We start from the raw sequence: 288,358 nt of genomic DNA, 5'->3' as shown, positions 1-288,358 counted from the left end.
TCAGGAGCCTGGCCAAGGGGGGCTGGGGCATGGACTGCTGAGTGAGTGGGATCCACTCTCAGGTGCCCACACTGGGTACAGGGGGGCTAATCTACCAGGGGAGGACGCTGGAGAGGGGTCAGGAGGGAAAGGTCCACAAAGGAGTTGGGACAAGGCCCAGAGGGGGTTCCATGGGGGGGGCGAGTACAGCCTGTGCAAAGGCCCTGGGGTATGAAAGAGCTGTGATGTCAGCCGACCCATATGGTTTGAAGCCACTCCGAGTGTTGTTGCTTTACAGATGGGGTGAGCTCGAGGTCAAGTGAGAGATGGGTGAGCCATCCTTCTGGGGTGCCGGGCCCACGCACCTCCCTGATCCCAGCGCAAGTCATTAACAAAATCTCTGGCGGCAGCAGAAGGCGCCTCCGTGCTTCTCTGAGTCTGAAGAACATTGTTGTCCGAGGTCTAAAGAAGCACCGGCTGAACCTCTTAGTCCTGCCTGAGTTTGGAGCTCAGCCAGAAGGGCAGCTCCTCCCCGGGGCCGGGGGCAAAGGTTTCATCCCCTGGAGGCCGGGCCTGCGAGCAGAACTGTCCGTGCGCCAGGCCTGCTGATTCACTGCCTGCGCATGTGGATGAACGCGCCCCAGGAGGTCCTCCTCTGGGGGCACCCGCCAGGGCCCCTGGAAGTGCTCCCTGGCTGCGGTGCGGCCCCAAGCTGACGTTTCTTGGCTTCCGGCTGATTCCTCCCGGCCCCACTTCTTCCCCATGACAGCCCAGGGGACCGACAGCTGGCCTTGAGCCTTTTCTCATACGTGACTTTGGTGTGAGCCCCTTTGGCCTCACTGAGCCTCAGTTTCCTCATCCATAAGGGGAGGTCGCCTGGATGGCTCGGTGGTTGAGCATCTGCCTTCGGCTCAGGGCGTGATCCTGGGGTCCCAGGATCGAGTCCCACATCAGTCTCCTTGCGAGGAGCCTGCTTCTCCCTCTGCCTATGTCTCTGCCTCTCTCTCTCTCTCTGTGTGTGATGAATAAATAAATAAAATCTTAAAAAAAAAAAACCAAAGAAACCAAAGCTAAGGCAGATGCCACGCATCGCCTGAGCCTGTTGCCAGTGGCAGGGGTTCGCCTGGAGCCCGCACAGCCGGACTTGGGGCCCAGGCCGCTGGCTGCGGGGTTCATGCTTCAAGCTCTGCATTCAGCCTCCGCCGGGGGAACGGCCTGGAAAGTGGGGTCACCACCCAGGGGCAGGCCTGGCGCCGGGCACGGGGTACCCAGAAGAGGACAGCCCAGGCAGGTCCTCATGGGGTGCCGGGGGCGCCGAGGAGGCACCTACTTCGACGTGCTGCTCTTGCCTCTGAGATGCATCTTTTCCCCGGTCAGATGTGGATAATTTCCCGACTCTGGCCGTCCTCCAGGTAGCATGCCTGTTGAGAGCCACTGACAGAGCGTGTTTATTGGCGCCCGCTGACGGCCGGGGGCTCGTGGGGCCCTGGGGAGGCAGCAGGAAGGAGCCTCATCCAGGAAGCCCCCCCGGCTTGGCGGAGCGAACGTCCACTGTCCACCCAGGGGAGAGCAGAGAAAGAAACACATTAACAAGATAATGTCAGGGAGCCGTGAGTTCCAGAAGGAAAAAAAGTAATGCAAAGGGACGGAGAGTCCCCCAGGAAGGGGTCTGGGGGAGACCTGCCCTGGAGCGCTTGGGAGGGAAGGTGCCTCTGGAGCTGAGGCCCCGGGGGCGGGGGTGGGGGGGAGAGGAGAGAATGGGGGCAGCAGGGGAGGTGGGGAGCAGAGGGAGGAGATGTCTGAGGAGGAGCTGGCCTTGGGACAACGTGGAAACCGGCCTCCTTGGCTGAGGGGAACTGCCTCGGCCGAGACCCTGAGATGTGAAATAGCCTGTGGTACTGTCCTGATTGTGCGTCACTTCACAAGGGAGTATGGTGGAGGGCTGCCGGGAGATGTGTGTCCCCCACCCACGTACACCCCCAGCTCAAGCCAGGGCATGACCTGCTAGGAAAGCCTTCCAGGCAGCGGGAATGGCATGTGCAAAGGTCCTGAGGCAGGAGGGAGTTGGGCGCATTCGGGAGCCGAAAGGTTAGTGAAATGAGGAATTGTTGTGGAGTGAAATGAGGGAGGGGGTGAAATTCTGAGGAGTTGCTGGGGGCCACATGATGGTCGACCTGTATGCCTCAGGGATGAGTTGGGACCCATACTGAACCCATACTGGTTCAAATATATATATACATACACACAATGTATATATACAATATATAAATAAATATATAAAAAATATATATATATTTTAAAGATTTTATTTATTTATTCATAAGAGACACAGAGAGAGGCAGAGGCACAGGCAGAGGGAGAAGCAGGCTCCATGCAGGGAGCCCGATGTGGGACTCGATCCCGGGACCCCAGGATCACGCCCCGAGCCACAGGCAGACGCCCAACCGCTGAGCCACCCTGGCATCGCAGTATGGATATATTTTTCGTCTCCCTGCATGCTTTGATCTGGTTGGCAGTGGCTTACAATGGGGGAAAGCAGTTAATCGAGCGCTGTGTGCGGCATGACTTGAAAAGCGGCTCTCTGGAGCCCCCCAGGGACCTGGGGCCCCTCCACCTGGGGAGATCAGGGATCTTTCCTGGGAGCTGAGGCTCCAAGGCTGAGCGGCGGCGGTGGAGGCAGCTGGGAAGCCCTGGCTGTGTCCGGGAGCTGCTGCTACTCTAGGGTGCCCTGAGGGCAGGAGGAGGAGGGGAGGCGGCCAGAGGCTGGTCCACCAGGGTTCCACCTCCTCTGAGGCCAGGGGCAGAGCGGGGTCACAGACAAGCTGTGCGTGGCTCGGACAGCACCCAGGTTTCTCTCTCTGTCTTGGGAATTGCAGTGTTTAGAAATCAGGATTAAAAAAAAAAATCATCAAAAAAAAAATCATCGAGGTTTTCTAACTTGCTGGAACAAGAGGAAACCCTGGCAGCCCTGGACCCACGTTCCCGCATGACAAGCATCAGTTGCAGCTGAGGGACGGCTGCCCAGGCTGGGGGGCCCCTGAGCCCCCTCGTTCTTGGCTCCCCGCCACCCTCAGTCTCCCACCTGCCTCCCGCACTCCTTGGTTCCGGGCCTGGGTGGGGGGGGCAGTGACAGGCCACACTGGGGGGCATGTGACGCTATGGTTCCAGCCTTGGTGGGGGGGGGGCAGTGACAGGCCACACTGGGGGAGCGGGGTGGGCACTGAGGCTGGGCTAGGGCTTGGAGGGGACGGGATGTGCCAGGAGCCCAGGGTGTCACAGTCACCCCACCCGCAGGTGCTGGCAAGCCCCGACTGCAGGCGGTGGGTGTGGGATGGAAGGATGGCGCATGCCAGCCTCGGGCCCAGACTGGTCTTTCTGGATTTCTTACGACGGCTGTCCGTGGGTTTGGTCTCCTCCTCCGGGTCGTCTCCATCCCTGGCCCATCACGCCCTCCCCTGACCTTCCAGCCCGCAAGCAACCTCTTGGGCCCCGACCAGACTCTCCATAAATGGCCCCATGAAGCAGGCCAGGGGGTTGTCATCAGCCCGGGACTCCCCTGGCGCGGGGGCCTTCGAGGGGGATGCATTGGTGGCACCAAGTTCCCCCCACAGTCCCCAGAGCCAGTCCTTCTGTTTGCCCCGCGCCCGTGTGCACCCTGAGCCGCTGCCCGAGCTTCGCGGAGGTGACTCAGCACCCCGGGGCCGACAGGCCAGTGAAACCAGAGTTCTCAGGCCTTTCCAGAAGGAGACTGGAATTTCTAGGCCGGCCTCTGCCCCTGCACCTGGGCACAGGGGGGCACAGCGGGGAGTGGGGCGGTGGGGCTTCCCCCATATATGTGGGTCTCGCTCTGGGCACCAACACGCTTGTCCCCATGGGCCTCAGGCCAGAGACGTCCCTTCTAGTTGCTTCCAGCTGTTCGTCTCTTCCTTGCACACTGCCCTCTCATTCTTGGGCGCTGTGGCCTTCTTTTCTCCTGTCTCAGGAAGAAATGCTCCAGGAGGGAAGGAAAGCCACGGAGGGCTGGGGAGCATTGTGGCCACTGCCCAATCTCAAAGTAGCTGGGTGACACCAGCTGGCCCCCTTGTACAGATGGGGAAGTAGAGGCTTGAGAGCTCAGTGATGTGTGACGGGCTCTGTTTCGGAGCTTGGCAGCCAGGAGGCCCACCCTTCCCTTTGAAGTACTCACTGCCACCCTCTGGCTCCTCTGGGACGATATGTGATGCTCAGAAGGCCAGTCACGGTGTTGGGGTGGGCTGGGGACATCCCCCCCCCACTGCTCCCCCCACCCCAGCTTGCCAAATCTGACCCTTTCTGGTAGGAGCTGTAGTCTTTGGCCTGGTCTGGGAACTGGGGGTGTTGGGGCCTGGCCTCACCTTTCCAGCTACGGCTAAGTGTGGACACGTCTTCCAATGGGAACAGAGAGATGTTATCTCTTTTCTTCCCAACACATGCTTCAGTGATGAACATGCTTTGAAACTTAAAATCATTGAGTGTCTGCCTTTGGCTCAGGTCATCATCCAGGGGTCCTGGGATCGAGACCCGCTTCGGGCTCCCCGCAGGGAGCCTGCCTCTCCCACTGCCTGTGTCTCCGCCTCTCTCTCTGTGTCTCTCATGAATAAATAAATTAAATCTTTAAAAAAAATTAAAATCATCATCATCCTAATGGACTATGGGCCTTCAACGTGGTGCTTCATCTGCACATTGGCGTCGCAGCTCTTCAGCCTAATGCCTGTGTGACCTTGGGCAGGTTTCTCACGTTCTCTGTGCCTTGGTTTCTCACTGGGCCGATGGGGGTGGTAACGGTGGCCCGTGCTGAAGGACGTGGTGTGCACAGCGTCCTTGATGTGGGGCCTGGCTCTGACTGCGCTCAGACCATGGCTGGGCCACCTCCCTCGACCTTTACCATAACATTACGACATTCATGCCATCATTGGACCCAAGAAGTTCAGAGCAAGAAGTGACTTTTCCCAAGGTCAAGGCATCATTTTACAAACTCTTGGTGTAATAACGCCATCGAGGAGGTGGGGTGGGACGGGTGGTCATGGCTGTCCCCATGCCCTAGGCACGCTGAGGGACCCCATCCATCCCCCTTCCCTGCAGTGACTTGCATCTCCCCACCCCTCCCTAAGCCTCCCCAAGCCTCCCCTTGCCTAGAAGCCAGCTCCTCCCCTGTCCCCAGACTCTAGGGCCACCTGGGGAAACTGCTGCAGACCAACCTCTTCTTGGGAGGCTACCCTCCCCCATCTCTACCCCCCATCCCGGTTTCCAGAAAGTTCTCTCTCTCCAGGAGTTCCAAACAGCCCTGGACCCTTCTCAGCCCTGCCCTGCAGATGGCCCGACAAACGTGTGACCTGGCGTGGCCGGATTCCACAACGGTGGTTAAGCGTTATTTATTTCCTCTGATGCGCGTGTGTACACACACAGCCTTCTGGAAGGATTCCCGGGCTGCGGCCGGCCAGTGAGTCAGTGCCCCTGGCCTGCGCCTGCGCGCGGCTGTCCAGGCGGACATGGACCCACCCATGCCCATCAGCGCTTGTAATCGAACATCCCCACCATGGAAAATTCCAAAAATGCACCAAAGAGTCGAGAAGACCAGACAGAAAGGCCGGCGTCTCCTGTCCATCCGGCAGCATCCTCACCGGCCAGAGTTTAGCCCTTTTTGTCACCTCCTCGCAGGCTCCCCCTCCTGCTTCTTCCCACCTGGCTAGAGGATCTGAAAGCAAATTGCAGACATCGTACCCTGCCTGTCGTTTTCTTAAAAAAAAAAAAAAATTAACTTTGAAAAAATTATAGAGCTGCAGGGACTTGCAAAGATAATACAGCATGGTCCTGGGTGCGGCCCTTCACCCGGTTTCCCGGGGAGGCGACAGACACCCCACGTCATTACACCACCACATCAGCACCCCGGATGGACACTGGCGAGGTGTGTATGTGTGAGTCTTGGATGGCGTTTTGTCGCATGTGTAGATTCCCTTTGCCACCAGCGCGGGGAAGACCGGCCCTGAGCGTAGAGATCCCATAGGGTCACCCCCGCCGCCCTGTCCCCCGCAGCCACCAGTCTGGACTCCTTTCTGGAATTTTGTCATCTGAGAGTGTTACGTAAACAGAGTCGTACAGCATGCTCCCCTGGAGACTGGCTTTGTTTCACGCAGCGTAATGCTCCCCGGGAGCCAACTGAGTCGTTTTGGGGTGTCGGCAGTGCCTCGCTTTTCGTGGCTGGGGAGCAGTCCGCTTACCCAGTCACCTGCTGAGGCGCGTCCGGCCTGCTCCCCGTGCTGGGCTCTCACGAATAAAGCTGCTACCGACTTTGGTGTGGATCTAAGTTTGCACTGCTCTGGGGTCAGCACCCACTCGGGAGTGGGATTGCGTAAATCTGTCCATCCAGGTTCAGGGTTTAAGGAGCGGACAAGCTCCTTCCCAGAGTGGCCATACAGGCTTCTCCTTTGAAAGAGAAGCATCTCTCAGCAGGAGCTCAGTGGGGCTGGCCCGGGGATTCTGAGCAGCCTGCCTTCGCCTCCCTCTCTGAACACCCACCCACTGTCTCTGAACACCCACCCACCGTGGCCCAGGCTCTGCGAGGTGCCTTTCCCGCAGGGGATGTTGGGCTCCTGCTTTCCAAGAAGACAAATCGAAAGCTCAGAGACCATTTGCCCGAGGCCACAGCTAGCAAGGGGGAGCATCAGGATTCAAATCCAGCCCCAAAGCCTGTGGGGTTCACACCTTCCCTTGGCGGATGGCAGGAATTGGTGCTGGATGTTTGGGGGAGCAGTGAGCAGACCAGAGGAGTCGGGGAGCGCAGACCCTGGAGAGAGGAGACAGGGGAGGCCCAAGGCCTGGTTCCCTCTCCACGCCAGGGGGATTTTTTGCATCACCCCCTTCCTCTCCCCATCACAGATGGATGGAGCTGGTGATGTGTTGTTAGCTGGGTCTCCCTGGCCCCAGTGGGTGACCTTACTTTCCTTGCCACCTCAGTGCCTGCATGGGGGGCACTCCCCACCCAGCCCCATCTGCACCCTTGGAACTGCCAGTCCTCCCCCTAGCAGCTTGAGAAGCTGGGGGTCATGCACAGAAATCCTGCTCTTTGTTCTTCATCCTTCATGCGACCAGCTCTGAGCATCTATACCCTCTGCTGTGCTTTGGTGTCCGGAAGATGCCACAGTGGTGAGAAGGGCAATATGGGCTCTCTTTCAGGCTGGTGCTTGAATGTATGATTTCTTTTTCTTTTCTTTTCTTTTCTTTTCTTTTCTTTTCTTTTCTTTTCTTTTCTTTTCTTTTCTTTTCTTTCTTCTCTTTTCTTCTCTTCTCTTTTCTTTTCTTTTCTTTTCTTTTCTTTTCTTTTCTTTCTTCTCTTCTCTTTTCTTTTAAGATTTTATTTATTTATTCCTGAGAGACAGAGAGGAAGGCTTCCTGCGAGGAGCCTGGTGCAGGACTCGATCGCAGGACCCCGGGATCACAACCCGAGCCAAAGGCAGATGCTCAACCGCTGAGCCACCCAGGCGCCCCTGAATGTATGATTTCATGTGATCGGCGTGGCCGTCCTGCACGCAGGCGTTCCCACCACCCCTTGGCAGAGATGCGTTCAGAGGCTCAGCCAGTTCAGAAGTGGTTCAGGGGCGACTGGAGGGACCCTGGAGATGAAGTCTCCAGCCGGAGGTGTTCCAGGCTTGCTCTGCTCTCCAGCCAGCCCCTTCTTACCTCACTTCCCACCTGTGTGAGCCCAGGTAGGTGACCTGGGTTCCCTGAGTCTTCTTGTCTCCTCTATGCAGGGACATGAGTCTTCCCCCACCCGGGCAGGCCTGGCCCTCAACAGCTTCCCAATCTGAGAAACACCCAGTGGTCAGAAGGCAGACAAGCAGATGGACTGGCAGGTGAGGACCCCGCCCGGGGATCCCGGCCCTGGCCCCAGTATTCGGTGTGACCCTGGCCAAGTCCCTTCAGCTCAGGGCCCCTGTTTCATGGAGCCAAGATGGTTCTTAGGCCAGGATTCGCTGAGTTAACTCCTAGGACAGCTCTTTGTGGACCATGAGCCACCACGTAAACCTGAAGCTTTTCTGTTCAATCAAGCCGCAAGTTTGGAGCTCAACATTTTTCTTCTGAGCCTGTGTCTCTTTTGAGGCTCTGATTTTTTAAAAGATTTTATTGTATTTATTCATGAGAGACACAGAGAGAGGGGCAGAGACACAGGCAGAGGGAGAAGCAGGCTCCATGCACGGAGCCCAATGCAGGCCTCGATCCCAGGACCCCAGGATCATGACCTGAGCCACTGAGCCACCCAGGTGCCCCCTCTGATTTTTTTTTTTTAACACTGAGTCAGATGAGTATGTATCTGATCAATTTCCAGATGGCTGAGGGAGGGGGGACCAGGAACCCCTCCTCTATGTGCTTGGTTTGGTTTGGTGGCATTTTCTGAGCACTGCTGTGTGCTCTGGGAACAGGAAGGGGGGCCTGCCCTCGAGGGCTCTACAGCCCACTGGGGAGTCAGGAATGAATAATAATCACAGTACAGGGTGGTCTCTGTGGCACTGGAGGGGTGCCAGGGGGCCGGGGGGAGAGCTGGTCCTAGCCTGGGTAGAGGGAGGATGGCCCTTCACAGCACTTCTGTGAGACACAGGAGCCCAAGACAAGTCCTAAAAGATTGAGTGGGAGCTGGGCAGGCCAAGAAGCGGAGAAAGGTGGTCCAGGCAGAAGCAGCAGCACACACCGAGGCCTGAAGGGCACTGGCACAGTCGCACGCCCCTCCTCCATGTCCGTGTGTCCCAGGGGTGGGAGTTGCCCCAAACCACTCTCCGCAGTGGGCTGCCTGCCGGGGGCTGAGGTTTACCTTAAGGCTGGGTTGTTGCTGTCATGCCTGGTTTGTACTTGGGGCCTGCAAAGTCTCCTTCTCTGTCCTTAAAGATTTCCAGTATCATCAATGGGTCTGTTTGTCCATCTTCCATCATACGTCAACCAACCAGCCATTCATCCATCTATTCATCCACCCACCCATCCATTCATCTGTTCATCCATCCTTAATCCATCTATCCATTCATCCATCTGTCCATCATCCAACCATTCATCTTCATGCATGTATCTACTCATCTGTTCATTTATCCATTATCCATCCATTCATCTATCCACGGATCCTTCTGTCTATCCATCATCCATCCATTCATCTCTTCATCCATGTATCTCCTTGTCCATCTGTCCATCCGTCCATCCATCCATCCATCCATCCATCCATCCATCCATCCATCCATCATTTATCTGTTACCCACCAATTCATCCATCCACGCGTCTATCCTAGTGTTCCTCTACTCGTCCAGCCAGCCATACGTCAGCCCAGCCAGGCAGTCAGCCTCCAAAAGGTATTTACTGAGTGATGAGGATGTGCCAGGCCCTGCTGGGCACAGCCTTCCCTGGAGAGGCACAGGCAGGTGATGAGCAGACGTGGGCTGAGGTTTGCTTTACTCCCCTGGGAACCTGCCCAAGATAGGCACAGACCTGCCCCTGAAGTCCCTCCCTAGCCCCGGCTGCCGGATCTTGTTAGGAGGGAGGTGGCCTTGCCTCTCGGCTTAGGAAACTGTCCCTGACAATCTGCTCTTGGGAATGTCGCCTCCACAGACAGAGGGTGAGGAAATCAACCCAGGCCACCAGTGGCTGTGTGTCCCCAGGACAGGGGTTTCCCCTTCGCCTCTGCCAAGAACACCACCCTTCACTGCCTTTCTAGGGATGTGAACCCTGGGCACACTTGAACCCTGAATACACTGCCGATGATGTGTTCAGCTTTGTCTCCCCGTCCCAGGCCTTTGGGTTTCCAGACAAAACTCCAAATGTTCATGCTGCCCCCTGAGCATTTTTATAGCCCATCTCACCTGGTCCCAGAGCCTGACAGCGACCTTTTTAGTTACGTAACTTAAAGCAAGTCCCCACTGGTGGTGCGTGGGAAGACCGAAGCCCTCCCCTCACCGTGGCCCTGTAGTAAGGCAGTGGGGTGTGTTACACAGAGCTCTCAGCACAGTGTGGGGAAGAGAGGGCCGGAGGGCGCTACCACAATGCCAAGAGGTGGCCTTGGGTGGTGAGGAGGGGTGAGATGTGGGAGATGTTTAGAGGGGGTGCTGGGGACCCACAGCCAGGGTGGATGAGGGAGGGAGTGTCCTCTCTGGGAGGTAGGGAAGCCGAGGGCCCTGGAAGCCCCGCCCCCAAACACCATAAGGAGAGGTCACAAAATTAGTAGAGTTACAAGGGTACAAGATGAAAAAAAAAAAAAAAAACACAAGGGTACAGGATGTAGGGGGCAGGAAAGAGTGTAGATGTGAAGAATGAAGAGGAGCTGGGTGCACGTCAAGAGAGAGTGGGGGCATCTGTGACAGATGGCACAGCATGTGCTAAGGCCCTGTGGCAGCAGGAGCAGAAAGAAGAAGGGGCCAACGACGGCCCGTGTGGCTGGACAGGGAGCAAGGTGTAAGATGACGTTGGAGGGTCCAGGAGCCAGACCACAGAGGCACTGGGGAGCCACCAAAGTGCTTTTGGTGGCGACATCATCCAATATGTCTGCAGGGGGGTCACCCAGCTGCAGGTGACATTCTATCCATCCAGGAGCTGCGGCATGTACATGCCCAGGTGAGAGGTGGCAAACTCCTATGACTTTCATAACCAGAAACGATATTGAACTGCACACACGTCACTTATTAGTTTCCTCAGGCTGCCACGACAAATTGCCAGAAACAGTGTGGCTGAAAACAGTGGAAATTGATTCTTGCAGGGCTCTGCGGGCCGTGAGTCTGAAATCAGGGTGTCGGCAAGGCCGTGCTCCCTCTGAAGACTCTAGGAAGACTCCCTCCTGGCCTCTTGGCTGCTGGGGGTTGCAACCACCCCTGGCATTCCTAGGTTTGCAGCTACATCCCTCCACGCTCTGCCTCCGTTACCAGGTGGCTCCTTCCCGCTGTGCCTCTTCTTATAGGGACCCCAGTTATTGGATCTCGGCCCACCCTAATCCAGGGCGACCTCACCTTGACTCGATTATGTCCTTAAAGACTCTATTTCCAAATGAGACTCCTGGAGTCAGGACTTCAGTGTATCTTTCTGGGGGACACAAGTCAAGGCCCAACCCCACAGGATCCTGATTTTGTTTAGAAAAGACACGCGTGGTCATGCCTTGTTTTTTCATCTGGATGCTCATTGCCTGGGAGACTTTGCCCTGGAAATTCAGAAAGCTACACATTTCTGACCCGAGTCCTTTTCTGCACATGTGTGACATTCCCACTGACGTATTATCACACACGTACGTGCTGAAAACAGACAGGCAGCTGCTGGACCATGACGTTAACAGACCCGGGTGGTGGGTTTATGGATCAACTTCATTCTCTCCCCATATGGTCCAACTTTTCTGCCATGGGCACGCACTACTTTTTATCAAGCAATAAACCCACGCACGTCATAAAAGAGGAGCTAGGATGTTATGTCCCCTCACTCACCAAGCCTTCGCCGTCCCCAAAGCTGTGGTAACAGGAGGCTGGATGTCTGGATGGGAATTTGACCTGCCCTGAGACTCTGCTCCAAATAAATATTTTTAGCCCCATTACCCACCCCCTTCAAATGTCCCGCTAATGATCTGTGGCCCTGATGATCCCAACAGACTTTCCGTGGAGTGCGGGGCTTGGCGATTACCTCACCTGTGTCCTCTTTCGGAGGACGGAGACCGAGGGTAATAATAGAACTGACCTCATGGGTGGCTGGAGGCTTAACTGGAACAATGCACGTGAAGCCCTCTGCATGGGGCCCTGGCACACAAACGCCCTCTTGATTAGAAAGAGCCCAGGGTAGGTGGCAGGCGGCTCGGTGTCCCTGTTTAACGGTTTGGCTTGTCGGGGATAGTCCAGTAAATGACACCTCGCCCCACTGCACAGCCTCCCGGGGTGGGGTGGGGGGGCACAGGGGGGCGGAGGCATGTTTTGCCATTTGGCTGTCTTGCTCACCTGTCGCGGCTGTGTGCTAAGTCCATCGTGTGCGTGCAAGGCCACGTGCTGCCACGACAGTTAAGCCACCACAGGAAAATTTAGAGGAAGCAAGTGGGGTGAGCTGCGGAGCTGCTGAGCTGCTGCAGGGAGCAGGGGGGCCAGTCAGCGCCGGGAGGCCGGCTTTCGCCCCGGAGGCCCCGCCCCCTGCCGGCCCCGCCCCCGGCCTGGCCCCTCCCCTCCCGATCCCGGCCACGCCCACGCCCAGGCCACGCCCCAGTGGGCGGTGCTTCCCGCCCCAGCTCTCCGCTCCCACCCAGGGCTTGGCTCCCCGGGGTTTCGGGGCTGGGACCGCGCTGTGCGCTGGGAGCTCGGGCTCCTTTGGCCGTATCTGTCCAAATTACAAATGCAGAAACCCTCTGTCCCAGCTGGGCTGCAGCCCAGCAGCGGTCCCACAGATAAACCGAGGCTTGTGGGACGTGATTTATGTACAAGGTTATCCTTTGCAACATCGTTTCTAAAAGCCAAGGAGTGAAACAGCCTAAAGCCCCACCAGTAGGGAGCTGATTAAAGACATTGGCACAATCCATATAATGGATATACTGTACTGTGCGGCTGTAGAGAACAGTGAGGAGCCATCTCTAAGCTTTATTAGGTGAGTAAAGCAAGTTTCAAAAGTATATAGTATATACCTCTTTGCATAAAAAGTAAAAGGTCTACATTTGGATTAGCTTCTGGCTACATAAACTGCAGGCACGCCTGGGGGGCTCAGTGGTTGAGCGTCTGCCTTCGGCTCAGGGCGTGATCCTGGGGTCCTGGGATCCAGTCCCACATGGGGCACCCTGCATGGGGCCTGCTTCTCCCTCTGCCTGTGTCTCTGCCTCTCATGGATAAATAAATAAAAAGAAAGAAAAGAAAAGAGAAAGAAAAAGAAGAAAGAAAAGAAAGAAAGAGAAAAGAGAGAAAAGAAAGAAGAAACTGCCCCTAGCCACTGAATAGCTGTTACCTATGGAGATGAGGGTGAAACAGGAGATGGGGGACTTGGGGACAAGAAGGGATGCAGATTTGGTTGTTGCCTTTTTCCCTTGGGACCCAGGGGAACTGACTACTTTTCAGAATTTCAAATGAAATAAAAAGGTAGCATCTTTAAAACAAAGCATGTTTTTAAAGCCGCAGCTTTGGCTTGAGTGTCACATTGAATCTCACTTCAGCCTCGCAGAGCGGTGGGGCCTTGGGCACGTTACTCAACCTCTCTGTTTCAGTTCCTCCATCGATGAAACAGGGGTAATGATAGCTCCCACTTTGGGCTGTTGGGAGGATGACCCGGGATCAACTGTGCCCAGTGCCTGGCGTAAGGAAGGCAAGCCATAAGAGTGAGTTGTTGGTGGTAGTGGGCTTCCTGCAAGTTCAGTAGTCTGGACTAGGACCCAGGTGACAGCATGTGCACCCCAGAGTCGCTGTGAACCCTCTTCCATCAGTCTGGCATCTGTTGCAGGGGCTCCGGCCTGATGGAAGCTGCTCACTAAACACAGTGGAGTCTCTCCCCATGCCCCCCACCCCGCCCCATGCCGGGGCTTGGGGCAGGCAGCAAGGGGAGCCCTGGGAGGCTCGAGGCCTGAGGGCGCATCAGCTGGGAGCTGGGGGGAAGAAGGATGACTTCTAATGCAGGAGCATCAGCCAGATCGCTGGCCCCGTGCACGAGGACACCAATGCCGAGTCCCCCTTGGAGCCAGCTCAAACCTCCTGCACTGCTTGAACCTTTGACTCCACTTCCTGGAAACCCTAAGAGTGAGGAGCCCAGGGTGTAGTCCGCGGCATCGCATCCCACAACTGCCCCCAGCCCTCGCGCTGCACCGGTGACACCAGCAGAGAGGGACACCACCTCCCCAGAACAAACAGCATGCCAGACTCTAGCACTCAGTTCAGAGGCTGTCTCACTTCCGGCCCGGGGAGAGCTTTTTCTAGACGGATCTACTCCCTGTGGCTTTAGGGGCTGGTCTTACTGAGTAAACAACCCCGGTGCCCTGCTTTGTTGAGCCGTGAATGATAACCTTCCTGCTGCCTCCTGGGGAGGACAAGGTGAGGCTGGCGGGTGCTTTGGAGGGAACAGGGACCATTGGTGTGTCTCCCTTTACTCAGTAGAGGCGTTCCTGAAATACGAGTCATCAGGACTTCTGTCAAACTATTGCTCTTTCAATAAGGTGGACAGGGGTGGGTGTGTAAGACACAGCTCCAGACTCAGGTGTGTGGGAATTCAGATTTCCTATAGATGCATTTAATTTCTGTCTAAGCCTAAACCGTGTCAGGCTGACGGAGAAGCTTCAGCTTTGCTTTCTCAGGGCTATCCTGCCTTGCAGAGTCGACGCTGTGGCCTGCTGGCCCTGACCGAAGCAGGTGATGTGTGTGGGTGTCAGGAGCCCCTTGAGTTCTGGAGGTGGGGGCTGCCTGGGACACGACCCTGCGTTCTGGGTTCCCTTTTCCCTCTTGAAGTCTCTCCGATACTCAAGAATCAAACTGGTGTTCCCTTCCTCCATTCTTCCCCTACTCGGTGTAATCTTCACCCTGTTGGCTTCCAGCATGTTCTTGGCACATATCTGGTGCCCTGGCCTCAATTCCCTGAATCCCCTGAGGGCTAGGACAGGGGTTGGCAAATCTGCTGTAAAGTGCCAGATAGTAAATATTTCAAGCTTTGCAGGCTGTATGGTCTCTGCAGGGATGACTCCGCTCTGCCACTGTAGGACAAAAGCGGCCGCCGAGAGGATGTGTACACAGATGGGCATGACTGGCTTTCAATAAAGCTTTATTTACATCAGTACAATAAAGAAATGAGAAATACATGACATGATAAAGGGGATAGCTAGTGCTACTGTAGTCATCATGTTGCAATATATAAACGCGTTAAACCAGCACTTGTGCACCTTCCACCTTTCCGTAATTTAAATTCGATTACTCGGGGGCGCCTGAGTGGCTCAGTGGTTGAGCATCTGCCTTTGGCTCAGATCGTGATCCTGGGGTCCCGGGATCGAGTCCCACATTCGGTTCCCTGCAGGGAGCCTGCTTCTCCCTCTGCCTCTCTCTGTGTGTCTCTCACCAATAAATAAATCTTAAATAAAAATAAATTCAATTAGCGAACACAAAGTACGTCATTAATTTCAGATGTAGAGTTCAATAATTCACCAGTTGCCTATGACACCCAGCCACGTACCTTAAATTTACACAATATTATATGTCACTTCTATCCCCCCAAATGTTTTAAATCTAAAAAAAAATCGTAAAACTTTGTTTTCAAAATGAGCCCAGCCAAAGAAACAATCAACAGACTGGAAGGGCAACCTACAGAGCAGGAGCGATGTCTCCAAACCACATATCTGATAAGGGCTGATATCCAAAATATATAACAAGGGCTCTCTGTAGCTCAATAGCACAACAACAACCTGATGAAAACATGGGCAGAGGACTTGAATAGACATTTCTCCGAAGAAGACGCAACTGGCCCACCGATACATGAAAAAAATGCTCAACATCACCCATCAGCAGGGAAATGCAAATCACTGTGGCTATCACCTCACGCCTCATGAGGATGGTGACTCCAGAAAACCAAAAAACAAGTGCTGGAGAGGATGTGGAGAAATTATAACCTTGTGTGCCGCGGTTGGGGAGGTACAATGGGGCAGCTGCTGTAAAAATGGTAAGGAGTCTCCTCAAAAAATTTGAACTACCAGGGATGGCTGGGTGGCTCATTGGTTGTAAGGATCTGCCTTTGGCTTAGGTCATGATCCCGGGGTCCTGGGATTGAGTCCCGCATCGGGCTCCCCACAGGGAGCCTGCTTCTCCCTCTGCCTATATCTCTGCCTCTCTGTGTGTCTCTCATGAATAAATAACAAAATCTTTAAAAAATTGGAACTACCAGCTGATCCAGCAATGCCACTTCTGCATATACATCCAAAGGGATTGAAACCAGGATGTCAAAGAGATGCCTGCACCCCCGTGTTCATGGCAGTGCTATATTCACAATAGCCAGGATGTGGAAACTCCCTTAGTGACCCATGGACAGATGACAATATGGTGTGGACACACAATGGAGAGCTATTCAGCCTCACAAGAAGAGGGAAATCCTGCCACACACGACGATGTGAACGTACCTGCAGGTCAGCCTGCTACGTAAAATACAGCCAATCACAGAAAGACAAATACTGCATGATTCTACTTCTGGGAGGCATCAACAATAGTCAAACTCAGAAGCAGGGTGGTGGTGGCCAGGGCCACGGGGGGTGGGGAGCTGGCTGTTCAATGGGTGTACAAAGTTTCGGTCACGCTAGATGAGTAGATTCTAGAGATCCTCACAATATCGTGCCTAGAGTTAACAGTAGTGTCTTGTGCACCAAAAAATGTGTTGAGCAGGTAGGTTTCATGGTATATTAAATGTTACCCTATTTTTAAAAATGGGCTGAGGGGAATCCCTGGGTGGCCCAGCGGTTTAGTGCCTGCTTTTGGCCCAGGGTGTGATCCTGGAGTCCCAGGATCGAGTCCCACATCGGGCTCCCTGCAGGGAGCCTCCTTCTCCCTCTGCCTGTGTCTCTGCCCCTCTCTCTCTCATGAATAAATAAATAAATAAAATCTTTAAAAAAAAATGGGCTGAGTTGCGCCCTCCCCCCCCTCCCACAGCTGTAACTGGCCAACCCCTGGCCTAAGCCTTTGGAAGCCAAAGCCTCAGAGGCCCAGAAAGTGTTCCTGTTTTGAAAAGTGGATCAGATACTCATCCTCAAACATCAGCTCGTTCTTGGAGACTTCAGTTGAACATCACCCCCCTAATTTACCTCTGGCGAGGAAGACACATTTTCCTACCCTGATTGGCCCAAAGCTACCTGTGCTTGATGCTGCCATGGTCAGCAGGCTCTTGGCATCTCTTTCTTGAACATCCTGAGATTCTCGTTATGTCCCAAGAACACCAGATGTGTGTGGCAAAGGCCTCTGGCTTGCGGTCCAGTTGGGGTAGAGTCCCAGTCACACCACTTTCTTGCCTTGGGCAAGATCCATCCTCTCTGATCCTTGGTTGCCTCATCTGCAGACTGGGAAAACTCACTGCACCCATGCTCAGGCCGTCCCAAGGCTCACATGACACAGTGTCAGATGCCCGGAGGTGGGTGTTTATTGAGTGGGAACTGACCACCCAGCAGCTCCCTCCAGTGATGCCAGGAAGAGACTTGGACATCTGCTTAGAGAGATAGCTTGAAGGGACAAAGGGCAGGACATGGCAAGGAGAATCACTCAAATCTCCTTACTGCTGTGTTCCCATGAGCTTGCTACGTAACCTCTCGGAGCCTCCGTTTTCTCATCTGGGCAACAGGGATAACAAGCACGACCAGCTTTGTGAGACAGTGGCCCAATGGCTGGTGTACAGTAGGTGCTTAAGAAATGGGGAGCCAGGGGCACCTGTAGCTCATGTCTGCCTTTAGCTCAGGTCATGATCTCAGGGTCCTGGACTGAGCCCCGTGTTGGGCTCCCAGCTCAGTGGGGGAGTCTGCTTCTCCTTCTCTCTCTGCTCCTCCCCCCTGCTCATGTTCTCTCTCTCTCTCTCTCTCAAATAAAAAAAAAATCTAAAAAAAAATGGGTAGCAAAAAAAAAAAAATGGGTAGCTATTTGGTGTTTACTTCTGCTGGATCCCTTCCTCGTTGCCATGTGCTATGTTGACTCACCCAGCTACGCCTGCCAGGTTTTCCTGTAATCACAGTGTCTGGTCGTGGTGGGAACAGGGAGGGTGCTCCATCCCTGGGTCGCTCAACAGCAAAGCCCCTTATTGGGGTTTCAGTCGCCCCGAGCCTGGACACCAGCATCTGCTGGAATGCCTGACATTGCTTGCTCTTCATTGTCTCTGCTTGCATGGTTAACTTCTTATGGCCGATAGTTGAGGCTTTCCACTGTGATAGACACGTGGTCAGCCCTTTAAGAATGTTGTTTGGTTTTTTTAAAAAATGGGTTGGTTTAAAGAAAAATAGAAGCAAAAAAAAAAAAAAAAAAAGAGTATACAGGACTCAAGTTTGGGAAGCCCTGGGATAGGCTAGGAGCCCACCTAGGGAACAGGCAGGGGCAGATTTGGGATGGTGAGCTAGGAACCAGATTCGATGGGGATCCCTGAAGGCCCTCTGGTTACTTAAGATCGGCCTCATTTTTTTATCTGCAAAACGAGGGTTGTGATGATTCTGAAAATTCCTGGAGGCCAAGCATTTGAGGTCCTAGGCATGGGGCCCGGCACGTCATAACACTCAGGTACTAATTTTTAGGATGGAAGGGGCAGCTAAGTGCAGCGTGGCCCCAGGATTGGGTCCTGGAAGAGAAAAAGGACATTAGTGGGAAAATGAGAAATCTGAATACAGTCTGGAGTATAGTTAATGTACTAACATTAGTGTTTTACATTAATGTCTTAGTTTTGACAAAAGTCCCGCAGTTCTGCAAGGCGTTAGGTTTAGGCGAAGTTGGGTGAAGGATGCGCGCGTCGCTGTACTCTCGGCGACGCTTCTGTAAATCCATAATCTTTCCAAAATAGTTTGTTTACAAACATTAACAATGGATGGGGGCAAAATGCTACGCACAGGGAAGGGAGTTGCTGAGTCCAGGGAGTCATGCAAGGTGTCCTGGGGGCGACAGGTAGAGGGGGAATGTTGGCTCTTAGAGAAGTTGGTCCTCATGGAGGGAGGAACTGTTTCTGGGTGAGGAAGCATGGACCCAAACCCTTCCCTACCTCCTGCCCTTTGTACCTGCTGTCCGCCCCACCCCCCTTGCTGGAACATTCTTAACCACCACCCTTTAATTTGGGCCAAAGCAGATATCGCCTCTCAAAGAGCTCTCTCGGGCACTTCCACTGTCACACACTCTCAGGGGCCCCTGTCGTTCCACTTCTTGGCCTGAGCTCACCCTGTAATGCACTAGTTCTTTGTGGGATTCGGGGTGGGCTCAATGAGCACCCAGTCTCCGCAGAGCACCGGCCCCACGCTCGGAGAGCCCCCCCGACCTTGGTTGAATGCCCTGTTGGTGCCAACTTGACATGCTTCATAAGTCTCGAACCCGAGGCCCTGCATTTTCACGAATTATGCAGCCAGCCCTGGAGGGACCCGAGAGCGGAGCACCGCCCCCTGCTAGACGCGGGCACCCACTCCCTGTGGCGGTTGTCACGGAGTGCCACTAGGGAAGGAGTTAAAATAATGTGCATTTTTGTATCTTTTTTTTTTAATGTTTTATTTATCTTTAAAGATGTTATTTATTTATTCATTAGAGACACAGAGAGAGAGAGAGAGAGAGAGAGGCAGAGACACAGGCAGAGGGAGAAGCAGGCTCCATGCAGGGAGCCCGTCGTGGGACTCGATCCCAGGACTCCAGGATCACGCCCTGGGCTGAAGGCAGGCGCCAAACTGCTGAGCCACCCAGGGATCCCACATTTTAGTACCTTGCAGTTCTGGAGGTCTGAAGCCTAACCTGGGGTTAGGGACCCGTTCCTTCCATCGAGGCTCTCAGGGAGAGTCTGTTTGCTGGCCTCTCCCAGGCCCGAAGGCACCTGCACCCCTTGGCTCGTGGCCCCTTCCTCCACGTTTGGGGCCAGCGCTGCAGCATCTTCTCTCCACTCTGCCCTCGGCCTCCGTCCTCACATCTCAGGGCCTCTGGCCCTCCTGCCTCCCACCTGCGAGGACGAGGGGCCAGGTGGGGCCCACCCGGATAATCCACTTGAATCACCCCATCTCCAGATCTCTGACTCAGCCACACCTGCAAAGTCCCCACTAGCATGTGAGGGGACCGCCACCCGGGTGCTGGAGATGAGATGGGGAGGCCGTTATTTGGGCGTCGGCAGCCGTGGTGGCTGGGAGGCCAGGGCCCCCTCGGCAAATCACATGTCCCACCCGAGCTCAGGCAGGGCTGACAGTAGGTGCTCACGACACAACTGAGGGTGGCATGGGCGGGTGGCCGAGGCATTGCGTGTGCCCGGAGCCACCCAGCCGTGGGTTGGGCAGCAGCAGCTGGGAAGCTGGTCCGAGGTGACAGGAGCCCACGGCAGGTGCCCGCTGCCCATCGCCGGCCACCGCGGTGGTCTTGGCCGTTCCACGCTGGCCCGGTGTTCCTAGAGGCCTTGCATGTCCTTGGCTGCCCGCTAAAAGGACATGTGTGGTTCTTTCTTTTCTTCTCCCCGATGCCCTCCCCTCGTCTTCCCAGGGTCACTTCTCTGCTTTCTGGAAGGCAGGTGGTGGTGGCAGGAGCCGCGAGGCCCCCGGGATAGCCAAGCTCCCTGCTCTGAGATGTACTTTGAAGGTATTGTGTCACTGTGGCGGGGACACTGCGACCTGGTGACCCGGAGGTCATGCCCGAAGCCCCAGGCCCTCTCATCAAATGGGCCGTGGGATGGCTTTGGTTTGGGTGACAGTAACTGCCAGCACCGGCCACATGCCAGGCACTGTGCCAAGTCCAGGGACAGTGCAGTGAAAAGGCCGGTGAGTCCCTGCACTCCTGGGGGACACCCGGCAAGGACCACGTCGTGGATTAGAGGGAGAGGCGGAGGACACACGTCCAGTGATTTCGGGGAGAGCAAGATGCCGTGCAAATGCTACAGTGAGGTGATGCAGGAGGGAGCAGCCTGAGGCAGGCTCCCCAGGCCTCTCCGAGCAGGTGCCATTGGGGCCCGGCCCTGGGGGACAGAAGCACCAGCCATGCAGAGCGTCTGGGACCCAGCCGCAAGGCCATGGCAGGGGCCAGGGGTCAAGGTGGGAGCTGAGGCCGCGGCCTGCAGACCCGGGTGGAGCCGGGCTCTGAGAGGCGGGGGCGCGCAGGGGTCTGGGCCAGGAGTGTGGGTGTCCGCGGCCTGGCCAGTGGAGGTGGCCATAGGGACATCTGCTGCGAGGAGCGCCGGTGAGGGCTGTGGGTAATGACTTGGCGAGGTGGGCTTACTCGGGACACGTTCTGGAAGTTGGTCTGCTAGGATTATCACACTGGAGCCCAGTACCCCCCAAACACCACCCTCGGCTCCTCCAGCCAGGCCCCAGTCCCACCTCCAGGCCCGAGGGGTGCCACCCATGAGCCTCCCTCTGTCTGCGTGCTCTGGGAAGCCCTGGCACTGGGGATGTCCGTCATTCATTCCGAAGTAGGGGTGCTGCACAAACCAGGGTGGAGGACTGGGCCCCCCTCCTCCCCCTCTCCACCCACCCCAAATCACATGTCCCTTAAATGGGCACCTAGGGAGACACCGGTAGCCTTGGAGTCCAGTCAAGGCCCTTCCCCCTCACCCTGGGTAGGCCGAGAGCACCAGGGGCATCCTTGCAGCACGGGCCTCCCTCCCTCCAGGGGACACCCCCCAAGCCCTCCCAGCCCCTGGGAAATACCTGGAAACTTCCAGAGCAGTCTCCACTCTATTGGATCTCAGCAGCCCTCAGACTCAGCTGCTCGTGCCCATCACCCCCAAAACAAGCCTCCCAGGGAGGGCGCGGCTCACCCTAGCAGGGTGCTACCAAGCTCTGACCAGGACCTTTGACCTCGCCTCACCCCGGGGAGGCCGTAGATCCGGGGCCTGGATCCATCAGCAGGGGTGAGGCCAAGACCGTGAAATACACTGAGATTCCTCACCAGTGGGAAATAACAGAAACCTGCTTTAAAAAAAAATGAGGTTGATTTCCGTGGTGGCGGCCTGGGAAAATCTGGGTAGAATGAGCTCATTTCCGTAAAAATGAAACAAATAAACCACATATATACAAATGGAGGACTGTAAGGAGAAAGGTTGGGAAGGGCAAAAAAAAAAAAAAATGCCCAAACTAGAGGGTGACAACCCCCTCCAGGACACAGGAGGGTGGCAGGTGGGGGCGGGGGGTGGGATGTGGGGGTTGTGAGGTTCAGTAAAGGGCAGGAAGGATATTGGGCTTTTCGTTTGTTCACCTCCGCTATTTGGCTTGTTTTAAGGAGCACACATCCCTCCTGTAGCTCGGAAGGAAAATCCAATAAAACGTATTTTTAGAAATGTCCTGAGCTAGGCTCTGTGCTGACAGCAGAGGTGATGGCGTTTGCCCTGTGTCCTCGGTGCTTGATGTCCTACCCAGAATTGTAGGATCACTGCGGGGGCGGTGCTTTCATCACCCTGAGTTCTGGGATGAGGGAGAGGAGGGTCAGTGAGGTTGAGTGAGTGACTCGCCCAGGAGACATAGGTGGCAAGAGCTGGTACCTGGGGACAGAGGGGACTTAGGTCACCTTATCCAGTTGTCATGGTGGGGAGAGGGGGAGGGAGCAAAAGTCTGGGATGGAGGACCAGCCCGGGCTGTACAGGGGCGGGCAGGAGCACCTGTGTCTGCACTCCCTGCTAAGTAGCCAGGCTGCCCCACACGCAGGGGAGAGAAGGATGGGGAGCTGAGGCCTCCCCAGCTCGAACTCCGCAGCAGGCGCATTCATGAGGCCAGGGGGAGAGAAGCCACGATGCACAACACCCTCCTATGCTCCCTCTTGCTCCAAGGAGGAGCCTTCAGAAGCCAGTGTGGGCCTGGGGGGCAGGGCGTCCCTCCCACCATGCCCCCGCCCAGCCACAGGGTCCCCAGTCCACCTGCCAACAGGTGGGCGGCCCCAGGCAGGGCAACGAGGTGAGCTCGGCACTGGTGACAGTGGGCTGCTTCAGCTTCTCTCCAGAGCCTCAGCAAATGGTTCTGGACATTCATGGCTCTTAGGGCCACATGTCAGAACGGGGCCACCAGGCTCCCCTCCGCGTGCGGCACATTAGAACTTGGCTAATGTCGAGAACGGTTGGAGGGGCACCGGGGTGGCAACGTTGGCTGAGTGTCCAACTCTTGATTCTGGCTCAGGTCTTGATCTTGGGGTCATGAGATTGAGCCCGCAATGGGCTCCATGCTCAGTGTGGAGTCTGCATGGACTTCTCCCTCTCCCTCTCCACCTGCTCCCCGCCCTTGTATGCACGCGCTCTCTCTGTCACTGAGATAAAATAAACAAATCTTTAAAACATAGTAATGAAGCGGCACCTGGGTGGCTCAGTGGTTGAGCATCTGCCTTCAGCTCAGGGCATGACTCCAGGGTCCTGGGATCGAGTCCCGCATCAGGCTCCCCACATGGAGCCTGCCTCTCCCGCTGCCTGTGTCTCTGCCTCTCTGTGTGTGTCTCATGAATAAATAAATAAAATCTTTTAAAAAAAATAGTAATGGGGATCCCTGGGTGGCGCAGTGGTTTGGTGCCTGCCTTTGGCCCAGGGCGCAATCCTGGAGACCCAGGATCGAATCCCAGGTCGGGCTCCTGGTGCATGGAGCCTGCTTCTCCCTCTGCCTGTGTCTCTGCCTCTCTCTCTCTCTCTGTGTGTGACTATCATAAATAAATAAAAATTAAAAAAATAGTAATGAAAAGGAATGATTGGAAATATCTAGCTGTGGCTAGAAATCATGTAGGGAAATGAGGTGACAACCAGCCCTCAGCCAGTGATTGGAGAGGTCTGGTGTATAAATACCCCAGCTCCCTCACCTCTCGGTGGATCTGTTCTGAGGTGTATGTGCAACACCGTCTCTCCAGATTCATCAGTGGGATTGAGCTCTGGTTGCTCACAGAGGTAATTCGCTTTGGGACATGTCCCTACTGGCTCCCTTTCTTGTCTCACCTTACCTCCTCCCACGGCTTCTCTTTAACCTACTGTCCACACAGCAGAGGTATTTATTAAACTCTAAATACAATCGTGTTCTTCTGCTCAAAACTTCATACTGCTTTCCCAGCACACCTGGAGAAGATTTCGTTTGTTTCCTCTAACCTCTTGCTCTAGACTGAACATGTTCCCTGAAAGTTCCTATGCGGAGTCCTAAGCCCCAGGGTGATAGTGTTGGGAGGTGTGGGGTCTTTGGGCAGTACTGGGCACAAGGGTGGAGCTCTCAGGAATGGGGTTAGTGCCCCGATAAAAGAGGCCCCAGAGACTTCCCTCACTCCTTTACCATGTGAGGACGCAGTGGGAAGCCAGCTGTCTCTGAACCAGGAAGCTGGCCCTCACCAGTGCCTTGATGTTGGACTTCCCAGCCTCCAGAATTGTGAGGAATAGATAAAGTTGCTTATAAGCCTCCCAGTCTGTGATATCTGGGTGATAGCAGCCCAAGAGCACCAAGCCAGTGTCCAGGGCTGCGTGATCCAGTCTGGCCTGTCCTCTGTCTATGTCTCCATCAATCCTCCTCACCCTGCTCTGTCCATACTCAAAGTCTCAGGCTCTGCTCTACCGCAGGCCCTTTGCTCATACACTTCCTTTGAGCTGGACTCTTTTTCTTTTCACTCAGCTTAAGCATGCCTTCTTGGAGGAATCTTTCCTGATCACTCATCTAAAGTTGGCCCACCCCAAGGTCTTCTGTCCTCAGCGCGTCGGGGTCCCTTACACCACATTCTTCACAATTCATAATTGCTTTTGCTTGTCTTCTTCCCTAAATCTTAAGCTTCCCGAGATCAGAGTCCTGTGTATTGCTGGCCACCACATACCCAACACCTAGAATAGTGACAGTCACGTGGTAGGTGTGCAGCACTTGGTTGCTGTGTGAGTGAAGCACACAGTTGGTGTCCCAGGGACCCATGTGAGACACATGTCCCTTTGCGTGGATGACCCAGAAGGGTCTTTATTAGAGTGCCCATTCCCCAGAGCTCCCCATATTCCCTGTTCTGAAAAGCCCAGATTCTAGAATTGGGGTGAATCCTATCTTGGCTTCTTATATAACATGTCTCAGTGAGCCTTACTGAGTGATGACCCCCAAACATAGCCGCTTAAAGCAGCAATTGATTATTTTTATGATGCTGTGGGTTAGTGGGGGTAGGCCCGTGCTGGTTATGCTTAGGTTCACTCAGCTAGAGCGTCAGCTGGGCTGGAAGTCCAGTGGCCTCCATTACATGTGTGGCAGCTGGTGTTGGCTGTCGGCCTTGGTGGCCTCCAGTCTTCCTTTCATATTCCTGGAGGTTGGACCAGCTTCCCTGTGTGGGGGCTTCAGGTCAGCATCCTAGTCAGCAAAGATGGAAGCTGCCAAGTGTCTTGAGGTTTGGGCTTGGGCCTCATATAGTGCTACTGCTGGCACATCCTATTAGTCAGAGTAAGTCACGAGGCCAGCCTAGACTTAGGGGGATAGAGAAATAGACTCCACCTCTTGGCAGAGGAACAACAGGGAATTTCTGACCATTTTTAATCTTATGTGGTAGGCCTATGTGAAGCCTTGGGCCAGAAACCAAACCTCTCTCGCTTTTCCACCCACTGTGAAATGGGTCTATTGGCATCTATTGTATAGAATTGTTTGTGGGGATTAAACAGATGGTACATGCAAAGTGCTTAGCACAGGGCATATCTTTTAAAAGGAACTGTTATTATTATTGCTATTAGTAACATCATTTCAGTAAATAGAGTGGGAGCCTAGCAAATGATGGGTGGATGGACAGCTAGATGGATGGATAGGTAGGTGGATGGATGGGCAAGTGGAAGGTAAGTGGGTGGATGGGTAAGTAGGTGGGTGGGTGGTTAGGTGGGTGGATGGATGGATAGTTGGGTGGATGGGTATATAGGTGGGTGGATGGATGGGTAGGTGGGTGGTTAGATGGGTGGATGAGTGTATAGGTGGGTAGATGGATGGTTAGGTGAGTGGGTGGATAAGTGGGTGGATAGATGGTTAGATGGGTAGGTGGATGGTTAGGTGGGTCAGTGGATGGATGAACAGACAAATGGCTTTTGGCATTCAAACGGCATCTAGTCCCAATGACCCATCTGGGGATACGTCATTTCATTTCATAGAGTTTAGAATGGACAGCAGCTCTTTGCTGGGGAGTTCAAACAGTGCGATTTCTAAGGAGACCCGACCTCTTGCTCAGTTTATTTTTTCGTCATCTGTATTTGGGAAAGGGGGAGGTCAGGCAGTTCTGCCGCAGGCTTTGTGCGCAGATTATACACAGCTCGCTTTCTCTCTCTCTCACTTGCGATCTCTCTCCTGCCTGTGCACACACACACACCCCACCTCCACAGCCTCAGCCTCGGTTAAATGTAACCAAACACTAGCAATTGTGACAAACACAGCCAAGCTTCCCCCTGGAAAGCTAGGCAGCAAACCACATGTGGCTGGAGCCCAAGGGAGTTTGTTGACACACATTTCTCTGGGTGCCGGCTGGGGTGCAGCCCAGGTGGGCCGCTGTGAGGGACTCCCCAGAGCAGAGTGCACCTTCTAGGTCCTGTGTCAGGGACTCAGCATACCTCCCCTGCACCCCCCCCAACCCCCAGAGTGGGAGATTGGCCCCCAGGGCTGCATGACAGGATCTTCTCGGAAGGGATGGCCCTCCAGGAGCGTTTTGGCTCTGAGGCTGCCCAGGTGAATTGTGAGGGGGTGGGGAATGTCTCCACCTGCTAGTGACATTTTTCCTGCACCAGCCTGACACTGGATATGGGAGAGAGGCCGGGAGGGAGGGAGCGGGAAGGGGCGTTAGGTTCCTAGGGCTGCCACAACCAAGTACCACAAGCGAGGTGGTAGGAAACAACAGAGGTTCACCCTCTCACGGTTCCAGAAGTCCTAAATCAAGGTGTCAGCAGGGCCATGTTCCCTCCAAGGCCCCAGGGAAGAATCCTTCCTGGCCTCTTCCCAGCTTCTGGTGGCTTCCCATAATCCTTGGTGCTCCTTGGCTTATAGCTGAGCCCCTTCACTTTTTGCCTGTGTCATCATGTGGCCCTCTCCCCGTGTGTGTCTCTGTGTCCTCTCCTCTTACAGGGACACCGGTCATTGGACTTAGGGCCCATCCCAACCTCATATGACCTCATCTTATCTTGATTACATCTTCAAAGACCCTATTTTCAAATAAGGTCACATTCTGAGGTTCTGGGTGGATGTGAATTTTGTGTGTGTGGGTGGCACCATTCAACTCTGTATGGGAAGTAAGGGAGGCAGACAGGTAGAGATGGGGTAGTCAAGGTGGCAGGTATCAAAGATCCTGTATATAAACCAGAAGACCATGAGCAGACTGCCTCAGGCAAGGCCGGCCCCAGTTTCTGGAGGGGGCTCCCACTGGTCCTTCTCTCCAGCCAGGCCCATCTCCATGGGGCAAGGAGCTATGGAGCCAGGGGGTTGTGCCCACCTGGTGTCCACACAGTCCCCACATCTGCATCATGTTCTGAGGACCCAGGACTCCAGAATTCCTGCCCCAGCAGCACTGAGCCATTTCCAAAGCCTGCCCAGGTGTCTTCCCTTGGTGCGCCCTGCTGAGGCTTCCTAGTGTGTGCCCCTAACCTACAGGGAGCTCAGGGGCAGCCATTTGTGGGTGTACTTGGTTGGGGTGTCTATTCAGGTACAGGCTCTTAGGGTGCAGAATGCAGAAGGGTGGAGAGAGCAATGGGAGGGTCTGCAGAACTCCAAGGAATCCAGGAGAGTTCTGAATTCAGTCCTCACCTTCTGGGTCCTAGTGAGGGTGTGTCTGTCAAAGAGGGAGGATAACACATATTTTGTTTATATGATTTCTTAGCTTGACTTTCAACTTTTTAAAAATGTATTTATTTTTAAATATTTTATTTATTTATTCATGAGACACACACAGAGAGAGGCAGAGAACAGACAGCGGGAGAAGCAGGCTCCCTGTGGGGAGCATGATGTGGACTTGACCCCCGGACCCTGGGATCACGCCCTGAGCTGAAGGCAGGTGCTCAATCACTTAGCCACCCAGGTGTCACTGACTTATAACTTTTAAATCTGTTCATATATAGTACCTGAGCCTTCACTTTTATTCTTGCCCTGGGCCCTGCACATGTTATACAGGCTACAAGTTGAGATGAGGAGTCTGGAAGGCACAGAGTCCAAGTAACATCCTTGTTCCCATCATTCTCTAAATCATGCCGTGTGTGTGTGTGTGTGTGTGTGTGTGTGTGTGTGTGTATAACTCGATTTTGTCGGTCTCTCTCACTAGCATATATGCTTCATGAGGATAGGGACCTCTTTCTTCCCATCTGTAAAATGGAATTAAGAGTAGCTACTGCTTTCCAAGGCTGCTGGAGGGGTGAGCATGTTGGGCATGAAGCAGAGTGAAGGCCCGGCCTGTGGCAAGTGCTCTGTGAGGCTCATTCAGGTGGCCGATGGGTCATCTCTGGAGCCCCAGAACAGTGAACAGTGTCTGGGAAATGCTAGCAACTAGTGGTGGGATGAAGGACAGAATGGCCAAGATGCAAGGAGCTGTGTCCTGCCCACCTCTTGGGCTTGAAGACTTTGTGCCCGAAGCTCAGGTGGGACCAAGGGGTTGCATGATTTTCAAAGCATCCCCAGAGGCAAATGCATGCCATCAGCTCATCAGACCTGGTGTCCCCCAGCAAGGCAATATGACCAGATGGTCATTTTGAGACAATTCCTCTCGATGCAAAGGGGAGCCATATTGTGGAGGAGAGAGGCAAGGGTGGGCACAGGAGAACCAGGTGGGAGGCAATTCTTGCAGCAAAGGTTTCCAGAAATGAGTGCTTGGACAAGGCGGAGAGGTGGACAGGGAAAGAAGTCAATGCTTCCAGGCCTGTGGGGGAGGTGGACGGGCAGGACTTAGTGAGGATCGGGTGTGGCAGGGAGGGGTCAGGGATGACACTCAGTTTCCATTTAGCACCACCATTCTGAAGGGGGTGCTATTCCGGAGATGGGGACCTCATATGCAAATCAGATTTGCCAGAGGTCCTCGAATTCAGTTTGGACAAAAGGAGCCATCAAGACATCCAGGAATCAGCCCAGGTTTGAATCCTGGAATACACAACCGGCAATATCATCTGTGCAAGACTCGCTCACCACTCCGGGCCTTAATTTTCTCATCTGCAAAATAGGATACATCACCAGATGATCGTGAGGACCCTAGGTGGTGGGAATACATGCGTATTGCCCATTGTAGACCTGGGAACCATGAGGAGAAAGTGTGTGTCTGTATTAACTCTGTCAGAAGCAACAGATACGGAAGGCAAATTGGCTTCGACAGGGAGAGAAGGGGTTTCATAACAGCTTCAGGCACCTTCTCCATGCGTTCACATTGGTCCCCAGCCCAGCAAATCCAGGGACAGGCCTGGGTCACATGGCTTCCTTTCTAGTATGCCCCCCCCCCACCGCTTTAGTAAAAGGTGGAAGCAGTCTAAGCAAACCCAGAGAAGTCCATAATATTTTCTGGGTGTCTATTGGGAGTTTGGGGATGGGGAGGGGATGTGTACGTGAAGTTTCTGGCACAACCGTCCAGACCTAGAGCCAACCAAAATGTCCCTCAATGGTCGAATGGATAAAGAAGACATGGGATATACATACAATGGAGTATCATCCAGCCTTAGAGAAATTAAGGAAACAGGTGAACGCAGGGATGACCTCGGAGGACATTACGCTGTATGAAATAAGCCATTTGCAGAAGCACAAGTACTAGACGATTCCACTTAGATGAGGACTCTAAAATAGTCGTGCTTATAGAGCCAGAGAGCAGAATGAGGATTTCCAGGGATCCAGAGAGGATGTGAATGGGGAGATACTGGTCAAGGGACCCAAAGCTTCCGTTATGCAAGGTGAATGCGTCCTGGAGATCTGTGTACAGAGCAGTGTGTTTAGTGCCCAGTACTGTGTACCTACAAATGCAGCAAGAGAATGGATCTTCTGGTAAAGGTCCTTATGCCCAGAAAAACTAAATAAAGAAGGAAGGAGAATATTTTTGGAGGTGATGGATATGTTTAAGGTACCCCCCTCCAAACCCTATATTTAGGGTAAAGACATACAGCTTTGTGGATGTCAGTCTGTGCCTCCATAAAGTGGGCTTAAAAAGAACATTCCTGGCACACAGACGGGACCCCATTCCGGGGGGCGGCTTGCATCAGGGTTCCCACGAGAGGGCCCTTCACCACGTGTGTGTTCCCAGGTCCTTCACAGGTGCGGGCTCCCCACTGGACCACGTGCGCTTGTCCCCATCCTGGGGTCAGTCCCCGGGGACGGGGGGGCTTGGGGCATCCCCCAGCCTGTGGCAGGGCATCACGCAGTCATCTGTGGTCCCCCACGGATGAGCCCCAGGCCTCTTTGTCGCTGACCTTGACCTGGCAACCCCCGGGGACACCCCCCTGCTCCCCCACCCCACCCCGGGGTGTGTGTGTGTAGGGGGGGAACTCCGGGGCCTCCGGCATCCCCCACCCTCACCCCCACCCCTGGAAAGCCTGAGCTCCGGAGAGAGACAGACGCAGACAGGCAGACAGGATGGAGAGAACAGGTTTTGCAGAGCTCGACAGAAACCTTTGCGGTTCCTAGCGTCAGCGAGCAGATTCCAAAACCCCGGGGCGAGCTGCGCTCTGGAGGCCGCGGCCCGGGGCAGGCCTGTGATTGGCTCGGCCGCGGGGCCTCCCCGCCAATCAGCGCGCGCGCTGCGGGGCCTGGCACCTCGGAGCTTAGCAACGGGGAAATCTGGAGGAACTCTGGAACTGATTTAGGGGAAGGGGAAGGGGAAGGGAGAGGACGGGAAGGGCTGCAGGCAAATCACCAGGCGGTGGGCTTCCTCGTTACCTTGGGACCAAGGCCTGAACGTTTGCAGCATGAACCACCGGCCAGCTGTCTGGTCTCAAACGCTGGGGCTGATGTTTCCTTTACACACACACACACACACACACACACACACACACACACACACATTCCCCCCCCCCCCCCCTGAGCTAGTGCTGAGGTCAGGATGGGTACAGAGCCAAGAAAGGATGAGCAGAACAGGTACCATAATTGGCTCCCCCCACCCGATCCTGGCTGCCCTAGGTCCTTGCAGTGGCCTCTAGGCCAATCTAGAGCAACATCTGTCATGTGACATCACGGATGCCAGCCTGCCTGGAATGGGAACTGGAGGTCAGAGTGGCTGGCAGTGGTTTCTGTGATCTCAGATGGAGGCCCCGGTCCCAAGTCCCAGGTGATGGTGGCGTGGGCTGGGCCACTCGATGAGAGTTTATTCAATGCCGGTCGTGTGTCACCCCCATGACAGGGGCCGTAAGACAGAAGTGAACAGTCACTTAACAGTCCCTGCTCCTGTGGGCAGACAGCCTAGCCAGGGGTGCGGGGGACCAAACGGTACTTATCGGTTAACTGTACAAATAGCCACCCGGATTATGATGGGGCCGATTCTGTGCAAGAAAGGGTGGGTGCTAGGAAAAGGGTGTGTGGGTCGGGGAGGGTCCACTTAGTAGGGCCCTGGCTATCCTGGTCCCGCTTGGAATATTGTAGTGGTCGGGGGGGGTCCAGAGGGAGGTGGCTCAGCCAGGGAAACCGAGCAAGGGGGCCTCTGGGCCTGCAAACTTTAGAGTCTGTCCTAAAGCAATTGGGAAAATGAGATCCCATTTAGGTTTATAAACTGGGACCTGGGATAATTAGATTTATGGCTCAGAAAGGAGGCTCCAGCTGTTGGGGGAGAACAGGTCTGAGCAGGCAAGGAAGGATGGGGGCTGATGGAGCACTGGGGAGGCTGCTGAGATGGCACAGGGGTGGTACCTCCAGGGGATCATGAGCATGAAGCCCCAGTGCTTCCCTGGGGCCTCGTTGATGGTTGTCCTCAGCCAGCTCCAACCCAGGGTCTCGTGTCCTGGGAAAGATCCACGTAGACGCCTTGTTGTGCCCTAGCGTGACCGACTCATTCTGGTTGGCCCAGGACCTGCCTGATTTCAGCCTCTAAAGTCCACAGTACCAGGAAATCCCGGGACGGTTGGTCACCTGGCTCTGGGACAGGACTAAGTGGAGGCAAAAGAGTCAGCTTCCCTCACCATGTGACACTTCTCTGCATCTTCTCCCCAAGCAGCTTGGACAGAGGCTTAGCAGCTAATTTGCTGTGTGGCCTGGAACAAGTCTCTTGGTCTCTCTGGGCCGCTCTTTTCTCATTTGCAAAAATGGAATTTGACCTGAAGAGCCTGCTGGTCCCCTGGCAGCCCTGATTTCTGGGCTCCGCGGCTGCATTTCCAAGCTTAATCAATGCAGAGGACTGAGCGGACAGGCCAGGGCCATATCCCCACGGGGCAGCCTCAGACAAGGCATCTGGCCTCTCTGTGCCTCGCTTCTTCTTCCATAAAATGAGAATAATAGTACTTACCTCATGGAAGTGTCAGCACCAAGTTAAGTGAAACTATTCTGTGTTTGGCACAGCTGGATGCTCTGGTTAACAAAAAGCAAGCCTGGGAGTTAAGATTTTCCTAAGGAGTGACCACCAGTTTTCAAAACAATGAGGCTGGGATTAAGCACGCTTAAATTTCAAGTTTCACAACGCGTACTTTATATTCACAGCACTTACACTGTTAAGGCTGCTTTGTACCTCTGAGTGTCTCGTTCTGTGAGGGGGAGATGAGGCCCTTTGTGCCACTGTCCCCCCATAATAGAAATCGATTGAGTTAGTCGAGGTCACATTGTGCCCATTGTACAGGTAAGAAGATTGAGGCTCGGGGAGGTCAAAGATCCTGCCATTAAGCGGTAAAGTCAGAATTTACAGCTGGATCTGATTCAGGGTCCTGTTCTGTCTGCGAATTGACCTCTACTTCCTCAGGGGGTGTGTGGGTGGGGGCAGGAGGGACAGGAAGGGGTGCAAGCAGGCAGGTGTGGGGAGGGGGCTCCCTGTGAAGATCTGAGTAGGGATTCTCTGAGTGGAGCAGTTACAGTGCCCTGGCCTGACACCGACAGCCTGGCCTGATCCTTCTGGGGACAGGAGCCTGGTGGAGGCTGTTTCTTTGCATCGCTGGTTGCCATGGAGATGGATGTGTGTGTGTTTGTGTGTGTGTGTGTATATGTGTGTGCACGCATTGAGATGCACCTCAAGTTGGTGCCCCAGGCTTGCCCCAGAGGTGCCAGCAGTGGGTGGGCAGACCAAGCCCATACGCTTGAGAGAAGGGGAGGAAAAGGCTGGCGTTCTTATTTTTATTATGAAAAACTTGGAGCAGGTACAAGAGTAGAGGATACGGTACAATGAACCTCAGCTCCCCGTCACCCACCTTCAAACAGTCCCCAACTCTTGGCTAATCCTGTTCTGCCTCTACCCCCTCATCCCACATACTTGGAAGCACATTCCAGACATCAACCATTTCTTCTGCAAATATTTTAGAATATGACTCAAAAAAAAAAAAAGGATTTTTTTTAAACCACCATCACCCCTCCTAGAGCTAACAGTAGTGCTTTAATATCAGCAAACATCCAGTGTTCCAATTCCTCTGGTTTTCTCAAAAATGTTTTCTTTACAGCTGGTCGAAATCAGGACCCATATAAGGTTCAACACATCGCGATTGGTCGATATGTCTCTCATGTCTCTCTTAATCTGTATGGACTGTCTTCCTCCTTTTTTCTTCGCCTGCCATTTATTGGTCGGAAAAACTGGGTCGGTTGTTCTGTGGCACGTCCTACAGACTTGAGTTTTGCTTACTGCGTCCCCATATTGCTGTTATATGTGATCCTCCCCCAGCTATACTTCTTAGAAGTCAGTAGTTAGATCCAGAAGCTCACTTAGATTCCTGTTTGGGTTTTTCTGTGTGTGTGGTGTATGACTTTATAGTGGCTGTTTAGTATTTCCGTTTAAAGGCACATAATGTCTGGCTGTCCCTCTTTGTGACATTAGCAGCCACTGATGATGACTGTTCAGATCATCCGCTGGAGGTTGCAAAACGGTGGCATACTAATCTGTCCTCTGGCTTTGTTTGCGAGCTGGACTACTTCCATAAAGGGAGACCTGCCCTTACCAACTCTTTGGTTACTGCAAGGAATAGTTCATATCAGAAAGAATAAAGGCTTGGTTCTGTCCCTTTACTTGACAGTTGTCAAAATAATGAGTCGGTTCCTCAGCATCCTCCAAAGATGACAAATGAGTTTATGTTTTTCAATTTTTCTTTCCTTTTTAAAAAATTGATTCATTTGAGAGAGAGAGAGAGCATGAGCAGGGGGGTAGGGGCAGAGGGAGAGAGAGAAGCATGCTCCCTGCCAAGCAGGGCGCCTGACGTGGGGCTCGATCGCAGGACCCCGGGATCATGACCTGAGCTGAAGGCGGATGCTTAACCAACTGAACCACCCAGGCATCCGTTTTTGTATTTTTTTTTTTAAGTTTCTTGGTAACCTCTCAAATCTGGATGTATGTGACACCTTTTAATCCTTTGCAGTTATTGTTCTTATTGATACTCAAATTGTCTCATCTTTGGCCTTTCACACTGTCCCTTGCATCCTTTCTGGCATGACCCTAGAAGTCTTGGCAGCTCCACGTGACCTGGGTGACCAGGAGTTCCATGCTCACCTTGCACATTTCCCCCCTCACACCTGGAATCAGCCGTATCTCCACAGAGCCCTGGTTTCTGGTTAAAAGTGGTGCTTAGGGACCATAATGTGGGGGCCGGCAGTGCTTACCTAGCTACAGAACTGGTCGTTATTTCTCACCTTTTCAGGGGATGTGGCCGGAAACACAGTTTTATTTCATCGGACAAAATATAGCATGAGTTCACCCTGATACTTTCCAATCCTGCCTGCACACTTGAGTCACATGGGGACTTATAAAGGACACCTGGGTGGCTCAGTGGTTGAGCGCGTGCTGTTGGCTCAGGGTGTGATCTCAGGGTCCTGGGATCGAGTCCCACACCAGGCTCCCCACAGGAGGGACATTTATTCATGTCTCTCATGGATGAATAAATTTTAAAAACCTTTAAAAAAACAAAAACACCTCCAAATCACAATTAAATCAGAATCCCTGCAGCCAGGACCTTGACATCAGTATTGGTTTTGTTTTGTTTTGTTTTTTAAGCAGTTGGGGTTATTTTGATGTGCAGCCCAGGGTTTGGAATCACTGCTCTAGTCCCTGCTTCTGAGCCAAACGAAGAGAAGAAAGAAGCCAGGGGTGATAATAGAATGGTGCTGTCTTCGAAGAAGCTTGGGTTTGAATTTGGGCACTCCCAGTTTCTGCCTCTGAAATCACTGGAAGAGCACCAATCTCTCGGCCTTTCTGCACTAATCGAAATGGTCTACGTCAATGGTGTCCAATAGGTAGCCACAGCCCCACTGAACTAGTTGCTGGTGCAACCCAGGCAGTGAATTTTCAGATTTCTTTTTTTTTTTTTTAATTTTCAGATTTCTTAACTCTTAACTAATTTACACAAAAGTAGCCACACATGACTAGCAGCTACGGTCTTGGACAGCGCCACTCTGGAAAATGGCTTCACATCTATGAGCTTCACATCCGTAAAACAGGTACTAATAAGACTCTCTTCATTGGGTTATTGTCAGGATTAGAGATAATGTATATCAAGCGCATGGCACACACAAGACAGTCAATAAAATGCTCCTTCCTTTTCCTATTAACATCAGCCTGTCACTCTTGGGGGAAAAAAAAAAAAAAGAAGAAGAAGAAAGAAAAGAAACCCAAAAACTTGCCCAGAAATTGAGTGCTCAGAAGCACCCCACCACAGAGATTAAAAATGTGAAGCCGTTCCAGAGAAACTCTTGGAAAATATTCCTTAATTGTAAGAAGTTCAAATGCAGCAGGAGGTTATCAGTTGCAAGGGCTGTATTTTGTTACAGATCTAGCCGCAGCTCAATAAATTAAGCAATCACTCAAAATAACATGTTGCTTTAATCCCCTCTTGGAACAAGTTCAAGTCGTTTGGTTTTATATTAGCACAGCCCTTGAAAGGAGACTCACGTTGGTCTCATTTCGTTTTCCTCAATCCATCAGGCCCTCTCCGGATGGATCTCGGCGGGGCTAGCAGGAGGGAGGATTCCGAGCCAAGAACTCCTTTTATCAAACCCGGAGCGTTTTCCATCCTCTGGCCTTTATGTGTTCCACGGCTCATTCGCGAAAATTACTGGCAGGTTTATCTGCAACTAGCACAGAAAGAGACACCTCTCAGCAGCCGGTTCTGGACGTGAAAAGCAAACTTGCAGCGGCTTTTCCATTCTCCTCTTCTCCCTAGTGGTTTATAATCTCACAGTAGAATTTCATTTCCCCCAGAAACTTGGCACCGGAGGTGTCAGCCGGGGAACATATTTGTTTGTGTAAATTAAAAGAAGAATATGTTTTGACCATATTTAAGTTCTAACCGCACCAAAGAAATAAATACTGACTTGCACAACGCTTCTCGCTGCATGGTTCTGGCTCACCTCCCCAGACTCTGCCTTTGTTTATAAAACCCAAAGCCGATGAGAACTCTGAATGGCTTATCGCCTCAGGAAGGTACAGGGACAATCTCAGGGGCCGTGTCCACCCCCACCCGGGGCCCATCTGGCAGGTCTGCTTACCTCGTCTGGGACTTGCTTCCCCTGACACATTGTGTCCTTGCTGGGGCGGGCGAGGGCATGGAAACAGGCTCCCCCACCCAGGCCCTCTGGACGGGCACTGGGCAGTCGCTGCAGAAATTTAAAAATGCACATATCGGGATCCCTGGGTGGCTCAGCGGTTTAGCACCTGCCTTTGGCCCAGGGCGCGATCCTGGAGTCCCAGGATCAAGTCCCACGTCGGGCTCCCGGCATGGAGCCTGCTTGCTTCTCCCTCTGCCTCTGTCTCTGCCTCTCTCTCTCTCTCTCTCTCTCTCTCATGAATAAATAAAATCTAAAAAAAAAAAAATCTCATTTAAAAAAATAAAAATAAAAATAATAAAATAAAAAATAAATAAATAAAAAAAATAAAAATGCACATATCGGGATCCCTGGGTGGCGCAGCGGTTTGGTGCCTGCCTTTGGCCCAGGGCGCGATCCTGGAGACCCGGAATCGAATCCCACATCGGGCTCCCAGTGCATGGAGCCTGCTTCTCCCTCTGCCTGTGTCTCTGCCTCTCTCTCTCTCTCTGTGACTATCATAAATAAATAAAAATAAAAAAATGCACATATCGTCTAGACTGAGACGGTCCACTTCTAGGAACCGTCTATGAGTGTACGTACTTGGACACCTGCCAGAGCGAGTATATGTTGTAATGGCAAAACGCTGGCATTCACCAAAATGCTGGCCGGGAGGGGACAGGTTAAGTATGGTGCAATGCTAGAAGTCCTTAGAAAGAATGAGGTGGGTCCGAAGACTGTCACATCTTCAGGATATACTGGAACGCCCCCGGCTTTCTTAACTATCATGAGCAAAAAAGGTGAATGCCCTTGAACACGCTTCCAAAATATATGCAGATTATGCACCCTGCCTACAGCGGGTACTGTTTAGAAAGTGAATTTTTTTTTAAGTGAAAATAAAGAAAAATCGCAAACGGGTGCTCCTTTATTTCCCGCGTTATTCTCTTCTGTGCTATTTTTCTTACTATGAGCATGGTATGATTGGGGGGGGTAATTAAACAACATAAAATCGGGGTTTTAAAATGATTTCCAGGGGATCCCTGGGTGGCTCAGCGGTTTGGCGCCTGCCTTTGGCCCAGGGCACGATCCTGGAGTCCCGGGATCGGGCTCCCTGCATGGAGCCTGCTTCTCCCTCTGCCTGTGTCTCTGCCTCTCTCTCTCTCTCTGTGTCTCAATAAATAAATAAAATCTTAAAAAAATAAAAAATAATGATTTCCGTACTCAGGAGCCATATAAAACAGTCATACTCTTTTCCTTACTTATCTGTCAGGCCAATGGAGTGATGGTGGGGATCTTTGCTTTTCTGGTTCCTTTTTCTCTTTCTTTCTGTTTTCCCCATTTAGGGAATGGGGGGATGGGTAGAGGGAAAGGGAGAAGCTCAAATAGACTCCATGCTCAGTGTGGAGCCCAACACAGGGCTTGACCCCATGACCTGAGCTGAAATCTAGAGTCGTTTGCTTAACCGACCGAGCCACCCACACGCCCCAGCTTTTCTGGTTTCTTTAGGCAAATAACCTGGAGTGGTCGCAGAGAAACACCAGAGATGCCCACTTCCCGGTCCCCGGAACCTGTGAATATGACCTTATATGGCAAAAGACTTCAAGCATCTTGAGATGAGTTTGTCCTGGATTATCCAGATGAGCATTGCGTGCATCCTCGTAGGAGAGAAGCAGAGCCAGACCTAGAGTAAGATGCACGGAGAGACTGGAGCGCATTGGGCACAAGTCAGGGACACGGGAGCCACCAGAAGCTGGGAGAGGCAAGGTACAGATCTTCCCCTGAAGCACCTTGGGGAGTGTGGCTTCACCAGGTTATGGACTTCTAGCCTCTAGGACTATGAAATTTCTGTTGTTTCTGTAATTTTAAGGCCTCTTGGTTTGTGTCAATTTGTTATGGGAGCCCTAAGGAGCTAACACATCACCTGACCTTTGCAACGATCATAAAATGCATGAAGCACACAGGTACTGTAAGAGACCCGTTCGGGTGTCCTGTGTGCTTTGGACGTGTGTGCTCAGGTATTTCTTGAGCATCTAGCTGGTGTCAGGCGGCGGTCCAGGGCCTGAGGAGCTAGCAGAGGACCAAAGAGAAATGCCTGACCACCTGTGGGAGAGGAGAGAATAAGTAAGATCACAGGAACGGAGGGGAGGACCCATGGGGGTGGGAGGGGCCAAAGAGAACTGAAGACATGGAAGGGAGACACGGGAGTCAATGAGGGGCTGGGAGAACCGGGAAGGGACACCCGGGTAGAGCCCCGAAGGAGATGGGGGCAGGGGCTGAGTGTCCACCTGCAGGGACAGCACGGGGCAGAGGAAACCAGGGACCCCTTGGTGAGACCAGAATAAGGAGGAATGAGCTACCCTTTTCCTCCTATTTCCTTCCCCACTTCCTTTCCTCTCACGCTTGTTGCCTGCCTACTGCACGCCCCAGCTGGGGGTGCAAAGATGTCCAGGGTCCCCATGCTCAAGATCCTCCTCATGTGGGCGGGGACAGTCATACAGAGGCCGCCACAAATACAGCGTGGTCGGCATCCGAGCTTTGCCAGGATAAGTTGGGTGCGGGGTCCATGGTGGAGAGCAGGGTGGGGAGGAGAGGGGGGGTATCTGCTAGGGGCGAGGTTGGGGAGACTGAGGCAAGCAGGGAAAGGGCATGACTTCCAAGTTCAACAGCAAGTGTGTGGCTGTGATTCAGCGGGAAATGAATGGGGGCTGGGGTGGGTGGCACACAGAGACATGTGTCTGGGGATTCTCTTATTCTGTCTTTTTAAAGATTTTATTGATTTATTCATGAGAGACACGGAGAGAGGAGAGAGAGGCAGAGACACAGGCAGAGGGAGGAGCAGGCTCCCTGAGGTCCCTCCCAGAATCCTGGGGTCATGACCTGAGCGACAGGCAGACGCTCAACCACTGAGCCACCCAGGCGTCCCATCTTCTGTCCTCAGGTGCAGGAGGCACACCTGGGGGACAATGGGTTCTGAGGATGACCTGCCCCTTTTAGATTCACCCAGTCCCTGAAGAGGACATGGTCCCCATGCTTGGGCCGCACAGACACCAGAGCTGATGTGACAGGTAGTATGGGGACTCATCCCTCTGGTAGCTGCGATAAGGACGGGAAAGGCTGAGCTGCTCCTGGATCCAGCACCTGTAGGGCTATGGGGTCGGGCCTTGGCGCCAGCCCCATCCTTCCTCTCTACCCCCATCCCATCTCTCATCTCTCATCTCTCTCTCTCTCTGCCTGTTGGCCTAGACAGGGTGGACAAAGCTAACTTCTCACCTGCTGCAGGTGGGACGAGCCTCCATCGGTCCTGCTTGGGTCACCTGACCATACCCAGAACCGTGACGTCAGCCCGGCCCAGAAGGGGTCCACCATTGTGATTGGCCAGGCCCGGTCACTGCAGCCGAGGGGTGGGTGTCACGAGCGGCCACCTGGCCAAATTCCCACTGCCGGCAGGTGTGTTAGCAGATGCAGGGAGCAGGTGCTTGCAGGAAAAACACACACGCACACACAAACCCAAAACAAAACAAAAAACCCAGAACCATCTAACGCCTCCAGAGACATCTGCTGGCTGTGCTTCCACGTTTCCTTGGCTGAGAATTGCCTCAGTCTTGAGTCCGACGCTTTAAGATCCACTCTGCTGGCTCCCAACGCCAAAGCTGCCTGCAGGACTTACTCAGACCTGTTGTAGATTCTTTCTTTTTTCTTTTCTTTTTTTTCTTTCTTTTTTTTTTTGTTTGCTACAGTCATTATGTTATTTTAATCAAATTAAAAAAAATTTTTTTTTCTTCTTTGGTTTTTGATTACCCCTCCTAAGGGTAGGAAGGCACCTGTGTTGAGCGCCGTGCGGTTTGTGCCCCATGCACAGACCCCTTCCTGGGGGTGCAGGACCCAGCAGTGAATGGGCATGTGCTTCAGCAGAGAGCAGGAGGCGGTGCAAGGCTCTTACCTGTTCTCTCCTCAAGGAGGCCCACCCCCCGTGTTGTATACCCCTGCAGGACAAGGGGCTGTTAGTGGAAGTGCATCATCCACATGCTAGAGGCTTGGAATCTCTCAGTGTCTTGAGTGAGGAGTCTGAGCTCTTGAGATGAGATTCGATGCGCACAGGAAATAGGGTTCGTCTGGTTGGTGGAGGCTGTCCTTGAGAAGGATAGTGGAGTCCTGTCATTGCTGAGAGGGACCGGGTGCCCGGAGGGGTTGCCAGCATCTACCACGGCCGCCTGGCTTCAGAGGGCATCCCTGGGTGCTGCTGCACCCCTGGACTGTTTGCTGACCAGTGGGCTCTGCTCTGAAGACGGCAGCCCTGTCATCTGCTGTGACATCAGAGGGCACTCAGAGTCCAGTACGAAATGGTGTGGCTGAATAAAACAACCGCAGGTTCTTAGGGAGGAAGGCTTAAGGCAAATGGCTAATTTTTTTTTTTAAGTACTCATAACCCACATGTCAGCTGGGGTCATCTTATTTTTGGAGATTCAGATGGAATGGGCTTGAACTCTATCCCAACATGCCACTGTCTCCCACATGGGAGACCCAACTTTTCTTGGAAACTTTCCAGGGATTGGGGGTGAGGGGTGCTTATGTCTCTCCTGGACACCAGAGCTCTAAATTCCTGTGTCTAATGAATTAGTTCTGCTTGGGCACCCTTTTGCTGGCCTCATGGGCATGTGACACGTACAGTTGCACAGGGCCTATGTCTGGTTTAGTGCTCTGTTGCCATCTTGAACTTCTTAATAATTTTTGAACAAAAGTCTCCACATTTTCATTGTGCAAGTGATGTAGCCAGTCCTGTTCTGTTCAGGAGCTGTTCCCTTTCCACCCCACACTGGTCCACTGGGACCCTGCCCCAGTTCCTCCATGCACCCCAAATTCTGCAACACAAGGCTATGGGTGGAGGAGACTCTGAAAGTTTAGGGGCAAAAGAAAAGTGGTGGCCTCTTGGGCAAGTTAACATAAAGTCAGTGTTCAAATTGGCCTCGCACTATCCAAAGAGTGAAGAGGAAGTGTTGGGGGGGAGGCAGATGAATCAGGAGGGGCAAACGCTGATAATTGTTGAACCTGGATGATGGGTCCAAGTGCTCATTATGGTATTTTCCCTATGTTCAGTATGGCGGGAAAGTCCATAATACAAAGCTGAAAAGGCAATCCAAGACCTGCTTCTGGGAGCTCCTTGAAATGTTAAACATGGAGCTTCCGTATGACCCAGAAATCCCACTTCTAGGGTGTACGCCAAAGAGAAATGAAAAAGTATGCCCACACAGATGTTGACAGCTGCATTTTTCCTAATAGCTAGAAAGTATAAGTAATGCAGATGCCCATCACCTCACAAATGGATAAATAAAATGTGGATATTCTCTGGCCACAAAAGGGAATCCAGTCCCGCAGTGCGCTACGGCATGGACAGACCTTGAGAACATAATGCTCAGTGAAAGAAGCCAGTCACAAAGGATCTCCCACTGTATGATTTATATGAAATATCTAGAACAGCAAATCTAGAGAGAAGGAAGTAGATTAGTGACTGCTTAGGAGGAAGGGGGAGTGGAGGGAGGAGGATTGGGACAGTGTGGTTTCTTTTTGAGGTGATAAAAACGTTCTACAATTGACTATGATGTTGGATGCCCAACTCTATGAATATATTCAAAGCCATTGAACTGTCCACTTTAAGTGGGTGAATTGTAGGGTAAGTGAATCATATCTCAACAAAGCCATTAAAAAAAAAAAATCACATCAGGACACCTGGGTGGCTCAGTGGTTGAGTGTCTGCCTTGGGCCCAGGGCGTGATCCCGAGGTCCTGGAATCGAGTCCCACGTCGGGCTCCCTGCAGGGAGCCTGCTTCTCCCTCTGCCTGTGTCTCTGCCTCTCTGTGTGTCTCACCATGAATAAATAAAATCTTAAAAAAAAAAAAAAAAAAGCCATGTCCTCCACTTCTCCCACCAGGAATCCTTAGTCTTCAGCTTCTTGCCCTTTGGGAAATCCCTTGTCTCTCCCGCATCCTCTCCCTGCGCATGCACACACACACACACACACACACACACACTTGTCACACACCCCCCCCTTTCAGTTGCCTTCTTGTGCCTTAAGATGTTTTTCATTCTATTTCCATTCTCACAGACTCCAGAGAACTGTCTTCTCTGAGAAGTACCCTCCACAGCCAAGGTGCCCCACTGAGGTATCTTTCCAAACTATAACCATTTCCTCTTTAAAAGTTACTCCATCACAGCTATTAAAATTACACTTTTCAAATTCCCATGGTGCCCTATGAGGGCGGTCACTACTAGTTCCTACTAGTTGTAAATTCCAAGAGCTTCATAATTCCCTCAAGAAAAGAGAGGCCCAACTCGATCCCTCCAGAGCCAAGGGTCTCTCTGACCTAAAGCTTAACTCTTAGTTACTTCACAGGCGGGGAGAGAGGACGGGAAAGAATGTTGGTAGGGCCAAACCAGAGGGCAGGTTTTGGGGTCTGGAACAGGGGTGGGCTAATTATAGCCTGTGGACCAAATTCAGTCCATATCTTGTTTTTATAAATCAAGTATTATTGGAACACACGGCCACATCCACTCGTTTCTGCGTTGTCTGTGTTTTTTTGTTACGATGGCCGAGTGGAGTAGCTGCCACACAGACCATACAGCCTGCAAAGCCGAGAATATTTAGTATTTGACCCTTTTGGGGTAAAGTCTGCTGGTCCTTGAGATGGAAGGTCCAGGCTTGAACCCCAGCTCTTTACATTCTGGGTGTGTGATCTTGGACAGGTCTCTAAGTGTTTCCTCATCGGCAAGCTGTAGACCATAACAGTGCCTCCCTCGTATTCTGCTCGGGCAACTAAAATGCCATCATACGTGTTAAGTGCCTAGTACATATAAAGCACTCAGTATATGCTGATGGTTGTGTTATTTAGAGACGGAACCCGACAACTCCTCCTCTACCGGGTCATCTGAAGCAGTGGAGACAGTGCCTGTGAAAACAGTTGGTGACAACATACAAATGTTTATTATTGCTCCAAATATCTTCAAGGCTTTTGAGATGATTCTCTGCTTCTTGGTAATATTTATAATGTGGAGCGTTGAGAGTATAAAAGACCTCTAATTTCAGAGGAAAAGGGGCCTCTGATCCACAAATCCAAGCCCTCTCATTCAACAGCCCAGGAAACTGTGCCCCCTGACCCCCAGCTGGGACTTGAACCCGCCCAGAACTAAGACCTGAATATTTTTTTTAACTGAACTCTGCATCTTCCCCAATAACAGGTGCTTGGGAATCCGGGCCCACGTGTCTCTAAATATCTGTGTTTTCTCCGAGCTCCCCACCAGAGCCTGTTACACAGTATTCTGCTACAGAGCATTGGCAGCTGCGGTTGGATCTGGGGGAGGTATGAGATGCACATCTCCACACGTTTCAGGGGCCCCCCAGAAGCCTGTTGGGGTGGCCAGGGCTGACACTGCATCCCTGACAACCTGCTTTCCTGTCATTTAAATCTATTTCGATCAGGATACCCAGCAGCCTCCCACTCACTGGCTTCGCTTCACAGATGTTAACTGAGCAGCTAATACCCGCTAGGCCCTGGGGATACAGCGGTGAACGAATGACAGCATCTGCCCTTGGCTCTTGCCTCCTTGGCTTCTAAAGGGGCAACACACAAACCAACAAGCATCTGGGCAATTCAGCCCCATAATCAACCTTCCCTTTGTCCCCAGGATTTCCCTTCCACCCCCAACCTCCGAATACTGCACCGATGAATTGGAAAATTATTCTGGACCTGGCTGTAGGATCTGTGTGGATGGTGGGAGTTCAGAGTGACTGCTTTGGAGTCCATCAGATCCGGGCAGGGCGGGCTCCCTAGTTTGCAAAGTGAAAACCCGGGGCCCCTCATGCCAAAATTATTAAACATATCAGGGTGATGACAGCAGCGCGTTAGGGCGAGAGCAGGGCCCTGCACCTGGGGTCAGAGCTCCTTTCCAGCTGGGCCACCTCCCTGCGCCTTAATTTTCTCATCCGAACAAGGACCTGTTAAGGCCCACCTCACAGTTGGCTGCGGCTGTAGAGTGAGATGAGGCACCTCAAGTGCCTGTGGTAGCATCTGTCACTCTTAGGTAATGGTGATGACGTAGGCAGCTCATGGTCAGCGCAGTGTACACCTTCCCCTGTAACACGGGGATTCTTTGCTTGCTCTTTTGTCTGTCTCCCAACTCAAGTGGGAGCCCCGTGAGGACAGGGGCCGTCTTGGTCCCGGCTGTGTCCCTGGCACCGGGCATGGTGCTTAGCGCACAGTAGGCCCTCAGCGCTCAGCGAAGGCAGGCGGGGAGCAGGTGTCCAGCCAGAGCACTCGGATCCAGGAGCAACAGCTGCAGTTCTCAGAACCTCAAGACCGTGTGGCTTAAGCACTTGTTTGGGGGAGATCTCGTAGCTCCAGCAGTCATCTCACTCCTGGCTTTTCTCACCTGGGGCTCTCCCCACCGTGTGGGAGAGAGGCAGGGAAGGGGTGCCTGAAGGCCCAGCCCCCATCCTGGCAGCCCGCGGGGCAAGGGCGTGGGTTGTGCTCTGGCAGCTGGGCCGGCAGCTGTCCGCCAGGCTCTCGATGCCTGCCCCAGCTGGCCAGCTGGGTCCTGATGCCACCCCCCACCCCATGACACAGCAGAAAGTGAAACCAGAGTCCGCCCCTGCTGGCCGGACCCGGCGCTCGCTGTTTCCCTGTAAAGCCACGGTCCCAGGGGGCAGGCGGGGAGCTGGTGCCCGGGGCCTGGCACGGGGTGGCCTGTCGAAGGAGCGTCCCTCCAGGCCGAGGGCACTGCTGTGGCCCCTGCCTGTCCCTGGTGCTGTGTCTGAACCGTGGTAGCTGCCCGATGGAGCTCTGGCAATCCCTTGATCTGGGACAGAGGGTTTATTATTTTCCCCATCTCACTGAGCAACTGAGGCCCAGAGAGGTGCCCTGGCGAGGAAGAAGAGCGCTGGGTCGTCACCACCCTCAGACGGGGACAAATGAAAACTATGGGTGGGCATCAGGGCGGAGATCTCATCGGTGTGGGTGAGCAGGGAAGGGGTGGGGGCATCCCTGAAAAGGGAAGACATGTGACACCCTGGCTGTCATGGGTGGGGCCCACCACACATTCGAACTGGCCACCCAACTATGTGGGTGCCAAAAATCACTGAGACGTACAGGAGTTCTTAATTAAGTGGGCTTCGCCGTCTCTATTTCTGCCCCATCCTCAGGCCACCTCTGCTATTCTTTGCTTCATGTTTTTCTTCCAAGTGACTCGCCCTTTTTCACTTCTATAAATCGGTACAAAAAAGGGGTCTTTCTATACCTGCTGTCAATCGAAAATCCCATTGCTGGCTGCAAACAGAAATGAACCCTACAAAGAAATACCCATGAGAATAATGTACACCTGTAGCCAGGTACCACTTAAAATCGCCGAGTAGATCTGCGCATCAGGCCAGGGCGGTGGCTATTCTGAGCTGTGGGTTTCGCACGAGAGGAACCAGCGGCCCAGAGAGGTTGAGCCACTTGCCTGGGGTGACACAGCAGCAGTCCCAGAGCGCAAGCGGGCTGATCCCAGAAACCCGTGCTCGCTGCGGTCTCCCCTGCTTGTCTGAGTGGCCTCAGCCTATAAGGCGTGTTAGGAACTCACGCCTTCCGCGGCGAATGCTTGAACCTCCCCATTCTCAAAGCACCTTCGGCGCTCCTATAGTCCTTGAGCTCATCACAGCCGTGGGTGGCAACCATGAACCCTCGAGGCCAGAGCCTGGGGTGTGGCCCTCCCCTTGGCAGATAGGTAAACCGAGGCAGGGAGTGGGAAAGTGCCCTGGCTCAGGGAGCAGAGGGAGAAAGCCAGGACCGGCCAGGGCCGCCTGCCAAGGTGAAGATCCCGGGGCCCCGCTGGAGGGACCAGGCTGAAGGTGAGAGTCGCCTCACTAGCCTGGTGCAATGAGTAACACCTGCTCCTTTCCCACCCCCCGCCCCCGACTCCCTTCGCTCCCCCCAGAGCAAAAGGGGGACAGAAAGCACGATTAGCGATTAGCGACCAGTGTGTCTGCGGAGGGCGCCTTTCTCTTTTTCGTGGCCCTAACCAGTTCTGAGCACTGAGTGCAGGAGGGAGTGTGTGTTGGGAGGATCTGGGGAAACTCTTTCTCTTCTTTGAGTTGCTGGAGGAACTCAGAGCTGCCATCGTCCCAGCTGGCCCAGGGACCCCGAGGAATACTGCAAGAGCAATAAGGATTTTTAGGGGCATTATGATAGTGGAATGGAAACACATCTGCCCCCAAAAGTCCCTCATTTTCCCTGCGGTAACGAACCAGCTGGGCAGGAAGTGGTGGCTCTCGGAGTACCAAGAGCCAAAACTAAAAAGGAAAAAATGTACAAAGTTAGAGCGTACTTTAAACAAGCCAGAGCTTTCATGGTATGCGGCGGCTCCGCCCAGGCTCCCCAAAAAGCTGCTGATGACTGGCTGATAATTGGCTAAATGTGTCGCTGTGCAGTGGCTTCAAGACCGACGTGCCTCCTCTGCGCCCAGAAAACCGAGATCGGGAATCCCGGGGCAGGTTATAAGGGTCATTCTCAGACACCAGGCCACTTCCAGGACTCGCCTGTGACGTTTCTCCAAGACCCCAACCAACTATTCCCGAACCCTCCTTTTCCATTGAAGGGAATCACAAATCCCTCAATACCTCCTCATGTGGAATGGGGGAGAAAGGTGGTCAACGTGGAAACCCAGATGAAAATATCTGGAAAGAGAGCAGTTTCCGCGGCCGAACAACCAACCAGAGGGCGAAGGCTGGGGCAGGGGAGCCTAGTGGTGTCGCTGGTGGAGCAGAAGGCACGAGAATCCCTGCTAAGGTCCAGGATGCTGTCTCTCAGGTCTGGCCACTAGTGATCGAGGACTAAGAAGTCCAGGGCAGTGGGTCCCCTTGGGGCCAGTGGCCCGCAAGGTCTCTGCACGTGCAGGCCCCCGCGCCAGCCAGCACCCCTGGGTCCCGAAGGGGTTAACCTCTCCACGGTTGCTGACACCCGAGGAGGAGGCTGCTCACTCAGCAAGCTGGCATATCACACTGGGCCATCGAGAGAAGAGAGGGGCTGAAAACAGCCTCTGTGAGCTGTGAATGGAGGCCGCCTGCCTTATCGCCATCAGAACGAAAAACGGGACGCAAAGCCTTCTTGACACGGAACCGGCTACCTGGGCGCTCGCTGGCTCCTTGGCACCTGTCGCGTGGCCCCGGAGCTCTGGCAAGGGGCTCGGGGCATCTGTGCCGGTGAGCACCCGGCCGTCTGGGCCAGGCCTGCAGGGGAACGAGCGATCCTACACTCGCCATGTGACAGCTGGCAACCCGGCCCAGATCTCTTCTTTCAAGCAGCACCTAAAATATTCTCTGGGTGAAGCTGAGGCTAAATATGGCAAGGCCTACGAATGCCTGGTCTGGACCTTTTAATGCCATTCTAAGATACAATCAGGAACCCAGGAGGCCTTTAGGTGGCCTGGAGTCCAGCGGCTGGGGCCAAATGGGAGTCCCATGGGACTGCTGACTCAGGGCTGGGTGCAGCTTGCCTGAGCAGCCGCCTTCCTCCACGCCCAGGGATGCCCCCCAGTTCCCTCTTGGCCGTCCCGCCCAGCCCGGCTCCGTGTCCCCCCATCTGCCCAGCAGGCCCTGTGACGGTCCTGCAGCGCCTTCTCCCCACTTCAGGGCTGCAGCCTGCCCCGCTGGCCTGGAGAGGGCCGGCAAGGGCAGCTTGCACGGTAGCTGAGATGCGTGCAGCCCCGCCGCTGGCCCCGCGCCACGCCCCCTGGGCCCACCCCGAACGTGAGGAGGACCGCGGGGAGGACTTCCAGCTGGCCTGCAGAAGCATGGCTCTGCCCCTGAACCTTCTGGACTCAACGTCTGCTCTGCTCCCGCACAGGCGGATTTGCCCCCAGCCCCTAGGATGGCCTCCACTGGTTGCCCTCTGAGCATCGGGGAGGCTGTGCTTAGCAAAGTGGGGTTCTCCCCACCACCAGAGACCACGTGGTAGGTGGGGCAGTAGGCCCTGCAGAGTCTCTGGGGAGGCTGCCCTCAGGAGCCAAACACCCCACTTCTAGTCAATAGACGCTGCCAGCGGGGTCCCAGGAGCAGAGATCGTACCCCCCCCCCCCCGTCCCCAGCCCTGCACACACGCCCCCGCTGCCACAGCCCCGTGTGCACCTGTCCAGGGCTCCTTTGGGCCGCGGTGATGACTCTAAGGCCACATTCAGGCCTGGGCTGGCAGTGGTCCAGGCAGAGATGCCAACAGGCCCGGGCACGGATCTCACGCACGATTCCAACAAGAGAGCCTGGTTTTCTGCACGCCTCCGAGCAAACTCTCACACCGCGCTGCACGGCTAACTCAAGGCTCAAGGCGGCCACTGCCTGCCTTCCCTGCGGAGGCCAAACAAGTCCTGGACAAAAGGCTCCATTTGCCGGTGCATTTTTAACGTGGCTTTCTGGTGACACCGACCTCAGTTTTCACTTCCCACGTGTGTCTCCCTTTCACAGAGCACCGTGGCCATTCGGGGACACGGAGAAATGAGTTTGCCTTGCGGCTCCTTAAACGCAGATGCTCCCCATAAGGAAGATGCTGTGCAATCGGAAACTCGACGGCTCTGCACATACCCACGCGCCCCCTACAACCCCGGACGCCGAGCGGGCATCGGGTCATCAGCTGCCCTGAGGGAGACCAGAGGAGGGCCGGGCGCTCAGGGTGGCAGGCGGACCCCAAAGCTCACTCCTTCCAAACTCCCTACCACATCCACCCTTTTGCTTTGAAAAGCCTGCGTGGCTCCCAGGCCCAAAAAATCTATGGTGCTTTTACCTCCTGCCCGTGTGGTGCTCTGGTTTCACTTGTTCTATGCACACGCGGCACAAAGCACTGCACGTTTTTCCGAGTTTGGGATGCTGGGCAAGAGAGAAGATTCCAGAACAGTGTTTTATTTTGTTGGCGTGTGCACGTATTTTCTGGCAAGTGACTCTAAGAACCGAGTTTCCCTTACCCGTAATCGGGCTAATTTTTCTCTTCCCCGCCCCAAATAGCCGTATATACTCCACGATCCTGATTAAAAGAGAGTGAGCTGATCTGCTACTAGAAAGCCCTAGCTTTACCTGGCAAGAACCATCTTTCTGTTCTTAATAGAAGGTGGTGTGTGTGTGTGTGTGTGTGTGTGTGTGTGTGAGGGCGGTGCTAGGGAGCAAGAAATTGGAGTATTCCCTTGTAGGGACTCTCCCACCTTTCCATTGCTTTGAGTCATAAACATAAATGTTTTATCATTAAGGAAGAATTCCTCTCATTGCACTACCCCCTCTAAATATCTCACCCCCGGGGCTAGATCATATTCCCCCACCTCCACCCCATCAAAACATTTGTGTCCTAGTGAGATTCGCCATGGCTTGTATATTGTTAAGAACTCGATTCAAAGTTTCTTTCTTTCTTTTTTTTCATCAAAATCCACACTTCTTGGGGGTGGGGGGATAGGAACCGCTTAATGAAATTTCACACAGACAGGCCCAAGGAGAAAAGCCAAAATGCATTCAGCATATTCAGCAGTTCTTGCTTAATTTGTGTGTGTGTGTGTGTGTGTGTGTGTGTGTGTGTCTTATTGCTGCGGGGAGGGCAGGGAGAGGGTGGTGGTAGGAATATGCAAAGGCGCTGGGATTCTCTGCCGAATTCCTGCCGACTTCTCGCTGCAAAGTCCTGATTTATAAGCTCTTCCCCAAACTACACCGCCTGGTGCCAGACCCCGAGGGGGGGGCAAAGTTCGCTAAATGTATTCAGAGTTTCAGGCGCCGTTTCAGGGGGCCCGCGTATAAGCAAGGGCTGTGCGATTGCAAATGCTCGCTGGAAAGCAGACTTGCTTCACACTCGGCAACGAAACACGCTCTGATTTTCCCCACTTCACGATCCAGTCGTGTTAACATACGGCTACACCGCCTGGCTGGCAGCTCGGTGTCTCGGCGCCACATTCCGCGCTCCGGCCTCGTTAATTCACCTAAAACATCCTATTTGGAGAAGTATCATTAAAGGCTAATTTGGCGAGATATCCTTATTTAGCAAAGCAAATAGGACCTGACAGCTCTCTGGTGTTGCCAAGGGCGGGGGTGGGGGGTGGGGGGGTGGGGGGGGTGACGATTCAGCAGAGCACAAACACAATTTGTGTCACAACGTGACAATTTCCCATCGATGAGCCACGCTGGGATGGTGGACTCTTGAAAATTGTGCTGTTTCATCGTGTCCCGTAACAAAGGGAACTGGGGAAGTGAAGAACTGTTTTTGCCAAGGCCCCCGAGTGCAAATGTCATCTGTGTGTACGTGTGTCATGTCTGCCTTACACAGAATCGTCCATCAAGCACCCTGTGTTCCAAAGTTCTTCGGGTCCAGCTCACTTTTCTATTCTGTGCTGTGGACACCTGATTGAAATCCAGGTTTGCAAATAAATTCAAGGTATGTGGGTGTCTGCATAGGGCACAACTGGAGGGCAGGTGTGTGTGTGGGGGTGTGTGTGGGAGGGTGTAAATTAATACAACCTACGTAATAAGGTTAATGTTCTGGGAAGGGCATTTGTGCCCCTGCCACCCTTGTCTTGAGAGAGCTCCTGTGAACACAATATCCTGAATTTCTGATAAAATGGCTCAGACCGAGGTACCAAAGTAATACTGTGGCTCCCAGCGGAAGCAGGCGGACGGGGGAGGGGGGGGGTGCCCCTTTGACAAATGTGAGGACAAATCTAACATAATTACCATTCACAGCTTCAATGGTGTTGCATTTGGAGGGTGTCAAACGGGTATGCCACTCATTGCCTTCAAATCCTGTCCCCTACAACATCTCATTAAACCACTGGGGGAAAAAACCGTACAATTCCCTCATCTCTTTGTGGTCTCCCAAGCCAAGAGGCCCTTAAAAATTTAGCAGGTTCAACAAAAGGAGCGCACACCCTCGGGGGCACACACGAGAATATCCACGCCCCCCCCAACAGCCTTTCACTTTTACCAAAAGTAGCAAACCTCCCCCCCCCCTTTCTCCAATCAGCTTTTAGATGTGCAACTTGGAGGTGTTAGCTCTTGGCTCTCTCTCCACGGGCTGCTGGGCCTGAATCCCTCGATGTTTAGAATGACCCCAAAAGCGGGACTTTGTGGGCCAGTTGGATCAAACATAAACTCATCTCGCCCTCAAAACCCCGATTCTGGGACCACAGCCTCCAAAACCTTTTCGAAAGAAGTGTGCTCCCCTGCACAGCTCACAGCACTGGGGCAGTCTGCCTCAGAGGCAGGATTTTGGAGAATCTTGGATAATTAAAGGAATCCTGGGTTTTCCTGCAGGGATGACAGTTGATCTCACCCAAAAGCCAGGACGGTGGTGGGAGGGACGGGGGTGGGTATCTGTCCACCCCGGAGAGGGTATCTTTTCCCTCTCCTGCCTCCAGCCCCACAGTTGGGCCTGAAAGCTTCCCAGGAAGACGCTGGGCCCCCAAAATGTCCCTTAGCAAAGCGCAAAAGGAGTGCCTTTGGTGCCGCATTAAGTCCCCACCCCACCCCCCACATCCAGCTAAAGTTTCGTTATTTATGCCTTTAATTGTCCCTCATTAAAGTCAAATTTGCTGCTCGCCCCGGATTGGGGGAAATCATCTCCACTTTAATAGCTCAATTAGTGTCTGGGTTCCGAAAAGGCCACCACCACCGCCCCCACCACCACCACCTTCCTCCCCATCTTAAACCCCCCTTCTCTTTTTCACAACTTCTCCTAAAAATAAATTATAAATATGGATGTGTCCTCAGAGGATCTGAGCGGCACATTCCAACGCTCCCCACGGTGGGGATTGGAAGCCGGAGAAAGCAGAAAGGCCACTCCCCCCCCCCCCATCCCCAAATCAAAATGTCCTTTTTTTGTTTGTTTGTTTTTCCCTCCCCCTTCCCCCCCCCCAACTTTTGCCAGAGCCACACGGTGTGGCGTCCGGGCCCGGGCCCCCGGCTCTGCGCCCCGGGACCTGGTTTCGGTCTCCCACGCGCCCCCCCCCACCCCCCCACCCCACCCCGCTGCTGCCCGTCGGGAGCTGAGCCAACGTGCCGCGGCCGCGCGTCCTCCGAGGGGGGCGGGGGGGCCGCCAACTTTACTTCGGGGAGGTGGCAACTCTCCGGGGAGTGTCCTCCGGGCTCGGCCCGCGGGGCGCACGTGGAGCGGCGGGTGGCGCGCGGCCTGGGGTCACGCCGAGCCAGGGCCCCGCACGCGCTCCCCGGGGCGGGGTGGGGGCGGGGCGGGGCGGGGGGGTGGGGTGGGGTGGGGGTGGGGCGGGTGGCGGCCTCCCCGCGCGCGTGCATGCCCAGCCCCGGGCCCCGGCGGGAGGGGGGGCCGTGCGCCCGGATCCCACCTCCTCGCCTCACACGCCCCTCTCGGGAGCCGGGGAGGGGGCCGGGGAGGTAGCCCAGCCCCGCCGCCTCGGGGGAGCGCAGCCCAGACAGGCGTCTAGCGCGGGGTCCCCGGAGGGCCCGGCGCTGCCCCCGCCGCCGCCTCCCCGCTCGGGTCCCCGCCGCCCCCCATCCCCACCCCACCCCACCCCACCCCACCCCCACCCCAGGGCGGCCGCCCGCACCCGCTGGGCCCGGGGGCCTGGGCACCCACCTGCCGCGGCCCCGTGCCCCGGCGCCGGAGGCTGCCATGCAGGCAAGAGGGGGAGACTCACCGCCGCTGCTCCTCCGGGGGCGCAGGGGGCCCCCCGGGGCTGCGCCTTCCTGGGCTCCCGGGAGGCGTGCGCGGGGCGGGGGGCGCCCGCGGGCCCTGCAGCCTCCGCCTCGATTGGAGCCCAGCCTCAAATCCTTCTCCGCGGGGGGGCGGGGGGACTTGCAGGCAAAAAGATCCCAAGATCCCACCCCTCCCCAGACGAGCGCCAAGTGATGGGCGGGGGGGCGCGCGTAGGAAATCCTTTTCTGCCGAGAGCACGGAGCCGACGGGGCTGCACCCGGCCTCCACGGTCCGCTGCCGCCACAAAGCCGCGCCCCCGCCCCCCCGGCCCCCCTCCCCCGCTCCCCCCCCCGCCCTATGGCCGGCCCGGGGCGGGGGCTGGGCCGGCCCGGGGTTGGCGGCGCTGGGGAGGCGGCGGCGGCCCAGGCGGGGCGGCTCCTCCCCGGCCCGGAGAGAGGGCGCGCGCCCGCCTGCCCGGGTGGGGGCGCTGGGGGGGCTGGGGCGGGGGCCGGGGCGGGGGCCGGGGCGGGGGGGCCTTCCTAGAAACCCTCGCCAAATATAGTCAGCGGATAGGGGCATTCCTAGAAATGCGGCGGCGACGTCAGCCTCGACCTGTGGGGGCAGAGCCTGGGGTTCTCCAAACTGGGGGGGGGGGGCGGGGGCGGGAGAGATTCCCCGGCTCCACCACCCGGTGGGCCGGAGGAGGGAGCCTGGGCCGGGCCTCCCTCCCGGGGGCGGGCAGGAGCGCTCCACATGCGCTCCAGGGATCCCTCGGCTGGGGCGCAGGGTGCCTCAATGGGGACACAGCTACTTAAGATTCAGACTCGCCCCCAGATCCGCTAGCCTCTTTTGGGAACACTCAGTGGCGGTGCCAGCAGGCGCTTTTAGCCGGTCCTCCCATTGCATCGGGCCTCCCCACCCCCCCACCCCCCACCCCGCAGGAACAAACCCTGCAAGCGGGAGCAGCAGCATCCAAACTGCCCCCCCCAGCCTGGTCACCACCCCCTGGTGGCCCCTAAACATCTCTGGGATGACGGGAGTCCCTTGGAAGCCCCAGGTTTGGAAACTGGACAGCGGTGCTCTGTTCCCGAGAACTCCCCAGATACCAACCCACTTTCAGGCCAAAACATCAAGTTGTGCTCCCCTCACCCCCACCTGTTCCAATGTCACTTTGACGCCACTTTCACAGCAGCGGGGGACGAGATATGCTGGAAATTGGGGGTTGGGCATTGAGGGTGCCACTTCCACCTGGCAAAGATCTGGCCCCTCAGGTGACACCCCTCCCTCCATAAGCTACACGAAGCTCCAGCAGTGAGGGGGCCCTGCAGCCCTACAGCTCAGCCCCTGGTGAAATCTGCCCCGCCTGCGCCCTTTCCCTGGGAACCCCCAGATCATAGTACAAGTATCCCCTCTTGCCCAAAGAAGATCCAAACAACTGAGACCTGATTTGTCCCCCTCCATTGCCCAGCCTCTTTTCAAGTAAATGTGACAGGACTGAGCCTCCCAGGATCATAAAAAATGTATTTGCTGTCCTCTGTTGGCCGACGTGTGTCACACTCAGAAAACACATCACCCAACCTGTTTGGCCCTCCTGCTGCTATCAACAGGGGTCCCAGGGACCCCAGCCAGAGGGAATGAGCCAGGCAGGCCCCTCTTCTCCTTCTGCCCCACGTGCACCCCTAGTTCCTCACCCCCCAAAGATGGGGGGCCCTGGTTTGCAGTCATTGCACTGGTCTTGGACCAACTGCTTTGCGTCTCCTGTCCCTTGTCCCTGGCTGGGCTCCAATTCCAGAAGCTAGAGGGCAGTGCTCAAGGAAGGTTTGGGGGGGGGTGCTCTCTGGGTTCACCCCCAGGGCAGAGAGACCCCTAGGGGGTAGTTTCCCCCATAGCAACTTGGAGGGCAAAGTGGCAAAAGGGGGACTGGGGAGACGCCTCTTAAAGCAAAGGATTGATAGCTGATAATCATCAGTCCCCATTTGCCCCTGAGGACCTACTATGCGCCCAGCACGGGAAGTAGACGAGCTTACTGAGCTCTGCCCATTTTCCAGAGGAAAAGACTGAGGCTCCAAGGTCAGTTGTTCATGGCTCCGACACTTGCTTGCCCTCTAGGTGCCAGGCCCAGAGTTGACACTGAGGCCACGGTGGCAAACAGGACAGGTCCCTGACCTCAAGGAATGCATTGTGTCAGGGAGAGACCTAAGTCAGCAGGAGGTTAGCATGCTGGTCTCCAGGTCCAGGGCGCAAGCTGTGGAGCCCAGCTGCCTGGGTCAGGGCACCAGGAGACACCCCAGCTGGGTGGCGGTGTCCACCTGCGCCCTCCCTGCTGATCCCACTGGTGTGTGGTCTCCATTAAGACTGCGGCATCCTTGCAGCCCCTCTTGTGGGCGCGCGAGCGGCTGGGCTCCTCCTGCTGCTTCTCCCCAACTGGGAGACCCCGGTCACTGCTTAGCCAGCCTGGGCCTCAGCTTCCTCATCTGTAAAGTGGGATTTATAATACCTGCCTTCTAGGACTTTCATGAGGCTTCAAAGAGACAAATACTCTGGTAGGAAAGGGTATTTGGCATTTTTTTTTTCTCATTGCTTCCTATAAAGATAACCTTTTTTTAAAAAATAAATTTGTATTGTTTTAATTTTTAAATTTTTATTTATTTATTCATCACACACACACACACACACACACACACAGAGGCAAGAGACACAGGTAGAGGGAGAAGCAGGCTCCATGCAGGGAGCCCGACATGGGACTCAATCCTGGGTCTCCAAGATCAGGCCCTGGGCTCAAGGCAGCGCTAAACCGCTGAGCCACCTGGGCTGCCCTAAAGATATCCTTTTTATTTGCTTTGTGTCGAAAAGTTGCAGTTTTAAGTATTGTTAGCAGAAAATACATAACAAAAACGTCTTAAGTGAAAAAAAATTCAGAAACACTGCACAAAATTAGGCTCATTGACATATTTTCAGAATTTTACTGAATATGGCCTCTGCTGAAAATGAATTACATGACATTTGTACAGGCGTTTCCAGGTCACGGTGCGAGCACTTGAGCGCCTTATCCTCTACACCCAAAGGTGAGAGTCACTCAGTTTCTGAAGGCCATGCTGGCAAGCACCAGAAAATGGTCAACTCCGGATGCTGTTGACACACTATTCTGTTCTTTCGCCTGAAGGTGTTTCTGTTGAGTAGGTGTCTCTGTGCTTCCTTAACCTCTTTGCTCTCATCTTCCCACAGCTTCAGAATTAGGCTTTGGATTTCTTCTGCTTTGTTCTGTTTTGTTTTGTTTTGTTTTTGTATGTGTGTGCTCATCCCTGGGGGTAGGGACCTGGTTTGCCAAACTCGTAGGTAGCTCCAAATTGAGAATTGGACTTCATGACTTTCAGCACCATTTGACCAAGAGGGGCCTCTGCGTGAGTTCACGAGATGGTTGGTTGGACCTGCTATTATTTACCTGGAGGAGGGGATGTCAGAGGGAAAGAGGAAAAAACTGGGGCCAGTGGCAGGGCTGGAGTCCAGGCAGCAGGTGCGACACATGCAAAGGCCGGGCCCCTCTGGGGAGTTCAAGAAGCTTCTTGTGCCACAGCAGCAGGGCCTCAGGGGCCCCAGAAGAGTTGACCACCACCCACATCTATGCACAGAGCCAGAAGACTCATCCCCCCTTTCCCCCCAGTTCAGGCCCTCACAGTTGGGTGCAGAAGGAAAAGGCAAGCTTTGCTGAGACCAGCAGAGCCCGTAAGCAAGAGCCACTTCTCCCTAAGGCAACCAGGGCACTGCCTAACTTTACCTTGGACCTTAAAAGCCCCGAAAAGATGTCCCCTGATCCCCTTGAGGCCTGCTCTTGCCCATTCTGGCCCAGTCTCCTGTGACTCAAGCTTGTGGCCGGCCTGAAATCCAGTGAGGTATGGAAGTGCTGCCAGACTCCAGAAAACACCCTGCTCCTTGGCCAGAAGTCCCAGGAGCCCACTCTGGCCTTCTCCCGGGAAGGGGGTCACACCTGCACCCAGGCTTCTGGCCGGAAGAAGATGCCAAGGCCCAGGCCAACGGTGTGGAATGGCCACCCTCGGCAGAAGGAGCCTCCGGGAAAGGCCTGGACTCCTGGTACCCTGCCCTGCCTGGCACACGGCAGGGCAAAAGCAAGTTTTGTTAGGAAACAAATACAAGAAAGAAAGGAAAGTACTGGAAGAGAAGCCAGGGTGGGGGTGGTGGCTGGGACTATAGCGATGATGTCCCATGTGTGAAGACCTCAAGACTCCCAAGAGGCGGAGAACCCCAGGCCCAAACTCCAGGTGGACAGAAAGATCAGCTGCTATTGGGTGAGACCAAGGAGTCTGTGCTTTCTGATCTATTGGGGACCAGACCTTCGCCCGCCAAGAGCATCATGACACAGGCATGTGACGGAAGTTGGTTAAGAAAGGTGTTGTGTTTTTTTTTAATTTTTTTTAAGATTTTACTTTTTTATTCATGAAAGACAGAGAGAGAGGCAGAGACATAGGCAGAGGGAGAAGCAGGCTCCCTGCGGGGATCCCCATGCGGGACTGGATCCCAGGACCCTGGGATTACCCCCAAAGGCAGACACTCAACCATGGAGCCACCCAGGGGTCCCAAGAAAGGCTTTGCAGTGGCAAGAGAAGCCAGAGCTCAATCAGGCTGTGACCTTGGACAAGCTCTTGGCCCTCCCGAGTTGCAGTGTGTCCCCACTGGCAAAGTGGGGATGTTAAGAGGATGAAACCGTATGATCCTCACAGGGCGCCTGGCCGGGTCTGGCACAGACCAAGCACTTGCTAAATTGTCACAATGATCAATCCCTGTTCAATGGGAGCGGGGAACCGGCCACGCCTCTGGATGCCAGGAATGGATTCGAGGTAGTGGGGCTCCCTGGCATTAGCGTCATCCTTGCCCCTCAGCCCAGCGACACCGGCGTGGAAGCAGCACCAGGAAGCAGCACCAGGCGCTGGATGGATGAGTCAGCCTGGCCCAGCGGGACCTGGTGGCCTAGAGATGCAAAGTCAACCCCTTGGATTTCGGGGAGGGCGGGGAGGCCAAGCTGGGTTGAGAAATTGAAGAACATTCCCCGTGCAGCCCAGGTGGGCATGAAGGCGTCGAACGACATCTCCATCTGCCCGGACTACTCTGGAACCCACGTGGCCGCGGGCCCAGCGCCGCCGCTCACACCAAAGCCAGCTCCAACGCCGATACTGCTGGCTTTGAAGTATTTTGACCAGAGGTTGCAACCGGCAGCCCACGGGCCAAGTGGAGCCCACAGATATGTTTCATTTGGCCCACGGGCCATTTAAAATAATAATACTAAGTTTGATTCAGTGGCCAATGTTTTTAAATCAGGAAATTTCATATTTAAAAAAAATCCAGATTTCTGGCTTCTCTTAAAAAAAGAAGAAAAAAATCAGATAATCAAAAGATTTGGCAACGGTGGGTTGGAGCCTTCCCACAGGGCAAGAGTGGGTTGGAGCAGAACAGCATATAATAGAATAGCAGTCAGGGCAGGCGAGCTGCTGTAACAAACAACCCCCTGCTTTCAACGGCTCACGACGATACAGTTTTGTTTCCTGTTCGTATCTCAGCCCAAGCAGGGGGATCCTCAAATTATTTAGAAACCCAGGTGCCTTTTATGTCATGGCCCTGACATCTTTTTAAAAAATGTTTTATTTTTTATTTTATTTTATTTTAGAAGTCAAAGATTTTTACCGACTTAAAAAATGTTTTAAAAAACATATTTTTATTATTCATTTTAGAGAGAGAGAGAGAGTGCGGGGTCAGAGCGAGAGGGAGACAGAGTCCCCGGCAGACTCTGGACAGGGGGCCCGATCCCATGACCCCGAGATCACACCCGGTGCTCTGACATCTAGGGCTTCATTCTTTCTCCACGAGCTGGGGGATGGTGACGGAGGTTCTAGGGATAGCAAACCAGCTTTTCATGCATCAGCTAGGAAGCATCCCACGTGGGCGAGCACCAGTCCTGAGGCCCGACAAGTACCCAAGGGGGATGTGAAATGCGGTGCCTGCCTCAGACACCAGGAGGAGGAAGAGGTGTCTCTGTCTCAAGTGGCTGTCCCAGATGCTTCCTCATCTCAGTCATGGAAATGTCTTCTCATTGTCCTTTCTCGCCCCTTTCCAGGGCAGCTCTTTGGCTCAGAGGAAGCCACTAGTCGTTGGTTAGAGGATAATCAGGTGATACAATCCCAATGAGAGAAGATGAATTTGGATGTGATGCCTGGAACTGCAGCAGCCACTTTGGGCCAGACTTGGGGGTGAAGCCAACAGGCTAAAGGCAGAGAGGAGAGGTGGAAGGAACCTGTGTCTCTAGTGGCCTGACAGAGGTATTTCTCAAACCATCAATTGAGAAGCCCACCGTACCTCTAAGGCTTCCTGGCAAATGCCTAATAAATGTCCTTATTGCTAAAGGCAGTTTGAGGCAGGGCACCCCCTGTTCCTTATAGAAAAATGTACCCAAAGCACTAAGGGCATAGTTCCTGCCTGGCTGGGTTCACTTGGGTCATCTGCCCGGCCACGTAGGTATTTGGGTTTTGACTCCTTGACTTAAAAGCCTTTTTTCTTGCAATGCAGAGCTGAGGTCAGTTTGGCCAGCCCCAACCTTCATGGCCTGGAATAGAAATTTCCCAATGTCTATCCCTGGAGAAGGCAATGTGCGACATTCAGTGCTGCCTGGGACGACGTGGTGCCATCCAGGACCTGGCTCTCTTCCTCCACCAATCCCTGTGTGACGCTGATTGCACGATGTCCATGGGTTTGGGGCCTCATGGAGGTCAGAGGCTGGCAGTAGTTCCTAACAGGAGTGATGAGCTGTGGTGGCCTGTCCCCAAGTCTCTTAAGAGAGTCCCTGAGGGATGCCTGGGTGGCTCGGTGGCTGAGCATCTGCCTTCGGCCCAGGGTGTGATCCTAGAGACCTGGGATCGAGTCCCACACCGGGTCCCCGCATGGAGGCTGCTTCTCCCTCTGCCTGTGTCTCTGCCTCTCTCTGTGTGTCTCTCATGAATAAATAAATAAAACTTTAAAAAAAGAGAGAGAGAAAGAGAGTCCCTGAGATGTCCGGCTTGTTTTGGAAGGAGAGATAGGTAGAATGACCCACCATCCTGGTTTGCCCAGGACTAAGGGGTTTTTTGGGTCACTGGACTTTCAGTGATAAAACTGGGACAGTCCCAGGCCAACCAGATGGTGGGTCACCCTACCTGTCCTGAACAGGGGATGTGGGAAGAGTGGACACTTGCCAGTTCAGGTCTGTGGGAGTGGCTGTCACCGGGGAAGGAAAGCAAGTAGATTCTTCTGAATACCCTCAGGCGGTCCCCAAGGACTCTGTGTCAGCCTTGGGGGCCAGGTCTTGATATGCCCATCAGGGTAATGGGTGAGGGGACCAGACAGAAGGAAACAGTCATCCCGGCTGGGTGGGTGCAGCGTCTAGGGGGAGGCCAAAGGCAGCTTCCTACCAGATGGGCTGGCCATGGAGACAGTAGGAGAAATCTTAGAGCCGTTGAGTTGGATTATTGGAGCCTGTCCCAGCTAATGTCCAGGCTGGTAGCTTCTAGAAGGCCACAGGGCATTGTTAAAGGGATGTTCAGTTCCCTTCTGATACTGGACCGCTGTCGCCTTGGAATGGCACATTTTGCAAATGTCTGCATAAATCGGAGCCGAGGAGGGCTGGTTCTGGGAAAGGCCTGGGGATGGGCCGTTTCTCCCTCGGTCCACACGTCTCCAATCCCGAACCCCATGCCAGGGGGAACCTGGGGAACGCACAGACCTCCTCTCTCTCTCTCTCAAGCGTGACCTCTGCGACATCGACGTGGCATTGTCCCCCTCACATACATGTGGGGCTCTGTGCGAGGCGGCGTGCTGGGAGCTAGGCCGCACTGGAGCCTCGGTTTGGGTTCGTTGGTTTGTTGGTTTGTGTTTTGCTCTGTGAGGTCTTTTATTTTTTTATTTTTTATTTTTTTCTGCGAGGTCTTTTAAAAGGGCCACCTCTAGGGCAGCCCGGGTGGCCCAGGGGTTTAGCGCTGCCTTCGGCCCAGGGCCTGATCCTGGGGACCCGGGATCGAGTCCCATGTTGGGCTCCCTGCATGGAGCCTGCTTCTGTCTCTGCATCTCTCACTCTTGCTCTGTGTGTGTCTCTCATGAATAAATAAATAAAATCTTTAAAAAAATAAAAAATAATAAAGAATAAAAGGGCCAACTCCCAACAACAGAGAATAAAGTAACAAACACCCCTACGCCACCACCCAGCTTAATTAATCCATCAATCAGTCAATCAAATGCAGAGTCCGCGCATACCCTGTGCGCCCCTGCTCCCCGCTGGCCACCTCTGCTGCCCCCCGCGATGCCGCTGTCCTGAATGCAGCTGTCATCACACTCAGGCAGGTCTTCAGCTTTTACCACCTCTGTGGCCTGAAACCCACAGGGCATTATTTGCGTCGTGGGGACTCCGTGTACCTGGCATCATCTTTCTCTGCCAGCCTTTTCTTGTTTGTGTGTTTGGCTCCACGTCCTGTGAGCTTTCTCCACGTAGTTTATTTATTCGAGCGGCTCAACTTCATTGTCTTCTGTTTGAAGACACTCTACAGTTTGCCTTTCTGTTTTCTTGGACGGACATCCCCTGGTCTTCCCGGCAATGCTGCTTCGAACACCCTCCTGTCCAGAAATTTCCGCAAAGGCTTACATGCCAGAGTAGAATTCCTGGGTCTCATTTTCACAGGGTTTTCAGAAATGTGGTGGCTTTTAGCCTGGCATGGGCTCACAAGTTTCTCTGAGCCCCTTCCAGTCCTTGTTGTCTTATACCCGAAAGGCTTTCACACATTCACACAACCTGGATCCTCTGGGCATCTGAGCGTTCAGCCTCTGGTCTCTTGGGAAACGCATGGGTGTGTAAGCTAGTTCTTGTAACATCAGGTGGTAGGCGCTGGAGGGACAATAAACCCGAAGTGCCCGTGGTGCACTGAGGGAAGAGCAACTGCAACTGCTGAGCTGGAGCATGATTGAAGACAGTAGTTAAGTTAGTAATAGTTAGGCAAGGTTTTGTGGTATGAGTAGGAGTTCTCCAGGAACCGGAGATGGAGAAAGGCCAACCTAGGTAGAGGGAACCGTGTACGCGCAGCACCCAGAGGACTGAGGCACAGGCTGAACTGTAGAACACTGAGGAGCAGGAGGGAGCACAGTAGAAGGGCCACTTGGGGCCTGGAATGCCGTGCTTGGGGTCTATCCTGGTGGTGGTGGGCAGCTTGTGGAGGATGGAACGTTGAGAGTGACATGTTCACTGCTGCGTTGGAGAGAGGTCAAATGACAGTGGAAAGCAGATGGAAGAGAGGCAAGACTAAAGGCAAGGAGGCCAGGTAGGAGTCTACTGCAATAGTCCAAGCACCAATCATCAAAGAAGAATCAGAACAGTGAAGGTCTAAAGCAACACATGGGAGGTGACTAGAGAGAGGTTTAGGTGTTGACCAACTGGATGAGCAGAGGTCAGGGAGGAGGGGTGAGTCAAGTGTTGGGGTAAGCAGAATCGTGGTCTCCCAAATTTGTCCACATCTTCATCCCTAGGACCTCTGAATATGTTGTGTTTCGTGGCACCTTTTTTTTTATTCTTAAAGATTTTATTTATTTTAATGAAAGACACAGAGAGAGAGGGAGAGAGCACAGCAGAGACACAGGCAGAGGGAGGAGCAGGCTCCATGCAGGAAGCCCGACATGGGACTCGATCCCGGGTCTCCAGGATCAGGCCCTGGGCTGAAGGTGGCACTAAACGGCTGAGCCACCTGGGCTGCCCAAAAGGGACCTTTTTAAAAAGATTTTATTTATTTGTTCATGAGACACACACACAGAGGCAGAGACACAGGCAGAGGGAGAAGCCAGCCGGCTCCCTGTGGGGAGCACAGTGGAGGACTCCATCCCGGAACCCCAGGATCACACCCGGAGCCGAAGGCATGTGCTCCACCACTGAGCCACCCAGGTGTCCTGCAAAAGGGACTTTGCAGATGTGATTAAAGTCATAGACTTTTTAAGTAGGAGGATGAGTCTGGATTATCCAGGTGGGCCCAATCCAAATCCAGGAGTGCTTCCAAGCAGAGAACTTTCTTTGGCTTGCACAATGCAGAGAACTTTTTTTTTGGCTCGCAGGAGAAACATGCAGAAGGTGAAGCGAGATTTGAAATGTGCAGAGGACTTGGCACAGATGTCAGGACACCGTGTGCAAGGACTGGAGAGAGGCCTCGAGGCGCCAGGAAACAGAACCCAGTCCTACCAGTGCAGGGAACTGGATCTGGCCAGCCACCAGAGTCAGCATGGAAGCAGATTCATCCAGAGTCTCCTGACACTAGCCCGGCTGGTCGCCACCTTGACTTTAGGCTTGTGTGAGGCCCAGAACCAACCTGGGCCTGTGACCTATGGAAACGGAAAGGCAAGGCGGTGTGATTTTTAGTTTGCTCATGTTCTGGTTAACTTAGAAGGGTGGAGGGAGAAAACCAACGCGAGCACGGATGCCGGGTTTGTCGCTGGGCCGCGGGCAGATGTCACCGGGAGCTTTGGGAGGACCTGGAGGGGAATCAGATTTCCGTGTTCCTCATCAGACTCACCTGCGTTAATTGTGCACTGCTGCACAACCCCCTTACCCCAAACGTACCCCAAACTTACAGCCACACACCTTTAGCCTCTCCCAGTTTGGGAGTCAGGAGGCTGGGTGCCATGTAGCTGGGTCCTCCGGAGGCTGCAGTCTGGGGGTTGGCCAGGCTGGGCTCTTGGCTGAGTTTGGGCTGCTGTGACAGGTACCACGTGCTGGGGGGGTGGGTGAGTGGGGTGTGTGCGTAAACAACACACATTTGTTTCTCCCACTTCTGAAGGCTGGGAAGAGGTCCGAGATTAGGGTGCTGGCAGATTTGGTGTCTGGTGGGGTCTCCTTTCCTGGCCTGCAGACGGCCTCCTTGTCCTCACATGGTGGAGAGAGAGACGGCTCTCATGTCTCGTCCTCTTTTTATAAGGCATTATAAAAAAAAAAAAAAAGGGCCTCACCCTCATGACCTCATCCCCTCCCCATTATCCCCCCAAAGGCCTAACCTCCTAATACCATCACACTGGGCATTAGGGCTTCGACATAGGAATTTCGTGTGTGTGACATAAATGTTCAGCTCATAGCAACTAGAAGGACTCACTTTCTTTTCTTTTTTTAAAACTTTTTATTTATTTATTTGAGAGAAAGCAAGAGAGAGCACGAGCGAAGGTCGGGGCAGAGGGAGAAGGAGCAGCAGGCTCCCCGCTGAGCAGGGAGCCCGATGCGGGACTCGATCCCAGGACCCCGGGATCATGACCTGAGCCAAAGGCAGACGCTCAGCCACTGAGCCCCCCCGGGGCGCCCCTGGAAGGACTCATTTTCAAGTTCCCATGGCCACTGACAGAATTTGGTTCCTCGTGGCCACTGGTCTGAGGGTTTCGATGTCTTGCCAGTGGTTGGGCCGGAGGACGCCTTCCAGATCCTCGCCATGTGGGCCTCCCCGACCAGCCAGACAGAGCCTGCTATCCAGATGGGTGTTGCCATCTTATGCAACATGATCAGAGAAGTGGCATCGCGTCACCTTTGCTGGATCCTGTTGGCTGCGAGCAGGTCACAATCCTCCCACGGAAGGAGAGGGGATTACGCGGGGCGCGAAGACCAGAAGGCAAGAATAACAGGCTACCGCACAGCCTGTCGCCAACACTCCTCAAAGGAAGGGACGGGGTTTCTTAGCTGGCTGTTTCGAGAACTGTTACAGACCTACACCCAGCAAGGCGTCGGGGGCAGGGGTTCTCTTGTGCCCACACTACGTGCAAAAATGAAGCTCCGCTCACCTGAGCCAGAAGGCCAGGGCCGGGGCAGAAGGGAACACGGTCTGGGGAAGTGTTCATTGTGCGCCAGCCTGGTGATTTGCTAAAGCAAAACTCAGATAGATGTGACACAAACAACGTCTGCTGCTTCCAGGGGCCTGCCACAATATTTTCTTTTAAGTGCTACTCATGCCTGAAATACGCTTCTGGTTTTGAAATGTGGTTCTCAACTCCTGCACGACTACAAATCACTCACTCTCTTATTAAGAGGCCCCCCCTTTTTTTTTATCCTTTAATGTAGGTTTTTCAGAGCACATGATGTCATCCCAGGTGGGAGCGATGCCAGGGCGGGGGACCCGAGGCCTCTCCTTCCGGGGGGTCAGCTCGGATGACAAGAGCGAGCTTTTCCACTGCAGTCGTGGCATCTCCCTGCCGCAGCGCCGGCCTGGGGCGGCCTGTGCTCGCCCGCGCCCTGACAGCTCTGGACTCCTTACGTGCTCCCTCTCTTTTCTTTTTCTTTTCTTTTTTTAAAGATTTATTCATTTATGATAGACATAGAGAGAGAGAGAGAGAGAGAGAGAGAGGCAGAGACACAGGCAGAGGGAGAAGCAGGCTCCATGCAGGGAGCCCGACGCGGGACTCAATCCCGGGACTCCAGGATCACGCCCTGGACCAAAGGCAGACCCTAAACCGCTGAGCCACCCCAGGGATCCCCCTCCCTCTCTTTTCTTTCTTCCTTTTTTGCTGTTAAGTTTGTTGAGTTTTTGCTGCAAAAATAGTGAGCCTCAGAGTAACATGGTTTCTCTCCCTGATGCCACGGTAGTAGGAAGACAGCCAGTAACTGGTTCCGTGAGCCCCCCTCCCACCCCACCCCTAGCCCTCGCCCCACTTGGAGGTCTTCATGGTCAACAGCATGACATGGAGCCTTCTGCCCGGGGTGTGTGTGGGGGTTGTTCTTCACATTCTGAGAAACCAACATAAGAATCCATACAGGTGTGGATAAATATGCTTATTTATATATTTATTTTTATGAAGACAGGATATCCACTAAACTTACAGTTCTACAAGGTGGAGAAATTCTAGAGGTCTGTACAACACAGTGCCTGTTGTTAATAAATTTGTTGGGGGGGTAAGATCTCATGCTGTGTTCTTATCATATATACACAAAAAAAGCAAAGGGGGGGATGCCTGGGTGGCTCAGCAGTTGAGCATCTGCTTTCAGCTCAGGGCATGATCCTGGGGTCCCAGGATGGAGCCCCGCATCGGGCTCCCTGCATGGGCCCTGCTTCTCCCTCTGTCTGTTTCTCTGCCTCTCTCTGTGTGTCTCATGAATAAATAAATAAAATCTTAAAAAAAAAAAAAAAAGGCAAAGGGACCCAGGAAAGGTGGAGGTGACGGGTTCCCAGGTGTGTCTGTACGCCCAAACTCATCTGATTGTATTCATTCAATACATGCGAGTGTTTTTATTTATCAATTATACCTCAATAAAGCTGTGAAATAAAACCCCAAAAGCAAGACACAGCTGTTTCTTAATTAGTCTCCAGATCCCTAAACCTGCCATTCCTTTTAATGGCTACTCAGGATGCCACGATGTGGAGGGACCACCCTTTACATCCTGCCTGGTGGGTGTTTGCGATGTTGTCATCAGAAGGACTCCCCTGCATGAGAAGCAAGTGAGCGTGTGTCGTTCCAGTCTTAGGATGGGAGAAACTGAGGCCCAGAGAGGTTAAGCCGAGGGTCCGAGGCTCCCACCAGTCTCTGGTAGAGGCGGGGCGGAGAGAAGCCAGGCCAACGCTGCCCTGCTCCATGGTGCCACCTGGTGTCACTGTGGAAACGTGCTCCCGAGCAGCCTCTGCTGACACTAGGATCCGGGACTCCCTCTTTGGCTTCAAAATTCTTATTTAACCTTTTTTCTTTTCTTTTTAAGATATTCTTTATTTATTTGAGAGAGAGCCAGAGCATGAGCCAGCAGAGGGAGAGGGAGAAGCAGGCCCCCGCTGAGCTGGGAGCCTGCCGCGGGGCTCCATCCCGGGACCCCAGGATCATGACCTGAGCCGCCCAGGCGTCCCTATTTCACCTCTCTAGGCCTCTATCATGACCTACGCTTACGGAGCTCCCAGTGCAAACCCGCCTTCTCCCCAGGGGTCACGTGCGCACAGCAGGGTCTCAGGGGTCCTAGGCCTCCCCTCCCAACCCCAGTGTTGGGGGGCTTATCTTCCCTTTACATATCCAGAGACCAGAGAACGCTTCTTCACCTCTTCGCCGGGCAAACACGGCGGGCTTCAGGCTGACGTGCAGAAATTCACGGAAAAGTTATAGAAACCCAAACACGGCTTTATATATTCATGAACACAAGTGGTTTAAATCAACATAAAACGGCTTGCTTATTCAGACACATAATCAGCTTTACCCATTTAAGTGTAACGAGCACCCAAATTTGGAATTTTGCTCACTAGTGTCTGATTCCGAACTGGTTTTACAGCTCCGTGGCACCCCCAGGTTTTCGACCAGAGGTGATGATTTTGAGATTCATGTGTAATCTTCCAGGCTTAACCACAAAAAACAGCAAACGCTTCTCCACCTTATAAACATGTACTCAGATATTTTGTGCAATTTTGTTTGGGGGGGGAGGAAATGGTACCCAAAGGGCCTTCTGTAAATTGCCTTTTTCTAAAGTCCATTCATCGCGTGGGGCCGAGGGGGGGGTGCTCTGTATGGGGTGAGGTGGGGACAGTGGTGGGGGCATCAGAATGGTGCTTTCCTATGATGATGTCACCTGGGCGCTGGTCCGCTCTTTGGAGGGAAAGGCAGGAAAACCTCTGTGGACAGCTAACCTCCCCCCACAGATACTGGCCAACCTGTGGGGGGCAGTGTGGCTTTCTGTTTGTTTAATGGGGAGGAACATTTTGGGATTTTTAAAAGATTTTATTTATTTATTCATGAGAGACACAGAGAGAGAGGCATAGGCACAGGCAGAGGGAGAAGCAGGCTCCATGCAGGGAGCCCGATGCGGGACTTGATGCTGGGACCCCAGGATCACGACCTGAGCCAAAGGCAAATGCTCAACCACTGAGTCCCCCAGGTGCCCCAATTTTGGGATATTTTTAACAGTGAGGAATCTTCAGTGTTCTTTTGTGACATTTCCTTCAAAAGAAATGAATGGGTGCCCCAGTGGAGAGAAGAGGACACTCGATCATCAGCTGTCTTAACTCTGGATCCTTCTATTTTGCCTGTGTTCTAATAGGTTATCTTTGGGTTTGTGGGCTCTGGAGTGATTCTGGAAAAAAAATTTTAAAAATCACACATGTAATACAATCATCTCCCAGAAAATCCAAACAGTGTGAAAATTCACAGGGTAGAAGTGAAGGAAGCTTTTCACCAGCTCCCAGATGGGACTGCCCCCCCAGAGAGGTCCCATTAATGTGCTGTGGGTCCTTCTACCCTCTGTCCACTCAGGGAGGGCGGGGACCAGCCACCCCAGCACCACCAAGATGCAAGTCAGAAATGCGGAATCTCGGACTCCCCTGAAGATCCAGAACCTGCGTTTTATTTTTTTCTAAAATTTTAAAAAAGATTTTATTTATTTATTCATGAGAGACACAGAGAGGCAGAGACACAGGCAGAGGGAGATCCGATCCCAGGGCCCCGGGATCATCACGACCGAAGCCAACGGCAGATGCTCAGCCACTGAGCGACCCCGGCGCCCCCAGGACCTGCCTTCTAACACCACCCCTGGGGTGACGTGTGAGAAGCCCTGGTGTTCACTACTTTCACGTGTGCATGAGCTTCCCCCTTTGTACCCACGCATGCCCTCGTGCTCCTGGGGTTAGAGTAGGGCTGCCTTTGGAAGACAGGTCCGGGGGGGGCGGGGGGCGGCAGCATCAGCATCACATGCCAGGTAGTTAGAGACGCAAAGGCTCAGGCCCCTCTCAGATGCCCCCCATGCAGAGGCCGGGGTGGGGGGGCAGTGAGCCCCGGGGTCTCGCAAGGACGGGGGGATGCTGCTCTGAGATGCCCCCCAAGCAGAGACCGGGGGGGGGGCAGCGAGCCCCTGGGTCTCCCAAGGGCGGGGGGATGCTGCTCTGAGATGCCCCCCACGCAGAGGCCGGGGTGGGGGCAGCGAGCCCCTGGGTCTCCCAAGGGCGGGGGGATGCTGCTCTCAGATGCACCCCACGCAGAGGCCGGGGGGGGGGGCACCCCGGGGTCTCTCAAGGGCGGGCGGATGCTGGTCCGGGGCTCTTCCTCCCGGGCCGCTCCTGCCGGGCCCCCCCCCACACCGCCAGCCGTCAGCGAGCGCGCCCCATCAGGCTGGCGCCCCGCTGCACCCCGCGGACACCCGGAGCCCCGTGCCGCTCCCTTCAACCAGGAGCGTCCGGCTGGGTTGGAGCAGGCGGGGTTTCGGGTGCTCCCTCCGCGGGCTGGGGGTCACTGCACGCGTGGCTGGGTGCACCCGAGCACCCCCCCCCCCCCCGGGGTGCATCCTTCCGTGATGCAAACACAACAGGCTCCCTGCGACCCTGCCTCCGTTCACCGAGGCCGCCGCGGAAAGGCCAACGGCGGCGCGGCCCCGCGGAGGTGTCCACGCCCGCGGGGCTCCACGAGTGGGCGGGACCTTCCCCCCCCCCAGCGCCTATTTCTTTTCTACAAAATAGCCAGGCGGCCCGCAGCTGGCTCGGGTGTGCGCCCGGCACCCGGCGCCGCAGGCCTCATTAGAGACGAGACAATTGCACTTTGTAGGGGTTTTTCTTTTTTTTTTTTTTTTTTGCCTGGGGCCACGGGCTTCCCGGGGACCCTCGACTCCCCGCGGGGGGCGGCAGGGGGCGCTGTGTGCAGGGAGCCGAGGGCGCGCCCCCCGACGCTCCGCCTCCGCGAGGCCGGGAGGGGGTGAAAACAGTTGGGCCGCTCTGCACCCACGGGCACCCACGGGCACCCAGGGGCACCCACCGGCACCCAGGGGCGCAGCTCTGGCGGGGGCCCGGCGTGCGGGCGCTGCGGAGGGCCACTCTGGAAAAGGGGTCCCGCGCCTTTTAAAAAGTCGCCCCTGTGCGAGGGAAGACCGACGCCAGGCACGGACGGGGTTCGAACCCGTGATCTTCGGTTTACGAGACCGACGCCTTACCACTTGGCCACCGCGCCTGCGTTGGAATGGCGGCTCCGCGAGCCTCTATCCTGGCGTCGCTCCCGTGCGCTCGCCCCGCGGGCACGAGCACGAGCACGAGCACGAGCACGAACACGAGCACGAGCACGAGCGCGCCCGGCCGGCGCGGCCCCGCCCCCTCCCCGCGGACTCCCGCCCGCCCGCCCGCGCGCGCGCCCTGGGGGAGTGCGGAGTTCCCCGGGCCCCCGCCTGCGCCGGGGCGGCCGTCCCCGAGTCCGGGGTTCGAATCCCGGCTCCGCCACGCTTCCTCCGAGACCTCGGGCGGCGCGCCGCCGGGGCCTCAGTTTCCCCTCCGGGGCGAAGCACCCCGGAAGCGCAGGAAGGGAGGGGCAACACATTCTTTTTTATACTTTGCAGCTCTCTGCACTTTTTTTCATGAACCAGTGTATCGCGTCTTAATACGGTGGCTCTCAGCGCGTAATGCAAAATAATCGCCCTACGTGACAGCATCTTATTTAATAAATACTAGGAATTTGCTTCATTAATATACGATGCATCATATCACCGTGTTGTGAATTGCGTATACTCGAGTATATACGGTAAAATGACCATTAGGCACGACGGGTTACCTTATTCTCCTTAATAGCTACGCGCGGTCCTAGTCAGGGGCCGTGTCGCGATTTAATCCATTTCTGGGAGGCAGGCTTTGTGCTGTGGGCAGCTCTCGTGCTGTGCAGAACATTCTGCACCTTTCCCCTCTGCTGCCAGTCATGTTTGTAGGACATGTGGAGACATAGATCAGGAACGTTCACAGCCCACCATGCAAATGTATATATAGGTGCCTAGGAAACTTAAAGTTTAAGGAAACTTAAAGTTCACCAAGTTACTTTAAATGTCGAGGTTTGGGAAGGTGAGTGGAAAAGGCACCAACATCTACCCTCAGGCGCCGCTGGGACAGGAACCCTGAGACCCTGCAATCAAGGCTTATGAGATCTTCCTGCAAACCTCACAGCAGCTCCTGAGTTAATGAAAAAGGAGAGAGAGAGAGAGGAGAGAGAGAGAGAGGAGAGAGAGAGAAAGAAAGAAAGAGAAAAGAAAAAGAAAAAAAGAGAAAAGAAAAAAGAAAAGAAACAAGAAAGAAAAAAATTGAACATTTTCAGAATTAAAACATGCATTCCCGAGCAGTGTTTCCAACTAGCTGATGATAAAGCTGGTTCCATCGCCACCCCCAACCCCCTCTTTCTGGGTGTTCCCTGAAGTGTTGGAGGGATTGTGCAGAAGTGGCTGCAGTTTTCAAGAATGCAGACAAATTAGCAAAGGAGAGAAATTCACCTTGGAGCCGAGCCCAGCACTAACCGGCAGGTGGAATGGGAGTCAGAGTCTCTCAGGTGCTTTTTGTCAGCTTTGTCTTCTGAGGGAAGGGAGGGGAGGGAGTGCACCCAGAGAGGGGCCCCTGTCCCTTGTTGGGGAGGTGCCCCGCCTAAGGGCCCAGGGTCTGAGGGGCCCTGCGAGCCCTACAGTAGAGCACCCAGGTGCTGGCTGGTTGGATCCTGCTTAGCTCGCAGGCTGAAGAAGCCCCGAGAGCCCACAGATCTTGGCCGGGTGGCAGGAGGATCCCGTGGCCTGCCCGGCGGCGTCTCAGAGGGGTGACTGCACAACGATGTAGGTCCTTAAAGAATATTGTGGAGGGAATTAACATTCGGGGTTCCTTCCAGGGCGGTCCTCCTTGCGGTTCTGGGGGGCCTCCTTGGCCAGTGTCCTCCAACCACGCTTCCAGGCCTGTCCTGGCGCTGAACTTCCCCGCGCCCCGTCTTGAGTCCAGCACAAACTTGGAGTTCCTTGGTGACGGGAGATGTCCCTTCTTCACCCTTCAGGACGAACTGAGGTCCAAGGATCGTCTGCTGCGCCCTAACCGAGGCCCGGGGGCAGGTGGCTCCTGACGGCGCACAGGTAAGTGTCCCCAGATCCCAGGCCTCCCCAGGTGCCCAGGGGAGAGACCAGGGTCTGTGGGGTGGTGGCAAGCCAGGTGAGAGGATGAGGCCCTTCTGATCTTTCTGTTCTGTCCATCTGTCTGTCCTGTATAATCAAGTCACCTTGATCTGAATGATTCCCGAGCATCTACATTTCAAGTTGAAATGCACTTTTTTTTTTTTTTTTTTTTTTTTGCATTTGAGAAAAAGTATGTAGTCTTGCATCTTTTCTGGTACTGTTTTGTTTCTCCGAGCCTGTCCCCAAGACTGAGGGTGCTTGAAGAAATGGAGTTGTCTCTGGAAACTTCTCCCCTCCCAGGCACTACCCTTGCTACAGCCGGCATCTGGGCCCCGGCTGGCTGTCCTTGCTCGTGCCCGCTGTACCCAATTTAGCGGCACCTTGGGGCCACCACCCACACGATCCCAGGGGACTCTCGGTGGGGACCCGGCAGCCCCTCTCACTGGGCACCCCCCCAGCATCCCGGAAAGACGCCGAACCCCTGGGGTGGCCTCAGGAGGGGCTGCAGCCGCCTCTCTCTGTTCCCAGCCTTGCTGCTGCTGCAGGTGGGGGCCCTCCCTTTGAGAACCCCTGCTCTCAAGTATCTTGGAGAAATTCATTTGCATGAGGAAGCTGGGGGGGGAACCCCTTATGCTTAGATATTTAGGTCACCTGAGCTAGCAACAGCAGGTTTTTCCAAATAACCTAAATCAGAGCTCCCTTAACCACCAGAGCATCGAGCATCGCATCGTAGGGACCGAGCAGGTGGGTTAGAGCCCAGGGCTAGGGTTAGCCTGCCTCCCTTACCTTCCGTGAGAAAGGCAATGTTTCAGAGTAAGCTGAGCCCCTCAAAGGCTGGAGGGGGGCCGGCCATGAACTGAGCAGGTGTAGGATCCCCTGAGCAAGGGGTCTGGGGCCACTCAGCATCCCTGCCAGAAGTATTTGCGGTCCAGCTACTTCACCTGTGGCCCATCCTGGCTTTTGGATTTCAGCTCTTCTGGTGGGTGTGTGGTTGTCTGTCCTTTTAATTTGCATTTTCTTGATGACTAACGACCACAGGAAGCACCTTTTCCTGTGCCTGTTAGCTACTTGTTATATCTTTCGTGAAGTGGCTGCTCGAAACTTCCACCCCCTTTTCTTTTTTTTAAGATTGATTGATTGATTGATTTATGATAGACATAGAGAGAAAGAGAGGCAGAGACACAGGAGGAGGGAGAAGCAGGCTCCATGCCGGGAGCCTGACGTGGGACTCGATCCCGGGACTCCAGGATCGCGCCCTGGGCCAAAGGCAGGCGCTAAACCGCTGAGCCACCCAGGGATCCCCTTCCACCCCTTTTTGTAGCTTGTCTTTCTGTTACTGAATCACCAGAGTTGGTTGCATGATCCATTCTTTGGTCAGATGCGTAGACTGTGAATATTTCCACCTGGTCCCAGGCTTGCCTTTTCATGTTCTTAAAGGCACTTTTCAAACTGCAGGAGCTTTTCATTTCGATGAAGTCCAGTTGATCGATTTTTTAAAATCATTATTCATGCTTGTTGTGTCCCGTCAAAGAAACCTTTGTCAATCTAGGTCACAAAGGTTTTTTTTCCAGAATTTTTATCATTTTACCTTTTACATTTCAGCCTGTGGTCCGTTTTGAGTGGATTTTTGTGTATGGTGTGAGGAAGGGCTTGATGTTCATGGTTTTCCCAACTGGGTGTTGACCTGTTCCGGCACCATTTGTTGAGATGAGTGTCCTCTCCCTGTGGAATTGCTGTGATAACTATGGGGAGAAAAAAATCAGTTTTCTGTGTATTTGTGGTCTGTGTCTGGAGTTTGTGTTGTTTCATTCATCTGTGTGCTTATCTTTATGCCAGTTACCGCACAGTCTTGATTATTGTGTTTTATGGTGAGTACTGAAATCAAGTATTGCAAATCCTCCGACTGTGTTCTTTTTTGACAAAATTGTTTTGCACATTCTAGCCCTTTGCGTTCCCCCCTGTAATCTTTAGAATCTGCTCATCAGTTTCTACAAATGCCTGCCAGGATTTTGATTGGGAGTGCGTTGCATCTGTAGATGAATTTGGAGGAAATAGAATATTTCATTTCCCAATTTTGCTGCTGGTGCCTATGGGTCTCGGATTCTAAGTTCATTTCTTTTGCATTTTGTTATATGAGCACCCTGTGATTTTCAGTGAAGGAGTAGCTGGGGAACTTGTGGTAATCGTGCTTGGCTCCTTTAGGCACCCCATCCATGCATAGGAATTGTGGGGGCCCCTGCAGAACACAGCTAGGTGAAGCAGGATGGGTTGCCGGGGTAATCTCCGAAACAAAATTAAGAAGGAACCGTAGTCTCTTGGCTCAGAAAAAGAGGGAAATCATTGTTTCAACACACTTCCACAAATAATGCCAACTGTACACGAAATGTTACAAAGACGTAAATTTTTCTGCAGAAAAACTCCAGCTGTACAAAATGCCCTGGTATCACCTCATCAAATCAATCTTAAAACCTCTAACCTTGGAAAAACATATTCCAGTAGATTCGTTCCAGAGCTAGAATAAGATTGAGTTGGCAGCTGTGAATAATAAAAAGTATCATTCTTTTGCTTTTCCCTTTGCTTTTTCAGATAAGCTCTAAAAAGGTCAACCAGATTATGTGCGGTACAAACATTAGCATGCAGCGTTGACAGTGGTTTTATGTATATGTAAAAAAAAGGGGGGGCAGTAGACAGTAATGGAGAATTAAATTTCTCTGATTATTTGTTCTCTAGAGAGCAAAGGACCCTACACTCTCAGCTCTTACTTCCCTTCCTCCCCCCTCTTCCTATTAGGAGTTTATTTTGGATCTCTCTGTATCATTTTTTTGCTTTTGCATTGATACGTATTTATACACAGGAAATACAGTGTTCAGGGCAGGATTTGTCTTCCCTCAAATGGTATCCTTTTGTAAGTGTGTTATGTAACGTGTCTTTTTCAGAACTCTACAAAGCACCAGATGTCCAGCTGTATCCTGCCCTGTGGGTCTAGCTCATTCCTTTTAACTGCTATGCTCTAGTCTGCTGGGTAACTATAGCAGTTTTATTAATTCCCCCAATTGCTGACCACCTAGGTTTTTTGAGTTTTTCTTCATTACAAATGGAGTGGCCCTTGTATCTTTGCTTGCACCTCCCTGTGTGTACATGTGGAGGGTTCTTTTTTTTTTAATATTTATTTATTCGAGGGGCAGGGGCAGAGACACAGGCAGGGGGAGAAGCAGGTCCCATGCAAGGAGCCCAACGTGGGACTGGATCCTGGGTCTCCCCGGGCTAAAGGTGGTACTAAACCACTGAGCCACCCGGGCTGCCCCATGTGGAGGGTTCTTTAGCAGAAACATCAGAGTCATTGCTTTCCTAAGGTAACTTTATGTTGCATTTTAGCAAGGCTTAAGCAAATATACACTTACTGGCGAGTGAGCCAGCCGTCCACGCCACTCCTGGGCTACAGGAGTGATGCTGACTGCTCAAGTCTCTCATTTTTAAAATCTGTATGGAGTTGGCTGTGAGGAAGCCTAGACAATTGGCCACACACTATGTGCCAGCATGGCTGAGGTCTTCCCAGCTGCTTGAGATATGCATTATGGGTGTGTTGGTGTCAGAATGAATAGTTATTTTTGGTTCTTTTCAGTAGTATGAGCTTGTAAGAGACCCTTTGTGAATGTCCCAAATGGGTTCCTTTTTAAATAATTGCCACTTTATATATATATAAATATATTATATGTATACATATAATATATATATAATACATATATATATGTATTTTTTAATTGCCACTTTCTATAAAGTAATACCAGGATCTCCTATGAGTGATACACGGCATGTGTTTCTCAATACAGCCAAGAATGTATTTTCCCTTTGGCTTATTCTTATGATATTTCAAAAATTAAAATCTTTACTCATATTAACCAGAGAGTCATTTTGATAGGTAAGTAGATAGAGACCTTTTTCTAGGTCTCGTATTTTAAGATCATAAATGACATAAATTGACATAATTACATATATTGTAATTTATTGACATAAATTACATAAATGATACCTGATCTTCTGGGTTGTAATTTTTTTTTAAACCAAGGCAAAATTTTGGTGAATTTGTTTGTAATTGGGCCGTCTTCCATAAACACCCCTTTTCCCTTGAATGTAGGAGCTGAAGCAGCATGCACGTGGTTAAAGATGACATATATGTTATGAAGTTGAAAGTGACTACTTAAAAATGTCCTCTCCTGTCATCAGACACCAATTATCATGTCCCCAGCTTTTGGCGTGGGAGGTGATCATTCCCAGGGCTGTTCCTGGCAACTGGAAAAGACAAACGAGTGGAAGGAAATGAGAACCAACGTGAAGATGAATTGGACTTACAGAGCAGAACACACCTTTTGTATTTTCCCCCTGGTGGCTTTACTTTAGTGCTGTAAAAACCTAACTATATATGTAAAACTCGGGTGTGAAAATGTCCAACAGGAAACACGATTTTTTTCCTTTTTCTATTATTTTATTTTATTTCCTATTTTCCCTTATTCCATTATGGACATGTGTGAATTTCTCTTTGGGAGACATGAATAGGATTTTATGGGAATATTTTGCTGTTGTTCTTTCTCAACATTCATTTTTTAAAAAGATTTTACTTATTTATGACAGCCCAAGTGAGGAAGAAGGTCAGAGAGAGGGAGAGAAATAGACTCCCCACCAAACAGAGAGCCCAACGTGGGGCTCAATCCGAGGACCCTGAGATCCACGGGAGGACGCCTAACCGACTGAGCCACCCAGGCACCCCTGTCTCACTGTTCCTAAAAAGCCGTCCCTGGGTTTCCTTGTGGTGCGTTGAGTCCGTAGCTGGTTGTTGGGCACCAGCTACCTGTGCTGGAAGTGTGCATGGTTGCTCTGGTGCTTACCTCTGTGCTTTGCTGATTGTCATGGCATAGTAGTGAGTGCTGTGCAGTCCTCTGCTCTCTCTAAAAATAGCACAAGGGCAAATATTTAGAGAAAGTACCAACATGACATTCCGACCTCAGCTTATCTCAAATAAAAGCCACACGTTCCATTCAGGTAAAAACACCTGTAGAAACCCAGCATGGCTCAGCAGTTGAGTGTCTATCTTCAGCTCAGGGCGTGATCCTGGGATCCTGGGATTGAGTCCTGCATCAGGCTCCCTGGAGGAGCCTGCTTCTCCCTCTGCCTGTGTCTCTGCCTCTCTCTGTGCGTCTCTCATGAATAAAAAAATAAATAAAATTAACAACAACAACAACAACCCATGATGGCTTCTTCCTGTTGAGTTGGGCTGTTGGGTTTTTGGTTGTTTCTTCCTGTCCCTTTAGTATCTTTCTGTCCCACCCTTTAACAACTATTATTCTGCTCTGTTAGTTTGCATAGCCTAGAATTTTATATAAATGGAATCAAGTGGAATGTGTTCTTTTTTATTCTTTGCTGGTTGCTTTCACTCAGCACACTTATTTCAAGATTCATCCGTGTGCTACATTATTTCATACCGAGAATTCACTCCTTGGGATTGCTGAGTGGTATGGATCTTTTAAGCCATTTCCAGGTTAGAGCAATTACGAATCGAGCTACGATGAACATTGGTTCGTGTGCAGACCTTTGACAGGATATTGACAGGCTTTTGTGGTCTAGACACACAGGAGTGAAATGCCTGGATCATATGTTCATCTTCTTAAGACACTGGCAAACGTTTCCCAAAGTGGTTGTGCCTTTCACATTCCCACCAATGCTTGGTACAGTCTTTTTAATTTAGCCATTGTCGCAGGTGTGCGGTGAAATCTCACTGTGGTCTTAATTAACATTTGTCTAGTGACTAATGATGTTGAGCATTTCTCCACATGTTTATTTACTAGTCACCTGTCGTCTTTGGAGAGAAGTGTCTGTTCAAATCCTCTGATGCACTTTTAAATTAGGTTGTTTGTTTTCTTATTATTGAATTTGGCAAGTTCTTGATATATTCTGGATACAAGAATTTCATCAGATATTTGATTTTCAAATATTCTCTTCCAGTCTCTAGCTCTTTTCATTCTCTTAACAGTGTCCTTTTAAGAACCGAAGTTTTAACTTTTGATAAAATCCAATTTATCTGTTCCTTCGCTCATCATGCCTATATCTTATATATATATATGTATTATATATGTATATATATGATCTTTGCCTAACTCAAGTCAGATATATTATATATATAATCATATATATAAGATCTTTCAAGAGCTGAAGTTTTAACTTTTTTTTTTTTTTTGCAAACACATGAGGGTTTATTCACAAGCTCGAGCTTGGGCCCAAGTGTACCCGACACAGTGGAGCAGGGACTTGGACCAAGTTTTAACTTTTGAATAAATCCAATTTATCTGTTCCTTTGCACATCACGCCTATATATGTGAGATCTTTGCTAACTCAAAGTCACAAAGGTTTTCCCCCTATCTCTTCCTCTCCAAAGTTTTATAATTTTGAATGATGTTTTTGCAGGTAATAGAACCATAGGTTAACAACTTTTTCTTTCAGTATTTCAAAGTTGGTGCTCCACTACCTTCCAACTTATATCATTTATAAGAAGTCTGCCATAATCTACATATTTGCTCCATTATAGTGTGTCTTTTTTCCCCCTGGCTGCTTAAAAAATGTTTAATGGTGGTAAAATACACATAGCATATATTTTACCATCCTAGGTGTATAGTTTAGTGGCACTAAATACATTCATATTGTGTAACCATCATCACTGTCTATCTCCAGAACTGTTTTCATCTTCGAAAACTATAACTTTGTACCCATTAAACAATAAGTCTCCATTGTCCCCTATGATAACCCCTGGCAACTACCATTCTTCTGCCTTTGAATTTTTAAGGCTGAATAATATTTCATTGCATGTATATACCGCATTTTGTTTATCCATTTGTTCATCAGTGGAAACTTGAGTTTCTTCCACCTTTTGGCTATCGTGAATAGTTCTCTTACGAACAAGCATGTACAAATATCTCTTCAAAACTCTGCTCTCAATTGTCCTGAGTATGTATCCAGAGTAGAATTGCTGGATCTATTAAATTTTTTGAAGTGATAGTTCTGTTGTTTTCCATAGTGGCCACACCATTTTACATTCCCACTAACAATGCACAAGGGTTCCAGTCTCTCCCAATCTGTACCAATATCTGTTATTTTCTTTTTTTTCTTTTTTTTAGTAGTTATCCTAATGAGTGTGAGATGGTATCTCATGGGATTTTGATTTGCATTTCCCTAATGACTGTTAATGTTGAACATCTTCTCATGTGCTTATTACCATTATATACTTTATTTGGAGAGATGTCCATTCATGTTGTTTGCCCATCTGAGAATTGGTGGAGTTTTTTTTTTTTTTGGTTGTTGATGAATTATAGGAATTATTGATACATTGTCTCAATGTTTGTTTTCTATATTTCAGACCTGTGATGTGTGCATATGTTTATAGTCATTATATATTTGGTGAATGAACCCTTTTATTATGTCGTGTCCTTCTTTATCACTTGTAACAGTTTTTATTTAAAGTCTATTTTGTCTAATAATAGTATAGCTATTCTTGTTGTCTTTGGGTTACTATTTGCATGGAATGACCTTTTCCATGCTTTCACTTTTTTTTTTAAAGATTTTATTTATTTATTTGACAGAGAGAGAGTGAGAGAGCACAAGCAGGGAGAGTGGCAGAGGGAGAAGGAGAAGGAGGCTCCCCATGAAACAGGGGGCCCTATGTGGGGTTTGATTTCAGGACCCTGGGATCATGACCTGAGCCAAAGGCAGATGCTTAACGGACTGAGCCACCGAGGCACCCTATGCTTTCACTTTCAATCTATGCATATTCTTAGGTCTAAAGTGAGTCTGTCATAGACAGCATATAATTGGATCGGTCCTGTTTTTTAATCTGTTATGCTAATATATATTTATTTATTTTTAAAAGAGTTTATTAATTTATTCATGAGAGACACAGAGAGGCAAAGACATAGGCAGAGTTGGAGAAGCAGGCTCCTGGGGAGCTGGATGGAGGGACTCAACCCCAGAACCCTGGGATCACGACCTTACCCAAAGGCAGATGCTCAACCACTGAGCCACTCAGGTGCCCCTATGCCAATATGTATTTAAATTTAAATTGATAACTATTTCACTTACATATAAAAATCCTACTCCTTTAAACCTCACTTCCCCCTCTTATGTTATTGATGTCACAAATTACATCATTATATGTTGTGAACCCACTAATATAGATGTAGAATCACTTTTATGTATTTGTCTTTTGTATCCTATGCAAGAGTAAAAAATGGGGTTGAGAACCAAAATGACAACATTACAGGTTTTCATTTATCCATATATATATATATGGATAAATGAAAAAAATATATATATCCATATTTTCACCAGAGAACTTTATATTTCATATGACGTTGAGTTACTATGTTTTTCCATTTCCACTTGAAGGAATTTTTATTGAGGTATTGTTGACAAATAGAAATCATATATATTTTAGGTATACATTGTGATAATTTGATATACGTATGCATCGTGATATGATTAGCACATTCCAACTAATTAACACATTCATTACCTCACAGAGTTCCCATTTTGCGTGTATGTGGTGTGAGGATGCCTAAGTTGGACTCTGTTAGCAAATTTCAGGTATATAATACTGTCATCAGGTTATACACAACATCCCCAAATTTACTCATCTTATAACTGACCAACATCTATTTCTTCCACCTCCCACCCCCCTGGCAACCATGATTTTTCTCTGCTTCTGTTAATTATGACTTTTTTTAGATTCTACATATAAATGAGATGATGCAGGATTTGTCTTTCTGTATCTGGCTTATTTCACTTAGCTTAACGTCCTCCAGTTCATCCGTGTTTCTGCAAATGGCAAGATTTCCTTCTCTTTTTAAGGTTGGGTAATATTCCATTGTGTATACACCCCACATTTTCTTTATCCATTTATCTGTCGATGGACACTTAGCGTGTTTCCTGGTCTCAGCTACTGTGAATAATAACACAGTGGACACTGTAGTGCACATATATTTCTGAGGTAGTGGTTTTATTTCCTTTGGATATATCCCAAGAGTGAGACTGCCGATCTATTAGTAGTTCTAATAGATAGTTTTATTTTTAGTTTTTTGAGAAAACTTCATGCCGTTTTCCATAGTGGCTGTACCAATTCACATTCCCAGTGCATAAAGGTTCTGATTTCTCCAAATCCTTGCCAATCATTGTTATCTTTTGACTTTCTGATAATAGTACTTCCAACAGGCAGGAGGTGATATCTCATTATGGTTTTGATTTGCATTTACCCGATCATTAGTGACGTGGAGAGCACTTTTTCACAAAAAAATTTATTCACACAAAAACTTGCTCACAGATATTTACAGCATCTTTCTTCATGGTTGCCAAAGCTTGGAAACAACCAACCAGGAGGTAAATTGATTAATAAATTGTGGTACATCCAGAAAATGGTATGTTATTCTGTGCTAAAAGGAAATGAGTCATTGAGCCATGAGAAGACATGGGGGAACCTTAAATGTGTACTACAAAGTGAAAGAAGCCAGTCTGAAAAGCCTACATATTGTGTAATCCCAACGATATGACATTTTGAAAAAGGCAAACCATGGAGATAGTAAAAAGGAAGAAAAATCAGTGGTTATCAGGGGTTGGGTCTGAGGGAGGGATGAAAAGCCAGAGCACAGGGGATATTTAGGGCAGTGAGATACTCTGTATGAAGCATGATGTTGGACACCTGTCAAAATACTTATCTTCAAACCCTTAAGATGGACAACACAGAGTGAGCCCTGATGTAGACTATAAACTGTGGGTGACGATGTGTCAGTGTAGGTTCATCAATTGTAACAAATGTACACTCCAGTGCAGATGCTGATGGGGCATTGGGTGTAGAGAACTCTCTAGACCTCCCCCTTACTTATATTGTGAGCCTAAAACTGCTCTAGAAGAATAATTTAAAAAAAAACCTATTGAAAAAAATTTAAAAACCTATTGATCATAAATATAACTGTTTATTTCTGGACTCTCCATCCTGTTCCATGGATCTCTATGTCTGTCCTTATGCCAGTACCACATTTTTGATTACTATAGCTTTGTAGTTTGTTTGTTTGCTTCTTTTTTTGTAGTAAGTTTCAAAGTCTGGAAGTGAGAGTCCTCCAACTTTGGTCTTCCTTTTCATTATTGTTTTGGCTATTCTGGATACCTCGAATTTCCATATGAATTTTAGGATTACCTTGTACATTCTAACAAGTCAACTGGGATTTTGATAGGGAGTATATTTAATCTATGGGTCAATATTTGGAATATTGCCGTTCTGATCCATGAACATGGGATGTTTTTTCATCCACTTAGGTCTTCTTTAATTATTTTCTGCACCAGTTTGTGGTTTTCAGAGTATGTCTTTTGTACTTCTGTTGTTAAATTTACTCCATAAGTATTTTATTCTTTTTGATGGTATTGTAAATGGAGTTGTTTTCTTCATTTTTGGTGTGTTATTGCTAGTGTCTAGAAATACAATTGATTTTTAGTGGATTCCTTTGGATTCTTTATATACAAGATCATGTCATCTATAAAGATAGTTTTACTTCTTCCTTTTCAATCTGGATGACTTTTCTTGTTTTTCTTGCACAATTGTCCTATTTAGTACCTCCAGTACTGCTTCAAATAGAGACGATGAAGGTCATCGTCATCCTTGGTCATCCAACCAAGTCATCCTTGGTTTTTTTTTTTTCCTGATCACTGGGGACAAGCATTCTGTCTTTCACAATTAAGTGTGCTATCAGCTGTGGGCTTCATTTATTTATTTATTTTAAGGATTTTATTTATTTATTTGAGAGACAGCATGAACATGAGCAGGGGGAGAGATAGAAGGAGAGAGAAAGAGAGAAGCAGACTTCCCACTGGGCAGGGATCCCAACACAGGGCTCAATCCCAGGCCCCTGGGATCATGATCTGGGCTGAAGGCAGACACTTAACTGACTGAATCACCCAGGTGCCTCAGCTGTGGGTTTCATTTAGATGACCTTTATTAGGAGAAAATGCACTTCTAGTTCTAGTTTGTTATGTATTTTTATCATGAGAGGATACTGAATTTTTTCAAATGCTTTTTTCAGAACCATCCCAGAACCACTGGGATGGTTCTATAGCTTTTGTACCTTATTCTGTTGATATTGTGCCTTACATTAATCGTTAACTATTTTCAGATGTTAGACCTACTTTGCATTCCCAAGATAAACCCTACTGGGTCTTGGTTATATAATAACTTTTTTTTTCTCAGTTAAAATTTGTTTTTAATTTATGCTTTTGGCTAAAGAGCAGGCCCAATTTGATAAGGCAAAACACAACTTCAAGTGGCTTATAAATGATATATTTTTTCCTGTAATGTTTTACTAGTTATAAATTTTAGAGTAGAAACTTAAGCTAGTGGTTGTTAAAAACAGAATGTGGAAATATTGTAATGTCTACTACTTTTTATATGTTGCTGTATTTGGTCTGCTGGTCTTCTGTTCAGGATGTTTGTAGGTATATTCTGAAGCAGTATCAGCCTATTTATTTTGTTTTCTTATGTCTTTATCTGGTGTTGGCGTCAGGGTCATGCCTACGAAAATGAGTTGGGAAGCATTCTCTTATTTTTTCAAAGAGTTTGTGAAAAATTGGTATTAGTTCTTCTTTGAAGTTTTGGTAGAGTTCACCAGTGAAGCCATCTTGTGGGTAGTTTTTAAAAATTAATTCATTTTCTGTACTTGTAGGTCTATTCAGATTTCGGATTTCTTCTTGAGTCAGTTTTCGGTGGTTGTGTCTTTCTAGGAATTTTAAGTTAATAGATGGGCATACAGTTGTTTATACTCTTCCCTTATAACTTTTTTAAACAAATCTTTCTTTTGAGGATTTTACTTTTTTGAGAGACAGTGAGAGTGAGAGCACATGATTGGAGCGGGGTGGGGAGGGAAGGATAAGCAGGCTCCCCTCTGAGCAAGGAGCCCAGCTCAACCCCAGATCATGACCTGAGCCCAAGGCAGACATTTAACAGACTGAGCCACCCAGGTGCCCCCAAACCAATCTTTTTTTTACATGAAATATTTCCAACTCATAGAAGATAATGGGGTGAGAATAAAGAAATCAACTGCCAGTAAACAATGTTAATATTTTCCTACATTTTTCTATATGGCTATAGAATTATTAAATAAAACATGGAAGAAGAAATTAAATGTTCAGGATTAATTGAAGCTTACCCTACACCTTCCACAATCTAATTCTTTTTCTTTCCAGAAGCATCCGGAACCTTGAAATTTGACAGGACTTTACCAGTCATGCTTCTTTCTATCTTTATAGATACAAATCCGCACAGCATCTCCTTGTCTTAAAATGTTACTTGAGTTTTGTCTGCTTCTTCCTGCACTCGGTTCCGTGAAGCCTTTGGAGATTCTTCTACGTTGACACGTTTGATTTAGTGCATTTCTGTACACGGCGCCGTTGGACAGTTCTCCGGTAGAAAGGCGTGTTGTTATATCTGCTCCGTAAAGGACGCTTCAGTGTTGATCCGGGCAGGTGGCTGTCTGGGCGCATGGCTGCTTCTCGAGGATGTGTACCAAGAAAGTTGAGGCACAGAGCTTGTATCTTGAACTTTATTAGGTGTTGTAAAACCATTCCGTAACTCTTGAGCTTCTGGACGTGCTCAAGTGGCTACACAAACCCCAGCCTTGGTGGGCCTGCATTTGATTGTGAGTCGCTCACTGTGTGTGGCCTGGCCAGTGGGGCTCACTTAGGATGTCCTAGTCTTGTAATCCAGGCTGTGGCTGGCTAACCTAGCAAGAGCCCTACGGTGCTTGAGTGCCACTTGCCATTCCTAGGAGTAGCTGCTTTGTAAAATGTGTGAGATTGAGACTGGAGAGACACTGGGGTGGGGGTGAGCCTCCTGACCGGGGTAAACTAAGTCAGCCACAATGAGCTGAATTTGTAATGTATCAGAACAGGGATGGAGCATTGTGTGCACCGGGTCTACAGAACGTGGTCAGGGTTCTGGGGTATCAGAAGCGTGGTCTCAAATCCAAAATCCACACTCTGCTTCCTTTGTAATTTCTGGCAAATCATTCCCCGCTCTGTCCTCATTGCCCCATCTATAAAATGGGGGTTATGAGTTTCCAGCGCCTCCACTTGTGGTTAAATGAGATCGGACACATAAGGTATTTGATGCAGGCTCTGGGCCCTCGCAGCACTGAATATGCTTCTGTCCCCAGCTGCCTTCCCAATGGCTCACACTGCGTCCTGGGAGGGTGGGGAGAGGGCCAAGTAGCTTTGGGTTGTAGCACGTTTCTCTGGGTCTCCCCGTGGTGGCTTCTGTATCCCTAGTGAATGTGATGTCCTGGCCAACCTTCCAAGCTGCTCAACAGACCTAATTTAAGTAGAGAATACAAAGTCACTTGCCGCAACAGCTTTGCAGACCTTTTCTAGTGCTTAAAGCATCCTAACAAAACCGCTGTAACTAACACAGCATGGGTTTCCTCTTAATAACTTGCCATAAAAATTAACGGAGAGGACGGGCCAGGGTATCAAGGCGAGGTCTCCCTTGGAAGGTGCAGATGGGTTAGGATGAGCCGCCGGGAGGCTGATGGGAAGCTGGGCTGCCTATGGAAGGGATGAGCGGGAGGGGATGGTCAGGAGGGGATGGGGAACCTTGGAGAGGGCCGCAGCCTATGCCTGTCCTGAAGCGGGTGGTGCTGCAGTGCGCTCGGCTCCCTCGGGGCTCTCTCCATGGCTGGGCGGGTGGGTAATCGCCGAGGGAGCTGGGGGGATGCTGCGCGAGGGGGTCTAGCACCTGAGGAGCTTTCGGGGGCTGTGCCACCGGGAGGCCAGCAGTCCTTCCTTGATGGAAGCCTCTGGAGCCCCAAGGCCTGGGATCCTTGAACCTGGCGGCCCCACCTGTCCAGACCCGGTCTTGGGCACGTCCTCCCGCCCTCCCGAGGCTCCGGCCCGTGGTCCCCTCCAGGGTGGGGGGGTTTCAGCCCCTGGGGAGCCTCCTGAGCACGCACCTGGAGCCCACACCTGCCGCACCTGCTGCGCGGTGTCCTGGTGCCCCGTCCCTGAGGGCCCGCTCGGCCCCTGCGGCCGATGCCATCAGACACCAACACGCGGGGCCCAGAGCCCACCAAGCGGGGAGGAGGAGCTGGTGCGGTCCTCCCCAAAACCTAGTGCTGATGTGGGTTTCTAGGTTGACCGTTAAGTGCCATTTTGCTAAGAGTATCGAATCCTTTTTTTTTTTTTTTTAGCATACCTGGTCCTAAAGGCCATTTTGCATGGTCTATAAAAACACCTCCTATACGTAGTTTTTTGGGGACTTGGCTAACCTGAAGGACCGTCTGGGGCTTTGGGGAATGTTGTGGGTGGCTTTGCCGCCCCCTAAGAGCGCACCTGCACCGGGCGTGGAATGCACCTGACGCTCCACTGTGTTCTTACGCTGTGGGGCGATGAACGTGACTCTGGTGTGGATCTGGTCACATTCAAGGCAGCCGGTCAGGGTTTCTGCTCGGGGCGGGGGTGGCTCCCTCCACGTGTGAGCTAGAGCTTGCCTCGGGGAGGCTCCTGCTTGCATCCGGCACTTTGTGGGGGGGGTCCTACAGGTGGGGGTGTCCCCCGAGCCCCCCCGCAGCTCTGTACTGGCTCTCCCCACCCCCAGTGTGCTGGCCTCCCGCCGCACAGCAAGAACCACAGTACATCAAAAGGTTTTTTTATTTGAGACACAAAAATGCAAAATTGCTGAGATATCAAACGTTTCCCGGTCGGCTACCATACTGCCACTATGTACAAAAGATCTGATGATAAATGTGCACACATATAAAAATACAGTATGCGCTACCTATGTACAGTACATGTGCAAAATGTATGGCATTCAAACATGATACGGAATTGATTTCAGGGGTGCAAACAGCAAATACAAAGGCATCATGGTTTTCATTTTAAAAAACAACATAAAGGCAATACACGAATGGACCCCCGATTGCCATAATTTTTTGTTTCTTAAGCTAGCGCTTTAGTAAGCGGGGCTCTGTAGGTTGGTATCTTTCTCCTTGTTTTCATAAAGTGAGATGCTAAGACATAATGTGACCATGAAAATAAGAAGAGAAACACCTATCACGCTGTGTTTCTACTGCAAGCAAGAGAGAAGGAAACGAATCTGCACTTAGGAAGAAACTCCGTATTACTACTAAATATGTATTATTCTTAAACCAACAAAACAAATCTATACTATTTTACATGAAAACAATAGAGAAATATCTACATCTTTGTGAAAATTATAACCTTAAGTGGATAATACCTTTTTGGGACTGATTGTTGAGATCTCGTTAGTCTCAAATTTTAAATAAAAAGTGCCTCCTTTTGGCAAATACTTGGCAATGCCTTTGGTTCCTTTAAAGCAAGTTTGCATTACTATTGGTTACTTGAGGTTAAGTACTTTTGGTAAATACTAAACCCTTCCCTAAATGCTCCCTCCTCCCACCCAATCAGCGAGTTTCCTTACAGCATAATGTAGAGAGGTAATTGTTACGAGTCTCGGTGATTCTATGAACTTGGTTAAAGCTTTGTCTTAGTAGTTGGCACAAAGCTCTGTTGAACACGACAGCTGTGTGGATTATCGCCAATGACCTATTTTGATTCCAGGCAGCACCTTTGGTCTGAGATTGCCATCCTGTTGTCACACGACTGTGACATTTCCCAGTCACGATTCACAGAGCAATGTGTTAGTGTGGAGGGTAAGCACTCTTTTGTAAACATGTGCAGCTTTTTATCAGAGCTTGCAGGCGGAAAGCCTTTGCAGTGATGCAGGGATTCCTCAGCTACCGCAAGGAAGGGTGAATGGGGAATACACATAGGCCTCTTGGTTGTCATGCAGGCAGTCACTTCACAAATAGGAAAGGTGGCCAGGACAGACCATTGAGGGAGCGAGGTTTGAGATGGGACAAAGAATGACTGCATCTTCTTATTTTTCCAGTTTTGACTGCAACCACTTAGATGAGCCTAAATGCAGTTAGGATGCTCTCCAAACACACAGACCTGCCCTTGTAAGCCGTGCTCCTTGATAAAGCTGACCTTCCAGTTAATGTGCTTGGATAACCTGGACTAATTGTGTGGCCTCCAGGGCAGCGGGCAATTTGTCTGATTTCCTGCTCTGTTACCAGGGGTCAGGATGCACGTGTGCAGACATGGGTGCCTCCCCCACCCCCGACTGCCAGCAGGAGCCTGGTAAGGCCCGCTGCCCGCCAGGCAGGCCCTCGGCAATGGTCTGAGGGCATGTGCTGCGCCTGCCAAAGGGCCTTGACCACTCACGTCTGTAAGGCCAAGCCCGCTGGCAGACAGGAGAGGGACTGTCCCATCACTTGTGAGGACAGCTGCTTTGCCAGCTGCTGTGGCTGGTTGCAGCCTGGGAATTCTGAAAGGGCGCTGAAGACAGCGAGGTGGCCTGGAATGATCTGGGGGTGAGGAGGGGAGGAAGCCTGAGTCAACTTTGGTGACAAAATGGGTAACACGCTGCTGATCCATCACTGGGGGCTGCTGAGCGCACAGTTCCATAGCGCTATCGGATTACCATGACGTCGCTTTCAACAGGCCGCAGCCCGGAGGCCGCAGCCCACGGCCCTCTGAAATCAGCTGCCTTGGGTGTAGTCACCTGGATCGCAGAACTGCGCAGCCTTTCAAAAGGAAACTTACATGAGAGCTCTCTCTAGGATCATAAAAATAGTCCTATAAAACACGAAGTATCGGAGCAAGATATCCCACGAATTGAGAAGAGATCTATGTACAAATATGTGGCAAATACTGTACAGTAGATTGCACAATTCAGGAGAAACGCTAGCACGTGAGCCGACAGGCCCTCGACACGCGCTGCTGAAATGTACGCGAGGACCCCACTGCCCTACTTGCAAGGACGTAGAAGCTCTGGTGTGACTTTCCTGCCCCCCAATGGCGTGACCTGGCACCTGCATACCCTGGAGAGGCAGGCAGGATACTACTTTGTCTCAGGAATATTCAGGAAGGTACAACAATGCGGGAGAACACGTGTCCAGGACCTGGTGGTTTCCTTGGCAATATGATCCGTGAGACGATGTACCACGCTACCACGTCTGAACGACACGCCTGCAGACTGAAAATGCAACTGGCCGTCCTGCCCTGGGCTTTACTGGCTGTGACAGCGTGAACAATACAAATAGTCCTCTGTGGTGAACGCCTCTCCATTGCTTAGCAGGACGTGCACCGAGTCAGGTCGGAGGGGCCTTGCTTACAGCGTCGCCTTTGGTCACGTCACAGGCTGCACATGGTCTGGGTGGTCATGCTAACCTAGAACATGCAGCTGGGACCATGGACGGTGGCACCCATGCCATGCGTGCCGGGCTCATTGCCCAAGCCAGGACGGGAGGGCCCGGTGGAATGGTGCGGGTAGAGTTGGTGACGGGAGATTCCTCTCCTTCCCTTCTGAGGAAGCTCTGTACATAAGGGTGTGAACACATGTGTGAAGTAGGTACTTGAGCAGGTCGTGGTCAGAAGCAGGCAGGCTAGCGGGATGGCGTTCTCTGCACTGACGTGTGTATTTCTGGAGAGCATCCTTCCTGTCGCAGTTTTCAGACCTTATCTTTAAAAAGCAGGAGGAGAGCCGAGGGCTAGGAGAGCATCTGTGTGCACGGCTCAGGATAGTAGACACAGGAATTCCATGAGAGCCAATGGCCCTAGCCGCTCACGGGCCTCCTACGGTCCCACTGATGTCTGGTGCTCACTTAAGCCATTTCAATCTGAGTCAGAAGGATGCTCAGAGTCTGAGTGTGCAGTAGGTAAGCCCCAGACAAAAATCCATGGCCCAATCCCCCCGGCCCCAACAAGTACCTGTCCAAGTCAACTGCCCTATCCAAGGAGACGGGCTCTTCTGGAAGGGACGGGCTGGGGCTGGACATCCCGCCTGGAGTGGCACAGCCTCTTGGGCTTGCTCACAGGGCAGCATTCTGTTAACAAAGTTACTAGATTCCATGCACTGGATTACCAGCTTATAAACATTTAAATGACTCACTGAGCATAACTGCTTCTGCCTTGAACCCTTCAGAAATGCTTTCAAGTTGGGAGGTGCCAGTTAAAGAGGGCTCCAGGGTTCTGGGCAGCTAAATACTGGAAAAACAAACCTTCCTTACAGGGAGTTAAAGTCTACAAACCAAAATAAAGATTTGAAAGACGATCAGCTCTTAGGCAAAGCACAAACCCTGCAGTGATGCTCAAATTCTTTCCAAATAATGGATCAGGCTGGCTCTTAGATGGTGATATTCCCACGGTGATGTCTAAGGACCCAGAGAAGCAACCTGACCCTTGGGTTTACATGAAGTGAGGTGCAGAGCATGATGATATTTAAGAAACACCTTCACACTTTTTTGGTAGATTTCAGGGTTGTTTGTTCGTTTTTGTTTTCAGTTACTTACGTTTTGTCATATCCTTAAGTAGCTTGAAAATAATTTTGGAAGTCCTGTGATAGTTGGCATTTTAGAAAATTCTTAAACTACCCAGCAAATACATGATAACTTCTTTTCTATATAAAACAATGACTAGTAAAACCTCCAGTTTTTCAATGTTCGGCTTGAGATTGGTGAGAGCTTGGGAATGACATCCAGTTACAAGCCTGTAAAATGACAGGGCAAAGCGACAGAGAAGAGGTGGCCAGACCTGGGGCTCGATGGCCAGCCTGTTGAGATTCTAACCTGGAGCCCCTGCAGGAACATCCTGGGCTGGTGGCATACTTCTCCTCTGCCCTCTCTATGCAACTCAATAGCTCAGAAAGATATTTTACACTAAAGCCTTCCTTGGTTCTTTGAGATGGGTCTGGTTACCTGAAATCAGTCAGCATTTCTTTAAATATGGAAATACACATGGCTCAAGTACTCTAGAAATAGTCGAGTTATTAAAATAAGTAGGACCACTGGATACCCAATTCCTTACCCCAACGTAGGCTGTACATATTACAATGTCAGAGTGTACATACAAATGTCTAATATACACATTAAGATCAATCTAATCAACCCCGAGGGTTGCTAATAGAATTTTCAGTGTTATCAATATATGTGTACTTTTTACAGTGGATTGTTTATGACAGTATTTTGTAGACATTGTCTAGTGATGGTGAAAGATCTTCCACTTAATTTTAAATCTGGGAAGCTAAAGTAAGAGTCCCCAAATCACAAATTACAACACAGAAAAATTAGGTTGGTTGGTTTCTGAATGGAACCAAAAGTCTTCAGCTGGAAGCTGTCATGGAACTGGCTGGCGCTCTCCACTGCCTCTGCTGCCTGGGCCGGGCTCAGGCCATTTCTAGGACATACCCACATGCAGTGACCGTTCACCTCCCTCCACTGGCATTCTCTTCTGTGTGGAGCTGTCTGCCTTCTATTCAGGGTCTTAAGGTGACCACAGAAGTGTAAATGTAGTTTCAGTTGATGACCAGAGAACCCTCGTGTTGTTATCCTCACACATTACTCTTCTGTATGTCTTTATTCATTCTTTGCTGAAGTCTGGAGAAACAGAGGAGTCTTCTTTGACCAATGATTTTTCAGAAAGCCCTGTGCTGTGTTAAATTGCAGAAAATCACTGCTGGGCGCAGTGAAATATTTTCACGCTCGGTTTCCAGGCTGTGCCGATCTATTCATTCTTTCTGTAACAACATATTTTAATTGCAACAATGCAACTATCAATCTGTCTCTAAAAACTGACCTAGAATGCTCTTCATCTTCTTAAACGTCATGAACTCGAATGAGAAATCTGTGCTGTTAGTCCCATGGCAACGGCAGGTCTTGTGGATCTAGAAAGTCAGCGGAGAACATGCTGGGAGCAGTTGTGCTGAGGGGGGTGAGCCCTGACGTGTTAGGCATGGTAATGTCCAGCCACTCCATGTTGTCCAAGTTTGAGTCAGAAAGGTCAAGTGACAGACAGGGAGTACTTGCAGCAAACTGGGCCTCGGAAGTCTCCATGGGTGAGTGTGAATGGTCCAGCACACTTGAGTGACTCAGCAGATCATTCTGGAGGTCCTCGATCAGAGAGAAGGGCTCTCTGTCTTCACTGCTGCTTTGTAGTGGAACAATTTCATTGGTTGAAGGTAAAGTTCCATCCAAGAAAGCTTCTAGCTGGTTCTCTAGGCTGGCAGATAAACTGCTCATGGGTTCTAAGGAGATGGGGGGTGCCATTTGGACTTGGGGTGGCGGGCGGGACACCACTGTGTTGACTGGCATTGTGGTGATGCTGGCAGTCACTGGTCTCATTTTGGAAATAGGCGAAGGCTCTTCTTTTATAGGGAGGGAAATCTCTGTGCAAAATAATTGAAGTGATTAGTAACAATTTACTACTCTTTAAACATTTTTATCTATTACCAGGACAGTTATTTTATTATTTCGCGAAGACTTATTCACAGTCCATCTTAGGGGTAGGAAGAGAATGCTATTGGTCAGGTATGGTCCTGGATAACCTATAGGATGATGGCTCATCTTAGTTAAGTAAATATTTAGCTTAGAACATTCTGATATGCTTTCTATCCTTTTTGGTAAGAGTGATAAGCATCACAAGCAGTTATATGCCACTAGGTAGGAGTCGATGGTTTTATTTTTTCTAAAGATTTTATCTAAAGATAAAGCAGGCTCCATGCAGGGAGCTCGACGTGGGACTCGATCCTGCGACTCCAGGATCACGCCCTGGGCTGAAGGCAGCGCTAAACCGCTGAGCCACCCGGGCTGCCCTATTTCTTTGGTTATTTAATCTTTGGGTCCTTGTTTTCAGTTACTTCAGGCTTCAGACAGGGTACATGGAACTGCCATCACTGTGGCACGCCACCCTCAAGGTCAAAATGTATGTCCTCAGTTTGTGCAGATATGGAGTACATTCTGAATATCATGAAAGATCTAAATATGTTCTTTTTCCAGTTATCATTATAGTTGAACTGTGTGCCCAGTTCAGCTATATACGTTCTGTATAAAATTCTAAAGAGATACAATGCCATCTTATTTTATGCCTGAATTAAAGGCAACACACAGCTCCTTTGACCTTCTTTATTTTTCTGACTTGTCTTGTTTTCCGAATTTACCTAAAATCTTGAAAGATCTGGCAATATCTTAAGCACTAACTAGGGCAGCCCTGGCGGCACAGCGGTTTGGCGCTGCCTGCAGCCCCAGTTGTGATCCTGGATACCCGGGATCGAGTCCCATGTCGGGCTCTCTGCATGGAGCCTGCTTCTCCCTCTGCCTGTGTCTCTTGTCTCTCTCTGTATGTCTCTATGAGTAAATAAATAAAATCTTAAAAAAAAAAATCACTAACTATGGGTTATTCCTTGCTGGATCAAGTAGAAAATTAATGTACCATCTGCTTCAGATACTAGTGTTCATTTAGATACGTTTATTTGAATAAAGTTTCTTTTTTACTTTCTTTTGGGTATCTGGTTTCATTTCTAGATGGATACAGGAGGAGAAATGGATTTGCTAGGAGCTGTGGGAACTCAATGACTGGGATGCATAAGTGAAAGACCCCTATATGTAAACTGTTGACCATGTGTACTGTACTGCTTTTCTGTGTGTGTCTTTAGCACAGTTTGTCATTTCTCATTCCCTGTAGTCATCTCTAGAATTGTTCTGAAAGTTGACAGTACTAAGTAATCAGTCTCATAATCAACTCTTTAAACCTCCTTTCTTATTATTACTGGCATTAATTAACAATAAGATAAAATAATGTCCTCATTGGATGCTTTGCCATTGAAAAAAAATAATTCCTGGTAGAAAATATCTCACTTGATGACTTTGTCACATTTTAATTTCCAAGTTTAGGCTATTAAAAATTACTCCTTTTAATCATTTAGAAAGTCTTTACTTTCGCCAGATTTGGCAAAAAACATTAAAAAAAAAAACACCTTAAAATCAGGCAATCAAACATCTATTTCTCTTATTTCCACAGCATAGATATATCATACGTTATTTTGCGAGGCCAATGCAGTTCCTAGAAAAAAAAAATCTATTTGCACATGTAGAGCTACAGTTAAACATCAAGAATTTCCCATGTCTTCAAAACCAAATAGTATCTGCTATGGATGGAGAAATTTTAAAAATTTTATCACTTTTTAAGGTGATCAAAATTTTGATTTTGAAAATCAAAATTTCAGATTTTCACTGTTTAAAAATCTGAATAAAACTCCTTTCATCAAGGTAATTTAAGAATACTTACTCTAAAACAGCGTTTGCAATTTTAAAATACTGATTTTTAACTTATTTTGAAAGGTACATTTGCTGAGGTAGAGATACCCTTGATTGTGTATGGGGTTAATATTCTTTATCACTTTTTAAGGTGATACACTATAAAGTCTAAGAGTTTCAATTATACACAGAAAGTATTTTAAAATTGCCTTTAAATTCTCACCAAGTTACTAGAGCTTGTGGGTAACGTGATTATTACAATATTAGTAGTGTGCGGCAGAGTGCTTTTATCCTACCACAATGACCTACATATGGGACAGGTTTTGAAGTTTTTCAATGTGGAATTTAAATTTGGCTCTCCTTTGCTATTTTGAGCTGGTCTGTTGTTTCAGCAGGCATAGATCTATGGATAAATCTAACATTATGTTAATGTAAGCTGAAATAGTGACTGTTTCTCCATTTATAAGTTGTTTTAATGTCCTAACTGAACAGATTTAAAACATAAACTTCATTGGAATTAGAATATGTTTCTCACTACTCAAAGATATGCCATGAGCTCTAAAGGAAAACGTTCATAAATTTGTCATAAGAGGTTACTTGGATGAGGTCTGATGTGATTTGGGACTTACCCCCACTCTTAATTAGGATATCAAAGAGGTCGTCCATCTGCTGACTGTGTGCATTTGAAATCTACAACAAAGGAGAACAGAAATTAGCCTTCTTTCATACAGATGTGGAAGCATTATACAACTGGGAGCTCTAAGCCACCTTACAGAACATCTAGTTCTAATCTATTATTCGATAATTTTGAGAATGCTGAGGTCACTGCAGACATTAAGCCATTTACCCAGTGTGTCAGAGCTGCTTAAGTGGACAGAGCAAGAATGGGGCAGATACCTAGATCAGCTGACCTATACATTTTTCTCACTTTTTACCATGCATTTTGAGAAGTCGCTAATACTTGCTTTTTTTTTTTTTTTAATACTTGCTTTTAAAAATACTTTATTCATTTGTGTCCAGGTAAAAATATAAGGTATGTATAAAGGTGATTATACTATATTTTTTTGGCTTCACTGAGTCACGTGACCTCCAATAAACTACACTTACATGTAAACTCATAATACTGTCAATAAAATCAAGATAGCAAACATATCCATTGCCCTGCAACCTTCCTCAATGGTCTTTTGTAATAGTTCCCTCATTCCCAGGCAACCTAGTGACTGCTTTCTCTGGTCACAGAAAAAGAAAAGTTTACTTTACATTTCTTGGAGCTTTGTATCAATGAACCCCTACAGTATACATATTTTTGGAAATAGAGGAAGCTTCTTTCATTTAACATAATAATTCTGAGATTTAGCCATGTTGTAGAGTACACATCAGGGAAGGTTAGTGCACTTTTTTTTTTTAAAGATTTAATTAATTAATTAATTAATTATATATAGAGAGAGAGGCAGAGACACAGGCAGAAGGATAAACAGGCTCCATGCCGGGAGCCTGATCGCCCCCTGGACCAAAGGCAGGCGCCAAACCGCTGAGCCACCCAGGGATCCCCTAGTGCACTCTTTTTTATTGCCAAGGATGTTTGTGTTGGTTATTGCCATTTTTTGGCTGTTACAAATAAAGTTGCTGTGAACATTTGTGTACAAGTCTCTATATGAGGTAAATGTCAAGGAGGGCACAGTGGAATCATAGGGTAGCAATAGGTTTAACTTTTTAAGAAATGTCTGTTTTGCAAAGCGATCGTATCATTTTACATTTCCACCAGTACCATATGATATTTCCGGTCGCTCTATATTTTCGTCAACACTTGGTATGGTCAGTCATTTTAATTTAAGACATTTAATAAGGTGTATAGTGGTTTTGCATTGTGGTTTCAATGTGCATTTTCCTAATGACTAATAATGTTGAGCATCTTTTCATGTGCTTGTTTGCCATCTGTATATTTTCTTTTTTATTTTTTTTTTTGGGGGGGGGGCTGTTCTAATCTTTTGACTGCTCCAGACTTCTTAGGCATACTGTTTGCATGGTATATCTTTTTCCAATCATTTACTTTTGACCTGTGTCTTTGTATTTTTTTGTGTGTGTGTGTCTTTGTATTTAAAATATGCCTCTTCAAACCAAGAAACAGACTCTTAGCTACAGAGACCAAATTGATGGTTACCAGAAGAGGGGCAGGTGGGGGATGGCTGAAGTAGGTGATGGGGATTAAGGAGTGCACTTGTGATGAGCACTGGGTGATGTATGGAAGTGTTGAATCACTATATTGTACACCTGGAATTTATATTACATTGCATGTTAACTGAAATTTAAATAAAAACAAAAAATAAAAGTTTATATCAAGGAAAAAAGTATGCCTCTTATAGGTGCATACATTAGTTATCTATTATTGTATTACACATTGTACTCCAACAAGTTTAGTGGCTTAAAATGATAAAGAGTTATTCTCTTACAGTTTCTGTGGGTCAGTTTAAATGGGTAGTTCTGGCTTGGGGTCTTTCATGAGGATGTGGTCAAATGTTGACCAGGCTATGGCCATTTCAGGCCTTGCTGGAGAATGTCCATTCTGACAATTTCTGCATTTTAATTGTATTGTTTACTCCACTAGCATGTCCTGCGCAGTCAGCGACAGGGTTAAGAGCTTGGGTTTACCGTGTTATTTGATTTGCCCTGTTGTGGTTTTTGTTCCTCCTACGGTTCTTGTCCTTTTAAAAAAGATATTCATTTGATTTATTTTTGGAAATCTAACTTAATTTATTTTATAAATGCTGTACTTTAGTCGTTACCATAGACATAAAACATACATCCTTAATTTTTCACAGGTTACTTCATGTTGTACTATTGTATATAAACTATAAACCCCTGTAAAGATCGACTTCCTCCATCTTTTATTAGATACTTTATCTCTTCTTTATCTCAAAATATCTTTAGCTCATTTTCATTCTTAAAGGACATTTTTACTTGATAGAGATTTCTGGTTTGACGATCTCTCACTCTCTTTACCTCTCCCTCCTCGCTAAGAATTTTAAAGACATTTCTCCACTGTTTTCTGACTTCAGTAGTTTCTGATGAAAAGTGACTCATAAAACAAACTGTTGTTACCCTGTGTGCATTGTATTGCTTTTCTCTTTATGATTGCAAGATGTGCTCTTTAACTTTGGCTTTTAATTTGACTCTGATATGACCAGGCCTTTTATTTACCCCGTTTGGTGTCACTGAGTGTCTCCAAGTTATAAATTTGTCTTTCAGCACATTTGTGAAAAATTTGACCATTATTTCCTAGAATATTTTACCTGTCTCATTCTCTTCACAGACCCCTATCATACCTATCTTAGACTGATATTAAATAACAAGTCTCTGAGGTTCTGTTCTCTTTAAAAAACAAAATCTTTTGTTATTCAGACTAGATAAATTTTATTGATCTATCTTCAAGTTCACAGACTTTTTACCTTTTTTCACTGTCCTCTCCATTCTAAGACCATCTATATATTTTTTCATTTTAGATATTTTTAATTTTTTTCCATTTCATTAAAAATATTTCTATGTTTGCTATTTTTTCACCCATTATGAATATATTTTCCTTTACATCATTGACAGTTAAAAATAGTTGCTTTAAAATCCTTATCTGCAAGTTCTGACATCTGGATTAGCTGGAGTTGGCCTTAGTTGATTGCCTTTTGCATTTTTTTCCTTATTTGTATATTGTATGTTATAAATGGCTATTATGGATATAAAATTGTGAAGACTCTGTACTGTTATTTTTCTCAGATGAGTGGTTTCTTTTGTCTTAGCAGGCAATTATCTTGGTTGGACTTGACCTTCAAAATATTTTTTGGGCAGAAGTTCCAATCGCAGCTCCCATCTTTTTAGCTCAGCTGCTATGACCACTCAGTGCGTTATGTGGCTTAGGGGTCAGTTAGAGATGTGGGCAGACAGAATTTGGGGATCTCCCCTCTAGTTTTTTCCCTTTTGGGCTGCTCTCAGCTCTCTGACTTCCCAGAGGATAAAGGCTATGGGTTTTTCTACCAATAGCCTCACCACTTAGCCTGACCCCAGAGTAAAAGCAGCAAAAAGAGGTAACTCATGCTATTATCACCCTTCCTCTGAGTGTGACTCCTCACCAGACTGTGACTGCATTTATTCGCTCTTCAATGCCTTCATGTTATTGCTTTTTGTGTTATGACCAGGCTTTACAGCTGTTATCTGTGGAAGACTTACTTCGCCAACAGTGGAACTGGAAGTCTGAGTTTATATAAAGGGATTTGAAAAACCTTAGGTTGCCTGGAGTTTGATGCTTAATGGTGTATAAAGAGTACCAGACACTGATGTAGAGTTCAGCTCCCTCAGTCTATAAACATTAACCAGAGACAGATAAACGGCAGGGATTCCGATCAGCTGTCTAGGTTAAAGTGAGGTAATCATTCTTTGTTGCTGTTACATATATCAAGTGAGTAATACATATTAATCTACACACAAGAACTAGGTTAGGAGGGATGAGTGCTACCTATTAATTTTCTTAAAAATTGCAGTTTAAGCTCTTTGCAATTCACTTCATCTCTGTTCCCCTGAGAAGAGAACAGATGTCACTTCTTAATGCACCAATGGGGAGTCTAGTCCAGCACCATTTGTTTCAAGTCTTTTTGTAAATGTTTACAACTATTTCTGAAATTTGGTTTTTCCCTCACAGATAAGGGCCCCTGCTGAGTATTTAACTGAAGAAACCTTTTACAACCACAAAAGTTATGCTCTTTTGCATGAAGCACATGGCAACTGTTTACTTCCTCAGGGAGGCAGTCCACTCTGAACAACCCTGCACACCCTTTGTGAGTATGCTGCCTGGAACTGAGCAGTTTCTGTGGCTGCTCACTGAGCCAACTGGGTAGGTCAGCGTGACCACTCACTCCCTGGTTGAGGGGACTGGCTTATTTGGTGCTTGCTGCCAAAAGCGTTGACAGCTCTTGGTCACGTACAACCTATCAAGCCACACTGAGTCACTCCAGAGAACATGGGAGTAAGGGGCACTAGCACAGTGAGGCTCCCAGTTCTGCTATTTGCTGTGAGTACTAAAGTCTTACTCGGACCTGCTCTATTTTGTCCTCTACTTGCAGTACCCACAGAGTGCTGTGAGGGTCACCTGTTGCATCCTCTGGGAGGCATGGGTTCTTTCTTGAAACTTACCTGGGTGTTAGTTTAGATGGGCAGGGAGACCAAGAGAAAGGTTTAGGGTACGGTGTGACATGGTTATTGTGGTTGGGCACTCACCATAGGCCAGATGCCTTTACAGACAGGAACTCTATTCCCATCTTTTGGAATAGGGAGCAATAGGGAAGGCTCAGAGGACAGGTAAGCACCTTGCATAGAACCACATGGTTACCGGCTATGGATCAGTACATAGTGAAGTCGGGAGGACCTTAGGTCTGTCTCCTTCAGGGTGCATTGGTGCTTGCATGAGCTGGCCTGCTGGAGCAGAGGGTGCTACGGATGACAATGAGATGAAGCAGGAGAAGGCAGGTGTAGGTGCTGGGCAGTCTTAATGGCCAGCCTGGTACAAGGTTAATTTAGTGCCACCCTGACACATGGTGGCTTTAGAAAGTAGGAGGATCCTAAGCTCACCTCGTCCCATGGACACACCTAGATAACAGCCACATCAGAACAACTAAGAAAAATCACCTGAAGCCTGGCACAAAAGATTTTCTACAGTTGACTGTAGAGAGGAGGGTACATGGAACAGAGGAGGAGGGGCAGAGATGAAGTAACGAACCAAACTCCTGGTGAGACTAACCACAAATGAGAGAGATGCCACAAGCATAAAGAAAGGAGAGTAGACCCCACATTAGGCACTCTAGCCATGGGGGAGCCAAACTAGAAAGATTTGAAAACCAATGGGGCTTAACTCTGGGTACTTTGAAAATCAGTGGGCTTAGCTCTTGGAGAACTGGATGGCAACAGGAAACTGAGTCCTCACCCTTAAAGATCCAGCATAACAAACAGCCCCATTGAGATACAGCACAGAAGTTAGTAGTTTGAAAAGTGCCTGAAGCATAAGGGAAGATTTATTTACTAATCTCAGAACATGTGCTGGAGAAGCAGGAATCTTTAAGAGATTTCTGCAAGAGCAAAAGAACTGGTGGGCACCATTCTTCCTCTGCTCAAGTCTAGACATCCAACAGTTGCAGTAAACAGCACAGCTACCATCTACCTTGCTAACACTACACCGTGCTCTGCATTTTCCTGGAGACTCACACTACCCCAAGATGCCCCACTTTAAGCAGCCCTGGCAGGAACCGGCTCCACTCCAAAGTGACTCCTGTCCTGGGCAGAGGAGAAGATAACCGCACACACCAATTCTACTGCGGTCCCAGTCTTCCCCCCTTGGGGAAGACATCTGATTTAACTGCTGGCCCTGCCCACCAATAAAAGACAAGGAAGAGAGTGCCCTGCAGGTTGGTACAGCCACAGCCCTGGCAAATGGGCTGAAGGCAGGGATCTGGTCTGATCCAACTATAAATCCAAGGCAGCCCAGACTGGCCCCTAACAGCAGACAGACCAAACCCTGCCACAATAGGCAAAGTAGGCCAGTGCAACCAACTGGACTGGGGGCAAATGTGGCTCAGCCACAACAGTAGGATGCATGCAACACATGTAACAGACACCTCCTGAAGCAACTACTTCTGGTGAGCAGGGCACAGGGCACTCACTACAGGGCACTACAGCACCTCTTTTTCCTGAGGCCACTGCTTTCAAAAGCAGGAGATGTAGCTGACTTTCCTAGTACATAGAAACAGAGATTTAGACAAAATGAGGAGACAGAGGAATGCTTCCCCAAAGAACCAGAGATGAACTCAATAACTGAAATTAAAAATATACAAGGTGAGGGGAGCACCTAAGTGGCTCAGTTGATTAAGCATCTGCCTTCAGCTCAGGTCATAATCCTGGGGTCCTGGGATTGAGCCCTGCATCAGGCTCCCTGCTCAGTGGGGAGTGTGCCTCTTCCTTTCCCCCTCTTCCTGTGCTCTCTTTGTCAAATAGAATCTTTAAAAAAATAGACAAGAGGGAATCAATTCTAGATTAGAGGAAGCAGAAGAATGGATTAGTCAGCTGGAACAGAGTAATGGAAAGCAAATAAGAACAAAATATCACAAAATGAGAGCAGGCTAAGGGAACTCAGCAACACCATTAAGCATGACAATATTCACATTATTGGGAACCCATAAGGAGAAAAGAGGGCACAAAATTTATCTGAAGAAGTAATAGCTAAAAAATTCCTTAATCTGGAGAAGGAAACAGACACACAGGTCTAGAAGGCACAGCAAGCCCCAGAGAGATGAACCCAAGAAGGTCCACACCAAGACACATAGTAATTAAAATGGCCAAAAGTAGTGATAGAGAATTTTGAAAGCACCAAAAGAAAACAGCTATATATAAAAGAAACCCCATATGACTATCAGCTCATTTTTCAGCATAAACCTTGCATGCCAGAAGGGAGTGGTGTAATATAGTCAAAGTGCTAAAAGGAGAAAACCTACAAGAATACTCTACCCAGCAAGGATATCATTCAGAATAGAAGGAGAGAAAAAGGGTTTCCCAAACAAAATGTAAAGGATTTCATCACCACTAAGCCAGCCTTACAAGAAATGTTACAGGGAATTCTTTGGAAAGAAAAGGTCATCATTAGGAGGAAGAAAATTAGAAAAGGAAAAATTTCACAGGTAAATACAAACATAATAAAAGTAGATTAATCATATAAACCCAGAATGAAGGTTAAAGCACACAAGCAGTAAAGTCAATTAAATCAGTCAAGGGAGTCACAAAATAAAAGGATGTAAAGTATGACATGATATATATAAAATGTGCCGGGGAGGAGGGGAGGAGTAAAAATGTAGTGTTTTTAGAATTAGTACAAACATGACTATCAAATTAATATATATTTGCTATACGTATAGCACGTTATCAATCTAATAGTAACCACAAATCAAAAACCAGTAATAGGCAAAAAAAAAAAAAAAAAGACAAAGGAATTCAAGTATATCACTCAAGAAAGACATTAAGCTGCAAGGGAAGAGAGCAAGACAGGAAAGGAACAGAGAAGAAATACAAAACTAATCATAAAACAAGTAACAAAATGGAAATAAGTACATACCCATCAATAATTACTTTGAATGTAAATGGACTAAATGTTCCAATCAAAAGACACAGGGTGACTGGCTGGATTAAAAAAAGCAAAATCCATCTATATGCTGCCTACAGGACACTCACTTCAGACCAAAAGACATGCAAATTGAAGGTAAAGGGACGGAAAAACATTTATTATGCAAATGAAAGTGAAAAAGGAAGCTCACATAGCAATACTTAATCTATCAGACAAAACAGACTAAAACAAAGGACACTACATAAGGATAAAGGGAACAATCCAATAAGAAGAAATAACAATTGTAAATAGTTATCCTCACAACATAGGAGCAAATACATAAAGCAACTATTAATAGACATAAAGGAAGAAACTGACAGTGGTATATAATGGTAGGGAACTTTCCACAAGAACTAGAACAAAGAATTCTAAAATTTGTATGGAACCACAAAAGACCTTGACTAGCCAAAGCATCTTGAAAAAGGAGAACAAAGTTGGAGGTATCACAATCCCAGTTTTTAAGATACAAAGCTGTACTAATCAGAACAGTATTGTACTGGCAGAAAAAGAGACACCTAGATCAATGGAACAGAATAGAGAGTCCAGAAATAAACCCATTCTTCTATGGTCAATTAATCTATGACAAAGAAAGCAAGAATATACAATGGAGAAAACACAGTCTCTTCAACAAACGGTGTTAGGAAAACTGTACAATGACATGCAAAAGAATGAAACTGGATGACTTTTTTTACACCATGCACAAAAATAAACTCAAAATGCATTAAGGACCTAAACGTGAGACCTGAAATCATGAAAGTCTTAGAAGAAAACAGGCAATAATTTCTTGAATATCAGCCATAGAAACATTTTTGTATATGTGTCTCTTCTGGCAAGGGTAACAAAAGCAAAATTAAACTCTTGGGGCTACACCAAGATAAAAAGCTTCTGCACAGCAAAGGAAACCATCAACAAAGAGGTAGCCTATGGCATGGGAGGAGATATTTGCAAATGATATATCTGATTAAGAGGCTAATATTCAAAACATATGAGGACCTTATACAATTCAATATCAAAAAACCAAGTAATCCAATTAAAAAATGGGCAGAAGACATGAACAAACATTTCTCCAAAGACATACAGATGGCCAATAGATAATAAAAAGATCCTCAAGATCACTCATGATCAGGACATGCAAATCAAAACCATAAGGAGATATCACCTCACCCCTGTCAGAATGGCTAAAATCAAAAACACAAGATAACAAGTGCTGATGTGGAAAAAAAGGAACCCTTGTGCACTGTTGGTGGGAATATAAACTGGTGATGCCACTGGGGAAAACAGTATGGGGGTTCCTCACGAAATTAAAAACAGAATTACCTTATGATCTGGTAATCACAGTATTGGGTGTTTATGCAAGGAAAACAAAAACATTAATTTGAAAAGAGATATGCACCCTTATGTTTATTGTAGATTATTTACAATAGCCAAACTATGGAAGCAGCCCAAGTGTCCATCAGTAGATGAATGGATAAAGAAGATGGGGTGTGTATACGCAGTGGAATATTACTCTGCCATAAAAAAGAAAGAGCTCTTGCCATCTGCAACAACACTGATGGACAGAGAGGCTATAATGCTCAGTGAAGTAAATCAGCCAGAGAAAGATAAATACCAAATGATTTCACTCATGTGGAATTTAAGAAACAAAACAAAGGAAAAAGACAAGCAAAAACCCAGACACGTAAATAGAGAACTAGTGGTTGCCAGAGGGGAGACAGGAGAAGATGGGTGTAATAGGTGACGGGGATGAAGAGTACACCCAATGTGATGAGCACTGAGAAATGTAAAAAATTACTGAATCACTATATTGTAACCTGAAACTAATCTCACACTGTACATTATTTATACTCGAATAAAAAAAAGAAGAGAAACTTGTATCAAATACATGCCTTGGCCATCATCACATCTATCCTTAACATGACCCATTTCCCCAAGGAGAAGTTAAAAGGAAAACCTTGAGTTTGAGTAAGCAGGAAGTGCAGGTTACATAGTAGCCAAAACTAGGAGTCTTCCCAGTATTTTGATTTAAAGTAGCATTTAAAGGAGAAGCACTGGAAATGGCAGAGTGGGAAGATCCTGAGCTCACTTCCCATGGACACATGAAGTATGTAACTAAATATAGTGAGACTCATTCTGAAAATGACCTGAAGACTAACAGAACATCTCTCTCCCACAGCTAAAGATACAGAGAAGGGAAGGAGGGGCAGGGATGAGGTCAGGAACCAAATCTCCAGCACAGTGATCCCCATCACCCATGAGCGTAGAGGTACTGCATGAGGAGCAAGGGGATCAAGCCTCACAGGGAGCACACCCCATCCTGGGGATCTGCAGTGGGTAGATGAGCTTCCATAACCTCTGGGTTTGAAAATCAGTGGGGCAAAAGACAGAAGGCTAGAGGAACTGAGATTCTGCTCTTAAAGGGCCAGAGCATTTTATCACTTGGCCTGGGACCCAGCAGAGAAGCAGCAGTTTGGAAAGTGTCTGAGTTACATGTGAAAGGGATTTACTTTTTAGGGCATGTGCTGGAAGAGAAGGATCTCTGGGAAATTTGTATATGAATATAAATACTGGTGGGAGCCAGCTCTGATACTGTCCATCTATCATATTAGCACTGCTTGCCCGGACTCACCAGGTAGACAACTTGCTCTAGAGAAAGGTGGGGCCAGCCCTGTCCACCAGCATACCCAAAGAAGTCTTGGTCTAGTCACAACAGCAGAGTACACACAGGACACCCCTGGAGTGTCTGGTTCTGGTGGGCAGCGGGGATTGCATTACTGGGCCCCCCAGGATGCCTTCTGCACAAGGCCACTACTTTTAAGACCAGGAGATATAGATGGCTGACTTAATACATGGAAACAGAGTCAGACAAAATAAGGAGACAGAAATACATTCCAAATGAAAGAACAACACAAAACCACAGAAAAAGGACTACATGAAACAGAGATAAGCAATCTTCCTGATAAAGAATTCAAAGTAATGGTCATAAAGATGCTCAGTGGATCTGAGAGAAGAGTCAGTGAACTCAGAACTGCAACAAAGAAACAAAATATAAAAAAGAACCAATCAAAGCTGAAGAATAAAATAAATGAACTGAAAAATAAACAAGAGAGAATCAACAGCAGATTAGGGGATGCAGAAGAACAGGTGAGTGATGTGGAAGACAGGGTAGTGGAAATCATCCAAGCTAAACAGCAAAAAGAAAAAAGAAAAAAAAAAAAAAGAGGATAGGTTAAGGGACCTCTGGGACAGGTGTACTGACATTCCCATTACAAGGGTCCCTGAAGGAGAAGAGAGAGAAAGGGCCAGAAAAGTTATTTGAAGAAATAATAGCTGAAAAATTCCCTAACCTGAGGAAGGAAATAGGCCTAGGAATCACAGAGAGTTCCAAATAAGAAAAACTCAAGGACATCCACATAATAACTAAGATGTCAAAAATTAAAGATAGACACTTAAAAGCAGCAAAAGAAAGGCAATGGGTTTTGTACATGGGAAGCTGAGGTTTCAGCAGAAACTTTGCCAGAAGGGAGAGGTATAATATATTCCAAGTGGTGAACGGAAAACATCGACAACCAAGACTACTCTACTCAGCAAGACTATCATTCAGAATGGAGGGAAAAAATACAGAGTTGCCCAGGCCAATAAAAGTCAAAGGAGTGCATCATCCCTAAACTGCCTTATAAGAAATGTTAAAGAAACTTCTTTAAGCAGAAAAGGCTATAACTTAGAAGAAAATTATGAAAGGAACAAGTTTCACTGGTTAAAGCAAACATATAGTTAAGGTAGTAGATCAGTCACTTATAAAACTAGTATGAAGTCTGAAAGGCAAAAGTAGTAAAATCAGTTGTATCTAAAATAAAGGATCCACAAAGTAAAAAAAGATCTAAAATATGACATCATATACCTAAAAAAGGGGAGTAAAAATATTGTTACTTTTAGAATGTGTTTGGTTTAAGCTACTATCATACTTTATACACAGGATATCATATATGAGCCTCATGGTAACCACAAACCCAAATCCTGCAATAGATACCCAAAAAGAAAGAGTAAGAGATCCAAGCATACCATTAAAGAAAGTCATCTAATCATAAAGAAAGAAAAAGAACTATGAAAAGAAATACAAGAACAACCAGAAACAATTTTAAAATGGCAATAAGTACATACCTATCACTTTAAATATAAACAGACTTAATGCTCCAATCAAAAGACATAGGGTTACTGAATACATAAAAAGATAAAAATTCACATTGCCTATAAGAGACTAATTTCAGACTCAAAGACACATAAAGAGTTAAAGTGAATGGATGGAAAAAGCTATTCCATACACATGGAAGCAAAAAAAAAAAAAAAAAAAAGACGATGTAGCAATATTTATAACAGACATGGGGTTACTGGGTGGTGCGCATTAAGGAAGGCACTTGATATAATCAGCACTAGGTGTTATATGCAACTGATGAATCAATTCTATCTCTGAAACTAGTAATACAGTATATGTAGTTAACATATAAGTATAATTTAGTTAAAATTGATTTTATTTATTTATTATTTTAAAAAATATTTTATTTATTTATTTATTCATGAGAGACACACACAGAGAGAGAGGCAGGGACACAGACAGAGGGAGAAGCAGGCTCCCTGCAGGGAACCTGATGTGGGACTCGATCCCAGGACCCTGTGATCATGATCTGAGCCGAAGGCAGACGCTCAACCACTGAGTCAACCAGGTGCCCCACTAAATTGAATTTAAATAAAAAAAACAAACAGACAAAACAGACTTTAAAGCAAAAGCTCTAACAAGGGACAAAGAAGGGCACTGCATAATGATAAAGGGATCAGTCCAAAATAAGGATACAACATCTGCAAATATCTATGTACCTAACACAGGAGCCCCTTCCTCCCCCCGCCACACACACAGATAAAGCAAATATTAACAGACTAACAGGAGAAACCAACAGTAACACAGTAATAGTAGAGGACTTTAACATCCCACTTACATCAACGAATAGATCATCCAGGCAGAAAATCAATAAGAAACAGTGGTTCTGAATGACACATCAGACCAGACAGACTTAACAGATACAGATAGAACATTCCATGCCCAAACAGCAAAATACACGTTTCCAAAGAAGACATCCAGATGGCTAACAGACATAGAAAAGATGTTTAATATCACTCATCATTAGGGAAATACAAATCAAAACCACCACAGATACCACCTTGTACCTATCAGGATTGCCTGTATGAAAAAAGCAAGAGATAACAAGTGCTGGCAAGAGTGTGGAGAAAATGGAACCCCTGGTGCACTGCTGGTGGGAATGCAACCTGGTGATGCCAGTGTGGAAAACACTATGGAGGTTCCTCAGAAAATTAAAAATAGGGCTACCCTATGATCCAGTAATCATACTACTGGGTTTTTATTCAAAGAAAGCAAAAAAATTAATTCAAAAAGATATATGCACCCTTATGTTTACTGGAGCATTACTTATGCTAGCCAAGATATGGAAGCAGCCCAAGACGAAAGGATAAAGAAGATGTGAAGATGTGATACACACAGAGGAATATTACTCAACTATAAAAAAGAATATTTTTCCCATTTGTGACCATAGGGATGGACTAAGAGATTATGCTAAGTTAAGTAAATTAGAGAAAGACAAATACCAAATGATTTCACTTATATGTGGAATCTAAAAAACAGAACAAATGAACAAAACAGACTCAAAAATACAAACACACTGGTGGTTGCCAGAGGGGAGATGGGATGCAGGGATGGGTGAAATAAGTGAAAGAGGATTAAAAGGTACAAATGTCCAGTTACAAAATAAATCACAGGGATGTAAGGGGCTAAAGTCAATGACACTGTATTAACTCTACTAACTACATCTATGTTGGTGAGCATTTCACAATGTATATAAATGTCAAATCACTGTGTTGTACACCTGAAACTAGTATAATATTGTATGTGGACCATACTTCAATGGAAAAAAACAGGATTTAAAGTGCAAACAAGGCCCCTGGCTCCGAAATTTGTGTTTCTGTCACGGCTAGTACATCTTAGACAGAGGGTTCTACATGAGGATGACACCCCAAATGTAAGCCCGTGGTGGACTGCGGCCACTGGCTTCACTTACCTCGGGAAGGGAGGACTGGGCGCTGCGCGTCTGCTTGATGGCCTCCTCATAGCGGGGAGGGTCTTTTGTCTTGGGGACTGGGCTCCCGAACAGGGAGTGCTGGACGACACACTGCTGGGGTGGCGGTGGTGAGGCGGGCTGTGGCAAACAGAGGGAGGTAGACGTCAGCTCTAGCAGCAAGCTTCCCTGAGCCCTGGCCCTGGTGACGTGGGGCTCTGCCCTCAGCACAGGGCAGCCCCATCATGGTATTCATCAGTTCATGAGCCTTAGGATCTGGGACCTGTATGGCTGGCAAGGGACCATCTTGAGTGGGAAAGGTCATCCTTACTGTGCTAACAGCTAAGCTGCCCCTTAACAACTGTCACCACAGCATTTTGGCTGTTTTGTCCCACGCATACTGATACTTAGTCCAAGGCGAAAGCGCGGGGCTTTGGAACGCTTTAGGACGGTCGTGAGCTTGCCCAGTCTCTGCAGCCCCGGGCTCGCAGCATTACCTTATTGGAAGTGGCAGGTCCGTTCTGCAGGGATGGAAGTGGTGCATTTCTGGACTGGAGAACGCTGGGGGGCGTCTTATTAACAAAGGGCTGCTGGACCCCTGGAGTGGGTGCTCTCTGATACGGGAGAACTGTATTCGATGCCGAGTTTGTGAAAACCTGTAATGAACCAATATTTTCTATTGTTTGTTTTTCTGCTCTTCCTAGCAGAGAAAACCATATTTTAGGACAGGGGTTGGCAGACTTAAGAGCAACCAAGGGTTCAGTTTAGGGCTTGCAGGCAATGGGGTCTCTGAGGTAACTGCTCACCTCTACCCCGCAGCCAAGAAGCAGCCTCAACCATACAGAAATAAATGGATGGCACTTGGTTCCAGGAAAACTTTATCTACAGAGACAGGTGTGGGCTGGACGTGGCCCTCAGGCCAGGGGTTGCAGACCCTGATTTTCCAGTGTCAACCATCCCTTTACTGAGTGGCCTGTCTTTGATGGAGGTGTAGACCGCACCTTCTGGGAAGTCAGCATTTGTTCAGTACGATATTTCTCTTAAGCGATAGCTGAATTTCTCCTGTTCCTCACAGGGTGATCTCATCTACTCTCACAGCTTTAATGTTCACCATTAAGCTAATAATTCCCAAACCCACCTCTCTTTTCCAACCTTGCTAAGTGCTGAAGCCACATTAATAACCCTTCTAAACATAAGTTTGGGACATCTCAAATTTAATATATTCCAAACTAAACTTTCCCCTTTCCTCCTACCACCTCCAGCCTCTGAGGAAAAATAATTCTTTTTATTTAAAATAATTTATTTTTAAAACTTTGGTAAATGGAGCTGTCAGTGTCTTCTGCTTTCTGCCCCCAGTGCCTGCACAGCTTCGGAATGCGTCCTGAATCAGGCCTCTGTTCTCTGCTGTCCCAATCCAGGCCCTTGCTGGTGATCACTGGAAAGCTGGCACAGCCCCCTCACTGGGCCTCCCTCCCCGTCAGCCCTGCCCCACAGACAGAGCCTTGACCCCACACCTGACAGAGCCCCAACACTCCCCGGCTCCTCTGTCCTTAGTGGTGAAAACCTCCTCTCTGGCTGTCATGCAAACCTTCTACTACCTGCCCCCTTTTCTATCCTACCAGAACAGCCACATGTACTGTGGCCACACTCAATTTTCAGGTTTCTTGAAAATGTCTCCAAGTCCTTGTAAGGCTCCATTTAGAATCTGCCCCCTTCTGAGAAGCTCACTCCTGCTCAGTCGGGGTGGTGAGGGTTCCCTCTGGTGGAACGACCAAGGGTTTGTTTAGCCCCCATTATGAGCCAAAGGTTTTTGCAGAAGGAGAAGCAGGCTCCCTGCAGGGAGCCTGATGTGGGACTCGATCCAGGGTCTCCAAGATCACGCCCTGGGCTGAAGGCGGTGCTAAAGCGCTGAGCCAACCGGACTGCCCGCCCCTAGTATTCTAAAGGAGAAAAACTCATGCCTATGTTTGTATAGTAAATATGCGCATATATTTCTTAACCGGGAAAGTTTACGCGCGCGCGTGTCTGTGTGTGTCCCTCCAAACAGTATAGCTGCTCTGGGTGAGGAGTTCTGTAAGTGTACTCCTCTTTGAAAAGGCTGAATTTCCTTGTATTTGGTACAATAATTTTTTCCTTTAAAGTGGAATTACTGATCCCCACTTCTAGTATTTTGAGACTTAGTGAACAAGTTCTTATCCTGTCTACATCCTGTTTTTCTCCCTCCTCTCTCTAAAAAAAAAAAAAAAAAAAAAAAAGGAAACTATCTTGACATTTGAACATTCACTAAGCTTATCATTACATTATGTTATTCTGAGCCTGAAGTAAATAAAATACAGCTCTAATTCCCTGCTCACTGGGTTTCCCAGAGGAGATTCCAGAAGAGAGCACGTGGTGGTGTGACTACTGATGACATAGGCCTTACTTCTGTCTGTTGCCACAGGGCCTTAGCCCTGACGGTTGACACTACTTTGGGCTGTGTCTAATTATTCAAGTTCTTTTTTTTTTTAATTTATTTTTAAATTTTTTATGCAGGACTCAATCCTATTCAAGTTCTTTTATGCTGAAGATTAAAATTCTGGGATGAATAATTCTCAAGGTTTATTTATTTATTTTTATTATTATTTTTAATTCTCAAGGTTTTAAAACAGCAAGACCTGGGGTAATGGGTGACTCAGTCAATTAAGCATCCAATTTTTGATTTCAGCTCAGGTTGTGATCTCAGGGTCGTGAGACCAAGCCCCATGTTTGGCTCCATGCTCAGCAGAGTCTGCTTAAGATTCTCTCTCTCTCTCTCTCCCCCCTTCTGCCCCTCCCCACTCTCTAAAAAAACAAATTAAAAAATAAAAAATATTAAGTCCTATTTTTGAGACCTAAAGAGTTTTCTGGCAAGAAGATGTACACATAGCTCCACCTACTGGATACGAGGGAGGGAATTTTGGTAACTTTTGGGGCTGTCACATCAGAACTTTTTGGTAGGAGCATATGAAGAGGTTCCTGAGCCCTAGACCAACACTGTCATTTTAAAGATGAGGAAAATGACACTCAGAGAATATAAGTGAATTCTGTATAAGGCCAACCACGTAGGAAGTGGGGAACCAGAATAAGCAGACCTGGGCCTTCTGGCTCTTAATCTATAAGATGACAAACTCTTATATAAAGATCTTACTGGAGGTAAACCTTTCAGAAAGTATTTTTTTCATCTTCAAGTGTCTCTTCCCAGGGAACAGCATTTTCTTCCCCCACTCCCCAAAATGATTAATTTGAAAAGAAATTTATTTTAAACCCCAGAAAATCCTACATATGAGGATTGAAAACATACTTTTGAAACTTCTACTTGGAAAAGGGGCTTAACTGTTAAGACAAGCTATCTTTCAGTAATAAAGAACTCTCTTCCCCAAATAATTGGGTAATCTGCAGCCAGATGCCATGTGACCTGAGGCCGACCTGAGAGGAGACACATCACACAGAAGAGATGCTTCCCACGAGGAGACTGCTTTTCGGACACTGAAGAGATAACAGTACAAATAAGCAAGAGCCTGTCACCCATTAGCATTCACCAACCTTTCTAACTTGCTGAGGCTGACTGAGCACATGTGGCGTGAAAGTATCTTGTTTCTGAGGTACAGTCTGGGCTAAGCCTGAGGACAGGGTGGCAGTTGCTGTCTGAGGCTGAGTCTGGATTCCTGCTTGTGCTGGAGTCTAGGAAGCAAATCAAAAAATCAATTTAATTATCAAAATCATACTCAGAATCAAGAGTCTGAATGTGGAGACACCTGGCTGGCTCAGTCGGAAGGATGTGCAACTCTTGATTTCAGGGTCGTGAGTTTGAGCCCCATATTGGGTGTAGAGATTACTAAACACACACACACACACACACACACACACACACATACACACACACATATATATAAATAAAAAAACCTTGGATATGGAATAACTGGTCATGTGGGGATTGTATCTGAAATGGAATAAAATATTTACAGATACATACTTCAATTCATCAACACATAGATTTAAGCCTTAATTCTAAACCAGAGAGTGACACACAGGACCAGTTATTTTCATGTTCTTATTTCTTCAGTGGTTATGATTTCATTTGAAAATTTTGAGAAAAGAGAAAACTGAAATAAAGGCCTGCAGTGGCTCTCCACATACTAGGTCAGGGGTTGTAATAATTGTAATAGCAGCGAAGAAATCTGTGAGGCCCAAACTCCTACTTTGAAGTTACAGGATGTGCTCCCTCTGGGGGCAGTCAGCCACGTGCTGGAGCACACACAGGCCCAGGATAAAACCCAGTTCTTGATCTGACAACATCAACTTTACTGGAACATTTGGTTGGAAAACAAAGGTCGAGAAGATCTATCTTACAGAGTAGAGTAGACTTTCGATTTCACAGACACTGTAAAGGTTCAATAGGGGAATCAGAATTTCTGCACATGCGAAGGGCCTTCGGGTCATCCTTCCTAACCCCAGGGGAATAGGATCACTCCTTTCTGCCATTAAGAGTGTCCGGGGCATCAAAGTTGAGGAACACTGCCACAAACAGTTTCTGTTTACTGGGGCCCTCACACTTTGCTGAAACCTATCAAAATGCATTCCATAAAATAACTTAAGGTCAATATACAGGTTATGGAGGCATTAAAGGAGATTTCATGCCTACCAGAGTTTCATCACCTGTCTTGGCAACATCCTCACTCCTAGGGTTGTGGACACATTTCCCTTAGCTGCCCAATGTGCCTTTGGCATCTTCACCTCACTGGTGTCTTTCAAGAATTACATTTAGGAGGCACCATACAGGAGTGGGTGTAAAAGTGAAAACTCTGCAGTCAGAATTACCCAGCTTGTGGCCCCAGTTTCCCTATCTCAGTATGGATGTTATCACTTAGATCTTCTGGGAGAAGGGACGGCTAAAGGGAGTAAGCCAGTTAAAGTACATGGATGGGATGCCTGGCTGGTTCAGTCAGGAGCATGCGACTCTTGATCTTGGGATCATGAATTCAAGCCCACACTGGGTATGGAGATTACGTAAATAAATTAAGAAATTAAAAAAAAAAACAAAATACTTGATGCTGTGACTTGCACACAAAAAGTACACGGTGACACTGACCTTTTTCATGATCCTGTAACTGGTATTTAAAAATGTTTGCATGTGTGATACTGTGTTCACTAAAGATAAAAGGTATGGAAAGTAGAAAGCACCCCTGTCTTTACCATCAAAAAATGGCCAGCTAGGAACATTTCTGAATTCTATCCTACGCCCCGCACACATCTGCCACTCTGAAGCCCAGTGTGGATGCATTCGTGAGGAAGCATTAGGCAAGTCTCAGCTCTCAGCAGGCTGTAAGGCAAAGGAGTTAGAAGACACACTTCACACCTGGAGTTTGAGGCTGCCTACGGGGAGCTGCACTGAGGTGACGCCGGAGCCCTGGATGGACAGTGGCAGCAGCAGCTGAGCAGTTTGTGTGGTCAGTAAAGCCTGAGGCGGAGTGACAACGGTAGGCGGCGGCTGTCCCTGGGAACTCACGTAAAACTGCGGGACGATGCTCTGCTGCTCCGCCTGGGCCCCAGGGACCTCCTGCTTGATCACCACAGCCTTTTTGGCAACAAGGGTCTGGCCCCCTGTTGAGATGGGCGGGCCTACAGAATGGCTGGCTCCTGGGCCAGGCTGCCTGGAGCTGGAGCAGTCGCTGAGTGAGGTCTCATCCTTGACGGAGGAACCAACGCTGCCATGTTTCTGATCTGACTTGGTGGCGGAAGAGGCTGGGGTGCCGGCCTGGGGTTCTAGGGGTGGCGGCGGTGGCGGCTGCCTCTGCCCTCGCTTTTCAACTTCAAGCTGCATTTTCAGAACTTCCACAAGCTTCTGCTCTTGTTCCAGTTTCCTCTTGAGCTCCTCGATCTGCTTCTCCTTCTCCTGGAGCTTGCGGTCCTTCTCAGCTGCGTCCAGTTCCAGACTTGACAGCGTGCTGCTGGTGGGGCTTGGGCTGTCTTCACTGCCCGTCACTCTCAGCGGGGACGAGCACAGGAACTGTGCTGGAGACATCATGGTCATAATTTCAGTGAAAGTGTCTGCCATGTTTGTGTCCTCAGTACCGAGGCTGGACTGTTCAGAGGGGGATGGTGAGATGGGCAGAGGGGAATTGACGTTCTCAATGTTGCTGGTGCCAGTGGGTGGCAATTCGGCCTTGAAAGAGGAGCCCGAGCTTGTCACAGAGTTGTGTAGTGTTGTTACCGGCAATGCCACGGTGACTTCTGGGTTACTGGTGACGATAGCAGATGCTGGCACAGCCAGGACACTGCCGGCAGCAACGCCACTACTGTTTATTTCCTGGTAGGGTTTCAGGCGTTCGATGAGGTCTGGTTTGGTGCCCGACACTGGAAGACCCCTTAACTTCAGTTCTGTCTTCAGTTCTGATACCTGGAAGTACAAACAAGTCACATCTCTTCTGGCATTGCAACTTCTGACAAATCTATGGGACACTTAGCCTACCTCCGTCAGCTCCCTATTACCACACACAGGCAAGTGGACAGTTTTTCTCCCTAACCCACGTAGACACGCACGGCTACAGACCCTGAGCACTACAAAGGCCAGTGATAAAGCAAGGGCTTTTACAGGGTAATTCCTGTTATGTCTAAGGATTTAAAACCAGCAATCATGATGATAATCGGTACATTCACTGAGTTTACCATGTGCCAGACACTGCTGGAAATGCTTTATTCTTTTAATTGACCTTCAAGGTAGGTGTGGGTATTATTATTAGTATTTTTATTCCTATTTCACAGAGGAGACGGGGGCAGAGAGGTTGACTCATTGTGGTTTGAGCCACCATGGATAACCGAAGGCTGCGCTGGTGTGGAAACCCACACACAGGCTGGCCTTGGAGATCAGATACTTGACTGTTACATTTTCCTGCTTCTCCCACACTTGGCAATGAGCAGGGAGGAAAAAAATCTGCCTCTATAGTCAGAACTGGTTTGATGCCTACACATGCTATATGTTCAAGGAATGAGAATCATTATTGGACATTTTGAAAGAAATTTAATGGACATAAACAGAAGGTACCTCCGTAGAGGTTATCTAATGTTGGTAAAGTTAAAAATCTACTGAAAGCTTACCTACTCATTACTAGACAAATGTGGCAAATCATTTACATTTCTGTGGTACCTGTGGGTGAGTAAACTCTACTTGGAATTATCACCTTTAAGTCATCCAAGCTAGAAGGCAGAGGTCCTGGTTTCCTCACAGGAGCAGATGTATTCTGTCTTGGTGTGTTCGGTGTGGTATTGTTCAGAGCTGAATTCCCAGTGTTGCTATTTTTGTCGTTGAGTGGCCTTCAAAAGAACAAGAAAGTGAGAGTTTATAATGAAATAATTTCTGAATTTGACGTTGTTTCTGCTAACAGTTTGACTGTTAACCCATGAAGAGAAGAAATGCCACCACGGTCAGGGATTGGAAGACTCAGTATTATGAAGATTGCAATCAAATAAGATCTCAGTAAAAAAAATCCCTGCGAGTTTTGTTTATCTGCCTCCTTGGTAGGAATTTTGAAGGTGATTCTCAGTTTTATATGGAAATACAAAGAACCAACAAGGGCGAGAAGCAAAGCAAAGCAAACAAGGCTGGAAGAGTCATACCACCAGATATCAAAATTCATTACAAAGTCAGTTACTAAGATTGTGTGCTAGTACAAGGGCAGAACAACAAATGGAAGAAAACAGAAAACCCAGAAACAGACCCTCACAGAGATAGCTTCTTGAGTTATCACAAGGGAAAGGAAAAAGTAGGAAAAGGGTGGTCCTTACAATAAATGGTGCTTGGCCACACTGGATATTCATACAGGAAAAAAATAGGGCCCTTGACTGACCCCTACCTCACACCATCTCAAAAGCTTAAATGTGAATTATGAAAACAATAAAGCTTAGAAAGCTTAGGATAGTATCTTCATGTCCCTTGGGTAGGCAAAGATTTCTTAAACAGTACACAAAACGCACTAAGATGGACACCTTTAAGAGTGAAGTCAAGCCACAGGAGAAGATACTTATAATACGTATTTCTGACAAGGCCTCATATCTAGAATATACAAAAAAGCCTTACAAATCAGTAAGAAGAAGACAAAACCCAATGGGACAATGGGAAAATCCTGAGCAAGCCTATCACAAGAAAGTATATCCACTTGATCAATAAACGTGTGAACAAGTACTTAGCCTCAATAGATATGAGGAAAACGAAGAAAAGCACAACAAAATAGCACTGTATACTCAGCAGAACTGCAGTATGATGAATAAGACTGTGGATATCAAGTACCCAGGCATCCAAAGCTCTCAATCACAAGGGGAAGTATGAGTTGGCATGACCACTTTGGAGAACTGTTTTAGGCTAACTACTAAAGAAAACTTTCACCTATCTTTTGATCCAGTGGCATTCCTAGAAAGACACATGACAAAGATATACATATGTGAATCAAGAGACACAGGTGAGAATGTTTATTAGGGCAGTATTCATACTAGCCCCAACTGAAAACAACCCAACTCTCCACCAAGATGATGATGGGTGGATCAATTACAGAACACCAAACAGGAGTAAAAATTCACTGCTACTATCTGTACCAGTAAAGATGCACCTCACAAACACAATGTTGAGCAAAAGAAGCCAAACATGTATGTATACTGTAAGATTGCCTTTATATACTGTTCAAAAGCAGGCAAAACTAATCTATGGGATAGAAGTCAGGTAGTCACTGAGAGGGGAAGCAAGGGGGCTTTTTGGAGGTACTGATGATGTTCTATTTCTTGATTTAGGTGGTGGTTATAGAGTTATGTTTACTTTGGCATCAATTTGTGATCATAATCAAGTTATGATTTATGGGCTTCTCCATAACCTATATGTCATTTAAAAAGGTTCTTAAGGGATCCGTGGGTGGCTCAGCGGTTTGGCGCCTGCCTTTGGCCCAGGGTGTGATCCCGGAGTCCTGGGATTGAGTCCCAGGTTGGACTCCCGGCATGGAGCCTGCTTCTCCCTCTGCCTGTGTCTCTGCCTCTCTCTTTCTCTATGTGTATCATGAATAAATAAAATCTTTAAAAATAAAATAAAATAAAAATGTTCTTTAAAAAATGTTGGTGAATTTGTTGTACTGTATTACTCATTTCCCTAAACTCCTTTCCATATCAAAACCAGATCCCTAACTTCTTGCCTCTATGATACTCTTGGCAACAATGGCATTTCCTCTTCTGGGTGGCTGATCTCTATTAGAGCAAGGTCCACCTGACGGTTGATACTGTAGAGCCAATTCCATCAGAGCACCAGGCTTTATTGTTATATAAACCTTGGTGCTGAAGCGAGGAGACTTTGAATTCCTAACGGAATTCAAACAGGAACAAATTCCTAACGGAAACAGGAACCTGAGCCGATGTTGCTTATGGGGAGAGGTCCCCAGTTAGATGAGCTTTGTCAAGTGAGTTTTCAGAAGATCATGTTTGAAGCCATTTCCGGCCCTGATAACAGCTAACTCTTGACGTCCATTTTGGGCACTTTTAAAATCTGCCTAAATTTTGTGGCAGTTAAATACTTTAAGTATTTGAGATACTTGAAGTTTGGATGGAATGACATATGTCTTATGTATCATTTTTTTCCTTTCTAAAAATTCAGTTTTAAAATCTTACATTAGAATTATGAAAACACTTAATGTAAGTCAGTATTTTTCAACCTTATTTTCATTACTTTCCCTACAAGGAGCTTTTTTAGATTTTTTTTTTTCCTCACCAACCTCCCAGGGAAATTTTAATACCACAGATGTACTGCATAATTACCTATGTACTACATGTGTGTCTGTGCTTAAATAAAAAGTGCAAGATTCCTCCCAACCAACTTTGGCTCTCTTGTGAACAATATTATCTCCCTGAGAAGGCACAATGTAAATTTATTATTCTATTCATACAGTATTTTTGGTTGAGATTCTACAATATCCTACTTGTTACTATGATTAACAGTTCAGTGTTTACTTCAGCCTTTGAAATAACAAGTTGATCTGTTTCCTCCCCAAATTGATGGAGAAAGAAAAGGTGGTGTGTGTGGGGGACCTTGATGAATGTGATGACAGAAACACAAGTTCAGAAATACAAAGGAACCTTCCAGGGCCCTCCAGCAGGGTGTGGCCACGCTGTGACCACAGCCCCGTCTCCTACGGTTGCTGCTCTTCCCAAGGTGGCAGGATTCTTATGTTATCAAGTAGAATCCCACTGCCGGGGGTGCTACGAGACTACAGGACCTCCACATTGTTTCCTCTTCTAGAATTTTCGTTAGAAGAAACGCTGTATTAGAAAATAATGTCTCCACTTTCAGGACGTGGACATTAAACACAAGTGATGCTCAGTCTTTGTGTGGTGAACTAATACACGACAATAAGCTACCTTTCCTCCTTGTTCTTTTCATGTGATGCTTTCCTTGGGTGGGTGGCATGGCTGCTGCATTATTGGGAATGTTTATGGAGGAGAGGGGGACTGTAGTCTTAGTGGAAAGAGAAGGTACTCTTAGAGACCAGCTACCCAACACCTCAGATATCCTCCTCCCATCTACAGACCTGCCCCAACAGTCCATTTCACAGATAGCACACACACAAAAATCCTTTTATGGGATTTTCAGTTTAACAGGTTTTCTTGCCTGGAGTAGGGTCAGTAATTTCAGCTCTTCCTGGAGTTACTGGAGGAGGAGGAGGACAATGTCATGTGTTGAGTGTGCTGCTCGATATATCGTAAGGAGTACACGGATGGGAGCCAGGGTTCGCGCTCGCATCCCTGCTGCCTGCGCTGCTCAGAGCATCATAAGGAGCACACAGATGGGAGCGAGGGTTCGAGCTCGCATCCCTGGTGCCTGCTGCCTGAGGGCAGAGGCAGGGGAGGATGCCTCCCTCAGGCCCAGACAAAGCTGTAAAGCGGCGGCAGTTTGCCTCTGATACTTTTCCAATTCTCTTTGGTCTTCCCTGGTTCCCTTCCAATGTCAACATCTCACTCAGGCCTGCTTGCTCTTAAAATAATAACATGCAACACAAATTCTTTCTTCATCACTGTGCCCCGATGTTTTAGATTTAAGTACTTCACAGTAAGGTCTGAATGACTAATAGGTCTAATCTTCTTCGAGATATCAGGGTCTTAAGAGAAAAAAGTGGAATTGATAATTGTTAGCATATGAGAAGAAGTTTCTTAACAGAGGGGCTTTTTAGTGGGTCTTACTCCTTTTCTATTCCTAGAAAATAGGGCTCCCTAGGGAGGAATGCTTAAGCATATGTGTAGAAAGCAGGAGTCAAGTTTACAGATTATAAATTGGGTGGCTTGGTCACCAAAAATATTTTTTATTTTAATGAAATTTTGCATCTTTTTTTAAGAGTTTGAGTTGAATGCAAATATCCCTTTCTGCTAAAAACTGAGGGAAATGAAGGACAAGTCTGCATTTTTATGTTATGCTTCCAGAAAATGCATACTAAGGATGGCTATCTCAAAATTTCCTTTAGCACATCACTAAAATTTGCTATGGATGCCTTGCTATAGATTCAGTCTTGGAAGCTGTTGGAATTCACTTCCTTCTGTCCCTCCCAACTGGACTCAGACTCAGGAAACATGTTCCCTCTCCACAGTTGTTGGTCGCCGAGACCTTAGTTGTCTTTGAAAAATCTCTCATCTGTTCCTTCCTTTCCGTTATCAACACCCTTTCATCTTCTCACATCTACTTTGTTCTGAAAATTGTCTTTCCTGTTTCCAGACTCCCCTTCATTACCAGCAGCAAACATTTCTTTCTCGTGCTTTGATTTCACCACAACAGCCTTCTGAATCACCTACCACATCAAGATTCAAGGCTGCTCATCTGCAAGCTCCTCCAGACAGTGGTTCTACTCACTTTTGTCTTCTACTTTTCTCAAAAGCTAATGACATTCTTTATTCGGGCTATTTTTCTCATCATCCAACAAATAGTCATCGCCCACTCCTTCCTCTGTCCTTGCACCAGGATCATTCTCCTATGTTTGAAAGGGCCCTTCCCTTCTTTCAGGCTCTTTCCCATATAAATATCCCACTTTTTCATAAAGCTTTCCTTGACCACTCCAGCTTCTAAACTTGTCTGCCTGTTTTTTTTTTTAATTAATTAATTTTTTTGAAGATTTATTTATTCATGAGAGACACAGAGAGAGGCAGAGACACAGGCAGAGGGAGAAGCAGGCTCCATGCAGAGAGCCCGATGTGGGACTTGATCTGGGGACTCCAGGATCACACCCTGGGCTGAAGGTGGCGCTAAACCGCTGAGCGGGTTAAACAGGGACCCAGGGATCCCTTTTTTGTTTTTTTTTTTTTAAACTGTTTATAACAGGCTGCACACTTTTTATGCTTTTCTCATAGCACCTGATGCTATCTGGGTGAATAATATGCAAATCTTCCCTGGGGAGTAATTGTGAAAAGTCACTTCTAACTTGAAAGGTCCGGAATGTATTTCTGAGGACAGAAACTGGACCAGAACGCAGGCTGTTTTCACTGGGACCCAGGTAGTCCCCTGTATGCTACACTTTGATGACACTCAACACCAATAAATCACAACATCCAACCTTTAGACACCAGTGGTCCTCATCAGAAGACCACGGTACAAGCCCCCAGCCCGTACTTAAGTGGTGCCGGCAGGATGGTCTGGTAGTTGTAATGCTGCTGCTGCTGGCTCAGGATCTGGAGCTGTAGAAACAACTGCTGCTGCTGGAGCAGGCGGGCGTAGTTGGAGTCCATCTGCGGCTCGCTCTTCTCACCTTTCTGGTCGGGAGGAATGTACTGGTGGTACTTTAGCTTCTTAACGCGGGGCTTGGGCTCTTTGCACTTTTTGCTGCGGTGTTTGTCATTAGGATTCTTGGGATGGCTTTGCTATTTTTGAGAAAGAGAAGAACATTTTAAGGGATGCCATCACAAGCGGCCTATGTCACTGGGTGCCCAAATGATCTGAAATACAGAGGTGGTGCACCCCAGAACCTGGGGCGGCTGCTTGGGAAAGTGACAGTATTAAATACATTTCCAGAGCCAGAGAAGTGTGTACGCTTCCTCTGACCAAGATGTCTGGCTCCTAAGAACTGACCTTCTCCTGCTGCTTTGTTCCCTCAGAGCCAGAGAACAATATTCAGCTCAGCATTATCTATTGGGTTTCAACAAGCAGTCACTTGAGGTGTCACATGTAGACACACTTCTAATGGAATAGAACAGACTATAAAGTTACGTATTCTTTTTTTTAAGCCTTTTTTTAGAGGGGGGTGGGGAGGGGCAGAGAGAGAGAGATGGAGAGAGAGAATCTTAAGAAGGCTCCATGCCCACTGCAGACCTTGATGCAGGGCTCGATCTCATGACCCTAAGATCATGGTCTGAGCCAAAATCAAGAGTCACTTAAGTGACAGAGCCCCCCAGGTGCCTGCCCCTCAAGTTATGTATTTCTAAGGAAAATGTATATCAAATACTGCAATCTCACATTATTAATCAATTCACTGTCATCTGCTTATTGTGCTGTTACTAACAGATTTTTATCCCTGATCTTTCAAAGCGGTTACAATGGATGGAGTCTGGGTTATGGAGGTTGTACCCTGTTATGTAATGATGAAACCATTGACTCGGCTGATCAGGAAGGCACCTATGGAAAGAGGGAGGGGGACAGACACACAGTAACCAGGATGTCTCAGGCTAAATCTGCTATTACCTATTCATTGGCATGTTCTCTCACAACGTGAGGGTGGGGAACAGCTTTCGTCACAGAAAAATCCACAGAACTGTGGGCTGTTTCCTACTGTGTATCTGACTTTTCCCCTGTAGCACAGTCCTAGGATCTCCGATCTGGCCTCTGAATCTCACATTCTCAAACAGTGCCTCCTGCCCTAGAGTCAAAGGAAGGAGACACGAGTGAGGGGAGAAATTTGGAGAGGAGAGATGGGTCACCATCCAAACTGTCTCTGTGCCATCCGTGCCACACGTCTGGGGATAGAGCAGAGGAGGAGAGCTGATGTTATTAGCTCAGCTGCCACATGCCACACTCTGGAATTTCTGGCTCCAGTACTACATGATGGAAGATGGTGAGATACACTTAATGTGCCCCAGAGCCACAGACACTGGGCCGCACAGACACAGAGAGGCTGGAGGAGAAGCAGAGCCTTGTGTGCAGGAGAGTGGAGGCCAGAACAGTGCTAGAGGGTGGATGGAAGTGAGGAACCTGCACCAGGCTAACGGAGCTGCCCTGTGTTCCTGGGGAGGCAAAAAGAAGGCTCACCTGCCCTGCAGGAAGGAGCCTGGACCCTGCCTGGCCTCGTGGCTTCTTCTGCCCTCACTTCCTCATCTGGAAGGTGCTGGGAGGGTTGGCTAGCTCTCTACAGCCCCTTTACACTTCTAAAAGTTTGAAATCAGTGTTCTTCTTTGTTTGGCAAAAGCTGTATCTGAGATGATGACATTATTCCTCTGTCTATCCATGCCCCTGCCCTTTATTTAGCAGTTCTAAATACACTTAAAAAAAAAAAAAACAACTTTACATGTATACTACATATTTGAAAGTTTGATCTTCTGTAGTGTTGATTCACTGAATTATTTGCACCAAGTAAAAAGTAGGGACCAATGCCACCAATCTGCAGCTTATCTGAAGAGCAAACCAAGCTTCAAAAGGGCAAATCTGCTAAATCAAAAACACAGCTGCTTGTCTGAAGCCTTTAACCTGTCATGTAATATATCTGGAATACCACTGAGACTGACCTTGTGTATAAAATCCAAAATTATGTTACCATTAAAGAGATCTGTTTGTGAGGCTCATGACTCCCAAATGCTGTGCTAAAGCAGCTCTATCTTACTGTCCTCCCAGTGTTCCTCTCATCTTGGCAGCCTGGATGGTAGCAGAATTGGGGATTGCTGATAAAATGTATCCTAAAGCCTTTTTGCATGGCTCCAGGAGTTGCATGGAGACCAAATTTTGCACGGTTCTTCCATGACTACAGAACAATAGGGCATTTGTTGAAGGTGGTAGTTTCCAATACTAAGGCGTGATTGAGCAAGTCTGCCTGTGGTTTTGTTTTCAAGGCTTCAGACCAAAAGCCGGGCTGGGGCAATGCAGACTTGTGCCTCTGTGTTCCACGTACAGGGCCACAGACAAACCACCAGTAGAGACCTCAAACCAGCATGTGTGCAGGGAACTCACCTTTACCAGTGCTGGCCCAGGCTTTGCTGAGGACACAGTGTTGGTGGGGAGAACAGGAGCTGTGGACCTGGTGGGGGGCTGATCCGTAGGAGGAGTTTTCAAGAATTCAGGAACTGCTGGGGATACTGGAGTAAACTGGTGGAAAAGGCAGAAAGGGAACAAGTCTGTGAACTCAACGACATAAAATTAGAAAAGCCAGAATTAGAAGGCAATGACCTCATTTTTTTTTAAGTTGACTAGAAAAGAAACAAAAGAAAGATATACTATTATGTCTGAGACCCAGATGTTGGAATAACATGTGTTACCTCGATGGAGCCAATTAGTCTTTGCCCCAACAGCAATGAAAAGCTCAAGCTAAATAAGGTTAGGTTGACTCCACCCTAGTAGTGTTTTCTTAGAAATATGGTCAGAACCACCCTGTTTTGGCAGAAGAAAAGTCCAAGACTCTTGTAAAAATGATCAAAACAATACATAATACTTGTAAGGTTCTCCTGCTGTAGGAATCACAGTAATGATCCTGCTGAATTCAAATGTGATATTTAGCCTTTGTTGCAGGGTCTGATCAGCCTCTATAGCACACCCTAGGCCTGGTAACATTTTGTAAGAAAGCTCCTATTTCCTGGAGGTGCACTCCAAGTACATGTTTTTAAATGTGCTTTCCAGCTTATGTCCCTGTGTCCAGGCCTGAATAGTGCTCTCCTTAACCACTTCCCCCATTTCTCACAGTGAGAGGGCATCTGAAGAATGTATTTTGATTATATCGACTCATTTCACTGATGGTGCACCCTCACACCTAAAGCAAGAAGCTAATTTGTTACCAAGGCCAAACAAGCAACCACCAGACCTCAATTTGGAGTTGTGTATTAACAAAGGAAGTTACCTGCAGAAGGCTCTGATAGCTTTTCTCAACAACCTAATGACCCATTTCCACTAACAGTCTACTTTAGATAGATTTTAAGGATTCATTCACCGGAAAGAGATATTACTATTCTAACAAATCTGATTATTGCTACATGGACTTAACTATTACCAGCCTTATTTTAAGGAAAAAACATCTTCCTTTATCACTTCCACTCCCCAACGCAACTCTCGAATTCATTACGAGAATTAAAGTCAGTTCTTTTGCTGATGTATTTGGGTTTAAGAATAGCACACTGTATTTTCCCTTCTTAAAATAAATGACCTGAGAACTCAGAGGCTATTTAGCAGCAAGAAATATGAAGTTTGGCACATACTAGTTACTCAATAAATATTTGTGTAATGGGTGAATGGAAATTCCTTGTGGCTTTACTCATGCGGGGTGAGACTCTCAAGGCTAGCTGAGACTGTGAATATGTGTGTGGGTGTGCAATGAACTGTGCTTGCTCATGTGGGCACTCTCTCTGAGCTCCCTTTTCCTTTTTGTCACTGATTTCAGCTTTTAAGTAATTATTACTGTCAGCATTGACAATAAAAAGACTTGACTTTTTAAAGATCGCTACATAGTAGCCCCCTTAGCCATGGTTTATTATTCTGCGTTTTCAGTGACCCGTGAGCGTCCGTGGTCCTGAAGCAGATGACCCTTCTCTGACATACGGTCAACGCTATATCACATGCCTATAACGTTCACCTCACTTCATGTCATCACGTAGGCACTGTATCCTCACTATTAACACTACAAGTCAAAGGAGGGCAAGTATAGGATGGTAAGATATTTTGAGAGTGAAAGACTACTTTCACATAACTTTTATTATACTACATTGTTTGAACTGCCCTATTTTATTACTATAGTTAATCTCTTACTGTGCTTAATTTATAAACTGAACTTTACAGTGATTGGTGTATAAAGGAAAAAACAGTATACACAGTGTTGGGTACTATTCATGGTTTCAGGCATCCCCTGGGGGTCTGGGAATGCATCCCCTATGTATAAGGGGAGACTACTGTACTCAATTTCATTCAAACAGAAGTGGAAGAAAGGGACTCTTCGGAGAGTCTTGACACCTGTGTTCCAGGCTGACTTCTGCCCCCAAAAGGCCTTGAGCCAAGCTGCCTCCTCAGTGAACCTCTGACATGAAGTGGAGGGTCATGGTCCACTAACCATTGCTTTAAACGATGTAGTTTTAAGTTATTTGTGTTCCTTTAACTTTGCACATTTTTTGGAAATGAGGATATTTATCTCTGGGTCAATTTTCACACAGGGAGAAATATTCCTTGGCTGTTAATAATTGGCATATGAAGTGGAATCACATACTTGAATATATACATTTATATATGATAAATAAATATATTTCCTCGCACATAAATTCTAACCTGGCAAGCTATTTTACCAGTCCAGCCCCCACTGACTGATATGATAGCTATGATGCATTTGAGTAGTTAGTGTTAATAATCTGAAAAACAATCCAGAAGCATGAATGTGGTATCAATTATGTTTGAAAATGTTTCTCCTATATTTCTAGACCTTGTCTAATTGACTTCAGCCTTGAATACTGATACTCTCATCTTATTAGCTCTTTTCATATTTCAGTGTGACTTTGCTACCCAGAAAACCACAGATCCCACTGTAACATAGGAATAACCCAAATGAGATACAGTGATTATTAACATTACTTAATCTGAAGATAAATTCTGGTAAAAAGGGAGAAATGGCTAAACTCTTATTTACATTTTGCCAGTGTTTTTTATGTGCCTTAGAAACAACCCCTCAAACAATCTTACATCCTATCTAGATGTTGGGATCCCAGTGGCTAGAGTAACAACAACGACAAAAGTCTAAGATCTAAATATCAGTACTTCTGAAACGACAGTATTCCAAAAGGTATAAAAAGAATATCCAGGCCATAAAGGATACTTACTATACTTATTTTGTTCCACAGTAAAGTGAGCGATATGTTAAAATCTTAAAAGAATGCTTTAAATGTTTAAATTTCCACTGAGACCTAAGTTCACCTTTTGTACTTTCAAAATTTAATCTCAAAATGATTCAGAATCTTTTCTCCAAGGAAACAAAAGAGCTGCAAACTTTGTTTTATTGGATCTGACCACTGTTCCCAAGCTACAGGTCTCATGACCTCCAATTCAACTGTCATCACGACACCATGACAAGAAAAGTCAGAAAAACATTGTTATCTAATGATGAATATTGAGGCTTTAAATAAAACTGAAAAAGCAAGCCCTCTGAACCTTAAAGATTGACTTTTCACTTCTTAGAAATTGCTAAGGGAAAGTTCTGCTACAAAAGAAAAAAATAAGTCTGAGTAAATGTTTAAGCTGATTAAAATTTTACAATGTATCAGGTGTCTGCCCTGGTTCCTTGCATACACTTGTCAAGGACCAATCACTGTTCTTTGGTAAGTTCTTTTTTTATTAGATTTCTTTATGCGATCTAGAGGGGCAGAAACTAGATATTTAAAAATAAAGCTTTTTTTTGTACTGTAGATTTTAAAACTAAAATAAATGTGTTTTTAATTTAGGATGCAGCAGCAATCTTAATTAAGATGGGACTATGCAAATAAGAAATTCAAAATGCAATTATTCTTTAAATATTGTTTCCATATTCTGATCCCCAAATAAAATGAACACTAGTCAATGAATAAGTTGAATACAGATAAAAAACACATGCTTTGTTGTGTATGTAATAGATGGATATTTTATGTTAATTCTACTTTTGTTAAAATATATCACTTAGCACTGACCGCTCTGTTTATACAATGCATAGTTAAAAGTTTAGGCATTTCATTTTTAGTACCAGGAGTTGAACATTACTCTTTTGGCAATATCTGGTGGATATTTAGCTGGCACAAGATGACTTGATTAGTAGTGAGGATTTGCATGTATCCCTTATTTAAAAAACTGATTATTTTTAAAAAGTTGTGGTAAAAAATATCTAATAAAAGTCACCATTTAAACCATACAGTGGTTTAAAGCATATAGTTCTATGGCATTAAGTGCATTCTCGCTGTTCTGTAACTCTCACCAACACCCATCCAGAACTTTTTCATCTTCCCAAACTAATATTCTCTATCCATTAAACAAGTCTCCATCCTTGTCTCCCACCAGCTCCTGGCAACCACTATGTACTCTATGTATGAGTTTGACTATTCTGGGTACCTCAAAAGAGTGGAATCATACAACATTTTTCCTTTTGTTTATTTCACTTAGTGTAATGTCCTCAAGGTTCATCCATGTTGTAGTGTGGGTCAGAATCTCCTTCCTTTTTAAGGCTGAATCATATTTTATTGTATGTATATACCATATTTTGTTTATCCATTCATTTGTCACTGGACAAAAGGGATGCTTCTACCTTTGGCTGTTGTGGCTAATGCTGTTATTGAACATGGCTGTACAAATACCTGTGCCAGTCCCTTCTTTCAATTCTTTTAGGCAAATACCCAGAAGTGGAATTTCTGGATCACAGGGTAATTCTAGTTTTAGCTTTTTGAGAGAAGTACTATACTATTCTCTATAGTGATGCCACAAGGATTCCAATTTCTTCACATCCTTACCAACATTTCTTAATTTTTGTTCTTTGGAAAATAGCCATACTAATGGTGTAAGGTGGTATCTCATTGTGGTTTTGATTTGCATTTCTCTAGTGATTAGTGCTGTTAAGCATCTTTTCATGTGGTTACTGGGTATCTGTTTATCTTCTTTTTCCTTTCTTTCTCTTTCTTTTTTCTTTTCTTTTCCCTCCCTCCCTCCCCTCTCTTTCTTTAATTTTTTAAGGGGTAAGGGACAGAAGGAGAGAGAATCTCAAGCAGGCTCCACACTCAATGTGGAGCCCTGATGTGAGACTCGATATTATGAACATGAAATCACAAACTGAGCCAAAATCAAGAGTCAGACACTTAACTGAGCCACCCAGGTGCCCCGTTTCTTTCTTTCTCTTTTTTTAAAGATTTTATTTATTTATTTATTTATTTATTTATTTATTTATTTATTCATTCATTCATTCATTCATTCATTCATTTGAGAGAGAGAGAGCACACGAGCGTGAGTGGAGGCAGGGAGGCAGAGAGAGAGAGAGAGAGAGAGGAAGAGGCAGGCTCCTCACTGACCTGGGAGCCCAACTCGGGGCTCAATCTCAGGACCCCAGGATCCTGACCTGAACCAAAGGCAGACACTTAACTGACTGAACCACCCAGGTGCCCTTATCTTCTTTAGACAAATGTCCATTCTTGTCCTTCACCCCTTTTTAAATCAGGTTACTTATTTTTCTGTTGACTTGTGGGAGTTGTGTATATATTCTAGGTATTAACCCCTTATCAGATATGTGATTTGCAGATATTTTCTCCCATTCCATGGGCTGCCTTTTACTGTTATTAATGTCCTTTGATGCAAAAAAGTTTTTCATTTTGATAAAGCCTAATTATTTTTTCTTTTATTGCCTTGGTGTCACATCCAAGAAACCATTGCCAAACCCAGCGTCTTGAAGCTTTCCTATGTCTTCTAGGAGTTTTATAGTTTTAGGTCTTAGTCAAAATGACTATTGAGGCCAGAATGTGGAAGCAAAGTAGGTATTAGAATTACTATTATTCATTTTTGGTAACTGAGTTATGGTATTTGCATAGACTGTACAGTTGAAGAAATAATGTTATGTATGTATTCCTTAAATTACATAAGTAACAGTCATCATGATGAGTCATAAAAGGATGACAGAGGATGCTGTGCTGGAAAAGGGTCTTAGGAAGAATCTCCAACTGTTGTCTTAATAAAAACAAAGTCATTGGTTCAAACCTTGTGCAGGCCAGACAGACGTTCTCTTGATGACATCTACCCCAGGTAACACATGTGAAGCAAGCAGCTCAGTGCCTGGCCCAAAGGAGTGCTCAGCATATGTTGGCCAGTACTTTTTATCCCTCATCTCAATTATATTTGATAAACTTTGACTTATTTATAAACTTGGTTTATTCTGTCCAATGTACACTTCAGACACTCCCCTACTGGTCACAGGAGAATGGAGGTCAGAACTAGGATAGAACGTGACCTCATGTTAATGCTGGAAACCAGCTCAAAATCGAAGCATGAATAGTAGCAGTGTCCTTTTGGTATGTAAGTTATAAGAAGCAAGATCAGGTTACAGTACAAACTAGAGCCAGTATCTTGGATACCCTAATTCAGGCCTTTACTGATAAGCATTTGTAATAAAAGTTAGTCTAATTTTGATCATGTTATGTATGTGTACATGGATTACCTGTTAGACCTTGCTCTTCCTCTTGGTTATCTTAAACCTAAGGTCTCTATTATTTGGAAAAGGTCATGTACCTGAAGGTTGCTTGACACAATGGGAAAAAAGTGCACCAAGTTCCCCTAACCCTGTCTTCATGAAAGTACACTGAGTACCTGAGCCACAGGGTCCCCGTCAGCACTACTTCCAATTCACCACAGGGATTGTCCCTATAGCACAGACTGAAGATGAACACAGATCCTGCCAGGTCACGCTTACAGTTAAGCATGTGGGTGCTTAAAATAAATGATGAATTAAATGGCTTAAGAAATTGCTGAGAGGACAGCCCCGGTCGTGCAGTGGTTTGGTGCTGCCTGCAGCCTGGGGTGTGATCCTGGAGACCCGGGATCGAGTCCCACATCGGGCTCCCTGCACGGAGCCTGCTTCTCCCTCTGCCTGTGTCCCTGCCCCTCTCTCTCTGTGTCTATGAATAAATAAATAAAATCTTAAAAAAAAAAAAAAAAAGAAATTGCTGAGAGAAAAAAAAGTCCTGCGATTAAAAGCACCAGTGAAGCAGCTCCTGCTGCCCACATGTGGCTAGCTGTTTTTAATTTTCTGCAGCTTTTCCATTGTTCAAGAGGTGCTTAGGCATAAAATAAGCTAAGCTCCAATATGTGATGTGTGTTCCATTAATGTTCTGGCAAATTCCTTTCCAGCTGTACTTTGATCAGAATTGAAAAGAAAAAAGTCCAGGGAAAGGCAGTGTTAGTCTCTTAACAGACCACACAGAAATACATATTTCAAGAATAATTCTGGGGGGAGGTGAAATGTACATTTTGAAGGAAGTATATGGTAGTGTATTATACTGTCCATGATGTGAAGTCATTAGAATTTTAGCACTGCGATTGGAAGAAAAGAGCCTGGAAAATCTGTTCCTTACCTAAATATTATATGTTAATTTTTTTTTGGTAGGGAATATAATTTTTATTTGAATACTTTCCTAAAGGACTCAATCCTCTCTATTTGTGAGTTCTAAAAAAGAATTCAGGAGACAGTGTGTCACAATACATTTTGGAATAAAGCAAGCCATAAAGATATCTTGAACCAAATTTTAAGTAATTATCTCAAATATAACTTCTAAAGAAATGAAAAATTCCCTGCATTGGCTCTGAACTCTGTATTAGGCCAAAAAAAAAAAAAAATGAACAGGGAAATTAGAAAATTGTGTTTAAGCCATGGAATTAAATGTGCAGCATGAAATGATGACTAATTAGCATATGAAAAACCTTGGTTCAGGCAAACAAGAAGCAAAGCAAAATCGATGACAGTTACTCCAATAGTGATCTGTGAACCCGTTAGCTGCCAGCAATGGATGTGTTGCTACCGGACTACCTTTTTTTTTTTAATTTAAGTAAGCTCTGCACCCAACACGGGGCTTAAACTCACAGGCTCTATGACTGAGCCAGCCAGGTGTCCCACTACCCCACTGTCTTGTTTTTTGCAAGAGGATTTAGTCCACAATGCACTGGAAATCAAACAAACATAAAAAATAAAACACAGGTTAGTCTTTCACTACAGGCAATTTGAGGACCACTAGTCCATGGTAACTAAATTCACCATTAAACTCTTCTATTGAATTGACAATGACCAAGTCATTGAACAAACACTAGATAGCAGTGAAAATAATTAAAGTACAAAATGTGCCAAAACAAACTCTAGTTATCATTTCTAGATGACATTAAAATTCCCAAGGCTTTACAGGCATCACAAGGTTTGCCTGTGCAGTTGATTACAGGACCAAAACCCAAAACCTACATCATACCTATAATCCTCCTCAAGGATCGTCTTCTTCAGCATCAATACAGCACAATTAATAGGAAGATGCTTCTTTAATTGCATGAATAAAAGTGTAATAATGTGAATCTTTGTCAGATTACAAATACTAACACACTTAATACAAGGGAATTTCATACAGTTTAAGAAGATCTCAAGGTAAATGGCACAGAAATTATTTAACTAATTAAATAATTTTTTAATTATTTATTGAGGCAAGCTGGCCCTAGCTAGGTTTTAGGTTCTCTTCCCTGAACATGTAAGGAGGCACTGAACCACTCTCTGAAGTGGGTCTTTTGCTGCAGGCCTGTCGACAGATAAAAAGCAGGCTGTCAGTGCACGCAGCAGGCAGAACCGGTGCTCCAGCAACATTAGTGTCATAAAAACTAGTGTTTAAGTTCTGGATGGCCCAGGGCTTTGTGTGCATTGCACTGGTAATAAACAGACCATGTTTATGCTTCAAGAAACACGGCTAGTCCTTTTTACCCCAAGGGCTTTGGAAATGTCAGCCCACTGGGAGGGACTCCCTCTGGTTAAAGTTTTTCACCTGTAAACTTAGCTGGAGACCAAGTTTCAAGAGCAAAGTGAAAAACCTAATACAAGCAATACAGGGCAACTGAAATTGCCAATATCCTACACCACAGGGAACTATCATGATACCACTACCAGGGAGATGGCTGATGTGACAAAAATCCCATTACTGAGAAAGTGAAGGCCACACTAATGGCTGTCTGGTATCCTGACCTACCCAGAGACCAACCAACCAAAATGCTAAGAAGAACTGGTTTTTGATGGTATTTACTTCATACTTGACATTCTTTTTAGCCCTATTTTTAAAGCTCAAAACCAGGGTGCAGCAAATATGTGAGAACACTGTAGGAGCTGGACTCCCTTGCTCTCGTTTTCTGCCTTCTTAGACCTCAGACCCTGGGCAGGTCGCCGACCTCACCTTCTTCCAGACCAGGTTCCAGCCTAGTCAAGAGGCCAGTCACTCTTGCCCTGAAAGTCTGACAGGAGAATATGAACTTAGCTACCCACTCAACCTCTGATGAATCTAAGCTGGAGAGGCTCTAATTGCATGTGGAAGAACACAACAGACTGCTTCTACAAGCCTGGCACTGGTCACTGCTTGTGATGCTCAACTGTGGCACATGCGTTTTATACCAGGACCTGTGCTAGATGCAGAACACAAGGTGTGTGCACGCACATATGCACACACACTAAAGTAGCTCTTCTCCTCTAAGGGTCAAAGTCCTTCTACTCACGGGCTTACATTTTATTTAGGTGGAGGCAGACACAATAAGCAAATAAATTAGTGTGTTTCAGGTCATGGTGGTCAAGGCAATAGAGAACATAGTGCTGAGAGACCTAGTCCCTAACCAACAGATATTCATGAATGAGAAGAAATGCTGAAAGAAAATATGCAAACATTTTTAATCCCCAAATTTCTGTACCTCTCTGAACCCAGGCCTCTGCTGTAAAGGCTGAGCTAGACAGTTGCTAAATTCCTTCCCAACTTAAAGATTCTATGAGCCTGGGCTTTAGCAAGAACATTTTCTTCTGAATTTAACCAACTCCATTAAGTAGTTCAACAGCTTTGACTGTAAGGTAACTAAATAGTATTAAAACTTCAGTAAGGCAAGAACACGCTAAGGAGGTAAAAAACGAACTAGCCTAAGAGTTCTTATATAACCAAAAGAAACAGGAACACCCACTGAAAAATAAGAATTGAGAATTTTTAATGCAATTATCAAAAAGTATTTGTTAGATTCCTTCACAGGCGCTGTATTTTTCACTTCCCAACACAATCTGAGATGTGATAGGTGCTCAATAAATACTTGTTGAACAAATGAATTCAATCTAACCAAAATTAAGGAGTCAATTAAAATTTTCCAATCTCCAAACAGTGTGCAAGGTTTAAAGTGATGGTATTACTTACTTGTGGGAAAGACAGTAACTTTGTTTTTTACCTAACAAAGGACCAAATCCACTTCAAAATCTGATAATTATTCAAAGAGATGATCAGACAAGCACCCAACAAAGTATGTATAAGAACAATATATGCAGCAAATATGTGAAAATATAGGAGGGGCTCTTACTGTGCTTGTAACAGTGAAAAATAGAGACAAGTCTAGATAACCCACAATACAGAATTGGTTAAAAGATAAACTTAGCTACCTATTAAAAATGATATATATATATATATATAAATATAAATATATATACAAAGACCACTACTATGATTATGATTAAGGTATGAAAGTGACTTAGACATAAGAGTTCCTGCATGACCCAGCAGTTCCACTCCTAGGTAAATACCCAAGAGAACTGAAAACACATGTTCACGTAAAAACTTGTCCAAACTCATTCAAAGCACCATTATTTGTAACAGCCACATGTCTGGAAGTACAGCTCAGGAGTAGAACATGTGACTTCATAACAGCCAAATGCCCAAACCAAGTGATGAACAGATACAGAAAATAAGGTATATCAATGGAGTATTATTCAGTCATAACAAAGAATTATGTCCTAATATAGGCTTTAACATGGATGAACCTTAAAATCATACTGTATAAGAGAAGCCAATCACTAAAAATCACATATTGTATGATTCCAATTCCATTTATATAATATGTCCAGAACAGGCAGATCCAGAGACAGAAGCAGACTGATGGTGGCCTAGGACTGGTGGAGGGGATACTGGGGAATGATTGTAATGGGTATGGGCTTCTTTTTTGGGATGATGAAAATGTTCTAGAATCAGATAGTGGTGATAGTTGCATAGTTCTGTGACTATGCTAACAACCACTGAACTAGACATTCTAAAAGGGTGATTTTCCCAGTGTCATGTTTTACAGAAATAGAAAAATCCATCCTAATATTCATATGGAATCTCAAGTAGCCAAAAGTAGTCTTAAGGGCAGCCTGGGTGGCTCAGTGGTTTAGCGCCGCCTTCAGCCCAGGGCATGATCCTGGAGACCTGGGATCCAGTCCCATTTCGGGTTCCCTGCATGGAGCCTGCTCCTCCCTCTGCGTGTCTCTGCCTCTCTCTGTGTCTCTTGTGAATAAATAAATAAAATCTTAAAAAAAAAAAAAAAAAAGAACAAAGTTGGAGGTCTCACACTTCTTGATTTCAAAATTTATTACAAAGTGATAGTAATCAAAACAGTGTGGTCCTGGCATGAAGAAAAACACATAAGCTAATTAAACAGAATACAGAGTCCTTAAATTATTATGCATATGGTCAAATGATCTTCAACAGAAGTGCCAAGACCATTTAATAGGGAAAGGACTGTCTTTTCAACAAATGATGCTGGGAAAACCGGATATCCACATGCAAAAGAATAAAGATGGATCCTTATTTATACCAAATACAAAAATTAAAATGGAATAAAGACCTAAATATAAGGCAAAAACACATAAATATAAAATAATACATAAATAAGTATTTTTTAATAAAAAATAAATATAAAAACCTAGGAGAAAACACAGAGAAAAAGCTTCATGACACTGGACTTGGCCATGATTTCTTAGTAGAATACCTAAAGCACAGGTGACAAACCCAAAAACAGACAAATGGTACTATACTGAACTTAAAAACTGTGCTTCCAAGGACACTATCAGTAGAGGGAAAATGCAACATAACAGGAGAAAATATTTGCTAATCATGTATTTCTAAAGGGGTTAATATCCAGAATATATAAAGAACTCCTACAACTCAACAGCTAAAAAACAGATAATCTGATTAAAGATGGGCAAAGGACTCAAATAGACATATCTCCATATACAAATGGCCAACAAAGATATGAAAAGATGCTTAACATCACAGTAATCACTGGAGAAAGGCTAATCGAAACCACAATGAGCTATGAACTCACACCACTAGAATGGCTACTATCAAAAGAATATAAATTAATAAGTGTTGGTGAGGATGTGCTGAAATTGAAATCCTTGCATGTTGTTGGTAGGAGTGTGAAATGTACAACCATTATGGAGAACAGTATGGAGGTTCCTTAATAATTAAAAACAGAATTACCATATGATCCATCAATCCCACTTCTGGGTATGTGCCCAAAAAAACTGAAAGCAGGGTTTTGAAGAGATATTTCCAAACCCACGTACTTAGCATATTACTCACAACAGCCAAGACACGGAAGCAACCCAATATCCACTGATGAATGGATAAACAAAACATGCTATAATGGAATATTATTCAGTCTTAAAACAGCCTTATCACATGCTACAACCTGAACAAACCTTGAAGACATTATGTTAAGTGACATAAGCCAATCACAAAAAGGCAAATATTGTATGATTCCATTTATGAGATCCCTAAAGTAGCTAAATTCATATGTATGTATTTATATATGTACTTATTTAAATTCCAGTATAGTTAACATGAAATGTTATGTTAATTTCAGGGGTACAATACAGTGATTCAATAATTCTTTACTTGACTCCGTGCTCATCATGTTAAGTGTCCTCTTTAATCCCCATCACTCAGTTCACCCATCCCCCCACCCTAAAGTAGTCAAATTCTTAGAAATGGAAGTGGAACAGTGATTGCCAAGGCCTGGAGAAAGGGGTTGGGGGATGCTGTTTAATGGGTACAGTTTCAATTTTGCAAGACAAAAAAGTTCTGGAGATCTGTTGCACAACAATGAGAATGTACTTAACACTACTGAGCTGAACATTTAAAAATGGTTAAGATGGGAAGAAAAAGAGGGGGATATATTTTATAGTATGTGAATTAAATCCCCAACAAAAGTTATGAGAAAAATTTTTAAAAAGCGAGTTACATAGCCATTTGTAAAATAAAAATACGGATATAAAATTCAAATAAAATGTAAGAATCTACTGAAACAAGTTAACGTGTTTGTATCACAGGTGAAAAAAAATCTCTATTTTCCCACAATTTTAGACTTTTCTTTTGGAAGAAGAAGAAATATAATTACCCTGATACATAAAAAACAAGTCTCAAAACTGTCTCTGTTTAGGGGTAGAAACAAGAAAGGTGATACCTGAGCTGGAGTGTTTGTGGTCACAGGAGACGGCGATTCGCTAACTTTTGGCTCACTTGGGGACGCGGCTGACCCCTGCGACTCCTGGCTGGCTGGCTGGTCTGGAGACAAAGCATCACTGCTGTCTTCATCAAATGAGAAATCGCCCTGAGTCTGAGGATAGTCCTCCTTCCCAACGCCTAAAGAAAGAAACGATTTTCAACTTATCTTGGCCTTAGAATACCAAGCTTAAAATGATAAAGGAGAAACATTGTTTATTACAAGAATGTAAGAAGCTGGTTTAAAAAAATTTTTGAACATAATGTACTTCCCAGAGGAAGAACACACCACTACCTATGATGAATACTTGGGGGAAAAAAGTCAGACCTGAATCATATCAAGCCTTTGTATCCAACTATCAGTTGCAGCAAGTACAGAAGACAAGAAAAGTTTTTAGTGACACTGGGAATGCTAATGCATTCAGTTAATCCAGTATGTGGACATGCTAGAGAACATAACAAGGCCCGTTCACCAACAGTAAGAAAACCTACCGAGGAAATGAAGACTTAAGCGATATCAGCCAAAGACCAGGTGTGGACCTTGTGTGGATCCTGATTTGGAATACAACTGTTAAAAAACTTTAAGAGATGTGGGAGAAAATGAGGCCATGCCTTGGTATCTGCTGATGAGTCCTACTTCTTGGAGTGGCCCAGTTATACTGACACCTTACCTTGTGGGGCCCGTTTCTTTGAGACTGAATGGAATCATCATTGAATGCATTACTTAGAATCACTGACCACAAATTGCCTAAGAATTAAATGCATAATAATGCAAAATCTTCTTGCATTAGTATTATTGGTTATTATATAATATTATTGGTTAATATATAATATATTATAATAAGAAGCCCCCAGAGTAATGGAAACTGTAATAGTTTTTATAGTAGGATGTTAATTTGTCAAAATTGCTTGCCAATTAAGTGGTATTATTCCCGATTTTTTTTTTTCTGCTAAAACTTATGCCAGAAAAAAAAATGTATGTGTGGGGGAAGTGGGGAATGGAAACATTTGTAACAAAGTATGATAAGACCAGGATAAAATGGAGAGATATTACCATTCTTATTAAATATATCTGTACTCATGTGCTGTTTACTTTGCTGAACTAACATTGAACAAGCTACTTATCTTTCCTTTAAGTAAACAAAATAATGAAAAGTCTCTAAAACTCTTAACACAAGAGAAATTAAACAGTATAATGTAGTCAAGTTAACTCAGAAAGCACCATAATGAAATCAGAAACTAATACATCAACCTCAGACATGACAAGAGGAAGCTCTGTGTTGAGTGGTAACAGATGCTAGTCTTAGAATATATAAAACAACAACAATAATAATGGGAACTGGTTTAAGTGTTAACCAATTGCTACTTCACTCAGAAAACAACACTCATGATTGGTGCTGGCTTTTTAAATTAAATTTGTTTTAAACTTCCAAGTTTCTCTTTCTCCCAGAAAATAGTAAATTTTTGCATCTTGCCTATAATTGCTTCCTTAACACTGGAGTCCACAGGAAGGATGTTTTTCTCTACTAGCTCCATAGGACCAGGTCTCTGAGCAATCTTCTCATTCAGATCATCAGCTAGTCGAGCTCTTTTCAATTTCATCTGAGTGGCCTGCAGGGATGGCTCTGCAAATGTCTCTAAAAGAGAAAACACATTTTTAACCATTACTTGAATTACTCTATTCCATAATGTTATGTCAGGCCGACTGAATTTAATTTAATTGAAACTGGTTTAAGCATATTTATGTGTTCTCAATGTATTTAAGGAAAGAAAAATGACCGTTTAAGAATGCTCTAGTACAACATTTATACATTTTTAGGCCTCGATATTTTGTATTGTCTATACAATGCCCTCAGAGTCAAATTAACATGAACTCAAGCCAAAAACTGGGGTACTGCTATGGTTCATTTATGGTAGGAGGTTCACACTCACATTTATTAGGTATTGGAGATACGGAGGATGAAAAAGAGAATGTGGTCCGGGGCTCAAGAAGTATACAGTTTTAGATTTGCACTGGAAAGTCAATTCCTAGAAATGGAGGTACTAGATCTTACTTAGATTATAAGCTTCTCTGAAAGAGTCAGTGGGAAGAGCTACAGATCATATTCTTAAATTGATCCCTGTGTGTCTCACAGTCAGTCTTCATTAAGACTTCTTAAACACATTAAGAATGTGTTTCTTTTTTTTTTTGAGATTTTATTTATTTATTTATGAGAGAGACAGAGAGAGGCAGAGACATAGGCAGAGGGAGAAGCAGGCTCCCTGCGGGAGCCCGATGTGGGACTTGATCCCAGGACCCTAGGATCATGCCCTGAGGGAAAGGCAGACAGATGTTCAACCACTGAGTCACCCAGGCATCCCTCTGTGTTTATTTCTGAATATATAACCTTGGAACATTCAATTACAGAGTAACCAATGGTCATAAAGAGCCTCAACTCATCTACTTACAAATGCAGTTGTACAACAAATGCGAAGCTAACATAAATATCATAATTTGTTCATTTGGGTAATTCTGTCAATGATTTGCATTTCTGGTATCTCTCCTTAACATTTTATCACAATTGTTCTCAATAATGTTTATTATTGATTAAAATAATGGTGAGGTATTAACTCAAAATTCCGAGTTGCCTCTTAAATTATATGGTAGAGAAGGTCTTTTAATGAAAGTCCCTATAAAAAATCTCAGGATCACTAATGTTCTTTTTTTTGGGAGGTAAAATGTTCTGACTGAAGCCCAAAGCTCGCTGAAAGCCCATGACCCATAAACTACTCTCCAGCACATCTGAATACTTCTCTGTCCACCAGGTGAATTATATGCTTACCAAAAGTCAACCTTGATTGTCCACACAACAGTTCATATCAATTCATATGTGATGTCAACACATAATTTAACTAAATGTTATAGGAAAATGACAACCTTCAAAAATAAAATTATTTCTTGGGAACCTAGATTAAATGCTTTGGAATGACTTGATAAAGGTGAGTCATTAAAAAATATATCACTGTCAAAATAAAAAATTAAAAAATAAATCACTGTCAAATTAGGGCTTACTAACAACTAAAATATCTGGGAAAATGATAAAATCTAAGATTTTTCAACTTAGATTGCTTTTCAAGTGTCTTTATGTTGTTTTTTCCACCCTCAATCGAAATTGTAGATGATGTAGGACAGTTGTGGTTTATGCAAGAAAGATGATGATCATGTAGATCACTCTCAGGTTGATGTTTAAATGTATTGTTAAGATCCAGGTAGGACAGGCTTCTGCCTTTCTCCTCTCTCCTATCAACACATCCAAGTGATATCAGGAATATGTCTGGAATGAAAATATCCCAAAAGTAAATAATGAGAGGCTGGCATTTTGTTATGTTTCTGTTCTTGGTCTTATCATCTCTTCATCTCCATGGCACTGAGGCTGGATTTTTAGCTGAACTTCAGAAAAATAATGTAGACTTTGCCTGCCAAACATCCAATTCAATCAAACCTGGGAAAATGTTAAAATAAGTTGGGGGGTGGTTTAAAGTTATTTGTTAAATTATAAATGATATATTCTTTCTTACTTCAAAAATCCCAACTTGAGAACAGATGTTCAAAAAACATCACTTATGGTTCATTCATATACATAGTTAGGTTTCGAAATGTTGGTCTATCTTTTTTTTTTTTTTTGGTCTATCTTTTTTTTTAAAAAAAGCAAATATGAGGGATCCCTGGGTGGCGCAGCGGTTTGGCGCCTGCCTTTGGCCCAGGGCGCGATTCTGGAGACCCGGGATCGAATCCCACATCGGGCTCCCGGTGCATGGAGCCTGCTTCTCCCTCTGCCTGTGTCTCTGCCTCTCTCTCTCTCTCTGTGACTATCATAAATACATAAAAAAAAAAAAAAAAAAATTGAAAAAAAAAAAAGCAAATATTCCTTTTGATAGCTAAATGTATTTGCATTTGGTCTTAATAATATTAATAAAGGCTGTTACAATCAGAAGGCAAGTTGAAACAGACAGTATTGTTCCTTCAAAAATGTCCTGTAAAGGTCACGATATTTTTAGGTGTACAAGGAGCCATTTGCCCAGTTACTTACCAGTACATTTGCCTCTTGAAGATTCATTTATCCCCGACAGCGGGTAGCTGTTCCTACCCTACCACTATTCTGGAAAGTTTTTTTTAGTCCAATGGGCTTCTGAGAACACAACTGAAAGTAGTGAAAGACATCTACCTCTGACCTCCCACTCAGATATGAAGATAGTCCTATAATCATAGATTCTTTGGAGCTACTATGGGCTATAGATACCAACTTGATCCTTGGAATTTCTTTACAACATCCTTACTGTGGTGTCAGCCTGTGCCTGGTCCCTAATCACAGCAGCCTCTCACTGAGTACTTTTCACGATCTGTAATCCATTTGTTTTGCCCGTTTATTATCTGTCTGCGCCACTAGAATGTAAGCTTCATGAAGGCAGGCATCCATTTGACTCATTTGTTGGGTCTCTGGTGTCTAGCTCACTGGCCAATGAATTACCACCTCAAATGAGGGCAATCATATTACTTCTGAAAGATTTTTGGACATGTCTGATACTTAGGATATTATTTATATTGAGCTACAATCTAATACTTTGTAATACCGACCTATTTCTTCTTTTTTTTTTTTTTAAAGATTTTATTTATTCATGAGAGACACAGAGACACAGAGAGAGAGAGAGAGAGAGAGAGAGAGAGGCAGAGACACAGGCACAGGGAGAAGCAGGCTCCATGCAGGGAACCCGACGTGGAACTCGATCCCGGGTCTCCAGGATCACACCCTGGACTGAAGGCAGGCGCTCAACTGCTGAGCCACCCAGGTTGCCCAATACCAACCTATTTCTAAAACAACTTTACCATTAGGCCAGAAGAATATAATATTCCTTCTACTTGAGAACAGTCTCAATCTTTGAGAAGTTTTCAGATTCTTTCTGTATCATCTCAGGGTTTAACACACTCAAGACTATCACAGGGTCAAGCTCCTAGTCTTGCTCAATAAGTCAAGTTAGAGAAGCAAAACAGTAACAAAATGTAACTTGGCAATTTAAGTTGGGGAAACCAGCTTTCAAGAATGCTCTCTTTAGAGAGAAAACCATGCTAGCCTGAGCCACATGTCTCACCAGAGATGGAATAGAACTGTCCTTACCAGGTTCACAAGTGATGAGGCTAGACCACTGAGAAAATCTGGGAGGCTATGGGTGTTTATGTTAATGGTCAGGTCACCGGGACTGTAGTGGATAGGTAACAACAAACAGAAGATGGTAAGTGTGAGCTCTGTACTAGGTTGACATAACGGGGTCCAGGTGGCTGAAAAATCTAGGGTTAGATTTATGGCCACTGTACTCTTTATGACTTAATGGGCATATGTTCCTCACTGATGAAGAAATCCTCTGGACCAAAAATGTTTCTCCAGAACATGGTAGAGACATCTATGGCACCAGCTGGTGGGGAAGAGTCAGTCCATTAATGGGTTATTTAGAGAATCAAATCTTCCCCATGTATCTAATATAACATTTTAGTTTTGGGTCTTCAAGTTGCTATCCCATTTGGAGGATGTCAGCCTGTGGGGTAAGAAGTTATTAAAATGGAAATAAACAGCAATGGTGGAATTCTCATTCTTTTCTTAAGAAAACACAGAATAAGCAGAAATCAAAATTTTACCTTCTAAAATGTGCATCCTGACAAGTTCAGAACGATCTGGTCGGCTCCGAATCTTATGCTTCAAAAAGTTTTCAGTCTTAAAAAAAAAAAAAAAAAGAGAGAGAGAGAGAGAGAGTGAAAAAGTCTTACCATAAATTGTTTATGACTTATTGTGGTTTTACATTCTTCTCTCAAGGTACTCCATTTAAATGAATTGTATGCTCTCTGGTCATGATTTTGGGAAGGAAAGAGTAGAAATTAGTACTTTGAAAAGCTATCACCCAACACATAATTTAAATTGCAGCCTTCAAAACTGCACAGGGATCTGAAGTGCATAAAGTAAGCACTTTCCAGACTTTTATTTTAAAACTTGGAAAAGGCAAAAGATAATTTGAACAGACATAGGATTCTGGTCATTTAAGTATCTAACATCTACACTTTAGGTCAGATAAAAATCCACCTAAATTACAAATTTCTTTAAAATCCTAATGTATGTTTGTTAGTGAATTCATATCCCTGATCATATTTTCTTATTCAAAACAATTCTCAACTAGAACAATAAGGCTTTCAGATGGTTTTAGATTGTATAAGATTCTAAGAGATCATTATTGCATTCTGGGAAAATCCCTATGGAATTTTTGGAACATTCTTATTTTCACATTGTATGACAGAAGTTTTCCCTAAAGCAAAAAGAATGAATGTGCATAATGGTCCTTTTAAAGAAAAAGAATAAACACAAAACCAATATGCAAATAGGAATGGAGACCTCTCAAATAAAACAGAGCTGAACCTAGCAACATTCTTGGTCAAATGTACAGCTACCACAGATTCAGTAAAGAAATGAACTAAAGATGTGGTAGTCAGGACATCACTGGGCTGTTGGTCTGGGGGAGGGGGTGGTTACAAATGGCAGACTACTCCGTTATTATTCTAAAAACTGTTGGTATGTTCCAAAAGCAACAAGGCGAAGTATGATTTGTCCTTTATGTACAAAACTAGTTACAAGTTTTAAAAGAACAAAAGTTGAACATCATGCATTTTCTAAAAACTTCAAGATAAAACTACCCTAGAATGTATTACTCTACATGTCATGTGTCATGAAAATATACTGCATTTTCTTTATTGACAATATTTAGGAGTAAGACTGCTACTTGCCCACAGGTACTTTAAAATAAAAAAGAAGCAGAGGAGTAGAACATTTGAAACTGAAATTTCTTACTCTGGCTCGTTCCAAGCTTTTTATCTGCTCATGGAATGCAGCTGGGCTCTTCAAAGCTGTGAGAAGAACAGGAATCATTTTGGGAGTACAGATAGAGGCGTTAATATTTCAGTCAAACGTTAGGGTACATTATGTTGATGTTCCTTCTTAATCTTATGAGTTTGCATCTACAGTTCCATTTATTACTAGTTCTCTTAGGAGATCTACGAAATTTGAAACCTTAAGATGTTTTAGAATTAAAATTACATATTCACAGATAAAACAATTGAACATTTAAAATAGAGTTGTATACATGACAATGCAAATGTTAGGTCAGACAGTTGCAGCCAATACTTGGGCCAAGTTATGGTCACCAGGAGAACTGTTTGATGATTTCTTAACAGGCCTTTGCTCTTAGTGGCCCTACAAGATGCAGGTGGGGGTGGGGGTGGGGAAGACCAAATGTCCTGAGGACATTTAACCTAGGCGTGATGGAACCCTGAACATGAGGGCACTCTGTACTTCATGTCTAGCAGAGCTGAGTTACTGTTTACTGAGACCCCACAATGCACGTAGCCCTACATGCTGTGGTCAATCATAATTATATCACTGTTGATCATCACAACAACCTTGCAAGGCAGGTATTAGCCCCAGGGCAGATGAAAGACTCAAAGCAGTTAAATGAATTCTTGAAGGTCTATAGTTAGATTGTGGTCAAAGTAGAATTTAAATTTTTTTTTTTTAAAGATTTTATTTATTTAGTCATGAGAAACAGAGAGGAGAGAGAGACAGAGACACAGGCAGAGGGAGAAGCAGGCTCCATGCAGGGAGCCCGACATGGGACTTGATCCCGGGTCTCCAGGATCACGCCCTGGGCTGAAGGCGGCGCTAAACCGCTGAGCCACCCGGGCTGCCCTTAAATATTTTTTTTTTAAAAGATTTTATTTATTTCAAAGTAGAATTTAAATCTAGAATTCTGAATTAGAAAGTTTAATGTTCTATTGTATCAAAATGCAACTCACTCTAAAGACAGAGTGATTCTTTAACATGTTAACTGTTACTTCTTTAAGTATTCTAGAATCTCAGAGTGAGGATAAGCAGTGTTCTGCTAAAACATCACTTACCACAGTATTTCTATCAATTATCTTTGCAAAATCTTTTGTGCATATGTGTACTATGGGCAGTCAGATAATGTGGATGGGATTTAGGTTATGCTTGCTTGGGCTGTCATCTCCAAAACTTGACCCATTGGCTCTTGGTAGAATTATTTTCAGCTCTGGTACTTGAAGCACTCCAAAGATTCCCAGAAGCCCAGCCCAAACAGGTTTGACCAGGGAACAGCTCTCAAAAGCAGAGTAGAGCTGGCTTAGCGGTGGTGTCCTTAATACCATAATTTGATACTATTTGATTGACTGGTTTCATTGTCAGTCAGGAATGTAGTGGTAGAGAAATCTGGCAGATCATCAAACCAGCTTTGAGTCTATCATAGTACTAGATTTAAAAATATCTACTGCAGAGAAAAATTGTTCTATAACCCCCCAAAAAGGTAATATCAATGATTCAGAAGACATTTTGTAATTTTCTTTAGTCTTTTAAAGCCATTTTAGGGAAATCAATGTTTAGATAAACATCTATATAAATAATCCTAACACCCAAACAACCAGTCTTTCCCTCTAAATATAAAATCACCTCCAAACTTAGTGAGTAAAAGGTAAGAAGACAATGGGCAAATATTCTAAAATTAATTAACTCTAAAAAATTAAGGAAGGAGGCCTCAAGATACTTGGAAATTATTTGTAGTTGGGCAAGAAAGAGTTTTTGATTATAAATAGAATGCTTATTAGTCCTATAACTAAAATGCACTTCATTATAGACCACACTATATTGTAACAAAGACAATTAATTTGAATTAAGTAAATTAAAGTAGAACAAGGCTTTGAATTAATTTTACTTTACTTTACATGTATTATTTACTTTACATTACATTAATTTTACTTTACATGTTACTTTTGCCAGTCTAAGGAACACTGCACATATTATGTAGAGATGATTTCAGTTATATCAAAATTAAAACCAATGCTCATGCATAAAGGAAGACCTGATCTTAAACTAGTTTCACAGTTTTTTTTTGTGTGTGTAATACAGAATTCAGGACTATCTTTTAAGCTACATCTGGTTTTCAAATTGTATTTGAGATGATTCTCTTAGGATGGCAATGCTGATGTCTGATTCTCCTTAACAAGTCATTTGGTAATGGTTTATTGACTAAATGGACACAGCTCAGAGCAGAGTGTGATCCAGATTCTTGTCGGACATGTGCATTTTGTTCTATCACACTGGAGGGGACAGTGACACTTAAATCTTACGTGGCATGATGCCCTGGTCCACCAGTTGTTCTCTTGTCCTCCTCTGCTGCAGCCTCAGCTGGAGCACTGTGAAAAGGAAAGAATCACCATTGGAATTTATATGCAACTGTAGGATCCGACTTATCAAGTCCCAGAGGAGATACAAGCTAAGCTTTATTAAACCATCTTCTATTCTTATTGAGTAAGGATACTACCTGGCACCATTTAACTTATAGAAAGAAAGAAACTTATAGATAGAAAGAAAATCAGTTTGTAGTTTCTACCTGTTTGGTAAATTCTGAAGTTCTTTTAGCATATTTGTTTGTGTAGTTAATGATCTTAATTTGATAGATAAAGCTAAATATTTATTGTGTCAATACAATCACAAAGTACTCAGCAAATAAACTAAAATAGTTGGCTTACAAGTTAAGACTTGCTAATAAAAATATCTAATTGGTAGAAATAGAAATGTGAGATTCTTTGACGTTAATTAGTTTTTTTTAAATAAAGCAAGTTAATAACAAAAATTTATTTTAAGATTGACTTATTTGGAGAGACTTGCTTCATCTGGAACAAGTTTTAAATAGCTTTAATGAAGGCCAAATTTATAATAAAAATTAGACCTGTGAGATATTACTAATGACCCAAAGGAAAATTTCTAAATTAAGAGCTTAAAGTTTAATAACCTTTGCACAAACATAACACCATGTCTCATTCTGCGAATTCTCAAAAAACCAAAATCAATTGATATCATTTTAATGAAAAAAGAATAAATCAATCATTAGAACTTGTAGAGAATGAAGAATACATCAAAAAAATGTGAAAATCCACTTTGCCACATTTATTAAGAATAAATTTCCCCCCTAGATTTCTCAAGCAGCTTCCTTTTTTATCACCTATTTTTTTTATCTGGGAAATGAGCCTATTTCACAAAAGAGGAATACATGAAGGAGCTTTGAAAAATATTTTCCTTGGTTTACCTTACATTTAAATTTCTATTTTGATTTTTATGGTTTCATCTGTAGATGAAAACCAAGGTTAGGCTCATTTAAGGGTTTGAGTAAAGGCCGCCAATATGCCTTAAAAAATTACTTTCATGTATTTCTTGAAGAAAGAGAGAATGTTCTAGCAAGGGGGTGATGGCTGGAACAAGAGGCTAGCTCAGACCGGTCTTGTTTGTTTGTTTGTTTGTTTGTTTTTTTTCAGACCAGTCTTGTACCCAGGCTCAAAGGCAATGCACATGATGGCTTCTACTTACAATAAACCCCTAAGACCTAAAGATGCAGGGCCTACGATCCTTATATCCTTGCTTTTTGCTTTTTGACCTGACTGCAGAGCACAAGCCTAGATATACTTCCAAAATAGTCTAGACTGTAGAATGGCTTTTAAACATTTTCCTATTCATTGCTAGATATAAATGTCACCCTTTATTAAATACTGAAAAAAAAGTTGTTTTGCTTCTTTTGGTGGACATAGGATCACAGAGCATCACTGATATCCCCTTTAGAACTGAAGCAACTGACCTAAGATTCTATTACACAAAGCAAAAGAAAAATTTAGTGGGTCAAAAAATATATGCACGTTTCTCACATTAAAATGGTTTGTGACGCTTTGAATCAATTATGCTCTAACAGGAAGATCTTTCCCCTGATAACTTACTTTATTGAGGATAGTATGTTCCCATCACAGTACTTTACTAGGAACAAAAATAACCAAGAGATGACCCATGAATATGATAGCAGCCAAATGCCTGCATACTCTAACATTCTTCCACAAATGCTAGAGCTAATGCTTGTCTAAATTTGAGATGGTCATATTCAAGAGGTATAATCCCAAGAAGAAGAATAGTGAGAGGAGAAAAGGGTCAGAACATTCTCCACTTCAAAGGCTGACCCTTCTGGATCACGGTGGTCCATGTCTGCTGATGCATCTCTAGCAGGAGTATCCTCAAAGAAAGGTGTCAAATAGAAAGGATAATGAAAACATCAACAGCTCCCTTCTTTGGTTTAAAACAAACAAACAAACAAAGCACCATACTTGTGAGACAAATGTATCAAACACAATACATATTTTTAGGGCGAATGGCATCTTGGAATGACGGATACATTTGCGACAACTTCATTTGCAAACTACCAGTGATGACAACAGCTTGTTAGCCTGGAAGCGTCTCCTGACTGTACCCTGGTCAGCTGCCCTCATGCACTGTGATAGTGGCTCTGTCAGCTACAAGATCTGGGACTAGAAATCACGTTCTCATGCTGACATGCAAAGGTATGTGCTCCCACAAGGGTACCACACAAAATGAACACATGTCACCAATTATTAAAATAAACGTTAAACACAAACCACTTGTGTTTTCCATCTGGTTTTCTGTGTGGAATACAACGTGACTTATGTCATACTGCTTGTAGGTAGGAGAATAATCTTCCCAATCACTCCTCTCCTCATTGCCTATAGAATTTTCTCAAGAAGCAGCATCATCACACTATGGTGTTACTCAAAGCAGGTGCAGCGGGCAGCTTGGTGCAGGCACACTGGTTGGCTAAGAGCCCACCTATGAGGGGTCTGTTAGAATTGCAAGGTGCAGGTATGGGGTGCATGGCCAAGAGCAGCAGGAGCAGCAGCTGTGAATGGAAGGTTTGTTTTGAAGCAAGGATATTAGCAAGACCATGAATGGCAGAGGAGGCAGAGGTGCAAGTAACTAGTCACGTGGTTAAGACTGATTGCCCAGCTGGATTTAGTTTTCCCCTTCTAGCTCCAAGTGGGCGGCACTAGACACATTATACTGAGTGTTGGGCACAATGCTCTATAGAGAGAGAGGCTCAGGTACACTGCCACTTTTGGTCAGCATCAAAACACAATTACTGTATTTCCCCATATTAAACATAACCAGTAACTCACAACTTGATGGAAGCTCTTCTGAGAAGAACCACCAGTTATAAAAAGTACAAATTGGTTACAGGCTCACAATTCTAGGAAATATCAAACTTCCTTTTAGTGCTTCTCACTCATCAAATCAGTGTACCAGTTAATGTACAGTAAGTGACAACCAACATCTGCACCTCGAAGGCAGCATATCCAGGCCAGGAAAGACACGGTCTGAAGGGTGCAGACGGCATAACTGTCCTGCGACACTGGCCAACTGGAGCTGGTGGAATGTGGCAGTGTGTAGCCAGGACAGTGAAGGGGGGCAGGGGACCCGATTTTGTTAATCATCAAAGAGTCGTCCGTGGTTGTGGGATCCAGAGGCTTTCTCGAGTTTCTCTGGGGCCTTTAGGAGTTGAGCATGGAGACCATCTTCCCCGCTGGCAGACTGCATGCTCCCGTCCCCATGGAGATGGGGAAGGCCCAGACCACTGACCACCACTGGGCTTGCTGTGTAGTTGTCATTCTCAAGACACCAGTTGGTCTCTGGAAAGCCTGACACATTCTGTCGGTGAGACTGCACTTCTATAGCCACCAACAGAAGACTAGACGCTGGTCCGGCAGTGCTTTCCTGTGCTGGCGGCAGGTGGTCGTACAGCAGATGCCTAAGAAGCCAGTGTCCCGGGCACTGGCCTTGTGTCTGGAAATTGAACCTGACAGCGTTCTCCCCGGTGCTGAGATGAGTTGATCAACTGAGCTATTGGGCTGACACCATGGCCTCCATCTTATTAGGGAATTGACTACAACTGAGAGTTCTCCGTGGTCATTTTGCAAATACTACATGAAAGATAAGAAAACATGTAAATCTAGAGAATTCCTAGGAGGAAGAAAATAGTTCAAATCAGCCAGTGAGTGGCTATATCCTTTAAGAAAACAAAGAATAGTAATGATAAGAGTGAAATAGAATTCATGTTACAACCACTCATATGTGAACATTTTTAAATGTCTTTGCCTTTGAAAAATGGAGAAACTAAAATAATCCAACACATGGTCATAGTAAGTCTGTAAGTCTAAAATCGTTGAGTTTAAACCCTTAATTCCCAGAAGGAAGAAGAAGGGGTACCTGTGTGGTCCATATAAGGATGACCATAAAGTAGTAGGACTAGTTGCTTTGTGTGCAAGCCAGCATCTTTTGAAATTACAGCAGATGTGTGAGGACATGGATACATACTACTTTATATCCATTTAATTTAGAGAAAAAAATTTAATTATTGAATTTCCAAGGTAGATGTGTTTTAATACTTTTTAAGGCTAACATTCATGGCTTCCTCTTACATTTCAGCAGAGAAAAAAATACATACAATTTTGAAAATCTTACTTCATGTTATTCTTTGGTACAACATATAAAAACAATATTGTGTCAACAAAAGTGTTTGCAACTTGCTCTTGATATAAGAAATGTAAAAATTGGATTTTTAACCACCATTCCAAAGAATGAAAGGTAGCTTATCTAATGTTAGGGATGAAATGTCCCTCTTATTCAGCATCACAAATCGTCTACACATTAAAGAGTATTTTTAGCTCCTTTACCCAACCTCTTAAATGGATTAAACTGCCTTTAGACAAAATTTCAGGATTAGTTTCCTATAGGAAAAAAAAAACAACAAGCCCAACCTAAAATGCAATGTCTTTCATATAATACTTAAGATACCCCACTTCAAAATTTTCATTTGCTTTTTGAACCAAGGTGATATGTGTATTTTTTCTATACGTAGAATATTTGAAGTGTTTGTATAATAATTAAAGTGCTTTTTCACTCTAAAGTGCTAATTAAAGTGCTTTTTCACTCTAAAGGAAAAAAACCCACATTATGCAACATTTTAAAGCACGGTTTTGGTGCAAAAGGTTTGTGAGGGGATATCTGAGGACTGTATACTATAAAAACAAGGCAGAAATGACCTGTTCTGGGAAGCGGTGTGGCAGTCAGCCATGGTCTTGGAAATTCTTTATAAATAGCTAGTTTCAGTTACAGGGTATGAAGGAGGGTAGGTTACAAAGGGGAGGGGAGATGAGCAGCTGCCTGCAAGTTTGAGGACTCAATGTATATTATTTAATTGCAGGACATCACGCAGAATAAACTGTAGAATCATCAGGGATGAAAAACCCAAGACCCTGAGCAGTCAAGCGAAGGCCAGGTAAACCAGAGGCAAAAGCAAAGATGGAAAACCAAAGAATACTCTGGAACTGATTCTGTATCTACTCTGAAGGCACTAGTATGCAAAAAACAGGCCCTGGTTTCTGTTTTTATTTTTTATTTTTTTTATTTTTATTTATTTATTTATTTATTTATTTATTTATTTATTTATTTATTTATTTATTTTTAAAGATTTTATTTATTTATTCATGATAGTCACAGAGAGAGAGAGAGAGGCAGAGACACAGGCAGAGGGAGAAGCAGGCTCCATGCACCGGGAGCCCGACGTGGGATTCGATCCCGGGTCTCCAGGATCACGCCCCGGGCCAAAGGCAGGCGCCAAACCGCTGCGCCACCCAGGGATCCCTGGTTTCTGTTTTTAAATTTAATTTTTTCAAATAGATGTTTGAATAAAGAGAATAAAATGAAAGGACTTGGCAAAAATTAATTAAGTATTGTTTAGACTGCATTAAATTAGGTGCCTGAGCCTATAAAAAGAGACAATGTTATCATATTATCTTTTGAACAGATAGGGGAGTACTGCCCCCTACATAAAATCTTTGGACATTGAGGTCTGAGGGCCTCACTGAAGCTGGGTTGTAGTCGTTTATTAAAGCAGCAATTTAGCGGTAAAATGTATACCTGCATTTGCTTAATCAGGTAAGGTAAAAAATTTGAAGACTTGGGCAGCCTGGGTGGCTCAGCGGTTTAGTGCCACCTTTGGCCCAGGGTGTGATCCTGAAGGCCCAGGATCAAGTCCCACGTCGGGCTCCCTGCATGGAGCCTGCTTCTCCCTCTGCCTGTGCCTCTGCCTCTCTCTCTCTGTGTCTCTCATGAATAAATAAAATCTTTAAAAAAAAATTTGAAATCTTGAAAAAATTTATATTCAAAGAGCAAAAGACAGATGAATTCTTCCTTCTCCTTAAAGACAAATGTTTGAATAGGTGGTGGTCATCAATACTGTTATTATGACCACTATTACTTCAGATGCTTGGTAAAAGTAACCACTGTTTTTTTTTTTTTTTAAATATAAAACTGCATGAATGTTTTCACTTTATTATTATTTTTTAAAGCAGTTTTAGGCTTAGAGCAAAACTAAGACAGAAGTACAGATTTCCCACATATCCTCCAGCCCCCACAAATGCAGTCCTCCCCCATTATCAGGAGGATTAAAAAAAACTTAATTCAACAAAGATTCACATGCTTATAGCTCTTTGCTTGGATGGGTATTTTGTAGTCAGAAGGTAAGCAGCCACATCCTGAGGAGTCTTCTGGGCCTGGGTCTCAGAAATACACCACTATACCACCAATACCTCTATTAAAAATTCAGGTTTTATGAGAATTTTTTCTATTTATTTGTTGAAATAAAAGAGACACGCACACATATAAAGAAGGTATTAAAAAGAAAAGTGAAAGTCCATTCCACTCCACACCTCTAGTCCTTCTCCACAAACGTAACCACTGTGAAGCTTCTATGGCCCCAAAGGGTGTTTTGTGAATATTCCAGCAATATTAAATATAAGATATGCAAAGGAGATACACGGGGTAGATCACACTATTCATGTAGTTTGCTGATTTGCTTTAAAAAAAAAAAAAAAAGAACAAACCCGTAATATCTAGCTCATTCTTATTGGTTGTATGAATGGCTGTATCCAACATATGGATATATCAATCATATACATATAAATTTCCAGATTTTTTTGCTATTATAAACAATTCTGCAATGATTACCCTCACTTTTTGGTATCCTTCCATGATGATGATGATTATATACATAAAATGTATGATAATGGAACATGCATTTAAAATTCTGATGGGGGCACTTTGCAATCCAAATGGTTTCAGCAATCTATATTCCCACTTATGAGTTAAGAGAGTACCATTCTGTTCATCCATTCCCCACAATGTACATCAACATGTTTTAAGGTAACTTTAAATTCAGAAACAAAGATCACTTGTGCTCACCCAAGACTAATGGCAAATATCATGCCAAAATAACAGTGAAATTTGTTATAAATAATAAGCAGTGAGGAACCAAAAAATATCAAAAGCATTAGTGAGGGTGATGGGGCAGGTTTTTGACTGAAACGTGGAGACATTTATAGTGGTTGTCAGAAGCCCTGCTTAAGCTTTCCCTTGCAAAGCTCCTATTTATTTATAAACTTGGTAGAATTTTTCTAATGTTCCTGGGTAGAAACTTTAAGCACAAGACATCTCATTTTTTTCCCCTTCAACACAGCTGAGAGATGTAACAGACAGATTTAAGATATATTTAGAATAAAATCAACAGTATATGGTAAGAGACTGGATGTTGTGTTTCAAGAAGAAAGAGACAAGAAAGATGATGCCTGGGTTTCTGGGCTTAAGCACCTGGTTAGACCATTTACTAAGACAAAGAGCACAATTGCCGTTCAGGAGCTTGGTCTTGGACATGTGTGAATTGGTAGCATCGATGTCAACTGGCTCTGTGTGTCCAGATTTCAGAAGGTAGGTCTTAGAAGGAGAGTGAAATTAGAAAGTTATCACTTATTGGCATTTGAAGCATGAGAGTTCAGCGAAGATAAGGCAAAAGAAGCCTGCAACTCAGCGCCTAGGAACGTTAACAATGAAAAGCCCACATATGGGTCAGCTAGGGGATGATGATCCAGCAAAGGAAGTCAGAGGAAGTGGTCTATGAAGGAAGAGGAGGCTGAAGAGTGTGTGTGAAAGTGTTTCTAGAAGGGGGTCATGACCAACTGCAGTTTTAGTGCACAAGAAGCTACTACTTGGAGTCATGGATGGAAGTCAGACTAGAGGGATGCTTGGGGGGCTCATTGGGTTAATTGTCTGCCTTCAGCTCAGGTCATGATCCCAGGGTCCTGGGATTGAGTCCTCTATTGGGCTTGCTGCTCAGCGAGGAGCCTGCTTCTCCTTCTCCCTCTGCAGCTCCCCCTGCTTGAGGTTACAGAGTAGAGAAGGGGCAAGGGTGTGAATGATGTTAACGGAAGCAATGTTTTCAAAATGTTGCCCTGAAGGGTAGGAGAGAAGGTGAGAGCTTGAGAGGTGTGGGACTTCAAGCTGGAGCATACAAAAGCAAGTTCATAACTGATGAAGAGCAAGAGACAGGAAGGAGGAGGAAGGGTAGGAGGGAGAATGATCATGAAGGACTCTGAATGAGAATGCACAGGAGAGGGACAGGCAGCAGGTCCCTGGAAGGAAAGAGGATTCAGAGCACACAAAGAGAGCTTTTGTGAAGAGATACTTCCTCTATCACAACAGGAGGGTAAAGATGAATGGGTAAAGCTAGATACCTAGATTTGGTCTGGGATGTCCAGGGATTTCCCAAAGACGGCTTTAATTTTTTCAAAGGAGGAAGAAGAAAGGCGACTTGCTGAACATGAGGGGAATGAAGGAAAAGTCAATTTGAGGCCAGCGAGGGAGGTTCGACATAATCACTGCAGACTGGGAAGAGCAATTTGGAAAGAGAAACAAAGTTATTTGTTACTGAAATGCTCCAATTAATAATGGCAACAGCTTGGGGGACAGAAGTCAGTCGGGAAACTGGCAAGTCACTCGTTGGCTCTGAACTTTATCCTTCTGATCAAAGACCACACGATACAAATTTAGAACAATTTGGCAGTTCTTCCTGAAGCTCATTATACAAAGTTTTAGTGAAGAAGAGGCATAGCCCAGCAATTCCACTTCTAGGTGAACTGAAAAGAATGGAAGACAGGGTCTCTCTCTCTTTCTCTTTCTCTTTCTCTCTCTCTCTCTCTCTCACACACACACACACACACACACACACACATGCAGAGCAGCACTAATTCACAATCACCAGGAGGTGGGAACGGTCCCAATGTCCGCAAGAAATCAATGGTAAAAACTGTGGTCTGTCCATACAATGGAACGTTATTCAGCCATAAAAAAAGGAATGCAGCATGGACACCTGCTCCAACACGGATGAACCTGGAAAACATGATGCTCAGTGGAAGATGCCAGAGACAAAAGCCACACAGTAGATGGTTCCATGTATGTGAAATATCCAGAATCAGTAAATGCAGAGACTGAGTTCAGATCAGTGGCAAGCAGAACTGGGGATGGAGGTGGGGTACATGGGGGTAACTACTTAAATGGATACAGGATTTTCTTTGGAGTGATGAAAATATTTTGGAACTCTGAATTGTTCACTTTAAAATGGCTAATTTTGGGTTATATCAACTTTACCTCAATTTTAAAAAGAAGAAGAGACTAAGAAACTAGTAACTCAATAATCAAATTTTGCATTTCTCCCCCAGCCCTGGCTAGCCCTCCACCACCATAATTCCATGAATCACTAATGGTGACTTTGTCTTTCAGGAGTATGATGACTATAGTAACAGCTACATTTTATATTCCTTGTCACACTGAATCCTAGGTTTTGTTGGGATTGTTTTGGCCTGTATTTCCCCTTCTAGATGACACCCCCATATTCTAGCATCTTCTAAATGCTCATAATCTAGAATTTTTAATAAATATGTTTTACTTAATTTTGCGTGGTATACTTAGAGTATATAAGAGAGTTATATTTTCTGAGGAAGGAGAATATCATGTCAAAGAATAAGTCAACAGAAGAATATTCTATGGGTGAGTGCTTCTCATGGGCAGAACTAGGACTATTTCACTTTGTTGTAGGAATGTGAAGCCCAGGGTATTTTCGAATTAATGTCGGTGGTAGAACAGAAGACAAAATCTAATTATGTTGCTTTAAAGGGTATAAGAAGATTAATAAGGGAAGGTGAAGGGCAAAAGAGTAAAGAAAACCATGAAAAACTGGCAGATACTAATTTGTTTTTATCTCCACTTACTATTAATGTAAAATTCATGAAGCATTAAAGAAGAGAAAAAGCATGTAAGTACTCTCACACAAGATAAAGAAGAGCAACCAAAGATCACAGACCTTGGAGTGTAATTTGACAATTATAAAATAAGGTTCTTCTTTAAATGATTCTACAAAATAGATCACAGAAAAGCCCAAAATAAAATGGTGGTCTGTCCTGTAACAGCCATGCGGTCGGCCCTGACGAAGCAAGCTTCCATTACTGGCACTTCCTTTCTGGAACAAAAGCAGAGTTAGACAGTGTGCACATAAATCTACACCTCTGACATGATGAACAGCAAACAGCATTTCTGATTGGGAATTTTTATACTATTACTTTCCACTTAATTAAGGGAGACAAAATCAAGCTAACTAAAAAAACTACATAAATTAGTGTTTGAAAAAGTTAGGCCTTAGGCTACACAGGAAATACTGCCTTTCTTTCCAGTGCCGGAGAGCCTACTGTATCCTTATGAAGTCTACTGGGTTGGGGGATGTGGGAAGAGGCAGGTGGTACAAACTTCAGAATTCTAAACTTGATGGGAAGGTCACAGTCTAAAATGTACCATTTACCCTCCATTAGGAATTAAAAGCAAAAACGAAGTAAAAATGAGAATGCTAACAGTCCAGGCTCACATACTATAGGTTTCCTGAATTAATCTGCAGTATGAGGTCAGGAAAACAATGTTTTCAATACTCAGCCTTGGAAATTTACAGGCACTTTGATAACTCCATGGTTGGCTGCTGCTTCTGTTACCATGGAAACAGACTGCTAAAAATGGGGCATGTTTCTTTAAACTGATCATACCTTCACACAAATTCCCTTCTCCTTTTTGTCAAAAGTTGGAATGAATTTAAAGTATGCTTCTCATGGTATGACAACGTGATGTCAAGCCAGGGGGCCCAGTACAAAATGGCAGGGATGACATTAGTCTGTGGCAGACGTACAGAAAGATATTTTACATATACGCATTTTAAAAATAGTGTTTGATTAAAAAGTGATGGAAATAAAGTACACAGTGAGGCATAAATGGAAGTATAACACAAACAACAGGCACTTCAAAAGCAAAATCTTCCACTTAACTGTTTTATCACCAGCAATGTAAAGAGGTTAAAACAATACTTGATTTCTTTCTTTGAGACAATTGATTTTTAATCTGTAGAACCATGCTGGCTCCATAGCCAAACTTCTCTATTTCTTAATCTGTATGATTCCAAGAAAACATAATATTATTCTTACTGTGGGGGCAATCAGAAGTTCTATATTCCACCACCACCACCACATCAGCATTTTAGTGTGCAGCTCTAGGTAGAGGTGCTGGCAGGTAGGAGTTCTCTCTTAATTCCTCTAAGATGGGAAGATGTATGTGGCATAAAAGACTGAAAAGTCTTAATGTAAAGGCCTAAGGCAGGCTCTCTGAATAAAAGGATAATTGACAATGAAACAGAAAAACTGTGGAATATTATTTATCTCCAATTTTTCTCAGAATAGAAAGCACATGCTACTCTTTTGAGGTCACTTGATCCTGGCTCAATAGCTTGTTTTTTCTGCCACTGTGCAGATTCAGGAATGGGACTCCCATGCATTCACCTACCTAGTTACCTACATACACATATGTATGCATAGCTATCTGCCCACCAAAACAAGAGAACTGAGAAGTGGGCTGCCCCAGTATCATAGCGACTGTACATGATGGTGCAAATGAAGGGATGAGTTGTGGTCCTTCAAGCCAATGGAGTAGGGTGGATTGGGGAGGGACAGGCATTCTGGGAGAGACAGTGATAGAAGGAAACAGAAGAACATCCTATTTCTGGACACAGGGGCAGGGCCTCAGTCCATGGAGGGGTCTAAGTGGGTGGGGTGAGATTAGGAGGCAGCCCTGTGTCCACTTGAGACTGCATTTGAGGAAGGGGGCCTAGGCAAGGGTGGTGGTTGTGGTGAAACAGTGCTATGGGTGAGAGAAATATATTTGAGGTAGAACTGATGTATCTGTGACAGGACCTGGTGACAGGTTATGAGGAGGAGGTCAGGGACAGTGTCACTGATCAAATTCCCAGCATGAGCCAATAGGTGGACAGAAATTCCCTTAAATGTGACAGGAAACTAGAGGAGCATGTTTCATGGGAAGAAGAGGCCCAATGGAGTCGTCAGGGATGTTGGGGGCTGCACAGGTCTGGAGAGAGGGCTGGCCCGAACAGGTGTCTTCTTCCCTCGTGTGGACGAGAGCACACACACATGGGTTTCTTCTGTTCTCTCTTTTACGTGCGTGCACATTTTCACTCTATATTATCATTTAGTTTCTCACTTTTTAGGCTGCAAGCTCCTTGTATGCTGTCACGATGCTGAGTACAAACAAATTCTGCAAAATCAAATCATTTCTAACAAAAAGTTATATAACTTTACCTCAAAAACAGCATGCACCCATTGTTTTTTAAAAACACTGTCTGGGAAGAGGGATCTTTTACCTTTTCCTTCATACCAGCATGTTAGTTTAATTTATTATAAAGAGTATATTATACTCTTCAAATTTATTTTTTAAAAATGTTATTTTAGTGATACTGTAACAACACTTGCACTTTTGTAGAACACTGACAGAAAACAAAGAATTTCTAAGAGAAATCAAAATAGATGTTACAAAATTCATGTGCTTTACTCAGAGAAGGCTTTGTAGCATTCTTTATTTCAACGCTTATTTGTCTGTTTCTCAACCATGGCTCAATAAATGTATTTTAGTTGGGTCAACAATAGAATCAAGATCTATTACATTGTGTTACTTTGTTGCTTACCTTACAAATACGAATTAGAAGCAGCAAATCAGAAAAGGGAGAGTGGCTGATTTTGGCAAAAATCAAACCATAAAGAACAATGCTAATAATCTAGTAATGATCTAAAGATCATTCTGTGCACTGATAAATGATTTCACACACCCTGACACAGTGCTTTAAGGCACTAATGCATTACATGTGGGGTTATTAGTTTATAAATGAATTACAAATTATATCTGAAGGGAAGAGTTCAAATTATATTCTGTTTAAGAAGGCCGGGGGGGGGGGGGGTGTAATACTCTTTAAATACTTGTTGCATAATAATGTGTCTCTGAGATGCAGGACACTGGGGGTGAGGTACAAAAATAATCCAAACAAGGATTCTATCCCCCCCCCCCAAATCATCAGTCTATTAGCGAAGACAATAAAGATCTATGTATCACTACAGAAAAAGGTCAAATGCCACGAAGAAATGCAGATCAAGTTATAGGGAACATACAGGAGAGGGGAAATTATTTTTAGCTAATAGGATCAAGCGACTTTCTTTAGGAAATGGCATTGGGTTTGGGTTTTTGGCGACTTTGGACCTGCAAAGCTGGGATGAAAGGAATGTGGTGGGCAGAGGCATGGAGGAAGAAAAGCAGAGCAACACTGTCGTTCACAGAACTTTCCACACTGATGGAAGCATTTTATAATCTGTACCGTTGCATACGCCAGGCACTAACCACGTGTGCCTAATGTGATGGAGGAGCTGAATTTTAAAAATTTTATTTATTTTAAATTTACATTTAAATAGCCATATGTGGCTAATGGACAGTGCAGGTTGAGTACATACGAGATAATTCTCAACATTTAATAAAGTCTGAGTGCGGGCAGCCCGGGGTGGCTCAGCGGTTTAGCGCCACCTTCAGCCCAGGGCGTGATCCTGGAGACCCAGGAGAGTCCCACGTTGGGCTCTCTGCATGGAGCCTGCTTCTCCCTCTGCCTGTGTCTCTGCCTCTCTCTCTCTCTCTCTCTCTCTCGGTCTCTCATGAATAAATAAATAAAATCTTAAAAAAAATTAAAAAGTCTGAGTGCTTTGGTAAAGATATTTATTTCATCTCTTTTCCCCAGGTTAGTTTGCTCAGAAGATTTCAGACAAATGTACACCTTTTCTTAAAAAGATCTACTACAGCCATGTCCCAGCACACCACAAACTTTCACCTACTTTTCACAAACTTTAATAATAACTGTTATTTATCCGCCAGGAACAGAAGTGGGAATGTGGCCCCCACATGTCTGTAACTCTTCCCCCGCCACCCATGGGTTGAGCAACACAATGAGAAGCCCAGACTCCCCAAGCCACTTCTTAGAGGACAGGTGACTAGGGTAGCAGTCTGGACTGTGTGTTGAGCAAGAAATGTACTTTGGTTAAAACACTGAGTTTTGGGGTTGTTAGAGAAGTTAGTTTTAATCAAAGTAAAGTAATACATACCCCAGTTTTCTTTTCATCATTAGAGCATCCATTTTCCTCTTCAATTAGAACTAGCTGGTAGCATTGGTATTATGATTCATTATCTTAATAATGACTCAGATTAAACCACTTATCTAAATTAAATCACCTCAATTTATTTGATTTTCCCTCATAATTTGTAATTGTTAATTCTTCAGTTGTCAAGTTGGTGACTGTAATATCCATCTTTAGTTCTAGAACCAGAAATTAATTTTAGATTTCATCCATGTTGCACACAATTAGAAAATGTTCAAATGCTTTCATGGACAAGTCAAAAGTTGAGATTCCCCACTGCTGCTTTGACAAAGTAAACTAGTCTAAGGAGAATTCTCTGTCTTGAATTTGATCAGGAGAATGCATGATATTTATTGCTAGCCTCACCTAAAGCAGCTAATAATTAAATTCTCCCACTACACACATGGATTGATATTTATCATAAAGTTTACATAAGCATTAACAAAACTGTGAAGTATGGAATGACAACTACTCAGAGGCCATTTCCAACATTTTTTTCTTAAATTTTTAATTGGTATTACTAAATTTTCTTGTTAAGGTGCCACAGAGACTCCTGAAGCCTATGATTATTTGGAAATAAAGTCTGCTTTTCCCCCTAATAATAATTCTGGCTGTCAACAGCAACAGGAATTCTGACATATCCTAATATAAGTAAGAAACAGAGCACCTACTTGAGAAGCAGACTGAACTTCCAACCCCTAACAGTAGACACATGTCAGAAACACCAGGGAGACCAGGCTGTGTCCATGTGGTTAGAACTAAATGGACGAAAATTTAGCCTTTCTTCACTACCTGGAAACTTAAAATCTTGATGTTTAAAAAAAATCCCAGGGGTGTTCTTTCTTTCCTTTTTTCTTTTTAAGATTTTATTTATTCATGAGAGACACAGAGAGAGAGGCGGAGACACAGGCAGAGGGAGAAGCAGGCTCCATGCAGGGAGCCCGATGTGGGACTCCATCCCAGGACTCCAGCATCATGCCCTGGGCTGAAGGCAGGCACTTAAACCGCTGAGCCACCCAGGGATCCTTGTTCTTTCAAAAACAAAAACCAAAATTGCCAAAAAGGAGTGAGTGGAGGACTGAACACTACTGATGTGAAATACAATGAATATTTTTAGCATCCTTTAACACATGAGGCATCACCCATCGGACACTAATAGTCACTTGTGTATTTGTCTCTTTTGACAAAAGAGTATAGGATCTAATTAGACTCTAGGGTGTTTTGGTGTTTCAATAACTGCTGCCATATCAATCAACTTTCATGGGTCAATATAACTAATGTATAGTCCAAGGCCTAAAAGCACATAAAGCTCAGCAGAGGACTATCCCAGCCCCAATGTTGTGCTCTATGAGTCTGCTAAGCTGACCACTGGTACACATCTTCAGGCAGTGACTGTGACACACTCAATTCCAGGGGTCCCACCTTGCACAGGAACCACACTATTTTTATGCCACTTCAAATAAAAGTGTTTTCTGTAACATTTCTCCTATTTTGTCTGTTCTAATGAAACCCAGGTCTAATTTCTCTTTCAGCGTCACTAATGTGGAGGTAACAGATCATCCTCGAGATCTATGGGGTTTTTTGTTTTTCCCTTGGCCTTATCTCTAGCAGAAAATGGGTAGAAATATAATCTGTGGAGGTATATAAAGCAAAACCCTCGTCAGTACAACTGTGGTGAGATAGATCAATTTTATACAACCATTTCTGTGGAGGGTTTTAAAACATGAATGTTCTCTCGAATTTATATGACAGTAACATATATTTCTCTATGCTATAAATATATAGGAAATTTTAAAAATGAAAAAAAATAGAAGGAAAAGGTAAGCAAAGGCTACTTTTGCTGAAAAGGGTCGAAAAAAAGGCAAAAAAGAAGAGGGATGACAAAGTGGCATCAAATCGGGCATCTCATAAGAACAGGATGAAGTACGTGTTGCCTCTCCTACTGTACAAATGAGATTAAAGGCTCAGGACAGTGAACTTGTCTAGGGTCACAGCTCCAGAATGGTGTGCCTGGGACCCGGTCCCAAGTACATCTCCCCTAAGAGCCAACCTCTTGCTCTTCTGACCATATATTATCACACAAGTATAAATGGTAGGCACGATCTCAATGGTTAGGGAAACAAGCCATATGTTATGTAATCATGTCAACTCTGCTCTGCTGTGCTTCTTGGTATTGCTTCTACCCTCCTTTTATGTTTTTAATCCTTGCTTCTGGCTCCTTATCCTACTCTGCGGTTGTGACAGCTCTATTTCTCTCCACTTTCTCAGTGTTCAAGTAGCACAGACATTGTTTCAAATGTAAGGTATGAACAGGAGCTTAACACCTGAACTAGACTTAAATGATCCATAGGTAATTTTTAACTATTTTTTTTAAGTTAATGATTTAAAAACTTTAAGTTCCCTCAGTGAATCTCCAGAATGTGTCCTAAAAACTCCACTGGTATTGATTTTATAAGAATCTACAGTGAGGCTTGCTGTGCGCAAGCAGAGGCGACCCCATTGTTTTGTTCCTGGCAACGGCTATTTATACTTCATTGTGTGTCATTTGTTTTGATCTACATGTTTTTTCTACCCATACCCCAAAGTAGTTCAACTCTAAAAAGTCCAACTATTGTTTCTTCTTCTTATCTTCCAAATCTGTAACAATCTCTATCATCACGTTCTCATATTCTAAATGTCTGAGCAAAAAAGGAGCAATATCTTTGGAAGAAACTCAACCTGCTCCTCAGGCAGGTAAGTCTACATTTACTCTCTGTGTCTATAAGATGAGCAAGGGCAAGTGGAAAGGTGAGGGGCAGCTGATGGCAGGAGCTGAAAGCAGATAAAACGAAAAGAGGTTACTGTGTTTTTTGTTTTCTTTTCCTACCAAGGAACCCTAGAAAATCAAATTTCAAAGTAAACAAGCATTGCGAGGGGTAACCTTCATTATCTCAGATTCAGGAAAAACTCTATCTCTATAGATCCTGAATTTCTTAAACCACAGCCCTTGATCTTCTCCAGCTGCCACAGTAAAGCATGACTTGCACTGGTCTGGCCACACTTCACTATATGCCAGGACAGGGGACAGCAAAGCTCATACCCTTGGCCATTTTCTCAAATCAGTCAGTGAGGTACCACGCAGTGGCCACGGACAGTAACTGACAGTACACTTAAGCTGCTTTTTTGCCTTGTTAAAAGACCACAAAACCATGCAATGTGTTTTAAAAAACAAAACAAAATGATGTGCATTACAACCAATTAAACCAACCATTTAAAGATATAATTAAGAAAGCACTAGCTACCCTCCTGGTTTTAAACAATAAAACCCCTAAACGTGTCAATTGGAAAAAATTTTCCTGGAATTAGGTGTTTGTAAACCTAAAACAGTATTCTGAATGATATTAAAAAGGAAGTAGCCTTTCCTAAAGGGGTGGGGGGTGCGAGCAAAAAAAAATTGGAAAGTATGAGAAAATATACCAAATGAACCTGGAAAGATTTCACTGAAATGAGGACTGGCCTCCTAAGTCCCCTTCCTGTATTAATTATTGCAAAATCCCTAGAGTTCCAGCAGTTAACGAACCGTGAGAAAGAGCCACCCAGAACAGCATTAAGGTTTCATTTCAGAGAACTTAGAACATGTGAAGTACAGGAGTGAACAGAGAGCAGACACACGGCACGGTAAGCAGACACACATGCTCAGCCTGGTTAACAGGAACATGAATTTGGCAGTTTTGCCCCTCCACAGACAGACTGACCTTCCTTGAGACTTTTCTGGTTGCTCCCCTCAAGGCATTCCTTTTCTTTTAATGGTTCGAAATCCCCAGCAGTTAAAATCTCTGGGAAGCCCTGTTGCTGCTTCTTGGAGCTATCGATCATGGTGAGAGCTTTCTGGAGACAAGCAGCATCAAGCAGGAGCAAAGCGCAATTTGCCGAGCAGCAGAGACCAGCGCTCCGCACACGCTGGTCCCTGGTCCCTGGGTCCTGGGTTCCTCCTCACGATACCCCAATCACTGGGCAATTATGTCTTTGAGCAGCTGAAGGCAGCCATTCCTCTTTAGTTCCCAGCCTGACCTGCAAATACACTCCTGCTGCTGGAAGCCCTAAACTCTCTCCCACATTGGGAGGCAGAGCCCCAGAGGCACGATGCTGAAATCCCACCCCTTTTCCCAGCCAGCCCCCTTCCCCTTGCCATTCCAGCTTCCCCCGCGCTGGGTACTTCCATCTGCAGTTTGATGGTCCGAATCATCTGACAAACACTGAGTCAAGCAGTTAAAAATAAATCCTGTAGTTGTTAAAAGAGAAGACTTTGCTGATACCTAAGAAGACAAATTGCTGCCTGTGGTCTCTCTCCGGCTCTCTATAAACACACCCGCAGGCTGTGGAAATACTTTCTATCAGCCAGACGAGCACATTCATTACTCATTAAGTTCTCCAGCTAAACAAACGGCAGTGTAGGGCATCAGAAGGAAGCGGGTCTTCTCGCAGCAGAGGGACCACACCGAATAAACATGCTACCAGCATAGCTGCCAACAGCAGAGGCATCCAACTACCAAAGTTCTTCCGTGGCGTGCCTTTCGCTGCGTCCGGCTCTTCCTGGCAGAGCCAGGGCTCTTTGTAATAGGGAAACGTACTGCAGTTGCAGCTTTCCGCCCTCACCAATTTGGACCTGAGCAGCAGTTTTCCTTTGTGCCGCTAGTCGGCTGACAGTTAACATCGCCATGATTGTTCTAAGGAAAAATCTCCTCCCACGTACGAAAAGCAGGCAGAGCAAGAGAGCTTCTATTTCACAGCCGATTCAACCAGCGGCCAGCCCAAGTTTAATCTCACACGAGCTATCGGCGACGGGCACCTCTCCTGCAAGTCACAGACTGCTGTCCACTGAGTGCGAGGGATGCTGCTGGAAGGACGTCTCTAGGTACGGCACCTCCAGGCAAATGTGGAGACAAGCCTGTTTTCATATGTATCAGATATATATCTACCCGCAGCTACAGCCAGAAGAAGCTGATTTTTAAAAACATGGCTCAAAGTATGCTCTATTGCAAAGGGTTCCCAGAAAACCCATTAGAGGTTGTAAGAGCAGCAGATGGAATCCTCTTCCATGAGGGATAACATTTTGTTCACTTTTTAAGAGCCCACATCCAGCAGAGTGCCTGGAATATTAGTTTTCAATAAAAACTTGTTGCATGATTGAGCGAATGAATTAAAGAAGGGAAGCCGCAATGGGAAAACTTGTTTTCATTATGCTCAAAATTCTACAGAAGTCCTCAATCAATGCCCAGTAGTCACTAATTTTAGATGAAATGTTCTCTGAAGGAAGCACATTTTCTCTTCAAAAGAAAATATACACATACATCTTGAATGTGCATCTGACATGCCTTCTAAGGGATAAAGACAGGCCACGTTTTCAAAGCCAGGAAACCAAGTATTGCCTTCACCACTGAGACACAGATGGGGGCTGGATGAAGATTCTGTCCTTTGTCCCTGGTTCCGGCGCTGGTGTGCACTAAACCCGGACTGTTCTAGAAAGATAGTTATCTACTCTTCTCCAGCGTCTCCTGAGAATGGGATTACACAACACATGACATGGCTCTTGTCAACTGAAATTCCTTCTGAAGCAATGTAAGCCCAGGGCTGGGAGTCCACACGCCCGCAGGAACAAACAATGCTGAGCTTATCACACGTCTTGAAAATGCGCTCCAATGCTCTGCTACTATTTCTGATCCTGAGGCTTCTGTTCTACACTGTTTCTGTGTCTTTAAAGGAGCAGGCAAAGTAACCATAGCTTTTTGAGAACATTCTTTAGGTCAGTGACCTCTTTAGCAGTTTGGTGAAGTTTATCTCATTTCACCCCAAGAGCCCCTTCTGACCTATGATTATTGGCACATTATAGCCATTTTACAGACCAGGACCAAAGTCACCACGCTTCTATATGGCAGGTCTGGCGCTTAACCAGTCTTAGTTCTCCGGAGCCCAAGTCGTTCTCCTACTGCACTGCAATACTTGCTGTCTTCTAGAATATGCTCCATCTCTAGGCTTTAGTTTGATCTTGGGACAGGTTTTAACAGCAGAGGTCACAAATTTTATGGCATCCTAGTAATTGTACTCCTGGGGAGGGAGAAGGAAAGCTGGCATAACCATCCTAAAATGCTTTCATGAAAGCATTTCTCCTTTTCCTGAAATGAGAGCAGCAGCAGCCAACTTTACTTAGTGCTCGCAGGGTACCCCGGTCTAAGTGCTTTTCATAGGTCACCTCATCTGTCCTGCTGTTGGGCCTGGGAGTTTAACATTATCACAATTTACAGATGAGAAAAGTGAGGCCTAGAAAAATCAACTATATTTGTCAGAGGCCAACTATCTTCTACATGGTGGCCAGGACTCCCAACAGGTGGCCTGGCTCCAAAGCCTACATTCTAATTAAGAATTAAGAATTACTTTGCAAAAAGGACAACAAAAACAGTAAACCCTCATATTCTCTTTCTCAGCATACTGCTTTTAAACCATATTCAACTGTGTTTAGGCCACAAGTTTAGAGAACTGAATAGATACAGAGCTATACCAGCCAGTTCAACTTTTTTTTTTACTGGCTGTGTGTGTGTTGTGTATGTTAAAAAACAAAACAGTTCTCTTTTAAGGATCAGAATAAGCCTTTTTTTTTTTTTTCTTTTTTGTAGAGAGACAGAGAGGGAGAAAGAGCAAGTGAGTGCACATGTACACAAGCAGAGGGAGTAGCAGGCAGAGGGAGAAGCAGGCTCCCTGTGGTGCAGGAAGCTCAATGTAGGACTCAATTCCAGGACTCTGGTATCATGATCTGAGCTGAAGGCAGATGCTTAACCAGCTGAGCCACACAAGCACTCATGATTCTCTGTAAGCTTATTATTTTTATATCTGATAAATATAAAAAAAAATCTCAATAAGGAAACACATTGTCTTGCTGTGGGTTTATAGTCTAATCTCTAGTTTTGAGAGAAAATAGTAATTTCTTTAGTGGTGAATATGCCTGAAAGAACATTTATTTTGCTATTTTTAAAAATATGAAATAACTTCAAATTCACTTTTCCTGAACCATCTGCGAGAAGGCTCTGACATGATACCTCTTTGCCTTAAGTCTCTGGTGTGTTATTCCTACAATCAAGGACATTTCCCCATAACACCCCAATATAACCATCAATATCAGGAAATTAACAGTGATTTATCACCATCTAATCCATAGATTTCACTCATGTTCCACTAATTGTCCCAACAACATACTTTATTTTTTTAATAAATTTATTTTTTATTGGTGTTCAATTTACCAACATACAGAATAACACCCAGTGCTCATCCCGTCAAGTGCCCCCCTCAGTGCCCGTCACCCATTCACCCTCACCCCCCACCCTCCTCCCCTTCCACCACCCCTAGTTCGTTTCCCAGAGTTAGGAGTCTTTATGTTCTGTCTCCCTTTCTGATATTTCCCACACATTTCTTCTCCCTTCCCTTATTTTCCCTTTCACTATTATTTATATTCCCCAAATGAATGAGAACATACAATGTTTGTCCTTCTCCGATTGACCTACTTCACTCAGCATAATACCCTCCAGTTCCATCCACGTTGAAGTAAATGGTGGGTATTTGTCGTTTCTAACGGCTGAGCAATATTCCATTGTATACATAAACCACATCTTCTTTATCCATTCATCTTTCGATGGACACCGAGGCTCCTTCCACAGTTTGGCTATTGTGGACATTGCTGCTATAAACATCGGGGTGCAGGTATCCTGGCGTTTCATTGCATCTGTATCTTTGGGGTAAATCCCCAACAGTGCAATTGCTGGGTCGTAGGGCAGGTCTATTTTTAACTCTTTGAGGAACCTCCACACAGTTTTCCAGAGTGGCTGCACCAGTTCACATTCCCACCAACAGTGTAAGAGGGTTCCCTTTTCTCCGCATCCTCTCCAACATTTGTGGTTTCCTGCCTTAATTTTCCCCATTCTCACCGGTGTAAGGTGGTATCTTATTGTGGTTGACAACATACTTTAAGGCAAAAGGATCCACACCAGGATCACATAGGACCCTGAGTTATTTCACCTCTCTTTAGTATGCATTTCTGAAAAGTTCCTCAGTCTCTAAAATTTTGAAGATGACAGACCAGTTATTTCACAGCATTGCCCTCAATTTGAGTTGTCTGGTGTGTCTGCATGATCAGACTCAGGCTATGGCACGAGCATTTTTGGCAGAAATACCACAGAAGTGGTGATGTGTTCTTTGCATCCTACTGGGTGGTGCACAGATCCAATTGATCTTATAATTGGTAATATTTATTTTGATGAACTGATTAAGATGGTATTGGCCAAGTTTCCTCACTGTAAAGTTAGTTTTTCTTTTTGTAATGAATTACTTTGTGGGGCTGAATTATTTATTACTGTGACAGTCACACAATGGTGACTTTGAAAATTCCATCATTCTTTCTTCTATGTTTATTAGTGGCACATCTGACCATAAGAATCCCCTTTATCTGGTTTATGGTACCTATTTCTATCACCATGGACTTAATGGATTCCTGTTTTATTCAGTGGGTGATAACCTGCTCTTACCATTGCTCACATTATTCCAGATTTGGCCAGAGGGAGTCCATTCAAGCTGGCTTCAGCTTTTTATGTCACGATCTACTCTCTGCATACTTTATTACTTTCTGGTACAAGGTATTCCAGGCTCATCTTTTACTTTTCCTGCTCCGCTGAGAAGCAAGGACTGAACAGCAGGTGTACTCATTGCTATTAGGGTGTTGGTGTTCCCAGGCCTCCTCTGTAAAAGTTAGGGAACATGTCTGTGAGTTTATGTGTGTGAACATACAAGTACACACATATTTATGTCTCTCTATATTAACAGATGTATATTTAAGTATGTACATCTATATTTACTTATATATATGCTGAAAACCAGAAGTTCACCCTGATGCTTCCAATTCCAATCCAATGCCAAAGGTTCTTCCTCCACTTGTCTCTTTTATATGATTGTAACCCACTTCTCCTAGAGCGAGAATCTTGTCTCCCATGGTCCGCCACCCCACCTGTTGATACCTGGTTCATCCTACTACTATCACTGCTGTAACAAACTCTATGCAGAAATCTCCTCACCCCAAATGGGCTCTAAGAGCTTCCCCTGGGTTGTTGCCCCCATTCCCATATGGCGGCTGCTTTGCCCCACATAATGTCTTTGGAATTGAATTAGGGATGAAGGGAGGAACGACACTTGCATTCTGAGTAAAAGAAGCCCAAAGTAACCACGTGAACCGCTTTCAGTAGATTCATCCTTGTTCCTTATTACATGTGCTACATCATCTTTAGTGTCATCTGGCTCTACTGCCATGAGGGACATTTAACTTCCAATGATAGGTGATTAAAGTCACTTTGGCTATGATAAAACTGCTTCCACAATGTTTGTGTGTACACAAACTCAAAAGAGTGGTTTTTGTATGAAAGAGAGTTCCATAAATCAGGTCAATTTTCCCACTACTCCAAGCATAGATATTTAATAAGCGTGAGAAAAACTGTATGGCTTGGAGACTAGGAATAATCCAGGAAGGGCTTCAGGGAATCGGAACAGAAACAAACACGGCTCAAGGGACCTACACAAAAACTTGGCAGTCTCAATATATGCTCACAAAGCTGCTGATAAAAAAGATATGGTTGAGATGACGCTGCACTGCGGTAAGCACAGACCTGAGAATATTACCAACTGTGCAATGTTTCACCAGCGTAAAAGCCTCCAAAGGGGATTGGATACAATAATTAGTAACAGCAAGGAAACAGATTGCTAAATACTGAGCTGTGGTTCTCCTGTAGCATTCTCGATACTGGACTGGGAGAAGATGCATTTTCTTTTCAACCTCCCACATCCTGGTACTTTGAAATAGGCCCTCCAGTAGCCCTTCATGGAAGGGATACAGGCCCACTGGGGTTGCCTCCACAAGGCCTGAGCCACTGTCACAGAAGCCATGCAGAAGCGGGCAACCAGACTGGATACATTTAGGGAGAAAAATGTCAGTCCAGGTCACACCTAAAGTTTCCCCAAGGGTACCATATTTTTAGTAAAATACTTATTTTTTAAAAGATTTTATTTATTCCTGAGAGACACATAGAGAGAGGCAGAGACATAGGCAGAGGCAGAAGCAGGCTCCCTATGAAAGCCTGATGAGGGACTTGATCCAGGACCCTGGGATCACGACCTGAGGCAAAGGCAGACGCTCCACCACTGAGCCACTTGCGTGCCCTCAGTAAAATATGTATGTGATCCTTAATTACCCCTTTTAAAATTCTAAAACTATAAAAAATATTGTTATCTTTACAAACACAGTGACCTGAAGGGCAGCAATGTCCACAATAATCAAACTATGGAAAGAGCCCAGATGTCCACTGACAGATGAATGGATAAATACGATATGGGGTGTGTGTGTGTGTGTGTGTATATATATATATATATATATAAAACACTACTCACCCAACAAAAAATGAAATCTTACCATTTGCAACGATGTGGATGGAGTTAGAGGGTACTACACTAAGTGAAATAAGTCAGAGAAAGACAATTATTATATGATCTCATTCATATGTAGAATTTAAGAAACAAAACAGAGGATCACAGGGGAAGAGAGGGAAAAACAAAAGAAGATGAAATCAGAGAGGGAGACAAATCATTAAGTTGTTTCTCTTAACTCTAGGAAAGTAATGCAAGTAAGGGAGGTGGGGAGATGGGGTAACTGGATGATGGGCATTAAGGAGTGCATGTGATGGAATGAACACTGGGTATTACATAAGACTGATCAGTCACTGAATTCTATCTCTGAAATTAATAATAAATACTAATAATACACTGTATGTTAATTGAATTTAAATAAAAAATATATATAGGTACTAGGGGACAAAAATTGTATCTTTAAATAATTAGCAAATGGTTACAGAAAATTTCAATAACTTAATAATTATTAAACCCAATTTAATAAATCTTGATTATTAAAATGACTTTTTTTTGTAAACAAGGACGAAGTGTGATCTCTGAAATCAGACATATCTTAAAAGTCCTCTGTTTTTATTACTTTTTAAATACTTTTAAAATGGCTATCAAATGTATAGTACTTCAGATATAAAGGATGAACAAATCAGCCCCATGGAAACCATTTCAGGAGGAAGAACACACTTTTCTGTTATTTCTAAGAGAATAAGATTCTGAAGGACTATCAGTGATTTGAACGATTACGTACTGTAGCATAACTGAGTGCTGCAACAGAGCCTGGTAACTTGGTTTGTAATGTGTGCTTATGATCATCTTTCCCCATAGAACAGACATGACGGGTGTGGCCAGCCCTGCTACGTGTGCTCTACTCTCTCTGAAGACATGAGCTGAACCTCAGTAAGGATTACGATCTGACCATTTGTGGTCTGCTGACGAAGCCCTACTTCAAGGGAACAAGGAGAACTGCCTGTGGGTTAGGGCAGGCAGCTGGCTGGGGAGGCAGAGGAGCAGGGCTGAGACTGTATGCAAGGGCCCAGTGCCACCTGTTTCCCCCCCCACAGCTGCAGGACAGATCATGAAGAGAAGACATAACATACTTTATCAGCTCTAAAGGAGCCCTTCAGGGGCACCTGGGTGGCTCAGTGGTTGAGTCTGCCTTTGTCTCAGGTCATGATCTCTGGGTCCCAGGATCGAGTCCTGCATCAGGCTCTTCGTGGGGAGCCTGCTTCTCCCTCTGCCTATGTCTCTGTCTTACTCATTTATTCTCATGAATAAATAAGTAAAATCTTAAAAAAAAAAAAAAAGAGCCCTTAAAATCCTTTCTCCATTTCTAAGCTTTATGGTTCCCCATGAACACATGAAGATTTACAACAAAGAGCCATCCTTAGATTACATATTTTCAAGGTCATCTTCCTTGAACTACAAGTTACAGAAGAGAAGGGACCAGGACAGACAGAAGGGAAGACTGAACAGAGAGAGTCATGTTCTTGCAAAGACGGGAAGACACATTGCTAAGTTATGGTCAGTGTGATGGTGGGATAAGAAAACTGTCCATGTATTATTTCTCCACCTTTTTTGCATCATTGTCCCTATTGCCCAACCCTTTCTTATAGAATTTTTTCATCACTTTCTATGAAATTTTACCACCACAGATTCACTACCTACATGTCCGTTTACACGCTGTGTGTGTGTATATATATAAATATATATATGCCTGAAACACTAAAGGAGTGATTTCTCCCAGGAACCAGTCTGTGCTCCAGTTGAGAATGCTTAATCTACAAGAGGGAAAGCCAACGTCTCCTGTTCTGCTGAGGAAGAAACAGCAAGGTAATAAGAGTGAACTGCAGGCAAGAAACCCTCAATGAGATAATAACAAATGTTCGCCATCTGGGGTAATGATTTTTAGATCACAAGTGAATTTAACATATCTTTTGTGAATCTTGAAGATCTTTTGATCCTCAGCAGCTCTGAGGTATGGGAAACATGTACTGACATTTGTTTTATTAAAAAAACAAAACAAAACAAAACACTGCAGTTGAGATATGAAATAACGTATTTTGAAGTCATTCTGGCGATGAGCATATATTCTTAATCCTGGCCTTCTGACTTCAACATTCGTTTCACCAAAAGCAAAAATCTGTATTTTTTTTTCTTTTACTAAATTTACATATGATTTTCAAAGGCATGTAATTAAGAAAAACCAGTAATTTAATTTCAGAGGGTGCTAACATCCCAGATGGATTTATGAAGTGTAGAGACAAGATGGTTTTGGGGAAAGAGCACGACTTTAGAGGTAAACATGATTCAGTTGTGAGAGCCATGAGATCCTGGAAAAGCAGCAACATCTCTGTGCCATGGCTGCCTCGTCTGTAGAAATGCAATGACAACACTGATAGGACAAATAGCTGTTTTCTATGATTATGAGAATTAGGAAAAAAAGTGCATATAAAATACCCAGCATAAGCATGATGGGTACCCCCCAAATGGTGGAGTCTGTTAGGACTCCTTTCTGGCATGATTTCCCTCATGTGCTATCCTCCACAGTGTGTTTGCTAGGTTAGGGTTTCTCTGGCAAGACACGCACACAGACATAAATGCAGAGCAGCACACAAGCCACACTTGTTCTCCATTTCCTACCACCCCCCTCAGGCCACCCTGGGGTGTGAATAAAGTTCATAGGTTTTTGGTTTGGCACTTAGTATCTTCTGGTGTCTTCCTACCACTTTAGGTTTATTTATTAGATTACATTTGAAATTTTTATATATGCAGGGAACCCTGCGGATGCTTTTCACTTCAATGTAATAACGAAATAGAAAAAGTGCCCCCAGGTGACTGACCACGGCCAGCCAAGCCATCAGCTATAGGGTCTGAGGATTGAGGGGAACAAACACTAGGACATCATCTCAGGAATCCGAGGATGTATTCTTGGATGAGTTCTTTAAGGAAATTTAAAAATTCTGTGATTTTATTTTGTTAACCTTGACAAAAAAATCCCATGTTGCCGTGTAAAAGTGAAAAGTAAAGAGAGTCAGACACGGTGGTGATGACACATTCAGACCTAGAGAGGACTGAAGAGCACCAAGCCGGCAGCAGTGGGAATAGACAGCAGGCAGTGGGGAACTGCGCTGACACGGGAGGAGGTGGCCCAGGCTCAGAGCCACACTACAAGAGTGGGCACCTCGTCAGGGGTCCAAGCAGCAGTCACACTTGAGCAAAAATGCATCACGCACAGCAAACTGACAGTGACGGGAATTTCGTGAGCACTGTAGATTTTTAAAAAAAATATGCAGAAGTGCTTCTGTTTCATAGTTGTGTTAAGTGCTCCTAAGCACAAGTTTATACTTCATTTATGGTTGTGAGCAATTCATCAAGATGAGAGTAATAAAAATTAAGTCTTCTACTAGTTGTTTTTAAAGGTACAGACCTTTCTTATGTTTGTAAAACGCTGCTTCACCATACAACTCAAACGGGGTGAGGGGACCCATTTAGCCTGCTTCTTGGCTTCTACAATGTTATCCTGAGGAACATCTGCCTTTGTCTACCTAATCTGACTGGGTATCCTATTTGGCCATCTTGGGAGTCCTGACAAAGGTGGAGATAAAAGAGGCAAGATGACTATCCAGATCCAATATAAAATCATGCCATGCCTTCATACATGCTCCAAATGTTTCCTCTGTCTCTTATTGAGCCTACTTTGAACTAACTATGCCACTGTTTCAAATCATTTCCATTTTCCTCAAGACCACACTATCACTACCCTCATACCTTTCTCAGCAAGTAGCATGGGCCCTTTGATTTGCTAATACTGAGGTCTTCAGACATACGTTCTATTTCCACCTTCCACTCCCATTCTACCTCCTGTCTTTGGTGAAGTCATCTTTCTTTTTGCCAAGTGGAATCCAGACACTTTGTTTAGGACTGTAATTCCTTCCCACCTACTTACAAAACTGTGGTCAATAAATTATATTTCCCCACTAGGATCTTTTGTACTTACCAAGATATTTGCATTTCCCTTTGTACTCCTCCTGAGATTTTGACTATTTCTAAACGTTCTCCCTTATTAATCTCATCCTTTACACTAGTACCAACCACTAACTCCAAACACCCACTGATGCACACATAAACACAAACCCTACCTCCAGATCATCATGCACTTGCTTTTTAAAATGGCACTGAGTTTTCCTTCTGCAACTAAGATATCCTTGGTTTTAAGATTATGTGCCATACTCAGGACTAAGTCATCTATAATTCTATAAGATAGTTTTTGCTTGACATTAATAGAAAAACAAAGCTTAAAAAAATAGAACAAAAACAAATGGCAAGTGATGAGCTAACCTACACGTCAGCTTGATTCAGCTCCAGACAACACACCTAAAAACCAACCCAATGCTGTCTTACTCATCTTTGCAGCCTCAATGCCCAGGACAGTATGACTGCTCAATTAATGCTGCTTGAATGAATAAATCAATGTCATTGGACCGACCAAAACTCATCCAGGCCTCTCCTCTACCTACCTATTCTTAGCTTGGCCTCAGTGTTCTGTCCCCTGATTTCCCGAGCAGCATTACTAACCCTGGTCCTTACACTTCACCTAAATCAAATTACTTAATATCCCCTAATGTGCTCTGAGTTTTCGTTGTCTTTATTAAATTTTTTTCTTCTGCCTGAAATTCTCTTTCTCTGATGGAAACTGTACTTGGGCAATCTTCAGGAACTAGTTGTAGTACCAATCACTTTCAGAAGTTTCCCAGGATGTGTCTCAACATCCCCAGTCAGGTCTTTTTCCTCTGCTCACTCTGAACACTCATGATACCCATCACTGGAGGACTTAGCTTTCTGGAATGATAATGAAATATTGCCAACTCTGGTTACTAACGGTGATAGGTCACTGCGTACTGAGCACAAGTTCATGCATGGTGTTGAGTGCTTTACAGAATTCACTCAGTTCACTCTTCTCAAGAACTCTATCCACTACTGTCTCTAGTTCACAGTGAGACACCAGGAGGCAAAGTAACCTTCCAGCTACACAGCTTTTAAGGAGCAAAAGGGAGATCTTTAATTTAGGCAGCAAGGCTCAGGCTACTAGCTTTTCTCAATGGATTCTGTGAGAGAATTAAGCCCGAAAGCCCAAAGGCATCCACTGTATCAACCTCTTTTCTATGTATTGAAAATGGCACTAGCTGGGTCATCTTCAGGATAACTGAGAAAATAGTCATTCTAGTCACACTGGTAGGAATTCATTTTCTCACAGAACCTAGTTGAGAAAGATGGGATGTTTTTCATTACTACTTTCTCTCAACATTTGTCTGAATCTTTGCACATTTCTGATATCTTCAAAATTTTACAGTCTTCAAAAGCTGGAACTTTATCTCATTCATCTTTTTATTTCCTATGAGATCTGTTCTGGGATTTTAATCATGTTCACATGGTCAAGCTTTTCCTTAATTGAGCAGTCCAGGTTGGATGATAAGCATCTTCCTTAAAATAGACTAAAACTACCTGCTTTATTTCTTTGGTTGTGTCTGACACTTAAAAACCACTATTACTAAGGTATAAGGATTCATTAAATTAAATTAAGATACTTTAAAGTGTATATTTGTGGTGAGTTGTGATGGAGTACATGGCTGTAGAGTTATGGTTACATTTGATTCAGAGCATTTTCAACATTTCTGAAAGTCTCTTCCTGCCCCTTTGCAGTACATCCTTCTGCCACACCCAGCCCCAGGTAATCACTGAGCCATTTCCAATCACTAGAGATTAGTTTGCCTGTCCTAGAATTTCTAGTAAATGGAATCTTACAACATGCAATCTTTTGTCTTTGAATTCTTTCACTAAAACTCATATTCATCCATGTTGCTGTATCAGCAGCTGGTTCTGTTCTATTACTAAGTAGTAACCAAGTGTATGAATAGATTACATTTTAACCATTCATCTCTTGATGGACTATGGATAATTTTCAGTTTTGAGCTACTATGAATAAACTTGTTATGAACATTTATATATAAATCTTTGAGTAGATATTTGTATTCCTTTTTTTTTTCTAAAGCATTTATTTGAGAGAGAAAGCGAGCATGGGAGAGCCACTTAACAAGCATGAGCAGGGGTGGGGGGAAGGCAAAAGGAGAGGGAAAGCAGGCTCCCCACTGTGCAGCCCAATCTCATGACCCAAGTCGAAGGCAGATGCTTACCCAACTGAGCGAGCCCCCAGGTGCACCTGTGTTCCCTTTTTTTTTTTTTTTCTTGTATAAAGGTCTGGTTGGATAGTAGGTGGATGCTTAGCTTTTGAAGGAACTTTACTGGCAGCTTTATTTTTATTTATTTATTTTTTTAAAGTTTCATAAATTTGAGAGAGAGAGAGAAAGAGAAGAGAGAGAGCGTGAGAGCACACAAGCAGGAGTGGCAAAGGAGAGAAAGAATTCAAAGCAGATCCCATGCTCAGTCTAGAGATCACACCCTGAGCTGAAACCAAGAGTTGGACCATTACGTGACTATGCCACCCAGGTACCCTGGCAGCTTTATTTTTAAAAGCTCAAAACTGCAAATAACTATCCATACATAGGTGATTGAGTGAATAACTTTTGGTATACAATAAAGTACTACTCAACAATAAAAAAGAATAACACACAATACTCATAAACCTCAAAATAATTATGCTGACTGAAAGAAGCCAAATGAAACCAAGCATTTGCATCTATGATTCTATTTCTAAAAAAATTCTAGAAAATGCAAACTAACCTAGAGTAACAGAAAGCAGACCAGTGGTTGCCTGGAGACTGTAGTGGCAAGAGGAATGGATTTCAAAGGGGCATGAAGAAATTCTTTTTTTTTTTTTTAATTTTTATTTATTTATGATAGTCACAGAGAGAGAGAGAGAGAGAGAGAGAGAGAGAGAGAGGCAGAGACACAGGCAGAGGGAGAAACAGGCTCCATGCGCCGGGAGCCTGATGTGGGATTCGATCCCGGGTCTCCAGGATCGCGCCCTGGGCCAAAGGCAGGAGCTAAACCGCTGTGCCACCCAGGGATCCCCGAAGAAATTCTTAAGAGTGATGAAAATGTTATCTTGATTGTGGGGAATTCAAAATCCCTTAAGTTGAATATTTAAAATATGTGCAATTTATTGTATAACAATTACATTCTGATAAAAAAAAAACCCCAATGATAGTACTTATGGGAACAGAGAAACTCCTTTATGTTAGTATGGTAATTTTGAAACAGTCTTTATTTACAAAACTTGAATGCAACAGATTATTTACGTGGTGTCTAAAAAACAACTGAGCAACAGAATTGCTCTAAAGAACCTTAACAACAACAACCCATTTACACCAACAAGCCCATTCATCCATTAAAATAAATAAAGTGAATCCCATGTGTGATAACTGAGTGATTTATCAGATGCGTGCCAGCAGCGTAACCTGGTGTGCTATAACTAATAGGCATGTGTGAGTTCGGTGAACTGGTATATGTTACAGACCTGGATGGTGGAGGAGTAGTGATCCTGAACACAGAGAACACAGAATTCAAATTAGAAACATTGCATGTGACAAAGAGGATACCTCTTCATGCAAAGCGCCATAATCAATGAGTCTGTAACAGCTACGCATATGCACAAAAACAACATAACTATTTTTACAAAATAAGAAGTACAGGAGGAGCAATGGGACGCCAACAGAAACACACAAAGAACAGGGAAACTTTAATCTGCCTTTTTCAGTGTGAGACAGATGAAGTAGACAAAACTTAGGAAAGGATATACAGTATAATCAATAAAGAGATCTTACTACTATGTAGTAAACTTTATACCTTGGTGACAGAGGAGGACTTTAGACCTTCTCAACTAGACATGGACTGTTTTTTAAAAATCACATATTAGGGGATAAAGAAAACTTTAGCAAGTTTCATAATATAAAAAAATATACAACACTCTGATCTCAATGTAATAGTACTAGAAATTATTAATAAAATAAAAAAGCTAAAAAGGCCTATTTGCCTGGAAATTAATAACATCTCTTAAGTACTGAGTAGTACTATCTATTAATGCTATTAATAGCATCTATTAACTCATAGAGAAGAGGAAAAACACAACTGCAATGAAGGAAGTTCTCACCAGAATCTATGGCTTTTGTTCAAAGCAGTGATCAGAAAAACATTTAAAAATATCAGTAAAAATAAATGAATGAAAATAAACTATGTGCCTCAGGGATAAAAATGATTTAAAAAACAAAGAACAGAGCCACCATGGCCATGGATAATTATCATAAGGTCTATCTGGTAAGTTACTGGTTCGAAGAGGCACAGAGAGAATGAGGCAGAAAATGTACTTGCAAAGATAATGCCTGAAAATCCCCCAAATTTGATGAAATACATAAATTTACAGATTCAAGAAACCTGGCAAACTGCCAGTAGAATACATGTAAACACAGAGAGCCGTCACTAGCCTTCAGATACACAAACAATAAGCAGTTAGAGATATAGAGGAAACCCCATCATTAAGAACAATGAAGACAATAAATGCTCAAGAGTAAACTAAAGATATGTATAAAACTCCTGGAAAACCCAAAAGTTGGCTTGAACAAATAGAAAAGACAGTCCTTGGGGCACCTGAATGGCTCAGTGGTTGAGCATCTGCCTTTGATCTGGAGTCCTAGGATCAAGTCCCACATCAGGCTCCCAGTGAGGAGCCTGGTTCTCCCTCTGCCTGTGTGTCTGCCTCTCTCTGTCTCCCATGAATAAATAAACAAAAATCTTTTTTTTTAAAGAAGTTTATTTTATGTTTTTTAAAGATTTTATTTATTTACTCATGAGAGACACACAGAAAGAGGTAGAGACATAAGAAGAGGGAGGAGAAGCAGGCTCCACTCAGAGAGCCTGATATGGGACTCAATCCTGGGACCCCAGGATGACGCCCTGAGCCAAAGGCAAATGTTCAACTACTGAGCCACTCGGGCGTCCCAATAAGTAAGTAAGGAAGGAAGGAAGGGAAGGAAGGAAGGAAGAAAAGAAAGAAAAGAAAAGAAAGAAAGGAAAGAAAAGAAAGAAAAGAAAAGAAAAGAAAAGAAAAAAGAAAAGAAAAGAAGAAAAGAAAAGAAAAGAAAAGAAAAGAAAAGAAAAGAAAAGAAAGAAAAGAAAAAGTCCTTGTTCCTAAATGGGATAATACCACATCATAAAAATGCCATTTTTCTGTAAATTAATTTACACATTCAATGCAGTGTCAATAAAAACACCAATGAGCTTTTTAATGGGGACTAGACAAGTTGATATGTAAAAATATGGAAAAAAATGAAAACACCCAGGGCACACCAAAAAAACTCAGAGGAAAAAAAAAGCACCATGTGGGGAAGGGAGAAAGAGCCTTATTAGATTAAAACAAACTCAGAGTAGATCAGGGATAAAAAGTTAAAAAAAAAAATCAAACCATCTGAGTACTGTAATATTGATGAGACCCTTTTATAACTGGGATATAGCAAAAAGCTTTCTAATTGTGACCCCAAATCCAAAAGCAATAAAAGGAAAGACTGGTATATCTTGGCCACATTAAAACAAAACACATTGAAGAGAAAGGGATGATCTCTCCAACATATAAATGAATTATTTAAAAATCAGACAGAATGAGCAGATAATTCACCTCCTCCTCCAAATATATTTCTGAAATTGCCCTTACACATATCAAAGGATGTTCAACCTTACTCACAGCTAGAGAAAGGCAATTAAAATTACACCAACATACTTGGTGGCAAAACATGACAATACGTTCTGCTGGTGAAGCTGGCGGAGGGAGGAATAAACATTCACATAGACTCCTAATCAGAATGCAAATGAGTACAGCCTTCTGGGAAAGGAATCTGGTGACATGTAACAAAACTACAAATGCATTCACCTTTTGACCCAGCAATCCTCTATCTAGGAATTTACCTGAAAGATAAACTTCTAACATAAAATGGTATATGCCGAAGCTATTTATTGCAGCACCATTTGTAACTGCAAGATACTGTAAACAACTTAAATGCCCACACAGAGGACTGGTTGACTCAAACATGGGGCATCCAAACCATGAAATACTACACAGCTGTGAAAAGGAATAAGGACCATCTCTTATTAACTGGGATGAAGCAGTCTTCAGAAAATATTAAGTGAAAAAAACAAACTATAAAACAGTATCAATGTCACTTCTTGTGTAAAAAAGGGAAAACAAGAAAATATATTTAGAGTTGCTTATCTGAGGGGAAAAGAATGAAAGGATGGAGAAACCAGAAACCAAGGAGACTGGTTACCTTCAGTGAGTGGGAAAGGAGGGTGGAATGGATCAAGGTTGGGGATGGGATAGGAGAGAGCAGTCAGTAGTGCCATTTAACTGAAGATATCTTTTTATTTTTATTTTATTTTTATTTTTTTAAATTTTTATTTATTTATGATAGTCACAGAGAGAGAGAGAGGCGCAGAGACACAGGCAGAGGGAGAAGCAGGCTCCATGCACCGGGAGCCCGATGTGGGATTCGATCCCAGGTCCCCAGGATCGCGCCCTGGGCCAAAGGCAGGCGCCAAACCGCTGCGCCACCCAGGGATCCCTGAAGATATCTTTTTAATATAATTTTGACTTTTAGAGCTTTGTTAACATATCACATTCTCAAAAATAAATTAATAAAATCAGTAAGATTGGAAGAACACCCAAATTTGAATACAAACACAATAAATGAACCCATTTGGATTTCAAATAAATGACATGGACACACTGAAAAGGAGGTAGAATCAACGTTAGCAACTTCTGAATACAACATTTTGACTATATACCTTTGGGCTAAAGACAAAAAAAATGTAAACAAAGATTCAACTTCCTTAGCAAATATTTTTTTTTTCTTAGCAAATATTTTTAAAATAGGTTTACTGAGATGTAATTTACAGACCATAGAGTTCGCCCATTTCAAGTATAACAGATTTACTTCTCACAGTGGCATGGGAGCATAGCAATTTTAAAACTATGTGTATTCTAGAGTTAAATACTATGTGTTATTCTGGAAAATATATTGTGGACAGGAACAGGATGGGAGCAGTCTTCTCCCTGTCAGATAAGGTAGTTACAATATGGAAAGGGGGTTGCAGTGAACCCCGTGGTGCTGGATAAAAGTAGAGGTGTCAGTAAAGATGTCTCATTTTTTTAAATTTATTTATTTATTTATTTATTTATTCATTTTTTTTTAAAAAAGATGTTATTTATTTATTCATGAGGGACACAGAGAGAGATGCAGAGACATAGGTGGAGGGAGAAGCAGGCTCCCTCTGAGGAGCCCAATGTGGAACTTGAACTCAGGACCCTGGGATCATGACCCAAGCCAAAGGCAGATGCTCAACCACTGAGCCACCCAGGCGTCCCTTCCTTTTGAAGATGCCTCATTTTTAATATATGCAGTGGTACAGGTAGACAAGAATAGATACAGATGTATGCGTCTGTGTGTGTAAACAAAAACATGCCTTTCCTGTATCTGTCAACTGAGACATCTAGAAGTAATGAACAAACAGAAACCATGAACACATCCAGCTTCCAGGTCTTGGCTTATAAATATTCCACTAAAACCAACCAGACTTTGTAAAAGAAATGACTGATTGGGGTAGCCTGGGTGGATCAGCAGTTTAGTGCCGCCTTCAGCCCAGGGCATGATCCGGGAGACCTGGGATCGAGTCCCACATCGGGCTCCCTACGTGGAGCCTGCTTCTCCCTCTGCCTGTGTCTCTGCCTCTCTGTCTCTGGGTGTCTCTCATGAATAAATAAATAAAATCTTAAAAAAAAAAAAAAAAAAAAAAGAAATGCCTGGTTGCAGAGTTAGGGCAGAAAAAGTAAAAGTTGAGCCTGGAACATACTGTGTGTCAGAAAGCAAGTAAGTACTCAAACAGTGATGAGAATCTGCTAAAAGGACACCGAACCCAGCTTGACAGAACTCCCAACTGGTTGCATCCAAGACAATTTGAGCATAAAAATAATAATAATAGTAAGAGAATTATTATTAATAAATAGTATTATTTACTAATAAATAGAAAAAGACTCTACGGTTCCATGTGGATATAAATTCATAAATACAGGAGGAGGAAAGGAAAGCTTGTCCCTTAAGTAGAATGTCCTCTAACAAATGTAAGGAATGACAGAATTAGAGATCACCAGCCTGACAGTTCTAGGCAAGAACTACCAGCAGATACTGAGACTACTTAGTACAGATGCAAGTTGGTTTGAAAGGAGCAGCATATTTATCTAATGCCAGAATATTTCCTCACAATATACTTTTTATTTACAAAATTAGAAATGGAGAAATAGTAACCGGACAGTGGCAGAAACCAGAAGATTTTTTAAAAAGATTTTTAGTTAGTATCACCAGTAAAGGGTCAAACTGACATCCTTTGCCACCGAGAAGACACAACATCTCCTCTGTGGTCTTCCTGCTGCAGGGGCATGGCCTCATCCCATCAGGAGGAACCAAGAGATGTACCCAAACTGATTGTCACTCCACGGAATAACTGACCTATACTCTTCAAAATAACCCATATAACTCTTCCAAATAACTCTTCCAAAATAACTCTTCCAAAATGTCGTATCAGACAAAAAAAGAAAAAAGAAAAGAATGAGCCCACAGAATTGTTCATTTTTAATGAAGACTGAGAGATTTGACCATTATAAATGCCTCCTGTGATCCTGGACTGGACTATGAAACACGGAGAATAAATTTTTATTTCTTTTGCTAAAAAGGATATCATTGGGACAACTGGCACAACTTGAAAATGGTCTGGGGTTAGTAAACGTATCAATGTTAATTATGGATTTAAATAATTATACCATAGTTATATAACACAGTATCTGTATTTTTAGGAAACACACCACAGTGTTTAAAGGTAAAAAGGCAATATGTTCACAACTCAGTCTCAAAAAGTTCTGGGAAAAACCATTATGTATGGATATAGAAAGAGTAGGATAATGCAAGTGTAATTAAAACATTATCATTCGGGGAATCTGGATAGAGGATATTCGGGAATTTTTTTGTACTATTTTTGCAACTTTCCTGTAAGTCAGAAATTATTTCAAAATAAAGTTTTTGAGAACGAGTCAAACTGTACATGTCAGATCTGTGCATGTCAGTGTATGTAAAATATAACTCCATCTTTAAAAATTTTAATGACAAAGATTTTCCAAGTAGGAGAATGCTGTGAATACCGAGAAACACTGCCAATAAAAGCATCAATTGGTGTATTTTAGCAAGCCACTGGAACTATGTTAAAGGAATCCAGAAAGATTGTCTCTGAATTGTTTGTCTCTGTAATTGAATATCTAGGACTTTATTCTAAAGAAATATTCTGGAATATACCTTTAAACAAAACAATTTGTGTGCAGTGCTATCGATCCTCACATTAACCACAGCAGCAAAGACACGATCTAACTGTTCATCAACAAGGGAGTAAATAAATTATGACACATATAATGCTATCTTGTACTGCCACTGAAATAATGGCTTCAAAACTGGAAAATTATTGGGTGCTTACAGTGAGCCAAAGAAGTAAAAGTGATTTTTAAAAAATATTTTATTTATATAATTCCTGAGAGACACAGAGAGAGAGGCAGAGATATAGACAGAGGGAGAAGCAGGCTCCCTGTGGGGAGCCTGATGTGGGACTCGATCCCAGGACTCCAGGATCACAACCTGAGCCAGAGGCAGATGTTCAACCACTGAGCCACCCAGGTGCCCCTAAAAGTGATTTTTTCAGAGGAATATTTAATAACAATGGAAAATATTCACTATAAGATGAAAGGAGAAAAGGAAGCCATAAAAATGCATGTTTAAGATGGTTCCCATTTTGTCTAAAAACTATATGGAGAAAAGATTGGGAAATACTGTGAATGATAGAACTTAATAGTCTACTAACATGCTGTTTTTTTTATCTTTCTGAATTTTAAAAATGTTCTAAAATGAGCATGTATTATATTTATGATGATAAAATACTAAACCCTAATAAAATATTTTCTATAGTAAAATATCTTGAATTGGCAATCTAAAGCATCTCGACATAGTAACAGCCTATATGTAATTCATTTAAACAAATTTTAAGTATTATAATTCCAGTTAAGCAAACATGTATCTCCATAAAAAGAAGACAGCCATTAAGAAAGCAATTAACAATTTTAAGGCATTTCTACGAATTTTAAATTGAGAAGAAATAGGTTATTTATTTCATCACAACTGTCAGCAAATCATCATATTCTGACATTCTGAAAAATAGATATTTTCTTATCTAATGATTCTGATATTGTTCTAGGAAATGACTTTAAAATTTTTTTAAAAATTTATTTATGATAGTCACAGAGAGAGAGAGAGAGAGAGAGAGGCAGAGACACATGCAGGCTCCATGCACCGGGAGCCCGACGTGGGATTCAATCCCGGGTCTCCAGGATCGCGCCCTGGGCCAAAGGCAAGCGCCAAACCACTGCGCCACCCAGGGATCCCCCCAGGAAATGACTTTTACGTATTACACACCATTGTCATTCTTTATGTTATTTGGCAAATAAGTTATGCCTGATATTTCTTTTAAAACATTAAGAGTGAAGCCATCTGAAAAGAATTAACAAAACTAAAAAAAAAAATCTCTACATAACAAACATTCCACCTAGTTTGAATGTATAAGGGATGGTCAGATGACATAATATACTACCAACCTCAAAGCCACATTCTGGTAAAGCAGTCTAATAATGCTAATTAGAGAAAACCATTTTAACAAAGAGTCTACAGTATATTAGTAATTCCAGAATTTCAAACTATAAAATTAATTTACAACAAGAGGACTTTTGCCATCTCACAAACTGGAATTGTCTCATTTATCATGTACACATATTTCTATGAACCACTTAAATACAGAGGACAGCATTTTAGCTATAACACATGAATGAAATTTCATTTCATTTTAACTGTTTTCTTCCCGTAAAATACAACAATTCAGTAACAATTACTATAGATACCTATTGAGCACTGTGTATAAGACATTCTGCTAAGAATGTTTCATTTCATTTGTTCAGCTACCCTAACAGGTATAGGTAGCATACTTTCATCCCACCCTACAGTTGAAGAAACTAACATAGAGGTAAGATAATTGGCTAAGATTCTTTTTTTTTTTTAAGATTTTATTTATAATTTGACAGAGAGAGCACAAGCAGGGGGAGTGCAGGCAGAGGGAGAGGGAGAAGAAGGCTCCCCGCTGAGCAGGGAACTGATGCGGGGAGCATGACTAGAGCTGAAGGTAGATGCTTAACCAACTAAGCACCCAGGTGCCCCACTGGCTCAGATTCTTAAACTCAGAACAGTCTAAAGAGCCCAAACAAAGTCCATTCTCTTAGCCAGGATAAATCTTAATACTATATGAATTAACTAAATAAGAAAATAAAATAAAACAAAGATGAAAATAAAACAAGATGAAATTAGAGAGCCAAACCATAAGAGATTCTTAATAATAGGAAAAAAACTGAAGGTCACTGGAGGGGAGGAAGTGGGGGGATGGGGTAAGTGGGTGATGGACACTAAGGAGGGCACGTAATGTAATGAGTATTATATAAGACCGATGAACCACTGAACTCTACCTTTGAAACTAACAATGCATTATATGTTAATTGAATTTAAATTAAAAAATAAAATGTTTCCTATCCCTTCCTCCATTTCTCATTTAATAAACTGGCATGAAAAAAAAAAATAAACTGGCATGCTTGTTACACACACACACACACACACACACACGTGTGCTCACACAAGAAATATTTGAACAGATGGAATTAAAATGTATTTTAACAGTTACGAAAGTGGTAGTGTATTATATACAAAGATTTTAGTTTATAGCAAAATAAGTAACCAACTAAAACCAATTTAAGTGTCCAAGAGTAAGGATGTGGTTAAACTATATCTAATCTACTCACTTGAGCCAGTATGCAATAATTAAATTGTTGCTTACAAAGCAAAACATAAAAAACTACAAAAAAGTATATCAAATTGAAAAAGTAAAACAAGGAAACAACCCAGGAAACAAGTTACATAATTGACATTTTATTTTATTTATTTATTTTTAAGATTTTATTTATTTATTCATGAGAGACAGAGAGAGAGAGAGGCAGAGACACAGGCAGAGGGAGAAGCAGGTAGGCTCCATGCAGGGAGCCCGATGTGGGACTCGATCCTGGGACTCCAGGATCAGACCTTGGACTGAAGGCAGGCACTAAACCGCTGAGCCACCCAGGGATCCCCATAATTGACATCTTAAAACCAGAAGAGACTACACAGAAAAGAGATTAAAGAGATACTACAGAATTTAACTGTTGTTATCTGAGAAGTGGGAATGTGTAATCTTTTTGTCTCTCCTTTTCTTCTCCTAAATTTGCCATAAGTATATGCTACTGCCATTTTTAGAACAAAGTATTTTTAAAAGAGTTAATAGGCTAAGTATATAAGCAGCACAGAAAGACCAAAGAAAATGCAAAACTAAGCATGAGAAGTGCAAACAATGGCTAACAATGAAAACACTTATAAAAACTGATATTAGCTATGTATGTATGGTCACAATGGTTTCTTTTCCAGACTATTGTGTTTGCTGTAGTTTCAATTTTTTCCCTAAATATTAATTTTGGAAAGGTGAAGATTTTTTTTAAGCCTTAACATTACTAACATGTTAACTTATGAGTACTTAGGAAGTTTCAAAGATGGGGGCAAGAATGTCTATCGAGGAAGAGAGAAACAGGAAAGAAACTAAGGAGTAGCAAGGTGAATGCACCTCAAGAGCTGTCCAGGAGAGACATTTTCTTAGTTATAATGTTAGAAAACATATATGAATAAGGGAAATTAAAAAAGAAAGTAAAAAATGGAATATTAGAGGTATTCGAATTGTATTAAGATTTTACGTATACACATTTTTGTAAATGATATTTAATAAGGAAGGACAGAATGCCTTGGGAAATAACAGAACAAAGTACACCTCAATTTCAAATGAACAGCAACAAAAAAAGGCTGGGAAACCAGAATATTCTAGAAATAGTCTTAAAATAACAAGGGCAAATTCTTGGACATAGAGATCTGTAAATATGCACGAAACTGCATACACCTAATTAAATGCAGCTTACAACAATATTAGCATCACCAGCAATCATCAATTCCTTTCACAGTGACATTTATTACCACTTCAGAACATTCATAATAAGATGGAACTACATGAGCATAAGTACAGCCTCAATGGATGGATGGGCCCTCTCAGGCCTAAGCAGGGTATTTTAATTTCCAGAGTCTCGTGTTAGTAGTATAAATCAGAGGGAGGGAAAAGGAGTAGACTTCCTAAGATATGTGCCAGCTCAGTGACAGTCATTTTCAATCACAAATGGCAAGGCTGCCGGGAGGAGTTGCTCACTTACAGTACATGAGGTCATACTTAGCAATGAAACAAGTTCAAGTAAAGAAAACTGTATAATGTCAGTAATAACAAGGAAGTCCTCTTTTTATCAGATAAGTAATATTTCCAAAACCATGGGTTTTTCTTGGATTTCTTTATATTTGGTTGCTCTGTTCCTATAGCAAATACACCAATAAACACTCACCAGTGACTACAGAATAAGCTAAGTTGTTAGACTGATCCTTGAGAGGAGACTGGAGTTTTCCTCTGTGCAGCCCGAGCATTTGGCAGAGAGTCCAACACTTACCAAAAATATGCTGCATCAATAAACAATGATCACAAAACCAGTGAGGTCAAAATGCATCCACCCACAATGATGGCAACATACCCGCCACCTATAGTTGCTTTCTTTAAAATACACACGAGTTACACACACGTGTACACGAGCCCATTACACAGCACACAGGCACAAATAAACTCACTCCGGGGAGTTTCTAGCAGTTCTGGCAGAAATAAATCCTTACAAGAACTGATGCAGAATGAAATGTCTTTTAAAGGGGTTTTCACCTTATGCTTCATGGACACAGAGATCAGAATGTAACTATTAAGAGAGGGCTATTAAAAGTCTACCAGATTATCAGCAAAGTGGGGCAGAAAGCTATGTGTAGGTCATGAAGCCAGAGCATATAAAATGAAAATTAAAACACAATTTCATTCATAACATTGTCAAAAATAGACTATGTACAAGATTTCTATACTAAATACTAGAAAGCACTGCTGAGAGAAATGAAGGCCTATATAAATGAAAGATATTACATTGATAGACTAGAAATAAGATGTCAGTTCACTCCAAATTAATGTAGGTTCAAACCCTTTCCCAATGATATTCCTGCTAGTCTTTAAAAAAAAAAACAAAAAAACAAAAAAAACAAGCTGACTCAAATAGAAATGGAAAAGGAAAGGACCTAGAATATCCAGAGCATTCTTACAAAAGGAAAACAATGTTGGAGGACTTACCCTACCTGATTTCAAGATTGCCTCTAAAACTATAGTAATCAAGACAGTGTAGTACCAGCATAGGAATTAAGGAACAGAAGAGAGGGCAGACAGAGATCCATACTTAAATGGCCTATGGATTTTAGACAAAGGTGCCAAAGCAATCCAACGGGGGGGAACGGAGACTTTTTAAACAAATGGTATTGAAGCAACCAGAAATCCGTATGGAAAAACATGAGCCTCAACCCCTATCTCACACCAGACATCAAAGTTAATCTGAAAGTATATCACAGACATACATGTGAAATCAGCAACCTAAAAGCCTTTAGAAGGCTTTATAAAGGAGACTACTTCCATGGCTTGGGGGTAAGGCAAAGGTTTCTTAGGCCATAATCATAAAAAATGGGTAAATTAGACTTCCATCAAAAGCAAAAACTTTTGCTCATCAAAAGACATTTTAAGAAAATCAATAAAGAAGGCATAGACTAGAACATTCACAAAACACATCTGACAGGTACCAAAGGCATATACAGAACTTCAGTAATTTCACAATAAAAAACCAGCTTAAAATTAGGCAAAGGTGTCCTGGACAACACTGTTTTAAGAAATATTCAGAATCAGACCCAAAAGAGACTGATGTCATCCCAGAGTACAACAGGGCAGAAGGGCAGGCAATGGACTGGCTGGAAGAAATGCAAGAAGGAGAAGCACAGATGACGTGCTCTCAAATAGGGTCATTTTAAGTAAATATTGAACTCTAGTGATATACATGTTGACATCTGCAGGGGAAACGTGTGCAGATGCTTACAACTTATTTTGAACCGTCAAAAACAAGCACAGTGACATATTAATGGTAGAACTGAGGTGGGAGGAGGAACAGATCAGAAGTCATTCATTTGCCTGTGGTTTCTCAGATAATCCTCCTATGACTTTGAAAAATATTATTTATTGTTTTATTTTTATATTTAACTTTTAACTTTAATATACATATGAACAAGGCACATAAGTGCACAATTCGTTGAATGTTTACAAACTGAACACGCTCACACAACTGGCATCAGGAAATCGAACATTTCCCGTATCCTGAGAGTGCTTTGTGGTTCCCTTCCAGTCATTTCTCTCTTGACAGGGTAACTGCTGTTCTGATTTCCAACACTATAGCATAGTTTTATCTGCTTTTGTCCTTCATAAGTGGAATCAAATCATACATACTCTTTTGTAACTAGCTGCTCTTACTCGGTTATTTTTTGTGAGAGTCACACATACATGCAGTGGGCTCACTGCATTGCCGTATGTCACTGGGTGATATGTCACAATTTATTGGACCATTCTTCTGTTAGCTGGGCATTTGGGCAGCCTCTGGTATTTTCTTGTAACAAATAGTGTTGCTATAAGCATTCCAGTAGACTGAACTATATGGAATTGCTCATAGAACCTACAAAAAAATGAAAAAAGAACCTACAAAAAATGGCAATTTCATATCGCTCAAATTAATACATCATCTTCTGATGAACATATACACTTCTGAATAAAATCTAGGAGTGGACTTGCTGATACTTAGAATTATGCAGAAATTTTCAAAAATGGTTACAGCAGTTTACATATCCTTTAACTGTTCCAGACACCATCTTCCTTAATATACCTGGCATTTTTTTTCATTTCTGCTGTTCTAGTAGAAGCATGGTAATACCTCACTGAAGTCTGCATTCATGCTGCTCTGATGACTAATGAACACATATCCATATCCATATATATGGATACCATTTGATTTCCTCTTTTGTGAATTTGGTGTCAAGGCTTTTGTCTTGTTTATTCTATTGGCTTCTAGGAGTCTTTTCTATGTTCTGGAGAAGAATCTTGTTAAGTATATGCTTGAGACTATCTCTTCTCATTCTAAAGGCTGCCTTTTCTCTCTCAGTGATGTCTTTTGGTGCACAAGAGTTACTCATTTAAATATAACACAATCTTTTCTTTTAAGAGTCATGCTATCTGTGTCCTGTTTAAAAAAATTTTGTTCACTCCAAGGTTGTAGAGATGTTTTCCCCTAAAAGCTGTATTGTTTTACCTTTCACAGTTGGATTTTGTGAGTGTGTGTGTGTGTGTGTGTGTGTGTGTGTGTATGAATTCCAGGTAAATTTCTTTCCAATGGATATTTAATCCAAACCATTTATTTAAAAAGACCATCCTTTGTAGTGAGTTAAGTGATAAATACTATCTCTGATTTCTCTTCTGTTTCACTGGTCAGACTGTTTATCTGTCTAGACTGCTATAGTGTTACAGCAGGTCTTGATATATGGAAATGTAAATCCTCTGATTTTGTTCATCTTCTTCAAGACTGCACAATTCTTCTAGCTGGAATTGATGATTTTTTTTTTCTTAAAAAAAATGTCCTAACTCTGTCTACTGAAAAGACATGAAAATAAAAGGAATATAAGACCATGAAAGTATAAGGTGATCCTGAAATATCCTGTGGCAGAAAGTGAATGCTCAAAAATTAAGGGGGATGGGCCAAAGGGACATAAAAGTCACCTTGAACAGGCTCTCGCTTGCCAAATTTGGGACAATCTGTGTATCAAAAATGATGACAGAAATGGATGGTACCTTTCCAATTACAAAAAACAAGCCATCTAGGAGTCCATAGGGATACTTCCCTTAGAAAAGGTTCCTTTCAGAAGAATGCCAGTTACTAGAGAAGAAAAGTCAGAATTATAAAACCATTAATTTCAAGTACCTATTTTATAATAATTTATTTAAACAAAAATTTCATTAAAATCATGGCTGAAAGATGCCTGGGAAACAGAACAGTCAGACAGTCTCAAAGGACTATCACACACACACATACCAGTTTGTAATTAATTGTATTATAATTATTATTTACAAAGAGGAAAGGGGCATTTACATAGGAGAAACAGGAGGTGAATATTACCTTACCCAAGTGATTAACCTGAATATCACCAATAATGGAATATATGCCACATACCTCCTGATGTGATTCATGTCACCTATGTAATATTCCCACCAAAATGTTTAATCTGAACACTGACAAAGAGCTAAACAGACAAATCCAAATTGAGGATCATTTTGTAAAATAGCTGGCCTGGACTTTTTTAAAATGCCAAGTCATGTAAGATGAAAAATTTTAAAAAGTGGTTGTGAGTGTAAAATGGTACAGCCACTTTGGAAAATAGTTTGGTAGTTTCTTATAAAAGTAAACATACTCTTACCATATGATCTAGCAATCGTGCTCCTTGGTATTTCCCAGAGAAACTGAAAAATTACATCCACACAAAAAACCTGCATGCAAATGTTTATAGCAGCTTTCTGCATAAATGCCCAAACTTGGAATCAACTGAGCTATCCTTTCGTAGGCTGACCACCAATAAACAAACTGTGGTACACGGAGACTATGGAATATTATTTAGCACTAAAAAGAAATGTGTTCTCAAGCCATGAAAAGATATGGAGGAACCTAAATATATATTATTAAGTAAAAGAAGTTAGTCTGAAAAGGTTACCTTTTGGATGATTCCAATTATATGGCATTTTAGAAAAGGCAAAACTACAAACGTAATAAAAAGATGAATGGTTGCTAGGCTGGGGGGTGGGGCAGGGAGCAAAGAGATGAACAGGGAGCAAAGAGATGAACAGAGAGCGTTATACTATAATGGTGAACGCATGGCATTATACATTTGTCCAAACCCACAGAACGTACACCACCAAGAATGAGCCCTAAGGTCAACTATGGATGCTGGGTGATTATAACGTGTCCTTGTGGGCTCATCCTTGGTAAAATATGTGCCATTCTTGTGAGTGATGTGGACCGTGGGGTAAGGGGGACCTCTGTGCATGGGTGGGGGCAACAGGGATATGAGAAATTCCCATGCCTTCCTCTCAATTCTACTATAAACCTAAAACTGCTCTGAAAAACATAGTCTTTAAAAAAAGTAGAGAAGCTGTTCTAGATGAGGGGAGATTAGGGGATAGGACAACTAAGTGCAGTAAATGAGACATGATGAGATCCTGGTTGAAAAAAAAACAATAAAGGACATTACTGGGAGAAGTGGGGAAATATGAATATGGGGCATGTATTAAATAAGAGCTGTATCAATGCTAAGTTTCTGAGGGTCAAAACTAGTGTGGTACACAGGAGACTATATTTATGGTTAGAAGATGCATGCTAACACATTTACTCATAAATTGCTCTTCAATAAAAAGTTAATAAATTGCTCTAAGTTCAAAGTTCAGGAGTTAAAAAGAACATGTAAAAGGATTATTACCCTACTACAGAAAATCAGAAAAACATCCCTTCATATTTTTTCCATAGAAAAGAAACAACTGGTTTATAGAATGAGTAAAAGTAGATTTTTAAAAAATATTTTATTTATTTATTTAGGATAGTCACAGAGAGAGAGAGAGAGAGAGAGAGAGAGAGAGGCAGAGACACAGGCAGAGGGAGAAGCAGGCTCGATGCACCGGGAGCCCGACGTGGGATTCGATCCCGGGTCTCCAGGATCGCGCCCTGGGCCAAAGGCAGGCGCCAAACCGCTGCGCCACCCAGGGATCCCAGTAGATTTTTATTTTAGTCTTTAAGTGCCAAATACTTTATTATGAAATAAACTGCCATTAACAGGATGATCTAATATTAGGTTCTCAATTTTACTAGAAATTTGAAAATATATTTGTTTAAAAGATTAAAAAGAACAAAAGGACTATTTGGACATCCTCCACTAGAGGAATTTTTAAAATGTCTCCACTCTTTTAGCTGAGTACCTTCGAAAGTATAAGGCTAGAATGAAGAGACACACAAAACTGCCTGAGTTCTCCGTTCCAAATGACCGCGGGGCCAGGCCATACAGTCACCCTCCCAGCACGAAGCATCTGGGTGTAAGGGAAGGCATGCCACGAGAAGACAGTGCTGACCATCCCCAGGGTCCCTCACTTGTAGGAACGTCCACAGGCACAAGCCTCATCTGCACCCATCAGGCATGCTGGGTAAACTTCCCACAGGGTGCATCCTGGCCTCCTCGACTAGGCTGATGGTGATGGCAGACTGCCGTCATCTTTGACAGGCTTTTAAAGTAAAATGATTCGGCTCAAGCAAAATCTTGACATTTTAAATTTTAGCTTTACATGCGACTTTATTTATACCTTTTGTAACTATTTTTGGTATATAAAAGTTAAAATTGTCTATCTTAAAAATACCTTGAACTCTCCTCCAAATAAAATTTCTTTCCTACTCTAAGACCTTGATACTCTTATATAACCTTAGTTAGTACCCATACAATCTCTAGTACCCTTTATAACCTTAGAGGTGGTGTTAAAACCAACTCTCTCTTTAAAACTTTACTCTGTTTCCAGGGGCACCTGGGTGGCTCAGTGGCTGAGCATCTGCCTTCAGCTCAGGTCAGGATCCTGGGGTCCTGGGATTGAGTCCCACATCGGTTCCCCGCAGGGAGTCTGCTTCTCCCTCTGCCTGTGTCTCTGCCTCTCTCATGAATAAATAAAATCTTAAAAACAAAACAAAACAAAACAATTTTACATGTTCCTTCTTAGCTGCTTTGCTTGCACTATTTGCTCTCTCTGGCCTTCAGTTTATAGTCCTATAAAATGAAAACATGTAAAACCTACCTCATAAGGTAAAATGCTTTTACCTATTCAGGGAAGAAACCTTCCCTCTACTGGGGAAGAATGTAATAATATGCAGAAACACATGGAAAAACCTAACGCAGGGCCTTGTTTGTAGGTGGATTTTAAAAAATATATATTGGTTGGTTACTTCATGGAAAGAAGTGAGCAATAAAGTGTTTTTGTTTTTGTGAGAAGACACAGAGTAACTATGAAGGTCGGCATATAAGTGTTAGGTATATAATTTACACGATTATATTCCTAAAAAAAAAAAATAGTAAAGGCAGGGAAGAGTACCTTATAAAAAGTATATGGCTTAAAAATAAAAATTCGATTGGAAAGATTCCGCATTTGAATATTTAGACCACTTCACACGTTAATGCAAACATGTTTTTCAAACACTTGGGCTAATCATATGGAATTGTATATATGAAACCTGACAAGACACCAAATATATTCTAAAGTTCACAGTTTGAGTATATATTGAGGACTCTTACTTTCAAAAACACAATTAATATTTTTTCTTTTTCATTTATTCAAGTAGTGTCTTATTAATTTGGTTCCCATCTGTTACTGTCAACATATCACCTGGATGCAACAGAACTGAGAATCAATCTGACGGCTGTTTGATGGAGCTGCACACCTGCTCCAGGCTCTGTTCTTTTGGGTCTCTGGGGCCAGTTCTGACACCTAAGCCTCATTTACCCTGCCCACTGCCAATGACTCCCATTTGTTCTTTGTCTCCTAACCCACTCCGGCTTCTCAGCAATGGAGAGACAGCCACATGAGGGCACAGATGGGCAGCCAGAGAGGCCATGTGAACCCGGGTGGGAGCCGTCAACCACTGGGCCCAGGGGTGACGCAGAAGTATAGACCATGGGACCCAGATTACAGGGATTTTGATCAAATTGTGTTTCTGTGATCCCCAGGTGACCTCAGCGATCTTCAACTTCATTTCTATTACACCATGTAAAATTTTATCAATATAAATTCTCCTTTAAGCCTCTGTCAACAAGGTATGAGAATCTGTTTCATGTTGTGAATATTCAACCTGAAATTTAGTGGCCCTTGAGCAGAATCTAAGAATTCTAAGTAGAATCTTATCTTCAGAAGAATCCTCCCAATACTATAACATAATCAGGAGCTACCAAATTACCCTAATACTTTGTTATATATGTGATGTATTTTTTAAAGAAAGTTTCTTCCTTCCTTGATATACAAGCACTATATGTGCATTATGAAAAATGCACACTATAGAAAATGCAGGTGAGAGTAGTGTGTATGTAGGTAAATTGCCAAAACTAATCTGATGGAATTCTCTGCAGGTGATTTTTCCTATGCTTTCTTTTCTGGAGGGCATGGGTGGGGCTGATGGCACAACAGAGAGAGGGTAGTGAGTGGCACTCATGGTGAATCAACAATTTAATTTTATGCTTTTTCACTTAATAGAACCGAGATATTCTTGACAAGAAAATTCCCATTAATACACATGTGAGAAGGAAAAATATCATCTTTGTATTTTCTAAATCTTCTCAAGGCTGACTCTTTTGCCAAATTGAATCAAATTCAAATACTGAGGCAAAGAGAAGTTTTCTTAATTTCAACATTTCTGTGAAGAGAAAATAATTTATAATAATTTCTTTATTAATGAAGAATGGATTCTGTCAACATGTGAATCCTTTCCTCCTTGAGGCCCTACCAATGCATGGTGACTCTTGAACTGAGTATCTAGGCCACTGGCCCTAACTTGGTTATCTTTCATGGTCCTCTTGCTCACCATCCTGTGCCAACAGCAAATGCTAGAAGGCTGGCTGCCATAAACAACCCTCATAACTCTCAGCCTCAGCCTTTAACCCATAGGCTGGGGCAGCCTGCTGTGCCCACAGGGTCTGAGTGCTGAGTAGCAGATGGTCCAGACACAAAGCGGCACTGTGGCAGTCCAGTCAGAAGGTGGAGGTACAGGCGTTCAGAAAGGAGACATGGCTTTGTGGAAAAGCACAGGCCATATGTTAAATCCCCCATTCTAGACTCTGGTTTGCAGCTATGATGGAATAACAAGAACTGTACTTAACCACTCACCATAGGAAACTAGACAAGTGGACAAAACACATGAAACCATGGCACTCCTGCCCTGGGAAGCAGGCGGTGCAGTACTGGGACTCATAGGGAAAAGGCAACAACTGAGATGAGCTCTCAGCTGCCTGAGCTCCTGCCTGGAGGAATTTCCAGACTGTGAGAGTACAACCCCTCAAACAAAGCTAGTCAGGCTTGCAGAATCGAGGAGCCAGAGATGAGGGCTCAGGGGAGGCTATGCAGTGCAGATTTCTGAACAAGAGAGCCTATGCTGAAAAAGAGCTCTGGAAAGCTGCACAGGGATGTCCTGGCATCTCTGCTGAGTCCTAAACTATATGCGCACACAGTGAAGTTTCACAAGGCTGGGCAGTAAAGGACTGGGGAACCATAAGCGAAACAACTTCCGAAGTGCACACAAGGTTGAGGGTGTTCGAGCTCTAACTAGTCAGAGCAAAAAGATCTCCCTGGGGCATTTAGTAGGGCATTCGGCAAAGATTCCAAAGGCGGTCAAGGCTTTGTAGGTAAGGCACCACTGCTGGTGTGAATGCTACCTTATGTCTTTCCTAACAAAGCGTTAAAAAGGCCTTGATCCAAACACCCAACACTCTAACCAAAGCTAAACCCCAACACTTTAAAGGAAGACAACCAAAGCAAAATCCAGCCACTCAAGCAATGTAACACTCCCAATGTTATATCTAATAAAAAAAATTACTAGACTACTTGCCAAGAGGCAGGAAAAGGTTACTTTAATAGGAGAAAAATCTGTCAATAAAAACAGACCCAAAAACGACAGAAAAAAAAAAAAAGAATTAACAACCATAACTATGTACAAGTATTTAAAGAAAAACATGAATATGGTGATGAGAGAAACGGACAATGTAAAAAAGAACAAAATGGAACTTACAGAGATAAAAATAAATTATCTAAGATAAACATTTTACTGGATAGGATTAGCAGTATATTAGATCTTCATTAGAAAAGATCAGTGAACATTTGAAAAAAGAATAGCTAAAAGGATGTTGCAAAAATAAACAAAATACTAAAAAAAGAATTAACAAAAAAAGGGGTGGCAAAAAAAAGAGGAATAAAAGAATAGTGAACAGACTGGACCAATATAACAACATTCAGCAAAATGATAAATTTAAATTCAATTGTAGTAGGTGGCCTCTAAGATCTCTGCCCTCTGGGATTTATGGTCCTGTTCAGTCCTCTCAACTCTTAGTTGCTTCTAAACAATAGAGTACGGCAATGTTGAGGAAATGTTGAAAAAAAAAAAAAAAAAAAGATCACTTTCGTCTTGCTGGCAGACCTCTCTTACCAGCTTTAACAAAGAAAGATGGCATGTTGGAGAAGCCCATGCAGCAAGGAACAGGGGTGGCCTCTAGCCAACAGCCACCAAGGAAATGAGGCTCCCTGGTCCAACAGCCCTCAAGGAACTGAATCTTGGCAACAACTTAAAAGCAGATCCTTCCTCAGGTGGACCTTCAGATGAAACCCCAGCCTTGGCTGACAACTGACTACAGGCTCATGAGAGACCATGAGGCAGAGGTACCCAGTTAAGTTGTGCCTGAATTCCTGACCCAAAGAAACAGTGAGATGATAAATGTGTCTTGTGTTAAGCTGCTAAGGTATGAAGTAGTTTGTTACACAGCTACAGACAACTGTTATGCCAGATAAATCAGTAACTACCCTAAACGTAAACTATCTAAACATTACGGTTGAACGACAGACTGTCAGACCAAACTAAAAAAAGGAAGATCATGCTTTATGCTGTCTACAAGAAAGGTACTGTCAACATAAAGGTAGAGATGGGTTAAACGTGAAAGCTAGGAAACGACCTATCAAATAATGCATAAGAAAGTTAGAGGGGCTATATTAGTACCAAACAAAGTAGACTTTGGGAAAAGGGTCATTACTAAGAATGGAGGGGTTTCATAATATAAAGGGATCAATCCATCAAGAGGGTATTAAGCTGAGTGAAATAAGTCCATCGGAGAAGGATAATCATCATATGATATCACTCATACATGGAATATAAGAAATAGTGAAAGAGATTATAAGGGCAAGGAGGGGAACTGAATGGGAAAAATTAGAGAGGGAGACAAAGTATGAGAGACTCCTAACTCTGGGAAACAAAGGGTTGTGGAAGGAAAGGTGGGTGGGGGAATGGGGTAGCTGGGTGACAGGCACTGAGGAGGCCACTTGATGGGATGAGCACTCGGTGTTATACTATATGTTGGCAAAGTGAATTTAAATAAAAAAAAAAAAATAGGGCAGCCTCGGTGGCTCAGCGGTTTAGTGCTGCCTTCAGCTTGGGGTGTGATCCTGGAGACCCGGGATTGAGTCCCACATTGGGCTCCCTGCATGGAGCCTGCTTCTCCCTCTGCCTGTGTCTCTGCCTCTCTCTCTCTCTCTATGTCATGAATAAATAAAATCTTTAAAAAAAATTTTTTAAAAATTTCAAAAAACCCCCACATAATAGACCCTCAAAATATATGAAGGAAAAAAAAATACTGAAAGTAGAAATAAATCCACAATACTAGTTAGGAGTTTTCAACATACCTCTCTGAGCAACTGAAGAACAAAAAAAAAAGGAAATTAGTAAGAATATATGACTTGAACAACTTTATAAACGGACTGGACCTAACTAACATTTATATACCATTCCACCCTCAAGGATACATGAAACATCCATGGTCATTCAAGAAATGCATACACTTTTATGATGAGAATATATATATACACATAGTTTCAGTGTAACAGAATGAAAACCAAAGTATTGTCTAAAACCATTAGGCTCTGAAATTCACAGTTTAGGACTAAGTTCTTGGATTTCTTTAAATTTCAGTTTTTTTCAGTTCTAATTTGATCTGCTTGGTTTAAGTTTAAATTCTTTGATCTGGAAAATCCTCCAAATTACACTTGGGTGTCTGAATAAAATCTTCAAATTTCTGAAGGTATAAACATTTTGTTTTTGTTGAGGGGTCTAAAAGCATTCAGCAAGCAATCAAGCAGCGACTCTAATTCTATACGCAAATAAACAAGCACACAGTTATGCAGCCAGAGATTTCACTACTTTGAGTTATTTAATCAAATTCCAGTTTTTTGGAAGATGAAGAGATTATCTCACTGATAGTGAGAGACAAACATCTATGTTAGAAAAATATATCAGAAAAGTAACACTTTCTCATATTAAGAGTATGTCTAGTTAAATATCACTTTGTTATTCTTGGCTTGAGAAAAACAGTAATATGAGCACATAAATCTTTTTCATCATATATATTTTATACATCAATCAAGAGCCACATAATTCTTTAGGACATTCAATAACTACTTGTGACCAATTACTAAGCACCTTATTATTTTACTTTTGTTTCCATTTTATTTTACCAAGAAGACCTCTAAAATATCTTGGGTTTCTGATGGGTTACTAAAATATAATAAAATGAGTTTTATCTGTATTACTAACATTAATAGGCTTCGTTGAAATCATATGCCAATTTACTTCCTGCACCCCATTTTAAAATATGTTCAAAAGATATTATATTCCTACACCAGAATCAGATATCAAATCACAGGAAAGTTTTAATTGTGTAGGATTCTTCTGCTTAGTACTTAAAACTTCAGTACTTTCACCCACAGGATTAACTTATTGAAAAGAAACATGCAAAGAAGGGAACAAACCACACAAAACCTCCCAAAAAACCTGACCCTTCAAATGCAAAATGCTGTTTACCCCTGGAAATTCATACACACCACTCATAGAGTCCATCCTGAGATAACCATGAGGCTGGTAGCATTTAAGGCCAACTGTAAACCAAATAAATCCTAATTACCCATTTCCTTAGGTTGTTCAGGCTCTAAATCTCTTGGGTTCTGCCCTTCTCATTTATTTTTTGCATGATACTATTTTTTTTAAAAGAAATGTATAAAATAATACTTTAGGAGAATTCAGATTAATTGAAAAACTTATAAATCTGCCCTCCCCTAATTAATTGAATTTAAAGCATCATCTAAACAACTGCCATCACACCAGGATTTCATAGAAGAATATCCTACAACACTAGAACTGTTTGTTTTCACGTATGCCAAAGGTCATTGGGAAACAAGTCATTGTATACATATATATTTATTTTTTAAAAGGTCATCCCCAAATTTAATCAATTTCTTTGTTAAATAATTGGGTTTGTAATGAAAAAATTTTAATTGTGGGATGTGATTATGACACAGATTTCCTGGAATCAAAATGAAAAAGAATTTAAAAAGTCAACTCAGAGCAAGAAATCTCTTTAAACATAACAAATAACGGTTTTATTACTACAAAATACCAGAAGTCTTCTGTATAAAACTTATCATATACATCAAATGCCTTAAAAGCATCTAAGCAACCGTATCTACTACCCTAATCTCTTCAGAACAAGTACATAAGAAGGAGAAAAATCTATCAATCAGTCTTTGATGACAGAGGGTTTGTTTAGGAGTTTACCAAATGGAATGGCCCTGCTGGAATTCCTTCAAGCAGCCTGTGAAAATGTCAGAACAGAGTCTGTTTTGGAGGTCATAGTCCCTAGAGAGCTCTGAGTTTTGGCCTGTTTGTCTTTTCACATGCTTTAATATTTGAAAATCGTTCCTTGTAGACACTGACTGATGCCCAGGGAATGCTAGGATTGTGGGAACTGGCAGTACCAACAAGAGAGACAGACTTCATGGGAAATCCATGCCTACACATCTGCCCTCATAGCTCTCATCAGATAAGCTGCTCTCCGAATGCTATGAAGGTACATGGAAAGACATTAAGAAACTGCATGTCATTTTGACAATAAAAAAAAAAAAAAACTCCTTGTGGAAAATGGGACAAAAATGATTGGGACTTTCGAAAAAAACACTTAAGTTATAAAATATCATGGTGGAATTCTGAAAACCTGTATTCACTTAGTATAAATTGAAATTGAACTTCATGGGGGTTGAAGTTCATGAACAACTTTTGACTTCCCCCAAACTTAAGAGCCTACTGTTGCCTGGAAACCTTACAGATGATGTCAACAGTCAGTGAACACATATTCTTTATGTTACATGTATCATATCCTGTACTCTTACAATAAAGCTACAGAAAAAAAAGTTATTAAGAAAATCATAAAGAGGAGAAAATACACTTACAGGACTGTACTATTTATCAGTAACAATCTGCATATACGTGGACCCATGCAGTTCAAACCCATGATGTTCAAGGGTCAACTGTACTGAGTGCTCAATACATACATAACCATAACAAATAAAGTGCTAATTATTTTGCCCACATTGTTCTAAATGCTTTACTTACATGAACTCATTTAATCCTCAAAGCAACTCTATGAAGCATGTACTACCATGATCCCCATTTTGCAGATGAAGAAAGTGAGGCAAGGGGAAGATAAGTAATTTGTCTCGGTTCACACAGCCAGTATGACCTAGACTCACACAGCGTGGCTCCAGAGCTGGTGCTCTTAACCACAGTGCATATTACCTCATTCATGGTATTTTTACATCAAGCGATAGTACTGGGTACCAGTAACATGTACTGAGTACTTATGATGTACTGTGCACATGCTAGTCAGTATAAGAGCTCTATTATTTTAAGCCTTTCAGTAACTTATGAGGTACATCTAATATGATTCCTACTTATGGATTAAAGACATGGGCTTTGTGTGGCCTGACACGACACATTTAGCACAAAAGAGCAGGCTCTATGCTTGACTTGACAGACCTTTTTTTTTTTTTCATAGCCCTCTTCTTTAAAATTGGGTTCTCTTCTCTCAGTTATCTGCAAGAATCATCTCTAAATTAATTTTCTGCATATAGTTGAAAGAATTACTTTCAAGGATCTATGTGTCCAACAATTTTCTGAGAATACATTTTGGACTGCAACATTTTACTAGAGGCTTAAAATCTAAGAATTATTCTAGGGTAGGAGACACAATGATCACTCAGTAAATGTTTGTAATAGTAAAATAATCCCTATTTCCACTCTTGCAATGCTGATTTTTAAAAATATCTTGGATAACTGAATATTCAGATATGACAAACTTTCCTCTTATATACAACATGCTGGCACCTTGATCAAGCAGCCCAGTCAATATGCTTCTTCGCTACTATGTCAGGATCACGACTTCTGTCACAGAGGGTCTCCTAGTTTGTAACTATGAATCTCAAATCTGCAGAATACTGACAAATTCTAGTATTTGTTAGTTCTTTAACTAGCCGACAAGAACCAAAGGCAAGTTATAAAATCAGACTTTTGCTTTTCTTGTTATATCTTCATTAAACATAGAGATCATATATCAAAAATCTAAGTTTTGTGAAACAGACACCCAGCTATAATCATTTCCTTAATGAAAACAGCAACATAAATGACCAGAAAATAACATGAATAATTTGGGTTTTAAAAAAAGTTAAAATATTATCTTTTAATTGATAGTCTAATGCTATTACAAAAATGTTAACACATACCTGCCAACCCTTAAGTACCATGAATAGAAAGATACTGCCTATCCTAAATTAGATACAAGGTTTTTTTCATTTTTTTTTTTAGGATAACACAATTGAGTCAATTTGTTTTTCTTTTTAAATATGGGGGGAAAGTCTGACTAATTGGGTGAGCTGGCATGTATGTTTAATAATACATCTGCGAGGAACGTAATAAACAGCGACATTATTAATTTGTATCTATGGAGAATTCCATCTGCTAACTGAGATGGAAGTTATCTTCCATTCTTTTTGGTTCTGCTGCCCAATGAACAGCACAAGGCAAAAGTGATAATGAGATATAAGAACACATGATGCAATGAGGAAGGGCAGCCAGAGACACATGGGCTGAAAGCTACCATACGGATATTACAATGGGCATACCGCAACACAGAGAGCTTCTGAGACTTACCCATGCTCACAGACTGAGTCAGCAGAGGAGACTGGAGTCCTGACTCCCAAAAGACTACACTTCCTGTCAATAATAGTGAGGGCAGCAGGTGAGGGTAGCCAACAGTACGGATTAGTTTAAAGGAGTTAGAAAAACATTGGGTATGATATTTGCTAATTAGGATGATTATTAACTCCAAACCAAAGAGAGAATTCCAAAACATGTTATTCCAACATATGTCTTGTTGCTTTTTGTCTCAATAGTGCCTTATTACTGATACCTTAAAATAACAAAGGATGAAAAATCATGGATTACTTTTTCCCAGTATACTCCATTTATCAGGCTCCTTTAGAGTCACAGGAGAGAGCAGATATCCACATCTATCTTTCTTCTCCCTTTTTGGCTAAAAGAGGTCCCTGTGGTTGGGTTAGATGGAGCACGCAGGCAAAAAAGAGTCCCAACTCAATTTTAACAAAGTCTCTCAACCTACCACAGGGTCAGATTATAATCCAACGATTTAATTGCAGTAACCTTAAAAGGTCTAAGTAGCTAGGGTGTTGTAGTTGATTTATTAACTAATCATTTATATATGTCATCTTTTAAAATTACTTTCTGAGGGACAGGAAAGACTGCTTCTAATAAATTAGTTTGTTTATTTGCTGGTCCAGTGCCTAATATAAGTCATATGGTAGACTCCAGTTTTACGAAAATTATCTTAAATAATCTATATAAGAAATAATGTACTTCTATGACTCTAATAACTTTGACAAATCCTTGTAAAAAATTTTAGGTAAACATTTTTATAATTTTAAGATAATGTAGACTCATGCTAAGTTAAATGGACGATTAATACTATGTTCTAAATCTTACTTTTAATAAATATGGTAACTCTTGACATTCCAAGGGCATTTCTGTAAGAGAACACTATTTAGAGACTGGATAAATAAATCAAAATGGGGCTTCAGGTGTGCTAAACTGGGCTTACAGTCTTCCTGATGCACTTCTGAAACCGTAAGCTCCATCTACCCCCTCAGCAATAATCACAGTACGCCTATGGTAGTGTTCTGACAGGACAGCTGCAAATGCGAGAGTGTAAATTAATGCCCAGCCCCCTCTCTGCCTCCACCCACACCCTACTAGGGTGTGGTTAGCAATGCATTGAAGCAGACTAAATCCTCAGTACCAGCAAAACTGTCTAAACAAGAAATCCAGAGTACAAAAAAGAAGGTGGACAGGGTTATAGATGCTTATTTACACTGTGAAACAAAACATGCTATTTAATAGGAGACTTGGTAAAGACCATTGCGAAAGAGACTACCTCACCTTTAAGCTACTTATATGACTTTGTTTTCATTTTGAAAAAGATTCAAGAGATTGTCACAAAAAGAATAGGAAAGCTGCCATAATTAATCAAGAATTTCAAAAAAAAAAAAAAAAGAATTTCGTTTGCAGTTGTCAGGAGGTTCAATTGGCTTTTTAAATTTCATAATTGTGTTTAGCATTAACACATAAAACCTAATTTTTAAAAACATATTAGAAATGAAGGAAAATTAAGGAAATTGTATATATTTCTCTTCTCAGTCTCAGTACTCTGAAGTAACTCCTGAAAGCAGAAAAAAAATTATCTAAATGTATCACACTGTTTATTAATATAATTGAGAATTTTAGGTATTCAAGATCCTAAATATTTTAACAATAAAGCCAAGGACAAGAGAATTTTACAGAAAACTACTGATTTCTATTTCTTTCAGTTATAGAAAGGGAAAGCAAGAATTCTATAGTTCCATGTCCTGGTTATTTAGCATCTATTCACCTCCTTCCCATTTATGACACTCTGAGAATTTTACATCTGGCTGTCTGCTCCAGAGAAAAACAGAAATATTCTCTCTTTTCTTCACCAGTCTCCAGTAGGCCATACCATCTTGTGTACATTCTAAGTAAGAGAGTTCTGTTCCAGACAAACACTCATCACCTTTGTGCATTTCCAAACACCTGGAGTGAGAGTAAGCCTAACAGGTTAACAAAGAGTGGGGAAATGTTTCCAAAGCAAAACAGAAGAAAAGACCAGCTGTGAACAAATACTATTGATTTTTCTATGGTATGAGGCAAGGAATCTTCTTTGGCTGGGATCCATGGCAAAGCAAAGTTCATCTGACTGTCTGCAAATGTATTGAATACCTGTATTGAATCCAATGCAAAGAACTCCCTTGTGTTCTCTTGGGTGCAACAAACTTTTGAATGATTTATTTTCTCTCCAGTAGGATCATTCTAGAACAGAACAAGAGATGGTCTACAACTGTACATTGTGATAAATGTAATGGACGGAAAGCCTTAGTAATAAAAATTCAAAATGGGACCATAAACTCGAAAACCCAACCACTGTAACTAGAAATAGTAAAGTTTAAAACAAGAATAACAAATAAGTCTCCACTTTTCTGAGGCCTAAAACACGTTATTTCAAAGTAAATACAGTTTCAAAAAGCCTGTTAACATACCAAGAGAAAAGTGGCAGATACTGTTTTTCCACATACTTGATACTATTGACAGCTGGCCTGTGGTATATCTGAGGCCTCGTTAACATCATTTGAGCCTCATATTCAGAGCTGCACCAAGAACCATTAAAATACCAAACTGTTTTTAAAAAGGGGAATCTATGTCGACTTAATCTGCATGATAATGCTGGCAATGACTTAAAAGCTTCAATTCAGCAACCAGCACACTTATCAGTCTTGCAAATGGGATTAGGACATCTATGAGCTTCCTACTTGTGGTGTCTAAGTGGGGGCACAAGGCAAAGAGCTGGAGCTCTTTCAGGCATGTTGTTTCCATCTACTGTCTTTCCTTGCCTTTACAAAGCTACAATCAACTTACAGCACCTGAGTTTTTCCCACTTCGACAATAAAAAAATAACCGTCCCTTGGACTGATTTCCCTTTTATTGTCTGTGTTTACCACCTGAAGGAATGTTAATATTGTGTAAAACATCAAAACAAAGCTCATTTTCCCTGGGTATGCATTGTTTTAGTGAAGGTCTATGATTTACATACGTCTTTCTGTACAGACACACTTCCTTTACAAAGGACTCCCTTGTTAGGAAGACTTAACGGTCTAATTGGCTGCCTTACTTTTGAGGTGCCGCTAGTTACGGAATTATTTTGGCCACGTTCAGGAGTCAAGAAAAACCCTAGCTTATCTTTAGTAAGCATCTTTCACATTTACTGCAGTAGTAAGAAGAATATTCTGCTATTCTGCTACATCGCCAACATAAATATTGTTCAAAAAAAAGGGAAGACCCTAGCGTCATTGCTTAGACGTCAACCTCTTTGTCCTCATTAGGTTTATTTATAGACTATTTGGTGACATGATCCTTCTACACACTAATCCAAACTGAAATGTCTTCATTTCCGCCTCCCCACCCCCCAAATGGAAAAGGAAAGAATTCAAACAAGTGAAATTAAAATGCCTAGGACTAACAGGGAAACAAAATCACCAGGGAAATACCTAAATTTGACTATTTCATAATAATCTAAATAGTACTTTGTATTAGTTAATTTTGAGGCTAAGATCTACATCTTATGTATGATATGATCTCAGCATGGCATTAAGAATACTTAAAAAATGAAGAATAAACGTGAAAAAGTCAGTAAGACAGCTATGGTTCTTTTACCTCCCCATTGTTTGATGTGATGCCACTCTACTCATAGAACTATCAAAAAGGTAGATTTCTGAAAGCTGAACAAGGATTCCATGTATGCCTTGGAATATATATGCAAATCAGGCCAGTATATCATAAGCCTGAAATTAGAGCATATGCCTGAATGTAAGGTAAGATTTTTAACTTCCTAAAGTCATTGATTAGAAAAGATGAGACTGTCTGCTATTTAAGCCTTTACACAGCATCTTGGGTTATAAGATGCTCTTTCATGTATTTAATAGTGAACAAAAAAGTACTTGAGGAAAACATTTGCTTAAAAGTTATTTATTCAAAGCTAGTTTTAGGATGTTTATAAAAATATCTTAGTAGAAGGGAGGGGAAGAAAAAGCCAACACATTAATTATTCCTAAGTTTTAACCTTAAAATGGAAAGTATTGAGTGTTGTTACAAACATGACTTTGAAAAACTGCTTTTAAAAAAGTAGTCAAATGCCATTCTGTCAGAAAGGATACAAGTAACAGTAGCTAATTCTGGAGAAATAACTAGGTAGCTAAGAGGAAAGACTGGGAGGTGACCAACTTTTTCACTGTGTACCCATTTGTATTTAGGCCAGTGAATGTGTTACCTACTCACACAAAACAAAACAAAACAGATAATTATAAAGTAGGAACTGCAGCCCCATAAAATGTTATAACCAGTCACAATCACACGAGTGATTACCTTATAGAGACTGTGAACATAAACTATCAGACACACACAACCCCATTGTTTTGTCGGTGGTTCTTGTGGTTTACACATAAAATCTTCAGTGTCAGATCATGCATGTACTCAAAAACCACTGTAACTCAAGACAAAAGAGACAGAAATGAAGGTACACTCTGGATTTCAGTGTTAGATGGATGATGCCAAGGGGTTCTGCTGATGATAAAAAAAAAAAAAAGCACTTCCCACAGAGATTCATGGATAGAGTCTGAGCAAGATGGTTCTATGAAATATAAATGTGAATAAAGCAATCCTTCTATATTACTGCACTACTTCACAAAATGAGATTTTAGTTATGTACATGTAACTAAATTATTCAATTAAAACTTTTACCTTTTACTCCATCTCCCTAAAAGTTTATAAGGGGAGACTACCTAATATTTAAGGCTACCTAATAATAAGGCTTACCTTATATTCAGGCATACATATTCAAGACAATATCCTTGCAAGAGAATGTGGTGTGCTTTATCAAGTAAATCACCACAAAGTATAAAATTTCCCAATGCATTTTCCTCCTCTGCTACATATGACCATTTTCCTGAGTAATTATATATTACTGAAATTTTATAACAATGCAACTTGTATTTTTTTAGGATAATAATCTGAACATTACACAGGTCCAAACGTACTGTGTGAATTTGATCACTTTTAGTCATTCCTTTGTAAATATGATTGTAGTCTCTCAGCCACTGTCTTAGAAAGGTAGGCCAGTCATTGATAAAAGGTCTAAAGCCATCGGTCAAGCACAGCCTCATGAAAGGTCTGATGGCACCTGAGCCAAATGTTGCTTTACATCACTCACACTCAACTAGGATTATGCTCAAGAACAAGTACCAGAGACCCTATTTGAAGGGAGAAAAAGTATACTCCAAACACATGTACTGAAGATCTACGAATCGCAGCATATAATTATCCTGAATAAGGCCAAAATGAGAAGGATTGGGAAACAGAACCTAGAAAAACAAGTAACAAGGTACATAAGGAAGTGTTCTATAAGGGAAGAGTTTTATTTCTTCTGGCTTTTAAAACTAAAATTTTACAAAAGTATTATTTGTAAATGTAAAACTCATCAGAACTACAGAAAACAAAAATTGAGCTGAAATTCTTAACGCGGCCCTTTTAACATATATACTTGATGTGTTTGTAAATTTTAATATTTTATCATTTGTTAGTTTTTACGTTTTAGGTATTAAGTGTATATCATCTATCCTTATTCATTTACATTAAAAACGGACAGTACTATGTTTTCTGTGGACTCTAGCAAGCCTCTGTGATCAATGAAAATTTCCTGAACAGATACCAAATGAATAGAAAATATCCATTTTGTACACAATAGATGATCAATATGATCAATATGACATCATGATCATATCTTATATCCATTAATAGAAAAACACTCAAGTAAGGAATTCTTGCTTTCTTAGTGATCATTAAAAGCTTAAATTTTGCCAATTCTGAAATTAAGGTGCAGCACACTGGAGACGGGAAATGGGAAGGGAGTCTAGTCCAAACTATAGTCTATCTTCCCTGGCATCAGTGCAGGAAGCTACCCTCCACTGCTGTTCTAGCATGAAATCTGGTGCTTAAATGGTTGCATTTAGAGCTTCTTTCCAAGAAGAATATTCCTACCAGATACTTACTGGGGAAATAATGAAAGAACTGAATGAAAGTGAAAGTCTGCCTATTACTCAAAACCAGCCAGTATCCCATGAGGTTCTCCCCCAAGTGACAGGCTGCCCACTATAATTGACCAAAAAACAAACAAACAAAAAAGATATTACTATCAAATAGGAATCAATTGACCTCATAAAGAGGGGTCTTTAAATCCAGTCCCCATTGCACATGCTGAAGAGCTTACCGTTCTTCCTCTCATTCAGAGGTGGCAGGTGCTGGCTGGGCTGCAAGGACAGCTCCTGGAATTCATGGGCAACAGCTTCACTTTGAGGACTGGGGGCAAGATGGGCTAATGGCCCCAGCTCATCCTCCGCGTCTAGCGCCCCTGAGGGATCCATTGTGCTCCAGCCACTGGTGATGGGCGTCCGAGACCTCTCTTCAATGTGGCCTGCTGAAGAGACTATCAAAGAAAAACGTGTCAGTAGATGGTATTTATTTTTCTTCAATTTGCACAAAAATATTAAAATGGAAACCCTGGGTTCTAGCCCAGCTTCTCTGCTGTATAGCAACTGACAATTCTTTTACCTTCTCTGGATTTTGGGTTCTTTGTCCAACGCACAAGAATAATAGACTTTCTATCTACAATAGCACTTACCAGGTAAATACAACTTGAATGGTATTTCATATAATTTTTTTGTACTGTGGATTAAAGAAAGTTATAGTCTCTGATGCCATTAATGCATCCTAAAATAAGATGAAAGTCAACTACTGATGATGGGGGAAAAAGGCAGTCTAGCCTGAAAACCTGTCTAAACTCCTACAAATCAGGGCCTCCTAGGTGGCTCAGTCTAGTTAAGCGTCTGTCTTTGGCTCAGGTCATGATCTCAGAATCCTGGGATCCAATCCTTTGTCAGCCTCCCTGCTCAGCAGAGTCTGATTCTCCCTCTCCTTCTGTGTTCCGCCCCCCCGCCCCCCCAGTAAATAGATAAAATACTACAAATCAAACAACTTTACATCAAGTCAACATTCATGGCACCCAGCAATATGTCAGATCAGGACTCCTTCAGCATGGGAACAGAACTCTAAGCTACAGCACAACGGACACACAATGTGTGCCAAAGAAAAAAACCTTTGCTCTAAGCTATTGAGATTTGGGCTTGTTTATTATCACTGCATAACTTGGCCCATTCTGACTACAACAGAAATCGGTAACAGAAATACCAAAGACACAATGAAACCCTCAATACGAGACACTGGTGTAGGGGCTGTGCAGCGGGCAGTGAGAAAGCTTATGGAAAATTGAAAGCTAAAAGGATGGAGGTGCACGTTATGCAGGGGGGAAACATTTCACAAAACTGCTGCCTGCTTTGTAGCATTTCCTATCACAGTTTGTTGACCCACTCACCTACTGAGGGACATTTGAGTTGTTCCAGTTTCCATTACAAATAAAAATGCTATGCAAATTCTTGTCCAAGTATATATATGGATATATGCTTTCACTTATCTTGGGTAAATGCCTAGAATAAAATGAGTGGATCACACAGCAATTGAGTATTTAAACTGTAAAGAAACTAATAAAGTATTTCCCAAACTGGTCAGGCCATTCTGCATTCTTACTAGCAGTGAATGAGAAATCCAGTTGTTCCATATCTTCTCCAACACTTATGGTCAATCTTTTTCATTTTAATTACTTTAATGGGTGTGAAATGGTAACTCAATGTGGTTTTATTTATTTATGCATTATTTATTGAATTACACTTGAGATATTATACCAGTTTCAGATGATCAAGGCAGTAATTTGATATTTTTATATATTATAAAATGATCACCTTCAAGAGCTCTAGTTACTATTTGTCACCATACAAAATTATTACAATATTATTGAATATATACCCTATGCTGCATATTAACATTTCAGATTCATTTTATAACTGAAAGTCTTTGCCTCTTAATTCCCTTCACCTATTTTGCCAGTCCCCCCTCCCCTCTTACAACCACCAGTTTGTTCTCTATATTCATGAGGTCTGTTTCTTTTGTTTTTTCATTTTGTTTTTTAGATTCCACATATAAGTGAAATCATAGTGTTTGCCTTTCTCGGTCTGACTTATTTCACTTAGCATGATATCCTCGAGGTCCAACCATGTTGTCACAAATGGCAAGGTTTCATTCCTTTTTTTGTGGCTAATATTACACACACACACACACACACACACACAATCTTCTCTATCCATTTATTATCTATTGATGGACACTTGGGTTACTTCTAAGTCTTGGCTATTGTAAATAATGCTGCGCTAAGCATAAAGATAGTACATACATCTTTTTGAATTAGTCTTTTCATTTTCTTCAGATAAATACCCAGAGGTAGAATTCCTGGGTCAGATGGTAATTCTATTTTTAATTTTCTGGGGAACCTCCACACTGTTTTCCGTAGTGGCTGCTCTAATTTACATTCCCATCAACAGTGTACAAGGGTTCTCCTTTCTCCACATCCTCACCAACACTTGTTTCTTGTCTTTTTGAAGTTAGCCATTGTGACTGGTATGAGGTGATATCTCACTGTGCTTCTAATTTGCATTTCCCTGGTGATTAGTGATGTTCAGCATCTTTTCATGTGCTTGTTCGCCATCTGTATATTGTCTCTGGAAAAATGTCTATTCAGGTCCTCTGTCCACTTTGTAATGGGGTTGTTCTGTTGTTGGCTGTTATTGAATTGTATGAATTCTACATATATTTTGGATATCAACTCCCTATCTATATCACATCACCAGCAAATAACTGACAGTTTTGCTTCTTTCTTACCAATCTAGAAGCTTTTATTTCTTTTTCTTGTCTGATGGCTGTGGCAGAGACTTTGAATACTATGTTGAATACAAGTGGCTAAGAGTTGGGGGATCCCTCGGTGGCTCAGTGGCTCAGCAGTTCAGCGCCTGCCTTTGGCCCAGGGCATGATCCTGGAGTCCCGGGATTGAGTCCTGCATTAGGCTCCCACTGTGGAGCCTGCTTCTCCCTCTGCCTATTGTGAATAAATAAAATCTTAAAAAAAAAAAAAAAAGTGGCAAGAGTGGACATCCTTATCTTGGTTCTGATCTTAGAGAAAAAAATTTTCATTTTTTCACCCACTTGAGTATGATGTTAGTTGTGTGTCTGTCATAAATGGCCTTTATTATGTTGAGGTACCATCTTTCTATATCCACTTTGTTGAGAGGTTTTATCACAAATGGATACTAGATTTTGTCAAATGCCTTTTCTGTACCTATTGAGATGATTATATAATTTTATCCCATATTTTATTAATGTGATACTGTATCATGTTGATTGATTTGCAGATGTTAAACCATCTTTTTATTCCTGGAATGAACTCTGCTTGGTCATGGTGTATGATCCCTTTTAATGTTTTGATGAATTCAGTTTGCTAATATCTTGTTGCATCTGTGTTCACTGGGGATGGTGGCCTGTGATTTTATGGGGTTTTTGTTTTGTTTGTTGATTTTGTGGTATCTTTATCTGCTTTTGGTATCAGGGTAATCCTGGCATTATACAGTTTGGAAGTACTTCTTCAATTTTTTGGAATAATTTGGAAATATTTCTTCCTCTTCAATTTTTGGCAATTTCTGGGATAATTTAAGTGTCTGGTAGACTTCACCTGTGAAGTCATACACACTTGGGCTTTTGTTTACTTGCAGTTTTTTGATTACTGATTTAAATTTCATTGTTAGTAACTGGTCAATTCGGATTTTCTTTCTATTATCTTTATGAATCAATTTTGGAAGACGCATGTTTCCAGGAATTTATTCATTTCTTCTAAGTATTTGTTGGAGTATAATTGTTCATAGTATTTGCTTATGATCCCTTGTATTTTTGTGGTATCAGTTGTAATTTCTTTCTTCATTTCTGATTTTATTTATTTAGGCCATCTTCTTTTTTTCCTGATAAGTTTGGCTACAGTTTGTTAATTTTGTTTATCTTTTCAAAGAACCAGCTCTTAGTTTCATTAATGTTTTTTACTTTGTGGGTGTGTGTGGGCGTGCATGCACATGTGTATTTTCCCCCCCACTTGATCTGCATTATTTCCTTCCTTCTACTAACTTTGGGCTTTGTTCTTCTTTTTCTAGTTCCTTTAATGTAAAGTAAGATTGTTTATTTGATATTTTTCTTGTTTCTTGAGGTAGGCCTGTATCACTATAAAATTCCCTCTTAGAACTGGTTTTGCTGCATCCTAAAGATTTTGGAACGCTGTTTCCATTTTCATTTGTCTCAGTATTTTTTTATTACTTCTCTGATTTAAGATTCTATTTATTTGAGAAAGAGAGACAGAGACAGAGATAGAGACAGAGAGTATGAGTGGGGAGAAGAGGGAGAAGCAGGGTCCCTCCTGAGCAGGGAGCCCAATGTAGGACTCAATCCCTGGGCCCCGGGATCATGACCCTAGCTGAAGGCAGATGCTCACCTACTGAGCCCCCCAGGTGCCTCTCTTAGATTTCTTTGTTGACCCATTAGTTGTTTAATAGCATGTTGTTTAGTCTTCAGGTGTTTTGGGTTTTTTTTTTCCCAGTTTTCTTCATGACTTCTAGTTTCATGTTCTTGTGGTTGGAAAAGATGCTTGATATTATTTCAACCTTCTTAAATTTATTGAGACTTGTTTCGTAGCCTAACATGTGATCTACTCTAGAGAATGCTTCATGTGCACTTGAAAGGAATGTGTATTCTGGTTTTGGATGGAATGTTCTGTATGCATCTATTAAGTCCATCTGGTCTAATGGTCATTTTAGGCCAATGTTTCCTCATTGATTTTTCTGTCTGGACGATTTATCCATTGATATAAGTGAGTTATTAAAGTCCTCTACTACTGATTAAGGACTGTACTTGTGATGAGCACCAGGTGATGTATAGAACTGTTGAATCACTATACTGTAAACCTAAAACTAATAGAACGTTGTATGTCAACTGGAATTAAAAAAAAAAAGTTAAAAAGAAAAAAAATACAGTCCCCAACTATTATTGTATTGCTATTTCTATTATTTGTTAATATTTGCTACACACACACACATATATGTTCTATGTTGGGTGCATACATTTTTACAAATGTATCTTCTTGTTAAATTTACTCATTTATCATCATGTAATGCCCTTCTTTGTTTTAAATTCTATTTTGTCTAATTTAAGTAGAACTACCCCAGCTTTTTTTTCATTTCCATTTGCATGGTATGTATCTTTTCCCATTCCTCCACTTTCAGTCTGTGTCTTTTTTACAGATGAAGTGAGTCTCTTGTAGGCAGTTTATAGAAAATTCTTGTCCTTTTTTTATCCATTCAGTCACCCTTTTGATTGGTGTGTTTAGACCATTTATGTTTAAAACAATCATGGGATGCCTGGATGGCTCAGTCAGTTAAGTGTCTGACTCTTGATTTCGGCTCAGGTCCTGATCTCAGGGTCGTGAGATTGAGCCCCATGTCAGGCACTGTGCTCAGTGAGGAGTCTGCTTGAGATTCTCTCTCTCCCTATACCTCTGCCCCTCCTCCTGCTCATGCATACTTGCTCTCTCTCTAAAAATAAATAAATAAATCTTTTAAAAAAATAAAGCAATTATTAATAAATATGTACTTGTTGCCATTTTGTTCATTGTTTTCTGGCTTTTTTCGTAGTTCCTCTCTGTTCCTTTTTTCTTCTCTCTTCCCTGTGGTTTCATTATCTTCTTTAGCATTATGTTAAGATTCCTTTCTCTTTTTCTTTACATATTTAAGTTTCTTCTTCATGGATACCATCATAAGGTTCACACACAACACTTATGCATATACAGTCTCTTTTAAGTTGATGATAATTTAAAAAAATTCTTTATTTAGGGTGAGCCTTTTTTTTTTTTTTTTTTTTTTTTTTTTTTTAGGGTGAACCTTAACCAACTGAGTGTCTCCATTGGTTAAGGCTCTACCTTTGGCTCAGGTCATGATTCTGGCTGGGATTGAGCTCTGTGTCAGGCTTCCTGCTCAGCAGAAGTGTGCTTTTCCCTCTCCCTCTGCTGCTCCCCCTGCTTACATGCTCTCTCAAATAAATAAAATTTTAAAAACAATTCTTTATTTAAATTCAATTTAGTTAAGATATACCAAATTATTAGTTTCAGGGGCAGAATTTAGTGATTCACCAGTTGCATGTAATACTCAGTGCTCATTCTATCAGCTGCCCTTCTTAAAGCCCATCACCCAGTTACCCCATCCACCTCCTCTCCAGCAACCCTCAGTTTGTTTCCTAGAGTTCAGTGTCTCTTATGGTTTGAGTCCCTATTTTCATCTTACTTTATTTTTCCTTTCCTTCCCTTATATTCATCTGCTTTATTTCCTAAATTCCACATATGAGTGAAATTATTATATGGTATTTGTCCTTTTCTGACTTATTTCATTAGGATAATACCTTCTAGTTCTATCCACATCATTGCAATGGCAAGATTTCATTCTCTTGATGGCTGAGTAATATTCCATTATAAATATATATATTTATATATATCTAATATAAATATATTTATATATACCTAATATAAGTATATTTATATATATTCACTGATGTATACACACACACACACACACATCTGTTGATGGACATCTGGACTCTTTTGGCTATTGTAGGCATTACTGCTATAAACATTGGAGAGCATGTGCCCCTTTGAATCACAGTTTGCATCTTTTGGATAAATACCTAGTAATGCAACTGCTGGGTCATAGGGTAACTCTATTTTTAACTTTTTGAGGAACCTCCATACTGTTTTCCAGAGTAGCTATCAATCAACAGTGTAGGACTCTACCCTTTTCTTTGCATCGTAGCCAACATCTGTTGTTTCTTGACTTGTTAATTTTGATAGTAACTTAATTTTTAATACATTCCGAATTTTTATATTTTTATTCCCTATTCCATGTTTTATATATTTGAGATCACATTATTTATCTGTTTATCTCACATATGCCTTAACTAATTATTGTACTTTTAATTAAACTACTGCTATCTTTTACCTTTCATACTTGGTTTCTAAGTGGCTGATGCACTACTTTTGTTATCTAACTTTTCTGTTGGAATTTTTACTTTTATTTATTTTCCTCTTTTTTTAAGATTTATGTATTTGAGAGACAGAGAGAGAGAGCGTGAGCAGGGAGGGGAGGGAGAAAGAGAAGGAGAGAGGATCTTAAGCAGACTCTTCACTGAGTGTGGAGCCTGATACAGGGCTCAATCTCATAACCCCAAGATCACTACCTGAGCTGAAACCAAGAGCCGGACACTTTAACCTAGTGTACCAGGTGCCCCACTTTCATATATCTTCTAATTAGTACTTTTCCTTCAGACTTTAGAGAAGTCCCTTTCACATTTCTTACAAGGTTGGTTTAGTGATGATGAATCCCTTCAGGTTTTGCTTTTCTGGAATACTCTTAATCTCTCCTTCAATTATGAATGATAACCTTGCTGGGTAGAGAATTCTCGGTTGGCAGTTTTTTCTTTTCAGCACTTTGAACATGTCACATCACTCTCTTAATGGCCTATAAAGCTTCTGGTGAAAAATCTGCTGATAGCCTTATGAAGTTTCCCTTGTATGTAACATGTTGCTCTTCTCTTACTGCTTTTAAGATTCTATCCCTAGCTCTTTATTTAAAGATTTATTTATTTTAGTATGTGTGTATGAGAGAGAGAGATTGTGTGTGTTAGTGAGAGAGACAGAGACAGAGAGTAGAGGGAGGGGCTGAGGAAAAGGGAAAGAGAGAATCCTTAAGCAGACACTGCACTGAGCATGGAGCCCAAGAGAGGGGCAGGACTCAATCCCAGCAATCCTAGGACCCTGAGATCATGACCTGAGCCAAAATCAAGAGTCAAATGCTTAACTGAGCCACCCAGGTGTCCCACTTCAAATAATTTTTTTTTAGTCTTTTCTCTCTCTTCTTCTAGGACTCTTATAATGTGAATGTTAGTATGCATGAGTTTGTCCCAGAGATCCCTTCAGGTATCCTCACTTTTTACAATTATTTTCTTCATTTTGCTGCTCTGTCTGGGTGTTTTCCATTTTTCTGTCTTCTAGCTCACACAAGTCATACTTCTGTTTCATCCATTCTGTTGTTGAACCACTCTAGTGTATTTTTCATTTCCATTATAACTTCTGTTTGGTAGTTTCTTAAAGTTTCTATTTCTTTGTTGAAGTTCTCTCTGTGTTCATTAACTCTTTTGAGATCAGTGAGCACCTTTATGACCATTTCTCTGCACTATTTATCAGGTAGTTGCTTATCTCTGTTTTATTAAGGTCTCTTTCCAGGGATTTGTCTTTTCTTTGGTTTGGAACATCTCCCTCCACCCTCTCATTTTGCCAGTCTCTTTCTCTGTATTAGGCAAAACAACTACCTCCCTGAGTCTTGAAATAGTGGTCTTATGCAGGAGGTCTGCTATATAGCCCAGAAGCACAATCTCCCTGGCTACCAGAACCAGAACTGTGTGTGTTACTGCATGGGTTATGAGTGCCTGCTATTGTTTTAGGGATATACTTGCTGTGGGTCAAGGATGGAGCTCAGGGCACTCACCTGGCCTGGTTACACTTCGGTCACTGCAGAGGAAGAGAGGGGTTTGAGCTGCTTGCTCTTCCCAGGTGTGGCTTTGGTCTTTGTGTGGGGTGGGTGGGGGCTCAGAGTGTTCACCCAATCCTATCGCCCACTGAGATGCTGAGCAGGGTGGGTGGGGTGTGGGGTACTTGCCCAGCCCAGTTCCGACATGGGGTAGGGAAGAGCACACCTTCTGGTGCTAGAAGGCTAGAGAAAGGGCACCAAAAATAGCACCAGTCAGCTCAGTCACCAGCAAATTAGGATGAGATTGTGAAAATGGCATCTACCAGAATTTCAGTCCCCAGATAAAGTCCTTGCAGGTTCCAGCAGCTGCTTTAAAATTAGTAAGTGGGTCTCCCTTGCTTATGGTCTAGGTGTTTTTCAATATGTTGTTTTTGTGCTGGATTTCAGAATGAATGGGTCTGCCTACGGGCCCTTTAAGAGCACGATCTCCATTTCCCATAGTTTTAGGATTCTCCTGCTCTTAATTCCCATTGATTTTCAAAACCAGACATTTTGGGGTCTTGTCTTTCTGGTGCTGGCCCTCAGGGTTCGGGTGCCTCATAGGAGACATAATCCTTTCATTATTTGACATAGTGTTCTGTATTTGGGGGACTGGTCCTACTATGGGGTCACTCTTCTGGCTGCTCCTCCTACCCTTCTTCTTCTTCTTCTTCTTTTTTTTTTTTTAAAGATTTTATTTATTTATTCATGAGAGACACACACAGAGAAAGAGAGGCAGAGGCACAGGCAGAGGGAGAAGCAGGCTCCATGCAGGGAGCCTGACTTGGGACTTGATCCTGTGTCTCCAGGATCACACCCTGGGCTGAAGGTGGCACTAAACCACTAAGCCACCCGGGCTGTCCCTCCTCCTACCCTTCTTGAATGCATCTTTTGTCTTTTGTTGTGGAGGCCACAGTTCATCCAGTTTTCATGTCCTTTTCAGAGGAAAATTATTTCATATGTAGCTGTAAATCTGTGGTGTCTCTGGGAAGAGGGGAATTTAGGGTCTTCCCATGCTACCATCTTGAGCCCCTCATCACCGTGATTTTAAATTGTTATTTCTTTAATGATGTTGAGCATCTTTTATTGTGCTTACTTGCCATCTGTGTATCATCTTTGGTTAAGTATCTGATCAAATCTTCTGTTCATTTTTAAAATTAGGTGGTTTATTTTCTTATTATTGTTTTGAGAGTTCTTTATATATTTTAGACAAAAGTCCTTATCAGATATATATCAGATATATAGGCTGGCTTATTTTTTTATTTCTTAATAGTGTTTTATTAAACAGTACATGTTTTTAATTTGATGAAGTCCATTCTATTAATTTTTTTCTTTTCTGAATCATGTTTTTAATGTTGTAACAAAGAATGCTATGATTGACCCTAAGATCACAAGGATTATCTACTGTTTTCTTCTAGATGTTTCATATTTTTATGTTTTACACTTAAGTCTATGATCTACTCTCAATTAATTTTTGTATATGCTATGAGATATGAATCAGGTTTTTTTATTTTTGGCATAAAGATACATGAGTGCTCCAATACCATTTGTTGAAAAGGTTATATTTTCTCCACTAAGTTGCCTTCACACCTTTATTGCAAACTAGCTGACTATGTATATGTGGATCTACTTCTTGATTCCATATTTAGTTCCCAGAAAAGAATGAGCCACAGAAGATAAGGCCCTAAATTCTGTGTATGAAATTTGCTCAAGCCTCTGGCTGACCCCTAAATGATGCACATGCAAGACAGACTCCCAACAGCCCAGCTACGGAAAAAAAAAAAAAAAAAAAAAAAACACCCAAAAACCAGAACTGAGATTTCAGTTGCTGGTCACCAAAGGAAAGGGAGTTTGCAAAAGTGAGTTCAGCAAAGTTAATTGCTAAAATAAAACAATAATGTTAAGAGGGAAACCTCACAGAATCCAGAATCTACAAATGTCCATCCAGAATTCCATATCCAAAAAAATATCCTTTAATAATGAAGGCAAAACTGTCACCAGCAGACACACATAACAAGAAATGCTAAAAGAATTTCTTCAGGCTGAAGGGAAGTAATGCCAGATAGAAACTTGGATCTGAGGAATGAAAAGCATTAGAAATGGTAAACATCTAGATAAAGACCAACGATTTATTTTTCCTCTTTCTTAACTATTACTATTCAAAGTAATATTTATAACACTATGTTATGGGGCCTATAATGCATATATTTGTCCTATATAGCACAATAGAATAAAGGAGGGGGCAGGATAACTATCACAACATTATTACATTTCTATACATTATGAGAGTTGTGCAATTTTAACTTAAAGTACATTAAGAAGTTAAAGTTATATATTGTAATTCCCAGAGCAACTATTAAAAAAATACAAATGGTTTCAGCTCAAAAGCCAATAGGGAAATTAAAAAGGAACTCTAAAAACACTCAAGTAACCTAAAAAGAAGTATTAGAGAAACAAAAAGGGATGGGACAAACAAGAACAAACAATAAAATAGTAGAACAAAATCTTACTTTATCAATACTTATATTAAGTGTACGTGGACTAAACATTATTATTAAAAGACACTGACAGAATGGATTTTAAAAGTCTAAAAATGCATGCCTATAAGTGACCTACTTTAAATATGAAGACATTAAACAGGATGGAGGTAAATGGATAGAAAAAGGTCAGGCAAACAAGAAGCCTGACATTAACATAAAAATGATTACATTAACATAAAAAAACCCACAACAAACTCATGAAAGATGTGTTAAGTAGGTACATTTACATGAAAAATGACCTGTTTCACTATAGAATATTAAAACATGACTCCTAGATTTTTTCAAAACTATGAATTTCATTTCAATTTATTCATTCATATAAAATCTGTCCACAATCAACTAATTCTAAGATACTGGTGCCATATTGCCCTTATAATGGCAAGATGTATAAACTCTGAACATCAGTGTTAATGATATGGAAGATCCTTCAGGCATAAGACTTTAAAATATTTTCATGCAGTATTATTTTTTCTTCATACTAAAGAATTCTTTCAGCCTATTATTCCTTGACATTATGATCACCTTAAACTCCCACACATTCCTCCAAATTAAGAAAATTATAAGCTAAGAAAATCTTTACAAAATGTAGCAAAAGGAAAAGAATTAAATGTTCAAAAAATTTTAACTTAATATTCATGAACATTTTTGATGGCGCAAAGACTATCTATTCCCACAGTCTACTACCAAATTTGTAGGCTGTCACCCAATATCCACTTGACTGCTTGATAATTTTCTTTTGAAACTGAAATTTAACATCAAAGAAAAACATTCTCCATCCAATAGCCTCTGACTGAGATGTTAAAGAAATGGAATTAGAATGGATTCTTTCACTGGGTCATAATTTAGTTATGAAAGTAAAGCAATCATTTAGCTTTAACTGGAGGAAGTGTGATAAAACACTAATTTGTCTATAACTCACAGAATAAATGAATATGGAGTTAATACCCTACACATCCATACAACAAAATGAAACCAATCTCACAATTATTCAGCACTAGGTCAAAGCACAACACACTAGTAAGATAACCTGGAATATGGCTTCTGCTCTCAGAAAACAAACCACTTCATTGTCAGATCCTAGATCAGAGACAGAAAACAAGAACTCCAAAAAATGAGAGACCTCTTGTTCATCTACTGATTCACTGATACCTTTTTTTCTGAATGGAGTCAAGACAGCACCAATAATAACCTTGTATTTTAAAAGATGCTAGGCTCTTGGGCTAAGGCAGTCTCAAAATCAATGCTAACATCTGTTTTGAACTGAGTGAAGTGTAAAGCCAAATCTCTTTCCACTGTACTTTGTTGTTCTTAATGACTAATTCATGTGAAATATTAGTAAATAGAGGGTATATATCAATGCTATATAAAGGAAACTAAATTATAAAGGAGTCCAAGGAATATCAATATCCAAATTAATAAGTTTAATATATAACAAGCCAAATGCAAACAGAATATCCAAATATACTCAACAGAAAATGATTCAGCAACAGCAAAACTGTTGTCCCTGCCCTTTAAAGCTCCCCTGAATTACAAACATTAGGAAAACACCTGGCTAACAGCCAGTAAAAATAAATTTCTAAACTCAGACAAGATAAAACTTGAATCAGGAAGTTCAAAGACCGAGTTAATCACACACACACAAAGTAATTCCCTACATCAGAAGCATATTTACTATTAAGTCCTGTGATCAAACAGGTTGAAAATTTCAAGTCAAATGCACTTTTGAGTAATAGAATTTTGCAGGATTGGGCAAATTAATGGTATCAACACTGGGTATTTTATGGTACCTATTCTTCCTCCAAAGCTTCTGGTGGCAGTTTGTTAAATAGCTAATGTTATAGTTCAAAATTTATTTACTAATTTAAGAACTCTCACCAACTGTATATATGAAAATACTTTCTTAATTATATATTGCTATTTCTGTACTGTCTTCTAAATGAAATTTCTTAAGGATATCAAGAATTCAGAGTCAAACCCGTTTATATTTTTATATAAGTAACATTCACCTCCCAGTTTTATAATTGGGAGAGGAACTACAGAAAGAAATACTTGATCCAATCTGTCCATGTTCGGTCTAACAATTAGGATGGAACCAGAATATGAGATTTCTAAAACTACATGTTTGTATATGAACATTATTTCACTACATACTACTTTCAATAACTCTTACCATGAAAACGGTTTTTGTTTCTGTATTTTTTCCTAATTTAATTTCTGGTTTGATTACTTGAATGCTCTTATATTTAAGAAAAGACTGCATAAGTTTTAGACTAACAGTATTTTAGCTTAAAGGTACCTTAGAACTGATGTCTAGTATAAGTACTTCTTAATGTTCCTCACAAAACGATAATCATTTTAGAGACTCAAAAATCCAGGGCAGCCCGGGTGGCTCAGCGGTTTAGCGCCACCTTCAGCCCAGGGCATGATCCTGGAGATCCCGGATCAAGTCCCATGTCGGGCTCTCTGCATGGAGCCTGCTTCTCCCTCTGCCTCTGTCTCTGCCTCTCAATCTGTGTCTCGAATGAATGAATGAATGAATGAATGAATGAATGAATGAATGAATGAATGAATGAATGAATAAATAAATAAATAAATAAATAAATAAATAAATCTATTTTTTAAAAAAATCCTGGGTGGGTGGGGGAAAGAGGGGAGGATCGCCAGCGATTTTGATATAGCTGGTTTTTTTACAGTTATTCTAATGTACTGCTGGTGTGGAGAATCACTGATCTAGTGGAACCCTTTTTTAAAGAGAGAATAAATCATTTGCCTAATTAAGTGAGAAGAGACATCAGGAGCGAATTAGTACAGCAGGTGTAAAAACTGTGACTCTAAGTAGGTAGAAAAAGAATGTGAAGAATTAAATGTCTAATTGCATCTGGGTAGGAGAGAAAGGTCTTCAGGATGAATAGGAGTTTGCAGGCACAGACGTTTTTCTCATCAGTAAAGGCGCTGCGGCATGAATAGTGCTCACCTAATAGCAAGGCTTGATGGTGCTAATGCAGAGTGGGAATGCCAGGGGGTGAAGAAGATAAGGCTGGTGTGGTCAGACCACAGCTGTGAAGGGATGTGTACTGTAAAGGACAGTGACTGGATTGGACTTGTATTTTAGAAAGGTAATTCTGGCAGAGGCTGGTTACTGATAAAATCTCATACTGAAATGTGGAGGGACTAGGTTAAGACAGTGGAAAGGCACGACAGGTTCAAATAATATTTCAGAGGCAAAATTTCAAGGCTTGATGACTGGCTTATTTGAAAGGTAAAGGAGAAATGTGAGTTAAGCTAGAGCAAAGAACTGGAGAGACCCATGTTGTTGGAGGAGGAGGGAGTGCTGGGGAAGAGGGAGATGGAGCTGTGAATAATTCTTTAGCAAGCATACTAAAGGCCCAGAGCCTTAATTAAGGCACTGTGCTGGGCACTGGGGTTCCAATGACAACTGGGTTATAACCCCTGTAGCTCCTGAAAGTAAAGACCTTGTCCACCGGCAGTTATAACAGGACATTGGTGCTTGACAGGAGCAAGTGGAACGTGCCTGTTTCATAGCAGATGAAGGAAACGTTCTCCTCTTACTGTTCCATTTTAGTGAACACTGAGTGTGTAACTGGAATTGAACTCCAGACCAGAAAAAATGAAATCTACAGCCACAGAGATACCGCAGAGGAACACGGCATGTTTTTGACATCAGCTTACAATTTCTTCAAATAAACAACTTCTAAGCATGGTTTTTATTTGTAGCAGTTGGATTTTTATGTATAGTCATTAAATACACAGCAAAAAGGTACTATATATACCAAATACCAACAATACTATATAGAAAAAGTTCTGTAATTGCTTTTCTATGCTTGAAGTGGCTCTTACAGTTCTAGATATGCCAGCGTAAGGATTTATTTTTTAACTTGTTTACTGTAGATTTGTTCCAACTGAACATAATATGGAGCAAACTACATACTTAACACCCTCCAAAATGACACATTCTTAAGTACTGTAACTAATACTTAAGTAAATAGTGTTTCTGAAATACTCCTTGAGATCCATTTATAAATAAAAATTTGCATTTGTGAAAGTTTAAAACACATGTGGCTTTTAAATTACTATATAAAAAGACATAAAGAGCTAAAAAATATTATTTGTTCTCCAAGTAAAATGACCAAAATGTGTTTTTTTTTTTTTTTTAGCTTGAACAACTTCATTTTCCAAGTTTATTCAAAATGAATGATTCTCGGAGAATAAGAACTGATTGGAAGATTAATTTTAAACTGAGATGATTTCCACATTTAGCAAATACTGGGTTAAAAACACATTCTAATTTTGTTGAATCATAAATTAGCATTTGATTTACATCCTACAAAGCAAATATTTGTAAACACACTAAATAAATGTTTTATCTAACAGATAAAAAAAAAAAAAAAAGATTCTGTATTCCCACTTCCAGGTTTTGTAAGGCAGAGAGGGAAGGAAGAAAAAAAAAAAAAGATTCTGTATTCCCACTTCCAGGTTTTGTAAGGCAGAGAGGGAAGGAGGAAAGGAAAAGGAAAGAAGAGGGGAAGTCTCTTCTGTTTTCTAGCTCTTCACTCTTTGTAATACTAGGAATCAGTAGAATTTAAATTTAAACAAAGATATTTTATTAAATTCAGAAGTATCACAAACACACAAAAAGCTGCAGTTTAATTGACTTGTCTAAGATATCGTGACTAGTCAAGTAGCAGATGGGACCAAGTAACTAATTATCAGGTAGGTAGTTGGTAAACTGAAGAAACTCAGAAGAGGAGTCATTATCTATAAATTAAGAGGATAAACTGATGGTTGCCAGAGGGAAGGGGGTGGAGGGGTGGACAAGGGTGGGTGAAGGGGAATGGGAGGTAGAGGCTTCCAGTTCTAGAATGATTAAGTCATGGGGATGAAAGGCACAGTACTGGGAATATAAGTCAACGATAGTAACAGCACTGTATGGTGACGGAAGATAGCTATGCTTGTGAGTAGAGTTGTTGCACAGAGTACAGAACTGCTGAATTGCTGTTGTACACCTGAAACTAAAGTAACATTGTGTATCAACTATACTCAAAAATTCTTTTTAAACAAGAGGAGTAGTTAAACATGATACACATAAATCTTGATACATTTTCTGTTAAATCAGAGTGCATAAATGTCCATTGCTTTTGCCAGTCTTCCACTAAGGGTCAAGGGCTTCTCTTTGCACATATATCAGCTGTCTGGCATAAACCACCATTGTCTATGATTTTGAGTTTCATTTTCTTTACAGTGGAACAAAAATTTAAAGGATTTTAAGTAGACAGTGCATCTACTATTTTTACAACTTTTAGCCCAATTTTTGTAGTTTCTCACTCACACCTGATTCAATAGTATTAAGTAATATGATTTTGGGTTTCCAAACATTTAACTGTTTTGCACTCATATTTCATAAGTTTACATAACATTTAGTTAAACTATATAATTATGATTACTACCGCTATTGGCATAAACGGATTTGGAAATAAACACAGCTGACTTCTGGTTAGCATACAACTTCATTAGTGAGAACAGAAATGCATACCAGACTTCAGTGTCACCTCCTGTCCCAAGACAAAGAGACTGGAGAAGGTTGGTAAATCAGCAAACTGTACAAGTGCAGGATGGATAAAAGAGGTTCTACCACAAAGAATTTAAGATTTTTGTTGATGCCAAGGCATCTCAAATTACAAACTTGGGTCTTTTTAAGTTTTCTGGAGTTCGTTAACACAAATTACTACTTAGGTATTATTATCATCTGATTTTATGCAAAATATATTAATATTGTACTCAGAGTACATGACAAAAGTTAACAGAGTAATGTAACAGCATCCTAGCAGCTATGCAACTATAAATAAGTCTCTAACACCATTATTAAATATGAAATCTATTCTCATTGTACCAGTCCTTCAAAATATATGTGAATTCTTCTGCATTAAACACACTCTGGCATATCATGAAAACAGCGATTTCAAGCATCTGTGAAAATTGCATTAGTTTTACAACAGTTGCGGATAAGGAGTTTGTTAACTGAGATACAATTCACATGCCATTAAAGTCACCATTTTAAAGAGTAGAATTCAATGATTTTCAGTATATTCAGAAGGCATGCAACCATCACTAATTCCAGAACATTTTCACCACAGTTAAATCCCATGTGCATTAGCAATCACTTCGTCTCCTCTCCCTGCAGCTCCTGGCAACCACTCATCTATTTTCTGTCTCTATGGATTTGCCTATTCTAGACATTTCATATAAATAGAATATGAGGCTTGTGTGTAGCTCCTCTCACTTAACATGTTTTCAAGATTCACCCACGTTGTACCAGGTGTCAGTATTCCATTCCTTTTTATAGATAAATAATATTCCATTATATGGGTTTACCACATTTTGTTCATCCATTCATCAGTGATGGACTTTGGAATGTTTCTACTTTTTGGCTGTGATGACTAATATTGCTGTGAACTTCAGGTTCAAGTTTTGTGTGCACGTTTTCAGTTTTCCTGGATATATACATAGGAGTGGAATTACCATATAGTAACTGTATGCTTAACTATTAGAAGAACTGTACACAATTGTCCCCAGGGAAGCACAGCATGCATCATTTTACATCCCCCTCCCCAGCAAAAATAAGTCATGGGGACTTATTTTTCCAAATCCTGTTTGTTCTTGGGGGGGAAGGGGGTTAATCCTAGCTATTCTTGTGGATATGGAGTAGTATCTCATTGTCGTTTTGATTTGCATTTCCCTCATGATGTTGAACATCTTTTCATGTGTTTATTGGCCATTTATGTATCTTCTTTGGAGAAATGCCCATGTAAAAGTTGGGTCATTTGTTTTTTTGTTGTTGTTGTTGAATTGGGATAGTTCTTTCACTATGTGTGTTTGTGAGGAGGCCTGATACAGTGCTGGTGAGAATGTAAAATGATATAACTACTAATTTGGAAAGTAGTTTGGTATTTTCTTAAAGTATTAAGTATAATTTTACCATATGATCCAGCAATTCTACTCCTAGGTGTCTATCCAAAAGAAATGAAAATACATAACCGCACGAAGACTTGGAAGCAAATGTTCATAGCAGCATTACTCCTAATAGCCCCCAACTGTAAACAATGTAAATGACCATCAACTAGTGAATGAATTAGCAGAGTGGTATGTCCTAATGGAATACTATTCAGCAAGAAAAAGGAAAGAAATACTGACACAATATGGACGAAATTAAAAAACATTATACACAGTGAAAGAAGCCAGAAACCAGAGGCCACCTATTCTATGATTCCATTTACATGAGATTTCTAGAAAAAGGCAAAGCAAATAGCCTTTGTGGCAGAAAATAGTGTTTTTTTGAGGCTTGGGTGGGAACAGAGATTACATGCACATGAGATGGGCACAAGGTTTCTTCTTGGAATGATGAAAATGTTCTAACAACAGACTGTAATGATGACTGCCTAACTCTGTAAATTTACTAAAAATCACTGAACTTTACATGTGAAACTTAAGGTATGTAAATGGCACCTCAATAAGGCCGCTTTTAAAAAATATGATCTGTATGTAAACGTGTATAGCAGTGTTACTCATAATTGCCCAAAGCTGCAAACAATTCACAAGTGCTTCAATCTGAATGGAACAAAAAACTGGGGTGCATCCATACCATGGAATGCCCCTAAGCAGTAACAGGGCGGAGCTCTGACACCTGTAATAATACAGCTGAGTCTCAAATGCAGTCAACTATGTGAAAGGAAGCCGTCCTTAAAGGGCTTCAAGAACTGGAAAGCCAGTTTTGTTGGAAAGCCTAAGCTATATGTACAGAGAATATCAGTGGCTGCTAGGAGTGGGCTGATAACAAAAGGGAAGTCAAAGGGAAATTTTGGGGTGATAGAACTGTTCTACATCTTGATTGTGGTTGTGGTTGCATGACTCTGTTTTTTTCAAAAATCAGAAATGTATGTCAAAAGCAGTGGCTATTACCACATGTATATAAAAAATAAAATTAAAACAATGATATGATTATTATTTCACAGAATGCTTCTTAACAGCAAACAACTAGAAACAACTCCAGTTATGATTCCAGGAGATGGGTTAAATACAGTATTGTACATCCATACAATACATAATACACAGTCATAAAAAAGAAAGGGGAAGATCTTCAGGGGAAACTAATAGGGAAAGATATCTGATTTGCTAAGTGAGACAGTAAATTAGAAAAAGAAGAAAATAAATATATTCATTTTCACTAAAATGAAACCCTGGATACAGATACAAGAAAGCAATAGAGCAGTTCTCAACTGTGTGAATGAGTGCAGTGATGCAATGGGGTGGCTGCCAAAGGTGACAGATTTTGTACTGTTTTGCCATCATCTTTGAACATGTGCATGCATTACTTATGTTTTAAAAGGAAACACATCAAAACAAAAAGATCTTTTTGAATAGTCCCATCCTCCAACATACATATATACTCTCAGCTTTGTGTCATCTGCAATTTACCATTTGTATCCTCATCTTAGTCAATGGTTAAAATACTGAACCGAACAGAGCTAAGACAATCCTTACAACAAACTAATAAAAATCTCTCTTAAATTGACATTAATCCATTCCTCCATGCTATTTCAACTGCACAAGTTACAAGAAGCACGACTATGGTGGTGGGCAAGTTACTTTACCTCCCTGAGCCTCTTTGCAAAATGGGTGTAAATAATATCTCCCTTGCAGGGTGCAATAAAGGAGACAATGTATGTCAAGTGCTTGGAGTCATGCTTGGCACTCAGAAGGCATTCAGTAATCGCTCACTGGCTTCATCTTTAGCTATAGTTATATATCCTGGCTGTATATTCACCTGTCATAGTATTCAGCCAGTATCTCATGAGACCTTGCCACATAAGACCTGTGGTAGTGAAGCTTTCTTCTGTGTGTACTGGGCCACTTGGGTGCAAATTCCAGCTCTGAAAATGTCTAGTTGGTGGGCAAGAACTTTCAAAGCCACAAGATCTTTGGTTAAAAATAGACGTGACAAAGGTACTTAGTTTACAGGATTAAAGGGAGAATGGAAGATATAAGATGAGAGGTCAGAGCAGAGCTGTGAGCACACAGTATATAGTCAATAAATGTTAGCAATTAGTGTTATTATTTTGTCTACCACATGCCTCGTTCTCTATTATATGAAATGACAAAAAGAGTAGCAAACTTATTATCTAAATTTTGTAAAAACCTCACACTAGACTTCATTTCCAGCTTGTCTTGACTTTCTAATTATACTTCAAACTTCAAAAAAAAAAAAAGTTTATTCCTACCAACTGTTCAGACACACAGTAATATTCTAATGAATAAATGATAATGGGTTTTAAAATCTCCCTAACAAAAGCATAATACAAGCTAGTTCTCAAAGTAACAGAAGTTGAAATCAATATTTATATGTTGTGCTGTTTTCTCCAACATTTGGGATTTAACAGGTTTTGGATTTCTAGATAGCTGGCAATATACATGACTATATGTATAAACTAAAGTTTTCTGGAAGAAAAAAATGAACTCATTTTTAAAGAAAAGGTATTGTTCTGGGGCGCCTGGGTGGCACAGTTGGTTAAGCGTCTGACTCTTGATTTCGGCTCAGGTCATGGTCTCTGGGTTGTGAGATCAGGCTCACACTAGCAGTGGAGTCTCCCTCCCTCTCTGCCCCTTCCCCATCCCCCACCCCACTCTAAAAATAAATAAAAGAAAGGAAAAAAGAAAAGGTATTGTTCTTATAGTCACTTCTGAAATCTAGGTACACAAATTAATCTCAATGGATTACAAGAATCCCAAAGTTGTTTGTTTTTTTAAGTACAATCAGTTAAAGCTCTCCATGTACTTTTTTATTCCTTATAATATTGTTACCTTTTTCTTAAAGTAGCCAGAGAAGTCCAGTATTTTGAATTTAGTCCTTGAAAGTAATTATTTAGGGTTACAATATTTGTACTGGAAATGACTAACTCCTGAAGGGAAGGCAGCTCAGGTTGCTGTGTTCCACAAGCCCTTTGTTTTTCAAGCAACATTACTTTAATTATTTCCTATAAATACCTCATTGTCCTTAAGAAAAATATTTTTCAGATAAAGATTAAAAAAATCTTTAATCATCACTTGGAACATGGACCTTGGAACATCACTTGGAAATGACCTCAGCATATTATAAACCTTCTAAAACAGATTTAGTGCATAAAGCCCATTTGTCAAATAAAAGCAACTATTACATGGAATTTCATTAAACAAGTTATTTTTAAAAGACTTAAGAGTTCTTATCAGATAAGTGGCAACAGAATATTTTTAGAAAATTCTGGGAGATATGGTAAAAACAAAACAAAAAACAAACAAAAAAACAAAACAAAACACCAACTCTGTCAACTAGACAGAACTGAGTTGTCAGCCAGAGAGGGCTCCTGCTTATTACCCTCACCCATCTCCAGTGCCACCTTCAACTCTTCTGACGTCTCTACTCCAAAAAGAAATCTTTGGCTGGCATGACCACTCCCTGCCAGGCCAAGATTTCCTTTAAACCATGCATAAGACTTATGATTTCCTTTTGGATCTAAGAAAGAAATGGGGCCCCAAGCATTTATTCCCAAAGGAATTCTGACCAGGAAGCCAATGATAGCCTTTCTGGAGGAGCTGGGCAGAGGGTGTGCCTGGTGCTGCCATTACATCGTTGCCAAGATAGCTCAAGAAAGGACCAGGCAACTAGTCCCTCTGATCTGAGATAGACAGCAGTGGCCAGACAGTCATGTTAATGTAACATTCCAGTCTCTATCTTCTTAGCACATTGCACTACTACAAGCCATAACCCTTAATATGGTCTTTGAGGCTGCAGTCAGATGGTTGGGGTGGGAGGGGAGGGGAGTCTTTACTTGAAGTGCTCAGACAATTCCAACAGGTACTAAAGTATGAAACAAAAGACAGATTTCACAGCTCTGAATAACCCAACCCCATGTACAACAGCCAAATATGCAATGAACGTACAGGAAAAAATACAATGGGAAAAAGTGTGGTAGTTAAATATGTATAGAGAAAAATTGAGAACCACCTATTGCCCATCAGTAGGTTAAATAAATATTGGTATATTCACTTCATTGAAATTATGCTGTAATTGAAAAAACAAACAGACCTCTGTGAACTGAAAGGGGAAATATCCACAATATACATTATGTGGGAAAACTTGGCTACTGAACAGAAAGGATCATGTATACATACAATACATACAGAGATGGAGTTGAGAGAAGGGGCAGGTCAGGAAAGCAGCTGGTGGGCAAGAACAGGCAGGGAGACTATGTGCAAGGCAGGCTGTAGAAGGAGGAAGACGGTGAGCTGAACAGAGAGGGAGCAGGAGGCAAAGAGCAGAAACAGGCGGGAAGACAGACCAACAGACACCCAGAGACACTTAACACTGGCTAGTGCTCTATCTCAGACAGGAGCTGCTAGCCACATGTGTCTGTTTAGATTTAAATTAATCTAAATCAAATTTTAAAAATTCGGTTCTGCAATTCCACTAGTCACATTTTGAGTGCTCCATGGCCACATGGAGCTAACAGCTACTGCTCCGACAGTACAGACTGGAACCACTGCACACAGGACTGCTGGGTAGTGCTGTTCTATACCCCATGGTATCATGCAAACTTTTTACAACATGTTTGTTGTACTTGTATAGTCTGCAAAGAGAATAAAGACATTTCCAATGTGAAAAACAAAAATATACAGGTTTTCTGGTCCTCCTGCCCCATTCTGCATCTCTTTTAAAAGTTCTTTCTCAAGTAGCACAGAAGCACCGCAGCAGGTTCACACAGGCTTAATGATCTATATACTCCCAATTTTCTCAGTGATTTGGTTCTTACTAAGTCAGTTACCTACTTAACAAGAGTTCAAATACCAGCAAAATAAGGAAGACAACGACATATATTTGGAGCATCGTGACATCGCTCTTGTTCTCGAAAATCTAAAGAAAAGGTCATGTTACTCATTCTTAGTAAAGTGAGCACAGTTGACAGCAACCTCTTGCAGATTAGACAAACATTTTAAATGGAAGCTTTTCTTCAAAAGAATAATAGCATTTAAAAATAGCATTCATTTTTTCTGATTCAATTCAGTACAAAGTAGAAAAGAAAAAAAGTAAGCCTGAAGTTAAAAAAAAAGGGGGGGGGGCATATTAACTGTAAAATAAATGGCAATGCTAAGAACCAGTTTTCAAATGAAAGCTACAACACCAAAGCAACGCACGTTCATAATAATCAGTTTCTAAAGGCCTTCTCGTGTAAGAGAAGTGTGAAGCATCTGGTGAGGTTTTAGGAGAGAGACACTTTCAAGAAAAGCTAATAGGAAGGTCTCCAGAAAATAACACAAGGGATTTATGGGGAAGGTACAAATGATAATATTTTGAGACCCTTAGTTGCCTCTGAAAAAAAAAAAAACACTGCTGCACAAAGGTCACAGTCTCAGTCTCTATTGCTCCCCAGCAGCATCCAGTGACCCACTGGGTCCTGTGGTTAGATCTAATCTGTGCCCTCAAAGTTCTCTTCAAAACCCTGTAAAGCATCACATCCACCTACTTTCCAACTCAACCACCCGCTACTCTATTGCCAGACCCTAAGTTCCAATCACAACCATCTGTTCAAAGTTCCTATCATGGAGCTTTGCATATATATAAACTTCCAGTAATTAAGACAGTATAAAAGTGACACAAGAATGCATGATAGACCAATAGAGCAGGACTCTTGCATATTGAGCAATCTGAATAGTAGACAAAGTAGCATTACAAATCAGTGGGGGGAAAAAGATGGACTACGTAATTGGAGATGCTGGCTCATGCCACTAGTTTATTCACATGGAAAATTATTCCCTATCTCATACCACACACACAAATAAATTCCATGTGGATTAGACTCATGCTAAAGAGCAGAACAAACTTTTAGAAGAAAATATGGTAAGATCTCTTTAATGACCCCAAAGTACTCAAAGTACGGCAGGATTTATTAAACATGATGCAAAAAGCACCAACCATAAATGAACCGACTAATAAATATGACTTGATTAAAATGTAAACTTGCACACAACAAAGCACACCATAAAAGATAAGCCACTGGGAGAACATATTTGAAATGTAAAATATCAACAAAAGATAAGTAGCCAGAATATATAAAGAACTAAAGATATAGAAGGGGGGGGGGAGCAAACCAACAGAAAAAGATACAAAAGAGAAACAAGTCACAAAAGAGGAAAGTGAAACTGCTAAATAAACATAAAGAAATGATCCTCAAACACACCAGAAATCAAGAAAATGCACTACTTCAAATTAGCAAAAAAACAGAAAACCTGATAATACCAAGGCCCAGCAAAGATATGGAACAAGAGGAACTCCCAGTCACTGCTACTAGGAGCTGCACTCTGTACAACTGTTGTGGAGAATGATCTGGTAACATTTACTGAAGTCAAGGATGCACATACCCTATGTACCAGCAACTCTATCTCTAGATACATTCTAAAGAAGCTGTTAAATATGCATAAGAAAATATGTACCACATGTTCTTAGCAAAGCATGGAAATAACCAAAACTCCCACTGACAGCCAATGAACAAACTTATAATCCTAGTATGCCACTAACAAAAACGATAATAGTAATGAATTATAGGAATTATTGCTACACACATCTATATGGATATATCTCATAATGTTAAATAAGTTGCAGAAAATACACAGAATATACCATAGGTACAAACTTCAAGATCCACAAACCAAATACACTGTTTATAAATATATATGCATGTAACATAAGTAGAAAGCCATGTAAGAGAATAACACTCACTTCAGGATGATGGTTCTTCCGCAAAAGGAAGATGGGTAAATAGCATCTGGCAGGAGTACACAGGGGGCATCAACTCTACATGCTATGTTTGGTTTATTTATTTTGTTTAAGATTTTATTTGAGAGAGGGAGGGAGAGGGAGAGAGGGAAAGGGGGGGGGGAAGCCAGAAGGTGGGGTAGAGAGCAAGAGAGAGGCAGACTCCCCACTGAGCAGGGGCCTGTCCCAAAGCTCGATCCCAGGAGCCTGGGATAATGACCTGAACTGAAGGCACCCGCTTAACCAACTGACCCACCCAGGGGCCCCTGTTTGTTTGGTTTTTAAGAGATTTTTTTGTTATTGATTGATTGATTTATGATAGACACACAGGGAGGGGGGGGCAGAGACACAGGAGGAGGGAGAAGCAGGCTCCATGCAGGGAGCCCGATGCGGCACTCGATCCCGGGACTCCAGGATCGCGCCCTGGGCCAAAGGCAGGCGCCAAACCACTGAGCCACCCAGGGATCCCCGGCTTTTAAAAGATTTTATTTATTTATTTGAGAGTGAGAGCATGAGTGGAGGGAGGAGCAGAGGAAAGGGAGAACCAGACTTCCCGCTCAGCAGGGAGCCTGATGTGGGTCTTAATCCCAGGACCCTGGGACCATGACTTGAGCAGAAGGCAGATGCTCAACTGACTGAGCCACCCAGGTGCACCACAATGTTTTCTGTTATATCATTTTAGGCTTTTAATGTAAAGCAAAGATAACCAAATGTTAAGATTACCAACATCTGACTAGGCTATGCAGAGATTATGTTATTCTCCATATTTTTCTACATCCGTATGATATTTCAAAGCATAAAGTAACTGATATTTTAAAGAAAGAGAAAAAGAAAGAGGCTGACACCTACTAAAGTGACTGTCTCCTAACATCATGCCTGTGGCTATAGGCAGCTTTTCTTTTCTTTTCTTTTTTTTTTTTACAGGCAGCTTTTCTGTTTCCTTTTTCGTCTTCTGTATTTTCTACTTTTTTTCTTTCCAGAAAGTCAACCCGGATACTTCTAGTACAATTTCTCTGCCCATCTTACTCCCAAAACCAACCCTGTACTTTCTTGCTCCTTTGGTTCTTGGAGAGCCTACTATATGCATACTCACATTTGTGTAGTTATCTATCAAATGCCTACAAGGTACCAGTTCCTATGCCAGGAGCTGGAGAAATATACATTACCCTTTTTGTCATAGGCCTGGTCTCAAGGAACAGAAACATTAAATATGCATGGCAAAAACTATGCAATTAAAATTGTGAGGACTACTACTGAAGGAAAAAAAAAAAAAAAAACAGGTGCTATGGGACCATATGAGAGAAAGAACCATTATAGCCTAGACTGGATAGGAGGAATAAAAATATGCTAGGAAGAGAAGGGTGGAAGGGCCTTCTGGACAGAGAGACAGGCCAATCCAGTGTCTTTTTCACTAGACTAGAGCAACTCAAGGAGCGGGGATTGTTTCTGACTCCTATCTGTGCCTGTTATTTCCTTGGTGCTTTAACAAACGCTTCCTGGATGATTCTAAGGCAGCCTATGAGCTATCAGGAGATTCTGTGCCTACAGCTCTAAGGTAGGAAAGTAGTCTCTGGGGAATGGCCCAATAAGTAAAAGTAGTCAAACAGGCAGAATGGAGTCTGAGCCCACTGTGTTTAGTAAATTTAATCCCTCAGAAAGCACTTGCTAACTGTTCACTTCATGAGAGGTGAGCCTGACTTCTTCATCCATCTATCCACCTGTTTATCCATCTCTTCTTTGTACAGTACCTTCATCCCCACCTTATCTTATCAATTTAATTCAGTACTTTTAAGAGGATCTATGTGTGCCAAGCTAGGGATATGAAGACCCACAGAAGCATAGCCTCTGCCACAAAGAGCTTTCCTTCCAATCCACAACTGAGGATGATTGTGTCCCCCAGGAAACATTTGAAAATGCCTGAAAACATTGTTAGTTGTCACAATGCAGCAGAGGGCATGGGGTATGCTACTGGCATCTAGTGGGTAGAGTCCAGGGATGCTGCTAAACATCCTATAATGATGCTTACAATGACAGTCCCCCATGACAAATAATTATCTGGCCCCAAATGTTAATGCCAAGGCAGAAAAACCTGGTATAGATTATTTAGAATCATGTCTAGAGGACAAATGGCAGAGATCAAAAGCCAGAGGCCAAGGCAGGTCAGATGTCAAAGGGCTAGAAGGGTATTACACCAGGTCATGAGATTATAGCATATAAACAGTGTCAACAGTGTTGAGGTTGAGGAACCAGCTCTAGAGAGTTAGCAGTGTAATTATACTCCAATGTAAAAGAAGTATAAAATGTCATCCAAATACAAAGATGCAGCATCTTACCTAGAACCAGCAGTGAAAAGGTTTCCTTGGAAGGGACACCTAATTAAAAACCTAAAAATCAGATGAGTTAGAGAGGGATGTAAGGATGAAGGTGGGGTAAAGGGGCTATCCCAGACAGAAGGTACAGCCAAATGGGAAGGTGGGACTATGGAACAGAATATACAGGTTTGTACAATAGAAAGTGGGAGCAGCTGCTGAAGGGCTAGAGAGGCAGACGGGCCCAGACCATAAAGGGCGTGTGGGATGGGCTAAGAAACGCGGACAGGATCCCTGGGTGGCTCAATGGTTTAGCGCCTGCCTTCGGCCCAGGGCATGATCCTGGAGTCCTAGGATCAAGTCCCACATCAGGCTCCCCGCATGGAGCCAGCTTCTCCCTCTGCCTATGTCTCTGCCTCTCTCTCTCTCTCCTTCTCTCTCTCCCATGAATGAATAAATAAAATCTTTAAAAAAAAAAAAAAAAAGAAAGAAATGTGGACCTTACCTGTGGGGCAGTAAGAAGCCACCGAAAGGACTGACACAGAGGAGTGATATAAATAAAGCTTGAAACTGAGATGAAACTGATCATCTCCCATGATCCAGATGACAAGAGTCCTAGCTTGACCTAAGGCTAGTTCTGAGGATGGAGGGGAAGCATTCAAGAGATGCTTGGGTATTAAGTACCACACCAAGATGGTATCTATGCCAGTTCTCTGCCTACTATTCCAAAGCCTCCCAAACTCCAAAACCTAAAAGTTTTTTAATAATTCATCTGTGGCCTAACCTAACCAGAACCATGTGGCAGTGAAACCAGAACCTAAACTTACTTGAGGCTATTAATAGCACACTAATCTATTTAATGTGAATATTTCAGGCAGAAGTACTAATGTTTGATTATGGGGTAATGCCATTAACTTTTTAAAATTCAAAAAGTCCAGAATGCCTGGGGGACTCAGTTGGTTAGGCATCCAACTCTTGATTTTGGCCCAGGTCATGATCTCAGGGTTGTGAGTTTGAGCCTTGTGTTAGGCTCCACACCCAATGCCTGAGATTCCCTCTCGCTCCCTCTGCCTTCTCCAAAACACTTTTCTTAAAAAACAAAAACAAAAACAAACAACAAAAAAACCCTACCCTGCAAAACAAAACAAAACAAAAACAAAACTTCTCTAAAATTCAAAACAGCCTGTATTCCAAAATGCAGCTGACTTCAAGGGTTTACAATAAGGGGCCATGGACTAACACAAGGTGCTAAATTAACTGTTATCAAATTCCAGTGAACTGGCAAAGTAGGTTACTGGATGATTATTTGTTCAGAATATTCTTCTAAGTCACTATCCTACTAACAACAGGATGAAACTTCCAGATAGCACATATATACATACCATGTGATTCATTTTATGTAACTTTGCCTTAAAAACCTAGAAATTTGGGATGCCTAGGTGGCTTAGTTAAGCAGCTGCCTTCGGCTCAGGTCATGATCAGGGTCCTGGAATCAGCCTCTTGTTGCTGAGCAGGGATCCTACTTCTCCCTCTCCCTTTGCCCCTTCCCCCTGCTTGTGTGCAGATGAGTGAGCTCTCTCAAATAAAAAAATAAAATCCTTAAAAAAAAACAACAACTAGAAAATTGGCATGTGACCCTAGCAGACACAGCAGCAGGATTTGGGGAAAGAACTAAAATTACTTCACCAAAATTTATCTACTTACTTCATAATTCTCCTCCTCCCAGGATAGCCATGCAGAAGAAAGAGTAGGTACAATCAGTAACAAGAACCAGATCTTCATATTAGTAGAATAATTCCAAGTAAAGCCAGTTAGTAGTTGAAAGAGTCTGAGGTCACCCTCCCAATCACCGTTAGCATAGCCATAAACACATCAGTGACCTGATGCTTTCTTGGCAGAGGAGACCTGTGCCAAGGGGCCACTGAGCACAGCTGCAGAAGCAAGGATGAAGGGCCTGGGTCCTACTCTCATTCATTCCTTTACTCCTCATAATGTAGCTGTGAAGAGGTTTCTGTGTCCCAGGCACTGTTTTTTCTAGGTGCTGAGTATATAACAGAGACAGACATGGTCCCTCAGAGCTGTGGGGTTCTATGAGGGCACAATGACATGAAACAAGGTGTAAGAAGGGAGGAAGGGAATGCATAATGACGACAGTATGCATCAGAAGGATGGAATGAAGCAGGAAGGGAAGAATCTAGAAAAATCTGAGAAAGGGACACTGAAACTGAGACCTACAGGATGAGAAATTATTATTATTATTATTATTTTTTTAGGATGAGAAATTCTGATAGGAAGGTACTAGAAAAAGGAAGAAATGGAACTGAAGTGAACCAGACCCCAGGAAAAAATAATGTTTGCGAGCTAAAGGTGAGAGGTGGAAGTCCGTGAAGCTGAGAGCCAGCAGAAACATGGTGGAATGCAGCCTCAAGTGTAGGCTGGAGAGGATTATCATCCGTCCATTCATCCTACTGGCAATGGGACTACACTTTCTGATGTTCTAGAAGGCACTTCCTACCTAAAAAAAAATAATTGTGGGAAGTGCATTTAAAATACTTAAACATTTTAAGCTTCTTCGGCCTAGGGGAAAACAATCCCTCTAATGTAATAAAGTACACCTAAAATGCACTTCAAATGGACAAAATAAATAGTTGTGTAGTGAAACATTTAGAACACTTACAATGAGTCTGAATAATAAATTAGGTCATCTGCAGCATGCTGCCAACTTTGTAAAGCACTATGGTCTGGCAGGGGACTTTAGAATAATAAATTTACCAGAAACATAATTAAGATATTCAGATGTCAATTGAGAAGACTTTGGCACATTAAAGTTTCCAACCACAAATATACCAGTGTAAATCCTACTCCATATTTTGAACCTATGACAGTTTGAAAAGCAAATGCTAGTATTCGACCCCGATGAGCCTAAAGAACTAGCCATTCAGAGCCACTACTTATTTCTATTGACAGACTCTTGTTATCCCATGCCAGAGTGACAGACTTTTAAAAACCAGTGTTAGCCATTTTAGTGCTGTCTGTGTAATGCTTGTTATCCTACAATAATTCAAGAGACCTACTAAACTAGAAGAGCTCATATTTCACTTAATGCGCCCTGGAGAATTTGGGGGGAAATGAGGACTGATGTAAGGGAGGCAACACCTCACAACTGTTACTTAGTCTCTTTGTGGATATGATTTCCCCCTCAAACCGTCTCCTCCTCATTTTTTGTTAGAACCATGTACTGACCACACAGCCTCTCCCAATTCCTCAGAGACTGGGCCTGATGTGCGGTTTTTCCGTGTAATCCCCTGCCATCATAATAGAGGAGCTGGACCTCCCTCTAATTATCCGGGGACCCAGAAATTCAGCTTCTTCCACAACGGCACCTCTCCCATCCTCTCCAGCCCCCACAGAACAATCCCATGCCAGGCCTACCCTAGAATTCTGTGACTACATCGTTGCCTCCTCCTTTCTGCCTCCTGTACCTGCTCGTTCAGGCCACTTTCCCTCCCTCCCACCCTCCCTTCATCCATCAATTCAATACTCAACTAATATTCACTATATACCTGCCTTTTGCCCAGCTCTATTCTAGGTATGGGGGGGGGTGGTATTAACAAATTACCACATAATAACTCAGACAGTAGAGTCTGTCCTTATGGAGTTTACAAATAAGTAAAATACATGGTCACATAGTGGTGAGAGCTACAAAGACAAACAGAAAGGCAGGGAATGGGGATGCTAGTGCTGGACAAGAGAAGCATCTTTTCAAATAGGATGGCCAGAAAAGCCCTGAGGGGAGATACCTGAGAAACCCCAACCCTGAAGGAGGTAGGGGATCATGCTATAAAGAGGACCTGGAGTACGATGGGGATAGAAAAATCAGACTTCTACTATCGATTGATCCCTTTGGTCGCTGCATCAAAACAGACTGGAGCAACAGCAGAACGAGGAATACCTGGCGCTCTCTCACCCTCCCTCCCCTGCAACCCATCCAGTGGTAGTTTCCCTCCCACAGCCCTCATGCTACTGGACTCAGACGTGGGGTCAGTATCACCCTGCTCATCATCACTCTTGCTTCCAGGCATTCCCTCCCCCACTTCCCTGGAGGCCCCTGGCTTTGAATGTCATATCATCAGACTATGCTCACTACCAGGCTGTTATCCAACACCCCGCACCCCCATGACCATCTGCCAAACCAAGAATACTCCTCTGTCATCACAATTTCATTTACCTACCCTCTGACCACCACTTCCTGGATTTCCAGCTCCCTCTCTTCCCAAGTCTGGATCCAACAATCCATTCACCTTCTTGGGGTCTTCGCACCACTGATCCTACCACCTTTTCACTGTCCCTCGTTCCTTGATATGGCCTCTTCCCTCTTCTACTTAGTGATCAGTCCCTTAAACTCCATTGCTGTCTTTGTGCCTGCTTAGCAGACCACGGACACTGATTAAATCCCACTCCACCCCTACTCCACACCTGCCCCTGTACAAGGAAGAGCTGATGGGGCGGAAGGAAGTCCAAAGTCAGCAGAGGAATGCTCCTGAGTGGGTGAGAGGGGATGGTATCCAGGACAGAAGGGATGCCCCCAAAGGGCCCTGCAGTAGGGGAGGGAGAGCTGAGGGGAAGGCACATGTGCAGTTAGGTCACAAGCAGCTCGAGGACGTCCTCTTCTGGTTGCTTCTATGTTCTGAGTGATGGGCAGTGAGGCCATGGAGGAGTGTGAGGTGAGGAAAGTGGTTAGAGGCCTGAGGAAAGGAGGGGTAGGGGTGAGTGTAAGCAGCACCACCCTTTTCTCCCTCTTCCAGGGTACCCAGCCCCCGCCCCCACCAACCTTTCTAACCAGCCCGGAACCTGGCAAGGGTGGCAGAGGGGACAGGCCACTGAACCAGTCCCCGTGTCTAACTCTGGTTTCCTTCCTCCAAATCCCTAAAGCCAAGCACCGCTGGGCAAATCCAGTTGTCACCAACTGGATTCTCAGTAAATCCTTTCCTCGCCTCTGGTTAATGCCCATTCCAACGCCCATAGCAAGTGAGGATTTCCTACTTTCCTCAGGTCCCTAGCACTACCCCCAGAGCAGAAGAACTTGGCTTCTGTTTTTTTGAGGGCAAAGGCCACTTGATATGTGTGAACTTTAAAACTTCCGTCTCTAGGACTCAAAACCCCCACATGTTTAACATGAGTCCTACCCTCCTGGTTCACAATGTTCTTTCTTTTGTTGTATGGCTAACCTCACCTCTCCCTCTACCTCTTCCACCTCCAGTCTACAAGGCTTTATTTAGTTATCCTACCCTCTTGTATCCTGAATTTGCTAAATTTATAGGTTATGAAGAGAAAAGGCACTCCAGATGAAAGAAACAAAATGAACAAATTGCATAAGGATGAAAGAATATGGAATGCTTATGAAAACAGTGATAACAGTCTTATCACATAGCAGGGTGTGTTGGAGAGTGACAGAAAATAGTTAGATGGGTAGGGACAAGATTACGGAGTATCTTAAAAGCCACACAGTGTAGGGTGATGATTTCTGAACAAAGAAATACTCCCAGTGGAAATGGCATTTAAGGGAAATGAGACTCAGAGCACAGGATGGGATGGATTGGGATGGGATGGGATGGGATGGGATGGGATGGAATAGGAAAGGAAGGATTTACAATGAAAACAGGAACCGGATGAGGGGTTGGAGGCAGGGAAGGTGGAAGGCAAGAGGGTGAGGCGATCGTCCTGACATATATAATCAGAGCCTAGTCAGATGTGGAGGTAGGAAGGAGGAAGAAAGGACAAAAGACATTTCCCAGAAAGAAATGGACAGCACCTAGTGGCTGACAGCACACTGGGTGAATTCCAGCCCGAGCTCCAGGAAAGAGGGGCTAAGTGCTCCAAGGTGGCAGGCACAGTGCCACCCTGGTGACATCTTCAGTCACTGTACTTGGAGGCTGGATGGGGCTGGCACCTCTGAGATCATGTGATTCAGTCCCCGTACTTTATACATGAGGAAGCAGAGGCCTAAAGAAGTGGAGTGGGGTGTCCAAAGCCTCCAAGCAAGTTGTTGAGAGAGCAGGCACTAGAGCCCTCACCCCTGTCTGCCGGTGGAGCTCTTTGCACCACACCTTGCCACCTCCGCTAGAACCTACTCTGCTCTTCCTATGTGCCCACGGAGACCCACAGGTGCCATGCTTCCACTGACACAAATCACGCTCAGGAGCCGGCCACTGGATTCTGGCCTCTGCATGCATCTGGTCAGGAATCAGAGTCAGGAATCAGAACAGCAGGGCTGACTCTACCCCAGGACATCCACAGCAAGCCCAGCTCCAACTGTGCCACGTGTCCAGACGCCGTTTTCGAGTTTCTAGTGGGTCTCATCAAGGTGACACAGTGAACAGGACATAACCCTACTCCAAGGATCATTAAAATGACTTTGAAATTACCAGGGAAACCCTTACTGTTTCCTTCTGCCCCTGCCGTTCCAACTCAGTGACAGAAGTTAAGATGCTGTTTGCCCCTTGTGTGACGGAAATCTTCAGTCCTGCGTATGATTTCCTGGCAAACAATGCAACGGTATTTGGTATTTTTCATACTGTCAGCTCACAGAGCTCTGCTGATAACGAAAAGGAGTCTATAATATTTCTAGCAAGGCTTCTACTTTTTCCCCCGGACAATGTTCTTTAGTAAAACAGGAGTTTCTAGGTTATTTCCCAGGGAATTTTGAGCATCCACAGAAGTTAACAGGAATACAGCTGCCAGTGTTTTATGGAGAACAAGCACAATGATTTACACCAAATAAATATGGACAACTTAGCCGTCTCATTTCCTCCATCCATGTCAAAAAGAACTTCAACGAGCTACCACAGACTTCAGCAAGCTATCCATGTGAAGATACATATTTAGGGTGGAATGCCCTGAACTATCCAAACTTATTAATAGTTGCCTGAAGTCAATAAATAATGCTGAATAATTTTATAACAGAAGAATTTAGTTTATTTTTCTCTCCTCTTGCTATTTCAAAGAGCTGCAACAATTTTTTGAAGAAAAAAGGAAAAGAACTATAAAATATGCCAAATCCCTCCTTGTAGAATATTGGTAAGTCTGTGCTTTCAAGAACAAATTTTCAAATATCAGTCCCCATAATGATGATGATAATGTGATTAAAATTATTTACACAATTGTGTAATTGATTACACAACTCAGGTGCTGAACCTGACTCCTCAGAGTACATTTTCTTCTATCTTTATTTCCTCATATATTTATTTTGAAATGTATTTTTTTAACCACATGCTTTGAGCACCTCAGCAGCTTATACTGAGTACATATGTTTGCTTAGCAGCTTCAGGATTCTCCTTTGTGACTAAGCGGCAGGTGCTGTTCAGTTTATTTTCACACACGTAAACTAAGCCCTTGAACTTGGGGTGAGGAAAAGCATTCGGCTTAAAGTTTGGAAAGGAAGGAACTACACAACAGCTTCCTTTAGAACAGCCTGCTTTTTTCTGCTTCCTGTATGAAAATAATATTGTATTTGTATAAGAATTGCTAAGAAACAATGAAGAAATTATATTTTAGCCTTTCGAGAGTTAGGCTTAAAGAGCAAACAATTTCTTCCAAGCAAAGGACAGAAAAAGAGACTAATAAAATAGAAATGTGGTACACATTTTAAAGTGGATTATACAATTTTCAGATTACTATAAGGAGCTCATTTTCTTTCACAAATGACAGGGATTAAGACTTTCAGCTTTAAAAATCCCAAATATCAAGCTATTGCATTTAGTAGAGATGACAGGGGAAAGGTTTTGCTTCTGTAGTTGCTGCTGTTGTTGTGAAACTGTTTTAATTAAAACACAGAAACACACAAACACACACACGCCTCCATGCATGCACACACATGCATGCACACACACACATACCCCAAGTTCATTATTAAACATAGCTTTTCAAACTCCAACTGAGCCAGAGACAAGTGAGCATTCTCTTTCAAAATAAAATTAAAATGCATCCGGAATTTCAAAATCCCAGGGGAGAGAGGTGGCTTCTCTCTGAAAGCCTGCCCCTTCCTCCCTGAGGAGGCTTTAACTGCCCCCCTCCTAGACTTGCACAAAGAGGCCCTATTCCCCAGCAGCCAGCTTCCATGGCTATCTCCCATGCATGGATTTCAACAGCTAACATGTGCACAGCCAGGAAGAAGATCATGTTGTTCATCAGCTCTGGGTTCTTTGCGTATAATTCTGAATGCTACTACCATGCATTTAGAAATTTTCCATTGAGGGTTGTTAAATGAACTGAAGCTTATAATGAAATTGAAGCTCTTGTTCTCATAGTATTCTCTTCCGAATGCTAACATTTCATCTTATTTGGGTAGTCAAGATTCAAGGTGTGTTAGAGAATTCCACACACCTGGATCGTTCAGCAAAGAGTTTCGTACAGATGTGCGAAACTATAGATAGGACCAAGTTTCTCGGATGCTACTGAACCTGCCCTGGTCCCACCCCATCACAGTATCCAGTATCAGGCCCAGTAGTGTTCCAAATCCAGGGCTCAGAGAAGCATAAGGTCTTGGTCTGGCAGATGGAAGCCAGGTAGAGAGCAGCCCAACTCACTACAAGCTCACCCCTGGAAGCATCACAGTCTACTGCTACTGCCTGAACTCCATCAAGTAAAGGGGTGCCTGGAGAAGTGGCAGTGAGGACAGAAGGCAGTGGTGGCCACCATCCAGAATGAGAGGGCAGGGCTATCTGGTCCTACCTGGCAACAGACACTTGGGAAAGAATAAAGAAATGTGTGCCTCTGGAGCCCCCAGTAATTGCTACTGTGTCCTCTCCATGCTGCACCTCAAACTACTGACCCTTCTGCACCCTCCTCTCCAGCAACCACCACCCCATGTGCACTACATTCTTCTGGTTCTCTTCAGTTTTTCATCTGCCTGTAAGATTCTCAGGTCACTGGGGTGAGGAAGCTCATCTTTTCATCTCTATATTTCTCCTTGGCTTCTAGCAGAGTAGTTGGTGCAGGGCAGTCCTTTAGTATTTGCTGAACTTTTTGTTGGCAGAGATCAAAATGAAGTCTATCTTCTAGTATGTTCACCCCCGCAACTGTGCCTACCTCCTACCCTATGCCTAGTGCTCATTCCTTATAAATCTGATCAAAACTACTAGCAGGGAGGGATAGAATAAACCCCTGAAATCTAAAAGGAAAAATATAGGTGGCTGACATAGGTGACAAAATGATGGGATTTCAATTACTGAGATGTGAATGGAAGAGAGATTGTCAGCGGCTGCACTGGAAGCACGCCATGGGGCAACTGCTTCCCCTCATACCTAGCTGGTCCGCAACACAGACAAGTTTTGTGTCCTTTCTTTCCCCCCAAGTCTTCGGCACCGTCGGCTCTGCCTAGCTGCCATCTCCATCCTGTCCCCCTCTGGTAACCTATGCCTTGACCCATTTGATAGTAGTTCTGATGAGCTACTTTAAATAATATACTGAACAAATGCAGACAGCCATACAGTACATTCAGCATACACTTAACTTCGTATCTGTCCATTTATGTTCTCAATGAAGCTGGAAGCTGCCTTCGGGCAGGAGCTATGTAGACTTCTCCACACTGAGTTCCAGACCTGTGCTGAGCACATGTATGTATTCAACAAGGCATCACAAACAAGATTTGCAATCCAGGAAGCATGGGAATATTTTACAAACATAGCATCCTCACTGTCAGTTACAAAAACATCCAAAATTACCAGAAAGTTGGAATGAACAATGATAATATTAATACTGTTAAAAAGCAATTAACATTTCCTTAGAGCTAATTATTTTTTTTTAATTTTTTATTTATTCAGAGGCAGAGAGAGAGAGAGGCAGGCAGAGAGGCAGAGACACAGGCAGAGGGAGAAGCAGCAGGCTCCATGCAGGGAGCCCGATGTAGGACTCATCCCGGCTGCCTTCCTTAGAGCTAATTAAATATCAAACGTTGAGCTACACCCTTCACCCTTCTTCTCAAAAGAGAGAGAGGGTCTCTCTTTTAACCCTCCTGGGGTTTGGAGAGGTTTGTAACCTCAGTTATACAGTCAAGTGGGTCAGCTGACAGACTAACTGCAAAGTATACTCAACTGGCTCATGGATTCAAATATTGAAGATCCCCAATGTATTTCCTAACAATATGGCTAAGAAGATGGATAGCAATTTAAAAAGAAATGCTTCAAAATAACTTTTCAGCTCACTCCCATTGCACCTCGTACAGGTCAACACTCTATCAAAGGCCCCGCACTCGTCCCTGTGTCTGATTATGTGCCCATGAGAATCTGAGCTCCTAGAGGCTGAGAACTCTGTCTTTTCATCTGTATACTCTGGTCTCTAACAAGGTATCCACCACACAAGTGCATGGTTGATGTCTGTCATTGCAATAGTTGTAGGAGTAGCAGCATTAAGATTCTTAGTTTCCAACACCTATTTTTCACAGCAAATTTGTATCAAGATCGACATCGTAACTTTCAACTCATTAATTTAAATTTATTTCCATAGCAACTAGGCAAAGTGCTTCTTATAATACTGGCAAAGGCAAGCTCTAACTTAAGGTTCAACCCACTGAAATACTTCACAATCATTTGCTTTTGTTCTTAGTATGAAGAGACAGAATGACAGCGTTTAACTCTCTGTAACTTCCTCTCTAAGAACACTCTAACTTCACCATTAACGCCAAAGCAAAACTTATTTCTTCAAACCTAACTAGGCTATCGTTTCGATTAATAAAAGGACAGCATCTTATTACTTTGCAAATCTAAAAATCTATAAGAAACAGTATTGTTTTCTAATTAGGCCAGAGCTATATTTCAGACTCTGACAGAGCAAAAGGGAAAATTGTAACATTTCATTTTTAAAGTAAATATCACTTTTTTCTGATAACTGCCTTTTTATAAAAGATGTCATGGACAATTCTATAAGAGATTAGAAGAGACCTCTGTAGACTAATTTAAAATATGGACTAAATCAGCAAGGAAGTGGTATAAAACAACTTCTCAGCAGCCCTGGTGGCTCAGTGGTTTAGCGCCGCCTTCAGCCCAGGGCATGATCCTGGAGATCCAGGATCGAGTCCCACGTCGGGCTCCCTGCATGGAGCCTGCTTCTCCCTGTGCCTGTGTCTCTGCCTCTCTCTCTCTTTCTGTGTCTCTCATGAATAAAAAAAAAACTTCTCAAGACCTTGTCAGTTCAGTAATTTTAACTCAAAAGAAAGGAAAAATTGGTTCAACTTTTCATTTCTAATTAGAGTGCTTGCTTTCTGAAAGTTTGCTGATTTCCACAATTTTAAAAAAAGTTTCAATTTCTGGGCATTAGTTCACATTTTTCTTTTTTTTTTTTTTAATGGTTGGTTTCCTCCCTTCCACTCACTCCCTCCACCTCTAATTATTAGACCTATAAAAAGCACTGGTGATACTCTGACAGCCTTAAGTTTTTATAAGGATAACAAAATAGAAATGTAAATATACCTGATAGATAGGCTAACTATACTAACTATGTAGTCAGCTACAGTTTCTTCAGTATGGATGCCAAAGAAACATAGATGGTGATCACACATCCTACCTCAAAAAACTATCCAGTGAATGGGAGTTGATTAAATCCTAAAGGAAAAGATCTCATCTGAAATTTAGTGTCTTTCAAAGTTTAGCTTAAAATACTTTTTTCTCCTTCTGCCTGTGTCTCTGCCTCTCTCTCTGTGTCTCTCATGAATAAATAAAATATTTTTTAAAACCCCAAAAAATAAAAAAATAAAATAAAAGCCTGTCTTTCTTGGGGCACCTGGGTGGCTCAGTTGGTTGAGTATCTCCCTGCAGCTCAAGCCATGATCTCAGGGTCCTGGGATCAAGCCCTGTGTCAGGCTCCCTGCTTAGTGGGGACCCTGCTTCTCCCTCTCCTTCTGCCTGCTGCACCCCTGGCTTGTTCTCTCTCTCTGTAATAAATAAAATCTTTAAAAAAAAATAAAAGCCTATCTTTCTCAAATTTTACTACTGGAAATAATTGTATATTAACAGAAACAATATTCACTTCTTCGGTTTTTGATTCTTTACTCTGAACAGGATGCTCTTTGGTTTACAGATGAAAGTTCAACAATTTAAACAATGAAGCCTTCTAATAACACCGAGATTTACTGATCCATTTAAAAGGCAAGATTCAGCTACATGAATAGACTAACAGAAATGCACTATGCTGTCCTGCCAAGTGCAAAATATACAGACATCAATCCACTTCACGAGTTTCACTTAGCATGTTTACTCATCAGTGTCTCTGCTGCTTGTGAGCAGCATCTGAGGACCACGAATTTCAGAAATAAGTTAGGAGACCATGTCACGTGGCTGTCTGAAGTCTCTACAGAAAACTCTAAAAAATGGTGAACAGAATGAGAACATATGCTTGGCCCAGACATTCAAACAATTTATCCCTTTACTGTCATTCCTATGTGAATAGATAATGTTCAGTCTTTTGAGCTAAACTTTGGTTCAGGATCTCATACCTCAACATTCTCTACTCTATACCATGTCAAATTTCATTTGTAGTTTGTCTTCTGTAAGATTTTTTCCTCTCTGGTTCAAGAGCAGCCTCTGAAAAGACACTGTCATCCATTAACTACATAGATTATACATTAATACATATGTTACATCATCATGTCATTTTATTAATTTTTCTTCCAGTAGCAAGCCATAGTGTGTACACCTTGGCATCCAGACACCTGCCAGAACTTCTCCCGCAGGGATGTGAAGCACCACCTCACTGTAGCAGGGCTTTTAGCTCTATGGTCTTCTGCTGAACAGAAGGGGAAGCAGGGGCCTGTCGCGTCTTTAAAACTGCTACTCCTTCCATTTCCATCATTTCATTTTCAGCACCTAATTTACTGCAGTTTTGCTGGACTGGCTTTGTGAAGGCATTAAAAGTGGACTGTATTTGTAGCCAACTGGCCTGTGTGCCCTGAGAAGTGTAGCTACATTACCGTTAACACCCCATTCTGATGCAGCAGTGAAAATGGGACTCCAGGGAGTATACCAGGGTTCCACAAAAGTCCATGGACCTAATAAGCATTGAGTAATAGCACAAAGGGTGTCAATAACACAAAGAAAACCCCTCAGCTCATGCTTCCAGCTCAAATATTCCCTAAATGAAAAGAGAGAGCGACTGGAAAAGAAGAGAGGAGAGGAAACATGAGGTGAGGCTGGAAAATGAAGAGGAAACACCTTTGTTAGATAAACAGCATACTTTTTTCTTTTCTTTCTTTCTTTCTTTTTTTTTTTTTTTTTTTTTGAGAGAAGAAAGAGGGCATGCGAGCACTGGGGGGTCGGGGGTGGAGGGAGAGACAGAATCCCCAAGCAGGCTCCATACCCAGTGTAGAGCCTAAAGGGGCTCAATTTCATGACCCTGAGATCATGACCTGAGCCGAAATTCAGAGCTGGATGCTTTAACTGACTGAGGCACTCAGGGGCCTCATAAGCAATAGGTTCTTATTCTCTGAACATGATCCATCAAACTCAAGGATTCCTATACAACACAATTTCCCTGAGCACCTTGTTAATCAGTCATTTTGCTGGGTGCTTAGGATACGGGGATGAATAAGACCAATTCCCCGACTTTGTTAGGAAAACAGATGAGAAAACAGAGCTACAACATAGTGTGGTAAAAAGTATTAGACGAGAACAAGATGTTATGGGGAGGAAGATAGTTCTTTAACACAACTGGGCAGGAAGACTGGCAAAGGAGCTAAATCTTAAAGAACAAGATAGGGAAAGGATTGGGGGTGGGGGTGGGGGTATTCCAGGCAGAGGGAGTTGGTAAGCAAATGATCTCTCTACTCCAAGACGTTTTATCACCCAATATTCTCCACCTCACTATCCTCCTCTAACCTAGAAGCTAAAGCCCACAGATAGAGGAAAATGCACATTCCAAGGTACGCCTCATGAGAGGGAAAAGTGTACAGGTACATGCTGTGGGAATGTTGTTACAAATCTAAGAACTTATAACAGGATAAGAAGCAACATTTGTTTTTGGACATACTGTTTGCTGGACACCTTGTTACAAAGTTTGAGACCAAATAAAACCGAAGAGCTAAAAGGTTTTTAAGCCATTATAAATGCATGAAAGTTCAGCTGCATTTGTTTAATTAGAAAAACATATATAATCCTAAAAGCAGATGAAGTGGATGAGGTTGGAGTCACTTTGGGGAAAAAAAAAGCTCTAGGTTAAGTAGATTCTTATGTGCATGTGACTCTAATTATTTCCTTGAGTCCTTGAGCAAGGGAAAATGGCTCCCTAGTCAAATAGCATTAAACATTTACTAAGTGATAACTCATACATTTTCTCATTTAAACCACAACCAGAGGAAAAGTATCTTTAGGCTAAACTCCCAGTTACACAGAGTGTCAGGGAGGGAGGCAGGTCTAGGATCCTTTTTTTCTGATTCAAAAATCTGGGTTATGGTCCTGGCACCATTACAAACTAGACATTGCAATTTAATCCCATTGCTGATTTTTCCTCTTAAAAAAAATAATTTTGAGAAGCAAACTGTTAAAGATGAAGCTTGCTCTTTCAGCTATACATTCTTTTTTAAAAGGCTCAGATTCACGTTGTCCCCCTCCCCATCTTTTTAAGAGAAACTAAAATAATACATGTAATAACACTTTGCCCTCATGGCCATTTGAAAATAACTCCTCTATTTCTTTCTCTTTTGTTTCTTCCCTAGAGCTAACTACCTGCTATACTAGTAGTCCCAGCAAACAGCTGCTATGTATTTTTCAAAATCCCTAAATATAGTAAGAACCTTGATTCAGATTGGAGAGAAAATCAACCTTCTATACAAACACTGAGAAGATGTTACTACATTGTGCTGGTTTCACTCTACTTATAAAATAATTCTAGAATTAAGCCTTGTTAGTGATAAAATGTTTTTGAAGTTATAATGTATTAAGGAATAATTAGAGAAATACTCCTTACTGAAACTGTTTGCAACAAGATACTGATGTAAATCTTTATAACAATTCCCCCACATTCCACCCCCCAGATTTTCCTCCTATTCAACAGGAATCCTGTCAGCAACACCTGCCACTACCGTTACAGCTAAAGTTACTATGACCACTGCAAACAGTCTTAATGGAAATAAAAAGCAGGTTTATCAATTAAATCCAAGGGAACATTCACTGTATGCAGACTTACTCCTAGAATATTCTAACTCATTTTGCAGAATACTGAAAACAAGATCTGCAGCCAATGCAATATAAACTTTAGGAACTAATACTTTGGATTTGGTGTCATAAATTTATCCTAGACTTCAATAAAATAAGATCTCTTAGTCATCAAATTCTCCAAAGAGGCCCTCTTATCCCACTCTTTACAGGCTAAGCTCTCTCCGCACTCTTACTTGCTTCTGTCATAGCATTTATGACACTGTAAGACAACAGATAAAAAGTTACACATATTAACTCTGACTCCCTTAACCTTTCTGAGCCTCAGCATCCTCATTTGCCTTGGGGAGGAAACAGTTTAAAGGAAGACCTTAATGGAACCATACTGTATAAAATTAGAAAAATTTAACAAAAGAAAAAATAATTAAAATTACAGAGAGTAAGCGGAAGAAAGGAAATAATGATCAGAGCAGGAAAACAATGAAATAAAAAAAAAGTGAAGGAAATCAAAAGTTGGTCCTTCAAGAGGGTAAAAAAAAAAAAAAAATCAACAAACTTCCTACTGGACTGCTCAGGAAAAAAGAGAGAAGATACAAATGACTGGTATCAGGAATGCGAGGGGTGATATCACCATAGATTCCACAGATATGAAAAAGATAACAAGTATCATGAAAACCTTTATGTAGTAAATTCAACAACATAGATGAAATAAATTCTTTGAAAGATACAAAGTACAAAAAAACCCACTCAAAAAAAAAAAAAACCCACTCAAAAAGAAATAAATACCCTGAATAGTCATAGATCTATTTTTAAAACTGAACTTGTAGTTTAAAATCTTCCCTCGAAGAAAAGTCTGGATCCAGATGGCCTTATTGGTGATTCTAACAAACAATAAAGGAAAAAATAGTACCAATTCTACACAAATTCTTTCTGAAAATTGAACAGGAAGAAACACTTCCCAACTTATTCTTTTGTTTTTTTTTTTGGGGGGGGGTTTAAGTTCAGTCTTTATTTTTTTTTTACATATTTTTTTTAATTGGAGTTCAATTTGCCAACATATAGCATAACACCAGTGCTCATCCAATCAAGTGCCCCCCTCAGTGCCCGTCACCAAGTCACCCCCCCCCCGCTCTTTCCAATTATCCTATGAGGCCAATATTAATGTGGTACTAGACAGAGATATTAGAAGAAGCTATTATGTCCATCAAGAACATACACTTAAAAATTCTAAACAAAATTTAGCAAGTCAAATTCAACAATATATATGAAAATAATATATTCATCATTTACTCCAAGGCTTGTTTACTGTCAAAATATGCTAAAAGTAATTCACCAAACAAACAAACCATATGATCCTCCGAGTAAATGCAGAAAAGAATCTAACAAAATCCAAAAGCCATTTTTTTTGCAATCCCAATTTTATTTTTATTTTTTTTAAATATAAATTTATTTTTTATTGGTGTTCAAATTGCCAACACATAGAAAAACACCCAGTGCTCATCCCATCAAGTGCCCCCCTCAGTGCCTGTCACCCAGTCACCCCCAACCCCCGCCCACCTCCCCTTCCACCACCCCTAGTTCGTTTCCCAGAGTTAGGAGTGTCTCATGTTCCGTCTGACATTTCCCACTCATTTCCCTTTCACTATTTTTTATATTCCCCAAATGAATGAGACCATATAATGTTTGTCCCTCTCCGACTGACTCACTTCACTCAGCATAATACCCTCCAGTTCCATCCACGTCGAAGCAAATGGTGGGTATTTGTCATTTCTAATAGCTGAGTAATATTCCATTGTATACATAGACCACATCTTCTTTATCCATTCATCTTTCGATGGACACCGAGGCTCCTTCCACAGTTTGGCTATTTGGACATTGCTGCTATAAACATCGGGGTGCAGGTGTCCCAGCGTTTCATTGCATCTGTATCTTTGGGGTAAATGCCCAGCAGTGCAATTGCTGGGTCGTAGGGCAGATCTATTTTTAACTCTTTGAGGAACCTCCACACAGTTTTCCAGAGTGGCTGCACCAGTTCACATTCCCACCAACAGTGCAAGAGCGTTCCCCTTTCTCCACATCCTCTCCAACACCAAAAGCCATTCTTGATAAAAATTCTTAGCAAACCAAGAACAGTAGAGAATTTACTCAACTCGATAAAGGGAATCCACAAAAAATTACTGCTAACATCACAATTAATAGTGAAAGATTGAATGACTGCTAAGACAAAGGATGTCTACTTTCATTTCTTCGATCCAGTATTATAGTAGAGGTTCTGATTAGTGCAATAAGAAAAAGAAGTAACAGGCATCCATGTTAGAAAAAAAAAGAAATAAAATGGTCTTTATTCAAATACGATATTGTTATTTATGTGGAAAAATCCAATGGACTTCACAAAAAAAGCTCAGAACTAGTGAGTTTAGCAAAGTTGCAGGATATAAGATTTATAAACAAAACTGAATTGTATTTCTATCCTAGTAACAAAAAACTTTATATTGAAAAAAAATTTTTTTGGGGGGTGGGAGTGAATGGGTGATGGGCACTGGGGGTTATTCTGTATGTTAGTAAATTGAACACCAATAAAAAATAAATTAAAAAAAAAAAGAAAAAAAATTTTTTTAAGATTTTATTTATTTATTCATGAGAGACACAGAGAGAGAGGCAGAGACACAGAGAGAGAGGCAGAGACACAGGCAGAGGGAGAAGCAGGCTCCATGCAGGAAGCCCTATGTGGGACTCTATCCCAGGACTCCAGGATAATGCTGTGAGCTGAAGAAAGACACTCAACCACTGAGCCACCCAGGCATCCCCTATATTGAAATTTTTAAGACTACTGCTTATAATAATGTCAAAAATATATGAAATACTTAGGGATAAATCTGACAAAAGATGTGTAAACTCTGTATTTATAATGTTGTCAAGGGATCCCTGGGTGGCGCAGCGGTTTGGCACCTGTCTTTGGCCCAGGGCGCGATCCTGGAGACCCGGGATCGAATCCCACGTCGGGCTCCCGGTGCATGGAGCCTGCTTCTCCCTCTGCCTGTGTCTCTGCCTCTCTCTCTCTCTCTCTGTAACTATCATAAAATAAAATAAAATAAAATAAAATAAAATAAAATAAAATAAAATAAAATAAAATAAAAAATAAATAAAATAAAATGTCAAAAGAAATTAAAGACATAAACAAGAGAAATAATATGTTCATGGGTTGGAAGACCCAGTATTGTTAAGAAGTCATTTTCTTCCAATTGATAATACAGATTCAGTATAATCCCAAACAAAATCTCAGTAGGCTGTTTTGTATAAACTGCTGATTCTAAACTTCATAGGCATATGCAAAACATGTGGAATAGCCAAAAAAATTTTGAAGATTGGAGAACTAACACTACCAAATTTCAAAACTTATTATAAAGCTATAGTGATTAAGACAGTGTGGTACTAGCATAAAGACAGACAAATAGATCACTGAAGCAGAGGGTCCCAAATAGACCCACATATATAGACTAATGATTTTGGCAAAGGTATAAAGAAAACTCAGTAAACAGAGAATGGTCGTTTAAACAAATGGTACCAGAACAACTAGATATCCACATGCAAAAAGCATGAACTCTGATCTACACCTTGTACCACATGCAAAAAGTTAAGTCAAAATGGATCATATACCTAAATGTAAAGCCAAAAACTATAAAACACCTATAAGAAAACATGGGAAATAATCTCAATGACCTAGGATTAGGTAAAGATTTATTAAATATGATACAAAAAGCATAATCCATAAAAGAACAAATTGATAAACTGAACTTTACCAAAATAAAAAATGTCTGCTCTTTGAAAGACACTGGTAAGAGAATTAAAAGACAAGTCAGACTGATAGAAAATATTTACAGATCATATATCTGAAAAAGAATCTGTATCCAATATATAAAGAACTCTCAAAACTCAGTAATAATAAACAATTCAATAAATGAATGAAAGGCTTGACATTTCAGAGAAAAATGGCAAATAAACAGATGAAAATATGCTCAACACATCAATGGTCATCTGGAAAATACAAATTTAAGGCACAATAAGAAACCACTCCAGGCTTTCTAGAATGGCTAAAATTAAAAAGACTGACCACACCATCTATGACAGAGATGTGGAACAACTGGAACTCTCATGCGTGGCTGGTAGGGTACATAAAAGGATACAATAATATGAAAAATAATTCAGCAATTTTAAAAAAGTTAAACATACACCTACCATATGATCCAGCCATCCCACTCCTAGGTATTTGCCTACGGGGAAAGAAAGTCTATGTCCACACAAAGATTTGCATATGAACATTCTGATAGGTTTTATTTGTAATAGCCAGAAACTGGAATTATCCAAATGGCCATCAACAGTGAAGAGAAATATAAATCACAGATATCTATGTCTCTCAGCAATTATTGATACACTCAACGATATGACTGAATCTCAAAATGATTATGCTGAGTGAAGAAAGACACACTAAAAAGAGTACATACTATTAAAAATTCACTTCTGTGAAACCCTACAATAGGCAAACTATAACGACAAACGCAGATCAGAGGCTGCCTGGAGATAGGGACAAAAGAGTATGAGGGAGGGTGGGTGACAAAGGGGTACGAAGACACTTTTGGAGTTAATGGATATTTCCATTCTTATTGTGGTGATGGTTTCAAAGATGTACACGTGTGTCAGAACTATTACACTGTACATTTTAAACCTGGGCCATGTAAAAAAATAAAAAATAAAAAAAAAATAAACCTGGGCCATGTGTTGCATTGTCAATTATGCCTCAATAAAGCTGGAAAAAAACAACAGCCTAAACTTTATAATATCCATTTTAAATTATCCTTTTTTCATCGCATACTAAAAATCTTTCATTGTAGCAAAGCAATTGATGCAACTGCTTCAAGCACACCTTTTCTTTTGACCTTTCCTCTATATAAACAGCACTGTAAAATTACTATTGGATGGAAAAGTGAACAAACTGGTCTCCCTGGATTGCACAGTGGTCTGTTCACTGGCTTCAAATGAAGCCCAAACATTTAGCTAAACTACCAGTACTGACGGCTGGTCACTTAATACTGAAACAATTATAACCCCAAGCCACCCTAGAGCAATTCATTAATTCAATAAACATTTATTACACATGTACTCTGTCTGGCATTGTTTCCAATGCTGGATTTCACGCAGAATGGTCACTACCAAATTACAGAGCCATTCTGCATCTACTCTGGGAATAATCTGTAAAGTTTTAGTCACTGCATTTAAGTAACACAACTAAAGAACATTATGGACACAGGCTGATCCTTCTACACAGTTAAGATAATAATGCTATTGATGAGATGATTAAAGAATTATATGCTGACAGCCTGGAATTCCAGAATGAAGGTACCTCTTGAAACCTAAGTGAATTCAGGACGAATATTCAAAAAGTACTCCTCAAAGTACTTTTAGCTAGAAGAGGAAAGCCTGTCAGCTACAGAAGGTCTTGCCAGCTTGGAAATATAGAAAGATGTGGATATGGGTGAAATAGGTAAAAGGGATTAAGAGGCACAAACTTCCAGTTATAAAATAAATAGGCCACGGAGATGAAAAGTACCGTATAGGGATTACAGTCAATAATATTGTAATAACACTGTATGAAGACAGATGGTGACTATACTTGTGATGATGAGCAATGAGTAATACACTGAACTGTTGAATTAATATGTGGAACACCTAAAACTCATGCAACATCATATGTCAATTATTCTTCAATAATAATAATTATTATTAAACTTAAGTAGACAGATCCAAAACGATTTATGTAAGAAACATAACTAGGAAACTTTAATTCTCTAACTGTTCGTATCAAGGACAACAAACACCCCATGCAATAGTGTATTCTTTATTGTCAATTTTAGAGAAGTCTATGCTAACTGGACCAAGGATAGCAATCACATCTGATAGAAGGTGTACGCTTATTTTTTCATCACAAATAAAACTCAATAGGTCAGCATCTCTTGCCATAAATATAGGCTACTTTACAGCTTATCAAGGCTATCCATTTGAAAACCTTTTATTCTCCCTTTTTTCCTCCTGCAATGGTATTATCTTTTAGGCTATTTCCATAAAAGAATCCAATAAACTCATGCAATAGACATAAAAATTAACGAATATCCCTTGTTAGAGACAACGGCTGATGACACTATGCTTCACATACATTAGAAACTGTTATTCCTTTCCTTAAAATTTTCAGGTTGCTTCTGAACTGTCATGTTCATATTCTCAAAGGAACAATTTTACTAAACGATAAGCTTTTAGTGAATTTTGACTGACATAATGATTCCTTGTCACATGTTCTAAACACATCATACCCAAATTCACATCCACATTAAACACTGCTAATCTTCTAAATATTCTGGAACCACAACATTACAGATCATGGGTACTGCAAGCATCTTTGTAAATATTCTTATTCCCATTGAGAAACAACAACCATTAAAACAAAAGGTTTAAAAAAAACAAACCAGTATTCAGTTATTTTACCATTTTGTTTTGTTTTGTTTTTCAGATTTTTAAAAAATAAAAATGGTCTGTTTTAGGTAACATATTAAGTATCAAAAAGTAGACACCCTCAACTGCTGGTCAGTAGCACGCAGTCGCAGAACTTTTCCATCTCACCTCCAACAGTTACTTTCACTAAAATGTTGAAATGGTACCTACTGCAGTTTGAGTGGAATTCAAACTGACACCCAAATCTGTATTTTTTCAAGACTTCTCCACTGTCAATTCTTACCCTACATTTCCTTCGGGAGGAAAATGCTGTCCCATGGCCTAACATCTATCAGCAATCTATAAAGTGCCAGGCACCATGCCAACACTGACATGCCACACTTCCACTCCCCCTCACAACAGTGCTCTGATGGAGCGCCGTACAGTGAGGCAGAGTGTGAAGGACTTTAACAAATTGCCCAAGGTCACAGAGCTATTTCCCATTACTAATAGCTCAAAGGAGATCTTGAACCTATCAGCACCGAGTCTCCCAAGCCAGGCCCCAAGGGTGACCACACTTGGCTGAGAATGTGGACCCATCTAACCCATGAGCACTTGGTATTTCTTTAGTCTCAGCGGGGTTAATTGGACTGTCTGCCTTAACAAGGAAGACAAGCAATGTTGTGATAGGACCAGGTGTACACAACAATCTGTCTCCCACGTTTTGGCTTTCAGACCCCTTAGTAATCATAACTTTGCAAAGTCGGGCATGGTCTCTTCTGTAAGAAGACAAGACTGATTACTGCTCCCGATCATGTGCAGAGTAGTGTTAAATACTGAAAACAATTCTGACTTAAAATCCTATCAGTGTTTATCATATGATCAAGTAATACAGTATAAAGTTATGACAAATAAGGTACATTCTTCACTCCTTCCAGGATTCAGCATTTCATTAATGACAACAAGGAACAGCAGTTTCAAATGGTAATCCTGGAGCCCCTGGGAGGCACTAGTCTGGTCTTTCACAGCCTTCTGAAAATAACCTATTTCATATACTACTGGGGTTTCATGGATAATACATGGATAATAAAAGAAGTCTACAAAACACACTCTCACCCTTTACAGAATTTCTGTACACTATTTTGCTATCTTTGAAGTGTACAGTAAAACTCCCTTAAATTCAGACTTCACTAACATAGAACAAGAACCAGTTGAGTAGCTTCTGTGTTCTATTAAGCAAGACTATTTAGTAGAGAGCATAATAAGATTTCTCAGCTACTTAAACTACAGAAACTACAACTGAAACATTTTAGAAGAGTCTATTTACATACAGAATACGTATAAATTGCATTGAACCACTTTACAGAGTCTTTGTAACCACTAGGCAACATAGTCACCTCAATTCTACACACACTCAGAAGTGCACTTCAATTGTTTTATACTTTCCATAAGTCAGACAAATTTTTCTCCTAATTAGACTAAATCTAGGTAGGGAAAGGATGTTTAGATTTTCCCCCTGCCCCATTATTTAATGCTACTTTTTGAATTATATTTATCAGTCATCGGAAAATCCAAAATTAAATGAGTAAATGAGTGGAAATCCTGTACCTGAGAAAGCGATCTTGTCATTCAGGTGATGTAATAGAGGAAAGACTCTGACAAGCCCAGAGACCAACTACAGAAGGGATGCAGGCTTCTACCTTCAGGACCATGAGTTTCCCACTGTCTCTAAGAGATGCTTACTCCCTGCTGGACATCTAGGCTGTGAATTTTTCTATTTTTGAATGATGTTATCTTTGTAGAATTAAATAGTAAAGAATAAAGCTTGCTACCTCTTAAAGAATAAAATTATTTCAGAATACAGGATAATATAATATCAGATGCCTTTTAACTACTTCTCCCCAGGAGCTGGTAAAGGGTATACCTCCAGAAATAGACATTCTTTTATTTTGGCCCTGTAAACTGATTTCAAAAGGGAAACGATTTGCAGGGGTCTAGGGTCTCAATAAAGAGATTTTTCCATGTAATAACTTTCAATGTAGTTAATAACTTATATAGGAAGTCAAACCCATAATACTGGTCTCCTCATCAGTAAAATCCAAAATGTGGTCTTTGCCTGTCTTTGAACAGGTTCAGTAAAATTCAGAATACACAAAGTCTTAGCATATTAGGTATTTCTTGAAACTCTAGTTTCAAGTGCTTATTCTTTATATATAAACAGTAATTTTAAAAACTGAGATGCTAGGGCACCTGGGTGGCTCAGTGATTGAACATCTGCCTTCAGCTCACTCGTGATCCCAGGGTCCTGGGATCAAGTCCCACATTATGCATCCCACAGGGAGCCTGCTTCTCCCTCTGCCTGTGTCTCTGCCTCTGTGCGTCTCTCATGAATAAATAGATAAAATCTTAAAAAAAACAAAAAACTGAGATGCTATAAACTACTTAAGTTCTTAGAAACGTTCTAGTAAATTACAACTTGCTAGAAGGTGCTGACCTGCATTCATAGTCAGGCAACTTTAGTGAAGTTCTTTGGGGAAAAAGTACGTAAGTAAAAATGCTCATATCTCTACTGTGGGGGATGGGGATGGAGAGAAAAATCTAGGCAATAAAGACACTAATATAATATCTTGATATATGGTGGAGTGATAAGAAGGGGGTGTTCAGCCTACAAAAGTAATACAATTGTATTTAGGCCTTAAAATGAAACGAACCACCTCTCCTAAATGAGAACATAGTATTACTACTTTATATAAATATGACTATGTTTTTCTAATACTTAAATAATAAAAATTATGGCATATTTAAGCTATGAGTGGTAGCTGAATACAGAGGGAAGACAGCTAGAAGCACACTCACCTCAAAATTAAAGGGTAAAAAACCAAAGTCAAATTCCATTTTTAAACTAGTGTTCCAATGGTTATTAAGAGATAGGAATCAGGAGTCAGATTTCAAGATGCCAAGATGTGAAATCTGCAATTCATTTTCTTTTTATACAAAAGATGAAACTAAGTTAACATCTGCTATCCAGAATATAAAATTTAAAGTTGATGTGAACTGAATTCTTACTTTTAAGGTGAACTTCCAGTCCTTTCCATTCACAAATAGGACTTGATTTATTAAGCTCCCTGCTTTGTATCTCCAGAGTTGATCAAAGCACATTTTCTTAGTACAATCTGTATTGTTCCAAGTGTTTTATAAACATCTTTTTTGAGAGTTTACAGGAGTGATCTGAAATCATATCCAAGATTTCATCCTATGAGTCAGTTATTCTTAAAAGGAAATAGAATCTCTGTCTTTATCACCTTTATTTCCCTATCTGTCACAAATCTAATTCTAATCTGTCACAGAATTTTAAAAAAATTATTGGTAGGATTATCAATATAAATTACTGGCTTTAAATACTAGGCAGGGCAAAGGAAAAAAAAAAGGGCACAATTTTATTACACAGACATGAAAATTACAGGTCTACACAGTATCTGAGCTTTCATAAAAGTCTCCTAGCCAATAAGGATAACTCTCAAGGCTGGTCTACCATCTAGCCCTACACTGATACCCCCCCCAAATCTGTATTTCCTGTCCTCATCTGAGACCCAAACTGTCCATCCAGTGCCTGCTGGATATGTTCACCTGAATCTATTCATTCATACAGATATTTACTACATACCTACTACATGCCAAGTACATTATGGTAGGCTCTGGAGATTCATAGCAAAGAAAAGAGACAGTCCTGTCTTCACAGGGCTTCTAATTGTGAAGGAAGCCAAATCAATTAAATAATCATAAAAATATATAACACACAAATTGTGATTAGCCCTCTGTACCAGTCTAGACTAGTACCTCTAAATTAGTCTAACACTGAACTTGGTTTACCCCATGCACTCTGGTCTGCTCACCCCCTGAACAAGCAGGGGATAGAAATGGTGCCGTCGCAGCTTACCAAAGCCACAAACTTGGGAGGCATTCCTGACCCTTCCTTCCTCTTTGGATCTCCTTAATCTCTGGGTCCTGCCTAGATCCCCAGACTAGATGTGCATGGTTGGCTCTGCCCAGAACCACCTTTCCCTACTTCTGGGAACTCCCAATGTGTGGTGATAGAAAGTTCCAACAGAGACCCCTTCCGTGGAGGCCTAAAATCCAAGGCCAAGAGAGCCCTGGGATTTTAAAAACTAAAACTGAGAGGGAGAAGCTCTTTCTTCTTGAAGAGTGTGAGGATAGCCCATGTCCTGCGGAGAAACTGGAGGCAAGAGACATAGGGGCCAGAGTCCCTGTGATAATGAGGACCACTCTCAACCCTTCAGGTCCCTGAGCTTGTCCTGGTTTCTGCAGTGCTTCATTCCTTTTGGATCTTCTCCAGGAACTTCCCAATGAATTCCCCCTTGTAATTTAATATAGTTTGAGCAGGGTTTCTGCTACCTGTAGCCAGGATTCCTAAGAGCACCTAAATACTTCCAGCCTAGGACTTACCTAAATTCTACCACAAATGCCCTCGTTCAGGTCCTCATCAACTCCCACCTGGACCCACTTAACAGTTTAGTGGGTCTTCTGTCCCCATCCTTCCCTTGCATCCAGCACCCCCAATACAGTCATCGGGATGACACCAGAGACCTTTCCCATGCTAGACACTTTAATGCTCTCCTCGATTTGGACAAAATCTAAATTCCTCAACAGGATACACCCAACTGTCTATAATCAATCTTCTTCTCCAGCCAAGCAACCGTTATTCCCTGCCTCATGTTTTATGCCTGACTATATGGAATTACACAGGCTTCAGCTTAGAGAGACAAAGACACATACACGCACATATACACATCATGCTGAACTAATTAATAAGTAGGACATTTTCCTATCTGAGAATTTTGGGAATCTGAAGAAATTCAAGACAAATAGTTTTGTTTAGGCTCACTTCTAGGCATCAAGCTATCACATCTACATCTACATTTTATTATATCAAGAATCCTAAGTATGGCTGCTATCCAAAATCTGGTGCTAGGTCACATGGCACACACAGCAGCAAGTAACCAGAAGAGAAAAGTACTGATCACTTAACCATCTTTGTAGACAGGGCACAAGTCTTCTCCTCCATGAGGTGTTCTCAGCCAGATGGAAAGAAGTCCTCCCTCCTCCTTTCTGTATTCCTCCACCGTCCTCAGTGGACACCCCTCACATGGCACCTGTGCTCTTATCCTTGAGGATGGAGCCAAGTCTTCTCACCTCTGGCTCCCTGAGCCCAGTAAAGTGCTCAGTGCATATGAAACACTTATAAATGTTCATAAAATAATGCATGCATTCTGAGCTGTGCAGAACCCTGAAAGGAAACTTTTTAATTAAAAGGTGGTGGAAAAAAAAATAAAAATAAAAAATAAAAAATAAAAGGTGGTGGAGAAAAAAAAAAAAGGTGGCGGAGAGGGTGCATTTAGGTGTTAGGTTAGGAAACCTGGTCTTCATATTGAATTAGATAAAAATATGTGAAAATACAAAAGATGTTTAATGCCTCTAACCCACTGTATAGTTAACTAGTTGACGATTTTGTATCAATTTTTTGCATGAGAGATGCCTAGAAATAAGTTCTGACTTGTAACTTCTAAAAAACTTCAGAGAAAAGATCACACATGCAAAAGAAAAATAAATCTGATTAATCAAAATTTAAAACTTTTTGCCTCAAAGAACAAGAAAGTGAAAAGACAATCCATGGGATGGGAGGAAAACTACAATTTGCATTTCTGATAAGAATATGAGTGTGTGTGTGTGTATGTATCCAGAATATGTAAAGAACTCTTACAATTCAAAAATAAAAAGATAACCTAATTTTTTAAATGGAAAAAGAATCTGAATAGGTATTTCTCTTAAAAAAGATACACAAATGGGCCACCTGGGTGGCTCAGCGGTTGAGCATCTACTTTTGGCCCAGGGTGTGATCCAGGGTCTCGGGATTGAGTCCCGCATCAGGCTCACCACATGGAGCCTGCTTCTCTCTCTGCCTGTGTCTCTGTCTCTCTCTGTCTCTCATGAATAAATAAATAAAATCTTATTAAAAAAAAAAAAGATACACAAGTGACCAACAAGCATATGAAAAGATGTTCCACATCATGAGTCATTAGGGCAATGCAAATTAGAATCACAGAAGATACCACTTCACACTTACTAGGATAGCTACTAAGAAAACAACAACAACAGAAAATAAAGTGTGGGGCAGGGTGTGAAGAAACTGAAATCCTCCAATATTGCCGATGAGAATGTAAAATGGGACAGTCACTTTGGAAAACATTTTAGAAAAAGTTAAACACAAGGCAGCCCCAGTGGCTCGGCGGTTTAGCACTGCTTTCAGCCCAGGGCGTGATCCTGGAGACCCAGGATTGAATCCCACATCAGGTTCCCCGCATGGAGCCTGCTTCTCCCTCTGCCTGTGTCTCTGCCTCTCTCTCTCTCTCTCTCTCTCTCTGTCTCTCATGAATAAATAAATAAAAATAAAATCTTAAAAAAAGAAAAAGTTAAACACAGAGTTACCATAGGACCCAGCAACTCCACTCCTATGTCTGCATCCAAGATAAGTCTGCCCAAAATCTTGTACTTGAATGGTCACAGTGGTATTATTCGTAATAGCCAAAACATGGAAAACACCCAAATGTCCATCAATGGATGAATACACAAAATATGGCTTAGTCAGGCAATAGAATATTACTTAACCACAGAAAGGAATGAAATTCTGACGCATGCCACAGCATAGATGGACCTGAGAAACCTGCTAAGTGAAAGAAGCCAGACACGAAGGGCCACATGCTGTATTGCTGCATTCATATGATATACCCTGAACAGGCAAATCCATAGACACAGAGAGCAGCTTAGTGGTTGCCAGGGGCTGGAGGGAGGGAAGAATGAAGAGAGACTGCTAATGGGGATGGGCATTCTTTCTGGAGTGATCAAAGTTTTCTGGAATTAGATAGGGAGGTTCGGTGCTCAGCACTGAATATACTAAGTTCATTAAATTGTGGGCTTTAAATGTACCAGCTGAAATTTACAGTATCTGAATTATATCTCAATAGAGCTATTATTTTTTAAAAAAGTGACTGCACAATCATACAGTGACATCTCTGTACAGGGGCCTTACTGAATCACTCTGCCTACTACAGGATAACCTGTTGTAAAAGACACACAATCTGTTCAGAGGAGGAAATTATTTATTTTCCTACCACTAAATTCCCACAGCAACCAACCATAAAATCCAATCCAAAGTAAAAAGAGCAAAGAACAAAAGAACACACTATTTGCAATTCACTGGCAGGTATAATATGGAATTAACTGAAGACTGAATTAAAAAAAAAAAAATGTTTAGCGCACTGCTCGCTTCCCTTTGATTACACAGATTTAAACAAGTCAAAGTCCTTTTTAACTCATGAAAAAATGAAAAACAAGCATTCCCTCCTGTAACAAAATTAACATCCCACAGAAGGTCTGTTTGTACTTGGCCGTCATGAACCTTTCATCTCCGAGCACTGCTAAATTAAACAAGCCTATGTTGTATTGAACACAGTGAGCCAGACACCCTGGCAGGCTCCTCACTTCATCAGTGGATGCTGAAGAACGTTAGAAATAAAGAGGATGGTGAGAATGATGGTGATAGTGGTCATAAAGTAGCTTGGACTTCACTTGTCAGGGATTTTAAGTATCTATAATAATGAAACATTCTAACAATTGCAGGACCCCTTTCTCTGTTGGTGTATGTATGAAAAGAACATAGACTTTGGAGCCACACAGATATGAATTCAAGTCATTGCTTAGGTTTGTTTTTTAACATACTAGCTGAGTACCCAAGACCAACTTTCATAACTAAGGCATTCTATGCTCTAAAACTGGATGACTGCATCTATCTTCCGAGTTAAGTTAAAAGGACAAAATGAGGGCATGCCAACAGCTCAAGATGCAAATCCTCACCGTGCTCAACTCTTCATGGCAAATGCTCATTTTAAAGTTCATATCATGGTAGAAGTAATTGACATCAGCCACCCTTTTTCTATCTCAAGGACATCTAAACAACCAAAAGATCCTATGAAGATATATTAATTATCTGCTTCAATAGAACTGAAAGTAAGAAAGCCATCAGTAAAAGTCTGTTTTAAATGTATTAAATGAGGGCATGACACAAAGCATTCATTCACCTGAAAGATAGTTAAAAGTACTGAACTGAGAGACACACACCAAGAGGAACACTTACTATTAGAGAGAAATGCCTATTTTTCAGTGCAATAATTGGTAACCTTTCTGTAAAGATTGATGCAATCTGATTATAATTCCCAAGTGTCAGTAATCAGTTCTTAAGGTAAAAGAAAGAGGAAGTCGGATGGTTTCAAGCACTCCAGAAAAGACGTAGGAGGATATCCTTTCCCACTGACAGCAATTACTCTTTGAGCGACGGCTGCTAGAACATTCAGACTGAAAAACTTTGTCACATTAGAAGAGACTGAAATCTATTTAAAACAAAACTTACTGGGTTTAACGTACACAAACACAACCCTCACCATGAACTCTGTGTCCTCTCCAAACAAACCAAACAGGCATGAAGACAAAGCTTCCATGGAACTCCCGTATTTGTCACCACACCACATCATGGCTATGATGTGACAGCCATACTCCCATGCTGGAAATCTACTCAATCACGGTATCTGGACACTGCAGTAATGGACAAGAGTCAGATGCCCTCTGCCCAGCTCCAGACAAATTTCTATCATACCCAATGCAAGGCAAAGCTCCCAGGGTCAGCAAAGAAGGAAATTCCTCAAGGAGGATAGAAGGGTCAGAGGCTGGAGATTTTTCCCTAGGGAGTTTCTCCAAGCCTTATGCTCACTTTGGAACGTGAGGCCCAAAGCTACCGCTCTCCACCCCTCTTTATCTCACACAAGTAATAATAATGCCTTTGTGAGAGACCACTCAGGTATGCACACTGCAGAAGCAAGCCCAGGGTGCTTACTAGGGATCCATGCTGCCTATAAGCACTTAGAAATGTCTTTCCACTCTTTCTCCAGTTCCATACTCTCCCCTGATCATGAAACCAGTTCATCTGAGTCTTCTACCACCACAAATTCTGGATATGAAGACAGAGCTTCTCCTCTTTCCAACTTTCCAATCAAATAAGCACTTATACTGCCAGTCTAAACTTTAAGCTTTATGCCTAAAATAGGAAGAAATTGTTACAAATGCACAAAATCCAACCCATACGTAAGAATGTCTTAGAATCTGTTTAAATACAGCATAACAATTTTTACAAATGCAGCTACGAGGAGAAATAAATGATAAAGTCTTAATTTTAATTAAGATTTTGGTTTAACTACTACTAGTAATTCCTCACTTTTCAGCAGTATTTTTAGAATTAGGGTTTTAAAGCATGTGATTAAAGAAATCAACTCATTGGTGAAGTGAAAGCTACCATATAAGCAAATTCCTATACTACCACAGAAAACAGTTTCAAGAACCCAGAACTTTGGTTATTTTAGAAAACAAATACAAGGTTATACCATTAGCCATAATAAAATAACCAATGGAAAAGTCCAGGAAATCGCACTAATTTAGACCCCACTAATGAAGACTCAATAATTTCCTTTCAGGTCTGCCTAGATTTAACTTTGTACTATTTTAGTAAGGGGTTGCTAGGAAAATTAAAGTACAAATAAAAATTGCTAGGGGATTATTTAATCAATTTAACATTTTTTACATGCAAATAACTGCTGCTAAAATACTAATTAAAATTAGTTCATGCATTCTTTAGAATCCCATATTCCATTCCAGTGGAAACAAAACATATGAAACAAAAGTCTACAACATTGCTTAAATCTATTAAGTGCTTGTTCCATCTGCTGTTTATTTTGGCTGTGAAAAACTGGTTTAGGAGTCAGAAAAGCAGGATACTGGACAAAGATTTATACATTCTTCTCAATGGCTGGCAATTTATTTCTCTACTTCTATTTTTAATAAATGCTGAACCATACAATTAAAAAATAACTCAATTTCTCTCCATTATAATTTAATATATATTATGGGGTATTCACTTTATTCTTGTCTTCAAAACACATAACTGAAAAATATTCCCAAGTCTATAATACCAAATATCCCAAGATTCTTGAATTAAGATCTAGTATCTTACCTACATACTTACTTTGCCTTTAATAGCAATGATAAAAAAAAAAACCCAAAAACACAAAGCAGATCTAAAACACAGCAATATATGTGATTCTGAAAATAAATGGGATATAGTCTAAACCAATAGTCCAAAAAAATGTCACAAAATGTTACTGTAGCAAGTGTCACTACAATTATGTATGTCTAGATTTGGGCGCCTTTAAGAGTCACAGATACTGGTTTTCTTCTTCAAGAATTTAAATTTCTTAATTAAAATTTAAGGCACATCTCACTTAAACCTTAGTTCTAACTTAACAATACCAATATACATCAATCATTACTTCCTTCAAAAACAATTTGACGGTCTGCCATATACGTGCCAAGGGTCACACTAGTTGCTAGATGTAAGCTGACAGATAAAACATACTTGGTCCCAGCCTCAACAATCTTAACTTGGAATGAAAAGCAAAGCACCCACATGAAACACAATCTATATTACAAGAAGATGCATTTTATAGAGAGAGAGAAAGATTAATTTTAATTGGCTTTTGATTAAGTCAAAGAACAAACGGGAGGACAATGATACAGTTGGTGCCTGTTTTGTGGGAGACCTTAAGTAACTTTTATTTGATTGAAATAAAATCCAAAACAAACATAAAATTAGAGTTCACATTCATACCACAAACTGGTAAAATACTCTGGACAGATGGGATTCAACAACAATATTCACAGGTTTACATTTAAATACATATTCAGGTAATTGACAAACTCAGTAAGTATTCTATTGTCACCAGAGTTTGTGAATCCCATTCTCTAGCTAGTCTGCAATTGGGATCCATGTTCGAAAGATGTTAACAAGTTAGTTTTTAAAGCTTCTTCAAGCTCCACTCTAAATGAATAAAAAACAAAAGCATGCTCCCTACAGAGGAAAACTTTGGTATCCAAAACAATTAGTTAGTTGCCAATAATTTAAAAATATTTATAATGAGGTAATCAGGGCAACCGAACTAAAAACAAAGAAACTCAACATATTTCAACATTTTCATCATAATAAAGTCCAAGAGAATGTCTCATACTTGAGAATCACAGGTTATGTTCTCAGTAAGGTAACTCTTCATGTAAGTAAGAATATCAAATGAAAGGGGTCTTTGAAAACATAAAGGCTTATTTCAGTCAAAAACCTTGCTATCTCATAGATACCACTTTTTTTTCTCCTATTGGATGGGCAAAGATAAAAAAGATTAACAAAACTCTGTGCGGGCAGGGATATGGAAAATAGGACTCTCACTGACTTTTGGGATGGTGGTGGTGATAAATTGGTAGTCTTTACAGAGGGCAGTTTAGTCATATGCACCAATGTTTAAAATGTGCATCATCTTTGACTCTGCAGTCATACTTCCAGGAAGATAAATGAACAAGTATACAATGGTGTGAATACAGGATTAACCAATACACCATTACCCACTAGAAACAGTCTAAATGGTCATCAAATGAACAATTAAATAAACTATGGTCCTCCAACAATGAAATATACCACAGTCAGTAAAATGATCATGCCTCTTACAATTCATGTGTAGAGATACATAAGATACACTGTTGCATCACACTACCATATGTAGGGTAAACCAACTTATTTAATGATCTGTATATGAGTACTTCTATATCCATAGATATATTTCTCAAAGTATATTCACCAAAATATTAACAGCAGTCATTTCTGTGTGACAGTTAGGTATCTACTTCTGTCATGAGTTGTTTCATACTGATGGAAGTTTTTTCTGTTATAATAAGAAAATATAGAAGTATTACTATCTCACCAAAGTGCCTTCAAATCCCTTCAGTTTCCTATTTTAAAAACAAACTTTTCACTGAATGTTGTGAGTATATATAGCCACCAAGCAGCTTATGGGTCTCCACCTGCTGGATCTCCTTTTCAGTCTTATACTTTAAGACAATGAACTAATGAGAATTTAAAGATTAGATTCAAACAAGTAAAGAAGGCCAAATAACCTTGTTCAAACAACCTATGTTCTTGGTATCTACCTTAAAAACCCCAGGTTCTGTGAACATAAAGTACTCCTAGAACAATCTCCCTCTTGCATCTTAAGAAAGCAGGCCGTGGAGAAGAATTTTAATAATGGTAGGGGATGGCAAGAGGTTTCTTTAAAAAAATAATAAATCATAAAAAACTTACCTCAGTAAAAATATTTAATTATCTTCCTGTCTTACATTCTCTTTCTTAGCACCTGTACTGTGAACCTGGAGGGGAGAAAAGCAACAATTACTTTTTTCTGAATACCTACTATATGCCAGGCGGGGGTGGTCAGAGAAAGCCTCCCAGAGAGCATGAAGTCCAAGATAAATTGGAAAAAACAGAAGTTACTAAAAAGGGATGGCTGGGCAGGAAATTGGGAAGTTGCAAGGGTAACAACTTTTCCTAAATTGTTCAAGAATCTGTAAATGACGCATTCAACAAACAGGCCTAGAGCACTGTAACACGTTAAGAGTTGGGCTGTTAGAACAGCTGCGTTGGAATTTCAGCTCTAGCACTTCCTAGCTTGTGTGGTCTTGAATAAGTACCTCCACCTTGGCGTGCCTTAGTTTCCCCATATGTATAATAACAGTACCCAATTCGTAGGATTGCTGAGGACTGTATGAACTAATCCACATCAGGGACTGTAAAACAGTTTCCCTAGGGAGTTTCTCTGGAACATAACAAACATTCATTTTTATTTTTATTAATACATGCTCTTACATAGTAAGTCTGTTTGTCTCTCACCATCACCATTATTGTTAGCATTATTGTTATTGAGAAAGGACATAATCCTTGTCCTCAAGGGGCTTACAGTATACTGGATGAGATAGGAGTTATCCAGATATGTAGCATAAGGCTAAAGAAAAACCAAACTCAATTATTCATTCCCTTAATTAACAAATACCTGAGTGTCTAGTCTTTCCCAGGTATTTTGCTGGACATTTTTGATGGATGGACAGATACGGTTTCTATCCTGTTTCCAGTCTATCAAGGCCCACAATGCTGGGCAGACGAGCTGCACAAGGAGACAGATACTATTCCTCAGTGGGTGCGGGGCAGTACGTATCCCAACCAGCAGAATGAGATAGCCAAACATTCTGGGTGGAAGGGACAGCATTGTAGGAAACACAGGGCCTTCAGGGAATGCTAAGCAGTCTTGTCAGGATGCATCTGACAGAGCAGTAAGGAGTGAGGCCTAAGAACAGGGAGGCCTCAGTGCCCTACTGAGTTTGTCCCCTGATCTAAAGCATACTGGTTATTCTGCTCAAATGGAATCACAGCCTACTTTTAACTTCAATTCTAGTATCTGTTTTTCTTCATCGTTTCTTTTTCCTCTTTCAAAGGTGACAGGGGTTAAGAGAAGGAAAAAGAAAAAAAACCAACAGCCTCAACCCACGTTAGCACTGGTGACGCTGGTGGTGGAAGCAGCACTAAGTGATGAGTTTCATATTGTCCTTGTTTAATTCCTCCAACATTCTGATATGGACTGAATTGTTCCTTTCACGGGTTAGGGAACTGAGGCTCAGAGAAGTCAAATGGATCTCCTGAAGCCCACAGAACTAATAAACACGGACACAAGTAGGACTCCCAAAGCTTTCTTTCTCTTAGGCAAAAATGTGTAAGGGATTTTGCAAAATTTAAAGTCTCTTAAAAACTACTCAAAAACTATTATACAGAAAAACAGCCTTCATCCACACAGTCAAAACCACTTAGAGAAGATAAAGGGAAAATCTCACAAAAGCAACAAAAAAGAGAAAATAGGTACAATAAATCTAACAAAAAAACTGGCAAAACCTATATGAGACAACTCTAAAATGCTCCAGAAGGACTCAAGAGTCAAATCAAATCAAACCAATGAAAAAATACAAATGTTCTTGGATAGGAAAATATCAGAAAGACATCAATTCTCTCTGTAAAATGAGTTTATAATTTTAATATCATCTCAATTTTTTAAGTGTTTTCTTTTCTGGAACTAGACAAAATGATAAGTTCACATGGAAAAATAAACAAGGAAGAACTGCCAGGAAAATGAAGGGCAATAGGGGAAACGAAAACATTTTATAAAACCAATACCGTGTACTGGTGTATGAGTAGAAAGACCAATGAAATAGAATAGGAAGTCCAGAGATGTGCCCCAGTATACCTGGAAGTTCAGAATACAATGAAGGTGTACTGTATTCTGAAACAAATGGTAAAGGTAACTGGTAGCTACATGGAAAAAGATGAAGTTGAATCTATATATCAGCTCTGAACATCAGAATAAATCCCAAATATATCAAAGATTTAAGTGTAAAAATGAAACCATAAAAGTATTAGAGGAACACATGAACAAATTTCAAATTCTTGGAGTCCTTTCTGTGACTCAAAATCCAGACACCATAAAATATTAACTACCTAAATTTTTTTTTTAATTTTTATTTATTTATGATAATCACAGAGAGAGAGAGAGAGAGAGAGGGAGGCAGAGAGAGAAGCAGGCTCCATGCACCGGGAACCCGACGCGGGATTCGATCCCGGGTCTCCAGGATCGCGCTCCGGGCCAAAGGCAGGCGTCAAACCGCTGCGCCACCCAGGGATCCCTACCTAAATTTTTTTTATAAATTTATTTATTCATGAGAGACACAGAGAGAGAGACAGACAGACAGACAGAGGAAGAAGCAGGCTCCATGCAGGGAGCCCGATGCGGAACTCGATCCCAGGACCCCAAGATCAAGGCCTGAGCCAAAGGCAAACACTCGACCACTGAGACACCCAGGTGCCCCAACTACCTAAAATTTAAAGAAAAATCAGTTAAGCTTTCTATGCCAAAATACATGATGGTAAATTTAAAAAAAAAAAAAACTGGGGGAATTGCAGCTCACATCGTAAACGGTTAATCTAATTTATACATTCCTAGAAATTGGTTAGAAAAAAACAATCCAAAAGGAAATTACAAAAGGTATGAACAGACATTTCACAGAAAAAGAAATAGAAATCACCTTTAAACATATAAAAAAGATGCTCAGCCTCATTCATATCAAAATAATACACATTAAAACTACACTGTTATTTTTCACATATCAGAATAATACATATCTGAATGTTGCGAAACACTGTTGGAGAGGCTACAGAGAAACAGGTACCCTGATGCATTACCTGCAGGAGTTCGAAATGGTACAACCCTGAAGAAGGGCAGAATTTATCAAAATTATAAATGCACTGCTCAATGACCCACGAATCCTACTTCCAGAAAGATATCCCAGACACACCTCACATATGTGGAATGAGATATATACAGGTTTATTCACAATGACATTGTGATTGTTAAGAGACTGGAAAACATTGAAATATGCATCAGTGAGGGCTAGTTCATTAAGTTAGGGAACAGGCATACAGGGTAATATTCTGAAGCTGTTAACTAGTCCATATTAGTGTACAGTCTTTTCTATACACTAATATGGAAAGATCGCAAAGGTATATTAACTAAGCAAAAGCAAGGGGCAGAATAATTTACATGGTATGCTATATTTTATATACAAAGAAGAAAGTATATATAATTTACTGGTATTGGCTAATGTCTACACAAAGGAACATCCAACAAATAAAGAGGTTATTTATTGGGATACCTGGGTGGCCCAGCAGTTGAGCGTCTGCCTTGGGCTCAGGACTTGATCTTGGAGTCCCAGGATCAAGTCCCACATCGGGTTCCTAGCAGGGAGCCTGCTTCTCCCTCTACCTGTGCCTCTCCCTCTCTCTCTCTCTCTCTCATAAATAACTAAATAAAATCTTTTTTAAAGAGAGGTTATTTATTGGGGAGAGGGGACAGGTTAGACCACAAGAGCTGGAAATTAGACTCCTCAAAATAAGTTGTTTTAATTTTTGAATCACTTGAATATTTTACCTATACAAAAGTAATCTTAAAGTGTTAAAAGTGTAACTCACAGAAAGAACTACTCATAAGCCAGAGTCAAAATCCAATGAGCATTAAAAGAGAATTTTCTCTGAAATTAGATATTGACAAGCAATTTATTATTTTTTTAAAAAGATGTTTATTTGAGAGAGAGAGCATGCATGTGCACATGCACACGACTGGGGGGAGGTGCAGAGGAAGAGGGAGAAAAGAATCCCAAGTAGACTCCCCACTGAGTGAGGAGCCCATTACAGGGCTCAATCCCACGACCCTGAGATCATGATCTGAGCCAAAATCAAGACTTGGTTGCTTAACCAACTGGGCCACTCAGGTACGTAACAAGCACTTTTAGCATGGCCACCACTAAAAATGATAAAAGACAATGTAATCTTTTTCTTGAACCAATCTGAAGCCTATGATTATAATAATCTATAAAAAGAGCTATTAAAAGGGGTGAGGATTACAGAGAGGCAAGAAAGGGCAATGAGAGGATGTTTCAATCTAATGATTCTCATTGTATGGCCCCTAAACCAATAGCATCAGTATCACCTAAGAACCTGGTGAAAATGCAAATTCTCAGGTTCCAGCCCAGACTTCTGAACCAGAAACTCTGGAAATAATGGAGGTAGCAATCCCTGCAACGCACAGTCAAGTCTGAGCTTCCCACACATTCATATGCATCACCTGGAGCAGGATTTTGTGAAAATGAAGATCCTAGCTTAGTAGGTGTGGGGTGGGCCCCAGAGTATGCATTTCAAACAAGCTTCAGGATGCTTCTGATGTGCTGCTGGTTTGAGGGAACCACACTTTGAGAAGAAAAGCTGTGGTCCACCTGGCAGAAGAAGGTATGCAAACTGTCTTCATGTGGCTGTTTCCTACGGAAACTGTCCTCAATATCAGACGGAAAAAGTCCTTACACAGGTTTTCTGGCTAAGAGATCCCATGTAATATCCCATATAAAAGCTGTACTTAGGGTGCCTGGGTGGCTAAGTCAGTTCAGCCACCAACTTTGATTTTGGCTCAGGTCATGATCTCAAGGTGCTGGGATCGAACCTCACATTGGGCTCCATGTTCAGCATGGAGTCAGCTTGAGAGTCTCTATCTCCCTCCTTCCCTCCCCACTCCAGGTGTGAACATGCACGTGCTCTCTCTCAAATAAAATCTTTAAAAAAAAAAAAAAAGCTGTACTTAACATGTAGTGAATATATTTTCAAAAATATTTCTTTTTTTGTTAAAGATTTCAAGTAACCTCCACACCCAATGTGGGGCCTAAACTCATGACCCCAAGATCAAGAGTCACATGCTCTTACCAACTGAGCCAGGCAGATGCCCCTCAAAAACCTGTCTTTTAAGACAACAGTAACAACTACAAACTGTTGAAATCCAATTTAGGTATGTCTCATTTGAGAAAATTTTCAATTATGAGTGGAGTTACAAGCATTTCAAAATAAACACACACACACACAAAGCCTATATTCTTACATCGGTCAGGTTATACTCTGATGAACTTTACCTCAAATCCACTGGCCACACCACCTGCTCTCCATGAAAAAGCACCAAGCACTTTCTAAACATCTTCTAAAAGATTGTTCTTTTTTTTTTTTTTTTTTATGATAGTCAGAGAGAGAGAGAGAGAGAGAGAGAGAGAGGGGCAAAGACATAGGCAGAGGGAGAAGCAGGCTCCATGCACCGGGAGCCTGATGTGGGATTCGATCCTCGGTCTCCAGGATCGCGCCCTGGGCCAAAGGCAGGCGCCAAACGGCTGCGCCACCCAGGGATCCCAAGATTGTTCTTTTTATAAACAATAAATTGATGTTTCATTTGCTTTACATGGGGGGGGGGTACTTTTTTATAGGAATCTTCTAAGTAAAGAATTCTAGCCTAGGTGAAAGTATCTAAAAATGTGTGTGTCTTTATTTTGCAAATCACACTTGGGATAAATTTTTTTGTGTTAAATATTAATCAATGTGCTGATATTTCTATATATTCCCTACTTCACTGAATATAAGACACCATCAATTCTCATACACACTATTATTTTATGTACTGTTATGAAAAGTTGCCAATTAAAACATGACATGCCAATTTTAAGATAGCATTCCATTTTAGATATGTATCTTAAAAAGTAATGAAATAACTTGATTATAAAGCTCAAAGCTATGTACATAGTAAGTTATTCCTTTTCCTCCATAAAGGCATGGATTTTTCCATTTACCAATATGTCCACACCCAAAAACTTGAAGTTTTAGCATCTCTGCAATTCATATAATTTGTTTAATTTTTGCAGATATACATATGTACATATATTTTAAAGTAGTGATTAAAAAAAGTAGTAAAGAAAAAAAAGAGTGACCTCTTTTTACCCTGCAATATGATACTGTTTGCTCAAAGTAATAAAAGTTAATTACTCTCAATCTGGATAATTCTCCAATCCAAAAGTATTCAATTTATCTATCTCCTGGTCAATTTAACATGTTATAGTTCTATTTTGACAAGAGTCTTTGTTTGTTTCCATAGCACCTTTCAAAAGTAAGGAGCAATGAATAATAAACATCTCACAGCATCTCATCCATTCAACAAAAAAAAGTAAGTTTGCTTTGCAGATTTAACAAGAGTTGAAGGAATGTGCAACATTAATCTATAGCTATGTATTTGTCTGACTTGAACTTTTTGACTCAGCATTTTCTTCCTGGCACCAAGATAAAGAGTTTCAAAGAAAAAGACAATTTCTAACAAACCACATTAGGAGGAATGAGGGCCAATGTGATTACAGGATATTTTAATTTTCACCTTTGTACACACCTACATTTTCTAAATTCTCTAATATGGATACTAGCAAGAAAAAAAAGGTTACTTAATAAGTGGTTACACTAATTTGTATTTTACTTTAACCGAGACCTTTTTAAGTTATTCTACACATTATCACCATCACTTCCCCAGTCCATTCTAACCTCATACTCCTCACTAAGTGTTTAGTTCAGCATTTCTAACAAGAACCTCAATGAAGCAAATTTTTCAGACAAAGGGTCATAGGGACTAACCTCATCTCCCATCTGAGATTCTAGAATCATCAAACAGAGTGTCAGGAGCCAAGAGCCTTTCTGGTGTGTCAGTTACTTCAGAAAGAAAAGGGGGAAAAAAAGAAAAAAGAAAAGGGGGAAAATTTTTTTTCCCCAACAAAAATTGTTAAATTCTATACCCTTTCCTGTTATAACTGGGTAGACAGTGGATCGCTGTTTAGAGTAGACCTCAGGGGGGCTGGTACTGTCCCCTAAGATATATGCTTAGATATAAAAGTAACTATGGGAAACACTGGCATTTAGTGTTTGGGGGCCAGGATGCTGAACTTCATACAACCTATGGAATAGACCACATAGTGAGGATCCATCCTCATCTTGAGAATCTTTTCAATGTCCAGCCAGATTAATCACTATAAACTGGCATTCCTTTAGAACATAAAACTGAAAAGTCTGTATAAGGGATTATGGGGAAAACTCCAGTAATTTAGGAGAAGGTAGCTAATGCGAGACACGTTGGGATAGAATATGTCTGAAATTAGTCGCCGTTTCCTCACATTACACATGGTCAACTCAACATCGTAATACCGAGCATGCCTCGAACTAAGGGGACATCCACAATGATCCAAAAATCTCCATCTTTTACCCGTTATCAATGATAAGTGGTAGGAATCCAGCACTGTGCCTCAGAGCAGCAGCACTTCAAAGTGTGCAACACAAAAGGTGCCATACAACGTAGACAGAAAATACTGCCCCCGTGGAGGCATTATACTGACATTATTATTTATGGGTTGACCGAGTCTGTAATTTATCTTGGCCTGTTGTCCTTATTTCACTCTAAGCTGCTTCTGTCTTTCTTATCATAAATGGGTTACCCTAACACTCAGGTGTCAACCCCCTCCTCCTTCCTTCCCCCTCAATGCCAGGGTGTGTATGTGTATGTATGTGTATATATATATATATATATATATATATCCCTGCTCTTTCCCTTTCTTGTTTGAAATCACTGACAGCTTTACTACTCTTCCATCTACACACGTCTTCGTTAGGAAGCAGGTGCAAGCTAGGAAGCAAGTTAGGAAGCAGGTGCAAGCGGCCGGTGCACGCTCTCTTCTGGCACACGTACGCGCGTGGCCGCGCCTGTCGGTAGATTGTTCCTTTATCTCTCCCTACCAGTTAAACTGGAGCATCACACTGATTTTTCAATTACGCGCGTACATACGTTGCACTGTGGAGGAGTTTCATATTTCAGGGCTGTAAAGTGGGCTTTACAAGAAGTCTGCAGCCAAGGGGAGGGGCCTTGGTTCTGACAACGTTGAGAACCGCTGCTTCCAGAGAGTCGGAATCGTGTGCCTAACGAAAAACCAAACTTTAAAAAAAAAAAAAAAAAAAGTTTCCTTTGCTTAAGGAGAGGGCCCTGGGGCTCCAACATCCCACTTGCAATCGGCCTGACAACCCCCTCCCCCCCACCGTGGACACCCTCTGCTGCTCTGCTGCTCCAAGTCGGCTTCTGGTCCCATGCAGGGCCAAACAAGAGTTTTTGACCGTGTGGAGGTCAGCAGCGACCCTTCTTGGAACATAACAACAACAACAACAAGGCAAACGCCTTCCCCCGGGAACTCCTAGGGCACGCTGCACCCAATCCCAGGGGGGCTCGTGCACACCTCCTGCAGCCCAGCTGGGGCTCCAGGAATGGAAGTCACCCGAGCCCTGAGCCCGGAGCCCTGCGAGTGGGGGCGGGGAGGAGGCTGGAGGCTGGAGGCTGGAGGCTGGGACCGGGCGTGGGCGCCGGGGTCGCAGTGCCCGCGCTCCAAGCCCCAAGCCCCAAGCCCCCGCCCCGCGCTTCCCCGCAGCGGGGCTCCGTGCAGCCCGGGAGCCGCGCAAGTTACGCGCCCGGCGGACCGCGGAGGCTCCGGAGGTCGTGTTGCCCCGGCCAGCGGCGCCGCGTAGGGCGCCAACCCCGCCCCCCGAGGGAAGCGAGCGCGGGCACCCGGGGTCGCACCCGCTGCCCAGGGGACTGACCCGGGCGACCCCGCGGCCCCAGCCCGGCCGCCCCGCCCCGCCCCGCCCGCCGCCCGCCGCCCGCCGCCCGCGCGGGTCCCGGGACGGCTTGCACCGAGCGGCTCCGCGGCGGCCTCCCCGGACGCGGGCCGCCCGCCGAGCCCGCTCCCCCGCCCGGCCCTCGGCCTCCGCCGCTCTCAGCCCCCAACGCCCGCCGCCGCCGGCCGCAGCTCACCTCCCGGGCCGCCGCCGCCGCCGCCGCTGCCGCCGCCGCCGCCGCCGCCGCCGCCGCGCGCGATCTCGCGAGACTTCGCTCCCCTCCGCGCTCCCCTCCGCGCTCCCCCCGCCCTCCCCGCGCCGCCGCGCCGCCAGCGCAGACCCCGGCCTGGAACCCGCGCGCGCCGCGCCGACCCCGGAGCGGCGCCCCCTCCCCGCCGCGGGCTCAGGCCGAGCCCCGCCCGCGACCCGGCGTCCCGGTTTCTGCAGCCATTCCGCCCACGTCCGTGGCCGCGAAGGGTTAAAAGCCAGGTGCGCGGCGGCCGACTCCCCTCACCTGGCCGGCCGGGCGCGCGTGCGCATGCGCCTGCCGGGGCCCCGGACCCGCGAGCCCTTGCAGCGAGCGGCCCGGAGCGCACCGACCGCAGCAGCCCCGGCAGCCCGGCTGGGGGTGCTTCCTGGGCGCGGAGGACTGCTGCGGCTCCCCGAGGGTCCTCACCGCAGCCCCACGAACTGGCTGTTACCATCCTCCTCGCTCCAGAGGGCAGAAAACGGAGGCTCGGCTACGCTCGGTAGCTCCAGGTCACACTGCTGGGCATGGGCATCCGGGGTTGTCAGACGCCCAAGCCAACCCCCCCCCCCTTTTTTTTTTTGGCCTCCATGACAACCCCGGGCTCTGGCCTTGGCCCTCCTTGGGCTGAGCGTGCTGAGTCTTTCCTTTCCTCCCAAGATTCCCCAAGGTGAGAGGAGGCAGGCGCTCCCTAGGAGGCCAGCTGCTAGCATCCCTTACGGTTTTACCGAGCTGCTGTCCAGAAAATGCTTCTCCCATATTGCATGAGCTCTCTAAGGAAGGCCTTCCTGTGCCAGACTGCGTAGAGAGTCCTGCAAACTATGCGACTGTATTCTTATATTCCGTTGTCTCCTCTCTGGACTGGTGGCATTTTGATTGTAGGGAGCACAGTAGAATAGGACACAGGACGTAGTACTAGAATACACATGATGTTAGGGGATGCAGAGAAAGGTGTGTCTTCTTTCCAGGAGTAAACTCTTAACATTAGATAGTTTCTTGGACACAGGACGTAGGACTAGAATACACGTGATGTTAGGGGATGCAGAGAAAGGTGTGTCTTCTTTCCAGGAGTAAACTCTTAACATTAGATAATAGTTTCTTTTAAAAATTCGATTTACTTAACAGAGAGGGAGAGTGCAGGAGGAGGGGCAGAGGTGAGAGCAAAGCCTCAAGCAGGCTCCCCATTGGGCATGAAGTGCTACCTGGGGCTAAATCCCAGAACCCTAAGGTCATGACCTGAGCCAGAATCAAGAGTTGGGCACTTAACCATGGGAGCCACCCAGGTGCCCCTATCTAATTGTTTCTAAAGCAAAGGGGCTAGCATTTATTGAGGGCCTTTCACGGTTGCTACCAATATTCTTCCAAGTTAATTCTTCATGGGAAATATTCTTCATAGGACAATGGAGACTGGGGAAGATGGAAAAATTGGCCTGAGCTCCCATCGTGAGACAGGATATGAACCTGATCCTGAGTCCAGAGCCCAGTACTGCCTGGCACCAAAGTCCCATGAGTGAGCATGAGCTAGTTCATCTGGGCCAGCAAGCTGCTATAAAATCAAGAGCCTTAGGGGATCCCTGGGTGGCTCAGCGGTTTAGCGCCTGCCTTCAGCCCAGGGCATGATCCTGGAGTCCTGGGATCGAGTACTGCGTCGGGCTCCCTGCATGGAACCTGCTTCTCCCTCTGCCTGTGTCTCTGCCTCTCTCTCACTCTCTCTCTGTCTCTCATGAATAAATAAATAAAATATTTTTTAAAAAATCAAGAGCCTTAGAGGTTTTAACTTCTCCTCCACCTGCCAGTCACGTCAACATCAGCAAACATGGGCCTGTCCACTCTCCAGAAACAGGGCCATTCTCTATAGACCAGAGGTTAAAAAAAAAAAAAAAAGACCAGAGGTTATGGGTGTCCCTCCATGTGCCAAAACTACCCAAACCACCTGATGGAGAAAGTCAGAGAGGAAGGGGAAACCATATCTGGTGGGCAGCTACCAGGTGCCAAGCACCGCTCCAGGTACTATCCATTTATTAATTCACTTAGTCCTCCCGAAAACCCCTTGTGGGAGGCATGGTTGTCCCCCGTTTCAGATAAAGAAGTCAAGGGGCTAAGAGAGAAGTGAAATTGCCCGAGGGCACACAGTCGGTAAGTGGGAGGGCTGGGGTTGCACTCCAGATTGGTCTGTCCCCAGAACAACAGACTTTGGCTTCCGTCACTAAAAAGGTTCTTCACTGGCCCAAATGCCTGTGTCTTCATGAAACTGAAAACCAGGAAATCCCCTGAGATCAGGGCTCCTGTATAAGATACCATATGTTCTCCTATGGGTGGACTGTGCTTCAGTATTCTCATCTAAAATAAGGATAGAAAGAGGATGCTGGGAGGATTAGCCAAGTTCATATACATGAAGCATGTGGAAAAGTGCCTTGCACTGATTAAGCTCTCAGTAAATTACAGCCATTATTACCACGGGGGCGATGCCGGTGATGTTTTACTCTTTCCTATCTCCCAATACACATTCCCAATCAAGTTGGAGAATATGACCTTATCTGCTCAGGCATGGAAATAAAATTAGTTTCTAGCAAACAATAAATTCTCTTTAATGGGCAAAATGACCCCCACAACCCCTCCCCCCAGCCCTTGATTGGGGAGAGAGACCAGACGCTCCTGACCTCCTGACGCTCTGCTGCAGTCTCTCATCCCTGTTTCCTGGGAGGCTGGGAGCCAGAGTTATAAAAGGCTCCCCTTATAAAGGAAAAGCTACCCAAATATTTTTAAGTTGTTGGCAAAAGCAAGAAGAAAAAAAAATTTAATCTGAAACTTCTTAAAATTTCGGTGAGGTTGGAGATTTAATATAACCACAGTGACATCACAACTGGGTAAAAGGTTTTTTACAGGAAATGAAGCTGCCACACACTCAGGCCATTGTACCCCAAACAAAGTAAGATTTCTACACTGACACAAGACATGCGATGCATTCCCATGAATGGCAATGTCTTGCTATGGAAGTAAGTCTCATTGGTGAAGGGGTGAACACAGCAGCATCCATAAAGGGCATTACCATTTGGACAGCACAGAAGCAAACAAAAGGTCCTAGGATGATTCTAATATGCACACCTCTGAGGTATCCCTTCCAAAAAGCACTATTAATGCCTTTTGATCTAGGAGAAATTTTATAATGCAATTTGTCTAGTGCTCTTTCATTCAATAAAAACATATTAAGTGCCTAAGTGCCAGTTACTACATCAGTAGCAGTCTGCCGGACAGGCACAGTCCGGCATCACATGGATGGCCTAGAGGAAGACCAATAATTCAACCAAGGGGTATTGAAATACTATATGATAAATAGAATGAAGAAGAAGAGCAAATAATCAAAAGGGGGAAAAAAGGCAGGATGGATGGAAGGGTAGGAAAGAACTTGCTTGAACCAAGTTTTAAAGAATGCAGCAAAGTGAACTAGGCAAGGAAGCAAGGGGAGATAATTCCAGAGATAGGGAGAGAGAGTATGGATCAGCAAGGAGTGGATAAGTTTTGGTGGCTGGGAAGGCAGGGTGTACTGGGGCCTTTAAGAGGCATCCCACACCTGTACATACCATGAGCATGTGGGGACAGTGGAGAGTAGGAAATTCGACTGGAGGTGGAAGAGTATGGTGAGCCATGACATTGGTCCCCACATACATATCCTGCCCCGTTGGCAATCCAAGCTCATCATGGAACCCTACCACCTCTGCCCCACCAGTGCTTGGTCACGGATGGGCAGGCTGTAGTGACACAGCTGTCATATCGCTAGCCAATCTGTATTTGAGGAAGTAGCACATTAGAAGTCCTGGCACCACAGTGTAGAAGGCAGGATGCACATCTGCCTCCCTTGCAACAAGAACAAGGGATATGACATAGGCTCTGCCGGCCAGATGCATCACACAAGACTGAATCCGGTCATGAGCCTCAGTTGTGTCAGAGTGACTGGTGGCCAGAGCAGCCAGTATGGGGGATGGCGGGGGTAGAAACTCCCCATGGAGAAACTGCACCAGTGCTGACGGCAGTAGTGGTTGCAGTGACAGCAAGCTCAGGCAGGGTGGTGGTTAGCTCTTGGGGCCAGGCCTGCAGTGTGGTTTGGGGCATATTTCCTAGAAGCTTAGTCCCGATCTCTTTTCTCCAGCCCTCACAATGATTCTGTGGGATACCTAACATCCTTTATTACATTCCCCTCTCTGCTCAAACCAGCTAGCATTCCCCGCAAGATCACTGACCCCTCACAGGCCAAAGCCAAGTGGGGCCTAAGAGACTTGGAGATAGACTCACTAGGGCAGTGGCGAGGGGAACTTTCTCTGCTGTAAGAGAGAGAACCAGGAAGCCAGCTCGCTCTCCCTGCCTTCTGTGGAAACTTCATTGCCACTAATGACTTTTCCCACAGCTGTGGGATAAGATAGGGTCTAACTGGCAGAGAAACAGAGAAACCAAAGGTCTGGGTCGTTGGCTACATCACCAAGCTGCTGTGCTGACCCCAGACCTATAAGGCCCTGGATGTCCCCCTTCCCTGAGCTAAAGCATGTGGTTAAATCAACTTGAGTTGGCTTCTCTGGTCCTTGCAGCCAAACATTCATGCTGGTGCAAGGAGGAGAGAAGCAGCTTATGGAGAATGGAGATACCTCTTCCCTGGCTATGTCAGGAGCTGCCCAAAATCCTGACCAACTTTTTACATCTATCCCTCTCACCCCTGCACAATATCAATCCCACTCAGGTAAGAATGACCTGATTCCAAACAGTTTATTCCAGAAAACATATCCTTCCTTTGCCCTTACCATCCTTTGGTTCTCCCTCTCTAATGGGTGCAAAGTAGTTCTGTCACTTGCCCAGCTCCCACCTCTGGTAAGTGACAGAGCTCAAGTTCTGGAGGCAATCCAGATCCCAGGCTTTTAACCACTATGTTTAACACCATGCATCATCCACCCTTGTTACCAAAAAAAAAAAAAAAAAAGGCTTTTAGCCAGGAAAAAAATTAAAAACAAACTCAAATCCCATTCCATATTTGCTATCTCGCCTTGAGTAAGCTCCTGAAGTCTCACTGAAAATGAGTTTGACATGAAAATGGAGTTAATGATACCAGCTTCCTAGAGCCTGACAGTCATCTGTGCCATTCACCTGGGACTTCTGGCTTCTAACCTTCTGGGCATGTGCAAAGTGGAACTTCCTGGTCCACTTGGGTAGGGTCATGTGACTAGATCCAGCCAAGGAGTGTGAGTGGAAGGAGTAGCTGTCATTTCTGGACTGCAGGTCTGTTGAGCAGAGCCCCCAGCCAACCCATCTTGGACATGCAATGCGAGCAAAACCCAAACCTTTATTGTTTTAAGCCACTGCGTGTTGGGAGTCGATGGTTGTCATAGCATGTTCTAGTCTGTCCTGATTGATACATACAGTGTGGTCATGTGCTCATCTGTTTACTCAAGAAACACTTCTCTGCTATGGCTCCAACCCCAGCTGGATAAGCAAGAAGGCTCAGGCAGCAGTCCTGAAGATTCTGGCTCAATAGGTCTGGGGTGGGGCCCTGGCCTCTGCATATTCATGGGGCTTCCCAGTGATTCTGATGGACTGGCAAGCCTAAGACCCTTGCATTGCTAGTGGTTCACCATGTGATGGTTGAGTGGGACAGGGTTCCTACCACTGAGGACCCCACAGACTGCTATTTCACATTTCTGGGCTTGGGACTCATGCTCGTCTCTCTGCCTGGTATGCCTTCCCTCCATGCCTGCCACCCTGCCTCCAAACACAGCCAAAACCTCCGATGAGCATTTTGATGACCCCATCCTAGGCGCTGTGATTATTCCCCAGAGTGTGGTCCTACAAATAGCTTGAATGCACCTCCTCCATAAGATTGCAGCCTTGTAGAGGATGGGGTCTTGGCGGCTTCCTTTCTCTGGGCCATCTGACCAGCACTGTGGAAATGGGGAGAGACTCCTGCACCAGCATCAGCCACGGTCACCTGAATACACAGGTCAGCAAAACCAAAGCCCTAGGACTTATGAGACAGACCCTCCCAAGAAGATTGCCAGCAAAGTGTTTCTCAGAAAGCCACTTTGGGATTCTAATCCAGCCTCTGCCACTTTGTAGCTCTGGGATCACAAGTGCCATATTTAATCTCTTCTGAGTCTCAGTACTTAAATGTCAAATGGGACCAATGACGGTACCTGCCTCACACAACTGTGAGAACTCAATGAAATATAAGAACTGAATTAAATTCCAGCCACATTTATCATGTTCCCCTTTACTGTCGTTGTCTCATTATTACCTACTGCCACTACTGAGCATGCCCCATAGCTCTCATTATTAATGTTACTTACCACACGCTCCCTCCCTTCCTGCCAAGCCTAAGTGACTTCTTAAGCATTCCATCCAGGAATGGAGAGTATTCTTGGAATTCTCGAAATGAGTTCTTCATTGTCTCGTTGATGGTTCAGTGCCCACAGTGGTTTAGCACCCCTAGTACCCCCCGGGAAGCTACCCAGCTGGCTCCTCAGGAAGTGTGTGCTGCCAGTACCAGGCTACCTGGATGCAGCTAAGAAAATAGGGCTCTCCTGAGGCTCCCTTTCTCCTGGACTTGAGTTCCTCCTGCTCTGGAGTACTCTGGGTTCATTTGTGGTCAGCCCAAGCACTGTGAAGGTGGCCCCCACCCCTGGCTATGGGAGTGGCTGGATCCCAGTCAAATAAGCCTGTGGACTTCTGCAATCATTGATAGCACACACAAAAATAATACCTGGAACGGGCTTAATTCTTTCTTCCCAGGGGGAACTAAAAGAATTAGGCTTTCGTGTTTCAATAATAAACATTCCTTATGCCATCAGAGTGAGCAACTCCTGCCTTCCTTCCTTATCTTTCATAAGTCTGGATCACGGTGGGCAAAATTTGGGTTTTCAAGAAAACATTCCTGAGGTTTTGTGATGAAAGACTCCAAGTGGGTATGAAAGAATAGAAAAACAAAATTCCCCCGCACCTCTACAAGGACAGGGAGGGGAGGGAACAAAGACCAAACCTCTGACAACAAAATAAAGGAAAAACGTAAATGAGGTTTTTCTGATGGAAAAGTTTCTGAAGACCCAGCCATGAAAATTCTCTGCTAGGATCCACTTTCCTAGTGATCCTAGTGCAAGTTCAGAAGGTCTGTAAGGAAGGAACTAAAGATGGGGAGTCAGAGGAAAAGAGACCAACATGCATTATGGAGCAGGAGGGGCAGAAAACAATGAGGAGATAAGAAGGCAGCCACAAGAAGCAAGTGCTTCTAGAAGCACAGACAGTGGTCAAGGTAAGAAGACCACTAGGTGAGAGTTTTCTCCAGAGAGCTAGAGCAGAAAACAGAAGAACTAAGATTTTTTTCTCCCCCAAGATTTTGTTGATAGACAGCTGCTCAAATAAATTTGTATTCCCATTTCAACGAACTCATCTGACTGGAACAATAAGCTTACATTCCAGAGCCTGGGCCAACCTCATGCACCCTACTGCCATTAATATATTAAGTATGTAATTAGTGCTGTTTGCACTAAGAAGGATCACAAATCTGCTAGGTTATTTTCTATTTAGCTTCTGACAGCAGCATCCAGCATTTAATATTGTATTCTCACGTCAGCTATTCCCAGGGGAGAAAGGAAGTGGGGACGGACAAGAGGGGAACATGTTTTATAATTTATCAAGATATAGGGATCAGCCCTTCAATCAAAAAAAAAAAAACAAACAAACGGAAAAAACAAGTTGCAAATAAAGAATATTACAAATAAGGAGGGAGGCTGGAATGATCCTATGATACTGAGTTAAAATCAGTAATCTGGTAGTGAACTAAGGTTTTTTAATAAATAGAAAGCTAGATATATAAAGATATAAATATAGATGTGTGTGTTTGCATGGATTGATATACATATTTCCAAGTTCTGAACACTGAGTGGTCCTAGAAGCAAAGATTACTCAGTAACAATGAGCACCCTTACCACTCATAGGTTGGTATCTAAACACCATACTCCAGTAAAAGGATCCAGAACTCCTGGGAGAAGTGGTTTCTTCCAGAGCTGAAATAAGGAAAATACAAAATGAGCCAGGAACACCATGCAGTGCCAGAAATTAGAGAATTGCTTTAAAAAGTTTGAGTGCTAATTGAGAGGATAAAGGAGCCAACTGGATGGAGCTCCCAATGGCTAAAGCTGGAACAATTAAAGCAACAATGACAAAAAACAATAGTATTGGATTATAAGCCTTAGAATAAAATAAATACCTTTAAGTTCATATTGGAGAAAGGAATGAAAGAAGGAAAAAAGGGATGTAGGGAGTCTCTCTCCTTGAAGAAGAATTATAATTAATAAGTGTAGAGTGAGAGGTGCCTGGACTCAGTCGGTTAAGCATCCAACTCTTGATTTCAGCTCAGGTTACAATCTCAGGGTCATGAGATAGAGCCCCGAGTTGGGCTCCATACTGAGCATGGAGTCTGCTTAAGATTCTTTCCTTCTCCCTCTGCCCCTCCCCTGCTGGCTCACACCCCCACTCCTCTCTAAATACATACAAACATACACACATACATGCATACATACACGTAGAGTGAAAGAGGAAAATTTTTTTAAAATCACCATTGAAAAGCACAGTAATTGCTGCAGTAAGATCCACCCATGGGTGCTAAAATTTAAGTGGACAGAAGTTTGAGGAGAAACAGGATAGCCTTGAAGTTTCCCTCTTCAGGTATTATTAGTTATAAAGAGAAAAATGGTGACTTCACGGTGAAGAACTACAAACACCATGCTAATCAAGTGATTGAGGTTAACACCACTAGTACTAACTTATATTTTTATGTACCCCTGATGCAATTCGATAAGAAGGGTACTTCCCTTCATGGTACCCTCCCCCAGAACTCACAACCTCTGTTGTATCCTGAGAAAACATCAGACA

General features: G+C 43.4%; 1 protein-coding gene, 1 long non-coding RNA gene and 1 other non-coding gene across 12 annotated transcripts; 1 reads left to right on the top strand and 2 right to left on the bottom strand.

Annotated features, from left to right (window-relative positions):
* Nucleotides 1-12,249: 12,249 nt before the first annotated feature.
* On the top strand, nt 12,250-36,388 carry LOC144319024 (uncharacterized). The gene is made up of 3 exons (XR_013384952.1): nt 12,250-12,567; nt 34,949-35,068; nt 35,553-36,388. It is a non-coding gene; the product is annotated as an uncharacterized LOC144319024 (long non-coding RNA).
* Nucleotides 36,389-69,669: 33,281 nt separating this feature from the next.
* Nucleotides 69,670-69,741, bottom strand: TRNAT-CGU (transfer RNA threonine (anticodon CGU)). The gene has a single exon. It is a non-coding gene; the product is annotated as a tRNA-Thr (tRNA).
* Nucleotides 69,742-75,678: 5,937 nt separating this feature from the next.
* Nucleotides 75,679-285,828, bottom strand: MRTFB (myocardin related transcription factor B). Of its 10 annotated transcripts, none has more exons than XM_077906697.1 (19): nt 279,401-279,448; nt 270,418-270,482; nt 209,470-209,685; nt 203,217-203,279; nt 145,610-145,675; nt 143,265-143,320; nt 142,067-142,142; nt 137,874-138,035; nt 136,361-136,539; nt 123,359-123,493; nt 120,818-121,065; nt 115,377-115,509; nt 113,555-114,595; nt 111,742-111,879; nt 108,678-108,836; nt 108,184-108,321; nt 94,506-94,566; nt 76,576-76,635; nt 75,679-75,982 (listed from the first exon to the last, which is right to left on the bottom strand). In XM_077906697.1, exons 3-18 carry the CDS (start codon nt 209,621-209,623, stop codon nt 76,595-76,597), a joined length of 2,850 nt encoding a protein of 949 aa, XP_077762823.1. In that variant the 5' UTR covers nt 209,624-209,685; nt 270,418-270,482; nt 279,401-279,448; the 3' UTR covers nt 75,679-75,982; nt 76,576-76,594. The 10 variants fall into 10 exon arrangements, with proteins under 10 accessions (XP_077762823.1, XP_077762817.1, XP_077762816.1 ...); XM_077906691.1 differs by lacking the exons at nt 75,679-75,982; nt 76,576-76,635; nt 279,401-279,448 and adding exons at nt 86,396-92,009; nt 261,183-261,344; nt 278,387-278,525; XM_077906690.1 differs by lacking the exons at nt 75,679-75,982; nt 76,576-76,635; nt 279,401-279,448 and adding exons at nt 86,396-92,009; nt 285,778-285,828.
* Between the last annotated feature and the right edge of the window lie 2,530 nt (nt 285,829-288,358).

The sequence above is a fragment of the Canis aureus genome, chromosome 8 (assembly GCF_053574225.1).
Source record: "Canis aureus isolate CA01 chromosome 8, VMU_Caureus_v.1.0, whole genome shotgun sequence".
Taxonomy (NCBI): domain Eukaryota; kingdom Metazoa; phylum Chordata; class Mammalia; order Carnivora; family Canidae; genus Canis; species Canis aureus.
Note: the sequence above shows the minus strand (reverse complement) of the source record. Positions and strands in the feature narration are given on the sequence as shown.

Excerpts from the sequence above, each read along its gene's own strand:
- MRTFB (XM_077906690.1), bottom strand. The coding sequence starts at position 209,623 with ATGGATCCCTCAGGGGCGCTAGACGCGGAGGATGAGCTGGGGCCATTA. Across the intron at positions 145,676-203,216 it reads GACTCAGTCTGTGAGCATGG|TGCTCCAGCTGAGGCTGCAG; the intron begins GTAAGTCTCAGA and ends TCCTTTTCACAG. Across the intron at positions 92,010-94,505 it reads TATCCTAATTAAGAGTGGGG|AGATTTCCCTCCCTATAAAA; the intron begins GTAAGTCCCAAA and ends TATTTTGCACAG.